Source organism: Symphalangus syndactylus, chromosome 6 (genome assembly GCF_028878055.3).
Source record: "Symphalangus syndactylus isolate Jambi chromosome 6, NHGRI_mSymSyn1-v2.1_pri, whole genome shotgun sequence".
NCBI classification, from domain to species: domain Eukaryota; kingdom Metazoa; phylum Chordata; class Mammalia; order Primates; family Hylobatidae; genus Symphalangus; species Symphalangus syndactylus.
In genome coordinates, this window is record NC_072428.2 from 46,971,948 (window position 1) to 47,208,041 (window position 236,094).

The 236,094-nt window shown below is 44.4% G+C and overlaps 2 protein-coding genes and 1 long non-coding RNA gene across 10 annotated transcripts; 2 read left to right on the forward strand and 1 right to left on the reverse strand.

The window, feature by feature from the left end:
• Positions 1–20,731: 20,731 nt before the first annotated feature.
• On the reverse strand, positions 20,732–25,898 carry LOC134736884 (uncharacterized). The gene is made up of 2 exons (XR_010121320.1): positions 23,475–25,898; positions 20,732–23,133 (listed from the first exon to the last, which is right to left on the reverse strand). It is a non-coding gene; the product is annotated as an uncharacterized lncRNA (long non-coding RNA).
• On the forward strand, positions 21,586–62,696 carry TMEM41B (transmembrane protein 41B). 3 transcript variants are annotated; one of them, XR_008658445.2, is made up of 8 exons: positions 21,799–22,256; positions 40,063–40,180; positions 45,105–45,233; positions 53,549–53,642; positions 54,273–54,377; positions 55,508–55,646; positions 59,128–59,350; positions 62,306–62,696. XR_008658445.2 is itself a non-coding variant. In XM_055282464.2 (7 exons), the coding sequence occupies exons 1-7, from the start codon at positions 22,136–22,138 to the stop codon at positions 59,295–59,297; spliced, it is 876 nt and encodes a 291-aa protein (XP_055138439.1). In that variant the 5' UTR covers positions 21,586–22,135; the 3' UTR covers positions 59,298–62,696. The 3 variants fall into 3 exon arrangements, 2 of the variants coding, with proteins under 2 accessions (XP_055138439.1, XP_055138440.2); XM_055282464.2 differs by having other exon boundaries at positions 21,586–22,256; positions 59,128–62,696; XM_055282465.2 differs by lacking the exons at positions 59,128–59,350; positions 62,306–62,696 and having other exon boundaries at positions 21,790–22,256; positions 53,542–53,642; positions 55,508–55,643.
• An 18,434-nt stretch (positions 62,697–81,130) lies between these two features.
• Positions 81,131–217,145, forward strand: DENND5A (DENN domain containing 5A). 6 transcript variants are annotated; one of them, XM_055282451.2, is made up of 24 exons: positions 81,131–81,525; positions 139,882–139,953; positions 140,732–140,841; positions 143,198–143,855; positions 157,040–157,227; positions 173,923–174,240; positions 175,919–176,134; positions 176,645–176,879; positions 184,342–184,492; positions 185,168–185,261; positions 189,397–189,528; positions 194,783–194,935; positions 203,243–203,327; positions 205,235–205,319; positions 205,790–205,918; positions 208,844–208,965; positions 210,165–210,310; positions 210,871–210,989; positions 211,696–211,877; positions 212,488–212,570; positions 213,127–213,250; positions 213,857–214,025; positions 215,731–215,790; positions 216,125–217,145. In XM_055282451.2, the coding sequence occupies exons 1-24, from the start codon at positions 81,420–81,422 to the stop codon at positions 216,306–216,308; spliced, it is 3,921 nt and encodes a 1,306-aa protein (XP_055138426.1). In that variant the 5' UTR covers positions 81,131–81,419; the 3' UTR covers positions 216,309–217,145. The 6 variants fall into 6 exon arrangements, with proteins under 6 accessions (XP_055138426.1, XP_055138430.1, XP_055138428.1 ...); XM_055282455.1 differs by lacking the exon at positions 215,731–215,790 and having other exon boundaries at positions 213,857–213,991; XM_055282453.2 differs by lacking the exon at positions 139,882–139,953.
• The last annotated feature ends 18,949 nt before the right edge of the window (positions 217,146–236,094 follow it).

Below are 236,094 nucleotides of genomic sequence, written 5' to 3' on the forward strand. Positions count from 1 at the left end.
GCACTCTGGGAGGCCGGAGAGGGTGGATCAGGAGGTCAGGAGATCAAGACCATCCTGGCTAACGTGGTGAAACCCCGTCTCTACTAAAAATACAAAAAATTAGCCAGGCGTGGTGGCACGCGCCTGTAGTCCCAGCTACTCAGGAAGCTGAGGCAGGAGAATCGCTTGAACCAGGGAGGTGGAGGTTGCAGTGAGCTGAGATTGTGCCACTGTACCCCAGCCTGGGTGACAGAGCGAGACTCCGTCTCAAAAAAAAAAAAGTGTACCAGTCCTGCTAAGAAGTTTTACTCTCATGAAGGTAAATTCTAGGAAATTTGATTTTGTTTTGTTGGTTTAATAAAGTTATTAACTATCGGCCGGGCGCGGTGGCTCACGCTTGTAATCCCAGCACTTTGGGAGGCCGAGGCGGGCGGATCATGAGGTCAGGAGATCGAGACCACAGTGAAACCCCATCTCTACTAAAAATACAAAAAAATTAGCCGGGCGTGGTGGCGGGCGCCTGTAGTCCCAGCTACTCAGAGAGGCTGAGGCAGGAGAATGGCGTGAACCCGGGAGGCGGAGCTTGCAGTGAGCCGAGATCGGGCCACTGCACTCCAGCCTGGGTGATAGAGCAAGACTCCGTCTCAAAAAAAAAAAATAAAAAATAAAAAAATAAAGCTATTAACTATCAAGGAGTCCACCTAAGTCACTCTTCTATGCTTAGTATATCACTTTATTGATAATTAAATATATTCTGATGTAAAATAGAAAATAACCACTTTGGGCTGGGCACAGTGGCTCAAGCCTGTAATCTCTGTACTTTTGGAGTCCGAGGCGGGCGGATCATCTGAGGTCAGGAGTTTGAGACCAGCCCAACCAACATGGAGAAACCCCGTCTGTACTAAAAATACAAAATTAGCCGGGCATGGTGGCACATGCCTGTAATCCCAGCTACTTGGGAGGCTGAGGCAGGAGAATCCCTTGAACCTGGGAGGCAGAGGTTGTGGTGAGCCAAGACTGTGCCATTGCACTCCAGCCTGGGCACCAAGAGCAAAACTCCATCTCAAAAGAAGAAAAAAGAAAGAAAGAAAAAGAAAGAAGAAAGAAAGAAAGAAAAAGAAAGAAAGAAAGAAAGAAAGAAAGAAAGAAAGAAAGAAAGAAAGAAAGGAGGGAGGGAGGGAGGGAGGGAGGGAGGGAGGGAGGGAGGGAAGGAAGGAAGGAAGGAAGGAAGGAAGGAAGGAAGGAAGGAAGGAAAAAAGAAAGAAAAGAACCACTTTGCCTTGTATATTTGTGCTTCTCAACAGAAATCCTATGGTAGACTTTCTTACATTTGAGGCAGACAGCTTTTACCAACCTTTCAAAGCAATAAAAATAGTTTTCATATGATTATGTCTTTGGAAGTCTGGTGCAAAATGTGATTTCACTTAGTGATTGTGGTGTGACAGCTGTAAATTGCTACATTCCAGGTTGTGCTTCAACGTTGTATTTTCAGTGTGACTGAGTTGCTCACTTCTTCTGGCTTTGACTGCCTTTTCCATAGAGAAGCTAGCTCTCAGATGAAATCCCCAAAGAGGAGCAGATCAACACCCTCACAAAGAGATGTTGACAGATCACTGTCTCTTAGAGGTTCTAACTGGGCAATGTCCCATCCAGACATGCTGGACATGAGTATGAGTGTCTGTGCCTGCTGGCCTGGTCAGTAGCCAAGAGGCAGGGAGATCCCCTTGGGGTAGGAGTTCTGCCCTGAGGCCATATGCTTTGGTAGGAAGGCATTGGGCCAGTTTAATAGGGCAGGGAGCCTTACTCAAGGAAGTCAGAAGTAGTGTAGCATGCTGCAGTATCAAATTCCTCTCGACAGTATATGATTGGGTAATTGTGTAAGTGCTCAATAAATAAATGGTAGAGTGTTCCGGCATACTTCCGGGTACTTGGGGTGCATAAATGAATGGCTAACTCAAGGAGCTCACTGCAACTTGTTTGGGGAGATAGCCTACAGCTGCCAACCCTTCTTGCTAACCATGCCACCCCAACCTCAAAACTGCTTACAACTCATTCGGTGAATTTTCAAATCGTTTTTATTAAGTACTTTGATGTATGCCAGGCACTGTTCTCTGCTTAGGATATACAGAAGTAAAAAAGACAGATTGTTCTAGGATTAATATTGCACACGGAAATGTTATAGTGGCTATTTTAGGAAAGTAGAATTAGATAAAGATATGGATAGGGACTCTTAATTTTTACTTTTTTTTTTTTTTTGAGACAGAATCTTGCTCTGTCATTCAGGCTGGTGTACAGTGGTACAATCTTGGCTCACTGCAACCTCCGCCTCCCAGGTTCAAGCGATTCTCCTGTCTCAGCCTCCCAAATAGCTGGGATTATAGGCGCCTGCCACCATGCCCGGCTAATTTTTGTATTTTTAGGAGAGACGGGGTTTCACCGTGTTGGCCAGGCTGATCTTGAACTCCTGACCTCATGATCCTCCCGCCTTGGCCTCCCAAAGTGCTGGGCTTACAGGTGTGAGGCACTGTGCCCAGCCAACTTTTACTTTTTGAACTTTACTATTTGACCTTTTGTTAACAATTTTTTTTTTTTGTCAACAAACTCATCAAAGATCTTCTGAGCAATAATGTGCCAGGGATTCTCCTAAGCTTTGAAAAGACAGCAGTGAAGGAAGCAGAAAAAGTCCCCTGCCCTCATGGAGCTTAGATTCCAACTAAGGAGGGACCATAAAACAAATAAATCCATGCAAATATACCATGTAATATAATGGTGATGATATGTTCTATGAAAAAAATAAATAGAAAATAAAGCTGTTCTTTTTAAAAGGTAATAGTATTCCGATTTGTTCAGATAATTTAGACTATTTAGATACTAGAATTGTTTACTGGCCTGGGCAGATAGCATCGAGTGAAATGGGCCAGAGGGCCAAGCCTCAAAGCCTGAACCACCTGGACTCCTGTCCAGCACTCTCTCTACCCAGTAAAAATGAAAGGCCAACTGAGGCCAGGTGCGGTGGCTCATGCCTGTAATCCCAGCACTTTGGGAGGCCAAGATGGGAGGATCCCACTTGAGCTCAAGAGTTTGAGACCAGCCTAGGCAACATGGCAAAACCCTGTCTCTATAAAAAAATACAAAAAGGTTTAGCTGGGCGTGGTGTTGCATGCCTGTAGTCCCAGCTACTTGGGAGGCTGAGGTGGGAGAATCATTAGAGCCCAGGAGGCGGAGATTGCAGTGAGCCGAGATCGTGCCACTGCACTCCAGCCTGAGTGAGTGAGACCTTGTCTCAAAATAAATAAACAAAAGTCCAGCTGAGTGTCCTACATTCTTTTGGCACTCGAGTGATGTCAATCCAGGGAGATTGGCCTGGATGATTGCCCTTGACAGGAGTCCAGGCCTTTCCCCAAACAGTCTGGGGACAGAACTCACTGCTGCCCCAGTATTGGAAGGTGTAGACCCTGGCTACCCTGCAACTATAGTTGGCTTCTTCTTTCCAGCTTCACCAGCTGTTTTCCAGGGACCTGATCCCATTGGCTTTTGGTCTGCCTTGTCTGACAGCTTCCTGAATACTAAGACTTGAAAATTAGTTCAGAATGCCTGACTCCAGCCACCACATTCTAATCTATTTTTAGGACAACATCCTCCTTCTTTGGCTCTCTGAGAAACTGCTCTTCTTTTTCTGTTTCTAAACTATTTCCATTCCCACCTTAGCCTGAGGTCTCCTCATCTGACAAAAGCAAAGCTTAGGGGTTCCATTTCCTGCCCACAGCCCAGGGAGAAGATGCTGTTTTCACTAAATTCCTCTAGTCAAGGAAGAGGTAAGAAGACTTCACATTATATTAAATTATTATTTATATATATATTTTTGAGATGGAGTCTGCTCTGTCGCCCAGGCTGGAGTGCAGTGGCACGAACTCGGCTCACTGGAACCTCTGCCTCCCAGTTTCAAGCAATTCTCCTCTCTCAGCCTCCCGAGTTGCTGGGATTACAGGCCCACGTCACCACATCCGACTAATTTTTTTGTATTTTTATTAGAGATGGGGTTTCACCATATTTATCAGGCTGGTCTCAAACTCCTGACCTCGTGATCCACTCAGCTTGGCCTCCCAAAGTGCTGGGATTACAGGCGTGAGCCAATGCGCCCAGTCCCACATGATATTAAATTAAAGAAGCATAGCAAAAATTGTATGCCCACTAACATTACAAGCACTTAAAATCTTTTTTGCTTCAATTGCTTTATTCTAATTATTAAGGTAACACAAACCTATTGCAAAAACTTTAGAAAATACAATATAGGCGGGGTGTGGCGGCTCACGCCTGTAATCTCAGCACTTTAGGAGGCAGAGGTGGGCTGATCACCTGAGGTCAGGGGTTCGAGATCAGCCTGGCCAACCTGGTGAAACCCATCTCTACTAAAAATGCAAAAATTAGTTGGGCGTGATGGCAGGTGCTTGTAATCCCAGCTACTCGGGAGGCTGAGGCAGGAGAATTGTATGAACCCAGGAGGCGGAGGTTACAGTGAACCAAGATCACGCCATTGCACTCCAGCCTGGGTGACAAGAGCGAAACTCCATCTCAAAAAAAAAGATTGGTTTGGCTATTTGGGGTCCTCTGGATTTTACATGAATTTTAGGATCAGCTTGTCAAATTCTGCAAACATTCTAGCTGGGAATTTTTTTTTTTTTGAGACAGAGTCTCACCCTGTTGCCCAGGCTAGAGTGCAGTGGACCGATCTTGTCTCACCACAATCTCTGCTTCCTGGGTTCAAGTGATTCACCCACCTCAGCCTACCAAGTAGCTGGGATTATAGGCATGCACCATGATGCCCGGCTAATTTTTTTTTTTTTTTTTTGAGACGGAGTCTTGCACTGTCGCCGAGGCTGGAGTGCAGTGGTGCGATCTCAGCTCACTGCAAGTTCCGCCTCGTGGGTTCACGCCATTCTCCTACCTCAGCCTCCCAGGTAGCTGGGACTACAGGCGCCCACCACCATGACCAGCTAATTTTGTTTTGTATTTTTAGTAGAGACGGGGTTTCACCGTGTTAGCCAGGATGGTCTCGATCTCCCGACCTCATGATCCACCTGCCTCTGCCTCCCAAAGTGCTGGGATTACAGGCGTGAGCCACAGGGCCCGGCCTTTTTTTTGTAGTTTTAGTAGAGACAGGGTTTCACCATATTGGCCAGCCTGGTCTTAAACTCCCGACCTCAGATGATCCGCCCACCTCGGCCTCCCAAAATGCTGAGATTACAGGCGTGAGTCACTGCACCTGGCCTGGGATTTGTTTTGTTTTTGTTTTTGTTTTTGTCTTGAGATGAAGTCTTCCTCTGTCACCCAGTCCGGAGTGCAGTGGCACGATCTTGGCTCACTGTAACCTCCGACTGCCAGGTTCAAGTGATTCTCTTGCCTCAGACTCCTGAGTAGCTGGGATTACAGATGTGCGCCACCACATCTGGCTAATATTTGTATTTTTAGTAGAGTTGGGGATTAGCCATGTTGACCAGGCTGGTCTGGAACTCCTGACTTCAGGTGAGATCTGCCTCCCTCAGTCTCTCAAAGTGCTGGGATTACAGGCGTGAGCCACGGTGCCTAGCCATGCATGTATGTCTTCCTCTGAGAAGTGTCTATTCAATTCCTTTGCCCATCTTTTTCCTTTTTTTCTTCTATTGCTACTGCACAAATTAACCCTTGTCCATTATTTAATGGGTTTCCTTGGGTTTTGCTTGTTGATTTAAGTTTCTTATAGATTCTGAATATTACACTTTTGTCAGAAGCATAGTTTGCAAATATTTTCTCCCATTTTGTAGCTTCTCTGTTTACTCTGTTGATAATTGATTTTTCTGTGCAGCTCTTTAGTTTAATTAGGTCCTGCTTGTCAATTTTTGTTTTTGTTGCAATTGCTTTTGGAGTCGACATCATGGAGTCTTTGCCTGGGCCCACATCCAGAATGGTATTTCCTAGGTTTTCTTCTGAGTTTTTATAGTTTTGGGGTTTTACATTTCAGTCTTTTTTTTTTTTTTTTTTTTTGAGACGGAGTCTTTCTCTGTCCCCCAGGCTGGAGTGCAGTGGCGCGATCTCGGCTCACTGCAAGCTCCGCCTCCCGGGTTCACTCCATTCTCCTGCCTCAGCCTCCCGAGTAGCTGGGACTACAGGCGCCCGCCAACACGCCCGGCTAATTTTTTGTATTTTTAGTAGAGACGGGGTTTCACCGTGTTAGCCAGGATGGTCTCAATCTCCTGACCTCGTGATCCGCCCGCCTCGGCCTCCCAAAGTGCTGGGATTACAGGCTTGAGCCACCGCGCCCGGCCTACATTTCAGTCTTTAATCTATCTTGAGTTTATTTTTGTATATGGTGTAAGGAGGGGGTATAGTTTCAATCTTCTGTCTGTGTCTAGCTAGTTATACCAGTGCCATTTATGGAATAGGGAGTCCTTTCCCCATTGCTTGTTACTGTTAGCTTTGTTGAAGATCAGATGGTTGTACATGTGGCTTTATTTTTGGGTTTTCTAATCTATTCCATTGGTCTATGTGTCTAATCTATTCCATTGGTCTATGGTACCAGTACCATGCTGTTTTGGTTACTGTAACCTTGTAGTTTGGTTTGAAGTTGTTTTGGCTTTGGATTGTTTTGGCTATTTGGGCTCTTTTTTGGTTACAAATGAATTTTAGAATGTCTTTTTTTTTTTTTTTTTTTTTGAGATGGAGTCTCTCTATGTTGCCCCAGGCTGGAGTGCAGTGGCACAATCTCGGCTCACTGCAACCTCCACCTCCTGGGTTCAAGCAGTTCTCCTGCCTCAGCCTCTCCAGTAGCTGGGATTATAGGCACCCACTACCACGCATGGCTAATTGTTTTGTATTTTTAGTAGAGATGGGTTTCACCATGTTGGCCAGGCTGGTTTTGAACTGTTGACCTCAAGTGATCTGCCCACCTCGGCCTCCCAAATTGCTGGGATTACAGGCATGAGCCACTGTGCCTGGCCATATTTTTCTAATTCTGTGAAAATTAGAATTTTTGAACTCTTGACCTTAAGTGATCCACTGGCTTCAGCCTCCTTTCAGCAGGTGGATCACTTAAGGTCAGGAGTTCAAGACCCGTCTGGCCAACCTGGCGAAACCTTGTCTCTACTACAAATACAAAAATTAGCCGGGCACGGTGGCAGGTGCCTGTAATCCTAGCTACTCGGGAGGCTGAGGCAGGAGAATCTCTTGAGCCTGAGAGGCAGAGGTTGCAGTGAGCCAAGATTGTGCCATTGCATTCCAGCCTGGACTTCAGAGTGAGATTATGTCCCTCGCCACGGAAAAAAAAAAAAAAAAAGAAAGAAAAAGAAAAATGTCATTAGCAGTTTGATAGAGATAGCATTGAATCTGTATTGAATCTGTAAATTGCTTGGACAGTTTGGCCATTTTAACAATATTGATTCTTCCTATCCATGATCATGAGCATGGAAGATTTTTCCATTTGTTTGTATTGTTTCTAATTTCTTTCAGCAGTGTTTTGTAATTCTCATTGTAGAGATCTTTCACCTCCCTCCCTGGTTAGCTGTATTCCTAGGTATTTTATTCTTTTTTTTTTTTTTTGAGATAGAGTCTCGCTCTGTCGCCAGGCTGGAGTGCAGTGTCAAGATCTTGGCCCACTGCAACCTCCGCCTCCCGAGTTTAAGCAATTCTTCTGCCTCAGCGTCCAGAGTAGTGTGCACCACCATGCCTGGCTAATTTTTGTATTTTTTTTTTTTTTGAGACAGAGTCCATTGGTCTATGTGTCTAATCTATTCCATTGGTCTATGGTACCAGTACCATGCTGTTTTGGTTACTGTAACCTTGTAGTTTGGTTTGAAGTTGTTTTGGCTTTGGATTGTTTTGGCTATTTGGGCTCTTTTTTGGTTACAAATGAATTTTAGAATGTCTTTTTTTTTTTTTTTTTGAGATGGAGTCTCGCTATGTTGCCCCAGACGCTATGTTGCCTGGGCGACACGCCCAGGCTGGAGTGCAGTGGCGCGATCTCGGCTCACTGCAACCTCCACCTCCCAGGTTCAAGCAATTCTCCTACCTCAGCCTCCCAAGTAGCTGGGATTACAGGTGCCCACCACCACACTCAGCTAATTTTTTTGTATTTTCAGTAGAGACGGGGTTTCTCCATGTTGGCCAGGCTGGTCCTGAACTCCTTACCTCAGGTGATCCATCCACCTCAGCCTCCCAAAGTGCTGGGATTACAGGCATAAGCCACTGCGCCCAGCCAATTTTTGTATTTTTAGTAGAGACGTGGGCTCACCATGTTGGCAAAGCTGGTCTTGAACTCCTGACCTCAGGTGATCTGCCTGCCTCAGGCTCCCAAAGGGCTGGGATTACAGGCATGACCCACCACGCCCAGCCAATTTTTGTATTTTTAGTAGAGACATTATTTCACCATGTTGGCCAGGATGGTCTTGATCTCTTGACCTCGTGATCTGCCTGCCTCAGCCTCCTAAAATGCTGGGATTACAGGTGCGAGCCACCGCGCCCGGCCTAATTTTTTGTTATTAGTAGAGACAGGGTTTCACCATGTTGGCCAGGCTGGTCTTGAACTCCTGACCTCAGATGATCCACCCGCCTTGGCCTCCCAAAGTGCTGGGATTACAGGCATGAGCCACCAGGCCTGGCCATGTCAGTGTTTTCAACATCAGACTTTGTTTTAATCTCTGCTGAGCAACAAACTCATATATTTAATGTAGTGTTTATAGGCATTTGGAAAGCTTTCATGTATTTCAAAGGCCTTCATTGTACAAAAGCATGTTGAGAAAGGCACTGTCCTGAATCACCAAAGGGTGCTTATAGTTTGGTGGCAGATAAGAAGTCATTAAAATATAATTAGATAATTACAAAAATAGTGGCAATCCAGGAGAGAATGTACCTGTCAGGACTGTTACCTTAAGTCAACTCTTCATAGATAAGCAGTAGTTGATCTTAGGGAAACACTAAGCAGAAAACGTTACAGGCAGGCTGGGCGCGGTGGCTCACACCTGTAATCCCAGCACTTTGGGAGCCTGAGGTGGGCAGATCACGAGGTCAGGAGATTGAGACCACCCTGGCTAACACGGTGAAACCCCATCTCTGCTAAAAGTACAAAAAATTAGCTGGGCGTGGTGGCGGGCACCTGTAGTCCCAGCTACTCAGGAGGCTGAGGCAGGAGAATGGTGTGAACCTGGGAGGCAGAGCTTGCAGTGCACTGAGATCGAACCACTGTACTCCAGCCTGGGCACCAGTGCAAGACTCCATCTCAAAAAAAAAAAAAAAAAAAAGACATTAAAGGCAAAGAGTTAACTCCTGCAAGGACACAGAAGCACAAATGAGTATGACATGTTCAGGGTACTTACTACATGTGGTTCAAAATTGTTTCATTCATTCATTCATTTGTTCATTCATGTTGGATTCAAAGTCAGCTAGATCATTAGAGGTTATGTCAGATCATGAAAGACTTCAAGATTATTATTATTATTATTTTCTTTTTTGAGACAGAGTCTTGCTGTTGCCTAGGCTGGAGTGCAGTGGCATGATCTCGGCTCACTGCAACCTTCTCCTCCTGGGCTCAAGCAATTCTCCCGCCTCAGCCTCCTGAGTAGCTGGGATTACAGGTGTGTGCCATCACACCCCAGCTGATTTTTGTATTTTTGTAGAGATAGGGTTTCACCATGTTGGCCAGTCTGGTCTTGAAGTCCTGACCTCAGTCAATCCACCCGCCTTGGCCTCCCAAAGTGCTGGGACTACGGATGTGAGGCTCCGCACCCAGCCCAAGATTATTTCTTAGAGACCGCTCTAGCAACAATATGGAAAACTGATTAGAGGTGAATAAGAAGAGAAATCATGATATCTAAATAAAGAAAGAGTAAGGAGGCTGGGCACTGTGGCTCACACCTGTAATTCCAGCACTTTGGGAGGCTGAGGCAGGTGGATCACCTGAGGTCAGGAGTTTGAGATCAGCCTGGCCAACTGGTGAAACCCTCTCTCTACTGAAAATACAAAAAATTAGCCGGGCATCGTGGCGGGTGCCTGTAATCCCAGCTACTTAGGAGGCTGAGGCAGGCAGGAGAATTGTTTGAAACCAGGAAGTAGAGGTTGCAGTGAGCCGAGGTCATGCCACTGCACTCCAGCCTGGGCGACAGAGTGAGACTCTGTAAATAAACAAACAAACAAAAAGTAAGGAGTTGGAGACCTGCCTGGACCTGGCATTTGAATGGATGGGGGTGTGAATATGTCGACCTAAAAGGAAGAGGCCGAGGCACAAAATATAAAGAGTTTACTTGAGCCCAAGTGAGGACAGCTGCCCAGAAGACTCAGACGCAAGTAACCTTGGAGATGAGCTCCATCCAGGCTTTGTTACAAGTAGGGTTTTGTTTATGGTAAAAGAGGGGGACGGGAAGCAGCCTGATGCAAAATTGTTTGTCAGGAATTCTCATTGGTTTACACACATAACATTGATTAGTGATTGGCTATACATTGTTAAGCTATAGTGTGCGGATTATTTGTGTCCAGTGCATCATTTTTAGGTTACTTTATAGCTACTTGTGGCAATTGCAGGCAGTTTCAAGAGAAGAATACATAGCTCACAAGGGAGGAGTAGGACATGATTGGGGTCTCATTTGAATGTCTTCCTGGGCCTGATAGTTTAAAGGACTTGCATTTCTCAGATGAAAGTTTTTCTTTTCTCAAAGGACAAGAAAGAATTCATAGGCCGGGCGCGGTGGCTCACGCTTGTAATCCCAGCACTTTGGGAGGCCGAGGCGGGCGGATCACAAGGTCAGGAGATCGAGACCACGGTGAAACCCCGTCTCTACTAAAAAATACAAAAAATTAGCCGGGCGTGGTGGCGGGCGCCTGTAGTCCCAGCTACTCGGAGAGGCTGAGGCAGGAGAATGGCGTGAACCCGGGAGGCGGAGCTTGCAGTGAGCCGAGATTGCGCCACTGCACTCCAGCCTGGGTGAAAGAGCAAAGACTCCGTCTCAAAAAAAAAAAAAAAAAAAAAAGAATTCATTCATTCATTTCACAAGTTGAATTTAACAAATGTTAAATGAGAATTCTTAGATTTGCCTGAGCAAAAGGGGAGCTCGTGGTGTCATCTGCAACGTCTGTGAATACAGGGAGTGGATAAAGTTTGAGAGGAAGATATTCATTTTAGATTTGGACATTCTGAATTTGAGATGTTCGTGGTACACCCTGGTGTAAATGTATATTAAGTTCTATGTATATCATTCCGGCATTTAAGATAAACATTTGTCATCTGAGTATAATAAGTGGTTGTTGAAGTCATGACCTAGATGTTGCCTAGAAAGAGTCATAGGTGAGGCTCGGTGGGGCGGCACACACATCCTTCCAGTTATTTCTGAGCATACCTTGGAAACGTCTCATGAGCCCTCTTCTTTATTGTGTGCACCCACTAGGATGCTCCCTCCTACTCAGCCCTGTTTAGTGGGATTTTTCAGCCTACTGTAAAGCCTACTGCTGCCTGTAAAGCCACCTAAGTGCATCACTTGCTGGTGTTCACCATGATAACAACAATGTATGGGGACAGAATATGTTTCTAGAGCTGCTGGTGCCGCTACTTCTGACAAGTTACTGGGGACCCTGAAATAAAACACCACAGTGCAGGTGAGTACCAAAGTGGGGAGAATTTTTAGTTCCTTTTAGAGGTGCTAAATCAGTATTGTTGATTTCCCAGTGTCTTAGCTATTTAATGAAAACAGGTCAGGTGCAGTGGCTCATGCCTGTAATCCCAGTGCTTTGGGAGGCTGAGGCGGGCAGATCATGAGGTCAGGAGTTCGAGACCAGCCTGGCCAACATAGTGAAACCTCATCTCTACTAAAAATACAAAAATTAGCCGAGCATGGTGGTGCGGGTCTGTAGTCCCAGCTACTTGGGAGGCTGAGACAAGAGAATTGCTTGAAACCAGGAAGCAGAGGTTGCAGTGAGCCGAGATGGCGCCAACATACTCCAGCCTGGGCAACAGAGCGAGACTCTGCCTCAAAAATAATAATAATAATAATAATAATAAAATAACCAAAAGCAGTGGACATGGTGGTGCAAGCCTGTAGTCCCAGCTACTCTGGGAGGCTGAGGCGGGGGAATCGCTTGAACCCAGAAGCTCAAGTGAGCTGAGATCGTGCCACTGCACTCCAGCCTTGGCGGCAGAGTGAGACTGTCTCGAAAGAAAGAGTCATAGGCTCTTTTCTTTTCTTTCTTTTTCTTTTTTTTTTTTTTTTTGAGACAGAGTTTAGCTATTATTTCCCAGGCTGGAGTGCAATGGTGCAATCTGGGCTCACCACAATCTCCGCCTCCCAGGTTCAAGCGATTCTCCTGCCTCAGCCTCCCGAGTAGCTGGGATTACAGTCGTGCACCACCACACCCAGCTAATTTTTGTATTTTTAGTAGAGACAGGGCTTCACCATGTTGGCCAGGCTGGTCTGGAACTGCTGACCTCAAGCGATCCACCCGCCTTGGCCTCCCAAAGCGCTGGGATTACAGGCGTGAGCCACTGAGCCTTGCCATGAGAGTCATCTACTCTTATCGCATGGCAGAATGGATACCCTGGGGGAAATACTGGCCTTTAAGCAGTGGGGAAAAGAAGAGTTTCCTTCAAGTGTTTAGAGAACTATCATGGAAACCATGAAGGATGGAACAGTTAATGGATTAAGCAATGCAGAGGAGAAATAACTAGAAACTAACTGAAGGCAACAAAAATAGGCTCACTGGTTATCATAATAAGAGAAGTTTTAGCTGAGAAAAGGTGGCAGGAGTCAGGAAGTAAGAATAGAAAGTATCCAAGAGGCCAGGTGTGGTATTGGCTCATCCCTGTAATCCCAGCTACTTGGGAGGCTGAGGCCGAAAAATTGCTGAGTCCAGGAGTTCAAGACCATCACAACAAAATTTAACAACTTTTCCTTTAATCCAACTCCTCTTCCTGTGGTCTCTTACCACCATTATTCCCAGTGAGACAGGAATAATACAGGGTGGTGGCAGGAGAATATAAAATGTTGGCTGGGCGCAGTGGCTCACGCCTGTAATCCCAGCACTTTGGGAGGCTGAGGTGGGCAGATCACTTGAGGTTAGGAGTTCGAGACCAACCTGGCCAACATGGTGAAACCTGATCTCTACTAAAAACACAAAAATTAGCCAGGTGTGGTGGCATTCACCTATTGTCCCAGCTATTTGGGATGTTGAGGCAGGAGAATCGCTTGAGCCCAGGAAGCAGAGGGTGCAGTGAGCTGAGATTGCACCACTGTACTCCAGCCTGGGCAACAAAGCAAGACTCAGTCAAGAAAAAAAAAACCCACAACAAAAACAACAAAACATAATCACACACCCACCAACCCCCTGACGGTTCCAGGAACAAATTTGGTATAAAAATGGGTGGCACAAGCCGGGCGCGGTGGCTCACACTTGTAATCCCAGCACTTTGGGAGGCCGAGGCGGGCGGATCACGAGGTCAGGAGATCGAGACCACGGTGAAACCTCGTCTCTACTAAAAATACAAAAAAAATTAGCCGGGCGTGGTGGCAGGCGCCTGTAGTCCCAGCTACTCGGAGAGGCTGAGGCAGGAGAATGGCGTGAACCCGGGAGGCGGAGCTTGCATTGAGCCGAGATCGCGCCACTGCACTCCAGCCTGGGCGACAGAGCGAGACTCCGTCTCAAAAAAAAAAAAAAAAATGGGTGGCACTGCCCCGTCTGGGAAGTGAGGAGCGCCTCTGCCCGGCCACCCTATCTGGGAAGTGAGGAGCACCTCTGCCCGGCCACCCCGTCTGGGAAGTGAGGAGTGCCTCTGCCCGGCCGCCCATTGTCTGGGAAGTGAGGAGCACCTCTGCCCGGCTGCCCATTGTCTGGGAAGTGAGGAGCACCACTGCCCGGCCGCCCCTTCTGGGATATGAGGAGCTCCTCTGCCCGGCCACCCATCGTCTGGGAAGTGAGAAGCGCCTCTGCCCAGCCGCTCCGTCTGGGAAGAAGTGAGGAGTGCCTCTGCCCGGCCACTCCATCTGGGAAGTGAGGAGCGCCTCTGCCTGGCCGCCCCGTCTGGGAAGAAGTGAGGAGCGCCTCTGCCTGGCCGCCCCGTCTGGGAAGAAGTGGGGAGCACCTCTGCCCGGCCGCCCCGTCTGGGAAGCGAGGAGCGCCTCTGCCCGGCTGCCGGTTGTCTGGGATGTGAGGAGCGCCTCTGCCCGGCCCCCAGCTCCGGGAAGTGAGGAGCACCTCTGCCCAGCCACCACCCCGTCTAGGAAGTGAGGAGCGCCTCTGCCCGGCTGCCCCGTCTGGGAAGTGAGGAGCGCCTCTGCCCGGCCGCCCCGTCTGGGATGTGGGGAGCGCCTCTGCCCAGCCACCCCGTCTGAGAGGTCTACCACGGAGGCCAGAAGCAATGTGGGGGCTGGATGTGGTGGCTCACGCCTGTAGTCCCAGCACTCTGGGAGGCCGAGGTGGGTTGATCGCTTGGGGCTAGGAGTTCGAGACTAGCCTGGCCAACATGGCAAAACATATGAAAAATACAACAGACAAACCAACCAACCAACCAACCAACCCAGCGACAACAAAACAGGTCTACCCTGGAGTCATACTCTAATTTTTTCTGTTTTCCTCCCTTTCTGATCCTTTATCCCACTTGCTTTTTCTTCCTCTTCCTTCTCCTTCTTCTTTGTCAAATAGAGGATTGAGTTATTATCATTGATCCATACAAAGTCCCTCTCTCATTTATTTTCTTTAATTCCCACTCCCCATTTCTATTCCCCGTCTTCCCATGTGCAACCTTCCTAATATGTTTGATATGCATCTTTTTGTTTGTATGTATTTTTAGAAAATGTTTATTGTTTTGTGTGCAAAAAATAATTAATAAAAAAATGGGTGGCACCACATTTCTGAAAAATCCAGGAATTTTTCCAGGAATCTTCATGAATATACCACTCTTTGGTTAAAGAAACCCAGAAAGGTAGAAATCCCAAACTCTATTGGGCGACTACTCCTTGAGTACACCTGCACTCCCCTTTCTTCAGTATGTACTTTTCACCTTGCAATAAGTCTCCGTACTTTCACTATTTTCTGACTCATCCTTCAATTCCTTCCTGCAATGATATCTAGAGCCTACACACTGGCCGGGGTTGTGGTCCCACTGGTATCACATTCAACTTCCTAAACTAGAAACTCTCCAAACACCTAGTGCCTCCCCTCTCACTAACATCTTTGTCTAAGTATATTAAGTGACACTAAATCCTCTAGATTCTACTTCTTTAACATTTTTTTTTTTTTTTTTTTTTTTTTTTGAGACGGAGTCTTGCTCTGTCGCCCAGGCTGGAGTGCAGTGGCATGATCTCAGCTCACTGCAAGCTCCGCCTCCCGGGTTCACGCCATTCTCCTGCCTCAGCCTCCCGAGTAGCTGGGACTACAGGCGCCGGCCACCACGCCCGGCTAATTTTTTCTATTTTTAGTAGAGATGGGTTTTCACCGTGTTAGCTAGGATGGTCTCGACCTCCTGACCTCGTGATCTGCCCGCCTCGGCCTCCCAAAGTGCTGGGATTACAGGTGTGAGCCACCGCGCCCAGCCTCTTTAACATTTTTTAATATCCCAGAAGGATAAATCCCAATATTATAATTATCTATGGATGGTGGTATTGTTACAGAAGGTAGCTAATCAGACATGAGCAGGGCAGGAGAGGGCCTCTCCTCTTCACCAGGAATGTCAGGGGACCATCAGGTGATGGTCAGATGGCCATTAAACTGCCTTTCTAAAACAATAATTGGTCGCAGCTGGCACCAGGGAAAGACAGTCTCCCAATAGAAAAAACCCTGAAACTGATGATCGGCAGCTTCTAGGTAACATCTGCGGCTCAAGTATGTGCACTAAGAAGCAAAATGGCAGAATTTAACTTGTGTATGACCTTCCTCTAGGAACACTGGACTGGTAAAGGAAAAACTGCCTCATGTGAGCATGTGCGCTATGGGGAAAAGAAAGAGAGATCAGATTGTTATTGTGTCTGCGTAGAAAGAAGTAGACATAAGAGACTCCATTTTGTTCTGTACTAAGAAAAATTCTTCTGCTTTGAGATGCTGTTAATCTGTAACCCTACCCCCAACCCTATGCTCCCTAAGACATGTGCTGTGTCAACTCAGGGTTAAGTGGATTAAGGGCTGTGCAGGGTGTGCTTTGTTAAACAAATGTTTGAAGGCAGCATGCTTGTTTTTTTTTTTTTTTTTTTTTTTTTTTTTAGACGGAGTCTTGCTCTCTCCCCCAGGCTGGAGTGCAGTGGCGTGATCTCGGCTCACTGCAAGCTCCGCCTCCCGGGTTCACGCCATTCTCCTGCCTCAGCCTCCCGAGTAGCTGGGACTACAGGCACCTGCCACCACGCCCGGCTAATTTTTTGTATTTTTTTAGTAGAGACGGGGTTTCACCGTGTTAGCCAGGATGGTCTCGATCTCCTGACCTTGTGATCCGCCCGCCTCGGCCTCCCAAAGTGCTGGGATTACAGGCTTGAGCCACCGCGCCCGGCCAGCATGCTTGTTAAGAGTCATCAACACTCCCTAATCTCAAGTACCCAGAGACACAATACACTGCGGAAGGCTACAGGGACCTCTGCCTAGGAAAGCCAGGTATTGTCCAAGGTTTCTCCCCATGTGATAGTCTGAAATATGGCCTCATGGGAAGGGAAAGACCTGATCGTCCCCCAGCCCGACACTCGTAAAGGGTCTGTGCTGAGGAGGATTAGTAAAAGAGGAAGGAACGCCTCTTTGCAGTTGAGATAAGAAGAAGGCTTCTGTCTCCTGCTTGTCCCTGGGCAATGGAATGTCTCGGTGTAAAGCCGATTCTATATTCCACCTACTGAGATAGGGGAAAACCACCTTAGGGCTGGTGGTGGGACATGCTGGCAGTAATACTGCTCCTTAAGGCATTGAGATGTTTATGTATATGCACATCAAAAGCACAGCACTTTTTTCTTTACCTTGTTTATGATGCAGAGACATTTGTTCACGTGTTTACCTTCTGACCTTCTCTCCACTATTATCCTATTATCCTGCCATGCCCGATAATGATCAATAAATACTAAGGGAACTCAGAGGCTGGTGCTCGTGTGGATCCTCCGTATGCTGAATGCCGGTCCCCTGGGCCCCTTTTTCTTTCTCTATACTTTGTCTCTGTGTCTCTTTCTTTTCCAAGTCTTTCGTTCCACCTAATGAGAAACGCCCACAGGTGTGAAGGGGCAACCCACCCCTTCATGTGCAACTTCAGTAAAGACATTGTGCATGTAGCCCCTCCCAAGTGCTGGCAGGCCACTGCACATGTGGACAGCCCATCCCAAGGGAAGAATCTGGGGAGAAATAACCCTGGGCCAATGTATAAGACCCCAAGTAAAGGTCAAACCGTGCACTTGAGCTCTTAAGTCACCTGTTGGTCCTCTTCCAAGTGTACTTTACTTCTTTTCATTCCTTCTCTAAAGCTTTTTAAGAAACTTTCACTCCTCTAAGACTTGCCTTGGTTTCTCACTCTGCCTTATGCCCTTCGGTCAAATTCTTCCGAGGAAGCAAAAATTGAGGTTGCTACAGACCCGTACGGATTTGCTGCTGCTAACGTATTAGACATGATTTTAATGTTTTTGTTTTTCGAGGCGGGGTCTGGCTCTGTCACCCAGGCTACGGTGCGATGGCATGATCTTGGCTCACTGCAACCTCCACCTCCTGTGCTCAAGCCATTCTCCCACCTCAGCCTCCTGAGTAGCTGGGATTACAGGCACCTCCCACCATGGACGGCTTTTTTGTATTGTTGTAGAGACAGGGTTTCACCATGTTGCTTAGGCTGGTCTCAAACTCCTGAGCCCAATCAATCCGCCCTCCTCAGCCTCCAAAAGTGCTAGGATTACAGGCATGACCCACCCTGCCTGGCCTTAATGTTTTTCTGTCTGATAATTTGCTTTTTCAATATTTGTCTGGAGGCTGGGCGTGGTGGCTCACGCCTGTAATCCCAGCACTGGGAGGCCGAGGCGGGCAGATCACCTGAGGTCGGGAGTTCAAGACCAGCGTGATCAACATGGAGAAACCCCATCTCTACTAAAAATACAAAATTGGCTGGGCGTGGTAGCACATGCCTGTAATCCCAGCTACTTGGGAGGCTGAGGCAGGAAAATCGCTTGAACCAGGAGGTAGTGGTTGCTGCGAGCCAAGATCACGCCATTGCACTCCAGTGTGGCAACAAGAGTGAAACGCCATCTCAAAAAAAAAAAAAAAATTGTCTGGAATGACTACATATATATTCAAGTAATTAAAGTAATAAAAGTTTAGAGATAGTTCTTCTCATATATAATCTTATATCCGATATCTTCTTTTTGTCTCCAGTACACTATGCTAGGTCAGGCCAGGATTATTACAGTAATCTCCTAACTTTTCTTTCTGCTGTTGATTTGGCACATTTCCATAAGGCAGTCAGAATAAGCTTCGAAAATTCAAATCTTGCCGGGCGCGGTGGCTCACGCTTGCAATCCCAGCACTTTGGGAGGCCGAGGCGGGCAGATCACGAGGTCAGGAGATCGAGACCACGGTGAAACCCCGTCTCTACTAAAAATACAAAAAAATTAGCCGGGCGTGGTGGCGGGCGCCTGTAGTCCCAGCTACTCGGAGAGGCTGAGGCAGGAGAATGGCGTGAACCCGGGAGGCGGAGCTTGCAGTGAGCCGAGATTGCGCCACTGCACTCCAGCCTGGGCGACAGAGCGAGACTCCGTCTCAAAAAAAAAAAAAAAAAAGAAAGAAAATTCGAATCTATTTTTTGAGCAAGACTCCGTCTCAAAAAAAAAAAAAGAAAATTCAAATTTTTTTTTTTTTTTTTTTGGAGATGGAGTCTGGCTCTGTCGCCCAGGCTGGAGTGCAGTGGCTCGATGTCTGCTCACTGCAAGCTCCGCCTCCCGGGTTCACGCCATTCTCCTGCCTCAGCCTCCCGAATAGCTGGGACTACAGGCGCCCGCCACCGCGCCCGGCTAATTTTTTTGTGTTTTTAGTAGAGACAGGGTTTCACTGTGTTAGCCAGGATGGTCTCGATCTCCTGACCTCGTGATCCGCCCGCCTCGGCCTTCCAAAGTGCTGGGATTACAGGCGTGAGCCACCGCGCCCGGCCGAAAATTCAAATCTTTTGAGACGGAGTTTCACACTTGTTGCTCTGGCTAGAGTGCAATGGCATGATCTCGGCTCAGTGGAACCTCTGCCTCCCTGGTTCAAGCGATTCTCCTACCTCAGCCTTCCGGGTAGCTGGGATTACAGGCGCCCGCCACCACGCCCAGCTTTTTTTTGAGACAGAGTCTCGCTCTGTCGCCCAGGCTGGAGTGCAGTGTCGCGATCTCGCTCAATGCAAGCTCCGCCTTCCGGGTTCACGCCATTCTCCTGCCTCAGCTGCCTGAGTAGCTGGGACTACAGGCGCCCGACACCACGCCCGGCTAATTTTTTGTATTTTTAGTAGAGATGGGGTTTCACCGTGTTAGCCAGGATGGTCTTGACCTCCCGACCTCGTGATCTGCCCGCCTCGGCCTCCCAAAGTGCTGGGATTACAGGCGTGAGCCACTGCGCCCGGCCACACCTAGCTAATTTTTTGTACTTTTAGTAGAGACGGGGTTTCAAACTGGTCTTGAACTCCTGACCTCAGGTGATCCAACCACCTCGGCCTCCCAAAGTGCTGGGATTACAGGGGTGAGCCACTGTGCCCGGCCAAAAATACAAATCTTACTAAGTCCCTCTCTGGTTAAATATCTTTGAGGATTAAGTTCAAACTTTTAGCAGTTTGTGATAAGGTCCTGGTCTTGTATCTTTCGTATCATTTCTTTCCATTCTCCCATGCTTTGCTTGAAGCTCTTTTTCTAATATAAGCAGTAGCTTCTAGCCTTTGCAAAAGCTATTTTCTCCGCTTTCAACTTTGTTAATTCCTATTCATCCTCTAAAAATCAGTTTTAATCCTGCTTCCTAGGTGTCTTTACAGCCCTAGTGTAATTTAGATATTCCTGTCTTCTGCTGTTGCAATCTGTGCACCCCTCAGTCACTCTTATCACACTGTACTGAGGTTGTTCATCTTTTCCTAATTTTTTGGAATTTCTTGGAATTTCCTAAGTTTTGGAGTTGGCTTTCCCACTGCGCACTCAGGTGTCTTAAGCACATTTAATTTTTTCTTCTGTGTATTGATAATTCATATTCTTTGCCCATTTTTCTGTTGAGTTGTGCTTTTCTTACTGATTTGTAGTAATTCTTATGTGTCAAATACTTTTTCTCAGTGTTTTAGTTTTTGTTGTACTTCAATTTTTAATGTTTGCATAGTAAAATATATAAAATGTTTTCTTTTTTTTTTTTTTGACTCGAACTCCTGACCTCAGGTGATCCGCCCACCTTGGTCTCCCAAAGTGCTGAAATTACAGGCGTGAGCTATGGCACCTGGCCCATAAATATAATTTTCTAAGATTGGAAATTTATTCCGCTGGGCACCATCTCAAAAAAAAAATTATTCAACAAATTCATTGAATGGCCACTTAGGTATTGGCACTCTGTCAGCTACTGGGGATACAATGGTGATCAAAAAGACAGCCCAGCTGGGAGCCATGGCATGGAGCCTGTAGTCCCAGCTACTCAGAGGGCTGATGCTTGAGGATCCCTTGAGTCCAGAAGTTCAAATCCAGCTTGGACAATATAGTGAGATTCCCATCACTTAAAAAAACAAAAAACAAAAAGACAAGGCCCCTGCCTTAAAGCTTATATTCTAAACTTGGAGGCAGACAATAAACAAGTAAACAAATAGTTCACAGAATTGCTTTTAATGACTATGAAGGAAATAAAGTGGGAGCCAGAAGTAGGCAAACGATGTGTACATAACAGTTCAATTGAATGGGTTTCCCATAATTTACTTAACCATTTTTATTTAGTGTTGGATTTTTATATTGCTTTTAGTTTTTCACTGTTATACTAATACAGATGAATTATTTATGTTTATTTTCATGGAATAATTTCCTAGAAATGTAATTGCTGAATAGAAACAATCAGGATTTTTTTTTTTGGGGGGGACGGAGTCTTGCTTTGTCGTCTATGCTGGAGTGCAGCGGTGCAATTTCTCACCGCAACCTCAGCCTCCGGGGTTCAAGCGATTCTCCTGACTCAGGCTCTCGAGTAGGTGGGATTACAAGCCACCATGTTCAGCTAATTTTTGTATTTTTAGCAGAGACGGGGTCTCATCTCACCATTTTGGCCAGTCTGGCCTCACACTCCTGGCCTCAAACGATCCGCCCGCCTTGGCCTCCCAAAGTGCTGGGATTACAGGCGTGAGCCACCGCGACCGGCCTCCAAGTTGCTTTCAAGAGGTAACCACGGTGAGTAAGCTGAATGTGCTCTGAGGGGTAGAAGCAGAAAAAGTACCTGTGGAAAAGGCATGTTTCCGCTTAGCTTACGGATAAGCTAGATGTAGAGCTGACTTGGGTTTAGTAGTAAGGGGCAGCAGCTAATGCAAAACCGTTAGCTTCGGGAACAGGACAACCTGGATTCTAAGCCCATTTTTGCCATCCTGTGATCGTCACAGGTTGTACGTAGCCCTCTCTGAGCCTTAGTTTCCTGAAATTCAGGTAGGTTTTGCTCAACCTTTGTATTTCCCACCATCTTTAGACCAAGCACTCTCTGGCGCCTCCAAATTGAAGACAGCAGCTACGGAACTGATGTAATGGGTTGAATCAGCCTCAGCCGCGAAATGCCGACTAATCACAGGCACTTCCGGTAGCCTGGACAAAAGGTTTGAAGTCCCTGGGACCGCACTTCCGGGTAATTAAGGCTACGCTTTAGACGCCAGGGCCAGCGAGTCGGAGCCGCGTGACTCGGGTGCCGCGACTCCGCATGCTCCCGCCCCGGCGCCCTCTTTCTCGCGGGCGGGGCGGGGCACTGAAGGGGGCGGTCCAGGACCCTGACTTGTCTCGCGGTTACTGGGCCGGCGCGAGCGCGCGAGGCTCGGGGGCGGCACGGGGCGGGGTTTAGCCTGTGGTGGGAGCTGCCGGTGTTTGCAGGGCGTTGCTGTGCTCGCTGGACTAAGGTCGTCTCGGGTGAGGAGGTCGCGCCGGAAGTGGCTCTGGCTGTGGCACTTCGGCGTAGTAAGGAGCCTGCGACAGAGTTTTGTTGTTTAGGGGGCGCGGCACCGCACCGCTCCCTTCACCTTGCAGCAGCCATGGCGAAAGGCAGAGTCCCCGAACGATCGCAGATGGGTGCTCACCACACGACCCCCGTGGGGGACGGGGCAGCGGGGACGCGGGGTCCCGCAGTGCCTGGCAGCGGAGACCACCAGAAGGGTGAGTGGGCCCGGGGAGCAGAGCCGGGGGTGGCCTGAGGCTTCTGTGTGTCGGGAGGGGAAAAGGACCACCGCTGGTCTCGGAGAGTTGGGGGGAAAGGGGGCCTGCTGGCGCCGCGGCGGGAGCCGAGACCGTGGGGGAGTTGGGCTTGGGCGCTCGCGCAGCACAAGGCCAGACGCCTAGTAGGTGCGTTGTAAATGCTGTTTGAGTAGAATTCACTTAAAAGAAGGGATGACACTGGCTTGTTGACGCTCAGGTAGATTGTAAGGTTGATGATAACGACGCTAGGCAGAGCTGGAAGGAGCTGTACTGTAGCATTCGTTGCGTTGTTTTTACAGATGAAGAAACTGAGGCCCAGGGTGGGTATATGACTTATAAAGTCATAAAGCCAGATCAATGAAGTAGTAGTTAGGAGCAGGGACTTAATACTTCCAGGTGGCAGTACACCTGGGTTTGAGTCCCTGCCCTGTTTACTTGTAACCCTTGGACTTGGTAACTTTCAAAAAAAGCTCAGTGTCTGAACTGTGAAATGGGGATAATAATATCTACTTAATAGGTGGTGCGTAGGTTAAACGAAATAATTCACTTAAAAGATTTAGAGTAATGCTTGGATATGAAGTGGGGGCTAAATTATTAGCAGTTACTTAGTTACAGCTAAGGTCACTCATTCTAAAGTTTATTTCCCCACTACATCATCCTGACATTTCTCACGGCTTTTTTTTGGTTTTTGTATTCTCTTTATTCCTACTGCCTCTATAATTGCAGAATCTCACGGCTTTAAATATTGTTTTAAGGAAAAAACTGTACATAGAAACTAAATACTTTGATTCCGTGTTGGCCTGGAATTGTTCTTTAAATGATTTTAAAGCTGATAAACCTGAAGTGATCCTTTTTTTTTTTTTTTTTTTTTTTTTTTTTTTTTTTTTTTATTTTTTTGAGACGGAGTCTCGCTCTGTCACCCAGGCTGGAGTGCAGTGGCGCGATCTCGGCTCACTGCAAGCTCCGCCTCCTGGGTTCTCGCCATTCTCCTGCCTCAGCCTCTCCGAGTAGCTGGGACTACAGGCGCCCGCCACCACGCCCGGCTAATTTTTTTTTTTATATATTTTTAGTAGAGACGGGGTTTCACCGTGGTCTCGATCTCCTGACCTCGTGATCCGCCCGCCTCGGCCTCCCAAAGTGCTGGGATTACAAGCGTGAGCCACCGCGCCCGGCCTAAACCTGAAGTGATCCTAACAAGTTTGTCTGTAGCTCACACAGGTGTGTTCCACCACCAGTGATGGCTAAGGAGAACTTCTAAGAGTGTGTAGTAGAAAATGTTAATGTATTTTCGAATAATTTAAAATGTCTCCAACAGTCTAATTTGGCTCTGTCAGCCTTATGTATTTGGGTATTTTTCCAGCTTACATACGCTGGAGCCAGGTAACTTCATATAACTTCAAAAACTCAGAAATGAATCGTTGTTAATGTATAAATCAGCTCTGAATAAAAGAAAGATTGTTTTGAAGACTCTACTACTGAGGGTGACAATATTCCAAGGTCTGGGTTTCCTGAAAAAGTGTTTTCCAGATAGGGCATCCCTAAAAATTGACATCTCATTTGAGGTAGCAGCCAGTTGTATTATTCATGACTTTTACCTAAAGCTATTCAAAAAATAAAACCTTGAAACTTCCAAAGTGCTCTTTTTTATCTTATCATTACAACAAAACATTCAACACAGTTATTCTTATGATGCTGTCCCATAACATCTATAGATCACAAATCTATAGGAAGACAGGGAAGAGATGTGAAGGCGTGCCTTCACTTCATGGTGAAGTAAGGCCTGTTTTTAGTGGCTTGAGACAGGGCCTTGCTGTGTCACCTATCCTGGAGTGCAGTGGCATGATCATAGCTTGCTGCAGCCTCAGCTACCTGGGCTCATGCGATCTTCCCACCTCAGCCCCGTCAAGTAGCTGGGACTACAGGTGTCTGCCATCATGCCCAGCTAATTATTTTTTTTTTGTAGAGAAGGGGCCAGGGTGTCTTGAAGTCCTGGGCTCAAGCGTCTTCCTGCCTTGGCCTCCCCAAGTGCTGGAATTACAGGCATGAGCCATTGTGCTTTGCCAGATAAGTAAGGTTTGGATAAGTAGAGAGAAGGGAAGGGTATTCCAGGCTAGGAGAAAGAGAGTAGTAGGGTTGAAGGTTAGTGTGAAACTTTTATGTGTGTAGGTAAGGAGATTAACTTGTCAGGAGCAGAGGGTTTCTGTTGGGTGGTAGTAGGCGATGAGGTTGGCCTGTTCAGGATGTGTCAGAATGTTCCTGTAAATTCCATGATACTTGGGAATGAATTTGTATTCTATTAAGTGACACATATATAACTTTGACAAATAAGTAGTTGTCATCATATGTATGTTTGAACTGTTTTACACGCTATCTGCAATGTTTGGTACATTTAGTGGATTCCTTGCCATTACTCTGGCCTCTAGTCTCAGAGCTAAGCCTAGTAGACTGTGGACCACTTTGACTACTTGAGTAAGGCAGAGGTAACACGGAAAGTCTAATTTTTGCATGATGAAGATGAGAGAGCAGACAGGAGGTGAAACTAGTTAAGAAGCTCTTGAGAATGCATCAAGCCCAGGCAGCGGTGGAAAGGCTGGAGGACACACCTAAACATGTAGAATCCCAGTGCCAGGCAGCCAGGGCCAAATCCATATCCACCCAACATTGGGTGCCCTGGAGGTTCCAGTCCTGCCCACTCACCACCTATCAACCTAGGCCCCTGTCCTCCTCCCCCAGGAGCTCCGCAGGGCAACTCAGCTTTCCCCCCAGGTTGGCCCCCTCATCCTGTGCCACAGCCAGGGTATACAGGATGCCAATCCTCGGGTCCCTACCCTCCTCCATACCCACCGTCTGCTCCTGGAATGCCTCCTGTGAATCCCTTGGCTCCTAGCATGGTCGGACCAGCAGTGATAGTGGACAAGAAGATACAGAAGAAAATGAAGAAAGCTCATAAAAAGATGCACAAGCATAGCAAGCATTCCTCTTCCTCTTCTAGCAGTGATTCTGACTGAATACACGCCCTGGATCCTTCCCTCAAGTCTCACCAGTTCTGCTCTCCTATCAAGCTTCAGATGCCATGTTGTACTGGGGGAAAGTAGCCCTTTTGCTCCCCACCCCCTACCCCCGCCTGAGCTTCACCCTGCTGTTGAGCCCTGAGTGGATAGGGAAAATGGGAAGAGGATATAGCTTGGATAGATCATATAGCTAATGAGTTTAGCAGGGGAGCTGTTTTTTGAAGATGATGAACTAATGTTGAAGACAAGTTTGAGATCTGTAAAATGTGATTTTTTACTTCTGCTTATAATCCTCGTGATTGGGGAGGATTGTGGAAATTTAATTATGATGAAAAACCTCTATCTTTTTTGTAATGTTGGCATACTTGGGGAATTTAGTGGAAAATACATTCCCCAGCAGGCCTTTTGTTGGTTGCACTAACTGCAAGGTTGCTGGGAAGTAGAGTCTGTTTGGTCGATGAGCTTTGACTGCCGTTTTGGAACCTTACCTCTCCTCCTTAGCCCAGTATGCTATGTCAGGTCCTATTCTCATTCTCCAGCTCTCAGTCCAAATAAAGTTATTTCTCCTGGTTTAAAAAAAAAAAAAAAAAAAGGCCCTTAACCTAATCGGTTTGAAGATGGCTGGACCAGAGTATATAACTCTTTTTTGGTGGTGTTTGCCCCGACCTATGTACCTATGTATTTACTAGCAAGTTCTCCATTTTAACTTAAGAGAGCTGGACTATGTTTTTCTTTTTTTTTTTTTTTTTTTTGAGACGGAGTCTTGCTCTGTCACCCAGGCTGGAGTGCAGTGGTGCGATCTCGGCTCGCTGCAAGCTCCGCCTCCCGGGTTCACGCCATTCTCCTGCCTCAGCCTCTCCGAGTAGCTGGGACTACAGGCGCCCACCACCACGCCCGGCTAATTTTGTTGTATTTTTAGTAGAGACGAGGTTTCGCTGTGGTCTTGATCTCCTGACTTCATGAGCCACCACGCCCGGCTATGTTTTTCAATATATAAGTCATGACCCTTGTGAGGGGTGTGAAATCAATTTGATGCATAATAAAAAATAAGCATTTTTAAAAAATGGAATAGAAGAGAAAACATCAGTGCTTTGGGATTAAATGCTGTTTTTTTTTTTTTAAATCTTTATTTGAGTTATATAGATTTTGTGTACTTAGGCTGACATGGTGGCTCATGCCTATAATCCCAGCACTTTGGGAGGCCGAGGCGGGTGGAACATCAGGTCAGGAGTTCAAGACCAGCCTGACTAACATGAAGAAGCCCTGTCTCTACTACAAATACAAAAATTAGCTGGGCATGGTGGCACACACCTGTAATCCCAGCTACTTGGGATTACAAGTAGGAGAATCACTTGAACCTGGGAGGTGGAGGTTGCAGTGAGCTGAGATAGCGCCACTGCACTCCAGCCTGGGTGATAGAGCGAGACTCCATCTCAAAAAAAAAATAATAATAATACATTACTTGGAACACAATCAAAAAAAGATTGAAAAACACTGTCTCAAAGTTGGTTTTATTGCTTCTAGAAGACAATATTGTTCTTTTTTTTTTTGGAGACGGAGTCTTGCTCTGTTACCCAGGCTGGAGTGCAGTGGCGCGATCTCAGCTCACTGCAAGCTCCCCCTCCGGGGTTCATGCCATTCTCCTGCCTCAGCCTCCCGAGTAGCTGGGACTACAGGCGCCCGCCACCACGCCCGGCTAATTTTTTGTATTTTTAGTAGAGACGGGGTTTCACCATGTTAGCCAGGATGGTCTCGATCTCCCGACCTCATGATCCACCTGCCTCAGCCTCCCAAAAGTGCTGGGATTACAGGCGTGAGCCACCACGCCCGGCTGACAATATTGTTCTAACTTGGATAATCCAGATCCCTGGTCTGGATCCTGCCTTGCTATTTGTTCAACAAATACTCCTCAAGGTCTACTATGAGCAAAGTACTGGCTTACAGAAAGAAGGAAGCTCTGATTACTGTAGATGAAATCTAAGACTAGACTTGGCAGCTGAATATCAACCAAAGCATTAGTATGATTTGTTGATGTCAGTCTCAACCCAGGTATTATGTATCAGAATTTTTTTGGTCGACAGAAAACCCACTGGAACCCTTGCTGAAAGGGAGTTTATTGGTCCATGTAAATAAATCAAGTGATGAGTAGGATTTGGTGGCATCAGGCTGGAGCCAGTTGCTCAGCATCTTCAGGATCAGATTTTTCTTTCTTTTTTTTGTTTTTTTGAGATGGAGTTTCACTCTTTTTGCCCAGGCTGGAGTGCAATGGTGCAATCTTGGCGCACCACAACCTCCACCTCCCAGATTCAAGCAATTCTCCTGCCTCAGCCTCCCGAGTAGCCGGGATTACAGGTGCACGCCACCACGCCCAGCTAATTTTGTATTTTTAGTAGAGATGGGGTATCTCCGTGTTGGCCAGGCTGGTCTTGAACTCCTGACCTCCAGTAATTCACCCGCCTCGGCCTCCCAAAGTGCTAGGATTATAGGTGTTAGCCACCATGCCTGGCCAGGATCAGATTTTTCATATCTTGATTTGCTTATTGGATGTCAGCTTAACCTTAAGTTTGGTTCCCCTTGAAGCTTCAGGTAAGCTAAATGCTTGCATGTTAATTTTGAGAATCTTTGTCCTAGTATTACAGATGAAGTCTTGCTATTCACTGATTAGATTGCCTCAGATCAGATGCTTTTCCCTGAACCTATCATTATTGTCAGTAGGTCATCAGAGTAACCTGATTGGCTCAGCCTGATTCATATTCTACATGTAGAAAAAAGAGTAGGAATAGAGCTAAATCAGTTTTCCCAATGACATGGATTTCTGTGATGGATCACTTAGTGATTTTTCTGTATTTGTGCTAAACCATTGTGATGTAGGAATGAAGAAAGTGAATTTGTATTACTGATTTTTGGTTACATGGCTGTAAGGAAAGAATGAGGATTTCAGTCAAAGGTGCTAGTTCAGATGATACTTCTTGGAGTCCAGGCTGGCATGGAAGGAAGAGAATGAAGAGTCCAACAGAAGGGAGAAAATGGAAGAAGTAAGCTCACGGAAGAAAAACGCAAGGAATGGAATATTCTATTTAGCAAGTTCTCCATCTTAATGATTTGTTGATTTAAAATGTCCAAGGTTGGCCGGGTGCGGTGTCTTGCTCTGTTGCCCAGGCTGTAGCGCAGTGGCTTGATCTTAGCTCACTGCAACCCCCGTCTTCCAGGTTCAAGTGATTCTCATGCCTCAGCCTCCCAAGTAGCTGGGATTACAGGTGCATACCACCACGCCCAACTAATTTTTGTATTTTTAGTAGAGGGTTTTGCCATGTTGGCCAGGGTGGTCTGGAACTCCTGACTTCAAGTGATCCATCCACCTCGGCCTCCCAAAGTGCTGGGATTACACGCATGAGCCACTGTGTCTGGCCTCTGTGTGTGTTTAAAAAATGATTTTAAGGCCGTGTGTGATGGCTCACTCCTGTAATCCCAGCACTTTGGGAGGCCGAGGTGGGCGGATCACGAGGTTGAGGAGATCCGAGACCACGGTGAAACCCCGTCTCTCTAAAAATACAAAAAATTAGCCAGGAGAGGTGGCGGGTGCCTGTAGTCCCAGCTACTTGGGAGGCTGAGGCAGGAGAATGGCGTGAACCTGGGAGGCAGAGCTTGCAGTGAGCCGAGATTGCGCCACTGCACTCCAGCCTGGGTGACAGAGCGAGACTCGAAATAAAAAAAATTAAAAAAAAAAAAAGATCTTATTGGCTGGGCACAGTGGCTCATGCCTGTAATCCTAGCACTTTGGGAGGCTGAGGCAGGCAGATCACCTGAGGTCAGGAGTCTGAGACCAGCCTGACCAACATGGGGAAACCCCATCTTTGCTAAAAATACAAAATTAGCTGGGTGTGGTGGCGCATGCCTGTAATCCCAGCTACTTCGGAGGCCAAGGCAGGAGAATTGCTTGAACCTGGGAGGCGGAGGTTGTAGTAAGCTGAGATCATGCCATTGCACTCCAGCTTGGGCAACAAGAGTGAAACTCCATCTCAAAAAAAAAAAAAAAAAAAGATTTTATTTTATGATACTTCAGCTGTTTAAATTTATACTTGATATTAATACCATTTTCAATTAATTTTTTTAATGGTTTAAGACCTTTGAAATAAAGTTTATTTCTGATAGTATTAAAGTGGATTCTTGTGTCCTTAAGAGACTTGTTGGCCTGTAAGCTTATGTCCTTAGGATAAATGGATTTTTTTTCCTTTGTTCGTGGTGGGATCAAGTATATCTAGAAAACGCTGAATATTGAAAACTAATGGACTAGATGACCAGTATGAGTCATTCCTAAGATCTCGTAGACATAGGAATATTTTGCTTTTCAAAAGTTTTGTTATAAAAGTAGTAAGAGAATTAAGGAGCTACTAGAGGGACATTAAATTATTTTTCAGGATGGATTTATGCATATTAGAAGTTAAAGGTACTTGTAAGAGGGAAAAATTGAAGATGTTGGGTATATGGAGAAGAGAGAATTCAGAGAGCAAGATATAGAAGGAAGTGTGTTGATATTTAATGATAAGATGAAGGGAAAGGGGCAAGGGAAGATAATTTTGTGAGCAAATCTTGAGGGAGAGATTGGGGTGCTCATTAAAGTAGGAGGCAGTATCATTGGTTGCAAGTAAAGGAAGGTAAAATCAAAGGCTTAAAGTGACTTGAAATAGCTCTTTTGGGGAGTGCTATAAAAGAATTACTGTTTGCCAGTGATATCCGTAATTGAAGTTAGAAAAACATGTCGAACGTCTTGTAGGCCAAGAGTGTGATTCTGGCTTTCTTTTTTTTTTTTTTTTTTTTTTTGAGATTGAGTCTTGCTCTGTCGCCCAGGCTAGAGTTCAGTGGCGCCATCTCGGCTCACTGCAAGCTCTGCCTCCTGGGTTCATGCCGATCTCCTGCCTCAGCATGCTGAGTAGCTGGGACTACAGGCGCCCGCCACTGTGCCCAGCTAATTTTTTTGTATTTTTTTTAGTAAAGACGGGGTTTCACCGTGTTAGCCAGGATGGTCTCGATCTCCTGACCTCGTGATCCGCCCGCCTCGACCTCTCAAAGTGCTGGGATTACAGGCGTGAGCCGCCGTGCCCGGCCAATTCTGGCTTTCTTTAACAGTACCTTTGGCCTGGGAGGAGGTTGGCAAAGCGCATAATGGGGTAATTCAGACTGGGAATTAGTATGGTGGAAGCTTTGGAGGTTACTAAATACAGAGTACTGGCTGGGCGTGGTGGCTCCCGCCTGTAATCCTAGCACTTTGGGAGATCGAGGTGGGTGGATCACCTGAGGTCAGGGGTTCAAGACCAGCCTGGCCAACATGGTGAAACCCCGTCTCTACTAAAAATACAAAAATTAGCTGGGGGTGGTGGCCCATGCCTGTAATCCCAGTTGCTTGGGAGGCTGAGGCAGGAGAATGGCTTGAACCCAGGAGGTGGAGGTTGCAGTGAGCCGCGATCACACCACTGCACTCCAGCCTGGGTGATAAAACGGGACTGCGTCTCAAAAAAAAAAAAAAAAAAGGAAAGTGCTGGTGTGAGTAGCTGTAAATGCTAAAAGGCACATGCGTGTAATGTGGCCATAAGAAGGCACATTATAAATGTGTATACTATAAATTTAGACGTAGACCTATAAAAACAAGATTTATGACTTTTTAATCTATGTTTAGAACTCTAAACTAAACTCTGGGTTTGTAATTATACCCAAGGATTGTTGAATTATAATTGCCAGCATTCTCTGTTTACCAGTTTGTGTGAAAGGAGAACCTCAAAGTGGAATGTCACTAGGCTTTATTGCATCCTCATCAGTTGTTTTCTTGTGTTACTAAAGAATACAATGCTTGAGAAAGTTTGCCTAATTTTAGAGAGTGAGGAAAATATCAAGGATTTTTTTTGTTTGTTTTTTTGAAACAGAGTCTCGCTCTGTTGCCCAGGCTGGAGTGCAGTGGCGTGATCTCTACTCACTGCAAGCTTGGCCTCCTGGGTTCATGCCATTCTCCTGCCTAAGTCTCCCGAATAGCTGGGACTACAGGCATCCGCCACCATGCCTGGCTAATTTTTTGTATTTTTGGTAGAGACGGGGTTTCACTGTGTTAGCCAGATTGGTCTCGATCTCCTGACCTAGTGATCCGCCCACCTCGGCCTTCCAAAGTGTTGGGATCATAGGCGTGAGCCACCGCGCCTGGCCAGAAAATATCTATCAAGTTAAACCTAGATGTTAATTTTGTTCAAATGTCTATATATTTCATCATTCAATTGTAATAAGACAGGTAGTAATTAGAGACATGTCTACTCAAGGAAAACTCAGGGTAGTTAATGTTCTTTAGTCCAGTTAAATACTTGACTCCTTTCATTCATCTTATTCCTTACTTTAGGACTGGCGAATTCATTATGTAAAGAAAGAAAAATATTGTAGTTTTAGAGCTAGCATACTAAAAGCCTGATTTAATTTTTAACCTAAGAGGAGTACATTAGGCTGGGTGTGATGGCCCACACATGTAATCCCAGCACTTTGGGAGGGTAAGGCAGGAGGATTGCTTGAGCCCAGGAATTTGAGATCAGCCTGGACAACATAGCATAGTGGGACCCTGTCTCTATAAAATACAAAAATTAGCTGGGCGTAATGCACGCCTGTAATCTCAGCTACTTGGGAGGCTGAGGTAAGACGATATCTTGAGCCTTGGAGATCCAGGCTGCAGGGGGCTGTGATTGCACCATTGCACTCTATCTAGCCTGGTTGACGGAGTGAGACCCTGTTTCAAAAAAAAAGAAAAAAAGACTAAATATTACCTACCTAAGTCTTTTAAAATATTTAGCTGCATACAGTACAGGATAGAAGGCTGACTCTAGGCCGGGCACAGTGGTTCACGCCTGTAGTCCCAGCTCTTTGGGAGGCTGAGGCGGAAGGATTGCCTGAGGTCAGGAGTTCGAGACTAGCCTGGCCAATATGGTGAAACCCTGTCTATACTAAACATACAAAAATTAGCCAGGCATGATGGCGGGAGCCTATAGTCCCGGTTACTCGGGAGGCTGAGGCAGGAGAATTGCCTGAACCTGGGAGGTGGAGGTTGCAGTGAGCCAAGATTGCGTCACTGCACTCCAGCCTGGGCAACAGAGTGAGACTCCATCTCAAAACAAACAAAAAGCTGACTCTTTTCCCATCTTTTTTTTCCTTTTTGAGAGGGAGTTTCACTCTTGTTGCCCAGGCTGGAGTGCAGTGGTGCGATTCCTGCTTACTGTAACCTACGCCTCACGGGTTCAAGCGATTCTCCTGTCTCAGCCTCCCAAGTAGCTGAGATTATAGGTGCTGACCACCATGTCAGCCAGGCTGGTCTCAATCTCCCAACCTCAGGTGATCCACCTGTCTTAGCCTCCCAAAGTGCTGGGATTACAGGCGTGAGCCACCGCACCTGGCCCCTTTTTCCATCTTTTTTTTTTTTTTTTTTTTTTTTGGACGGAGTCTTGCTCTGTCGTCCAGGCTGGAGTGCAGTGGCACAATCTTGGCTCCCTGCAACCTCCATCTGCTGGTTTTAAGCGATTCTCCTGCCTCAGCTTCCCAAGTAACTGGGATTACAGGCATGTGCCACCATGCCTGGCTAATTTTTTGTATTTTTAGTAGAGACAGGGTTTCACCATGTTGGCCAGGCTGGTCTTGAACTCTTTTTTTTTTTTTTTTTTTTAAGACGGAGTCTCACTCTGTCACCCAGGCTGGAGTGCAGTGGGACCATGTTGGCTCCCTGCAACCTCCATCTCCTGGGTTCAAGCAATTCTCCTGCCTCAGCTTCCTGAGTAGCTGGGATTACAGGCACCCACTACCATGCCTGGCTAATTTTTTATATTTTTAGTAGAGACGGGGTTTCACCATGTTGGCCATGCTGGTCTCGAACTCTTGACCTCAGGTGATCCACCCGCCTCAGCCTCCCAAAGTGCTGGGATTACAGGCGTGAGCCACCACGCCCGGCCTTTTTCCATCTTTTAATCTTCAACAAAATTTCCACAAAGTCCATGAATCTTGCCTTCACTCAGCCCAGTGATCTTGCTTTCCTATAAACTCTATGCCCCTTTTAACTCTACTCTTCCTTGTCGGGAGAAGGGGAATGTCTAGCTAGCTAATGGTGGCATCAGCTTAGAGCACAGAGTGAACAAAACATTTGGTGCCTAATAGATGTTTAGCGGACAGTCCTAAGCACAACTATATTTAAGTACATAGCTTAGATAGAAGTTCTAAAGATAATTTCTAAGAAAGGAGGAAAGATCTGTCATTTTTTCTTAAAAGTCATTCTTATGTATGCAGATATCTTCAGGATAAAAAATTTATTAATGCCCTGGTGCGGTGGCTCATGCCTGTAATCCCAGCACTTTGGGAGGCCGAGGCGGGTGGATCATCTGAGGTCAGCAGTTCGAGACCAGGCTGAACAACATGGTGAAAACCCGTCTCTACTAAAAATACAAAAAAGTTAGCTGGGCATGGTGGCAGGCGCCTGTAATCCCAGCTACTCCGGAGGCTGAGACAAGAGAATTGCTTGAACCCAGGAGGCGGAGGTTGCAGTGACCCGAGATCATGCCACTGCCCTCTAGGCTGGGCAACGGAGCAAGACTCCGTCTACTAAAAAGAAAAAAAAATTATTAATGGTTTTGAAGGTTTTAAAAGATGCTCATAATATTAAATTATTTTTGTTAGTTTTTCTTATACTCTGGACCTGATTCTAGCAGGAAAGTAAGTTAAAACTGGGCTGGGGCAAGTTAGTTGGATTTAAAAGTAGCATACCTTTAAGAAGTGTATAATGTGAAGTGTATTTCCAAAACAGTTAAATATCTATAATTCATCTATAATTAATATCTGTCACCCAGGCTGGAGTGCAATGGCGCAAGTTTGGCTCACCACAACCTCCACCTCCTGGGTTCCAGCAATTCTTGTGCCTCAGCCTCCCCAGTAGCTGGGACTACAGGGGCGTGCCACCACGCCCGACTAATTTTTTATATTTTTAGTAGAGACAGGGTTTCACCAAGTTGGCTAGGCTGGTCTCGACCTCTTGACCTCAGGCAACCTGCCCACCTTGGCCTTCCAAAGTGCTGTGATTACAGGAGTGAGCCACGACACCTGGCCTATAATTATAAGTTATCATAATGGACATCCTGAAAAAAATACACTGCTTTCATGTATAATGTGTCTTTGTTTTGATGTCAACCTATAGAAAACTCAATACATATATCTATCTATCTACATATATATATATATATATATATATATATATATATCACCCTCATTCTTTACCTACTTTATTGAATAGCTTTTTATTCAATAAAATAGAAAAATAACTGTTTTAGCCTTGTGAAAATGGTTTGTGTTTAAATAGGTTTTCTAGCCCGGTTCAATGGCTCATGCCAGTAATCCCAGCACTTTGGGAGACTGAGGCAGGAGGATTGCTTGAAGCCAGGAGTTCAAGACCAGCCTGGGCAAAATAGTGAGACCTGGTCTCTAAATACAAAACCAAAAAATTGCTGGGCGTGGTGGCTCACGCCTGTAATTCCAGCACTTTGGGAGGCCACGGGGGACAGATCACAAGGTTAAGAGATCAAGACCATCCTGGCCAACATGGTGAAACCCCATCTCTACTAAAAATACAAAAATTATCTGGGCATGGTGGCGTGCGCCTGTAGTCCCAGCTACTTGGGAGGCTGAGGCAGGAAAATTGCTTGAACCCAGGAAGCGGAGGTTGTAGTGAGCCAAGATCACGCCACTGCACTCCAGCCTGGTGACAGAGTGAGACTCCATCTCAAAAAAAAAAAAAAAAAATTAACCAGACATGGTCACAAACACCTGTGGTCCCAGCTAGTCAGGAGGCTGAGGCAGGAGGATTGAAGCTGAAGGCGTTCAACTCCCAAGAGTTGAAGGCTGCAGTGAGCTATGATTTCACCACTGCACTCCAGCCTGGGCAACAGAATGAGACACCGTCTCATAAAAGTAAATAAATAATAAATAAATAAATAGGGTTTATATTTATAAACCAAAACAACATTTTTTATTCAATTGGATTTAGTACATCCTGATGTTTTTGCTACTTTTTGCTGATTATGCTTTCTTTTTTTAGAGAATGTGAGTGAATATAACAGGAAGCCTCAAGATATGTATTGAATTAGATAATAACCAGAGCATAAATGTGATGGACAATTAGGCATTTGTTATTACAAGATTCTGAAGAGACCTTTTCATGTTTGACCTACCTGATATGTTTAAAGTGTGTTTTTAATTCTCTGTGCTCCAAAAAAGCATACATATCAATATGTCTGTGGGTTAATGAACTAGAGTACTAAGAGACAGGCATGCTTGGTTTATTGTTCCATGAGAAGGTACCTTTTGTACCATAGTATGATCCTCTTCCTTCCTGCAATAAATTTTAGAAGTAAGAGTTGAGCAAATCTCCTTTTTGAGATTAAGATGAAACATAACAAAGTTAGAATAATAGGGACTGGTTGGAGGCCGGGCGCGGTGGCTCACACCTGTAATCCTAACACTTTGGGAGGCCAAGGTGGGCGGATCACCTGAGGTCAGGAGTTCGAGACCAGCCTGGCCAACAATGTGAAACTCCGTTTCTACTAAAAATACAAAAATTAGTTGGTCCTCGTGGCACGTGCCTGTAATCCCAGCTACTCCAGAGGCTGAGATGGGAGGATGGCTTGAACCTGGGAGGCAGAGGTTGCAGTGAGCTGAGATCGTGTCACTGCACTCCAGGCTGGGTGACAGAAGCTGGGCCACAGAGCAAGACTCCATCTCAAAAAAAAAAAAAAAAAAAAAGGCCGGGCACGGTGGCTCACGCTTGTAATCCCAGCACTTTGGGAGGCCGAGGCGGGCGGATCACGAGGTCAGGAGATGGAGACCACGGTGAAACCCTGTCTCTACTAAAAAATACAAAAAATTAGCTGGGCGTGGTGGCGGGCGCCTGTAGTCCCAGCTACTCAGAGAGGCTGAGGCAGGAGAATGGCGTGAACCCGGGAGGCGGAGCTCGCAGTGAGCCAAGATTGCGCCACTGCACTCCAGCCTGGGCGACAGAGCAAGACTCCGTCTCAAAAAAAAAGAAAAAGAATAATAGGGACTAGTTGGGAAGTTAGATTGTTTAGATTACTGAAAGTAGGAAAAGATTATTTAGTTTTTCACATAACTAAAACTTTATAGAAAACTTGTTAAATTTAATGAATAGTTAAGAATAATTTATATTTAGTGTTATCAAAGCACTAACCTAAGCAGTTCTTATTTCAACAGAAATTACAGGTTAATTATAAGTAGATATTATACTTTGGAGACTGGACACGTTCGCTCACGCCTATAATCCCAGCACTTTGGGATTTAGTAGAGATGGGGGTTTCACCATGTTAGCCAGGCTGGTCTTGAACTCCTGACCTCAGGTGATCTGCCCGCCTCGGCCTCCGAAAGTGGTGGGATTACAGGCGTGAGCCACCACGCCTGGCCTCGTTCATGTAAATTTTTTTTTTTATTAATGTTTTTTTTGCACACAAAAACAATAAACATTTTCTAAAAATACACACAAACAAAAAGATGTGTATCAAACATATTAGGAAGGTTGCACATGGGAAGTCGGGGAATAGAAATGGGGGGTGGGAGTTAAAATAAATGAGAGAGGGACTTTATATGGATCAGTGATAATAACTCAATCCTCTATTTGACAAAGAAGAGGGAGAAGGAAGAGGAAGAAAAAGAAAGTGGGATAAAGGATCAGAAAGGGAGGAAAATAGAAAAAATTAGAGTATGACTCCAGGGTAGACCTGTTTTGTTGTCATTGAGTTGGTTGGTTGGTTTGTCTGTTGTATTTTTCATGTTTCACCAAGTTGGCCAGACTGGTCTCGAACTCCTAGCCCGAAGTGATCAACCCGCCTCGCCCCCCAGAGTGCCGGGACCACAGGCGTGAGCCACCACGTCCAGCCCCCACATTGCTTCTGGCCTCCGTGGTAGACCTCCCAGACGGAGCGGCCGGGCAGAGGCACTCCTCACTTCTTCCCAGACACGGGGCGGCTGGGCAGAGGCGCTCCTCACTTCCCAGACGGGGCGGCCAGGCAGAGACGCTCCTCACTTCTTCCCAGACGATAGGTGGCCGGGCAGAGGCGCTCCTCACTTCCCAGACGATGGGTGGCCGGGCAGAGGCGCTCCTCACTTCCCAGACGATGGGTGGCCGGGCAGAGGCGCTCCTCACTTCCCAGACGGGGCGGCCGGGCAGAGGCGCTCCTCACTTCCCAGACGGGGCGGCCGGGCCGAGGCGCTACTCACTTCCCCGACGATGGGTGGCCGGGCAGAGGCGCTCCTCACTTCCCAGACGATGGGTGGCCGGGCAGAGGCTCTCCTCACTTCCCAGATGGGGCGGCCGGGCAGAGGCGCTCCTCACTTCTTCCCGGACGGGGCGGCCGGGCAGAGGCGCTCCTCACTTCTTCCCGGACGGGGCGGCCGGGCAGAGGCGCTCCTCACTTCTTCCCAGACGGGGTGCCCGGGCAGAGGCGCTCCTCACTTCTTCCCGGATGGGGCGGCCGGGCAGAGGCGCTCCTCACTTCCCAGACGGGGCGGCCGGGCAGAGGCGCTCCTCACTTCTCCCCAGACGGGGCGGCCGGGCAGAGGCGCTCCTCACTTCTTCCCAGACGGGGTGGCCGGGCAGAGGCGCTCCTCACTTCCTCCCAGACGGGGCCGCCGGGCAGAGGCGCTCCTCACCTCCCAGACGGGGCGGCCGGGCAGAGGCGCTCCTCACTTCCCAGACGATGGGTGTTCGGGCAGAGGCGCTCCTCACTTCCCAGACGGTGGGTGGCCGGGCAGAGGCGCTCCTCACTTCCCAGACGGGGCGGCCGGGCAGAGGCGCTCCTCACTTCCCAGACGATGGGTGGCCGGGCAGAGGCGCTCCTCACTTCCCAGACGATGGGTGGCCGGGCAGAGGCGCTCCTCACCTCCCAGACGATGGGTGGCCGGGCAGAGGCGCTCCTCATTTCCCAGACGATGGGTGGCCGGGCAGAGGCGCTCCTCACTTCCCAGACGATGGGTGGCCGGGCAGAGGCGCTCCTCACCTCCCAGACGGGGCGGCCGGGCAGAGGCGCTCCTCACTTCTTCCCGGATGGGGCGGCCAGGCAGAGGCGCTCCCCACCTCCCAGATGGGGTGGCGGCCGGGCAGGGGCTGCAATCCCAGCACCCTGGTAGGCCAAGGCAGGCGGTTGGGAGGCGGAGGCTGCCGCGAGGCCAGCCCACGCCACCGCACTCCAGCCTGGGCAACACCGAGCACCGGGTGAGCGAGACTCCGTCTGCAGTCCCAGCACCTCGGGAGGCCGAGGCGGGCAGCGTAATCGGCGTCAGGAGCTGGCGACCAGCGTGGCCAACATGGCGAACGCGTGCCTGCAGCCAAAGGAGAAAAAGCAGGCAGCGGTGGTGCGCGCCGGCAGTACCAGGGAGTCCGCGGCGCGGGCAGCAGTGAGCTGAGTAGATTGCAGCCTGGGCCACAGAAAGAAAAAGAAAGAAAGAAAGAAAGGAGGGAGGGAGGGAGGGAAGGAAGGAAGGAAGGAAATAAATGTAATTTTTTAAGCTAATACTGAGATTACCTTTTGAGGGACTACAAATATTCTCCCATTGTTGGAGTTGCAGAGGTACCCAAAACATTTGAGATTCAAGTTTATATTCCCATGCATTTGGTACAAAGAGAAAGTACAACTTTTCTCCAGTTGCATTTGTGAATATTTATGTTCTTAAAACAGTTGAAGTAATTGCCAAATTACCTCATTTTTCCAAAGGGGCCATTTTGTCTATGCTGTTGGCTCCCAGTATAGAAATATGAAATTGGCGGTATGTGATAAAATTTAGAGCATTTAGAACAATGTTCTTTTTTTCCCCTTTGGCTTATCAATAAGCCAGTGTTACAGAGTCTGGTGTTCTGCTTTTTCTTTTTCTTTTTTTTTTTTTTTTTTTGAGTCTCGCTCTGTCACCCAGGCTGGAGTGCAGTGGCGCAGTCTCGGCTCACTGCAAGCTCCGCCTCCCGGGTTCACGCCATTCTCCTGCCTCAGCCTCTCTGAGTAGCTGGGACTACAGGTACCCGCCGCCACGCCCGGCTAATTTTTTTGTATTTTTAGTAGAGACGGGGTTTCACCATGGTCTCGATCTCCTGACCTCGTGATCCGCTCGCCTCGGCCTCCCAAAGTGCTGGGATTACAAGCGTGAGCCACCGTGCCCGGCCAGGTGTTCTGCTTTTTCATAATTCTAAAATGGGTATATCCCCCCAAAGTAATATATCCAGTTAATAAACTTCAAGTACTGTACAGTGGTTAAATTTAATTAATTATTGTTATTATTTTTTTAGATGAAGTTTTGCTCTTGTTGCCCAGGCTGGAGTGCAATGGCTCTATCTCCACTCATCGCAACCTCCACCTCCCAAATTTAAGCAATTCTCCTGCCTCAGCCTCCAGAATAGCTGGGATTACAGGCATGCACCACCATGCCCAGCTAATTTTGTATTTTTAGTGGAGACGGAGTTTCTCCATGTTGGTCAGGTTGGTCTCGAACTCCCAACCTCAAGTGATCTACCTGCCTCGGCTTCCCAAAGTGCTGGGATTACAGGCGTGAGCCACCGTGCCTGGCCCAGTGCTTAAATTTAATGTCACATCGTTTTAGGCAAAAGCGTGCACCATTTTCTGGAAAGAAAGCATTTACAGAAATTACTTGCTGGCATGTCTTCCTTTATATTTATCTTAATGATACCTTCTTTTTTCTTCCAGAAAAGTCCTGGGCAGAAGCTGGATCAGCAAGAATGTCACTCCTTATATTGGTGTCCATTTTCTTATCTGCAGCTTTTGTTATGTTTTTGGTATATAAAAATTTTCCTCAGCTTAGTGAGTAAGTATACTGAGAGATAAACTGAAAATGTATAGATATATATATATAGATATCTATATATATATATAGATATATATATATAGATATCTATATATATATATCTATATATATATATAGATATCTATATATAGATATCTATATATATATATAGATATCTATATATATATATATAGATATCTATATATATATATATAGATATCTATATATATATATATTTTTTTTTTTTTTTTTTTGAGACGGAGTCTTTCTCTGTCCCCCAGGCTGGAGTGCAGTGGCACGATCTCGGCTCACCACAACCTCCACCTCCTGGGTTCACGCCATTCTCCTGCCTCAGCCTCCCGAGTAGCTGGGACCACAGGCACCCGCCAACACGCCCGGCTAATTTTTTTGTATTTTTTAGTAGAGACGGGGTTTCACTGTGTTAGCCAGGATGGTCTCGATCTCCTGACCTCGTGATCCACCCGCCTCGGCCTCCCAAAGTGCTGGGATTACAGGCTTGAGCCACCGCGCCCGGCCCAATATTTATAAGATGAAAGTGGATCAAGGCCAAGTGCAGTAGCTGACGCCTGTAATCTCAACACTTTGGGAGGCCGAGGTGGGTGGATTAGTTGAGTCCAGGAGTGCGAGACCAGCCTGGGCAACACGGCAAAACCCATGTGGAAATACATACATATATATGTGTGTGTGTGTATATATATATTTAATATGTTTATATACACACACACACACACACACATATATATATATACACTTTTTTTTGAGACAGAGTCTCGCCCTGTCACCCAGGCTGGAATGCAGTGGCGTGATCTCAGCTCACTGTAAGCCCTGCCCCCCAGGTTCAAGCAGTTCTCCTGCCTCAGACTCTCGTAGCTGGGATTATAGGGGTGGGCCACCACATCCAGCTAATTTTTGTATTTTTAGTAGAGATGGGGTTTCACCATGTTGGCCAGGCTGGTCTCGAACTCCTGACCTCAGGTGATCCACCTGCCTCGGCCTCCCAAAGTGCTGGGATTATAGGCTTGAGCCACTGTGCCCAGCCTGGAAATATATTTTAGAAGGGCAAAATATCCCAGAGCTATTAACCCTAGTAATACCACCCTGGTATAATCATAGATTATATGAAGGACTACTAAGATGTAGTTAGACTTTCAACCAGGGCCAGCCTGATATGGTAATGGAGAACTATGAAATGTGATTTCAAAGTATCAGGAAGGTCATGTTTTCTCCAAATTGCCTTCATTCACGATTCTTTTTCATTTTTTTTTTTTTCTTCATTTGAGATAGTTTCACTCTATCGCCCAGGCTGGAGTAAGTGGTATTGATTTTGGCTTACTGCGATCTCTGCCTTCTCTCCTGAGTTGAAGGATTTTTGTGCCTCAGTCCCCTGAGTAGTTGGGATTATAGGTGTGTGCCACCACGGCTGGCTAATTTTTGTATCCCAAACTCCTGGCCTCAAGTGATCTGCCCACCTTGGCCTCCCAAAGTACTAGGATTACAGGCGTGAGCCACTGTGCCCAGCCCACCTTTTTTTTTTTTTTTTTTTTGAGACTGAGTTTTGAGATTGTTGCCCAGGCTGGAGTGCAGTGGTGCCATCTCAGCTCACTGCAACCTCCACCTCCCGGGTTCAAGTGATTCTCCTGCCTCAGTCTCCCGAGTAGCTGGAATTACAGGTGTGTGCCACCACACCCAGCTAATTTTTGTATTTTTTTTTTTTTTTTTTTTTTTGAGATGGAGTCTCGCTCTGTCACCCAGGCTGGAGTGCAGTGGCACGATCTCGGCTCACTGCAAGCTCCGCCTCCCGGGTTCACGCCATTCTCCTGCCTCAGCCTCTCCGAATAGCTGGGACTACAGGCGCCCGCCACCACGCCCGGCTGATTTTTTTTGTATTTTTAGTAGAGACGGGGTTTCACCGTGGTCTCGATCTCCTGACCTCGTGATCCGCCCGCCTCGGCCTCCAAAAGTGCTGGGATTACAAGCGTGAGCCACCGCGCCCGGCAATTTTTGTATTTTTAGTAGAGATGCGGTTTTGGCATGTTGGCCAGGCTGGTCTTGAACTCCTGGCCTCATATGATCTGCCCACCTTGACCTCCCAAAGTGCTGGGATTACAGGCATGAGCCACCGTGTCCAGCCTAGAGTCTTTTTAGTTTTATGAATTTCATAAGTAGGAACCTTTAGTTTACTGGGTATCTTACTGGACTTGAGAAAGAGGGGCTCACACCTCTTCTGAGGCAGGGTGTTGCTCCGTTACCCAGGCTGAAGTGTAGTGGCACAATTATGGCTCACTGCAGCCTCAACCTCCTGGGCTGAAACGATCCCCTGCCTCAGTTTCCCGAGTAGGTAGGAGTACAGGCATGCACCACCATGCTCTGCTAGTTTTTTAGTTTTTTGTAGAGACAGGGTGGGTGCTGGGATTACAGGTGTGAGCCACTGTTCTCAGCCATAGGTCAGTTAAATTTTTTTTATCATGTAAACAAATGAGGACTCATGCCTTTAGTCCTAGCACTTTGAGAGGATCACTTGAATCCAGGAGTTTGAGAACAGCCTGGGTCACATAGCGAGACCCCATCTGTATAAAAAACTTCTATTTATTTATTTATTTTTGAGACAGAGTCTCACTCTGTCGCCCAGGCTGGAGTGCCGTGGTGCAATCTCAACTCACTGCAGCCCCCACCTCCCAGTTCAAGCGATTCTCCTGCCTCAGCCTCCCAAGTAGCTGGGACTGTAGGTGTTTGCCACCATGCCCAGCTAATTTTTGTGTTTTTAGTAGAGATGGGGTTTCACCGTACTGCCCAGGCTGGTTTTGAACTTCTGACCTCGTGATCCACCCACCTCAGCCTCCCAACGTGCTGGGATTACAGGCCTGAGCCACTGCGCCCGGCCTATAAAAAAATTTTAAAATTAGCAGAGCGGCCTGGCAAGGTGGCTCATGTCTGTAATCGCAGTACTTTGGGAGGCCATATCTATAAAAGGTGGGTGGATCATCTTAGGTCAGGAGTTCGAGACCAGACTGACTAACATGGTGAAACCCCATCTCTACTGAAAATAAAAAAATTAGCTAGGCATGGTGGCGGGCGCCTGTAGTCCCAGCTACTTGGGAGGCCAAGGCAGGAGAATGGCGTGAACCCGGGAGGCGGAGCTTGCAGTGAGCCGAGATCGTGCCACTGCACTCCAACCTGGGCGACAGAGCAGGACTCTGTCTAAAAAAAAAAAAAAAAAAAAAAAAAAAACTAGCAGAGCATAGTGGCATGTGCCTGCAGTCCCAGCTACTCAGTAGGCTGAGGTGGGAGGATCACTTGAACCTAGGAGATGGAGATAATATTGAGCTATGATAGTGCCTTTGCACTCTATCCAGCCTGGGTGACAGAGCATGGGATCCTGCCTATAGAACAAACAAAAAACAGAAATGATCATAATATGCATGAAACACAAAGGTGATTATTCGAGGCTTTCCTAAGCAAGAAATCATTCAGTTCCAAACAAAGTGCCAAATATAGAGTAAAAGTAATGGAAAACTTGCAGTATTTTGTGGACTTTGATCTGTGATATTCAAGAAAATGTTTGAACTGCGAATTTGTTACATTTTTACTTAATTTTCATTGTAAATTATTATTTAGTTTATCATCAGGATTACCCAAAATGATGTTAAATGTTTTTAATATACTAACATCAGTGGTTCTTTTTTTCTTTTCTTTTCCTTTTTTTTTGAGACAGAGTCTCACTCTGTTGCCCAGGCGGGAGGCTGGCTGCAACCTCTGCCTCCCGGGTTCAAGTGATTCTCCTGCCCCAGCCTCCTGAGTAGCTGAGATTACAGGCGTGCACCACCACGCCTAGCTAATTTTTATATTTTTAGTAGAGACGGGGTTTCAACATGTTTGCCAGGCTGGTCTCGAACTCCTCACGTCAGGCGATCCACCCAACTTGGCTTCCCAAAGTGCTGGGATTACAGGCGTGAGCCACCACGTGCCTGGCCAGTGGTTCATTTCTTGTATTCAAGTTAAAATTTGTTTCAGTGTTGGAACAAATGCCTTTAACCTTTGGTTTGCGTCATCCAGAACCTTCATATATAAATTACCTGTCTCTGATTCTGCTGAGACATTAAAAAGAAAAAATTACCTGTCTCATGAAAGTATATTAAAGTATTAAAAAATAATTTATAGCTGGGCACGGTGGCTCACTCCTGTAATCCCAGCACGTTGGGAGGCCAAGGCGGGCGGATCACCTGAGGTCAGGAGTTTGAGACCAGCCTGGCCAACATGGTGAAACCCCGTCTCTACTAAAAATACAAAAATTAGCCAGGCATGGTGGGAAGTGCCTGTAATCCCAGCTACTTGGGAGGCTGAGGCAGGAAACTCACCTGAACCCAGGAGGTGGAGGTTGCACTGAGCCGAGATGGTGCCAATGCACTCCTGCCTGGGCAACAGAGTGAGACTCTGTGTCAAAAAAAAATAATGAAAATAAAACGAAATTAATAATAATTTATAGGCCAGGTGCGGTGGCTCACTCCTGTAATACCAGCACTTTGGGAGGCCGAGGCAGGAGGATCACTTGAGCACAGGAGTTTGAGACCAGCCTGGCAACATGGTGAAACTCCCTCTCTACTAAAAATACAAAAGTTAGCTGGGCATGGTGGTTAATGCCTGTGATCCCGGCTTCCTAGAAGGCTGACGCAGGAGAATCATTTGTACCTGGGAGGCATAGATTGCAGTGAACTGAGAGTCCACCGCTGCACTGCAGCCTGGGCAACAGAGCAAGACTCTATGTCTCAAAACAAAAGAAAAAATTATAAACCTTTAAACTTAAAAATTGCTGATTTAGACTTAACAGATCAAGGCATCAAATCATTTTGGATAAAACTTCATGTTGTGAACTTGACTTTGATATTGGCAAAATTCTGTTCTAAAATTTTTCACTTTATTTCTTTAGAGAAGAAAGAGTGAATATGAAGGTTCCCAGAGATATGGATGATGCCAAGGCTCTAGGAAAAGTTTTATCCAAATACAAGGACACCTTTTATGTTCAAGTACTTGTAGCTTATTTTGCTACATATATTTTGTATCCTTTTAACTGAAAAAATGTTTTCTAATTTTGTTCAAGAAAAAGTGTAAAAGGTCTGCTCTTCATTTATACATAAGCATTTTCCTTTTAAAATTTGTTATTGCAGTGTAACAATATTAAATAATTGCAAAATTAAAATGGAAAAAATTATCACTTTAATCCTATTTCCTGAACTAATTGTTTTTATGTCTGAATATTTATTACAAGTTCTTTTGTATTCTGCTTTTTTAACTTATCATTTTCCTTTACTGCATATTATTAAGATGTTTATTTTATGGGTTTGATTAATAATTGTATTCATTAACTGACATTAGTTTATATAATTATTTTGAATTACTAGTTACCATAGTATTTTTATAATTGTTCTCTTAGGTTTGGAGGTATAATTTGTTGTTAATTTTTATAGATATGTATTATGAATCTCCTATGTTCATGTTTTTTTCTTGCCTTGTTTCTTTTGTAAATTCTTAAGATACTTATTAAAAGGAATGAATGTTTTTTACAATTTTTGATATATATTGTATAGAAATATATTACATTTTAACTAGTCAGGAAAATAGCTTCATTTCAAACTGCTTATGCTATGGGTGCTTAATTTTGCAAATTGTGGAGTTTAATTTTCATTTCTGATTTGTTAGTATCTTTTATTCTTATCCATACTGTTTTCCAGATCTTCTCAGTTAATGAAAGACGTAATTTACCTCTGGATGTTGTAAAAGTAATCATCCTTTTTTTTTTTTTTTGAGACAGAGTCTCGCTGTCGCCCAGGCTGGAGTGCAATGGCGCGATCTCGGCTCACTGCAGGCTCCACCCCCTGGGGGTTCACGCCATTCTCCTGCCTCAGCCTCCCGAGTAGCTGGGACTACAGGCGCCCGCCACCTCGCCCGGCTAATTTTTTGTATTTTTAGTAGAGACGGGGTTTCACTGTGTTAGCCAGGATGGTCTCGATCTCCTGACCTCGTGATCTGCCCGCCTCGGCCTCCCAAAGTGCTGGGATTATAGGCATGAGCCACTGTGCCTGGCCTACGTAATCATCCTTTTTAAGCCAACTTTTTTTTTTTTTTTTTTTGAGATGGAGTTTTCCTCTTGTCACACAGGCTGGAGGCACAGTCTCCAGTCACTGCAACCTCCACCTCCTAGGTTCAAGCGATTCTCCAGTCTCAGCCTCCCAGGTAGCTGGGATTACAGGCGCCTGCCGCCATGCTTGGCTAATTTTTGTATTTTCAGTGGAGATGGGGTTTCACCATATTGGCCAGGGTGATCTCGAACCCCTGACCTCAGGTGATCTGCTCACCTTGGCCTCCCAAAGTGCTGGGATTACAGGTGAGAGCCACTGCGCCTGGCTTTTTTTTTTTTTTTTTTTTTTTGAGACAGGTTCTCGCCCTGTCACCCAGGCTGGAGTGCAGTGGCATGCTCATGGCTCACTGCAGCCTCAGCCTCCTGGCCTCAAGTGGTCCTCCCACCTCAGCCTCCCGAGTAGCTGGAACCACAGGCACACTCAGTTAATTTTTCGATTTTTTTGTAGAAGCCAGGTTTTGCTATGTTGTCTGGGCTGGTGTTGAACTCCTGAGCTCCTCAGCCTCCCAAAGTGCTGGGATTTCAGTCATGAGCCGCCACGCCTGACAACACTGGGATATTATATAGCTATTTAAAAAGAATCAGAAGTAGCCAGGTATGGTGGCTCACGCCTGTAACACCAGCACTTTAGGAGGCTGAGGCGGGCGAGTCACATGAGGTCAGGAGTTCAGACCAGCCTGGCCAACATAGTGAAACGCCGTCTCTACTAAAAATACAAAAATTAGCTGGGCGTGGTGATGCGCGCCTGTAATCCCAACTATTCGGGAGGCTGAGGCAGGAGGATCACCTGAACCCAGGAGGTGTAGGTTGCAGTGAGCCGAGATCGTGCCACTGCACTCCAGCCTTGGTGACAGAGCAAGATTCCATCCCCCCGCCAAAAAAAATAAATAGGCCGGGCGCGGTGGCTCACGCCTGTAATCCCAGCACTTTGGGAGGCCGAGGCGGGCGGATCACAAGGTCAGGAGATCGAGACCATCCTGGCTAACACAGTGAAACCCTGTCTCTACTAAAAATACAAAAAATTAGCCGGGCGAGGTGGCGGGCGCCTGTAGTCCCAGCTACTCGGGAGGCTGAGGCAGGAGAATGGTGTGAACCCTGGGGGGCGGAGCCTGCAGTGAGCCGAGATCGCACCATTGCACTCCAGCCTGGGCGACAGTGAGACTCTGTCTCAAAAATAAATAAATAAATAAAAATAAAAAGAAAAAGAATCAGAAGTATCCATATGTTGTTGAGGTATTAACTCACAATATACAGATAAGTGAAAGAACAAAGGGCAAAATAGTACACAAATATGCTATGTTTTATCGAAGAAGGGGATAATATGAGTACACTCATATACATAAGTATCTTGTTATATTTTTCTAAAAAAACTAATTGGCCGGGTGTAGTGGCTCATTCCTGTAATCCCAGCACTTTGGGAGGCTTAAGCAGGAGGATTGCTTGAGGCCAGTGGTTCGAGACTGGCTTGGGCAACGTAGCTAGACCGTGTTTCTACGAGAAATACAAAAATTAGCCGGGTGTCTTGGTACATGCCTGTAGTCCTAGCTACTTGGGAGGCTGAGGTGGGAAGATCACCTGAGCCCAGGGAGGTTGAGGCTACAGCGAAGCATTACACCACTGCACTCCACTCTAGGTGACAGAGTGAGACTGTATCTCAAATAAATAAACCAGTAAAAATGTTTACCTGTAGGGAGAGAGAGAAAATGGTAGGACTGAAACTTTTCTTAACGTAGGTTTGACTTTAGAACCAAGTAAATGTTTTGCATAATTACAAAATCAAAATGAAAAAAAGAATAGCACGAATCTTAAGAATCAAAAGCAACCTCACACTTATTAGGATGGCTACTATGAAATAAAATAACAAGTGTTGGCAAGGATGTGGAGAAATTGGAACCTTTGAGCACTGTTGGTGGGAATGCAAAATGATGCAGCTACTATGGAAAATAGTATGGCAGTTTCTCAAAAATTAAGAATAGTATTATCAGGGCTGGGTGTGGTGGCTCACGCCTATAATCCCAGCACTTTGGGAGACCGAGGCAGGCTGATCACCGGAGGTTGGCAGTTCAAGACCAGCCTGACCAACATGAAGAAATCCCGTCTCTTCATGTATTTTTTTGTAGCGATGGGATTTCATCATGTTGCCCAGGCTGGTCTCGAACTGGAACTCCTGGGCTCAAGCGATCCTCCCACCTCAGCCTCCCAAGGTGCTGGGATTACAGGTGTGAGTCACCAGGCCTAGCCAAAAATTTTAAAACTGTTTTTAGTAATCATATTGTTAGTAATAATAATGTTGTAAAATATTTAAATATGTGGAAACGTTTTAGATTATTAATACTAATGCATAGTATATATTTTGTACATTTACTTTATGTTTCATAGTATATAAAGCACAAATAGGCAACTACGTTGGTATTATCGAGAACCGAGATTTTTCAGTGTAAGAGAAGAGAAGTCTAAACAGAAAGTTAAGCTCAAGTCACATTCCCATGGAAAAGGAAGCATAGTTTTGACTACTAGCATAAGATAAAGGATAGAACATAAACTACCCTAAGTATCCAATAGGCAAAATTCAATAAATGGTAAATTCTACAAATGATCTGGTTTCTTCAGTAAATTGAAAAAAAAAAATAAAGACCCTACGCTGAAGTGATCCTTTGAGCAAATACTTGGTGTGGACTTTTAGATTCTGATCAGATTAGTCTTGAGGACAGTAAGGAATTATAGTTAATTTCTTGAAGTCTGACAATGGTATCATATTTATGTTAAAAAGAAGGAGGCCAGGCACGGTGGCTCACACCTATAATCTCGGTACTTTGGGAGGCCAAGGCAGGTGGATCACGAGGTCAGGAGTTCAAGACTAACCTGACCAAGATGGTGAAACCCTGTCTCTACTAAAAATACAAAAATTAGCCAGTTGTGGTGGCAGGCGCCTGTAATCCCAACTACTCGGGAGGCTGAGGCAGAGAATTGCTTGAACCCGGGATGCGGAGATTGCAGTGAGCTGAGATCACACCACTGCCCTCCAGCCTGGGCGACAGAGTGAGACTCCTACCTCAAAAATGAAAGAAAAAAAAAGGAATTGGCCGGGCATGGTGGCCACACTTGTAATCCCAGCACTTTGGGAGGCCAAGGCAGGTGGATCACAAGGTCAGGAGATGGAGACTGTCCTGGCCAACATGGTGAAACCTGTCTGTACTAAAAATTAAAAAAATTAGCTGGGCGTGATGGCGCACACTTGTAATCCGAGCTACTCGGGAGGCTGAGGCAGGAGAATTGCTTGAACCTGGGAGGCAGGGGTTGCAGTGAGCCGAGGTCATGCCACTGCACTCCAGCCTGGTGACAGAGCAAGACTCAGTCTCAAAAAAAAAAAAAAATTCTTTTTATTACTATTATTTTTTTTTGAGATGGAGTCTCACTCTTTCCCAGGCTGGAGTGCAGTGACGCGATCATGGCCCCCTGCAACCTCTGCTGCCTGAGTTCAAGCAATTCTCCTGCTTCAGCTTCCTGAGTAGCTGAAATTGCAGGCATCTGCCACTGTGCCCAGCTAATTTTTTGTATTCTGTGAACTCCTGACCTTGTGATCCACCTGCCTCAGCCTCCCAAAGTGCTGGGATTACAGGTGTAAGCCACCGCGCCTGGTAGAAAAGGAATTATTTTAATGATATTAAAATATTCTGACATTGAAAAATGTGGGTTTTTATTTTTATTATTTTAGTATTTTTTGAGACAGAGTCTCGCTCTTGTTGCCCAGGCTGGAGTGCAGTGGTGCGATCTGGGCTCCCTGCAACCTCTGCCTCCTGTGCTTAAGTGATTTTCCTGTCTCAGCCTCCCGAGTAGCTGGGACTACAGGCATGTGCCACCGTGCCCGGCTAATTTTTTTTTTTTTTTTTTTTTTTTTGAGACGGAGTCTCGCTCTGTTGCCCAGGCTGGAGTGTAGTGGCGCGATCTCGGCTCGCTGCAAGCACTGCCTCCTGGGTTCACGCCATTCTCCTGCCTCAGCCTCCTGAGTAGCTGGGACTACAGATGCCTGCCACCATGCCTGGCTAATTTTTTTGTATTTTTTTAGTGGAGATGGGGTTTCACCGTGTTAGCCAGGATGGTCTTGATCTCCTGACCTCGTGATCCACCCGCCTTGGCCTCCCGAAGTGCTGGGATTACAGGCGTGAGCCACTGTGCCCGGCCTAATTTTTGTATTTTTAGGAGAGATGGCGTTTCACCATGTTGGTCAGGCTGGTCTCGAACTCCTGACCTCAGGTGATCCACCCGCCTCGGCCTCCCAAAGTGCTGGGATTACAGGCATAAGCCACTGCACCTGGCTTATTTTTATTTATTTTGTTTATTTATTTATTTAGTTTTGAGATGGAGTCTCACTCTGTTACCCAGGCTGGAGTGCAATGGCATAATCTCAGCTTACCACAACCACCCTCTCCCGGGTTCAAGCGATTCTCCTGCCTCAACCTCCCAAGTAGCTGGGACTACAGGCACACACCACCATGCCCAGCTAATTTTTGTATTTTTAGTAGAGACGTGGTTTCACTATGTTGGGCAGGCTGGTCTCGAACTCCTGACCTCATGATCCACCTGCCTTGGCCTCCCAAAGTGTTGGGATTACAGGTGTGAGCCACCACACCCAGCCTTATTATTTTTTTTTTTTTTTTTGAGACAGAGTCTCACTCTATTTCCCAGGCCAGAGGTCAGTGGCATGATCTCGGCTCACTACAACTTCTGCCATCTGGGTTCAAGTGATTCTTGTATCCCAGCCTCCTGAGTACCTGGCATTACAGGCATGAGCCACTGTGCCTGGCCAATTTTTGTATTTTTATTAAAGACAGGGTTTCATCATGTTGGCCAGGCTGTTCTTCAATTCCTAGTCTCAAGTGATCCACCCTCAGCTTCCTAAAGTATTGGGATTACAGGCGGGAGCCACTGTGCCCAGCCTGAAATATGTTAATATAGGGCATCATAACACTAGTTTCTCTACTTTGTTTTTTTTTTCCCCAATTTCAGCTGTAATTTTAGGTTTCCTTTTCAGAGAAGTAGGAATTGCACCAAATTTTGGGAAAAGAAAAAATACAGTTGCGTTAAACAATAACAACAAAAACAACAAAACACTTCCTGGGAACTTGTCCTCATTTATTTCTGCTTCTCTCAATTTGCTCAAGGGAAAATTCCATTTATCTCTTTTCATCCTTTGGAGTCTTGCTTTCTTTTCCTTCTTTTTTTTTTTTTTTATTTAAGTTGTGGGGTACATGTGCACAGCGTGCAGGTTTGTTACATAGGTATACGTGTGCCATGTTGGTTTGCTGCACCCATCAACTCATCATTTACATTGAGTATTTCTACATTTATATATGTGTGAAACTATCCATAATGTTTTGTTTTGTTTTTGAGATGGAGTCTCGCTCTGTTGCCAGGCTGGCGTGCAGTGGTGAGATCTCGGCTCACTGCAATCTCCTGCCTCCCAGGTTCAAGCGATTCCCCTGCCTCGGCCTCCCGAGTAGCTGGGACTACAGGCGCCCACCACCACACCTGGCTAATTTTTTGTATTTTAGTAGAGACAGGGTTTCACCATGTTGGCCAGGATGGTCTTGATGTTCTGACTTTGTGATCCGCCCTCCTTGGACTCCGTAAGTGCTGGGATTACAGGCATGAGCCACCCCACCTGGCCCATATAGTACAATCTTAACCCAAAAAGTGTGTGTGTGTGTGTGTGTGTGTGTGTGTGTGTGTGTGTGTGTTTTGTTTTTGATGGAGACACGTAGGAGACAGGTGGAAAATCTGAGGCTGACGAACCAAAGAGAATTTTGAGTTTTTAGTACTGTGTGTGGTTGATACTTGAAACCATGGAAATTGCCAGATTTATCAAAGAAAAGGGATTGTGTGGCTAACAAAATGTTAGAGAAATTTCAGATTTGAGGGCAAAGAGAAAAATCTAGAGAAGAAATTACCTGTAATGTAGAAGAAAAAGTACAGTTCACTGAAGCCATGTTTCATGCAGGATGAAGTCTAATCCTATGCAGGGATCACTGAAAGTTGACTATTGAGAAAAAGTTATTATTGGCTATGAGGAAGTTTCAGTAGCATAGTGGAATAGTAAAGCAGGTCACAGAGAACAAGGAGAGAATCTCCTCTGAGGAAGTAAAGATGAGCAGTAGCTGGATAGGATACCCTGGTTGAGGTGGTTTTTTAAGTTATAGATAACTGAGTAGTTTTGTAGAGGAGGCATCCTGTGAGAGAGAACAGAGTTGAAGGTGAAAAAACCCCAGGAGGAAGGAAGAGGAGATTGAAATGAGAACATGAGTAAAATGGGAACTAGAGAAAAAGGAATAGTTAATGAGTGAAGATGGAGAGATGTTGAGGGAATTCACTTTGACTTGTGAGTAAATCGTATTAGAGGGGAAAAAGGTTCAGATCCAAACTGGGAACGACAGGAAAGTAAAAAAAAATTCTATTTTAAAAACAAGATTTGTGGCCCGGGTGTAGTCGCTCATATCTGTAACCTCAACACTTTGGTAGTCCAATGTGGGAGGATCGTTTGAGCCCAGGAGTTCCAGACTAGCCTGGGCAACACAGCCAGACCTCATCTCTACAAATAATAAAAATTGGTGTGGTGACACACCTCTGTGATCCCAGCTACTTGCGAGGCTGAAGTGGGAGAATTGCTTGAGCTTGGGCAGTTGAGGCTGCAGTGAGCCATGAGTGCACCACTGCATTCCAGCCTAGGTGACAAAGCAAGACCCCTTCTCAAATAAGATTTGTGACTTTTACTATATTTTGTAATTTCTATTCTTATTTTTCTTATTTTCTTTTATTCTCTCGTTGTTCCTTTTCCTTTAAAATGAGTAGTGAATTTAGGTAAACCTTCATAGTTAAATTAGAAATAATTGTATGTACATGATTTCCCTGAAAACATTTGGGAGTAAAATAAAATGTATTAGCGAAGCACTAAAAGATTACGGAAGACCTTTTCTTTTTTTCTTTTGTTCCTCCCCCAAAGTGCCCCCCATTCCTCTCTATCTAGAACATATGGATTTTTGTCTTGGAAACCTTTTAGTAGCACACACTTACTAGTATTTATGATACTGTTTAGTAAATGGTCAACTTAGAGGCTAAACCTTTGAATATAATCTCATTATATGATAATTTCTGTATTTATACTTTTTTCCTGAAATGTTACATTTGGCTTTTAAAATTCTACTTAATTATGTTCTAATCCTTAACTTAAAAGTTACCAGCTTGCAAACATTCGCTATTCCAGGCTCTATATTTCTCAGTATACTCTCAGGGTTTCTTTATCCCTTTCCACTAGCCTTATTTCTTGTTTGTTTGGTAAGTATGAAAAAATAAAATTGGGAGACTGAAAAAAAAAATAGAATAATGAGGATGATGATGATACTTTAATCCCACTAGTTTATGTAAGCATAAACTCATTAGTTGAAGAGGAGTTAATGTTAAAGTCTCTCCACAAAAAGGTGTTATAATTTGTTTTTCCCCCAGAACAGACCAATTATAGACTTAGTTGCATTTATAAGCTATGTTTTAGCTTTTCTTTCCTATTGGACTTTGTAACTGCGACAGTCCAAGGAGTGTTGGTAAGCACAATGAGTTAAGTCCCTGGGCTAGAGGTGGTGTTTTCAAGCTTAGGAATTGGGGGTTTGGGGGGGTGGGGGGCCGTGGAAATTGGCTCCTGAAATTTTATTATTAGGCTAAAGCTTAGCATTAATTATTTGGATGTAGTCACTAGGTGTAATCACAAGTGCCAGTTTGTTTTAGCTGATCTCATTTGAGGTACAATTTGGTCTGAGAAAGTGCTAGATCATCTCTGCACTAGAGATGTCATGCAGAGTACCCTCCCCACCTCCAAAAGAAGTAAATTAATTGAGCTTTTACTCAGGTGAATAAATCAATGTGAGTAAGATGGAAAAATACAAAATGCTTATGGCTTCTTTTGTTTTCCAGTGTTCTGGACTTGGTGCCTCTTTCTGTTATATGCTTTCCTATTTAGTTGGGAGACCAGTTGTATACAAATACCTAACAGAGAAAGCAGTAAAATGGTCACAGCAGGTAAACATGTATTTTTAAATTATTTGATGTAACTCTTTGTTAATTGGAAGGTCTGTGTTTAGTTCCCACATGAATTAACTACATGTTTTAACGCAACATAAATTAATTCCTAAGTTAACTCAAGTAATAAGAATTATCTTCTGACCAAACAAAAATAGGTGGTAGGCAAATATGATGTTAATAATTTCAAATGCAAATGTTTCAGACCTGTGATGGTAATTTTAATTCTTTATCTTAGTAAATTTAATCAGCAGAGAAGTCAGAGTGTCAATATAAAGGCATCCACATAATTAGATACCTATCCGTTTTATGTTAATGCAGTTTTGTGTGCATGTGTTATTGAAACATTTGTATCAGTCAACTCCCAGTGCATTTTTTTCTTTTCTTTTTTTGAGACGGAGTCTTGGTCTGTCACCCAGGATGGAGTGCAGTGGCATGACCTCGGCTCACTGCAACCTCTACCTCCTGGGTTCAAGCAGTTCTGCCTGCCTGCCTCAGCCTCCCGAGTAGCTGGGATTATAGGTACTTGCCACCACGCCTGGCTAATTTTTTGTATTTTTAGTAGAGACAGAGTTTTACCATGTTGGCCAGGCTGGTCTCGAACTCCAGACCTCAGGTGACCCACCTGCCTCAGCCTCCCAAAGTGCTGGGATTACAGGCATGAGTCACCACTGGCCGTTTTTGATCATTTCTTTTCTTTTCTTTTCTTTTCTTTTCTTTTTTGAGTCAGTGTTTTGCTCTTGTTGCCCAAGCTGAAGTGCAATGGCGTGATCTTGGCTCACTGCAACCTCTGCCTCCCGGGTTCAAGTGATTCTCCTGCCTCAGCCTCCCAAGTAGCTAGGATTTCAGGCACATGCCACCACGCCCGGCTAATTTTTTGTATTTTTAGTAGAAATGGGTTTCACCATGTTAGCCAGGCTGTTCTCGAACTCCTGACCTCAGGTGATCCACCTGCCTTGGCCTCCCAAAGTGCTGGGATTGTAGGCATGAACCACCATGCCAGCCTGATCATTTCTATTGGGTATACTCTGAAGTATCAGGAATGAGAATTTGAAATAAGGTATTTATATTAAGCAACTTATTTTGAAGTTGTCCTCATCTGATGCTAATTCTTTTCTTTCTTATGACAGGTTGAACGTCATAGAGAACATCTCATTAACTACATTATATTTTTGAGAATAACACCATTTCTGCCTAATTGGTTTATTAATATCACATCTCCTGTGATAAATGTGCCATTGAAAGTTTTTTTTATTGGTACTTTTCTAGGTAAGGCCTCTGGTTCTTGGTGTGTATGAGCTCACTGTGTACATATCTAACAGTGTCCAGCTGGGCTAGATTACATGCATGCTCTCTGCAGATTATGCCAGCACCATCTAGAATTCTTGGGCACAAAGCCTGGCTGATAATAGATGCTCAGTAGTGTTTGTTGCATTGTGTTGATTTAGGTTATTTTTGTGTCGCCTCTTGAAAGAAGAGCACTTTCTAGTGTGTATCGTTTTAATGATACAGGGTTAACCAGGACCTATAACCTCCAGTCCCTCTAAGTGGAGAGGAAAAAAAATCAAATTGCCTTTTTTGAGCAATTTTCTCCTATGTCCCTTCCCCTTCCTCTTCCCTGAGTCTCGATCTGTCGCCCAGGCTGGAGTACAGTGGCGCAGTCTCGGCTCACTGCAACCTCCGCCTCCCGTGTTCAAGCGATTCTCCTGCCTCAGCCTCCCAAGGAGCTGGTACTACAGGCACACGCCACCACATCTGGCTAATTTTTGTATTATTAGTAGAAATGGGGTTTCGCCATGTTGGCCAGGCTGGTCTCGAATTCCTTACCTCATGGTCCGCCTACCGTGGCCTCCCAAAGTGCTGGGATTACAGGCGTGAGCCACTGCGCCCAGCCCTTTCTTTCTTTCTTTTTTTTTTTTTTTTTGTAAATGTTGCTTTGGCAAAATAGCTCCTTTGTTTTCTAATCAAGTATTAAAATGTTGAACTTGAATTTTCAGTAGAGAATTGATCCTATTTTTCCTTTTATTGAAACCAGCATTTATTGTGGATGTTATCAAAAGTATGGAAAAAGCAAGGATCAGCAAACATTCATGCTTTTAAGGAAATAATACTTGATTTTGAAATTAATCAGTGGACATGAAAATTACTTACATATTTTGTGAATTCTCATGATTCTTTGTAGGAGTGGTTTTTTTTTTTTTTTTTTTTTTTTGAGACAGTCTGGCTCTGTCCCCCAGGCTGGAGTGCAGTGGCACCATCTCGGCTCACTGCAAGCTCCGCCTCCCGGGTTCATGCCATTCTCCTGCCTCAGCCTCCCGAGTAGCTGGGTCTACAGGCGCCTGCCACCACGCCCTGCTAATTTTTTTGTATTTTTAGTAGAGACAGGGTTTCACTATGTTGGCCAGGAGGGTCTCGAACTCCTAACCTCATGATCCGCCTACCTCGGCCTCCCAAAGTGCTAGGATTACAGGCTTGAGCCACCGCGCCTGGCCTGTAGGAGTGTTTTGCTCTTTCCAGTTTGAGTTGAATTGTTTAGATGTAAAAAATATGAGCAGATTTCTTACATATTGAATACCTATTAAAGCTTAAGTTAATACTTGTGAGAATATGTCTTTTTGAAAAGAATAACTAAAATCAATTATTTATTGCTACTTAAAAAAAAAAATTAGCCAGGCGCAGTGGTTCACACCTGTAATCCCAGCACTTTGGGAGGCCAAAGCGGGTGGATCACAAGGTCAGGAGTTCGAGACCAGCCTGGCCAATATGGTAAAACCCTGTCTCTACTAAAAATACAAAAATTAGCTGAATGTGGTGGCAGGTGCCTGTAGTCTCAGCTACTCAGGGGGCGGAGGCAGGAGAATCACTTGAACCTAGGAGGCAGAGGTTGCAGTGAACCGAGATCGTGCCACTGCACTCCAGCCTGGGTGACAGCAAGACACTGTCTCAAAAAAGAAGGAAAGAATGAAAAGAAAAGAAAAAAATGGACAAACTTACATCAGCATGGGGAATTTTTAATTTTGTTAAATGTCATATCCATGGAATCTAAAGAGAGAATTTTTGTTTCTATCTCCGTTTTATAGGTGAAAGCCAGAGATTTAGTTAATTTCAGCTTTGGCCAAAGTAATTTATTTCCCTTTGTTTTTTTTTTTGAGACGGAGTCTCGCTCTGTCGCCCAGGCTGGAATGCAGTGGCGCAATCTCGGCTCACTGCAAGCTCCGCCTCCCGGGTTCACGCCATTCTCCTGCCTCAGCCTCTCCGAGTAGCTGGGACTACAGGCGCCCACCACCACGCCCGGGTAATTTTTTTGTATTTTTAGTAGAGACAGGGTTTCACCGTGGTCTCGATCTCCTGACCTCGTGATCCGCCCGCCTTGGCCTCCCAAAGTGCTGGGATTACAAGCGTGAGCCACCGCGCCGGCCTTATTTCCCTTTGTTTTGATTTTTAGTGAAATGCCATCATTCTCTATGTACTTTTGTATACACTGCCCTTTTTACTCACACTGAGTATCTTGACCTTGAAATTGCTAGAACAGAGCATGTTTCTTCTTTTTTTTTTTTTTTTCTTTTTGAGACACATTCTCTCTCTGTCGCCCAGGCTGGAGTGCAGTGGCATGATCTCGGCTCATGGCAACCTCCGCCTCCTGGGTTCAAGTGATTCTCCTGCCTCAGCCTCCCAAGTAGCTGGGATTACAGGTGTGTGCCAACACACCCAGCTAATTTTTGTATTTTTAGTAGAGATGGAGTTTCACCATGTTGGCCAGGCTGGTCTCAAACTCCTGACCTCAGGTGATCTGCCTGCCTTGGCCTCCTAAGGTGCTGGGATTACACGTAAGCATGAGCCACCATGCTGGGCCTTTTTTTTTTTTTTTTCTTTTAAGGTTTTTGGCAGTCTCGGTGTGGTGGCTTAGGCTTGTAATCCCAGCACTTTGGGAGGCTGAGGCGTGTGAATTGCCTGAGCCTGGGAGTTACAGAGACCAGCCTGGGCAATATGGCAAAACCCCCTCTCTTGACAAAAAATACAAAAATTTTGGGTGGGTGTGGTGGTACACGCCTGTAGTCCCAGCTGCTCAGAAAGCTGAGGTGGGACGATCACCTGAGCCTCGGGAGACTGAGGCTGCAGTGAGTGATGATTGCACCACTGCACTCAAGCCTGTGCGATAGAGTCAAACTCTCAGGGGGAGAAAACAAAAGCATTTTTGATAAATGTAAAATTATTTTCTGGGCACTTTTCTTGGGTTTTTAAAATTCATTATCCTGGCCAGGTGCAGGGGCTCATGCCTGTAATCCCAGCACTTTGGGAGGCCGAGGTGGGCGGATCATCTGAGGTCGGGAGTTTGAGACCAGTCTGACCAACATGGAGAAACCCCATCTCTACTGAAAATACAAAATTAGCGGGGTGTGGTGGCACATGCCTGTAATCCCAGCTACTCGGGAGGCTGAGGCAGAAGAATCATTTGAACCCGGGAGGCAGAGGTTGCAGTGAGCCAAGATGGCGCCATTGTACTCCAGCCTGGGCAACAAGAGCGAAACTCCGTCTTAAAAAAAAAAAAAAAAAAAAAAATCATTATTCTTAAGAGGTGATTAGGAAAGATTGAATTCTTTATATGGAAATAAACTTGAGCTTTAAATTCTTAATTTTTTTTTTAATGGAAATAGCTGTGTTCTTTTAAGAAACTTTATGCACACAGAACATTTTAATTTTTTAAAAACAATTGGTGGTTTTTACTGTATCTTTTTATATTTTATTTCAGGTGTCGCACCTCCTTCTTTTGTAGCCATTAAGGCAGGAACAACACTGTATCAACTTACAACAGCAGGAGAAGCTGTTTCCTGGAACTCAATATTTATTCTGATGATCTTGGCTGTTCTTTCTATTCTGCCAGCCATCTTCCAAAAAAAACTAAAGCAGAAATTTGAGTAAAAATAATCATCTGATTTTTAGTTTTGCTGTCATTACCATCTCAGGATTAACAGGTGCATCCATTTATGTTTTAAAATCACCTCTTCAGTAATTAAACAAGGAATTTGTAAAATAAAATTTCCTATCAGATAGTTAAAGTAATACATTTAAGTGACAAGTGGAGAAGAAGGTAAAAATGGAAATTGGTATACTGTGAAAAGTGCTATCAATAGTTAAGGTAGACATCTTAGACATCTTATAAATTATTATACCAAGGGTAGCTGTAGATAATAGTAGTGTGGTAGGAAATTGTTGATCCAGCTAATTCATTTAATTTAATTGAATATTTTTTATCTTTAATAACTAAAATAGATATTTTTAAATTCTAGATTTTTTAAAGTAGTGTTGCAGGTTTTGTTAATGTTAGGCTTTTTTCAGAGCATAAACTGGAAAACTTAAAAAGAGATTTACATTTTTTTCCTCCTTTTTTTTTTTTTTTTTTTTTTTGAGACGCAGTCTAGCTCTGCTGCCCAGGCTGGAGTGCAGTGGCACGATCTCTGCTGACTGCAAGCTCCACTTCCTGGGTTCACGCCATTCTCCTGTCTCAGCCTTCCGAGTTGCTGAGACTACAGGCTTCTGCCACCACGCCCGGCTAATTTTTTTGTGTTTTTAGTAGAGACGGGATTTCACCGTGTTAGCCAGGATGGTCTCGATCTCCTGACCTCGTGATCCACCTGCCTCGGCCTCCCAAAGTGCTGGGATTACAGGCGTGAGCCACTGCGCCTGGACCATTTTTTTCCTCTTTGGAGATAATGGATTTGTTTGGAGATTGCATGTTAGTAGATGACTGAATATGGAAAGGATATCAAATTATCTATTTTGTTAATTTTATTTTTGTTTTTTATCGTCTAGATTTTTATGGATTAGTCTGAAATTTAAGGTTCTGGCCAGTCTGTTTTCTTTTATCTTGTAGTTTTTACAGTATTTCCACTGTGCATATACAAAATGGGTATTACATAACTGTATCATATTTGGTATTGATAATTTTTTTTTTTTTTTTTTTTTAAAAGATGGAGTCTTGCTGTTGCCCAGGCTGGAGCGCGTGGCATGATCTCGGCTCACTACAAACTCCGCCTCCTGGGTACAAGTGATTCTCCTGGCCCAGACTCCTGAGTAGCTGGGATTACAGGTGTGTGCCACTACACCCAGCTAATTTTTGTGTTTTTAGTAGAGACGGGGTTTCACCATGTTGGCCGGGCTGGTCTTGAACTCCTGACCTCAGGCTATATGCCCACTTCCACCTCCCAAAGTGCTGGGATTACAGGTGTGAGCCACCGTGCCTGGCCTGGTATTGATAATTTATATTCAGATAATTTGTTACGGCTCTTTAATATCCCACAAGGGGCTCTAAAAAGCAAACACTCAAGAGTATGTAGTTTTTAGACATTAAGTTAATTATTTTAAACAGTGACAGCAAAACACAAGTGATTAAATATAGTTTATTTATTCCAGTGACTAAATTTTATCTCATTTATGGGCCGGGCACGGTGGCTCACGCTTGTAATCCCAGCACTTTGGGAGGCCGAGGCGGGCGAATCACGAGGTCAGGAGATCGAGACCACGGAGAAACCCCGTCTCTACTAAAAATATAAAAAATTAGCCGGGCGTGGTGGCGGGCGCCTGTAGTCCCAGCTACTCGGAGAGGCTGAGGCAGGAGAATGGCGTGGACCCGGGAGGCGGAGCTTGCAGTGAGCCGAGATTGCGCCACTGAACTCCAGCCTGGGCGACAGAGCGAGACTCTGTCTCAAAAAAAAAAAAAAAAAAAAAAATTTATCTCATTTATTAATCTGGTCATTAAGGAATATATGTAATAATATGTAATTATTCTTTTTATGCATGATACACCTAGAAAAATGCCTTTTGTTTCTATTGATGGCTTTTTTGTTTGGAGCTGCTTTTGATTACTTATTGCAGTTTCCCAATTTAGTCTTTACTTTATCTAACTCACAAAGTAAAATTAACTGACCACATGGCAAATACTATATTTAAATAGTTCTGGATAAATGAAAGTGCTTTTTCCTGCTTGGTTAATGGGTAATGCCCCTGATTCCTTGATTGTAGGACATAGCTGATCTAAAGTACTCTGTCAGTTTTACCTTCACCCATGACTGTCATTATGTTGAAAAGTACTTTAGCTATGAGAAATCCTTGTATGTTTTTATTATGAGAGGTATAGTCATCCTCAAAGCCTGTTTTTATTACATGATGTGGACTGATTATTTTTTCTATCACAGTATTAACAGATGGATTTTATTGTAAATACAAAGAAAATATATTGATTATTGTAGTATTCTTATGTCACCTGGCCGTTTGTGTGAGATTATTTATTATTTCTAGCAAGGCTTTCTTCCTTTCTTATTGCCCAGAGACTGAGTGATAAATCTTTTGTTATTTTTACACATAAATTAAACATAGCCTTTTTGGACAAATTCACTAAATATTAATGTATAAAATGTAATTGAGTAAATTTTTTTTTTTTTTTTTTTTTTTTTTTTTTTTTTAGACGGAGTCTTTCTCTGTCTCCCAGGCTGGAGTGCACTGGCACGATCTCGGCTCACTGCAAGCTCCACCTCTCGGGTTCATGCCATTCTCCTGCCTCAGCCTCCTGAGTAGCTGGGATTACAGGCGCCCGCCACCACGCCCAGCTAATTTTTTTTTGTATTTTTAGTAGAGACGGGGTTTCACCGTGTTAGCCAGGATGGTCTCGATCTCCTGACCTCGTGATCCGCCCGCCTCGGCCTCCCAAAGTGCTGGGATTACAGGCTTGAGCCACCGCGCCCGGCAATTGAGTAAATTTTTATCAGAATTTTAAAAATAAAAGACCTTAGACTCAGTAGAACTCAGTAGAAGCTTCACTATTTACTCCAGCGTGTGTGAATTGTACTTACTCTATTCTCAGAGTATATTTACTGTCCTTACCATTGATTCTTTCCCTTTGCTATTTTTTTTGTTGTTGTTGTTAATGGTAGCTGCGACTTTAGGTGGGGTATATTTTCTTCTCCTAAGAGAATAGACAGTTTTTCCAGATTCATCATCATTGACTGTCAAGAAAGGACCCTTCAGCAGGCTGTACCCTCAATGCAGTTGATGGCCTGTCTTCATGGATTCACAGACTTGGCCTGATGCCACATGTAAATCAAGCTTTGGCTTGATAACTACAACCACAAGAAAACAAGCATCTGTGGTGCGGAGGCAAGCAGGCTTACTAGAAGTTGACATGCTAAGAAAGTGAAACTGTTCTTTCTTAGTTAATGGTCTTTCTCTGGAGCTCTGTTACTTTGAATATAATATTTCCATGACACTTAGTAAATGCAAGCTAAAATGTAATAATAATAATAAATTGAATTGGAGAAACCTAAATGTCACATTTGGGATTTATTTCATGGAAGTACTTATGTTAAAAAACTCTATCCGGGCAAGGTGGCTCACGCCTGTAATCCCAGCACTTTGGAACGTCGAAGCGGGTGAATCACCTGCAGTCAGGAGTTCAAGACCAGCCTGGCCATCATAGTGAAACCCCGTCTCTACTAAACATGAAAAATTAGCCAGGTGTGGTGGCACACGCCTATAGTCCTAGCTACTTGGGAGGCTGAGGCATGAGAATCGCTTGAACCCAGAGGTGGAGGTTGCCATGAGATGAAATTGCGCCACTGCATTCCAGCCTGGGTGACAGAGCCAGACTCTGTCTCAAAAAACTAAAAACAAACTCTTCGTTGAATAAAAGTATATTCTTAAATTTTGATGTACATTTTTACCACTAAGAACAATGAAATGGCCGGACACGGTGGCTCACACCTGTAATCCTAGCACTTCCGGAGGCCAAGGTGGGTGGATCACCTGAGGTCAGGAGTTCGAGACCAGCCTGGCCAACATGGAGAAACCCCGTCTCTATTAAAAATAAAAAATTAGTGGGGCGTGGTGGTGTGGTGTGTGCCTGTAATCCCAGCTACTTGGGAGGCTGAGGCAGGAGAGTCGCTTGAACCCGGGAGGAGAGGTTATAGTGAGCCAAGATCACACCAGTGCACTACAGCCTGGGTGACAAAGTGAGACTCCATCTCAAAAAAAAAAACAAAAAAAAAACGCGAGGCACGGTGGCTCACACCTGTAATCCCAGCATATGGGAGGCTGAGGCGGGTGGAGACAAGGTCAGGAGATTGAGACCATCCTGGCTAACATGGTGAAACCCCATCTCTACTAAAAATACAAAAAATTAGCCAGGCGTGGTGGCGGGCGCCTATAGTCCCAGCTACTCGGGAGGCTGAGGCAGGAGAATGGCATGAACCCGGGAGGCAGAGCTTGTAGTGAGCCGAGATGGCGCCACTGCACTCCAGCCTGGGCGAGAGTACGAGACTCTTGTCTCAAAAAAAAAATATATATATATATTTAAAACTTGAGATGGAGTCTTGCTCTGTCACCCAGGCTGGAGTGCGGTGGCGCAATCTCTGCTCACTGCAAAGTCCGCCTCCCGGGTTCACGCCATTCTCCTGCCTCAGCCTCCCAAGGAGCTGGGACTCGCGCCCGCCAGCTTGCCAGGCTGGTTTTTCGTACTTTTAGCAGAGACGGTGTTTCATCGTGTTAGCCAGGATGGTCTCGATCTCCTGATTTCGTGATCCGTCCGCCTCGGCCTCCTAAAGTCCTGGGATTACAGGCGTGAGCCACGGCGCCCGGCTAAAATATTTAAAACTTGTAATTGTTGGTTTTGGAAGTTTTTGTCTTTGTTTTTGTTTTTTTTTGAGATGGAGTCTTGCTATCGCCCAGGCTGGAGTGCAGTGGCGCGATCTCGGCTCACTGCAGGCTCTGCCCCCTGGGGTTCACGCCATTCTCCTGCCTCAGCCTCCGGAGTAGCTGGGACTACAGGCGCCCGCCACCTCGCCCGGCTAATTTTTTGTATTTTTAGTAGAGACAGGGTTTCACCGTGTTAGCCAGGGTGGTCTCGATCTCCTGACCTCGTGATCCGCCCTCCTTGGCCTCCCAAAGTGCTGGAATTACAGGTGTGAGCCACCGCGCCCAGTCTTGTGTTTTTTTTTTTTTGGAGACGGAGTTTCGCTTTCGTTGCCCAGGTTGGAGTGTAATGGTGCGATCTCAGCTCACTGCAACCTCTGCCTCCCGGGTTCAAGCGATTCTCCTGCCTCAGCCTCCGGAGTAGTTGGGATTACAGGCATGCACCACTACACTCAGCTAATTTTGTATTTTTAGTAGAGATGGGGTTTCTCCATGTTGGTCAGACTGAACTCCCGACCTCAGGTGATTCACCCTCCTGGACCTCCTCAAAGTCCTGGGATTACAGGCGTGAGCTACCACGCCCAGCCGGCTTTTGAAGATTCTAAAGCAATTATTTACATTGTTTAGGTAAGGCGGGGCACAGTGCCTCACGACTGTAATCCCAGCAGTTTTGGAGGCCAAGGTGGGCAGATTACCTGAGGTCAGGAGTTTGAGACCAGCCTGGCCAACATGGTGAAACCCTGTCTCTACTAAAAATAAAAATTAGCTGGACGTGGTGGTGTATGCCTGTAGTCCCAACTACTCAGGAGGCTGAGGCAGGAGAATTGCTTGAAACCAGGAGGCGGAGGTTGCAGTGAGCACCACCACACTCCAGCCTGGGCAACAGAGTGAGACCTTGTCGCTAAATAAATAGTTGAGGTGAGATTTCTTTTTTTCTTTCTGAGGTAATTTTTTTTCTTTTTTTTTTTTGAGATGGAGTTTCGCTCTGGTTGCCCAGGCTGGAGTGCAATGGTGCGATCTCGGCTCACTGCAACCTCCACCTCCAAGGTTCAAGCAATTCTCCTGCCTCAGCCTCCCGAATAGCTGGGATTACAGGCATGCGCCACCATGCCCAGCTAATTTTGTATTTTCATACTAGAGACGGGGTTTCTCCATGTTGAGGCTGATCACGAACTCCTGATCTCAGGTGATCTGCCCGCCTTGGCCTCCCAAAGTGCTGGGATTACAGGCATGAGCCACCGTGCCTGGCCAAGTAAATATTTCTAGTACGTACAGTGAGTTATTTATCAAGGAATCTTTTTTTTTTTTTTTTTTTTTTTTTTTTTTTTTTTTTTTTTTTTGAGACGGAGTCTCGCTCTCTCACCCAGGCTGGAGTGCAGTGGCGCGATCTCAGCTCACTGCAAGCTCCGCCTCCCGGGTTCACGCCATTCTCCTGCCTCAGCCTCTCCGAGTAGCTGGGACTACAGGCGCCCGCCACCACGCCCGGCTAATTTTTTGTATTTTTAGTAGAGACAGGGTTTCACCGTGGTCTCGATCTCCTGACCTCATGATCCGCCCGCCTCGGCCTCCCAAAGTGCTGGGATTACAAGCGTGAGCCACCGCGCCCGGCCTATCAAGGAATCTTTTTAAAGTTATCTGGCTTTTTGAAAATGGGTATAATCAAAAGGGCTGAAGCTTTCCTGATAATCATTCGGTGGTCATAGTTAAGATGTTTAGAAGAGACATCTCATTGCAGTTTTCAGTATTCTGATTATTATTTTTCTTTATCTGGGACAAACTTAGTCTGGGTGACTTGAGGCAGGATATTGCTTAAGGTCTTGTCCTCATTTTTCTCATCTAGAATAAAGATGTCTAAGATCCAGGATCCTTACAGCTCAGACATGATAGGATTCTCTGAAATTAATGAAAGATTAATAAGCTGCCCCCAATTCAGAATATTAAATTAAGCATACCTTGCTTTGTATGGCTTGTTTTACAGCTTACAATATACTTTCACACACATTTAAGTAAATTAACTTTTTTTTTTTTTTTGAGACAGTCTTGCTTTGTCACCTAGTCTGGAGTGCAGTGGTGTGATCTCGGCTCACTGCAACCTCCGCCTCCCAGGTTCAACCAATTCTCCTGCCTCAGCCTCCTGAGTAGCTGGGATTACAGGTGCCCGCCATCACGCCCAGCTAATTTTGTATTTTTGGTAGAGACGGGGTTTCCCCATGTTGGTCAGGCTGGTCTTGAACTCCTGACCTCGTGATCCACCCCCCTCGGCCTCCCAAAGTGCTGGGATTACAGGCATGAGCCACCACGCCTAGCTAATTTTGTGTTTTTTTTTTTTTTTTTTTTTTTTTTTTTTTTTTTTGAGTCGGAGTCTTGCTCTGTCACCCAGGCTGGAGTGCAGTGGCGCAGTCTCGGCTCACTGCAAACTCCGCCTCCCGGGTTCACGCCATTCTCCTGCCTCAGCCTCTCGGAGTAGCTGGGACTACAGGCGCCCGCCACCATGCCCGGCTAATTTTTTGTATTTTTAGTAGAGACGGGGTTTCACTGTGGTCTCGATCTCCTGACCTCGTGATCCAGCCGCCTCGGCCTCCCAAAGTGCTGGGATTACAAGCGTGAGCCACCGCGCCCGGCCTTAATTTTGTGTTTTTAGTAAAGACAGGGTTTCACTATGTTGGTCAGGCTGGTCTGGAACTCCTGACCTCAAGTGATCCACCCACCTCAGCCTCCTAAAGTTCTGGCATTACAGGCATGAGCCATGGCGCCCAGCAGCTTTTCTATTTAGTAGAGAAATGTTGGATTTGATAAATTAGGATGGAAGACAAGAAAAGAATGAAGTAGAGGCACAGGAGGAAGCCATGTGATGAGACAGCACAATGAATGTTGACTTTCTTGTTCTGAGAGTCTTGTGTTCTGCTATTTGCTAGCACCACTGTTAGCTCATATGGTGATTTTGGATGAAGTAGAAAAGGATGTCACCGGGCACGGTGGCTCATGCCTGTAATCTCAGCACTTTGGGAGGCCAAGGCGGATTGCCTGAGCTCAGGAGTTCAAAACCACCCTGGGCAACATGGTGAAACCCTATTTCTACTAAAAATACAAATACAAATAATAATAATAATAATAACAATAATAATACCAGGGCATGGTGGAGCACTCCTGTAATCCCAGCTACTTGGGAGGCTGAGGTGAGAGAATCGCTTGAGCCCAACAGGCCGAGGTTGCAGTGAGCCAAGATCGCACCACTGTACTCTGGCCTGGGCGACAGAACAAGACTCCATCTCAAAAAAACAGAAAGAAGATGCCCCTTTCTTTTTTCTTTGTAGAGATGGGGGTGGGGTGCTGGGTCTCACTACATTGCCAATGCTGGTCTTGAAATTCTGGGCTGAAGCAATCCTCACAGCTAGGCCTTCCAAAGTGCTGGGACTACAGGCATGCACCACTGCGCCTGGTCAGGTGCCTCTTTCTTAAGATACTTTACTGCCATCTGTTGGAAAACTGTCATCATAACCATATAAATTAATGAGTACAATGATGGTGTCTCATGGTACGATGTACACAAATATGGGCAGCAGCCCTGTCTGTCACCTGCAGGGCCCCTGGGGCCAGGTTACATATGCTGATAACTCACAACTTGAGTTTAGCAAACCTTGAGGGTGGCAGGCAGGAGTTGAGGGAGCAGGCCAAGGAGTGGCCCAGCTATATCACCCCAGGGTCCCAGCCTCAAAGGTGGTCAGTTGAGTTGGTTCTCACTTTACTGTCTTGCCCCTGGCAGCCCAGGTAGATTGTTTTGGCGGGGGCTTTTGGTCAGTTCCAATGTTTGTCAAAACCTACTACATGGGAGTGGTGTTTTTTCTAGGTGAAGTTTGTATAGGCTTACCAAAAAAAAATCTATGTATTTTACATTTCATGGGAATTATATTACCTTTTGTGGTCCACTTATCTGTATTAATTACAAGATCTGGGACCAGGAGCAGTGGCTCACACCTGTAATTCCAGCGCTTTGGGAGGTCAAGGCAAGCAGATTGCTAGAGGCCCAAAGTTACAGACCAGCCTGACCAACATAGCGAAACCCCATCCCCACTAAAAATTTAAAAATTAGTCCAGGTGTGGTGGCTCATGCCTGTAATCCTAGCACCTTGGGAGGCCAAGGTGGGCGGATCACCTGAGGTCAGGAGTTTGAGACCAGCCTGGCCAACATGGCAAAACCCTGTGTCTACTAAAAATACAAAAATTAGCTGGGTGTGGTGGCATGCACATGTAATCCCAGCTACTCAGGAGGCTAAGGCAGGAGAATTGCTCAAACCCCGGAAGCAAAGGTTGTAGTGAGCAAAGATCCCGCCACTGCACTCCAGCCTGGGTGACAGAGCGAGATTCCTTCTCAAAAAAAAAAAAAGGCCGGGCATGGTGGCTCACTCCTGTAATCCCAGCACTTTGGGAGGCCTAGGTGGGCGGATAACAAGGTCAGGAGTTCGAGACCAGCCTGACCAACATGGTGAAACTCCTGTCTCTACTAAAAATACAAAAATTAGCCGGTTGTGGTGGTGAGCACCTGTAATCCCAGTTATTCAGGAGGCTGAGGCAGAGGAATCACTTGAACCCAGGAGACGGAGGTTACAGTGAACCGAGATCATGCCACTGCACTCCAGCCTGGACGACAGAGCGAGACTCCATTTCAAAAAAAAAAAAAACATTAGCTGGGCATGGTGGCGGGTGCCTGTAATCCCAGCTACCCAATAGGCTGAGGCACGAGAGTTACTTGAACCTGGGAGGCGGAGGTTGCAGTGAGCCGAGATCGTACCATTGCACTCCAGCCTGGGCAACAAGAGCGAAACTCTGTCTAAATAAATAAATAAATGACTCTGTCTCAAATATAGACGGAACACAGACAAGCTCTTGTTCTTTCTCACCAGCTTAATAAGGTGACCTTTCCCTCTCTGAGGCTTGAACTCAGGACCTTCAGATTATGACACTGACGCACTACCTACTGCACTAAGGAGGCAACTGGAAGGTGGTTTACTTCCTATAATATACGGTTCTACAGTTTTTGGCAAACAATCGTGTAATCACCATGCAATCAAAATATAGAACAATTATTTTATTCCCCAAAGCTTTTAAGAGCTCAGCTCAGCTATTTTTTTTTTTTTTTATTTTTTTATTTTTTAGACGGAGTCTCGCTCTGTCACCCAGGCTGCAGTGCAGTGGCGCGATCTCGGCTCACTGCAAGCTCCGCCTCCCGGGTTCACGCCATTCTCCTGCCTCAGCCTCTCCGAGTAGCTGGGACTACAGGCGCCTGCCACCACGCCCGGCTAATTTTTTTGTATTTTTAGTAGAGACGTGGTTTCACCGTGGTCTCGATCTCCTGACCTCGTGATCCGCCCGCCTCGGCCTCCCAAAGTGCTGGGATTACAAGCGTGAGCCACCGCGCCCGGCCTAGCTCAGCTATTTAGACAGCTAAATATATCTTCCTTTTGGGATCTGGTCCAAGTGCTGTTCACTTCCCTTCATTATATCATCCAGCCTTTCCTAGGAAGCTCTTGGCTCTCAAACTGATGGGAATAAGGAGGCCACTGTGTTCACAGTGTAAGGGAGAAGGGTGGGTGCAGCACAGATAAAGTCATCCACCCATACTCTCAAAATACTCTCAACCTAGGGGGACCCAGGGAGAAGCGGGAAGAGGCTGAGGGGAGCACTGAAGTCACTCCTGGGCTTGTAGGAGAGCCAAAGGGACTCTTTTGCTCCCTTGGTCCAGCTACCCTACCCTGTCTCAGCCTCCACACACACACTCTTTCTTTCTCTCTCACTTTTTTCTCTTTTTTTTTTTTTTTTGTTTTGAGACAGTCTTGCTCTGTCGCCCAGGCTGGAGTGCAGTGGCGCGATCTCGGCTCACTGCAAGCTCCACCTCCCAGGTTCACGCCATTCTCCTGCCTCAGCCTCCTGAGTAGCTGGGACTACAGGCGCCCGCCACCACGCCCCGGCTAATTGTTTGTATTTTTAGTAGAGATGGGGTTTCACCATGTTAGCCAGGATGGTCTCGATCTCCTGATCTCATGATCCGCCCGCCTTGGCCTCCCAAAGTGCTGGGATTACAGGCGTGAGCCACCACGCCTGGCCCTCTTTCTCCCTTTCTTCTCTCTCTCTCTCTCTTTCTCTCCTTTCTTTCCCTCCCTTCCTCCCTTCCTTTCTCTCTCTCTTTTTTTTTTTTTTTTTTGAGACAGAGTCTCGCTCTTTCGCCCAGGCCGGAATGCAGAGGCGCTATCTCGGCTCACACCATTCTCCTGCCTCAGCCTCCCGAGCAGCCGGGACTACAGGCGCCCGCCACCGCACCCTGCTAATTGTTTTTGTATTTTTAGTAGAGACGGAGTTTCACCGTGTTAGCCAGGATGGTCTCGATCTCCTGACCTTGTGATCCACCCGCCTCAGCCTCCCAAAGTGCTGGGATTACAGGTGTGAGCCACCGTGCCCGGCCTTCTTTCTCTCTTTCCATTCTCTCTTTCTTTCTTTTTCTTTTTTTTTTTTTTTTTTTTTTGAGACGGAGTCTCGCTCTGTCGCCCAGGCTGGAGTGCAGTGGCGCGATCTCGGCTCACTGCAAGCTCTGCCTCCCGGGTTCACGCCATTCTCCTGCCTCAGCCTCTCCGAGTAGCTGGGACTACAGGTGCCCGCCACCATGCCCGGCTAATTTTTTTGTATTTTTAGTAGAGACGGGGTTTCACCGTGGTCTCGATCTCCTGACCTCGTGATCCGCCCACCTCGGCCTCCCAAAGTGCTAGGATTACAAGCGTGAGCCACCGTGCCCGGCCTCTTTTTTTTTTTTTTTTTTTTTGACAGACTTTTACTCTTGTCTCCCAGGCTGGAGTGCAGTGACATGATCTTGGCTCACTGCAACCTCCGTCTCCCGGGTTTGAGCGATTCTCCTGCCTCAGCCTCCTGAGTAGGTGGCACTACAGACACGTGCCACCACACCCAGCTAATTTTGGTATTTTTAGTAGAGACGGAGTTTCACCATATTGCCCAGGCTGGTCTCGAACTCCTAACCTCTGGTGATCCACCTGCCTCAGCCTCCCCAAGTGCTGGAATTACAGGCATGAGCCACCATGCATGGCCCACACACTCATATAAAGTACACACATACAATTATTTACACATACAAACACACATACATCTAATATATATAAGCACATAATATACATACATGATTACCACTATGCACAAATGCTTACTCACATAGAAATAAGCTCAAACAGGCTGGGTGTGGTGGCTCATGCCTGTAATCCCAGCAGTTTGGGAGGCCGAGTAGGTGGATTGCCTGAGCTAAGGAGTTCCAGACCAGCTTGGGCAACATAGTGAGACCCTTGTCTCTAATAAAATACAAAAATTACCCGGGTTTGGTGGCGCATGCCTGTAATCCTAGCTACTCTGGAGGCTGAGGTAAGAGAACCGCTTGAACCCAGGAGGCGGAAGTTGCAGTGAGCCGAGATAGCGCCACTGCAATTCAACCTGGGCGACAAAGAGAGACTACATCTCAAAAAAAAAAAAAGCTCAAACAGAAATACACAAGCTCACACATCTGGGAAATTTGCATCTTGCATCACTTGAGACATCATCAGTAATTTGCTCCTCCTGTTGCTTCAACTTCATACTTCCTCCCCATGGGGTATCAGAGTTAGCCTGAGGCTGACTATTCTTTGTGGCTTCTTTGTTTCTGTGGGTTATGATAGATGAAGGGTAATGTCTAATTTTCAACTGATTTAGTAAGCTTGTGTTTGAGAGACATGAGGATCCTGATGCTGGTTCCAGGCAAGGTGTTGGAGGCTAATGGGACACGGTATGGGGAAGTGAGGCATACGTGACTTCTTTTGTAAAGATGCGTCAGAGGTAGCTGAGTGCATCACTACTTCCCTAGATGTATTGGTGTTTCTAGTCTTAAGAAAGCCCATATTTGTGAAGCTTACATTTTTCTATACGATATGTGGAATTTGTTTCAATTGTACATGGTGAACTGCTCATTGAGTGTTGGAGAAAAAGCGTTTGAGCACCCGTGAGTTCATCAGCTGATGTGTTCTTGAATGCTATACTGAGCTGGAAAGTAGACAGGTTATGCCTGGGTGGAGTTGAGCTGACCCATGCTAGCATAGGTATAGGCTATCTCTGGAAGGATTCACAAGGCATTGCTTACATTCACAGTAAAAGGTATTTCTTAGTTGTTTTATGTTTTTGTTTTTTGTTTCCAGATGGAGTCTTGCTCTGTCGCCCAGGCTGGAATGCAATGGCTCAATCTCAGCTCACTGCAACCTCTGCCTCCTGGGTTCAAGCAATTCTTTTTTTTTTTTTTTTTTTTTGAGACAGAGTCTCGCTCTGTCACCCAGGCTGGAGTGCAGTGGCACGATCTCGGCTCACTGCAAGCTCCGCCTCCCGGGTTCACGCCATTCTCCTGCCTCAGCCTCTCCGAGTAGCTGGGACTACAGGCGCCCGCCACCACGCCCGGCTAATTTTTTGTATTTTTTTTTTAGTAGAGACGGGGTTTCACCGTGTTAGCCAGGATGGTCTCGATCTCCTGACCTCGTGATCCGCCCGCCTCGGCCTCCCAAAGTGCTGGGATTACAAGCGTGAGCCACCGCGCCCGGCTGGGTTCAAGCAATTCTCATGCCTCAGCCTCCCGAGTAGCTGGGACTGCAGGCACATGCCACCATACCCTGCTAATTTTTGTATTTTTAGTAGAGACGGAGTTTCACCTTGTTGGTCCGGCTGGTCTCGAACTCCTGACCTCAGGTGATCTGCCCACCTCAGCCACCCAAAGTGCCAGAATTACAGGCATGAGCCACCGCACCTGGACTATTACATATTTTTTAATAGTGTGATGGTTAATTTTATGTGTCAACGTGACTGGGCTAATGGATGCCCAGGTAGCTAGTAAAACATTATTTCTGGGTGTGTCTGTAAAGCATTTCCAGAAGAGGTAAGCATCTGAATTGGTAGACTGAGATCACCCTCACCAATGTGGGTTGGCATCATCTAGTCCACTGAGGTCCTGAATTCATCAAAAAGACAGAGGAAGGGAGAATTTGTTCTTTCTGTCTCTCTTCTTTTTTTTTTTTTTTTTTTTTTTTTTTTTTTTTTGAGACAGTCTCACTCAGTCATCCAGGCTGGAGTGCAGTGGTGCGATCTGGGCTCACTGCAACCTCCACCTCCCAGGTTCAAGCAATTCTCATGCCTCAGCCTCCCAAGTAGCTGGAATTACAGGTGCATGCCGCCACTCCTGGCTAATTTTTATATTTTTAGTAGAGATGGGGTTTCACCATGTTGGCCATGCTGGTCTGGAAATCCTGACTTCAAGTGATCCACCCCTCTCGGCCTCCCAAAGTGCTGGGATTACAGGCGTGAGCTACCATGCCTGGCCTGCTCTCTCTTCTTGAGCTGGGACATTCTTCATCTCCTGCCCTTGGACATCTGATTCTTGGGCCTCCAGACTCAGACTGAATTACACCACTGGCTTTCCTGAGCCTCCAGCTTACAGATAGCAGATTGTGGAATTTCTTTCTCAGTCTTCATAACCATATGAGCCAATCTCTCAAAATAAATCTCTTTCTCTATATCTATATATATCCTGTTGGTTCTGTTTCTCTGGAGAACCCTGATTAATGCAAATAGGTGATACATTCTTATGGTTCAAACCTCAAAAAGTATGAAACAATGTACAGTGAAACATTTCCATTCTATTCCTGATCCCAGCCATTCAGTTTCCTTCCCTAGAAGCAATCAATTTTTTTTTCAGATTTTTATTTTATTTTATTTTTTATTTTGAGACAGAGTCTTGCTGTCACCCAGGCTGGAGTGCAATGGTGCAATCTCAGCTCACTGCAACCTCCACCTCCTGGGTTCAAGCCATTCTCCTGCCTCAGCTTCCTGAGTAGCTGGAATTACAGGTGCCCGCCACCACGCCTGGCTACTTTTTGTTTTAGTAGAGACGTGGTTTCACCATGTTGGCCAGGCTGGTCTCAAGTGATCTGCCCTCCTTGGCCTCCCAAGTGCTGGGATTACAGGCGTGAACCACCACACCCGAAGCAATCAATTTTAACAATGTTTTGTTTCTGCTTCCAAAAATCGGCTATGCATATACAAAAAAATACGTAATTCTTTTATTTTCTCTTTTTTATACATTGATAACATATTACAGTTTTTCCTTATTTTTTTTTCTTGTTTTGTTTTATAGCTGCATAGTACTCCAGTGTTGGCAGAAACTATAGTTTCTTTAATCTGTCTCCTATAGCTAGGTATTTGGATTGTTTTCAGTGTTTTTGTTTTGTTTTGTTTTGTTTTTCCCCCAAGACGGAGTCTTGCTCTGTCTCCCAGGCTGGAGTGCAGTGGCACGATCTTGGCTCACTGCAACCTCTGCCACCAGGTTTAAGTGATTTTCCTGCTTCAGCCTCCTGAGTAGCTGATATTACAGGTGCGAGCCACCATGCCCAGCTAATTTTTGTATTTTTAGTAGAGATGGGGTTTCACCATGTTGGCCAGGCTGGTCTCAAACTCCTGACCTGGTGATCCGCCCGCCTCGGCCTCCCAAAGTGCTGGGATTACAGGTGTGAGCCACCACGCCCGGCTCTGTTTTCAGTTTTTGCTGTTACAAACAGCAATTATAACAGTTTTTGCTGTTACAAACAGCAAATTATGTATATTTGCAATTATATATATTTGATCCAAGATATATGTCAATACCTCATTCTGGTTTCCAAAACGGGGTTTGGCTCTGTGAGTGGATCTGTGTGGACCTTTCCTAAGGATTCATTCCCTCCACTCTTAGACTGATCTGTTGTGATCATATCCTCCCTTCTCTCTAGTTTGGTGTTGCTTTTGCAAGGTATAGACTTGCAAGATAACAGCCCTGCTGTTCGTGCATTCCTCCAAGGCAGAAAGGCAGAAGCAAGACTGGAGGGAGTAATAAAAAGGCAAGTAATCTCCTGTCTCTTCAAATTGATGTTTTCAAAACACTTGTTGAGGCAGCCTTCAGTGGCTCACACCTGTAATCCCAGCACTTTAGGAGGCTGAGGTGGGAGGATCCCTTTAGCCTAGGGGTTCCAGACCAGCCTGGGCAACATGGTGAAACCCCATCTTAATTAAAAAAAAAATTATAATTAAATGGCCGGGTGCGGTGGCTCACGCCTGTAATCCCAGTATTTTGGGAGGCCAAGGCAGGCAGATCACGAAGTCAGGAGATCGAGACCATCCTGGCTAACAGGGTGAAACCCCGTCTCTACTAAAAATACAAAACAAAATTAGCTAGGCGTGGTGGCGGATGCATGTAGTCCTAGCTACTCGGGAGGCTGTGGCAGGAGAATCACGTGAACCTGGGAGGCGGAACTTGCAGTGAGCCAAGATTGTGCCACCGGACTCTAGCCTGGGCGACAGAGTGAGACTCCATCTCAAAAAAAAATTGTAATTAAAAAAAGATGACAAGTCAGTTGGGTATATAAAGCTAGAGTCCAGGGGTAAATTCCAGTTAGAGTTAATATATGTAAAGTTCTTAAAACAGTGCTATGTGTTTCTTTTTAAGCTGTCAGATTGTGTCACTCCTTTGCTCAAAACTCTCCGGTGATTTCTCATTTTATTCAGACAATGGCAAAATCTTTACAGTGTGCCTACAAGGCTCTCCATGATTTATCCTCCTACCCCAACATCTGCTTTGGTGATGGTTAATACTAGCTGTTGTAACAAATAAACCCCACAGTACCAGTGGCTTCACACAACTGAAGTTTATTTTTTGTTCACAGAACAGTCCGGTTTGGGTATTCTTGGTTAGCTGGAGCCTTTCCTTCATTTGTTTTGCCATTGCTTAGAGTCTCAGAATCTTCTAATTCTAGCTGGTGGAAGGCAGAAATAGAAAGAAGGCAGAAGTCTAATCTGCTTCTTAAGGGCCCTGACCTAGCAGTGACATACATAAAATCCTACACACATTCCATTGTTGAGAACTAGTCACATGGCCACATCTGGATGCAAGTGGGGCTGGGCAGTGTCCCTGAGGAGGTGGGTCCACACATTATGGAGGGGAAAATTGATGTTTTTGAATTGCAAGCCAACTCCACCACACCTTCTACCATCTTCCACCAATCCTCCCCACCCTAACCCTCTCCAGCCACCCTGGCTTCCTTATTGCTCCATGAACACTCCAGGCACACTATGCCGCACACCCTCTCCTGGAGTTATGTTCCCTCAGATGTCCACTTGCTCTCTCATGTTCCTCATGCTAAAATGGGTGTCCCAGATTGCCACGTATTAAAAGTATATTATGTCCCAGATTTTAAAAATTCCCTTTTTCCATTAATTTATGAATCTTCAATACAATTCTGTGAGGGGTCAGAATGACTCTTCTCATTTCAGAGTGTTTAACTGATGTGCCCCAGCTTACACAGCTAGTAAGAGTGGGAGTGGGGATTTAAACATTAAATTTTCATGCCTGTAATCCCAGCACTTCGGGAAGTCAAGGTGGGCAGATCACCTGAGGTCAGGAGTTCAAGACCAGCCTGGGCAACATGGCGAAACCCCGTCTCTACTAAAAATAAAAAAAGTTAGCCCGGCATGGTGGTGCAGGCCTGTAGTTCCAGCTACTCAGGAGGCCGAGGCAGGAAAATAGCTTGAACTCGGGAGGCAGAGGTTGTAGTGAGCCGAGGTTGTGCCACTGCTCTCCAGCCTGGGTGACAGAGCGAGACTCTGTCTCAAACAAACAAAAAAACATTAAATCGGGCCGGGCGCGGTGGCTCACGCCTGTAATCCCAGCACTTTGGGAGGCCGAGGCGGGCGGATCACGAGGTCAGGAGATCGAGACCATCCTGGCTAACACGGTGAAACCCCATCTCTACTAAAAATAGAAAAAATTAGCTGGGCGAGGTGGCGGGCGCCTGTAGTCCCAGCTACACAGGAGGCTGAGGCAGGAGAATGGCGTGAACCCCGGGGGGCGGAGTCTGCAGTGAGCCGAGATCGCGCCACTGCACTCCAGCCTGGGTGAAAGAGCGAGACTCCGTCTCGAAAAAAAAAAAAAGAAAGAAAAAAAACATTAAATCTTGGCCTGGCGCAGTGGCTCAAGCCTGTAATCTCAGCACTTTGGGAGGCCGAGGCGGGCAGATCACGAGGTCAAGATATCGAGACCATCCTGGCTAACACGGTGAAACCCCGTCTCTATTAAAAATACAACAAAATTAGCCAGGTGTGGTGGCGGGCACCTGTAGTCCCTGATACTCGGGAGGCTGAGGCTGAGAATGGTGTGAACCTGGGAGGTGGACCTTGCAGTGAGCATAGATCACCACTGCACTCCAGCCTGGGCGACAGAGCAAGACTCCATCTCAAAAAACAAACAAACAAAAATACAAAAAAAAAAAAAATTAGCCAGGCATGGTGCACACACCTGTAGTCCCAGTTACTTGGGAGGCTGAAGCAGGAGAATCGTTCGAACCTGGGAGGCGGAGGTTGCAGTGAGCTGAGATGGCGCCACTGCACTCTAGCCTGGGCGACAGAGCGAGACTCTGTCTCGGAAAAAAAAAAAAAGAAAAAATCTTAAGAGCATCCCTTTCTATATTTTCTGACTCTCTAAGAAGCAATCACTCTGCCAAACTTATTTCCTACTGGGAAGGAGATCACTTTACAGTTGAGTATTTTGGGCTTCTGAGCAGTTACATTTCCCAGGGCAAATTAATACAGTTATGCATTTGTTTTTAACTTGTGTTTTACGAGTTGAGTTAATATGAGAGGTCGTCTAGCACCAGATCACCCTGGACATCTTTGATAAAAAGTTTCTGGACTTTTCAGTTGAAGATGTTTATTCCTTTCTCAAATTTCTTTTTCCACATCACCCCTAGAGTGATCATTCTCAGATTTGGGTCAGATGTCACTCCTTGGCTTGAATTCCTTTACTTTACCTCACTCATCCTCAACTCTTATAGGATAAATTATTTTTTAAAAATACTATTTATTAGGCCGGGCGCGGTGGCTCACGATTGTAATCCCAGCACTTTGGGAGGCCGAGGCGGGCAGATCACGAGGTCAGGAGATCGAGACCACGGTGAAACCCCGTCTCTACTAAAAATACAAAAAATTAGCCGGGCGTGGTGGCGGGCGCCTGTAGTCCCAGCTACTCGGAGAGGCTGAGGCAGGAGAATGGCGTGAACCCGGGAGGCGGAGCTTGCAGTGAGCCGAGATCGCGCCACTGCACTCCAGCCTGGGTGACAGAGCGAGACTCCGTCTCAAAAAAAAAAAAAAAAAAAAAACACAAAAAACTATTTATTTATTTATTTATTTATTTATTTATTTATTTATGACATGGGTCACATTATATTCTCCACTCTGGTCTCAAACTCCTGGGTTCAAGCAGTCCTCCTGCCTCGGCTGCCCAAAGTGTTGGGATTACCAGCATGAGTGTGAGCCACTACGCCTGGTGGAGGATAAATTCTTTAGCGTGGTATTTGAATCCATGCCTCCTTCCTCTGTTCTCCTTCTTCCTCCCCTGGTTTCATTCCCTTTAAACTCTCCATCTCCCATCTTAATGTTAATGAATTACTTGTTGGTGCCTGAACATACCCTTTTATCTGTTGCTCCCTGTTGTTGCACATACTGAGTTAAACATCTTTCCCTGCCCCTTTTTACCTGAGAAACTTCCTGTTGATCCTCTGGAACTCAGGTCAGAGTATATACCTCCTTCTGGAAACCTTCCCTGACCATTCCTCAATCTGGAAAGATGTCCTCCTTCTGTGCTCTGTAACTTTTTTTTTTTTTTTTTTTTACGGAGTCTCACTCTGTTGCCAGGCTGGTGTGCAGTGGCGCCATCTTGGCTCACTGCAACCTCCGCCTCCCGAGTTTAAGTGATTCTCCTGCCTTATCCTCCTGAGTAGCTGGGATTACAGGCACCACCATACCCAGCTAATTTTTATAATTTTAGTAGAGATGGGGTTTCACCATGTTGGCCAGGGTGGTCTCGATCTCCTGAGTTCGTGATCTGCCTGCCTTGGCTACCTAAAGTGCTGGGATTACAGGCGTGAGCCACCGCGCCGGCATTTTATTTATTTATTTATTTATTTATTTATTTATTTATTTATTTCGAGGTACAGCCTCGTTCTGTTGCCCAGTCTAGAGTGCAATGGCATGATCTCGGCTTACTGCAACCTCTGCCTCTTGAGTTGAAGCGATTCTCCTGCCTCAGCCTCCTGAGGAGCTGGGAATAAAGGTGCCCGCCACCACGCCCGGCTATTTTTATATTTTTGGTAGAGATGGGGTTTCACCATGTTGGTCAGGCTGGTCTTGAACTCCTGACCTTAATCGATCTGCCAGCCTTGGCCTCCCCAAGTTCTGGGATTACAGGTGTGAGCCACCACACCCAGCCTCTGTGACTATTTAACTCACTAATCCCCCTCTACTGTCTCTGTGTCCCCAGCATGCAGGATACGGTGGAGCATCACCATGAATGGTCGTTTTGAAGCAACCTTCTTCTCCCCACTTTTCTCCCCCTAGTTCAGGCAGTTTAGATACAGGAAGGAACAGGTGCTATGGCTCCGAGAGACGATGGCTATAACCTCCAGGTAAACCTCCCCAAGGGAAACAGTATTTGAGAGAAGTACCCAGGAGAACCTGGGAGGGAGCCTAGGCTCAGCCTTTGGGGAAGCCAGCTGCCTTCTACAGCTCTTAGTGGCAGCCTGCCAGAACAAACCTTAAGAGTACTTCTTTCTGGAACAATAATAATAATCCAGGCTGGGCTCATTGGCTCACGCCTGTAATCCCAGCACTTTGGGAGGTGGAGGAGGGCAGATCACCTGAGGTCAGGAGTTCGAGACCAGCCTGACCAACACAGTGAAACTGTGTCTCTACTGAATACAAAAAATTAGCCGGGCGTGGTGGTGCGTGCCTGTAATCCTAGCTACTTGGGTGGCTGAGGCAGGAGAATCGCTTGAACCTGGGAGGCAGAGGTGCAGTGAGCTGAGATCACACCATTGCACTCCAGCCTGGGCAACAAGAGAGAACTCCGTCTAAAAAAAAAAAAATCTGTAATATTCACTGAGTGATTTCCATGTTCCAGGCTGTATTTTCATTGTTTTACCTGTACTTGCATTTATCTTATGTAATTGTCTCAAAAACCATGACACCTGGCACTTAGAGATTAACTTGCTCAAGGTCAAAAGTAAATGATCGTCAGGACTGAAATCCGAGCATTTTTTTCTAGAGCCCATGCTAGTAACCACTATACTTGTGTTGCCTTTCTGGCCTCTGATCTCCAGTTTCCAACAAAGACACATCTGCCTAGCTTCTATGGGAAAGGAAATCGGAGGGTCCTAGGACAAGGACCAATAGGTAAGTTTCCCTACGCCTCCTCCCCATCCTCTTACAGGAAAACAGGTTTAGGGGTGGATCTGAGAGTTTTCACAGAGTGAAGAGGAAGGGGAGCTCCCAAATGGCAGGCGCCTCTGGAGGCTTCCAGAGAAAAAAGGAGAGAGCGTGGGAAAAGGGCAGGCTGGGAGGTGGGAGGGGCGAGGAACGGGGAGCTGACCACAAGCCCAGGATTCCAGACCAGGCTTTGTCTCTTAGACTCAGTGTAACCTTGGATAAGTCCTTGCTTCTTTCTGAGACTCAGTTTCCCCGTCTGTAAAATAAGGGTAAATATAAAACCGGCTGATCCGCCCCTGCCAAAAGAGAGGACAGGGAGAAGGCCCTGTCTGGGGTCTAGGCTGACACGCTGCAGCTAGGATTAGGTGAGCTTCCGAGCTCAGCCGTGAAACCCCATCCTCATGGCAAGGCCGCGCTAAGATCTCTGGACCTCTGGTTGCTGGGTGGGTGGTTGGGGGCAGAGCATGGGCCAAATGCCCGGCTCTGCAGGCTGCGCCCACTCTTCTCGCACCTCCTCAGCCCTCCCTAAAGGAGTCTCAATCCCGGGGGGGTGGCAGTTGCAGGCGACCAAGCAGTCGCCGGCTGCGCTGCGGCGACAGCCCGGTAAGCTGCGGCCCGCGGGGTCCGAAGAGCATCACGTCATCCTTTCCGCCAGGAGCCCGCCCCCTCCCAGACGGCGCCTGCGCAGGCGCGGCGGGAGGAGGGTCACCGTGGGGGCTGTCCCCGCGCTTAACGCCCTTCTCCAGGCTCGCTCGGGCCGCGGCGCTCTCGGCTAGCTGCAGCTGCGGCGGCGCGGAGGGGAAGGCGTCCAGGATGCGGCGCGGGGCGGCCCGGTGCCCCCCCGCTCCGTCACGGCAGCCGCGGCGGCCGAGGGGACCGGGCCAGGGCCGGGGGCGGCGGCCCGAGCCGCGGTAGCGGCGGCGGCGGGAGGGGCGGCCTGAGGGCGGGCGGGCGCCCGGGTTGCGGGGGCTCAGTGCCGCTCCGCACGGCCCGGCCCGTCTCGGCCCCGGCGCCATGAGCGGCGGCGGCGGAGGGGGCTCGGCGCCCACTCGCTTCGCCGACTACTTTGTCATCTGCGGACTGGACACCGAGACCGGGCTGGAGCCGGACGAGCTGTCGGGTGAGTGCGCGCCGAGCCCAGGGCCGCTTTCCCGCGCCCGCTGTGGTCGGGGACCCCAGAAGAAACCTTCCTTCAGCCCCGCTTTGTCCCGGGAGCCGGGCGAGTGTCGGCCGGGAGGACCAGGGCGGGCGCAGGCGAAGGGGGCGTTGGACTGGAGAGGGGAAACGGATGAGGGGCTCTGAGCCATGAGGGGTCCAAACCTGCGGCCCGCTGCGCAGTGGCCACGTCTTCGGCGACCAGAAAGAGGGAGGGTTGTGTGTTCTCAGTTTGGTGTAGGTTGAGTGACTTCGTTTAAAATAAAGGAAAGCTTGTCCTCTGGCACCCATTAGGGAGGGAAGGCGTCCCACGTCCTAGTGAAAGTAAGTTCCACCCAGACTTAAAAAAAAGGAAGACAAAAACTTGGTGAGTTTATCTGGCCACTCCCAAGAAGCTTGTGATAACAGTTCCTCAAAACCGTTATACCCCAGCCCTGGGCTGGGCCCCCTGAGTCAGATTGCAGCTCTGCGCGTCTGGATGGGACATGAAGTAATAAAGTGAACTTGGGCGGCACCAAGAAGAGTGGGAACTCCCTTAGCCCTGGAAAGGGCTTGTATCCCGGGGCCATGCCTTTTTTGAAAAGTAATTTATGTCCTTTATGAGGACAGAGGCGTTTGTGAATAAAAGGGTAGCAGCATTGTAGTTGGAGAGGCTTGGTGTGTTGTGATGCGTCTCAAGTAATATTTGAAAGGGAAAGTGATGAGGGGAGTCAAAGATGACGCCCTGACCAGATTTGGCACTCATTGCAGAAGGGCGTGAAAATTACACAGTCCCCGTGAATTTTCCACTGCACTGTGATTGGAGTCTTTGAATTGTAACAGTTTTGAAAATAAGTTTTTGTCTGGAGTTTCCAGTTAGTGGGTTTCAAGTGGGTGGAGGTTTGTCGGGTTGTACTTTAAGGTTGTGTCATCCTGATGAGGGGGACTCCTTTTCACTTTTCTGTCACTGTAAAGTTTCTCTCTCGAAAGTGATTATCCTGGTCGGGCGCGGTGGCTCAAGCCTGTAATCCCAGCACTTTGGGAGGCCGAGTCGGGCGGATCATGAGGTCAGGAGATCGAGACCATCCTGGCTAACACGGTGAAACCCCGTCTCTACTAAAAATACAAAAAATTAGCCGGGCATGGTGGCGGGCGCCTGTAGTCCCAGCTACTCAGGAGGCTGAGGCAGGAGAATGGCGTGAATCCGGGAGGCGGAGCTTGCAGTGAGCCGAGATCGCGCCACTGCGCTCCAGCACTCCAGCCTGGGCGACAGAGCGAGACTCCGTTAAAAAAAAAAAAAAAATTATTTTGATGGGTACATAATAATTGTTCAAGTTCATCTTTTAAGGTCTTCAAATTCTTATAGTACAGATGTTTTTCATCTTTTTCATATGTAGTAAGTTTGTGACTTTGATGTAATTTTTGGAATTCGGTTCAAGGTATTGGTGTTGGAAGGGACCTCAGAGAGGAAAATGAGGCCCAGGAAGGACAGTGGGGCCTGTATACACTAGTTAGTTGCTTGGTCCAGTGCTCTTCTCAGGACATTAAACTGCATCTCATTGGCCTGGCTGGAGGTCTTTAGAAAACACTAACATGTTGAGAAATATTAAAAACAACATAATTCTTCTCAATAAAAGAAACTTTAAGGTGGTGGAATAAACTTTTTTTTTTATGCTGTGTTTTTGAGTGTCAAATTGTATGAACACTTGGTTTGAGAAGATAGAATGTTTTGCGAATGATAGAGCATAAGAATGAAGCTGGGAAGTTAACTGTTAGCGAGAGCATGAGTTTGGGGTAATAGTCCTGCTCTCCTATTGACTATCTCTGTGATTGGGAGCAAGTTAGAGATAACCCTGTCAGGGTCCTCATCTATAAAAAAAGAATGTAAATAAAAATACTCTCATCAAGTAGACCTTAAAAAATGTTTAAAAACTGTCTTTCAACATTTCATTAAAAGAGAAATGTTACTCTCTTTTTAATAATAAAAAAAGAGAAATGTTGCTCTCTTTTGATGAATATGTGTTAATTATCTGGCTTTTTGGCAAGCTAAAATTATATCCCTGTGAAAGTTTATTGGGATAATAAAGAAAGGGGGATAAGTTGTATAAAATGTGTAAAGAAGGGTATTTTCTGTTTTTTTTTTTAAATGTGGTTGCAGTAGTGGAATGCTGAGACCACATTTCCAATAGGTGGCCTTTGTCAGAGTATGCGATGTTGGAAGGATTTTTTTTCCCTCTTCATTTCATTTCTGGTGGGTTGGTAGGGGAATCTGAACTATCCAGAGGGAATCTTTTTTTTTTTTTTTTTTTTGAGACACAGTCTCACTCTGTTGCCCCAGCTGGAGTGCAGTGCTGCAATAGTGGCTCATTGAAACCTCCATCTCCCAGGTTCAAGCAATTCTTCTGCCTCAGCCTCCCGAGTAGCTGGGATTACGAGCTGCGCGCGCCACATCAGGCTAATTTTTGTATCTTTAGTAGAGATGAGGTTTCACCATGTTGGCCAGGCTGGTCTTGAATTCTTGACCTCAAGTGATCTGCCCACCTCGGCCTCCCAAATTCTAGGATTACAGCTGTGAGCCACCACTCTCAGAGGGAATCTTTGAATAAAACAAAACAGAATACAAATAGGTTCTTCCTGAGACTCTCCAGGGTGCATTTTCTCTCCGCAGCCTGCCTTGTAGCTCCCAAACTGATGATATCATACTCAGTGAAACTACAGGAAATTGTAATTTGCATCCAGGTTCTCCAAGAAGGTATTAAGGAGTCTCTAAGAAGGTACACTCCACACAATTAACTTACATAGCTCAGGTAGCATCTACATTCTTAAAAAGTGAACCCGGAATAAGCAAATCAAAGATGCTCAGTGTTCCTTCTTGTTTTATGGAGAAAGGTTAAGATTCATTCCTCTCTGCAACAAATAAACGTGGAGGCTGGGCGCAGTAGCTCACACCTGTAATCCCAGTACTTTGGGAGGTTGAGGTGGGTGAATTGCTTGAGCCCAGGAGTTTGAGACCAGCCTGGGCAGCATGGCAAGACTCTGTCTCTACAGAAAGTACAAAAAATTAGCTGGGTGTGGTGGCATGCAGCTGTGGTCCCAGCTGCTCAGGAAGCTGAGGTGAGAAGGTCACTTGAGTCTAAGAGGCAGAGGTTGCAGTGAACTGAGATTGTGACACTGCACTCCAGCTTGAGCAACAGAGTGAGACCCTGTCTCAGATAAATAAATACAATTAAAAAAATAAAAATAAAACCCAAATAAGCATAGAGCTTGCTGTGTTTAATATAGACTGAGATAATTGGATTTTATAGGAATCTCTTCCTGTCACCTCTTTGCTTTTCTTGCAGACTCAGCATTTAGGCAAGTAATGTAGTTGTTTTTTGTGCAAGGAATTGAGGAATGTGTGAAAATTAATTTTATTTTCTGGTTGAGGAAGCTGTTTGGGCTGGAAGGAGAAGAAGGTAATCTGTGAGCAAAGCACAAATTTAGCCACCTTGAGGATATGGTGCCTGCTTGTTGGCTTTTTGAACTTGTCAGTTAGGTAAGCAAATGTGGAAGAATTGCTTCTGATTTATGTTTTCCATTATTTTTGGCACATCCTAAGTGGGGAGGCAGATGGTAGTGGAGTTCAGTTTCTTTTTCTACCTCTGATGGGCGAATGTCCTGGTGAATCTTCTTTTTCTTTGTTTCTGATGGTCACCACTAGGTGACCCCAGGAGAAGGTTTTACTGTGAAATGGGGTTCATGAGTTTATTTTCCTTGTCTCTGCTTGAGAATTAAGGTTCCCGAATGCTTGTGACCTATTTCTTACCTTGGAGTCTGTAAGTTCCTCTGAACTGATCTGCACCTAGCATTGAGATATAAGTATCCTAGGTTCTTTCATCTCATACTCCAATTTTCCCAGGCTCTGTGCAGAAACTCTTGCCAGGAATTGAAGAGAAGTGGCTAGGGACAAGGATAGATGGGAAACTGGCCAGTGTCCTGTATGAGCTTACTTAGAAAATTGAGACTACACTGAAATAGTCTCTTTTTTTTTTTTTTTTTTTTTTTTCTGAGATGGAGTTCTGCTCTTTTGCCCAGGCTGGAGTGCAATGGCGTGATCTTAGCTCACTGCAACCTCCGCCTCTCCGGTTCAAGTGATTCTGAGCCTCAGCCTCCCAAGTAGCTGGGACCACGGGTGTGCACCAGCACACCTGCCTAATTCTTGTATTTTTAGTAGAGACAGGGTTTCGCCATGTTGGTCAGGCTGGTCTTGAACTCCTCACCTCAGGTGACCCACCCGCACTAGCCTCCCAAAGTATTGGGATTACAGGTGTGAGCCACTTCGCCTGGCCTGAAATAGTCTCTTAATGTCACCTTTAGAAGAGAGAGGGTCCTGGTACAGTGGCTCACACGTGTAATTCCAGCACTCTGGGAGGCTGAGGCAGGAGGATGCTTGGGTCCAGGAGTTTGAGATCACCTTGGCCACCGTAGCAAGACCCTGTTTTTTTTTTGTTGTTTGTTTGTTTGTTTTGAGATGGAGTCTCACTCTGTCGCCCAGGCTAGAGTGCATTGGCACGATCTCGGCTCACTGCAAACTCCGCCTCCCGGGTTCACGCCATTCTCCTGCCTCAGCTTCCAGAGTAGCTGGGACTACAGGCGCCCACCACCATGCCTGGCTAATTTTTTTGTGTGTGGTTTTTTTTTTTTTTTTTTTTTAGTAGAGACGGGGTGTCACCATGTTAGCCAGGATGGTCTCGATCTCCTGACCTCATGATCCGCCCTCCTCGGCCTTCCAAAGTGCTGAGATTTCAGGCTTGAGTCACTACGCCCGGCCTGTTGTTTATTTTTTTGAGATGGAGTTTTGCTCTTGTTGCCCAGGCTGGAGTGCAATGGCACGACCTCAGCTCACTGCATCCTCTGCCTCCCGGGCTCAAGCAATTCTCCTGCCTCAGCCTCTCAAGTAGCTGGGATTACAGGCATGTGCCACCATGCCCAGCTAATTTTGTATTTTTAGTAGAGATGGGGTTTCACCATGTTGGTCAGGCTGGTCTTGAACTCCTGACCTTAGTTGATCTGCCCGCCTCGGCCTCCCAAAGTCCTGGGATTACAGGCGTGAGCCACTGCGCCCAGCCTAATACCATGTTTTTATAAAAAATAAAAATAATTAAGAAAGAAAAAGGTGACTGTCTAGGAAAGCTAGTGGACTAGTCAGATCGTACTCCTCCTTAACTGTATTGAGCAGTGAAATTCGAACTTCAGAATTATTGAATGTTAAGCATGAAAGCATCCTTAGCAATTATATAACCTTCTGATTTTACAGATGAGGAAACTGAGGCCCTGAGAAAGTGGGAGAATATTTGTCTCCCTTGCCACATTTCATTCTTTTCTGCTACTTGAGTGATATTTTGCATGCTTTGCAGACCTTTGATGAGTGGTGGATGCGGGGGGAACAAGCAAAAAATGTGTCTGGCCGGGCAGGAACAGACGTTATGGTAGTTTTTTTCTAGTCCAGGTTTCTGTTTCATGTTAAGAAAGAATACTGTGTGTGCAATAGCAAGACTTGGAACCAACTCAAGTGTCCATCACTAATAGACTGGATAAAGAAAATGGCACATACACACCATGGAATACTATGCAGCTATAAAAAAGGATGAGTTTATGTCCTTTGCAGGGACATGGATGAAGGTGGAAACCGTCATTCTCAGCAAACTATCACAAGAACAGAAAACCGAACACTGCATGTTCTCACTCATAAGTGAGAGCTGAACAATGAGAACACATGGACATAGGGAGGGGAACATCACACACTGGGGCCTGTCGGGGGGTGGGGGACTAGGGGAGGGATAACATTAGGAGAAGTACCTAATGTAGGTGATGGGTTGATAGGTGCAGCAAACCACCATGCCATGCCATGTGTATACTTATGTAACAAAACTGTATGTTCTGCACATGTACCCCAGAACTTAAAGTATAATTTAAAAAGGAAAAAGAAAGAATACTGTGTGTAGACTGGGTACGGTGGCTCATGCTTGTAATCCCAGCACTTTGGGAGGCTGAGGTGGGTGGATCACTTGAGGTCAGGAGTTTGAGACCAGCCTGGCCAACATGGTGAAACCCCGTCTGTACTAAAGATACAAAAATTAGCCCAGCCTGGTGGCACACACCTATAATCCCAGCTACTTGGGAGGCTGAGGCGAGAGAATTGCTTGAATCTGGGAGGCGCAGGCTGCAGTGAGCCAAGATGGCACCACTGCACTCTGGCCTGGGCAACAAAGCGAGACTTTGTCTCAAAAAAAAAAAAAAAAGAAAGAATGCTGTGTGTGTTGGCCGGGCGCGGTGGCTCATGCCTGTAATCCCAGCACTTTGGGAGGCCGGGGCAGGTGGATCACAAGGTCGGGAGATTGAGACCATCCTGGCTAACATGGTGAAACCCCGTCTCTACTAAAAATTCAAAAAAATTAGCCAGGTGTGGTGGTGGGCGCCTGTAGTCCCAGCTACTTGGGAGGCTGAGGCAGGAGGATGGTGTGAACCCGGGAGGCGGAGCTTGCAGTGAGCCGAGATTGCGCCACTGCACTCCAGCCTGGGCAGCAGTGTGAGACTCCCTCTCAAAAAAAAAAAAAAAAAAAAAAAAAAAGAATACTGTGTGTGATTGATTATCATTAAGGATATCTTTTTTTTTTTTTTAAGAGACAGAGTCTGTCTCTGTTGCCCAGGCTGGAGTGCAGTGGCACAATCATGACTCACTGCAGCCTCGACCTCCCAGCCCTGTAGCTTTATTGCTTTATCTTTTGTTATAATTTCACATTTAAAGAACCATTGAGGGCCAGACGTGGTGGCTCACGCCTGTAATCCCAGCACTTTGGGAGGCTGAGGTGGGTGGATCACTTGAGACCAGCCTGGCCAACACGGTGAAACCCCGTCTCTACGAAAAATACAAAAATTAGCCAGGCGTGGTGGTGGGTGCCTATAATCCCAGCTACTCAGGAGGCTGACACAGGAGAATCGCTTGAACTGGGAGGCAGAGGTTGCAGTGAGCCGAGATGGCGCCACTGCACTCCAGCCTGAGTGACTTGGTCTCAGAAAAAAAAAAAAAAAAAAGAAAAGAAAAAGAAGCATTGACATGAATAGAACAAAGAACTCCAGTATATGTCTCAACCAGATTCACTGATTGTTAACATTTTGCCCCATTTGCTTTATCATTTATATGTGTCCATATATAAACAATTTTATTGAGATATAATTCACATACCATACGGTTCACTTATTTCAGTAATTTTTAATTTATTCACAGTTTTACAATCACACTACAATCAATTTTGAAATGTGTTAATCACTCTCCCCTGAAAACCTGTACCCATTAGCAGTTACTCCTCATTTTCTTCCAGCCCTCTAACCCTGAACCCTAGGCAACGACTCATCTACTTTCTATCTCTATAGATTTGCCTGTTTTTGATGTTTCATATAAATGGAGTAATATGTGTGGTCTCTTGTTACTGGCTTCTTTCACTTAGCATAATGTTTTCAAGGTTCACTCATGTTGTAGCATGTATCAGTATGTCATTCCTCTTTATGCCAGAATAATATGCCATGGTATGAATATACAACATTTTATTTATTTATCCATTAGTGGAAGGACATTGGATTGTTTTTTTTTTTTTTCTGAGACAATTTCATTCTTGTTGCTCAGGCTGGACTGCAATGGCGCAATCTCGGCTCACTGCAACCTCCGCCTCCTGGGTTCAAGTGATTCTCCTGCCTCAGCCTCCTGAGTAGCTGGGATTACAGGCATGTACCACCATGCCCAGCTAATTTTTGTATTTTTATTTTTTTATTTTTATTTTATTATTATTATTTTTTTTGAGACGGAGTCTTGCTCTGTTGCCCAGGCCGGAGTGTAGTGGCACGATCTCGGCTCACTGCAAGCCCTGCCTCCCAGGTTCACGCCATTCTCCTGTCTCAGCCTCCCGAGTAGCTGGGACTACAGGCACCTGCCACCACGCCCGGCTAATTTTTTGTATTTTTGGTAGAGACAGGGTTTCACCATGTTAGCCAGGATGGTCTCAATCTCCTGACCTCGTGATCCGCCCGCCTTGGCCTCCCAAAGTGCTAGGATTACAGGCGTGAGCCACTGCGCCCGGCCTAATTTTTGTATTTTTAGTAGAGATGGGGTTTCACCATGTTGGCCAGGCTGGTCTTGAACTCCTGACCTCATGATCTACCCGCCTTGGCCTCCTAAAGTGCTGGGATTACAGGCATGAACCACCGTGCCCAGCCTTCAGTTTTTGATTGTTATGAATAATGCTATGAACATTTGTGTACATTTCTTTTTTTGTGTGTAGGCCTATGTTTTCATTTCTCTTTGCTGAATACTTAGGAATGAAATTACTGGGTCATATGGTAACTCTGTGTTTAACCTTTTTTTTTTTTTTTTTTTTGAGATGGAGTTTTGCCGTGTTGCTCACGCTGGAGTGCAATGGCACGATCTCGGCTTACTGCAACCACTGCCTCCCGGGTTCAGGCCATTCTCCTTCCTCAGCCTCTCGAGTAGCTGGGATTACAGGTACCCGTCACCATGCCTGGATAATTTTTTTTTTTTTTTTTTGGAGACGGAGTCTCACTCTGTTGCCCAGACTGGAGTGCAGTGATGCAATCTTGGCTCACTGCAACCTCTGCCTCCCGGGTTCAAGCAGTTATCCTGCCTTGGCCTCCCATGTAGCTGGGACTACAGGTGTGCGCTACTATGCCCAGCTAATTTTTGTATTTTTGTACTAGAGACAGAGTTTCACCATATTAGACAGGCTGGTCTCAAACTCCTGACCTCGTGATCCACCTGCCTTGGCCTTTCAAAGTGCTGGGATTACAGGCGTGAGCCACTGTGCCGGCCAATGTTTGTATTTTTAGTAGAAACGGGGTTTTGCCATGTTGGCCAGGCTGGTCTCGAACTTCTGACCTCAGGTGATTCACCTGCTTCGGCCTCCCAAAGTGCTGGGATTACAGGTAAGAGCCACCGCACCTGGCTGCCCGACTAATTTTTAATTTTTTTGTAGAGATGAGGTCTCACCATCTTGCCTAGGCAGGTCTTAAACAACTTGAAGAGTGATACTCCTGACTTGGCCTCCCAAAGTGCTGGGATTACAGGTAAGAGCCACCGCACCTGGCTGCCCGACTAATTTTTAATTTTTTTGTAGAGATGAGGTCTCACCATCTTGCCTAGGCAGGTCTTAAACAACTTGAAGAGTGATACTCCTGACTTGGCCTCCCAAAGTGCTGGGATTACAGGCGTGAGCCACTGCGCCCGGCCTGTGTTTAACCTTTTGAGAGACTGCCTGCCAGTCTGTTTTCCAAAACAGCTGCACTAGTGTACATTGCCAGTAGCAGTGTATGAGAATTCCACTTTGTTCATATCCTTACCAATACTTATCTATTTGTTTATAGCCATCTTAGTGGATGTTAAGTGGTATCTCATCGTTTTAATTTCCATATCCTAGAAGACAAAGACTTTTATTTTTATTTTATTATTTTATTTTATTTATTATTTTTTGAGACAGAGTCTTGTTTTGTGGCCCAGGCTGGAGTGCAGTAGCATGATCTTGGCTCACTGCAACCTCTGCCTCCCGGGTTCAAGCAATTCTTATGCCTCAGCCTTCCGAGTAGCTGGGATTACATGCACCTGCCATCACGCCCAGCTAATTTTTGTATTTTTAGTAGAGACGGGGTTTCACCACGTTGCCCAGGCTGGTCTCAAACTCTTGACCTCATGATCCACTGTCCTTGGCCTCCAAAGGGCTGGGATTACAGGCGTGAACCACCGCGCCTTGCCGACTAAGACTTTTAAATGAGACTTCTTATTTATTTATTTATTTATTTATTTATTTTTTTGAGACAGAGTCTCGCTCTTTCACCCAGGCTGGAGTGCAGTGGCGCAATCTCGGCTCACTGCAGGCTCCTCCCCCCGGGGTTCACGCCATTCTCCTGCCTCAGCCTCCCGCGTAGCTGGGACTACAGGCGCCCGCCACCTCGCCCGGCTAATTTTTTGTATTTTTAGTGGAGACGGGGTTTCACCGTGTTAGCCAGGATGGTCTCGATCTCTTGACCTCGTGATCCGTCCACCTCGGCCTCCCAAAGTGCTGGGATTACAGGCGTGAGCCACCGCGCCCGGCCAAGACTTATTTAAAAGAGAAAAGGATATCCCTCCCCAGAGATGAAGTAGCTATAAAAAGTTTGATGAGCCAGTTTCAAACTGGGAGTCAATATGGACTACACTTAATTTTCATCTTCCTCTACCGGGCTGGTTGATTCTGGGCAGGTTCTTGTGGTCATTTTAAAAAGGCACCTTTGCTTTGAAGCTCAGATTACTAGCTGCAGCAAAACTCAAAATCTTATGGCTTATCTCAGACATCTGTGGATGCTTCCAGAAGTCAAGGCTACTGAAGTACTGAAAGAGTTCTTAAGTTACGTTATGTGTTTTCTTTTTTTAGATAGAACAAGTAAGAAGTTAGGAGAGATGAGACCCACACACAGAAAACAATTACAGAGTAGCCCAAGGCAGTTAAAATACAAGCTAAATTTCTGTATATATACATATTTTGAGATGCGGGCTGGCTTAACAAAGCCAGACCCAGGCTAGGGTACAGTGGACAATCATACCTCACTTCCTCGGCGTTTCTGAGCCTCGAATTTCTGAGCTCAAGGGGTCCTCCTACCTTAGCCTCTTGAGTACTTGGGACTACCACCACACCTGGCTTTTTTTTTTTTTTTTTTTTTTTTTTTTTTTTTTTTTTTGAGACAGAGTTTTGCTCTTGTTGGCCAAGCTGGAATGCAATGGCACGATCTTGGCTCACTGCAACCTCCGCCTCCCGGGTTCAAGAGATTCTCCTGCCTCGGCCTCCTGAGTAGCTGGGATTACAGGCATGTGCCACCATGCCTGGCTAATTTTGTATTCTTAGTAGGGATGGGGTTTCTCCATGTTGGTCAGGCTGGTCTTGAATTCCTGACCTCAGATGATCCACCCATCTCGGCCTCCCAAAATGCTGGGATTACAGGTGTGAGCCACTGCGCCCATTGTTGTTTTTTTGAGACAGGGTCTCACCCTGTTGCCCAGGCCAAAGTGCAGTGGTGTGATCGTGGTTTACTACAACCTCGACCTCCTGGGCTCAAGTGATTCTCCCACCTCAGCCTCCAGGTAGCTGGAACTACAGGTGTGCATCACTACACCTGCTAATGGGCCCAGGCTGGTCTTGAACTTCTGGGCTCAAGTGATCGCCCATCTCGGCCTCCCAAAGTGCTGTGATTATTGGTATGAGCCACCGCACCTGGCTGCCCAACTAATTACTATTTTTTTTGTAGAGATGGGTTCTCACCATCTTGCCCGGGCTGGTCTTGAACAGCTTGAACAGTGATACTCCTGACTCAGCCTCCCAAAGGGCTGAGATTATAGACGTGAACCACTGCGCCCGGCTGAGACTGTATATTCTAAAGAGAACACTATTGACTCCATCAGGCAGGGAGGATCATATTGAAATTAGTGGATTTTACTTTAATGATATTGGGGCCCTGCAATTCTCTTCTTAGAAGGAAATCCTGAGTCACAGTGTTTGGTGCTTAAACCAAATTGTCTTAGAGTCTGCTCAGCCCTTCCTTCCTTCCTAGGTTAAAAATAAAGTTTTCTTTGCCTAAAGCCTTCTTTGGTAACACTCCTTTCCAGTCCTACATCCTTTTATAAGCTTGTTTTTTGGCTATCTTTGTTGGAAGGTGTACTTGGGCTTCGCTCAGCTTCTAAATTCCTGTTGTGGCCAGGTGTGGTAGCTCATGCCTGTAATCTCAGCACTTTGAGAGGCCGAGTGGGGGACGATGGCTTTAGGCCAGGAGTTTGAGACAATCCTGGGCAACATGACGAGACTCGGTCTCTACAGAAAATAGAAAAATTAGCCTGGTGTAGTGGTGTATGTCTGTGGTTCCAGCTCCTTGGGATGCTGAGGTTGGCAGATCAGCTGAGTCCAGGGAGGTCCAGACTATGGTGAGCCATGATTGTGCCACTGCACTCCAGCCTGGGCAATAGGGTGAGAACCTGACTCAAAAAAAAAAAGAAAATGTCCTGTTGCTATCCCTGGATTTGAATTACTGTCAGATAGTCTTAGAGGTCTCTTAGGAACCTGGGTACACATGAAGGAACCTATACTTGATATGTTGATATGTTTCAGGTTCCTGCTGGAGACGGCCTAATGTCCAATGAGAAAGAGGCTTGCCGTTCAGAAGCTGGTGACTTCCTTGTGGAATTCAGTTTTTTTTTTTTTTTGAGACGGAGTCTCGCTCTGTCACCCAGGCTGGAATGCAATGGTGCGATCTCGGCTACTGCAACCTCCGCCTCCGAGGTTCAAGCGATTCTTCTGCCTCAGCCTCCTGAGTAGCTGGGACTACATGCAAGCGCCACCACACCCGGCTAATTTTTGTATTTTTGGTAAAGACGATTTCACCATGTTGGCCAGGCTGGTCTTGAACTCCTGACCTCAGGTGATCCACCCACCTCTGCCTCCTAAAGTGCTGGGATTACAGGCATGAGCCACTGCACCTGGCCGAATTCAGTAATTAAACACAGGCTATTACGGCCAGATTTTTAGATTTAGTTCTTTTTTTTTTTTTTTTTTTTTTGAGATGGAGTCTCACTCTGTCGCCCAGGCTGGAGTGCAGTGGTGTGATCTCGGCACTGCAACCTCTGCCTCCCGGGTTCAAGCGATTCTCCTGCCTTGGCCTCCCGAGTAGCTGGGACTACAGGCGTGTGCTACCATGCGCAGCTAATTTTTGTGTTTTTAGTAGACTTGGGGTTTCACCATGTTAGCCAGAATGGTCTTGATCTCTTGACCTCGTGATCCGCCCGCCTCAGCCTCCCAAAGTGCTGAGATTACAGGTGTGAGCCACTGCACCCGGCCAGATTTAGTTCTTTTTTTTTTTTTTTTTTTTTGTGAGACACAGTCTCGCTGTGTTGCCCAGGCTGGAGTACGGTGGCGCCATCTCGGCTCACTGTAAGCTCCGCCTCCCGGGTTCACGCCATTCTCCTGCCTCAGCCTCCTGAGTAGCTGGGACTGCAGGGGCCTACCACCACACCCATCTAATTTTTTGTATTTTTTAGTAGAGACGGGTTTCACTGTGTTAGCCAATATGGTCTCTATCTCCTGACCTTGTGATCCGCCCGCCTCGGCCTCCCAAAGTGCTGGGATTATAGGTGTGTGCCACTGCACCCAGCTGGATTTAGTTCTTAAAAGTTATTAAGTGAAGCAGATATTAGTCAAATGCCATATTCCAAATCTTCTGTAGTTGCTGATTTTCATTTGGCGTACGTAGAACCCAGGGCTGAGTCTTATGAGTGGTAGAATCCTGGCATGGCAGAAAATGAGAGTATGTGCCAGATGTCAAGTTGTTTTCAGTATGCCTTCAGGGGATCAGATATAAGTCAGGAAGTAAGATGGCAATAGGTATAGTTTAGACCATTGTGTTTCTCAAATATTGTACTGTCTTTGATATTTGCTTGTTGTCATACATGGAATCTCTTGTAGAGCTTCCTGTTAAAGAGAACCAGGTTAGTAATTTTTTATTGTTCATTATGTGATGGGTAAGTCAGGTTAAAATTTTGCTTGGCCATCTGTGGTCTACTTTATGTACTGAACTAGCTGGGTTAGCCTAAAATGCTTTCCTGGAATGCCGAGAGGTCTGAGCAGTGAAAAGTCTGTAGAGGTTTCACACATTGAGTTTCATTCCTTTGTGAATGTGGGATTCCTTGATATCTTTTTTGTTTGTTTGTTTGTTTGTTTGTTTGAGACGGAGTCTCACTCTGTTGCCCAGGCTGGAGTGCAATGGCTTGATCTCGGCGCACTGTAACCTCTGCCTCCTGGGTTCAAGCGATTCTCCTGCCTCAGCCTCCCAAGTAGCTGGAATTACAGGTGCCTGCCACCATGCCCAGCTAATTTTTGTATTTTTAGTAGAGACAGGGTTTCACCATGTTGGTCAGGCTGGCCTCGAACTCCTGACCTTAGGTGATCCACCCGCCTCAGCCTCCCAAAGTGCTGGGATTACAGGCATGAGCCACCGCACCCGGCCGGGAGTCCTTGATTTCTAAACTATTCCAGTTGGCCAAACAATGTGTGTGCATTTGTTTATATTGGTCACAGAATCAAAAAATGTCAGAGCTAGAAATCAGAGCTAGTTCAGCTATCACTTTTTTTTTTTTTTTTTTTTTTTTTGAGACGGAGTCTCGCTGTCACCCAGGCTGGAGTGCAGTGGCAGGATCTCGGCTCACTGCAGGCTCCGCCCCCCGGGGTTCACGCCATTCTCCTGCCTCAGCCTCCCGAGTAGCTGGGACTACAGGCACCCGCCACCTCGCCCGGCTAATTTTTTGTATTTTTAGTAGAGACGGGGTTTCACCATGTTAGCCAGGATGGTCTCGATCTCCTGACCTCGTGATCCGCCCGCCTCGGCCTCCCAAAGTGCTGGGATTACAGGCGTGAGCCACCGCGCCCGGCCAGCTATCACTTTTGACAGATGGTAATGATTAATATTTATAAATGACTTTGTAGTTTTACAGTGTACTTTTAAATGATTTTTAATTTTTTTAGCCCCACTTGAAATAAAATTGTTTTGTCCATTGTTACCCACCAAGTTAGAAAGATCTGTTGGAATCCAGGTCTTCTGTTTGCTGTCTTACTATTATTGAGGTTTGTTTGTTTTTTTAAAATTATAGATGTGGGAAAACTGAAGCAGTGGCGTAATCGTGGAAATGCAGAGCTGTAGTGCGGCCTCTTTGTGGTTCAGTCTCCAGCCCACATTACAGTAGAGGAGCTGTGTCAGGAGAGGAGACAGGTTGCTTGTTTTCAGAATTGTGGTTAACAGCAACCATTGTTCTTTCCTCTTTCCCCACTCTTTATCAGTTCTGGAAATGTTTTTCTTAGACTAGGTAGTTACTAGGGGTTTGCTTCTAAGAAACTTTTTTTTTTTTTTGGTGACAGTTTCAGGATGTTTTATGCTTTTTGCCTAGGTCTGTCTTCTTTGAAGAAAAAAAAAGATTTGCATCTGCTAACCTCAGAAATCCCTCAGTGTAGCCTATAATATGCATGTTTTGTAGTTGTAGTTTGGGGGCTGGCTGTGACTTCTGATTAGCCATATTCTTGATAATAAAATGATATGGAAAACACCTGAGAAATTTTAAGGATTTTTGTTTGTTTGTTTGTTTGTTTTTTTTTTTTTTTTTTTTTTTTTGGAGACGGAGTCTCGCTCTGTCACCCAGGCTGGAGTGCAGTGGCGCAGTCTCGGCTCACTGCAAGCTCCGCCTCCCGGGTTCACGCCATTCTCCTGTCTCAGCCTCTCCGAGTAGCTGGGACTACAGGCGCCCGCCACCACGCCCGGCTAATTTTTTTGTATTTTTTAGTAGAGACGGGGTTTCACCGTGGTCTCGATCTCCTGACCTTGTGATCCGCCCGCCTCGGCCTCCCAAAGTGCTGGGATTACAAGCGTGAGCCACCGCGCCCGGCCTTGTTTGTTTGTTTTTAAAGGCACGAACACAGAAGAGGAAATGGTTTAGAAAGAATAATTGGGCTGGGTGTGATGGCTCGATCCTGTAATCTCACCACTTTGGGAAGCTGAGGTAGGAGGATCCCTGGAGCTCAGGAGTTCGAGGCTAGCCCGGGCAACATAGTGCAACACTGTCTCTAAAAAAAATTTAAAAATGAGGCTGGGCATGATGGCTCATGCCTGTAATCCCAGCACTTTGGGAAGCCGAGGTGGGTGGATCACTTGAGGTCAGGAGTTCGAGAACAGCCTGGCTAACATGGTGAAACCCCATTTCTACTAAAAATACAAAAAAATTAGCCGGGTGTGGTGGTGGGCGCCTGTAATCCCAGCTACTTGGGAGGCTGAGGCAGGAGAATTGCTTGAACCTGGAGGCAGAGGTTGCAGTGAGCCGAGATTGCGCTATTGCACTCCTGCTTGGGCAACGAGAGTGAAACTCTGTCTCAAAAAAATATAATACAATATAATAAAATAAAAAAATATAAAAATGAGCCCAGTGTGACGGCATGTGCCTCAGCTCCAGAGGATGAGTAGGAGGATCATTTGAGCCTGAGAGGTCCAGGCTGCAATGAGCTATGATTGAGCCACTGCATTCCAGCCTGGGCAGCATAGCTAGACCCTGTCTCAAAAAGAAACAAAGAAATAATCACAATTATAAGACAGTAAATGAATAAACCCGATTTATTTATTTATTTTTTATTTTATTTTATTTTTTATTTTTTTTTATTTTTTGAGACGGAGTCTCGCTCTCTCACCCAGGCTGGAGTGCAGTGGCGCGATCTCGGCTCACTGCAAGCTCCGCCTCCCGAAAACCCGATTTATAACAAATTACATGCTTTTTCGTTACAACACGTTAGAATTACTTTCCAGGAATGTCAGAGGACTTGGTTCTTTTTCTTTTTCTTTTTTTTTTTTTTTGAGTCGATGTTTCGCTCTGTTGCCCAGGCTGGAGTGCAGCGGCGCTATCTCAGCTCACTGCAAGCTCCACCTCCCAGGTTCACGCCATTCTCCTGCCTCAGCCTCCTGAGTAGCTGGGACTACAGGCGCCCACCACCAGGCCCGGCTAATTTTTTTGTATTTTTAGTAGAGACGGGATTTCACCACATTAGCCAGGATGGTCTCGATCTCCTGACCTCGCGATTCGCCCACTTAAGTGCTGGGATTACAGGTGTGAGCCACCGCGCCCAGCCAGGACTTGGTTCTTTTTTCAGGTGTATCATCTCTGATGTCTTTTTCATTCTTTCTTTTTGTAGTTTTAGAACAATGGCCCTCTAATAATGTTTTAGCCTAGTTACGAAGATAGCTACTAATTTTGGGATATATTGTTATATTGTTGAAGAAAACTAAATATTTTATTTTGGGTAAGTTAGGTGTGTAAACCAAAAGTAAAATCTTAAGCCCCTCAGCCAATTGAATGCCCACCCAAGGGGACCCTAGAGAAACCTGAAAAACTAAATTCCAGGTCATGACTCAAAGGGAGGTTGGCCATCCCTCATTTTACCCCTCTCTTTTGCCCAGGCTGGAATGCAGTGGCTCAATCACAGCTCAGTGCATCCTAGACCTCCCAGGTTCAAGCCGTCCTCTTGCTCAGCCTCTGGAGTAGCTGTGACCACAGACACATGCCACCACACCCGTCTCATTTTTAAATTTTTTGTAGAGATAGTGAGTGTGTCACTATGTTGCCCAGGCTGGTCTTGAACTCCTGGGCTCAAGGGATCCTCCTACCTCAGCTTCCCTCTCTCTTGGAGAGGGGTATAATGAGGCATGGCCAACCTCCCTTTAAGTCACGACCACCATTAATGTTAAAATGGAGATCATAAGACTGACAAAAGAGACTCTTTGGCAATAAGATACGAAATTGCAGCTGGGCGCTGTGGCTCATTCCTGAAATCCCAGCATTTTGGGAGACTGAGGAAGGTGGATCACTTGAACCCAGGAGTTCCAGACCAGCCTGGGCAACATGGTGAAACCCCGTCTTTACAAAAAAGACAAAAATTAGCCAAGCGATGTGTCACCCACCTTTAGAACCAGGTACTCGAGAGGCCTGATGTGGGAGGATTGCTTAAGCTTGGGAGGCGGAGGTTGCAGTGAGATCAAGCCACTGCACTCTAGCCTGGGCAACAGAGCATGATCCTGTCTCAAAAACAAAACAAAACAAAACAAAAAAACCCAAAGATACCAAATTCCAACCTGACTCTCATCTAGCATCACATGACACATAGCAGACCCTGAAGGAAATAAAAATATTTTACCCCAAAATGTATTTCTTTGAAATGTTTTAAAATGGCCCTGCAAAGCTGTCTTTTGTGGGGGAAATTTGCGTCTGTAGAGAATCTCCATTAGTACAGACAGGGCTTTCCCAGATCTAGGAGATTATCTAAGAGTTAGATATCTTTTAAGGTCTGAAAAGAGACATTTACCATCTATACTCTTGGTTACCTGGAGGCTTCATCCAAAACTTGTAAACCAAAACCAACCTGTAACATGAGCATCTCAGGCACATTTTCTCGGAACGTGTTGAGACTGTTCCCTGGGCCATGGTCATTCATATTGATTCAAAATAAATCTCTTTAAATATTTTAGAGCTTGTTTTTTTTTTTTTTTCTTCACTAGGTGTCTCTTTCCTTGTAGAGACAGGGTTTGACCATGTTGGTCAGGCTGGTCTCGGATTCCTGACCTAAAGTGATTTGCCCGCCTCACCCTCACAAAGTGCTGGGATTACAGGCGTGAGCCACCGCGCCTTGCTATTCTGTATATTTAAAAATGAATTTAGTTTTAATTTATTCAACCAGTTTTGTTGGCTCAGGATCACAATCTCTTGTTGGGAAAAATATCCTTTGGAAATTATCTTAGTGCTGCCCCAACAGAGTACCACAGAATGGGTAATTTAAAAAGAACAGAAATTTATTTCCTGCCAGGCACAGTGGCTCACGTCTATAATCCCAACACTTTGGGAGGCCCAGGCAGGGAGTCTGCAGCGTGCCGACTATACTCCAGCCTGGGTCACAGAGGGAAGAAAAGAAAGCATGGAGGGAGGAAGGAAGGAAGGAAGGAGGGAGGGAGGGAGGGAGGGAGGGAAGGAAGGAAGGAAGGAAGGAAGGAAGGAAGGAAGGAAGGAAGGAAGGAAGCTATTTTTTGTATTTTTAGTAGAAATGGGGTTTCACCATGTTGGCCAGTCTGGTCTCGGACTGCTGACTTCGGGTTATCCTCCCGCCTTGGCCTCCCAAAGTGCTGGGATTACAGGTGTTGAGCCACTGCATTTTTTGTGTGTGTGTGTGTGACAGAGTCTTGCTCTGTCGCCAGGCTCAGGTGCAGTGGCACTATCTCAACTCACTGCAACCTCCGCCTCCTGGGTTCAAGCGATTCTCCTGCCTCAGCCTCCTGAGTAGCTGGGACTATAGGCGCACGCCACCATGCCCAGCTAATTTTTTTGTATTTTTAGTAGAGACGGGGTTTCACCATGTTGGCCAAGATGGTCTTGGTCTCCTGACCTCGTGATTCATCCGCCTCAGACTCCCAAAGTGCTGGGATTACAGGCATGAGCCACTGCACCTGGCCTGAAGCCTCTTTTAAAAGGGCCTTGGGGCCAAGCATGGTGGCTCACGCCTGTAATCCGAGCACTTTCGGAGGCCAAGGAGGGTGGATCGCTTGAGCCCAGGAGTTCAAGACCAGCCCGGGCAAAATGGCGAAACCCTGTCTCTACGAATAAAGATACAAAAAATTAGCTCTCTGGGTTGCGTGTGCCTGTAGTCCCAGATCCTCAGGAGGCTGAGGTGGGAGGATTGCTTGAGCCCAGGAGGTGGGGTTGCAGTGAGCTGAGATAGCGACACTGCACTCTAGCCTGGGTGACAGAGCGAGACCCTATCTCCAAAAATAAACAAATAAAAATAAATAAATAAATAAAATAGGCTGAGCGCGGTGGCTAATGGCTATAATCCCAGCACTTTGGGAGGCCGAGGCGGGCGGATCACCTGAGGTCAGGAGTTCGAGACCAGCCTGACCGACAGGGAGAAACCCCGTCTCTACTAAAAATACAAAATTAGCTGGGCGTGGTGGCACATGCCTGTAATCCCAGCTACTTGGGAGACTGAGGCAGGAGAATCACTTGAACCTGGGAGGCGGAGGTTGCGGTGAGCTGAGATCGCACCATTGCACTCCAGCTTGGGCAACTAGAGCGAAACTCCATCTCAAAAAAATAAACAAATAAAAATAAATAAATAAAAAATAAAAAGGCCTTACTCCCATTAACAAGGGAGCAGCTCTCATGGCCTAATCACCTGTTAAAGGCCTCACCTCGTCATACTATCACATTGGCAACAGCTGAATTTTGGAAAGGACACATTTAAACCACAGCAGAAATACAGCAGAAATTTAGGAGTATCATCTGCTAAACCAACATCCAGTTTTGCTGAACTCTGAGGTTCTGTATGTCCAAATACACTTGACTCTTGAACCAAGTTGGGAGTTAGGGGCACTAATTCTCTGTGTAGCAGAAAATCCACAAATAACTTTTGACTCCCTGAAAACTTTACTAACAGCCTACTGCTGACCGGAAGCCTTACCAATAACATAAATAGTTAATTAACACATATTTTCTATGTTAAACGTATTATATACTGTAGTCTCACAATAAAGTAAGCTAGAGAAAACATAATCATAAGGGAAATAAAATATTATTATTATTTTTGTGTGTGAGATGGAGTCTCATTCTGTCGCCCAGGCTGGAGTGCAGTGGTGCGATCTTGGCTCACTGCAACCTCTGCCTCCCGGGTTCAAGTGATTCTCCTGCCTCAGCCTCCTAAGTAGCTGGGACTACAGGCGCCCACCACCATGCCCAGCTAATTTTTGTATTTTTAGTAGAGACAGGGTTTCACCATATTGGCCAGGCTGGTGTCGAACTCCTGACCTTGTAATCCGCCTACCTTGGCCTCCCAACATGCTGGGATTGCAGGTGTGAGCCACCGTGCCTGGTCAGGAAATAAAATATATTTATCCTTCAGGAAGTGGAAGTGGATCATTTAAAAGGTCTTTATGCTCATCATCTTCACACTGAGTAGGCTGAAGAGGAAGAGGAGGAGTTGGTCTTACTGTCTTGGAGTGGCAGAGGTGGAAGAAAATCTATGTATAAGTGGACCCACACAGTTGAAACCCATGTTGTTCAAGGGTCAACCGTAGTGTTTAATCCCTTTCTTTGTTAAATATTTAATATCCCCCCCACCCCATTTTCTCACAACATCTCTGTGAAGTACATTCTTTCCCCTGTGTATGAAAAGTAGTACATTTTGAATTTTATCTACTAGAAGAATGTTTAGTGTTTTGCGGAGGATTGTCAGTCTGCCCATCTAGCTCTGTTGACTGCTTAGCTCAGTTAGTTATGAGTGTGGTGCATTTAATGAGGCCAAAGTCATTGAGTTAGTCGCCAGAAGAGCAGTTATTCCAGTTAGCCTTATTAGACTCAGTTTTTTTTTTTTTTTGAGACAGAGTCTTGCTGTGTCGCCCAGGCTGGAGCGCAGTGGTGCGATCTCAGCTCACTGCAACTTCTGCCTCCTGGGCTCAAGTGATCTTCCTGCCTCAGCCTCCTGAGTAGCTGGGATTACAGGTGAGTGCCATCACACCTGGCTAATTTTTGTATTTTTAGTAGAGACAGGGTTTCACCATGTTGGCCAGGCTGGTCTCGAACTCCTGACCTCGTTATCCACCCACCTCAGCCTCCGAAAGTGCTGGGATTACAGGTGTGAGCCACCACGCTCGGCCTCGACCCCCTTTTATACTAGCCTCAGCTGACCATCCTAGTACACTGTGGGTCATAGGGAGCCAAAAACATGAGGCTGGTAACATTCCATCCCTATTATTCATAGATGATATTTAAGTTAATGGCTGTTTTTTTATTGAATACGTTTCAATGCCAGGTATTAGATGGCATTATCCCCATGTTGCAGATTAGGAAACTAAAGTGCAGAGAATTTAAATAACATGCCCGAGACCATAAAGCAAGAATTGGAAGCCTGTTCTCCCTGTCTCTGAAGTCTTCTACCTTTGTGTTATTGAAAGACCAACTTAGTGATGGGGCACTTGTTTGCAAAGATGTCTAGGTGAGACAGTCACTGTCCTTGAGGGGCTCATATTCTTCTGAGGGGTTAGGTATGTAAGCCAATAATGACAATGCACTGTGATAAATGATATAATGAAGGTATGTTTATAATTGAGAGTGAGTGTCTTGCAATCAGTGATTGTCTAGAAGATCTCAAAGTTAGTTTTCTCTATTTGTTTTTCATTCCCTCCTTCAGCTCTTATTTACTGAGTTCCCGTTATTTGCTAGTCACTATTTTAGGTTCTTAAGACACATCAATGAGTGAAACTGGCTTTGTGAAGCTTTGGTTTTAGTGGAGGGAGACATTGAAAAATAAACATAATGAATCAGTAATTTACATAGTATGTTAGGAAGTAAAAAGTGCTATGGAAACAGTAAACAGGGTTAATGGGATCAGGAATGTTAGGGCAGGGTGGAGACAGATGTTGTACTTTTTTTTTTTTTTTTTTTTTTGAGACGGAGTTTCGCTCTTGTTGCCTAGGCTGGAGTGCAATGGCGCAATCTCGGCTCACCGCAACCTCCACCTCCCAGATTCAAGTGATTCTCCTGCCTCAGCCTCCCGAATAGCTAGGATTACAGGCATGCACCACCATGCCCGGCTAATTTTGTATTTTTAGTAGAGATGGGGTTTCTCCACATTTATCAGGTTGGTCTTGAACTCCCGACCTCAGGTGATCCGCCCACCTCGGCCTCCCAAAGTGCTGGGATTACAGGCGTGAGCCACTGCGCCCAGCTGATGTTGTACTCTTAATAGGATGGTCAGGGTATACCTCACTGAGAGGGTGACAATTTCAGGAAAAATTCTAAGGAGTCAAAGGAGTGAGCCATATGTGTATGTGGAGAAACGTATTTCAGGCAGAGAGAAGAGCCTGTGTAAGGGCCTTAAGCTAGGAGTATACTTGATGTATTAGAACTGTTTACAATGTTACTGAGGTCAGAGGTAGTACGTGAGGGGACAAGTGGTTGGAAGATGAGATTAGAGAGGAAGGGAGAGGGAGTGTGGGGGAAAGATGTAGGGCTTTATAGGCCAGTGGTTCTCATTGTCTGGTCTCTGGACCAGTAGTATCAACATCACCTGAGAACTTCTTAGAAATGTACATTTTAGCCCCACCCTTTACCTGCCAAATCATAAACTCTGGGGGTGGGGCCTAGAAACCTGTATTTTAACAAGCCACTGTCCTGATGCATACTAAGATTTGAGAACCACAGTTTTGGCTACTGTAAGAGCTGTAATGTTACGCACCTACATGGGTGCAAATTCTTAGGACTGATGTACATTTAAGTTCAGTACCCAAATAACTGTAGAGCTTTGGCTTTAGAGTCTTTCAGTTCTGGTTTCAAATTATGGCTTCCTCACTTTCTAGTTGTGGGGCCTTGGATCAGCTTGTGAGGATTATATGAGGGGAAAAATAAACATCACACACACACATGCACTTACACAGACAGAGTTACTAGGGCATATGAGTCTCTGTCAAGACAACTATTCACATGAAAGAACTTCCAAATTTTGGACTGCTTAAATTTATAAGTTGAATTATTAGCTGGTTGTTAACATATCTCATACCACATCTATCAGCCACATTTTTTGTTTCTACTTGAGATTTTGTGATCCCGTCATGGGTAGTTGCCTGTCAGGAATAAAATCAACACCTATGACCCCTATCAGGGTCTGTGTTGAGTGCTAGAGAAGAGAAGGGCAGGTGCACTGAAACAAGGTAGGAAAGGATCAGTTCTTCAGTTCTTTTTTTTTTTTTTTTTTTTTGAGACAGGGTCTCACTCTATTGCCCAGGCTGGAGTACGGTGGCACCATCTCAGCTCACTGCAAACTCTGCCTCCAGGGCTCAAGTGATCCTCCCACCTCATAGTCCTGAGTAGCTGGGACTACAGGCAGGTGCCACCAATCCTGGATAATTTTTGTCTTTTTTCTAGAGATGGGTTTTCGCCACATTGCCCAGGCTGGTCTCGAACTCCTGGACTCAAGTAATTTGCCTGCTTTGGCCTTCCAAAGTGTTGGGATTACAGGCGAGTGCCCCTGCACCCAGTCAGGATCAGTTTTTGTTTGTTTGTTTGTTTTTGAGACAGAGTTTTCACTCTTGTCGCCCAGGCTGGAGTGCAATGGCGCAATCTCGGCTCACAGCAACCTCCACCTCCCGGGTTCAAGTGATTCTCCAGCCTCAGCCTCACGAGTAGCTGGGATTACAGGCGCTCACCACCACGCCCGGTTAATTTTTGTATTTTTAGTAGAGATGGGGTTTCACCATGTTGGCCAGGCTGGTCTCAAACTCCTGACCAGCCTTGGCCTCCCAAAATGCTGGGATTACAGACAGGAGCCACCACGCCCGGCCTAGGATCAGTTCTTTAAAAGGAACCGATGATGATGTGTTATTGGGGTTCAAGAGAGGGAAAGAGTACTGTTATCTAGCTTTGCAGTTTGTGTCTTGGAAAATTTACTATAGAGGGCGTAGCTCTGGGTGTGACCCTGAACAAAAACATAATCTCTCTGATTTATTCACTGATTAATACTCACTTAATATGTGTAAAAATACCCGAGGGACTATACATAAATTATAGAATCTGAGGGTTGAAAGAGAGGGACACAACTAGAAAGTGAGGGAACCATGATTTGAACTCTTGGGATAGGAAAGAAACATGAAGGTCATCCATATAAGGAATGGCATTTTTCTTTCTTTAAAAATAAAACGTTGGACAGGCATGGTAGCACATGCCTGTAATCCCAGCACTTTGGGAGGCTGAGGTGGGCGGATCATCTAAGGTCGGGAGTTCAAGACCAGCCTGGGCAACATAGCAAGACCTCGTCTCTACAAAAAATAAAAAGCTGAGTGTAGTGGTGCATGCCTGTAGTCTCAGCTACTTGGGAGGCTGAGGCAGGAGGATTGCTTGAGTCTGAGGGGTTGAGGCTGCAGTGAGTCATGATGACACCACTGTACTCCAGCCTGGGCAACTGAGCAAGACCCTGTCTCAAAAAAAAAAAAAAAAAGTTGAGCCAGGTGTGGTGGTGTGCACTTGTAGTCCCAGCTACTTGGGAGGCTGAGGCAGGAAGATTGCTTGAGCCCATGAATTTGAGTCCAGCTTGGGCAACGTTGTGAGGCTCCTGTCTCTTAAATAAATAAATAAATAAATGTTGAGTTTTAAAATACAGTTTCTAATATGAAACTTAGAAATTGGAGAAGGATGTAGGCCGGGCGCAGTGGCTCACACCTGTAATCCCAGCACTTTGGAAGGCCGAGGTGGGCAGATCACCTGAGGTCAGGAGTGCAAGACCAGCCTGGCCAACATGGTGAAACCTGGTCTCTACTAAAAATACAAAAATTAGCCGGGTGTGGTGGTGTACACCTGTAATCCTAGCTACTTAGGAGGTTGAGGCAGGATTGCCTGAACCCAGGAGGTGGAAATTGCAATGAGTCGAAATCAAGCCACTGCACTCCATCCTGGGCAACAAGAGTGAAAATTAGGTGTCAAAAAAAAAAAAAAAAAAAAAAAAAGAAAGAAAGAAATTATAGAAGGATGTGGAAAAAATTCCCTCATTATTCCGTTTTCTGGAATTAAGCTTTATAAGCATGTTGATGCCTTTATATAGTTCCTTTCAGTTAAAAAATATTTTTGGGCCGGGCACAGTGGCTCACGCCTGTAATCTCAGCACTTTGGGAGGCCGAGGCGGGCGGATCACAAGGTCAGGAGATCGAGACCATCCTGGCTAACATGGTGAAACCCCATCTACTAAAAATATAAAAAATTAGCTGGGCTTGGTGGCAGGCGCCTGTGGTCCCAGCTACTCGGGAAGCTGATGCAGGAGAATGGCGTGAACCCGGGAAGCGGAGGTTGCAGTGAGCCGAGATGGCGCCACTGCACTCCAGCCTGGGCGACAGAGCGAGACTCCATCTCAAGAAAAAAAAAGTAATTTAAAGACAGTAAAGTGCACAAATTCTAAGTATATAAGTATATAGCTTAATATATATATATATATACACACACACATGCGTTTAATCATCACCCAGATCAGTTCTTTCCAGATTTTACTATGTGTAGGTGTATGTGTATGTATTTTAACAGAGTGATAATGTGTAATGTAAAATTTTGTTTTGACTTTTTTCACTTGATGTTCTATCATGAATATTTCTTGATACTGTATCATCAGTATGCTCCTGAAATTCCATTGATCTTAGTTAAGAGTTAATTATAAGGAGCAGAGACCCACTCAAAAAACCCACTCAAGTTGAATTCATATCAAATTAACATGTTGTATATGAAATAACAGAGAACATCTTAAAAGATGATCCCACATCAAAACAAAAGATCTTTCTGGTGGACCCGTGGAGTATTTAAATTTTTTCTTTTTTCAAATATCCATGTACCCTTATTTTTACACATTTGTAGGGGTTTTTCTGGAGCATTACTTGCTAAAACTGGACTTTTTTTTTTTGAGACGGAGTCTTGCTTTGTCACCCAGGCTGGAGTGCAGTGGCGCGATCTCAGCTCACTGCAAGCTCCGCCTCCCGGGTTCAGGCCATTCTCCTGCGTCAGCCTCTCCGAGTAGCTGGGACTACAGGCGCCTGCCACCACGCCCGGCTAATTTTTTGTATTTTTAGTAGAGATGGGGTTTCACCGTGGTCTCGATCTCCTGACCTCGTGATCCGCCCGCCTTGGCCTCCCAAAGTGCTGGGATTACAAGTGTGAGCCACCGCGCCCAGCCTAAAACTGGACTTTGTTGAATCCAAGAAATGTACTTTTTTTTGAAATGGAGCCTTGCTCTGTCGCCTAGGCTGAAATGCAGTGGTGTAATCTTGGCTCACTGCAACCTCTGCTTCCTGGGTTCAAGCGATTCTCCTGCCTAAGCCTCCCTAGTAGCTGGGGCTACAGGTGCTTGCCTGCCACCATGCCCGGCTAATTTTTGTATTTTGAGTAGAGATGGGGTTTCAACAAGTTGGTCAGGCTGATCTCGAACTCCTGACCTCAGGTGATCTGTCTGCCTCGGCCTCCCAAAGTGCTGGGATTACAGGCATGTGCCACACTGCACCTGGCCCAAGAAATGTGCATTTTAAATTTTAATAGATATTGCTAAATTACTTTCCTTAAAAATTGTGCCAGTTTAGATCTCTACTAGTAATGTTTAATATTCCAGTTTCTTTATAGCTGTAATAAAATATTACCGCTTTTCTGAAACATTTCCAATCTGCTAGGAAGAACATATCTTCTTTTTTTTTTTTTTTTTTTTGGAGACGGAGTTTCGCTCTTATTGCTCAGGCTGGAGTGCAATGGTACAATCTCGCCTCACTGCAACCTCTGCCTCCTGGGTTCAAGAGCTATTCTCCTCCCTCATCCTCCCAAGTAGCTAGGATTACAGGTGTGTGCCACCACACCCCTGGCTAATTTTTTGTATTTTTAGTAGAGACGGGGTTTTACCATGTTGGTCAGGCTCGTCTTGTACTCCTGACCTCAGGTGATCTGCCCACCTCTGCCTCCCAAAGTGTTGGGATTACAGGCGTGAGCCACCGTGCCAGCCCGAACATACCTTGTTTTAATCTGAATTTAATTATTAGGCTGAACATCTTTTCATATAGTTCATATACATTTGTTTATTCTATGAATTGTCTGTTCAGGCCTCTTGTCCATATTTCTGTTGTGGTGTTTATCTTTTTTTCTGATTGATTTGTGGAAACTTTTTCTGTTACGAATATTTTGTTTTATGTGTTCTAAATATATTTCTGTGTATTAAAAACAAGTTGTCAGGAAATATATCAAAACTTCAAACATAGTCACAATGAAATAATATATACATACACATAATATATATTTATAAAATTAGGATCATCAGAGAAATACAATTTTGTATCCTTTGCCTGCCTTCCTTCCTTCCTTCCTTCCTTTTCTCTCTCTCTCTCTCTTTCTTTTTCTTCTTTTTCTTTTTCTTTCTTTCGAGGCAGAGGTCTTGTTTTATTGCCCAGGCTGGTCTCAAACTCCTGGGCTAAAGCAGTCTTCTTGCCTTAGCCTCCCGAGTAGCTGAGATTACAGGGGTGTGCCCAATGCCTAGCTTGTATCTTCCATTTTTAATTTACATTTAAAAATGCTAAATATTTCTTTTTTTTCTTTCTTTTTTTGAGGTGATGTTTCACTCTTGTCACCCAGGCTGGAGTGCAGTGGTGCAGTTTTGGCTTACTGCAACCTCTGCCTCCTAGGTTTGAGCAATTTTCCTGCCTCAGCTTCCTGAGTAGCTGGGATTACAGGTGCCCGTCACCATGCCCAGCTAATTGTTGCATTTTTAGTAGAGACAGGGTTTCGCCATATTGGCCAGGCTGATCTCGAACTCCTGACCTCAGGTGATCCTCCTGCCTTGGCCTCCCAAAGTGCTGGGATTACAGGCATGTGCCACTGCACCCAGCCAACTTTGTTTTTTTTTTTTTTTTTGAGACAGGGTCTCCCTCTGTTGCCCAGGCTGGAGTGCAGTGGTGCAAACATGGCTCACTGCAGCTTCGACCTCCTGGGCTCATGTGATCCTCTTGCCTCAGCCTCCTGAGTAGCTGGGACTACCTGGCTAATTTTTAAATTTTTTTTTTTTTGAGACGGAGTCTCGCTCTGTCGCCCAGGCTGGAGTGCAGTGGCGCAATCTCGGCTCACTGCAAGCTCCGCCTCCCGGGTTCATGCCATTCTCCTGCCTCAGCCTCTCCAAGTAGCTGGGACTACAGGCGCCCGCCACCACGCCCGGCTAATTTTTTTTTGTATTTTTAGTAGAGACGGGGTTATCACCGTGGTCTCGATCTCCTGACCTCGTGATCCGCCCGCCTCGGCCTCCCAAAGTGCTGGGATTACAAGCGTGAGCCACCGCGCCCAGCCAATTTTTAAATTTTTTGTAGAGATGGATTCTCGCCTTGTTGCTTAGGCTGGTCTTGACCTCCTGGTCTCAAGCAGTCCTCCTGTCTTGTCCTCCCAAAGTGCTGAGATTACAGGTATGAGCCACTGCACCCAGTCTGTTTAAAAATGTGTAATTCAGTGGTGTTTAGTATATTTATGGTTTTGTGTAGCCATCATCATCATGTAGTTGCAGAACATTTTCATCTCCTCAAAAGGAAATGCTGCACTCATTAAACAGTTACTTCTTATTTCCTTGTCTCCCAAGCCTGTGGCAACTAGTAGTCTGCTTTCTGTCTCTGAATTTACCTATTCTGGATATTTCATATAAGTGGAATCATGCAACATGTGGCCTTTTGTGTTTGGCTTTTGTGTCTGGCTCCTTTCAGGTAGCGTGATTTTTTTTTTTTTGCGACGGAGTCTTGCTCTGTCGCCCAGGCTGGAGTGCAGTGGCGCGATCTCGGCTCACTGCAACCTCTATCTCCTGGGTTCAAGCAATTCTCCTATCTTAGCCTCCTGAGTAGCTGGGATTACAGGTGCCCGCCATCGCACCCAGCTAATTTTTTATATTTTTAGTAGAGACAGGGTTTTACCACATTGGCCAGGCTGGTCCCGAACTTCTGACCTCCGGTGATTCGCCCATTTTGGCCTCCCAAAGTGCTGGGATTACAGGCGTGAGCCACCCCTCCCAGCCTAGCAGGATGTTTTTAAGGTTCATCCATGTTGTGGCATGTATCAGTACCTTATTCCTTTTTATGGCTGAATAATATTCTATTATTGGGATATTCATGTGGTATGAATAATACATACCATATTTTGTTCCTTCATCTGTTGATGGACACTGGGGTTGTTTCCACTTTTTGCCTGTTGTGAATAGTGCTATGAACATTCATGTACAAGTTTCTGTTTGAACACCTGTTTATGTATATATCCAAGAATGGAATTGATGGGTCATATAGTAACTCTGAACTTTATAGTAACTTTAAGAAACTGCCAAAATGTCTTCACAGCAGTGCACCATTTTACATTCTCACTAGCAATGTTTCAGGTCTGCGGATGCCAGCTCGGTCAGGGAGACCCTAACCCAGTGGCGCTAGAGGAATAAAAGACACACACACAGAAATACAGAGGTATGGAGTGAGAAATCAGGGGTCTCACAGCTTTCAGAGCTGAGAACCTTGAACAGAGATTTACCTACACATTTATTAACAGCAAGCCAGTGATAAGCGTTGTTTCTGTAGATTATAGATTAACTAACAGTATCCCTTATGGGAAATAAAGGGATGGGCCGAAAAAGGGATGGGTTTGGATAGTTATCTACAGCAGGAGCATGTCCTTAAGGCACAGATCGCTCATGCTATTGTTTGTGGTTTAAGAACGCCTTTAAGCGGTTTTCTGCCCTGGGTGGGCCAGGTGTTCCTTGCCCTCATTCCGGTAAACCCATAACCTTCAGCGTGGGCATCATGGCCTTCACGAACGTGTCACAGTGCTGCAGAGATTTTGTTTATGGCCAGTTTTGGGGGCAGTTTATGGCCAGATTTTGGGGGGCTTGTTCCCAACAAGGTTTCCACTTTCTCCATATCTTCATTAATACTTGTTTTTCATTTTTTGCTGTCATTGTGTTTTAATCTGTATTTTGTTGACTACTACTCAAGTAGATTGAAAAAAAATTACTCATTCTTTGTATTGGTATTGTGAATTGTCTGTATGCTGTTTATAATTTCTCTTTTTGCTCATTTTTTTGGGGGGGATCAGTGGGAAAGATTGAGGTTTGGGTACTTCTGAATCTCTCTTAGGAAAGCTGGTGAGTTTGCTACAGAATTGGGGTGAGTAAAGGAATGTGGTTTGGAGGGTATATTAGTTGCCTTTTTTTTTTTTTTTTTTTTGAGACGGAGTCTTGCTGTGTTGCCCAGGCTGGGGGTGCAGTGGCACGATCATGGCTCACTGCAGCCACCACCTCCTGGATTCAAGCCATTCTCCTGCCTCAGCCTCCCGAGTAGCTGGGACTACAGGCATGTGCTACCATGCCCGGCTAATTTTTGTATTTTTAGTAGAGATGGGGTTTCACCATATTGGTCAGGCCGGTCTCGAACTCCTGACCTCAAGTGATCTGCCCACCTCAGCCTCCCAAAGTGCTGGGATTACAGGCCTGAGCCACTGCGACCAGCCTATATTAGTTTACTATGGCTGTGGCAACAAATTACCACAAACTGGGTGGCTTAAAACAACAATAATTTATTTTCTCACAATTTTGGAGGACAGAAATCCAAAATCAAGGTGTCAGCAGGGCACACCCCCTCAGAGGCTCTTGGGGAGAATAATGACTGTTGGCATTATGCTTTGGTTTCTGACTACACCACCCTAATCGCTGCTTCTGTCTTCTCATTGCCTTCACCTTCATGTGTATCTTTTCCTCTGTGTCTATTATTTTAGGGATACCTATCATGGTATTTTGGGTACACTCAACTATTCCAGGATGATCTCATCTCAATATTTTTGATTACATCTGTAAGATCCTTTTTCCAAGTAAGATAACATTCATAGCTTCTGGAGATGAGGATGTGGACATACCTTTTTTGGGGCCACCATTCAACCTACTCCAGAGGGTCTAAAGGGTGGGTCTTGAATTTCTTTTTTTTTTTTTTCTTGAGACGGAGTCTCGCTCTGTCGCCCAGGCTAGAGTGCAATGGCACGATCTCGGCTCACTCCAACCTCTGCCTCCTGGGTTCAAACGATTCTCCTGCTTCAGCCTCCTGAGTAGCTGGGATTACAGGCACCCGCCACCATGCCCAGTTAATTTTTGTATTTTTAGTAGAGACGAGGTTTCATGATGTTGGCCAGGCTGGTCTCGAACTCCTGACCTCGTGATCCGCCTGCCTCGGCTTCCCAAAGTGTTGGGATTATAGGCGTGAGCCCCTGTGACCGGCTGTCTTGAATTTCTTAGGATGTGAGCAAGAAGTAGTCTACTTCAGTCACTATTTGCCTTCCCACTCACCACAGGTAACCAGTATTTTGACTTCTAACAGCATAGTTTTTCATGTCTTTGTACTTTATATAAATGTAATTATATATGTTGAACTCTTGTGTCTGGATTCTTTTGTGCAATATGTTTGAGAGATTCATTCATATTGTGTGTAGTTTTAGGTTGGTCATTCTCACTGCTGTAGAGTTTGCCATTGTGTGACTTTACCACACCTTATCTGTTAATTGTGCAGTTGATAGGCACATGGGTAGTTTGTAGTTTTTGAGTATTACAATAGTGACATGTTATGAACATTCCTGTATGTGCCTTTTCGTGAACATGGCTTTTGGTCTGTTGGGTATATGCTCAGGAGTGGAATTGCTGGGTCATAGGTGTACATATGTTCAGCTTTAGTAGGTGCTGCCAGACAGTTTTCCATAGTGGTTGTACCAGTTTACATTCCCACTTGCAGTGCATGAGAGTGTAGGTTACTCCCTATCCTTACCAACTCTTGGCATTTTCTTTTCATTTTAGCTATTCTGGTGGTTATATAATAGTATTGTATTATTTAAATTTGAATTTTCCGGATGACTAATGAAGTTGAGCACCTCTCAAAAGTTTATTAGGCATTTATATGTCTTTTTTGAAGTATCTATTCAGGGCTTTCGCTATTTTTCTTTGAGTGATCTTTTTTTCTTTATTGATTTAATGCAATTATTTATCTGTTCTAGATATGAGTGTTTTTTGTTCATTTCATATATATATGGTGCAAATATATTCTTGTAATCTGTGCGTTTTCTTTTCATTCTTTTAATGGTGACTTTCAAGGAACAAAAGTTTTAAGTTGTACAATTTATACGTTTTTCTCTCTTAATGTTTAGTGCATTTTATATCTTTGTTATTGCAGGATCATGAAGATGTTCTGTGTTTTCTTCTAAAGGCTTTATTGTTTTACCTTTCATATTTAGATCTACAGTCCTAGGGCTAATTAATTTTCTTAAACATTCTGCTGTTAACACTACTCTGTACTGCCTGAAAAAAAGCTTCCCCATTTTTTTTCTTGGCCGTTTTTCAGCATTCTGCAAGTGAAAGAGAAACATTACCATTGCTGTCACAGCTGGGCCTGAAGTACAACAAGGCTTTGATATGACCAATACAGTGCTTTTAATGCAGATTTGATAAAACAAATGCTAGTCTTTGTGCTTTGATATAGTACCAGTTGGTAAAATTTTAGTGGTTAGGAAACTGTTAAAAAAAAAGAGAGAATTTATTACTATAAAAGTTCTTAAAGGTAAAGGAAACTTCCTCTTATGTTACTGAGGGTAAACTAACAGGAAGCTCCCAGAGTCTTTTTTTTTTTTTTTTTTTTTTTTTTTGAGACAGAGTTTCGCTCTTGTTGCCCAGGCTGGAATGCAATGGCGCGATGTCGGCTCACTGCAACCTCTGCCTCCCGGGTTCAAGTGATTCTCCTGCCTCAGTCTCCTGAGTAGCTAGGATTACAGGCATGCGCCACCACTCCCTGCTAATTTTGTATTTTTAGTAGAGATGGGGTTTCTCTATGTCGGTCAGGCTGGTCTCGAACTCCTGACCTCAGGTGATCCGCCCGCCTCTGCCTCCCAAAGTGCTGGGATTACAGGCGTGAGCCATCGCGCCCAGCCTGGCTCTCAGAGTCTTAAATCTGCTTATGTGCTATGGGGAAGAAGAGGCTGCTGGGTGGTCCCTTATAAGTTGTGGTTTGAAATCTGAATTTGCGGACATGTCAGTGTTCTTAGTATAGCCACGTTTGCTGCTGTGGGCTCTGCTGTGGTATACATTCTGTGAAACAGATATGTGTTGCCACTTTACTGCAGTAGAGGTTTGCTTCTTAGGAAACATTTCGTAACTTCTAGCACATTTATGTGTTCTGTTTTCATGGCTAAATATTTTGAGATGACTCTTGCATGTATGACAGACCTTTTGGAAAGAAAGGAGCTAATATTTGTTGAGTACCTCTTATGCTCCATACAAATATGTCCCATATGCTTTACATATGTTAACTCATTAATTCCTCTCAGTAGGCTGATGAGGTAGGTAGTTTTTGTTGTTGTTGTTGTGGTTGTTTTTGACACAGGGTCTTGCTCTGTCACCTAGGCTAGAGTGCACGCTAACTGCTCACTGCAGCCTAGACCTCCAGGCTTAAGTGATCTTCCCATCTCAGCCTCCCTAGCAGCTGGGACTACAAGTGTGTGCCACTATGCCTAATTTTTGTATTTCTTGGTAGAGACCAGTCTCCCTATGTTGTCTGGGCTGGTCTTGAACTCCTAGGCTCAGGTGATCTACCCGCCTTGGCCTCCCAAAATTCTGGGATTACAGATGTGAGCCACTGTGCCTGGCATAGGTATTGTTATCCTCATGTTATAGATGAGGAAATTGAGATTTATGGAAAAGATACCCTTAGTGTTTCTACAGTAAGGGCAGAAAGGTGTGATACCTTTCCTCACCCATCATAAGGTTCAGTGGCTGACACTCCTGCAACAAAAGACAAATTAACAAGAACAAAGCATAAGAGGCTGGATGTGGCTCACACCTGTAATCCCAGCTCTTTGGGAGGCCGAGCTGGGAGGATTGCTTAAGCCCAGGAGTTTGAGACCAGCCTGGGAAACACAGTGAGAACCTGTCTGGGAAAAATTTTTAAAAATTAGCCTGGCGTGGTGGAGCATGCCTATAGTTGCAGCTACTTGGGAGGCTAAGGTGGGTGGATCGCTTGAGCTCAGAAGGTTGAGATTGCAGTGAGCTCTGTTTGCACCACTGCACTTTGGCCTGGGTGAAAAAGTGAGAGTTGTCTCAAAAAAAAAAAAAAAAAAGAAAGCATAAGAAATTTATTTAATTAAAGTTTTACATGAAATGGTGCCGGGCGCGGTGGCTCACGCCTGTAATCCCAGCACTTTGGGAGGCCGACGCGGGTGGATCACGAGGTCAGGAGATCGAAACCATCCTGGCTAACACAGTGAAACCCCGTCTCTACTAAAAATACAAAAAAATTAGCAGGGTGTGGCGGCAGGCGCCTGTAGTCCCAGCTACTCGAGAGGCTGAGGCAGGAGAATGGCGTGAACCCGGGAGGCGGAGCTTGCAATAAGCTGAGATCGCGCCACTGCACTCCAGCCTGGGTGACAGAGCAAGACTCTGTCTCAAAAAAAAAAAAAAAAAAAAAAAAGAAATGGGAGCTTTCAGAAATGAAGACCCAAAGACCTAGGGAAAACTGTTTTTATGCTTAGGCTCAATGAAGAATGAAGAAGGGGAGAGGCCCGTAGAAATGTTAGTAGACAAAGGGTGTTATCTAATGGTAATAGACTGGGTGGGGCAGGAGGACCCAGCAAGGCCTGTCTGTTCAGATTCTTCTTGGACTCTGTGCAGCATTACTTCTTCCTGGGTATAGGGCAGGACCCTGCTGGAGCTGAGGGTCTTCAAGGAAGAAGGGAGTGACATTTTTAGGTATTATGGCTTACTTTGGGGGAGAGGTATATGGCTTTTGAGTGGGAAGTAATACTTTTTACGTATTAATGGCTTGCTTTTCTAGTATCTGTGACCCGCCTTGGGGAAAGGGGGATTCTGGCCTCTATGACTTGCTTTGGGGGAGTAAGAGGAGTGAGACAGGAGGGCAAAGAGAGACTTTGCTTCTGAGGCTATTTCTGAGGTCTTCCAGTCTCCTTTAGTTCATAATACTCAGCATGCCAAGGTGTCTTACTTAGGGGTATCATTTTTTGAGCCTCAATACCATGCCTTACACCTCTGACACCAAATGTGTGGGTTTTTTCCCCACATTTGTAACTTGGCCAAGGTCTCTGTGATAAATGCATATTTGGGCCAGGTGCAGTGGCTCATGCCTGTAATCTAACACTATATTAACCAATTCTCTAACTCTCTGGTTACCAACTGGGTGTCCTGCAATTCAATTCAATTGTTATTATTATTTTTTTCCAATTCAGTTCAATTCTGACACTAACTGCCTAGGCTTAGTGCAGACTCCACAGGTTAAGTGCTCAGTCTCACAAGACTGTCACCACTTCAGATGCCAATAAAGTCCCAGATTGCCGCCCATCTATACTTTGACCAATCTGCTATAAGTCAGGGGTTCCCATGACCCCTTCCTAAGTTTGCATAATTTGCCAGAATGGCTCATAGAACTCTGGAAAGTACTTTACTTACTATTACCCATTTATTATAAAGGATATAACTCAGGAACAGCCAAGTGGAAGAGATGGATAGGGCAAGTTTGCGGCAAGATGTGTGTGTGGAGCCTTCATGCCCACTCTGGGTACACCATTCTGCAAATACTTCAGTGTGTTCATCAACCCAGAAGGTCCCTGAACCCTGTTGGTTTTTTTTTTTTTTTTTTTTTGAGACGGTGTCTCACTCTGTTTCCCAGGCTGGAGTGCAGTGGTGCGATCTCGGCTCACTGCAACCTCTGCCTCCTGGGTTCAAGTGATTCTTCTGCCGCATGCCACCACACCTGGCTAATTTTTGTATTTTTATAAGAAATGGGGTTTCACTATGTTGGTCAGGCTGGTCTAGAACTCCTGACCTCAGGTGATCTACCTGCCTTGGCCTCCCAAAGTGCCGGGGTTGCAAGCATGAGCCACCACACCCAGCCTTATAGGTTTTTAAAATGGAGTTTTCATTACTGTGTTGGCACGATTTTGAAATAATTGCTCACTGGTGATTAACTCACTTCAGCATCTCTCTTCTCTCTGCAGGTGGTGGTGGGGAGCTGAAAGTTTCAATCCTGTAATCATCCTTGGTCTTTCTGGTGACCAGCCACCATCCTTAAGCTATTAGCTTAAGCTATTTAGTAGGTATTAAGCCACTAAATTAGTGGCCCTGGTCACCAGTCATGTCATTAGCATACAAACGCTCTGCTTATCTGGTAGATTCCAAAGGTTTTAGGAGCTGCATGCCAGTAACCAGGGACTAAGACCAAATGTATGTTTTTTTTGTTTTTGTTTTTTTTTTTGAGATGGAGTCTTGCTATTGCCCAGGCTGGAGTGCAATGGTATGATCTCTGCTCACTGCAACCTCCGCCTCCTGGGTTCAAGTGATTCTCGTGCTTCAGGCTCCCCAGCAGCTGGGATTACAGGCATGCACCACCACGCCCGGCTAATTTTTTGTTTTTTTTTTTTGAAACGGAGTCTCGCTCTGTCACCCAGGCTGGAGTGCAGTGGCGCAATCTCGGCTCACTGCAAGCTCCGCCTCCCTGGTTCACGCCATTCTCCTGCCTCAGCCTCTCCGAGTAGCTGGGACTACAGGCGCCCACCACCACGCCCGGCTAATTTTTTTTTGTATTTTTGGTAGAGACGGGGTTTCACCACGTTGGCCGGGTTGGTCTCGAACCCCTGACCTCGTGATTCGCAACCCCCTCCCCCCCCCCCACGGCCTCCCAAAGTGCTGGGATTTACAAGCGTGAGCCACAGTGCCCGGCCACATTTTTTAATTTAAATTTTTTATTTTCGTAGAGATGGTATCTTGCTATGTTGCCCAGGCTGGTCTTGAACTCCTGGCCTCAGGTGATCCTCCCATCTTGGCCTCCCATAGTGTTAGATTACAGGCATGAGCCACTGCACCTGGCCCAAATATGCATTTTTCACAGAGACCTTGGACAAGTTACCTAGAAGAAATTAAACAAAACATGGAACTAATATTTGAGTTCTAAATTTTCCTGTCTTTAAAGTCCTGTGCCTTCCACTATAGTGTATGTAACACAGAATATACTGCAGTACCTTCCCAGCTTCATCTGGATGAGATGCCCTTTCAGATTTGAGGGGACTCCTTTGCCTGGAAAAGGAGGTACACATTTACTAAAATGTGCTCATACGTTCCAGGAGTGACTGGTTTTTAATTATAAATTTGTATGTTTCCATAGCACTTAACATAGAGTTGTATAGATAGTCGGAACTCAATAGAAAAGTGATGGATTAGTTGCTTGAGTGATAGTAATGTAATAATGTAGCAAAACGGCTCAATGTGGGGTAGATAAGGTCTTCATAAGTCCCATGGTGATTGAGTGGAGAAAATATCACTCTGTGCTTGTTTATTTATTTATCTATTTTTATTTTTTATTTTTATTTTTTGAGACGGAGTTTTACTCTTGTTGCCCAGGCTGGAGTGCAATGGCGTGATCTCAGCTTACTGTAACCTCCGCCTCCCGGGTTCAAGCGATTCTCCTGCCTCAGCCTCCTGAGTATCTGGGATTACAGGCATGTGCTGCCATGACTGGCTAATTTTGTATTTTTAGTAGAGACAAGGTTTCTCCATGTTGGTCAGGCTGGTCTCGAACTCTCGACCTCAGGTGATCCACCTGCCTTGGCCTCCCAAAGTGCTGGGATTACAGGTGTGAGCCACCGCTCTCGTCCTTATGCTTATTTTCATAGCTTGGATTTATTGAGAGGGTGTGAGTATGATATGAGGTTTGGGTCAATTGTTTTGATTCAGAGTCTTGCACATTCAGTAAATATTTGTAGGACATGGTGATGGACTATGGGGAAATTTTCACCTTAAGGAAGTATGTTAATTTTCACAACTCTTGTTTAGCTTACTTTAGAATAGATTGGTCAGTTTGGTTTTTGCTACTGTGGTAAGAAGAGCTCTGTTATAATTAGCATCTCTGCTTCCTCTTACAGTTTTATGAATTTTAAAAAAAGGAAAACTTTATTGTGTTAAATACTTCTTCAAGAAGAGTATTTTATGTTGGGTGATACTCTAAATGTGAAAATCCCAAATAACCACATTTGAAAAACAAAAACAAAAAACCTTGAAGATTGAAATAGCCCTAGAAACTTTTTTTCCCGTTGTCAAGGTAAATTATATATAGATTGGAAAGGATAGAACCAAATTGATTAAGAGGAGACTGAAATTGAGATCATTACTCATTTATACAGGATCATTTAATTGCTCTGAATGAAAGTCTCCTGACCCAGACAAATTATACCGCAGGGTTCTAGATAATTCTGGGATAAGATCATTCAGTAGATGTCAATAACCTTTGAGGAATCATAGAATTACCACAAGAAGACGTAATCTCAAAACTGGGAAGAAGGTAACAGCATGACATGTTCCAGTCAAAATCTAGAATAGCTTATTAAGGATGTAATCTGAGGGTTTAGAAAAAGACCTGATTGATGATGATGGTGATGATGATGATGATGATGATGATGATGATGATGATGATGACGATTTTTGAGACAGGGTCTCACTCTGTTGCCCAGGCTGGAGTACAGTGGCGTGAGCACAGCCCATTGCAGCCTTGACCTCCCTGGCTCAATCAGTCCTCCCACCTCAGCCTTCCAGGTAGCTGGGGCCTAGGCACATGCCAACATACCCAGCTAATTTATTTGTTGTAGAGATAGGGTCTTGCTATATTGTCCAGGCTGTCTTGACCTTCTGGGCTCAAGCAATCCACTCACCTTAGCCTCCCAAAGTGCTGGGATTACAGGCATGAACCATGGCACCTGGCCAAAACTATTATTGTTATTATTATTAATTATATATATTTTTTGAGACAGAGTCTTGCTCTGTTGCTCAGGCTGGAGTAGAGTGGCGTGATCTTAGTTCACTGTAACTTCTACCTCCCAGGTTCAAGTGATTCCCCTGCCTCAGCCACCCGAGTAGCCAGATTATAGGTATGTGCCACCATGCCCGACTGATTTTTTTTGTATTTTTAGTAGAGACAGGGTTTTACCACGTTGGCTAGGTTGTTCTCGAAATCCTGACCACAAGTGACCGGCCTGCTTCAGCCTCCCAAAGCATTGAGATTACAGGCGTGAGCCACCGTGCCCGCCCCAAAACTATTATTATTAAGAGCCAACATCTGCCCACTAAGAATATGTTAGGTCAGACCAACCATGTGTTCATTCAGGTGAGTACATGGATAGAACGGGGAATACTGTCAGCTACCATTTTTGGATTCAAGAATGTTTCACAGGAATGACTAGGATATACTTGGAAATAAGAGAGAAATTTAAGCTATATGATGAAATAAATGATGCAGAAGTAGAGGTTATAGAAAGAAGAAGTGACCTAATATCAACGCTTTTTTAAAAAATGTAAGACTTTTAGTTATCTGCGAGATTGACTTATGGCAAAAGTGTGATTTAGTTGCCAAAAATTGTGATTTTTGGTTGCAATTCTAGAGATACATTGTCAAAAAAGAAGGAGTGGATAGTCCTGTTTTAAATTGTGTTATTAAATAGTTAGATTACACATAGAGTTAGATGTCGTTCTAGGAACTAGGATTGTGAGGAAACTGAAAACCATGTCTTATGAACTACATTCAAAGGAGCAGATTTCTTTTATAACCAGTAAATGGCTCTGACCCTAGCTGTCACAGAAAATTTCCAGAAGAACTTGGGGATGGGAAAATGGAAACATCGTTGGGATACTGTGGATTTTTTTTTTTTTTTTAGACGGAGTCTCGCCTTGTTGCCCAGGCTGGAGTGCAGTGGCGTGATCTTGGCTCACTGCAACCTCCGCCTTCCAGGTTCAAGCGATTCTCTTGCCTCAGCCTCCTGAGTGGCTGGGATTACAGGCGCGTGCCACCATGCCCGGCTGTTTTTGTATTTTTAGTAGAGACGGGTTTTCACCATGTCAGTCAGGCTGGTCTCGATCTCTTGACCTCGTGATCTGCCTGCCTCAGCCTCCCAAAGTGCTGGGATTATAGGTGTGAGCCACCGTGCTGGGCACCATGGATTTTGATAGCACTCACTTGAATAAAAGTAGATTGGCTAATCAGGCAAAGAAGGGTATAAAGGTTATTCTAAGCAGAGAATAACATGTAACAAAGAATGAAAGCATGAAAAAGCATGCCCTGTTTGGGGAACTCAAGTGAATCAGTGTATTAGAGGGAGAGAGCAGGTGGTGGGAGGTGAGACTAGGGATGTTGGCAGGTGCCTTATATGCAGGTGGAGAAACTGGAGCCCAGGAAGATAAAGTGATTTGTGTAAGGCTTGAGATATGTTGAACCATGCTAGACCCCTAAGCTTTCTCACTTCCCTTCAAGAGTTCTCTCCTTCTTCCCTTCCTTTAGGCATGTTGTTTTAGGCCTTTATTTTATTTTATTTTTTGAGATGGAGTCTTGCTCTGTTGCCCAGGCTGGAGTGAATGGCGTGATCTCGGCTCACTGCAACCTCTGCCTACCAAGTTCAAGCGATTCTCCTGCCTCAGCCTCCCTAGTAGTTGGGATTACAGGCATGCGCCACCACACCTGGCTAATTTTTGTATTTTTTTAGTAGAGACAGGGTTTTGCCATGTTGGCCAGGCTGGTCTTGAACTCCTGACCTCAGGTGATCCACCCACCGCGGCCTCCCAAAGTGCTGGGATTATAGACATGAGCCACCGCACCTGACCGTTTTAGGTTTATTTTTAAATGGTCAGGGCTTGTCCTCTGTTTATGAAATGATTCTAAATAACAATCACAGAGGACTATCTTTTATATTCTTTAGCAAGCTAAATAATTTATTGGAAAAGCTGTAACCTACAGGCAATAGATTGAAGGATATTAACATTCCCAGGTACCAGTGTCAGATGTTACGCTTTTTTTCTCTCTTGCTTGCTCTGTTGCCCAGACTGGAGTGCAGTGGTGTGATCATAGCACACCGCAGCCTCAATCTCCCCGGCTCGAGCAATCCTCCCACCTCAGCCTCCCAAGTAGCTGGGACCTCAGGTGTGGTGCCATCACACCCTGCTAATTTAATTTTTTTAATTAATTAATTTTTTTTTTTTTTTTTTTGGAGACGGTGTCTCGCTGTGTCGCCCAGGCTGGAGTGCAGTGGCGCGATCTTGGCTCACTGCAAGCTCCGCCTCCCGGGTTCACGCCATTCTCCTGCCTCAGCCTCTCTGAGTAGCTGGGACTACAGGCGCCTGCCACTACGCCTGGCTAATTTTTTTGTATTTTTAGTAGGGACGAGGTTTCACCATGGTCTCGATCTCCTGACCTCGTGATCTGCCCGCCTTGGCCTCCCAAAGTGCTGGGATTACAAGTGTGAGCCACCGCGCCTGGCCTAATTAATTAATTTTTTTGAGATGGAGTCTTGCTCTGTTGCCCAGGCTGGAGTGCAATGGTGAGATCTTGGCTCAATGCAACCTCCACCTCCCAGGTTCGAGTGTTTCTCTTGCCTCAGCCTCCCGAGTAGCTGGGATTACAGGCACCTGCCATCATGCCCAGCTAATTTTTGTATTTTTAGTAGAGATGGGGTTTCACCATGTTGGCCAGGCTGGTCTTAAACTCCTGACCTCCACCTGCCTTGGCCTATTCTGCCCACCTCAGCCTCCCAAAGTGCTGGGATTACAGGTGTGAGCCACCGCACCCAGCCTTAATTTTTTTTTTCTTTTGGTAAAGATGATGTCTTGCTATGTTGCTTCGGCTGGTCTTGAGCTCCTCAGCTCATGCGATCTTCTTGCCTCAGCTCCCAAAGTGCTGGGATTATAGGCATGAGCCACCGCGCCCAGCCAGCTATTATAGTTTTAACTTTCAGAGACAAGCAGCTTGTATTCTAGATCATGCTACAATCAAGAACTCTTTGTACTTTACCATGCTAATTGCTTCAGAAAGAATTCTTTCTTTGACTAGTTCAAATGATAGATGCAGGGATGATCAGTTGCAGCTATAGTGATTTAGCAGTTAATAGCTATGTCTGGTAGAAGGTATGCTATATCAAGACCTTGTGGCAACTTTGCTTGTAACTGATGTAGTTGCAGCTTTTTGCTCCACTGCAGGCAGGGTTGAATTTCAGCATGGAAATCACGTTCTTGAGGCCTCTTCGCTTTTCCTCAGTCAAGGCTGTATCCAGGGTTGATATTTAGCCTATATGCCGTATATGTATGGCTAGTGTTTGTTCTGATTGGTTGGTGCTCACACTGCAGAGATTGCTAAATATTTTGAAAATTGTATCTGGTTCTATTCATCTGCATTCTCTGATCTTATTCATCCCTATTCTCTGATCTTATGTCAGACCTGAAGTTCCTCTAATTTTTCTGTGGTGTATTTATAGGGAAAAATTGCCTTTTTTCCTTCTAATGGTCTTAAGCAACTTCATATAAAAAAGTTCCTGGAAACATTAAGTTTTTCTTTTACTATTATAGGCCATTATACAGTATTTTAAGTCTACTTAGTGATCTAAAAGGTTTCAAACATTTATGAATCAACTAAAGAAATCTGAACACTGACTGGATTTTTGGCATTAGGATTTTTTTGGTCAAATTTTTCTAGATATAATAATAGTATTGAGGTTATGTTAAAAAAGAGATACTGTTTTTTAGAGAGACATGCTGAAATATTATAAATAAAATGATATGTTTGGATTTGCTTTAAAATAATCTGGCATGAGGATATACAAGTAAAGCAAGATTAGCCATGCATTGATAATTGCTAAAGCTAGGTGATAGATACATGGCAGTTCATTGTACTTTTTATGATAAAATGTTAGAAAAAGCTCATGTCCTCTTAAAAGACCCCTGCATTTGTAAAATTATAATTGGATATTAAAAATTCTCGCCAAGCACAGTAGCTCATGCCTGTAATCCCAGCACTTTGGGAGGCCAAGGTGGGCGGATCATGAGGTCAGGAGATCAAGACCATCCTGGCTAACACTGTGAAACCCCATCTCTACTAAAAATATAAAAAATTAGCCGGGCGTGGTGGCATGCACCTGTAGTTCCAGCTATTTGGGAGGCTGAGTCAGGAGAATCGCTTGAACCTGGGAGGCAGAGGTTGCAGTGAGCCAAGATCGCACCACTGCACTCCGGCCTGGGCGACAGAGCGAGACTCCGTCTTAAAAAAAAGAAAACAACAACAACAACAACAAAAAGCATTCTCAATTAGTTAAAGACATTATTGGCAATTATAACTTCTGATTTCCTTGTAATAATTAGAAATATACATGGGGTTGGCTGGGCACGGTGGCTCACGCCTGTAATCCTAGCACTTTGGGAGGCCGAGACAGATGGATTGCTTGAGGTCAGGAGTTCGAGACCAGCCTGGATAACATGGTGAAACCCCATCTCTACTAAAAATATAAAAATTAGCCAGGCCAGGTGCAGTTGCTCATGCCTGTAATCCCAGCACTGAATGGGTTGGGACCTATTCAGTGTTTTTTTTTTGTTGCTGTTTGTTTGTTTGAGATGGAGTCTTGCTCTGTCATCCAGGCTGGAGTGAAGTGGCACTATCTCAGCTCACTACAACCTCTGCCTCCCAGGTTCAAGAGATTCTTCTGTGTTAGCCTCCTGAGTAGCTGAGACTACAGGCACCCGCCACCATGCCCGGCTAATTTTTGTATTTTTAGTAGAGACAGGGTTTCACCATGTTGGCCAGGCTGGTCTTGAACTCCTGACTTCAGGTGATCCAGCCGCCTTTGCCTCCCAAAGTGCTAGGATTACAGGCATGAGCCACTGTGTCCGGCCGATTCAATGTTTTAATCTCTGATTCTGATACCAAAGTTTTTTGTTTTTTGGGTTTGTATTCTTTTTTTAGACAGCGTCTTGCTCTGTCATCCAGGTTGGAGATCAGTGACGCCATCTCGGCTCACGGCAACCTTTGCATCCTGGGCTCAAGCAGTCCTCCCACCTCAGCCTCCCAAGTAGATGGGACTACAGGCACCCGCCACCATGCCTGGCTAATTTATGTATATATATATTTTTTGAGACAGAGTCTCGCTCTGTTGCCCAGGCTGGAGTGCAGTGGTGCAATCTCAGCTCACTGCAACCTCTGCCTCCCAGGTTTGAGCAATTCTCTTACCTCAGCCTCCGGAGTAGCTGGGATTACAGGTACCTGCCACCATGCCTGGCTAATTTTTTTATTTTTAGAAGAGACTGGGTTTTGCCATGTTAGCCAGGCTGGTCTGGAACTCCTGACCTCAGGTAATCTAACCCCCGACCTCAGGTAATCTAACCCCCTCAGCCTCCCAAACCCCCTCAGCCTCCCAAAGTGCTGGGATTATAGGCGTGAGCTACCTGTGCCTGGCCGGTATTTTCATTCATATTTTTTTCCGTGTTGAATAATAATTATTATTATTTTTGAGACACAGTTTTGTCCTTGTTGCCCATACTGGAGTGCAATGGTGTGATCTTGGCTCACTGCAACCTCCACCTCCTGGGTTCAAGTGATTCTCCTGCCTCAGCTTCCCAAGTAGCTGGGATTACAGGCATGTGCCACCACGCCCGGCTAATTTTGTATTTGTAGTAGAGACAGGGTTTCTCCATGTTGCTTAGACTGGTCTTGAACTCCTGACCTCAGGTGATCTGCCCGCGTCGGCCTCCCAAAGTGTTGGGATTACAGGTGTGAGCCGCTGTGCCTGGCCCGAATTATTTTTAAATATCATACATTGCAAGCAAACTATCATTTTTTGCAATTTATAAGAAAGTTATGCCACAGGCATTTAAGCACATCTATTTTTTTTGTTGTTAGTGTTCTTTGTCCTGCTTTAATTTTTTTATATGATTTTTCTTATATACCACCTTGTTTTTTGAGGTAGGTATGTAGGGGGGACATAAATCACAAAATGAAAAAAAAACAAAACAAACCCAGTCTCTCTTCAGAATGTTTTGAGTAAGGTATTAAGCTTAATTTGAATCAAATCCCCTGGGCTTCTAGAGTGCTTTAACTGAGCCCCTTTCCTTTCTTTCTAAATGATGATATCCAATCAGAAAAAATGTGTTAATCTACTGCATTACTCCACATTCTTTGTCTCTGAGATTTGCAACATCTGAAAAGTTTCTTTTTGTTATAGAAGTCTGTTGTGGTTTGTCCCTTGTGCAAGACCTGTAATGGACACCTTAAAGCAGTGGCTTAAAGTATTTTTTGGCTCACAGATCCCTTGGAAAATATGATGCAAGCTGTGGATTCTTGCCTGAGCCCCATCAGTCTGGATTGTTTGAGGTGTTGGCCTGCCAGGCCTATTGCACTAAAATCTTGGGATGTCCCCTCACTTTATCTTGGAGTTATCCTTTGTCACTCTCTTGTGATGGCTCCAGTTTCCTCCATCCCATATGTAAGTCGTTCTTTTTGTTAATTCTCGTTTTGGCACAGCATATGCTTCCTGAGAAAGGATTCATAGAAAATACATTTTTTTTGACATTACATGTTTGAAATTTCCTTCTTTTACTCTCTTATTATTTGGCTGAGTATATAATTCTAACTGGAAATAATTTTCCCGCAGAATTTTGAGGACATTGCCTCATTGTCTGCTAGATTCCAATGTTGCTGTTGAGAAATCCAGTGCTATTCAGATATCTTTTCTTGGTAAATTTGTTTCTTCCTGGAAACATCTAGAATTTTCTCATAGTTCCTGGCATTCTGAAATTACATCATGACGTGTCTTGGTGTGGGTCTGTTTTCATCCATTGTGCTAGATCCTTGAAGAGCACTTTCAGTTTGGAAATTCATGCCTTTCATTTCTGGGAAACTTTATTATTTTGTTGATAATTTCCTCCCGTTTATTTTTTCTCTTCCCTATTTATGGTATACTTTTATTTGGGTTTTAGACCTCTTGGATGGACTCTAATTTTATTATTTCTTAAATAAATTTTATTTATTTATTTATTTATTTAATTTTTTTGAGATGGAGTTTCATTCTTGTTGCCCAGGCTGGAGTCCAGTGGCGCAATCTCAGCTTACTGCAACCTCCGCCTCCTGGGTTCAAGCGATTTTCCTGCCTCAGCCTCCCAAGTAGCTGGGATTACAGGCATGTGCCACTACACCTGGCTGATTTTTATTTTTTTAGTAGAGGTGGGGTTTCACCATGTTGGCTAGGTTGGTCTTGAACTCCTGATCTCAGGTGATCCACCTGTCTCAGCCTCCTAAAGTGCTGGGATTACAGGCGTGAGACACTGCGCCGGCCCAATACATTTATTTATTTATTTATTTATTTATTTTTTTGAGACAGAGTCTCGCTCTGTCGCCCAGGCTGGAGTGCAGTGGCGCAATCTCGGCTCACTGCAAGCTCCGCCTCCTGGGTTCACGCCATTCTCCTGCCTCAGCCTCTCCTTGTAGCTGGGACTACAGGCGCCCGCCACCACTCCCGGCTAATTTTTTGTATTTTTTAGTAGAGACGGGGTTTCACCGTGGTCTCGATCTCCTGACCTCGTGATCCGCCCACCTCGGCCTCCCAAAGTGCTGGGATTACAAGCATGAGCCACCGCGCCCGGCCCCAATACATTTATTTTTGAGACAAAGTTTCACTCTGTCACCCAGCTGGAGTGCAGTGACATGATGACATCTCACTCTAACCTCCATCTCTCAGGCTCTAGCGATCTTCCCACCTCAGCCTACTACAGGCACACTCCACCACACCCAGCTAATTTTTGTATTTTTAGTAGAGACAGGATTTCGCCATGTTGCACAGATTGGTCTCAAACTCCTGGGCTTAAGTGATCCACTTGCCTCGGCCTCCCAAAGAGCTGGGAGCCACTGCACCCCGCCTAAGCATGAGCTGAGCCTAAGCATGAGCTGAGCCTAAGCATGAGCCACTGTACCCAGCCTAATTTTATTACTATTTTTTCTCTAATTTTATTTATTTTGTCCTACTTATGAGGATATTTCCTCAAATCTATTTTCTAACTCTTGAGTTTTAAATTTTTCTGACACCATTTTAATTTCCACAAGCTTGTTTTTATTTTTGTTTATTTTTTTGAGACAGGGTCTTGCTCTGTCACCCAGGCTGGAGTGCAGTGGTGCTATCTCAGCTCACCGCAGCCTCTGCCTCCTGGGCTCATGCAGTCCTCCTGCCTCAGCCTCCTGAGTAGCTGAGACTACTGGTGGGTACCACCATGCCTGGCTAATCTTTTAGTTATTATTTTGTAGAGATGAGGTCTTGCCATGTTGCCCAGGTTGGTCTTGAACTCCTGGACTCAAGCAATCTCCACCCACCTTGGTGCTGAGATTACAGGCATGAGCCACTGCCCAGCCTTGTTTTATTTTCTGAATATTCTTTTAAAACAACAGTCTATTCTTGTTTTATGTATACAGTGTCATCTTTTATCTCTGCATATCTTTTATCTGTGATAATAATTTTTTTGTGTGTAGGAAAAGATACTTTGTTGGAAATGACACATGGTTTGACAGTAGGAGACTGTGTTTTACTAACATGCCAAATTTCTATTGTTGTTTGTCTTTTTATTTTTTAAATCACTTTATGAAGATATAATTTACATAGCCTAGTTTACCTGCTTACAGTATACAATTTCTGTTTTTTAGTGTATTTGCAGAGTTGTGTAATTATTACCATAATTTAATTTTAGAACATTTTAATCACTTTAAAAAGAAACTTTGTACTAATTAGCAGTCACTCTGTATCCCCTCATCCCAGGTAAATACTAATCTACTTTCTGTCTCCATACATAGGCCTTTTCTGGGCAATTAATTAATTAATTTATTTGAGACGGAATTTTTGCTCTTATTGCCCAGGCTGGAGTGCAATGGTGAGATCTCGGCTCACTGCAACCTCCGCCTGCTGGGTTCTAGCTATTCTCCTGCCTCAGCCTCTCGAGTAGCTGGAGCTACAGGTGTGCCCCACCATGCCTGGCTAATTTTTGCATTTTTAGTAGAGATGGGGTTTCACCATGTTGGCCAGGCTGATCTCAAACTCCTGACCTCAGGTGGTCACCCGCCTCAGCCTCCCAAAGTGCTGGAATTACAGGCATGAGCCATTGCGCCTGGCCAGGACATTTTATATAAATGGAATGATACTGTATGTGATATTAAGCCACTTGGCATGTTTTCAAGATTCATCTGTGTTGTAGCATGTAACAGTACACCATTCTTTTCTATGGCTGAATAATGTTCCATTGTATTATTATACATTTCATTCATCTGTTCATCAGCTGATGCCTGCTGATTCTTTTGTATTTATTTTTTTGAGATGGGATCTTGCTCTGTTGCCCAGACTGTAGTGCAGTAGTGTGATCATAGCTCACTGCAGCCTCGAACTCCTGGGCTTAATGATCCTCCCACCACAGCCTCCTGAGTAGCTGGTACTACAGATGCATACCACCATGCCTGGCTTATTATTATTATTATTTTTATTATTATTTTGAGATAGGCTCTTGTTTTGTCACCCAGGCTGGAGTGCAGTAGCACCATCACAGCTCACTGCAGCTCAATCTCCCAGGCTCAAGCAATCCCTCCACCTCAGCCTCCAGACTAGTAATTATTACATTTTTTGTAGAGACAGGATCTCATTACATTATCCAGGTTGGTTCTGAGCTCCTGGCCCCAAGCCATCCTCCTGATTAGGTGGGATTACAGGCACCAGCCACAGTCCCCTGCCCTGCTGGTTCTTAAATAGGCTTTCAGTTAGTCCTCCTGTTTTTAGCTCCATCTTTATCCCCACTTTGAAAGTGCCTAATGCTACAAGTTCCTGAGCTTTTTGGAGGTTATGTTGTGTATCTCAGCCTTTCTCAAGCCTACTGTTAGTAACCACTCATCCATCAGCTTTTCAGCTTCTAAAATGTTGTTACTATTACCTTCGCTCTGATTTTGTGGGTTTATGCCACTCCCCATCCCCCATTGTTTTAGCAAGGTTTTGGAAAGAGAGAGGTAGCTGAGGAAGAGCTAATGCATACCTTCAGCCCTCAGTCTTTCACTGAAAGTTTGAAAGGTGGGATTCCCATGCTGTATCAGGCTCTAGGCCTAATAGTCATGGAATGACCAAGCTGGAAAAACCTTTAGAGATGAGCAGCTAGTCATGTACTTCATCTTTCAGGTGAAGAAAATGAGACTCACAAGACTCAGTAAATTGTTTAATGTCATACAATTAATAAGTAGCCAAGTTAGGTCCTTAATCCTGTGTCCTGCCTTCTTGACTAGTTGCTCAGACTTAATTTAGGCTGATTAGTTTAAAATTTGGTATTGAGGAGAGCATGGGGACCCTTGTTCAGATTTGGCCTCTGCCACTTTTTAGTTACAGAAATGGATTTGCTTAAGCCCAATTTTCTGGAGGTGCTAGCTTTTAGAGAAAGGTGCATGTGTACCTACCTGTGTAGCCTCTGGGAGCTCACTATATTTGGAAGAGTGTGCGTATACATCTAACTAATTTATTAATTATGTAAAAGAACGGCCAGGGGCGGTGGCTCACACTTGTAATCCCAGCACTTTGGGAGGCTGAGGCGGGCAGATCTTCTGAGGTCAGGGGTTGGAGATCAGCCTGGCCAACACGGCGAAACCCTATCTCTACTAAAAACACAAAAACAATTAGCTGGGCATGGTGGTGTGTGCCTGTAATCCCAGCTACTAGGGAGGCTGAGGCAGGAGAATTACCTGAACCTGGGAGGTGGAGGTTGCAGTGAGCTGAGATCGTGCCACTGTACTATAGTCTGGGCGACAGAGTGAGACTCCATCTCAAAAAAAAAAAAAAAAAAGAAAAGAACACAGAATTGGGTTTCTTAGACTGGTCTAAAAGTCCGTGAATTGGACAGCTGGTTGCATCACCCACTAAACAGGAAATATGTGAGTTCCAGATGTTACCTGACAGATGTGTGCTCTGCAGCGCATTCAGCTGGGCTAAAAGGAAGGCAATGTGAACAAAAGTGCTTTCAGTTTGTCCTAGATGCAGTTTGGAACAGTCCAGACTGGATAGGCTCTCAAACCTAGTCTCTCTAAAACTGGTCACGTAAGAAGTTCAGCCGTTTTAGAAATACTAGGTACATGAGTTGGATCACATGTGGTGCCTGGAAGATGTTAAGCAGGAGGCAAAACATCAATAAAAATAATGGCCGTATATACAAACCTAAAACTATCTGACAAAGTAAATGTATTGAGAAAGAGAGTGAACAAATCTGCCTTGAGAAAACAGGAGTAACAGGGTTTCTCTTAAATTTACATTGAAAAGCCTGGTACACAGCTTTCCTGGGTTAGTGCCTTGGAAGAGGACTTAGAAGTGGCCTGCGGGGCCAGTGCGGTGACTCATGCCTGTAATCCCAGCACTTTGGGAGGCCAAGGTGGACGACGGACCACTTGAGGTCAGGAGTTTGAGACCAGTCTGGCTAATGTGGCAAAACCCCGTCCCTACTAAAAATAGAAAGATTAGCTGAGCGTGATGGCAGGCGCTTGTAATCCCAGCTGCCTGGGAGGCCGAGGCAGGAGAATCAGTTGAACCTGGGAGGCAGAGGTTGCAGTGAGCCAAGATTGTGCCACTGCACTCCAGCCTGGGTGACAGAGCGAGACTCCATCTCAAGCAAAACAAAACAGAAAAGTCCTGTGGGTGGTGGTTGGGGGTAGTGGACAGTTCACTGCTTGTATTCTGTGTAGTTATTTGTGAATGTCTGACTCCTGAGCACCACAGTCAGCTGGTGATGTGGGCCAAGGTACAGCCTGTCTCTTCAAGGAACAGTTACCTTCTTTACGGTGTAGGAGTTGTAAAATTACTTTAATTTCATGTGAAGAAGAGATAAGGAAGAGTGATAGCTTCTAAAACTCTGTAGTCCTTATTGTGTATGTGTGCCTGTATTTAAGGTGTCTCTATTTAAAAAGTGCTGATAGTAATGAAAGTCATCTATTAATAAAAGTAATCATAAGGTTAATTCTCATTTAATTAGAAATGTGTAATCTCTTCCCTTCCTACATTGTGCCCCACCATCAGACAGGTGATGCTCTCTGATTTGTGTAGGGGTTCAGAAATTATGTGGAAGATAGGGAGAATTGAAATGCTGGAGCAGCCAGAGAGTTGAAGACAAAACAACCTGGCTTTCAACATGCACAAAAAATAGAATGTGAGTTCGTAGCAGTACTGTGCTGTTGGGCAGTCTATTTCACAAGTGTTTATAACAGGAAAGATACAGTGCCATCTTTTAGTGTGGGAAATAAACTGATTATAGCATGGATGACACTCAGTTGATGACCATGGTCACCAATAGTATCAATTTTAGGATATCCCAGAATGCCAGTATGCAAAGGATAGCATATTAACTTAGATGTATGCATTCGCAGAGGAAAGAATTTCATCACTCTTGCTGCAGATAATCTACAGATAATGTGAAATAGACCTTATAGGATTGCTGTTGATATGGTAAGTTGAGGCAGTCCATGTGATACTGAAACAGGAGAGGTTCCCTTGTCCCCTCCCTGGCTCGCTGCTTCTTCCTCTTTTGTTTTTTTTTTTTTTGAGACGGAGTCTCGCTCAGACACCCAGGCTGGAGTGCAGTGGTGCAGTCTAGGCTCACTGCAACCACAGTCTCCAGGGTTCAAGCGATTGTGCCGTCTCAGCCTCCTGGGTAGCTGGGATTACAGGCACCTGCCACCATGCCTGGCTAATTTTTGTGTTTTAGTAGAGACAGGGTTTCACCATGTTGGCCCAGCTGGTCTTGAACTCCTGACCTCAGCTGATGCACCCGCCTCGGCCTCCCAAAGTCCTGGGATTACAGGTGTGAGCCACTGCACCCTGTCCACAATATAATTTTGAATGCTTGAAATGTATTGCCTGCAGCCTCTGTTTTAAAAACCCCGAGAGGTTGTTAGAACCATTAAAAAAAAGGTTTTTTTTTTAAGTTAAACTTTAAATTTGAGGTAATTATAGATTTATTTGCAATTGTAAGAAATAATACAGAGAGATCCCCTGTGCACTCTACTCAGCTTCCCTTATTGGTGACATCTTGCAGAACTATATAGATATTATCAGAAACTCAGGCCTGTAATCCCAGCACTTTGGGAGGCTGAGGCAGGTGGATTGCCTGCGGTCAGGAGTTCGAGACCAGCCTGGCCAACATGGTGAAACCCCATCTCTATTAAAAATACAAAAGAATTAGCTGGATATGGTGGCGGGCACCTGTAATCCCAGCTACTCGGGAGGCTGAGGAAGGAGAATCGCTTGAACTTGGGAGGTGGATGTTGCAGTGAGTCAAGATTGTACCATTGCACTTCAGCCTGGGCAACACGAGTGAAACTCTGTCTCAAAAAAAAAAAAAAAAAAAAAAATCAGAACAAGGAACTTGATACAGTCAAGGTATCAAAGAATTCCATCACCATAAGAATTCTTGGGGTTGCCCTTTTATAGCCACACCCATCTACCTTCCTCTCCCCACAACCACCCAACTCTCCCCCTTCCCCATCATTCTTTGTTTCTCTAATTTTATCATTTCAAGAATATTATATAAGGCCGGGCGCGGTGGCTCACGCTTGTAATCCCAGCACTTTGGGAGGCTGAGGCGGGCGGATCACGAGGTCAGGAGATCGAGAGCACGGTGAAACCCCGTCTCTACTAAAAATACAAAAAAATTAGCCGGGCGTGGTGGCAGGCACCTGTAGTCCCAGCTACTCGGAGAGGCTGAGGCGGGAGAATGGCGTGAACCCGGGAGGCGGAGCTTGCAGTGAGCCGAGACTGCGCCACTGCACTCCAGCCTGGGTGACAGAGCGAGACTCCGTCTCAAAAAATAAATAAATAAATAAATAAATAAAAAATAAAAAGAATATTATATAAATGGAATCATACAATATGTAACCTGTTGTGATTGGCTTTTCTCATTCCTGTACAGGTCTACTGGTGATGAATTCTCTCTGTTTTGCCTGAAAATGTTTTTAGTTTGCCTTCATTTTTGAAGGATATTTTTTCTGTTCATAAAATTCTGGGTTTGACAGATTTTTATTTGTTTTTTTTTTTAGTACTTGTGTTGTTCCATGTTTTCTAGCCTTCATTGTTTCTGATGAAAAGGCAGTAGTAATTTCAGTTTCTTCCCCTTGAATAGAATGTGCATCCTTTCTTTCTAGCTCTTTTCAAGGTTCTCTCTTATCATTGGTTTCCAGAAGTTTGTCTGTGATGTACTTGTGTATTATTTTATTGGCATTTATACTGCTTGGAGTCCATTGAGCTTTTTGAATCTGTAAATTTTTGTCTTTTACCAAATTTGGGAAAATTTTGATTATTACTTCTTCAAATATTGTTTTCTGCCTCATTCTTCCTATTTTCCTTCTGGAACTCCAATTATATTATGTTAGACTTGTTGCCCTACACATCTCTGAGGTCCTCTCTCCTACTGCCCTTTTCTTTTTTAATGTATACATTTTATTTTGTAGAGATGGGGTCTTGCTGTATTACCTAGGCTGGTCTTGAACACCTGGCCTCAAGCAGTCCTCTCAACCTTGGCCTCCCAAAGTGCTTGAGGTTACAAGTGTGAGCTACCATGCCCAGCCACCTCTTTCTTTCTCTAATCCTTTTTTCTCTCTGTATTTCTGATTGGATAATTTTTGTTGTTCTTTTTTCAAGGTCAGTAACTCTTCTGTCATTTCCAATCTGCTTTTAAGCCAGCCCACTGCATTGTAATGTCTGTTTCTCTGTTCAGATTTTTTTTTTTTTTTTTTGAGACAGAGTCTCGCTCTGTTGCCCAGACTGGAGTGCAGTGGCACGATCTTGGCTCACTGCAATCTCCGCCTCAACCTCGAGATTCTTCTGCCTCAGCCTCCCCAGTAACTGGGACTACAGGCGCACGCCACCATGCCCGCCTGATTTTTATATTTTTAGTAGAGACGGGGTTTCACCATATTGGCCAGGCTTGTCTTGAACTCCTGACCTCGTGATCCTCCCGCCTCGGCCTCCCAAAGTGCTGGGATTACAGGAGTGAGCCACCACGTCTGGCCTGAGATCTATTTTTTCATTCATTATGATCATAGCTGCTTTAAAATTCCTGTTTGCTAATTCCAGTATTTGAGTAAACTCAGGGTTGGTTTCTGTTGATTGACTCTTCTCTTGAGAATGGGTCATATTTTCCTGTTTCTTTATGTGCTGAGCAATTCTGGATTGTAAAGAACTACATTCTGTTACCTCCCTCCAGAGAGCATTCTTTTTTTATTTTATTATTATTATTGTTATTATTTTTAAGTTAACTGTTTCCCTGTAGTGAGTGGCAACTTAAATTTCAGTTCAGTTCTTTTACCCTAACTTGGCTGCTTGGGGTCTGCTCCGTGCATGCGTGGTTCAGGGATCAGCCAGGTTTGTAGGCAGAGTTTGTACACAGATTTTTGGGTCTTTCCTTCTGTGGTTCTCTCTGGAATTTCCCTCTTTCACTTCCCAGCTGCTGTGGTTTGCCTTAAAATTTGCCCTCTGGTTTCTTAAGCTAGTAAGATTATGAGTTTTTGAGTTTTACCCACCTCTTATGACAGACAGGTACTTGCCTGACTGGAAGCCATAAAAAAGGGAAACTCACCCAGTATCATTACCTTCTTTGAAATGCTGACCTTTTTCCCTACTTGAGAATCTTCTTACTTTTTAATTCACCAGACAAGCTCATACTTGTCTGCAGGAAAGTTGGTCTGAAGGGAGCTACTCTGCCATGACTGGAAGCAGAATCTGTATGAACTAGACATAAAATATTCTGTTGATAAAATCAATTTTTTCCCATTGTAGTTTCACAGATCTTTATATTATCGTCCCTATCACCTTCAAGAGGCCAGATATAAAAATGTCTTTAAACTGGGTGTGGTGGAGCATGCCTGCAAGGGAGGCTGAAGTCAGAGGATTGCATGAGCCCAGGAATTTGAGAGCAGCCTGGGCAACCTAGCTAGACCCTGACTCTACAAAAAAAGTTTAAACAATTAACTGGGCGTGGTGGTCCCAGCTACTCTGGAGGCTGAGGTGCGAGGATAGCCTGAGCTCAGGAGGTTGAGGCTGCAGTGAGCCGTGATTGCGCCACTGCACCCCAGCCTGGGCAACAGAGTGAGACCTTATCTCAAAACAACAACAACAAATGTCGGTTTATTTCTGGCTTGGTCAAAGCAGAACAGATAAAAAACCTATTAGAAGTTCTTGTAAGGCATATATGCTTTAAAAAAAATCTGTTATGATTGATTTGAACTGTACTTCCTTGGAAGCAGATTCACAAAGATAGACTCACACGTAGTTGACTAATTTTGAAATTGTTCTTGGAAATGGGCTTTAGATCTTATATCCAGATCTGCTGATGTTTGTATAATCTATATGTGTTGGACAAATAATTAGTTGTTGTTTCTAGGACAATAGGACAGTTATGGTGGTGATGTCATATTCCTAGTATTGTTTGAATTTCCAAGGGTCTAAATAATTGAGAATTTAGGGTACCTGTGATACACAGGTTTCAGGAGGTGGGCCTATGTAGGTGTTTCTGAGGATTAAGTTTTCCTACTGTGTCTTCTTTTTTTTTTTTTTGAGATGGAGTCTTGCTGTGTCACCCAGGCTGGAGTGTAGTGGTGTGATCTCAGCTCACTGCAACCTCCATCCCCCAGGTTCAAGTGATTCTCCTGCCTCAGCCTCCCGATTGGCTGGGATTACAGGTGTCCGCCACTACGCCCGGCTAATTTTTGTGTTTTTTAGTAGAGATGGGGTTTCACCATGTTGGCCAGGCTGGTTTGTAACTCCTGACCTCAAGTGATCCGCCCACCTTAGCCTCCCAAAGTGCTGGGATTACAGGTATGAGCCACCGTGCCCAGCCCCTTACTGTTTATTCTTAAAGCTCAGCCCTAAGTAAATGATGAGTGAATCATTTCAGTAAAAAAAATCTTAGGTTTGTGAATCCCCTTCTCTTACCTTTTCTGGCACTCTTTGTAGAGCGGCTGAAATGAATGTGATTTGTTTTCGGGGCCCTTATACTTCTTTATACATCTCCTTTCCCCTTATGGAGAAAATACTTTGCTCTTGCTACTGGTCCAGTCTAATTCACAGAAGGACGTTTGTCTAACTTTGGCACCCCGTATAGTCCTTTATTCAGAACCGGACTCTTTAACAAGACTTCTTCCCTTAGTTAATTTAAAGAAGGGGCAAATGTGGAGAGGTGGTGGTGGGGACAGAGGCTCTAACAATCACTTCTCCAGTGATTCATAGCCTTTCTCTCCCCTTTTTTTTTTTTTTGAGACGGAGTCTTGCTCTGTCACCCAGGCTGGAGTGCAGTGGCGCGATCTCGGCTCACTGCAAGCTCCGCCTCCTGGGTTCACGCCATTCTCCTGCCTCAGCCTCTCCTTGTAGCTGGGACTACAGGCGCCCGCCACCACGCCCGGCTAATTTTTTGTATTTTTAGTAGAGACGGCGTTTCACCGTAGTCTCGATCTCCTGACCTCGTGATCCGCCCGCCTCGGCCTCCCAAAGTGCTGGGATTACAAGCGTGAGCCACCATGCCCGGCCTTGTCTCCCTTTTGACCACACTTCAGATCAGCTGATCATGCTCACCTTTGGCTCCATTTTTCATCTCACTTTTTAAAAGTTCTCTCCTTAATCACTCAGCTTTCCTATCTTCTCACACATGCATGTCATGTCTTAGGGAGCTCCTTACAGCCATTTTAGATGAGATCAGGCGCATTTAGGGTGGTTATGGCCATAGACGCCTAGAGCCATTTTAGGAAGGCGTCTTTCCTTTACAGAGGACAGTGATAGTTGTCCTGATTCCTCTCTGTTGTGATATTTCGTGGTTTTTACTGAGGGGATTTTCTGGCTAGTTAGGAAAAAACAAGCAAACTGATAACTGAAAGTGAAGAAGCTTAGGAGGAAGAAACAGTTATCTTCTTTCAGACATGAATGCAGTTTAAAAATACATCACAAGAATTTCATACTGTAGATGAGATCATTATGTCAGCTGCTTGCTGCTTAATTACTTTGTACAGTAAGTGCAGGCTTACCATGGGTGGGCTCTGCAGGTGTTACAGAAAGCTCTGAGCCTAGCTCTACATAAGCTGTAGGCCTTTGTTGCTGCAGCTATTACCAGCTGCCTGCTGATTTTTGCCAGTCTTCTTTAGTGAAGATTACCAAATGTATTTTGAGGGATGAAATTTGCTCAAAAAGAAAGTTTCAGAAGAATTTGTTTGGAAGAAGGATCAGGAAATAAGAGGAATGAAATTGTGGCACTTGCTTTTAATAACAGAAAGAAGGTTGGGTCCTATCAGAATTTGAAAATTGTGAATAAGTGAGCTGCTGCTTCTGATGATGGACAAAACCTCAGAGAAAATAGAGGAGAGATTGTAGTTATAAAAGCAATAACTTTCTGACTGGAATTATTATTAGTTTCTGGAACAGGTGCCTTAGAGTTATTATAAACTTGTCTCTTTTAGAAACTTTTGAGGTGCCTTTGGGATTGATTTAGGGTAAAGGACTTTCTGACTTAGGTGCATCTCATCCTGTGATGGTGAAGAATGTATTTTCCTTAATAATCACAAGTCCCTTTAGGTTCCAGACCAACTTAGAAAAACTATATTTGTAACAGGATTTATTCTATCAACTAGCACACGCAAACAGGACCCTGTGCAAGTGTACTCTGAATGGTTAGGTCACGTAGGTCAAAGATCTGGAGCCTCCCAGATAATAGCCTTCCTGTGAAATGGTTATTGTATATGTATGTTCTTTTTCCTGTATATTTGACATTGAGATCATTGAGGGTATGTGCTTTGTCTGGTTCATCTCTATTCGTCACAATATCTAAGTCCCTTGATTACTCAGTGAAAGGTATAGAATTCACTTGAATTGTCCTTGATTATGTTTCCCCGACACCTAAAATTTATTTGTTTGAACTGTTTATATGCATTTAATTTGTCCCACACTCCCTAATTCCTTAGGAAAAGCAATATTTGGGATAGTATACTTTTAGATAAAGCACTAGTGACTTTACAGTAATTTGGTATCAGTTGAGCTCTTCATTCTACTATACCGTATTATAATGTTTTTCAAACTGAATTGTGATCATTAGTAGGCCTGCAGTCAGCATTTTTTGTTTTAATGATATAGAGTAGGAAATATGAGAGGACATTATATATACAGTAAAGGTAAGTATTGTTTTGTGAAATTTTTGCTTTAGGTAAATTTATATATACATATACATGTATGTGTTTATTGCTTCATAATGTAAAATGTAATTTGTACTGGAATAATGGTCAAAAAAGTTTGAATAAGACTGCTTTATTGTAATACTCTGTTATTTCATTTATCATATAGCATTATGCCAGTACATACAGGCTTCTAAAGCCAGGGATGGTGCCAGCCCTTTCATTTCAAGTACAACTGAAGGTAAAAACAAAACAAAATTGAGAACACCCAAAGCTTTCTAATGGTTCTTACATATGTCTCTCCAGTGGCATTTCGTAACCTTTGACCTTCTAACTTTCTTGTGCCTTTTTTGACCACTAGATTTTTCAGATTTGTATCCCTCTAGGTGGTGGGTTCTTTGGTTCTTTCTCTCTTCACTTTAGTGTTCTTATTTCAATATACTTTAGTGTTTTTAGGAGGGGGAATGGGAAAACAAAGGACAATTCCGGAAATTTCAAGTAATTCTGAATTGACAGAATATCTCATTAGATTTACCCTGAAATCTGCTTTGTTAATGTTCTTATATCTTTTCATTTCTTTGTATTTTTCCCAGAGATCATTGAAATGCGTAGTTTATTCTGAATTTTAAGTAAAATATGCTTCTGTGATGTTTTTAGTTGACTTTAAGCAAATTAAATGTGGCTTTCAGGGAAAAAAAAAAGATAGATACAATCCTTGTCATTCCTTGTGCTTTCTCACCCTCTCCCAAGAAAATTAACCACTGGGTTTTAGTGATAATTTCATTTTGAAGAAGAACTGACAGCTAGTGATGTCTAACATTAACCATGCTGTACTTTTTCAGCTTCTTTACTGACTTAATAACTTTGATGCCTTTCCTATTCTTATTCTTAGATGGTTGGCATACTAACCCCCTTGCCTTCATTTCTGTACCTTGCTGGACTACCAAGCTCAGACATTTATAACCCTGTGACTTAAAGGGATTTTGTAGAGATGATTTGCTTCATTCTTTTTCTTACAGGAGAAAATTTTGAGCAGACACCATTGAGACGAACATTCAAATCTAAGGTCCTTGCACGATATCCTGAGAACGTAGAATGGAATCCCTTTGACCAAGATGCAGTAGGAATGGTTGGTATTTGTTAGCCACAAGTATGAGATAATTTACAGAGTAATTTATAATAGGATTGTGAGTTCAGGCTGTGGTAGCAGTGGTCCCACCAAATACCAATAACTTTTGAACAAAGGATTATAATGCATATTGTTTATTATTCTGCATTTTGGTCAAAATACCAAATATTCAGAATATATTAAATATGCTAAAAGTTATAATGTGTTTCTGTTGTGTCAGAGAAATACATAGTATTGTGTCAGTGAACTTATTTTGTGGTCCTCATCTGTTGATTATTTATTTGCATTGAGATTATATGATGAGTTAATTTTAAACATCACTAGTTTAAAATTGTTTTCTCTCTTTCTGCACTGTATATATCTGAGTAATATGACAGAATTGGGTATTTTTTTTCATCATAATTTTATTTTCATTTTTTTGTTTCATCATAATTTTAGATAGGACAGCATTTAAAAATCTCATGTGGAAGAATATACCACTATGAGTAAGCTAACCTTTACTGAATATTCACCTTGTGCTAGGCACTCTAATAAGCATTTTATATGAATTAACTTATTTAATCCTCACAATACTCTTTACATGGGTAGTATTAAATAAACACACATGTACATATTTTACAGATGAAGAAATTAAGATCCAAAGAGGTTAGGTAATGTATTCAAGCTCGCATGGCCAATAAGTAGTTGAGTTGGAGTTTGAGCACTGTAGTCTGGTTCCAGACCTCTGCTCTTAACCTTATCTTTGTACTGCCTCTATTGCATTTGTTATTGAGACAGGGTCTCACTCTGTCGCCCAGGCTGTTGGAGAGCAGTGGTGTGATCTTGCCTCACTGCAGCCTCATCCTCCTGAGCTCAAGTGATCCTCCCACCTCAGCCACCCGAGTAGCTGGGACTACTGGTGCACGACACTATGCCTGGCTACTTTTTTGTATATATTTTTTTATAGAAACAGGGTTTTGCTATATTGTCCAGGCTGTTCTCAAATTCCTGGGCTCAAACAGTCCACCCACCTTGACCTCCCAAAGTGCTGCGACTATAGGCGTGAGCCACTGCACCTGGCCTTCTATTATATTTTTAATAGCATTCTGTAGTTTTTAGAGAATGGTCTTGTTTGATGCACACCAAAACCCTGTGAAGTAGGGAGAGAAAACTATATTATTATTTCACAGATGAAGAAGCTGTCTTTGAGAGCCTCAAGTTTTTTGACTCCTAGTCTGGCATTTATTTCATTTTAACATGCTATATTCTAGAAATACCTAGCCTTTGAGAAGTCAAGTTTAAGGCTGATAGATATAATATAATATAGGTCCTTGTATTTGTTAACCCAGGATATCATATTTTATTTGTATAGCCAGGTTCATGTAAAACTGGAAAATGGGAACTGATTGATTCAGGTCAGTTCGATTAACTATCCAAGTTTCTTTATATAACCCATCTGAATTAGAGTGAAAACAGTACATCTTTATCCTGATTATGTCATCTCCTTGGTTTATATGAAATGAACATACTTTTTCATGTGAAAAGAAGTTTTACCAATGACAGAATTTTGTGAGGTGATAGTTCAATACTATTTACAAGTTTGTTTTATTTTTAGGTATAAAGTTGCATCTATCTGGTTTTTAGATATATTTCCAGCATCATCTCCTAATATACATATCTTACTCTCTGTCATGCTGTCATGCTTAACCACCTACCATTTCCTAAATTTTCCAAGTTTTCTTTTATCTCCATGTGTTTGTGCATTTTCTTCTTGTCCCCAAAATACCCTTCTATCCCTTGTGTACTTGATGAACTCTAACATTACCTTTTTTTGGTGACAGAGTCTTGCTTTGTTGCTCAGGCTGGAGTTCAGTGCATGATCTTGGCTCACTGCAACCTCTGTCTCCTGGGTCAAGTGATTCTTATGCCTCGGCCTCCCCAGTGGCTGGGATTATAGGCGTGCACCAGCACACCTGGTTAATTTTTGTGTTTTTAGTAGAGACAGGGTTTCGCCATGTTGCCCAGGCTGGTCTTGAACTGCTGGCCTCAAGCGATCCACCTGCCTTGGCCTCCCAAAGTGCTGGGATTACAGGTGTGAGCCACTGCACCTGGCCCATTTTTGTAGCTTTTTCTGATATTCCCAGGCTGAGTTGTCTGTTTTGTGTTCCTATAGTACTTTGCGTATACTTTTGTATATCCCTGATGACTGCATTATGATTTTATTTACTTGCATGTCTTGCATTAGAAAGAGAGAGCTTTAAGCCAGATACACGCTCAGCTTAGTAGGTGCTCTATAAATAAATAAATAGTGATGGTGTTCTGAAAGAGGATCGCCAGTGAGTGTTCTCACTGCTTGTTGCCTTATTGTCTTTTGCAGCTATGTATGCCCAAAGGGCTGGCATTCAAGACCCAGGCTGATCCCAGGGAGCCCCAATTCCATGCCTTTATTATCACAAGGGAGGATGGCTCTCGGACATTTGGGTTTGCCCTCACATTTTATGAAGAGGTGACTAGCAAGCAGATCTGCAGTGCAATGCAGACCCTCTACCACATGCACAATGCTGAGTATGATGTCCTACATGCTCCCCCTGCTGATGGCAGAGACCAGAGCAGCATGGAGGATGGTGAAGACACTCCTGTGACCAAACTGCAGCGCTTCAACTCCTATGACATTAGCCGGGACACTCTCTATGTCTCTAAGTGCATCTGCCTCATCACACCCATGTCTTTCATGAAGGCATGTCGGAGCGTGCTGGAGCAACTCCACCAGGCAGTCACTTCACCTCAGCCCCCTCCACTGCCCCTTGAGAGCTACATATACAACGTACTCTACGAGGTGCCACTCCCACCTCCTGGCCGGTCCTTGAAGTTTTCTGGGGTCTATGGGCCAATAATCTGCCAGAGACCAAGTACCAATGAGCTTCCCCTATTTGACTTTCCTGTCAAAGAGGTTTTTGAACTGCTCGGGGTGGAGAATGTGTTTCAGCTTTTTACTTGTGCCCTTCTGGAGTTTCAAATCCTGCTCTACTCACAGCGTAAGTCAGTGCTTACTAGAGCCTTCTGCCTGCCTCAGGCTTCCTTGCTTTCCATGTTCAGATACAGTGGGGCTGACTGTAAAGGTTAAGAGCTATTACAGGCCGGATGCGGTGGCTCACGCCTGTAATCCCAGCACTTTGGGAGGCCGAAGCGGGCGGATCACGAGGTCAGGAGATCGAGACCATCCTGGTTAACACGGTGAAACCCCGTCTCTACTAAAAATACAAAAAATTAGCCGGGCGAGGTGGCGGGCGCCTGTAGTCTCAGCTACTCGGGAGGCTGAGGCAGGAGAATGGCGTGAACCCCAGGGGGCAGAGCCTGCAGTGAGCCGAGATCGCGCCATTGCACTCCAGCCTGGGTGACAGTGAGACTCCGTCTCAAAAAAAAAAAAAAAAGAGCTATTACAGTTTGAGCAAAACCCAGATCTTTTGCAGGTAGGTGGTGGATGGCAAATTGATAGACATGAGAGGGCCAGTATTTCTGATTAACTATCTTCATGGCCTTTTGCTGGGCATTCCAGTCTTGTAGGGGAACACTGCTTCCTATGTCCCTTCTGATTGAAGTGAAAAGAGGGGTGGGTAGGAGGTGATGGTCACAGGAAGCTGACTTTCCATCAATTCTGTTCTGTCATTCTGCAGAGTTATTTCTGCCTCTTAGCCTAGTAAAATTGAAGATTCACAAAGGATAATCCTTTATATATTGAGAAAATGTGGATGTGTTGCTTCTTTTTGTTGTTTGCTTAACTGAATTGTTTTTATAAATGCAAGGTGGAGTGTAAGCAGCATATTTGGACAAAATAGTAAAGTGGATTAGAAAGAAACAGATGCTTACTTAATGAGCCAGGCTAGTAACATGAAATTCATTCATTCAGTACATATTTACTGAGAGTGCACTATGTGCCAGGCGTTGTTTCAAGGGTAGTGGTGGACAAGACAGAAAAATTATTGCTATAGTGGAACTTAAATTTTAGTGGGAGAAGAGAGGTGATTAAATAAATACATAAAATATATAGTTTGTAAGGTACTTAATAAGGGTTATAAAGAAAAATAAAACAGGGAAAGAGATAGTATTTGGGGAAGAGGAGTTCCAGTTTATAATAGGGTGGTTGGGTAGGCATCCCTGAGTGACCTGTTAATATCTGTAGGGAAAGTATTCCAGGCAAAGGGCACAGGAAGTATAAACGGTTTAAAACAAGAATGTGCTTCATGTATTCAAGAACCAGAAGCTGGGTGGATGAAATGGAGTGAATAAGCAGGAGTATAGTAGGAGATGGTGTTAGAGACTTAACTGGAGGCCAGATTGTATAGAATCTTGTAGGCCATTGTAAGGACTTTGGCTTTTACTCTTAGATGGCTCTTAGATAGCCATCAGAGTTGTCAATTTTTTTTTTACTTTTTATTTTAAAATAATTTCTAGCTTACGGAAGAGTTGCAAGGAGTGTTCAAAGGACTCTTGTATACCCTATCCCAAATTCACCAATTGTTAACATTTTGCCACATTTACTTTATTACGATCTCTGTGTGTGAACATAACTGAACCATTGAGAGTTATAGTGACTCCTAAATTCTCCTGTGTTTATTTCCTAAGAATAAAAACATTCTCTTAAATATCACTGATCAAATTCAGAAAACTTAACATTGAGACAATACTATATTAAAGTTTCTCTAGTACCCGATAATGTCTGTTATGATAATTTTAAAAAATTCCTTATTCAGGATCTAGTGCCGTATCATGCATTGCTTTTAGTTGTTTCTCAGCCTCTGTCTTTCATGACATAGACATTTTTGAAGAGTACAAGCAAGTTATTTTATAGACTGTCCCTTAATTTGGTTTTGTCTGATGTTTTCATGATTAGATTCAGATTATAAATTTTTGCCTAAAATACCATAGAAGTGATGTTATGCTTCTCTCAGTGCATTATATTAGGAGGCATATACTGTCAGTTTTCATGATTACAGGAGGCAGGCATATGATGTCATTTTGTCTCATTTTTGGTGATACTAATCTGTTCACTTGGTTAAGATGGTGTCTGTGATTTCTTAACTGGAAAGTTATAATTTTTCCCTTGGTAATTAACATGTAAGTCGTGGGGAGATATTTTGAAACTAATTATTCTGTTCTTCTTTAAAGTTTTGCATAACCATTTTTTTTTTAGTTTTTATTTTTTGTATTTGCAGTTTATGGATGCCTAATAGTTTAGCATCTATTGATGATTCTGTTCTGAATCAGTTATTTCAAGGATGGTAGCAAAAAGGTGATTTTCTTTTTCTTTTCTTTTTCCTTTTGAGACAGGATCTCACTCTGCTGCCCAGGCTGGAGTTAAGTGGTGCCATCATGGCTCACTGTAGCCTCGTCCTCCCATGCTCAAGTGATCCTCCCACCTCAGCTTCCTGTGTAGCTGGAACTACAGGCACGCACCACCATGCCTGGCTAATTTTTTATTTTTTTTAGACATGGGGTCTCACTGCATTGCCCAGGCTGGTCTCAAACTCCTGGGCTGAACCTTCTGCCTGGTTTCCCAAAGTGCTGGGATTATAGGCGCCACTGTACCCAGCCTTAAAATTTCTTTTTTTTTAAAGAAATAGAGTCTTATTCTATCGCCAGGCTAGAGTGTAGTGGCACAATAATGGCTCACTGCAGTCTTGATATCCTGGGCTCAAGTGATCTTCCCGTCTCAGCCGCCTGAGTAGCTGGGACTACAGGTGCCCACCACCATGCCTGACTAATAAAAAAAAAAATTTTTTTTTTTTTGTAGAACTAGGGTCTTGCTTTATTGCCCAGGCTGGCAAAATAGTGGTTTTTAAACTTTATCTGTATTAATTGGCATTATACCATAATGAAGAATGTTTCTTTCTCCTTTGTTTATTATTGTGTGGATTCATAGATTTTTATTTTACTCAGGTTATAATTCACTGTAATTATTTATTTTGATGCTCAAATTTCCCAGATTTGGTCCACGGGCAAAGGAATGGACCTCCACAATGGCAGGGCTTTTGCCTTTTGCTCATTGATGGATTCCAGGCACTAAAACTGTGGCTGGTATATAAGGGTGCTCAATAAATGTTGTTAAATGAATGAATAACTTAGGCATTTAACAGGATCACTCTGGCCATTATATTAAGAGTATATCCCCAAAGGGAGAATGGAAGAAAGCAAAGAGTTCCGTTAAGAGGTAATTTGTAATAATCCAGGTGAGAGGTGATGTCGGTTAGAACTAAGGAGGTAACAGTGAAGTAGTGTGAAATGGTTGGGTTCTTGATATAGTTTGAAGGTAAAGTAATGGAAACTATGTTGAACTGAAGAGTGCATATCTCATATAAAGTGGATAGCCACTAATTAGCTCCAGTTAATTCCTTGTGGGTATACTGGCCTGATGTTACTAAATATTCCAATAATTCATGAGGACCCAGATTTTTTACATGAAATCTCTGATTTTTATTTTTTTATTTATTTTTTATTTTATTTTTTTATTATTAATTTTTTTGCACACAAAACAATAAACATTTTCTAAAAATACATACAAACAAAAAGATGCATATCAAACATATTAGGAAGGTTGCACATGGGAAGATGGGGAATAGAAATGGGGGGTGGGAATTAAAGAAAATAAATGAGAGAGGGACTTTGTATGGATCAATGATAATAACTCAATCCTCTATTTGACAAAGAAGAAGGAGAAGGAAGAGGAAGAAAAAGAAAGTGGGATAAAGGATCAGAAAGGGAGGAAAATAGAAAAAATTAGAGTATGACTCCAGGGTAGACCTGTTTTGTTGTCACTGGGTTGGTTGGTTGGTCTGTCTGTTGTATTTTTCATGTTTCGCCATGTTGGCCAGGCTGGTGTTGAACTCCTAGCCTCAAGTGATCAACCCGCCTCGGCCTCCCAGAGTGCTGGGACCACAGGCGTGAGCCACCACGTCCAGCCCCCCACATTGCGTCTGGCCTCCGTGGTAGACCTCCCAGACGGGGCGGCCGGGCAGAGGTGCTCCTCACATCCCAGATGGGGCGGCCGGGCAGAGACGCTCCTCACTTCCTAGAAGGGGTGGCGGCCCGGCAGAGGCGCTCCTCGCTTCCCCGATGGGGCGGCCGGGCAGAGGCGCTCCTCACTTCCCGGACGGGGCAGCCGGGCAGAGGCTCTCCTCACTTCCCAGATGATGGGCGGCCAGGCAGAGGCGCCCCCCACTTCCCAGACGGGGCAGCCAGGCAGAGACGCTCCTCACTTCCCAGACGGGGCGGCCGGGCAGAGGCGCTCCTCACTTCCCAGAAGGGGCGGCCGGGCAGAGGCGCTCCTCACTTCCCAGAAGGGGCGGCCGGGCAGAGGCGCTCCTCACTTCCCCGACGGGGCGGCCGGGCAGAGGCGCTCCTCACTTCCCCGACGGGGCGGCCGGGCAGAGGCGCTCCCTTCCCTGACGGGGTGGCCGGGCAGAGGTGCTCCTCACTTCCCAGATGGGGCGGCCAGGCAGAGATGCTCACTTCTTCCCTGACGGGGCGGCAGGGCAGAGGCGCTTCTCACTTCCCAGACGGGGCGGCTGGGCAGAGACGCTCCTCACTTCTTCCCAGACGGGGCGGCCGGGCAGAGGCGCCCCTCACTTCCCAGACGGGGCGGCCAGGCAGAGGCGCTTCTCACTTCCCAGACGGGGCGGCCGGGCAGAGGCGCTTCTCACTTCCCAGACGGGGCGGCCGGGCAGAGGCGCTCACTTCTTCCCAGACGGGGCGGCCGGGCAGAGGCGCTCCTCACTTCTTCCCAGACGGGGCGGCCGGGCAGAGGCGCCCGTCACTTCTTCCCAGACGGGGCGGCCGGGCAGGGGCGCCCCTCACTTCTTCCCAGACGGGGCGGCCGGGCAGGGGCGCCCCTCACTTCTTCCCAGACGGGGCAGCCAGGCAGAGGCGCTCCTCACTTCCCCGACGGGGCGGCCGGGCAGAGGCACTCCTCACTTCCCTGACGGGGCGGCCGGGCAGAGGTGCTCCTCACTTCTCAGACGGGGCGGCCGGGCAGAGGTGCTCCTCATTTCTTCCTTGACGGGGCGGCCGGGCAGAGGTGCTCCTCACTTCTTCCCTGACGGGGCGGCCGGGCAGAGGCGCTTCTCACTTCCCAGATGGGGCGGCCGGGCAGAGACGCTCCTCAACTCCCAGACGGGGCGGCCGGGCAGAGGCGCCCCTCACTTCTTCCCAGACGGGGCGGCCGGACAGAGGCGCCCCTCACTTCTTCCCAGACAGGGCGGCCGGGCAGAGGTGCCCCTCACTTCTTCCTAGACAGGGCGGCCGGGCAGAGGCGCTTCTCACTTCCCAGACGGGGCGGCCGGGCAGAGACGCATCTCAACTCCCAGACGGGGCGGCCGGGCAGAGGCACCCCTCACTTCTTCCCAGATGGGGCAGCCGGGCAGAGGCGCTCCTCACTTCTTCCCAGACGGGGCGGCCGGGCAGAGGAGCTCCTCACATCCCAGACGGGGCGGCCGGGCAGAGGCACTCCTCACTTCCCAAACGGGGCGGCCGGGCAGAGGCGCCCCTCACTTCCCAGACGGGGCGGCCGGGCAGAGGCGCCCCTCACTTCCCAGACGGGGTGGCCGGGCAGAGGCGCCCCTCACTTCTGCCCAGACGGGGCGGTGGGGCAGAGGCGCCCCTCACTTCTTCCCAGACGGGGCGGCCGGGCAGAGGCGCCCCTCACTTCTTCCCAGACGGGGAGGCTGGGCAGAGGCGCCCCTCACTTCTTCCCAGATGGGGCGGCTGGGCAGAGGCGCTCCTCACTTCCCCGACGGGGCGGCCGGGCAGAGGCGCTCCTCACATCCCAGACGATGGGCGGCCAGGCAGAGACCCTCCCCACCTCCCTGACCGGGCCCCGACCGGGCAGAGGCTGCAATCCCAGCACCCTGGGAGGCCAAGGCAGGCGGCTGGGAGGCGGAGACTGCAGGGAGCCAAGACCACGCCACCGCACTCCAGCCTGGGCAACACCGAGCGTGGAGTGAGCGAGACCCCGTCTGCAGTTCCAGCACCTCGGGAGGCCAAGGCGGGCAGACCACTCAAGGTCAGGAGCTGGAAACCAGCCTGGGCAACATGGCGAAACCGCGCCTCCAGCCAAAGGAGAAAAACCAGGGAGGGGTGGTGGCGCGCGCCCGCAATCCCAGGCAGGCTGCAGGCGGAGGCAGGAGAATCACGGGAGCCGGAGGCAGGGAGTCTGCAACGAGCAGAGTACACTCCAGCCGGGCAACACAGGGAAGAAAAGAAAGAGAAAGAGAGGAAGGAAGGAAGGAGGGAGGGAGGGAGGCAGGCAGGGAGGGAGGGAAGGAAGGAAGGAAGGAAGGAGGGGCTCTGATTTTTAAATATTGGCAATAATGTTCTTTTTAAACACTGCAGGCCAAACAGAAAGCATCAGCTGGCTGAATATAGTTCCTGAGGCTTCACTTTGCAACTTCTAGTTTAAGATACGAAGTTACAGCCTCCTGTCTCTGTGTGAAATATAGACTTGGACAAATCATATTGCTTTCCTAGCTGTTTCTAGGCTGGAGCTTCATAAAAATACTTTGAAATGGATACTTAGTTGAATAGGGAGGAACTTGTCTGGTTTAGAACAGAACAGAGAGTAGGAAACCAAACTATATAGAGTGTTAGAAGATGCAGTAGGCTTTTAGGCAGTGGGGGTGTTTAGAGGCAAGGAAAGGAGGATTGAAACAAATATGATGAACACAATGGAAAAATAGCATTCTTCCATCTGAGTTTCTTCTGTATTTCCTAGAATATGGGTTCTTGTATCCATAATAAGAATTTTAAGAGGTTTGAATGTAATTGAGATGGTTAGTATGTAGAATTGAATTTAACTTAGGACCTAAAGTCATGCTCAGCATGGACAAGAGAAAGCTTTTTTCAAAAATCCCTGGATATTGCTGAGCCTGGCTGAGGTCACAGTGGAGTGGATTACTTTTCACTGGATGTAAATTATGCTTTTTGTTGTTAATAGAGTGCTTTCAACAATTTAGGTTGGTTTTCTTGAAGTAGTTTTTATTAATGATCCAAAGACATCTTCCTTGTATGGATAAAAATCACTCTGGCCAAAAACAAGCTATCACCACTGCAGTTGATTTTGCCTGCTGCATGTCCTGCCCTCTGAATAGAAAAGAGGTGTTACTTAGGGAAAAGGAATGCAGGCTGAATTGTAAGATTCTGAAAGTGTAACCCTTTGGAACGCTGAATTGGCAGTTTTAAGCAGTGTTTTCTTTTTGGTATAGGTCATTTTCTTTACTTCTAGATAATATTTATTCTTTAGTCCATATAGAATTAGTGTTTTTTTAATAGCATAATTTTTAATTGGTTGTTTAAAAATTATTATTACTTTTTTTGAAACAGGGTCTCATTCTGTCACCTACACTAGAGTGCAGTGGCACAGTCATGACTCACTGCAGCCTTGACCTCCCCAGACTTAGATGATCCTCCCACCTCAGCCTCCTGGGTAGCTGGGACTACAGGCATATACTGCCATGTCTGGCTAGTTTTTGTATTTTTTGTAGAGATGAGGTTTTGCCATGTTGCCCAGGCTGATCTTGAACTCTGGGCTTAAGGAATCTGCTTTCCTTGGCCTCCCAAAGTGCTGGGATTACAGGCATGAGCCACTGCACCCGGACTTATTTAAAAATTATATGCAGAACAGAAGCTCTTTATCTGAAGTGGCCTGGTAGAGTAGTTGATTGGAAACCAAAAAAGTCAATTAAGTCACAGAATCCTAAAAATGATATGTACAATTAATTTCATTGTTAAACTATTTATTATTTATTATTATTTTTGAGGCAGAGTTTGCTCTTGTCTCCTAGGCTAGAATGCAGTGGCACGATCTCGGCTCATTACAACCTCCGCCTCCTGGGATCAAGTGATTTTCCTGCCTCAGCCTCCCGAGTAGCTAGGACACCATGCCTGGCTAATTTTTGTATTTTTAGTAGAGATGAGGTTTCACCATGTTGGCTGGGCTGGTCTCGAACTCCTGATCTCAGGTGATCCACCAGCCTCAGCCTCCCAAAGTGCTGGGATTACAGGAGTGAGCCACCGCACCCGGCCTAAATTATTTAACTTAAAACATATAACCGTATAGTCACTAATCTTTGATGAAGGGTCCAGGCATTTCTCATGATTATGAATTCACAAATCAGATATCTGCACTTCCTGCATAAACCACACCCATAATACATTGACTAGATTTCCTAGTTACTTTACTTTTTTTTTTTTTTGAGGTGGAGTCTTGCTCTGTTGCCAGGCTGGAGTGCAGTGGCGCAATCTCGGCTCACTGCAACCTCCGCCTCCCGAGTTCAAGCAATTCTGCCTCAGCCTCCTGAGTAGCTGGGACTACAGGCGTGCACCACCATGCCCATCTAATTTTTGTATCTTTTGTAGAGATGAGGTTTCACCATGTTGGCCAGGATGGTCTCAATTTCTTGACCTCGTGATCTGCCTGCTGGCCAGGATGGTCTCGATTTCTTGACCTCGTGATCCGCCTGCCTTGGCCTCCCAAAGTGCTGGGATTACAGGTGTGAGCCACCGCGCCCAGCCCTGGTTACTTTTTTTTTTTTTTTAAAGTGGAGTGATAACTTAAAGAACCTTGCAAAAGAACATGAGCAGAGACTACTTCTAGATTTTTGTAGTGTTCCCTAGTTTTTTATTCTTAATTGCTTCATGGTATGCCTAATTCAATTACAGTGTTTTTTTAATGACTTTGTGTTACTGAATCTTTTAAAAACATTTAATTTTGTTTCCAGAGAAACAGGTATTCTTTCTTTTTGCCCTCAGATTTTACCATTTATTTACACAATATTTGGTTACGTTATATAATCCAGTAGTAAGTTCAACTAGCACAGGTTTGGGAACAAATGAGTGGGAGCAATGTATGCTTTACTCAGAGTGGGGAAAATCAATCGGTAAAGTAAGTTGGCTAAGTGGAGGTTGGTAAGAAATCTTCAATGATATTTCACTATCTAAAGTAGTCTTTTACTGTAAAAATAATGATTGCTTAAGGCATATAATTAAAACAACTCCAAAGGGAATCAAATATTTTCCTCTCTTTTCTTCATATAGTAGCTGGATATCAAATTTTTTGTGTATCCTTAATGAAAATAATAGTTTTTAAAAACAAATAAATAATATGTGCACAAATAATGCAGAGAAAGTTGAAAGTTCTCTCCAACTCCCTTTTTTTTAAGATGGGGTCTCGCTCTGTCGCCCAGGCTGGAGTGCAGTGGCGCGATCTCAGCCCCCTATAGCCTCCACCTCCCAGGTTCAAGCAGTTCTTGTGCCTCAGCCTCCCGAGTAGCTGGGACTACAGGTGAGTGCCACCACACCTGGCTAATTTTTGTGTTTTTAGCAGAGATGGGATTTGCCATGTTGGCCAGCCTGGTCTCAAACTCCTGACCTCAAGTGAACTGGCCACCTTGGCCTCCCAAAGTGTTGGGATTACAGGTGTGAGCCGCTGCACTCAGCCCCTTTTTCTTTGATCTAGTATCCTATCCCTGAGAAGTAACCTCTTAATTTTTAAAAATTCCCTCTTTTCCAGTATTTTTAATAATACACTATATATATATATATATATATATATTTTGAGATGGAGTTTCACTCTGTTGCCCAGAGTTGGAGTGCAGTGTCGTGATCTTGGCTCACTGCAACCTCTGCCTCCCGGGTTCAAACGATTCTTCTGCCTCAGCCTCCCTAGTAGCTGGGATTACAGGCTCGTGCCACCACACCCAGCTAATTTTTGTGTTTTTAGTAGAGACAGGGTTTTGCTATGCTTGCCAGGTTGGTCTTGAACTCCTGACTTCAAGCGATCCACCTACCTTGGCCTGCCAAGGTGCTGGGATGACAGGCATGAGCCACCACGCCTGGCCTAATGTACTATTTTTTATGTTAGGTGTTGAATATACATGTATTAATTTTAATATTCTTTAAATTATACATATACACTATGAAATCTGTATGGTATATTAAAATAAAACTTGAGGCCAGGTGTGGTGGCTCACGCCTGTAATCCCAGCACTTTGGGAGGCCGAGGAGGAGAGATCACTTGAGATCAGAAGCTTAAGACCAGCCTGACCAACATGATAAAACCCCATCTCTACTAAAAATACAAAAATTAGCTGGGCGTGGTGGTACACACTTGTAATCTCAGCTACTCAAGAGGCTGAGGCACGAGAATCACTTGAACCGAGGAGGCAGAGGTTGCAGTGAGCAGAGATCACACCACTGCACTCTAGCCTGGGCGACAGAGCAAGACCCTGTCTCCAATAAAATAATAAATAAATACAATAAAACTTGAAAAAAAGGCATTTCAAGAGTGTAAAATGAAGGGTAGAAATTTACAGCATTAGAAGAGTGTACAGCGAAGTGTGCGACTTCTACCTCTGCACCCTGGTTCTCCTTCAGGGAGGTTACCACTGTTTTCTGCTTACTTGTAGATATAGCCGTGTATATACTATATATATACTTTTTAAAAAGAACACAAATGGGAGCATACTAATCATTGTTTTGCAACTTCCCAGGATAGTTTATAATTGTTCGTAAATACATAGGAGCTGCCCTGTAGTTTGTTTAGAGGGGGCTTATTTATAGAGTGATTCCAAATCTGATGTCTTTATCTGCACATACAAGTCATAAAAATGGGCCGGGCACGGTGGCTCACACCTGTAATCCCAGCAGTTTGGGAGGCCGAGGTGGGTGGATCATTTGAGGTCAGGAGTTCGAGACCACCCTTGCCAACATAATGAAACTCCTTCTTTACTAAAAATACAAAAATTATCCAGGCGTGGTGGCTTGTGCCTATAATCCCAGCTACTGGGGAGGCTGAGGCAAGAGAATCGCTTGAACCTGGGAAGCATAGGTTGCAGTGAGCCGAGATTGCGCCACTGCACTCCAACCTGGGCTACAGAGCGAGACTTTGTCTCAAAAAACAAAAAAAGTGCTGGGATTACAGGTTTGAGCCATTACACCCGGTTTAAAAGACATCCCTTTTTTTGTTGTTTTTTGAGACAATCTCACTTAAAAGATATTAATGCCCAGTAGATTCCAAGGGTTTTAGGAGCTGTGTGTTTCAGGAACCAGGGAAAAGACCAAATATATATATATTTATTACACTAGTAAAGTTATCTACAGGTTATGCTCTTCTTTGATTAGCTAGGAGCAAGGTGATAGGCAACTTTCAAAGCTTTATTAGTGAGCAAATGTAGGATGTTTTGCTAAACTTCTACCTTAATACTTTTCAGCTTCTGTTCCCTTTGTACTGAGACTTCCTCATTTCCTAGAAAGTTTTTTGTTACTTAGAACTACTTTATGAACCAAGCTGTGATTTAAATGGTGGAATGGGTTTTTAGTGCATAACATCATTTTAATTCCTATGACAGCTCATTTGAAACCAGCCATTCCAGAAGGATTTTACTCATGATTTAAAAATGTATATTTCTGCTTTGTCCTTAAATGCCTGAAACCATCATATCATTTGTGAATAGTAATTTGTAAAATTTAAGTTTTAGGCCAGGCGCAGTGGCTCATGCCTGTAATCCCAGCACTTTGGGAGGCTGAGGCAGGCGGATCACCTGAGGTCGGGAGTTTGCAACCAGCCTGACATGGAGAAACCCTGTCTCTACTAAAAAATACAAAATTAGCTGGGGTGGTGGCACATGCCTGTAATCCCAGCTACTCAGGAGGCTGAGGCAGGAGAATCGCTTAAACCCCAGAGGCAGAGGTTGTGGAGCCGAGATCGCGCCATTGCACTCCAGCCTGGGCAACAACAGTGAAACTCCATCAAAAAAAAAAAAAAAAAAGGTTTTAACTAATCAATTTTATTGTCTGTACCCATGTATTTATTAGTCATTTAAAAAAAAAAAGGCTGGCTGGGTGCGGTGGTTCACACCTGTAATCCCAGCACTTTGGGAGGCCGAGGAGGGTGGATCACAAGGTCAGGAGTTCGAGACCAGCCTGGCCAAGATGGTGAAACCTCGTCTGTACCAAAAATACAAAATTAGCCAGGTGTGGTGGTGGGCACTCGGGAGGCTGAGGCAGGAGAATCACTTGAACTCGGGAGGCGGAGGTTGCAGTGAGCTGAGATGGCGCCACTGCACTCTTGCCTGGGCAACAGAGCAAGACCCCATCTGAAAAAAAAAAAAAGGCCTAGAAATTACATTCTGAAGAGAAGCCAAATATTGATCACGAGCCTTCCCTTTAGGCTGTGATCTCTGACCTATAACAAGAGTTTTGAGTCACTAAAGTCAATCCTCTGGGTCTTTCAAGTTCTAGGGAAGCCTTTTTTTTTTTTTTTTTTTTTTTTTTTTTTTTTTTAAGAAGGACTCTAGCTCTGTCACTTAGGCTGGCGTGTGCAGCTGTGCAGTCTCGGCTCACTGCAACCTCTGCCTCCCAGTTTCAAGCAATTCTTACGTCTCAGCCTCCCGAGTAGCTGGGATTACAGGCGCATGCCACCACGCCCAGCTAATTTTTGTATTTTTAGTAGAGACGGGGTTTCACCGTGTTGGTTGGCCAGTCTGGTCTCGAACTCCTGACCTCAGGTGATTCACCTGCCTCGGCCTCCCAAAGTGCTGGGATTACAGGCGTGAGCCACCATGCCCAGCCTCTAGGGAAGCTTTTTATTGAAACGTTAAAACAACATTTTTATGCTGTTCTCATTCAGGAAAGGTTGCCAGGTGTAGGGCAGACTTGGCTAGTGTGGAAAACCAGCTTCTGCATGCTTGGTGGTTCTTTGTGCTTGACTTTGCAGGCAAAGCTCACATAAGCTCCTTATAGGATGTTCTGCAGATGTATCTTAGTGAGAACTGAGCCTGTTTTTGCTTCCATGCTGAATGGAGACCCAGAACCACTGTCTTTCATTTTGTTCAGTTCTCCTACCCCCTTTCTTAAGAGGATCTGCTTAACATTCTGTGGTAGTATTTGGAGCAAGATGTCATTAATTATTTTTGTTGTATTTCCATATTAGATTTTATTATGAGCAAGGACCTGTGTGTGTAGGTTTATTTCAATTTGTGGTCCACAAGGGTCTCTTGGTTGTCTCTCGGACACCCTCAAGGGAATCACATTGAGCATACCCTTGCTGAAGTTTATCGTGATCGTTTCTAAATAAGAAATTGTATTGAAAGTTTTAACTTACTGTTTGGAAAGCAAGTGCCTTGTTTTTGACTGATTTGTGTGTGTGCTTTTTTTGTTGTTGTTGACCCAGATTACCAGAGACTGATGACTGTGGCGGAGACGATTACAGCTCTCATGTTTCCTTTCCAGTGGCAGCATGTCTATGTCCCTATTCTCCCGGCTTCTCTCCTGCATTTCTTAGATGCTCCTGTTCCATACCTGATGGGTTTGCATTCCAATGGCCTGGATGACCGGTCAAAGCTGGAGCTGCCTCAAGAGGTGAGATCTTGAGTGTTGGTGCCTCTGGCCCCAATCCAGGATTGGAGAGAGAAGGGCTTTGGGATGAACCCAGCATGCATGATGTTACCAAGTTTATTTTCTTTTATTTTGGTGAGTATGAATAACTTTTCAGGAAAAGAGTAAAAACAATGAACGTTTAGTTCAATTTATATCATCCCAGAGACACTTATTATCTTTATCAACTGACATACGTACATTGTAATTTCTGTATTTATGCTATTGTTTTTGTTTTATTTTGCTTTTTAAGAGACAAGGTCTTGCTGTGTTACCCAGGCTGGGTGCAGTAGCATGATCGTAGCTTACTGTAGCCTTGAACTCCTGGGCTCAAGTGAGCCTCCTGACTCAGCCTTCTGAGTAGTTGGGACTAAAGGAGTGTGCCATGACGCCCAGCTAAGTGTTTTTTTATGTTTTTTAGCTGCAGGGTCTCACCATGTTGCCCAGGTTGGTCTCGAACTCCTGGGCTCAAGTAATCCTCCTGCCTTGGCTTCCCAAAGTGTTGGGATTATAGGCATGAGCCACTGTGCCTGGCTAAGAAAAGAATTGATTTAAAAATATGTATTTCCTCAAAAAATTGGCTGGGCGAGGTGGCGGGCGCCTGTAGTCCCAGCTACTCGGGAGGCTGAGGCAGGAGAATGGCGTGAACCTGGGAGGCGGAGCTTGCAGTGAGCCGAGATTGCGCCACTGCACTCCAGCCTGGGCGACAGAGCGAGACTCTGTCTCAAAAAAAAAAAAAAAAAAAAAAAAAAAAAAAAAAAAAAATATGTATTTCCTATTCCATTCTGAAGTAGATTTAAAGCATGATTATAAATAAGATTGTTTTATTTTTAATTTTTTTAGAATTACCAGCAGAACTGGTATGTTACTTTGTGGCTGTTGTGAAGCTACCTGCAGGGAAGTGCTTTCCTACTTTGAATTTCTTAGTCATTAGAAAGGCCTGGGAAGAAGACTTTGGAGTATACATACACTGGTGTCACCATGACTCTTTATTTCCTCCCTACACCACCATTTTTTGGAGGGTAGAGATTTTTTTTTTGTTTTTTGGACGAAGTCTCGCACTGTCACCCAGGCTGGAGTGCAGTGGCTCATTCTTGGCTCACTGCAACCTCCGCCTTCCAGGTTCAAGTGATTCTCCTGCTTCAGCCTCCCAAGTAGCTGGGATTACAGGCGCCCACCACCACGCCTGGCTAATTTTTTGTATTTTTAGTAGAGACGGGGTTTCACTATGTTGGCCAGGCTGGTCTCGAACGCCTGACCTCATGATCCACCCACCTCGGCCTCCCAAGGTGCTGGGATTATAGGCGTGAGCTACTGCACCCGGCCGGGAGTAGAGATTTTTGTATATAAGTGAGGAATATAAGTGAGGGGCCCCAAGAAGAGAGCATTCTCATGGAACTGGATCTGGGCAGCACTGTGTCATTGGTCATGACTGGGCAGCATCTTTGATGAATACCCTGATAATTAGACCATGTCTGTGATATTTAAATCATAGTCAAATGCATCTCTTTGCTCTTTTCTCTCTTCTTTAGTTTTAGAATCAAAATGTCTTCCTTGTCTTCTTTGTAGCTTCTTCCATTTCTGCCCTTTTTCTTCTTTGACTTTATAGAGCATTGTGCTCTTTGGGGTGGAACAAGATTAATTAAGGAAAAAAAGATCTAAATGATGGATAAAATCATTCAGTTGAGATAATATTGGGGTTTTTTGTATACTTGCTTACTGTATACCTGAAGAGTGGACTGGAGAAAGAAGGGCTTTTTGTTGTTTGCTTTAAACAAATGTCTATTTAATATTGATACAACTTAGTCAACCTAATTATAATTCTGTAAAGTCACAAAAAGAACAATAACAAAAAATTGTTGAAGGTGGAAGGCCAAAGAGGTGAGCTATGTGCATAATTTAATAAATAGGCCACTAAGCAAGAAGCCAGATTTCTCAGTTTTATTTTCCTCTTTGGCATCAGCTTTCTTTATACTTGGGCAAATTCTGATCCTTCTAGGATTTTTCAACGTTGTCCCCTATGTGCTTCATGTATACGGCTATACAAAGGGACCTCTGAGGGATCAACAGGTTTCTTAATGGGACTGTTTAAGAAACTGTGGGTTGTTTAAGAAACCCAAAAGTTGGCCGGGTGTGGTGGCTCATGCCTGTAATCCCATCACTTTGGGAGGCCAAGGCGGGTGGATCACCTGAGGTCAGGAGTTCGAGACCAGTCTGGTCAATATAGTGAAACTCCATCTCTACTAAAAATACAAAAATATTAGCCAGGCACGGTGGTGCACGCCTGTAGTCCCAGGTACTTGGGAGGCTGAGGCAGGAGAATTGTTGAACCCCGGAGCCAGAGGCTGCAGTGAGCTGAGATCACGCCACTGCACTCCAGCCTGGGTGGATCGTGCCACTGCACTCCAGCCTGGGTGACAGTGTGAGACTCCACCTCAAAAAAAAAACAAAAAAGAAACCCAAAAGTTCTCTCTATTCTGGGCTATTGGAGCCTCCATGTTGCTGTATTCCCCATCCCTGCTGCAAACTTTGCATCTGAGCTTCTGGCCTCCCCTGTAGTCTGCTTGGGAAGGAGTGGTGACAGTGGAACAGTAGAATTACCTGTGTGTGCTTCATAAGTGGTTCTTGGGTTTCAGAGTCCTAGTTTATCCACACTTTTCTTCTGAAGGTCACACATTTGTGGGAGCAGTTATATAGCTGGATATTTTCTACCTGGATTTTTTAGCAGATAAGCTCTGGGGTATCTGAGCCTGTGTAGTTTCCGTGGAAAACCTTAGACTGGGGGAAAAGAGCTGGCTTTGAAAGACAACTTTGGGGTATCTCAGAAATGACATGTTCATAGTAAAAAATGCTAACAGTACACAAAAACATAAACAATAAAATTAAAATTACCTCAAATTTTACCACCCAGAGATAACTACTTTTGATATTTTGATGCACATCTTTAAAGTATGTGGTATCTTTTAACTACAGTCTTAGAAGGAAGCTTTGGGGCAGTGTATTAGTCCATTTTTACACCGCTGATAAAGACATACCTGAGACCGGGCAGTTTACAAAAGAAAGAGGTTTAATGGACTTAGAGTTCCATGTGGCTGGGAAAGCCTCACAATCATGGTGGAAGGCAAGGAGGAGCAAGTCACATCTTACATGAATGTCAGCAGGCAAAGAGAGAGCTTGTGCAGGGAAACTCCCCCTTGTAAAACCATCAGATCTTGTGAGACTTATTTACTAGCATGAGAACAGCATGGGAAAGACCTGCCCCCATGATTCAACTACCCCCCACTGGGGCCCTACCACAACACATGGGAATTTAAGATGAGCTCTGGGTGGGGACACAGCCAAACCATATCACTCTGCCCTGGCCCCTCCCAAATCTTATGCCCTCACATTTCATAACCAATCATGCCTCCCAACAGTCCCTCAAAGTCTTATTTCAGCATTAACTCAAAAGTCCATAGTCTCATCTGAGACAAGGCAAGTCCTTTCCTTATAAGCCTGTAAAATCAAAAGCAAGTTAGTTACTTCCTAGATACAATGAGGGTACAGGCATTAGATAAATACAGCCATTCCAAATGGGAGAAATTGGCCAAAAACAAAGGGCTGCAGGCCCCATGCAAGTCTGAAATCCAGTGGTGCAGTCAAATCTTAAAGTTCCAGAATGACCTCCTTTGACTCCATGTCTCACATCCAGGTCACACTGATGCAAGGTCCCTGGCCGGGCGCAGTGGCTCACCCCTGTAATCCCAGCACTTTGGGAGGCTGAGGCAGGTGGATCACCTGAGGTCGGGAGTTCAAGACCAGCCTGATCAACATGGAGATACCCCATCTCTACTTAAAACACAAAATTGGCTGGGCATGGTGGCGCAAGACTGTTATCCCACCTACTCGAGAGGCTGAGGCAGGAGAATTGCTTGAACCTGGGAGGTGGAGGTTGCAGTGAGCCGAGATTGTGCCATTGCACTCTAGCCTGGGCAACGGTAGCGAAACTCCGTCTCAAAAAAAACCCCAAAAAAGCACCAAAAAAATCCAAACAACAGCAACAAAAAAAGAGGTGGGTTCCCATAGTCTTGGGCTGCCCCACCCCTGTGGCTTTGCAGGGTACAGCCTCCCTCTTGGCTGCTTTTATGGGCTGGCATTGAGTGTCTGCAGCTTTTCCAGGCACACGGTGCAAGCTGTCAGTGGATCTACCATTCTGGGGTCTGAAGGATGGTGGCTGTCTTCTCACAGCTCCATTAGGCAGTGTCTCAGTAGGGACTCTGTGTGGGGGTTCTGACCCTACATTTCCCTTCCGCACTACTCTAGCAGAAGTTCACCATGAGGGCACTGTCCCTGCAGCAAACTTCTCTCTGGGCATCCAGGTATTTCCATACCTCTGCAAAAATCTAGGCAGAGGTTCCCAAACCCCAATTCTTGACTTCTATGTACTTGCAGGCTCAACACCACGTGGAAGCTGCCAAGGCTTGGGGCTTGCACCCTCTGAAGCCACAGCCTGAGCTCTATGATAGCCCCTTTCAGCCACAGCTGGAGCAGCTGGGATGCAGGGCACCAAGTCCCTAGGCTGCACACAGCATGGGGACCCTGTGTCTGGCCCACAAAACCACTTTTTCCTCCTAGGCCTCCAGGCCTATAAAGGGAGGGGCTGCCGTGGAGACCTCTGATATGCCCTGGAGACATTTACCCCCATTGTCTTGGGGATTAACATTTGGCTCCTTGTTACTTATGTAAATTTCTGTAGCCAGTTTGACTTTTTTCCTCAGAAAGTGGGATTTCCTTTTCTATCGCATTGTCAGGCTGCAAATTTTCCAAACGTTTATGCTGTTTCCCTTTTAAAACTGAATGTCTTTAACAGCACCCAAGAGACCTCTTGAATGCTTTGCTGCTTAGAAATTTCTTCTGCCAGATACCCTAGATCATCTCTCTTAAGTTCAAAGTCACACAAATCTCTAGGGTAGGGGCAAAATGCCGCCAGTCCCTTCGGTAAAACACAACAAGAGTCACCTTTGCTCCAGTTCCCAGCAAGTTCTTTATCTTCATCTGAGACCACCTCAGCCTGGATTTCATTGTCCATATCATTATCAGCATTTTGGTCAAAGCCATTCAACAAGTCTCTAGGGAGTTCCAAACTTTCCCACATTTTCCTGTTTTCTCCTGGTCCCTCCAAACTGTTCCAACCTCTGCCTGATACCCAGTTTCAAAGTTGCTTATGCATTTTTGGGTATCTTTTAAGCAGCGCCCCACTCTACTGGTACCAATTAACTGTATTAGTCTTTTCTCATGCTGCTGATAAAGACATACCTGAGAGTGGGAAGAAAAAGAGGTTTAATGGACTTAACAGTTCCTTGTGGCTGGGGAAGCCTCACAATCATGGTGGAAGGCAAGGAGGAGCAAGTCATGTTTACATGGATGGCAGCAGGCAAAGAGAGAGCTTCTGCAGGGAAACTCCCCCTTATAAAACCATCAGATCTCTTGGGACTTATTCACTGTCACAAGAACAGTATGGGAAAGACCTGCCCCCATGATTCAACTATCCCCCACCGGGTCTCTCCCACAACATGTGAGAATTTAAGATGAGATTTGGGTGGGGACACAGCCAAACCATATCCGGCAGGGCTGGGGAAATTCACCTGGGACTGTGTGAGGGGGCATCATCAGGGTAGTGAAGTGGGGCAAGCTTGGTTTATAAAAAGGACTTTCTCCAGAGGGACAGAGAGTGTACATTTCCTAGCCCCCCCCGCCCCCCACCAAATCAGAATTCATCAGTTACTGCTGTCTTTGGGCATCAGAAGTCTGTAAAAAGCTCTTTGTTCCTTTTTGCACCAACACATGAGCTCAGTTGGCCCTGAGCAAGTGAAAGTGCTGAGCTGCCTTTGTGAGGCATCCTTTGTCTTAATGCTTCTCTTTGGAGCTTCGTTGTCTGAGTTCGGGAAGGAGGCATTTCATCCACAGCTATATTACAGAATTAAGCAAAGGATATTAGAGTAAAGAAAGGGGTACCATTTTTTTCTATCTTGGACCCCTCTTTCCTACTTTTCCCCCATTTTCTCAGGACACTCCTTCAATAGCTTTTTCCCAGTCATCTGTGTGTTGAACTCCTTTTCAATGAATAACATGAGGATGGACTGGAGAAACAGGCTGGCTGTTTTTTTGGTATTAGGAATTGAGCATTGGGAAAGATCATTGTGACCTTGAGCGGAAGATATTTGGAAGACTTCTTGGGATTTGGGGGATCCATGTGATCACTACCTCAGAGCAGCTAAGTCTACCCATAATCCCTCTCAACAAGGCAGGAGGTTAATGGAGGAAAACTGATCACTTGGCATTCAGTACCTCTTCCAGGCTACTCTCCCCAAAGCTGTTATGTAAGAAGTAACCCCTCGTCAGCTGAGGAAGGAGGGTATATGAGGAGTTCCTAGTATTTTGTAAGTGCTTCTGTGTGCTAGAGCCCCTCTGTATGGTGGGAGGAAACAGCATGAGGCTATTGTATGAGTCTAGTAATTTACTATTGTATAAGTGTAGTAATTTGCTTTTTTACCACTCCCTCCTTTAGCCCAATTCTTTCTTCTTTTTTTTTTGTTTGAGATGGAGTCTTGCTCTGTTGCCTAGGCTGGAGTACAGTGGTGCCATCTCAGCTCACTGCAACCTCTGCCTCACGGGATCAAGCAATTTTCCTGCCTCAGCCTCCCGAGTAGCTGGGACTACAGGCACATACCACAAAGCCCGGCTAATTTTTTTGTATTTTTAGTAGAGACGGGGTTTCACCATGTTGGCCAGACTGGTCTTGAACTCCTGACTTCAAGTGATCCGCCCGCCTCAGCCTCCCAAAGTACTGGGATTACAGGCGTGAGCCACCGCACCTGGCTCTTTTAAAACTCAATCTCTAGGGGTATATTAACTTCAACCAATTTTTGCAAAGAATGGCTAGTGGTGCCTACTCAGAGGCTCCTATCTTATCTTAATCTAATTCATCTCTGAAATGTGCATGGGCATATTTCTTCTCTACCCACCTCTGACCAAAGGTTTCCACAAATGTGGACACAGCATTGGAGTTTTAAAGATTCTTTACAGACTCTATATTTGGTTCACAGTAGTGGGAGAAAAGCCAACCAAGCATTGTTTAGTAGATATAGTTATTTCTAGCTGTTTCTGTGTTTCCTATTGGAGAAACTGCTTTTTTCTTCTGAGGAGAGGGTAACTGAGGAGGTAAATGATTGCATTGTGTGCCTTTCGTGGGTCACAGTGCCTTGTTTTGTTAGGTGTATGGACAGGGCTTATGAGGCAGGTGATCTTCATGACTAGATGGTTTAATTCTGTCTTTATTTCTTGTAGTGGCGCAGCCTGATGACATAATTTTAAAATCTTAAAGGAATAAGGAAAATGTAGCCTATTTTTAGGTGTTAAGTTAAACATTTATTGGCCTTTTAACTAGGTGGGGTTCAAAGTTGTTATCCAGTGGAGGAGCTCTAGAAAGTGAAATTTAAAGTGATTCTTACAGTCTTTGAATTTTTGACATGGGAAAGCTCTCTTTCTTAGTTATAGATTGGTAGACAGAGTAATTTATGCACTCAGCAAAAGTTTATTGAATGATACACACATGGACTTGTTAAACATGCAGTTTTAATAGATTGAGAGTTTATGGAATAGTTGTACTAAGCTGGACCTACGCCTACCCTTCAGTGTCTTCTTTTTTCTTTTTTCTTTTTTATTATCACAGACACAGAGACAACACACAGAGATACAATAGATACACATGCACAGACACATAAACATCCAGAAAACACACACACACAGACAACACAGACACAGATACACACATACAAATACATAGACAACTCACACAGAGGCACAAAGACACAGACAACATACACAGCCACACACACAGATGCAGACCACACATACAGGGACAACACACACGTAGACACAGACATGTACAGAGACACACAGATACACAAATATACAAGCACACACAGACACACATACATCTTAAGTTCTGGGATACATGTGCAGAACGTGCAGGGTTGTAACATAGGTATACACGTGCCATGGTGGTTTGCTGCATCCATCAACCTGTTATCTACGTTAGGTATTTGTCCTAATGCTATCCCTCCCCTAGCCCCTGCAGTGTCTTCTTTTAGAATATGACTTGTTGGCACAGGGAGAAACAGATCAGTGAAACAACATTTAGATATATAATAGGGATACATGCTCAAGGAAGAGCTATTTAATAATTGAGCTGGAAAAATTGCTTATCTATGGGGGAATAAAGTAAACCATAACAAAATCAACTTCAGATGGATTAAGAAGTTAAATGTCAAAAGCACAAGTTTAAATCTTGTGGAAGAAAATATTAATAAATACCTTTCTGACTTCTGGCTAGGGAAAGAGTTTTGTAAACAAGTTATAAAAAGCACTATCCATCAAAGATAATAAAAGATTGATAATTGGATTTTTTTTTAATTGGTCCAGAGTCTCACACCGTCACCCAGGCTGGAGTGCAGTGGTGCGATCTCGACTCACTGCAGACTCCGACTGCTGGGTTCAAATGATTCTCCTGCCTCAGCCTCCCAATTAGCTGGGATTACAGGTGTGTGCCACAATGCCCGGCTAATTTTTGTATTTTTAGTAGAGATGAGGTTTCACCATGTTGGTCAGGCTGGTCTTGAACTCCTGACCTCAGGTGATCCACCCACCTGGCCTCCCAAAGTGCTGGGATTACAGGCGTGAGGCACTGTGCCCAGCCTGATAAATTGGATTTTCTAAATGAAGAAAAAGACACCTTAAAGATAAAAACTGAAGAAATATATAACATATATAACCTACAAAGAGTTAATATCAAGAGAATATAAAGAACTGCAAGTGGATAAGAAGGTGATAAGCAACTCAATAGAAACATGGCATAAGATATGAACAGGCATTGCGTAAAAAATGCACATTTCTTAATTTTTCTTAATTTCTTAATCAGGGAAGTGAAATCAAATACACGATACAATGCCATTTTATGCTCATTTTGTTGGCAGATTTCAAGAAGTGTGATAATACCAAGTTTTGGGAGGTATTTGGATAAGTAGGATCACTTTAGTTTGCCCGTTAAAAATGTAAATTGTTGCAACCACTTTGGAATACAGCTAGGCATCATTTTCTAAAATGGGATATTTGCATACCTTACAACACTGTGGTTCTACTCCTAGGATGTACCCATATATAAAATCTTGCAGGAGTCCAAGAAAACATGTAATAACAATCAGTGTAAATACAGTAAACAAAAAACAACTCAAATGTCCTTTTTTTTTTTTTTTTTTTTTTTTTGAGACGGAGTCTTGCTCTGTCGCCCAGGCTGGAGTGCAATGGCGCGATCTCGGCTCACTGCAAGCTCCGCCTCCCAGGTTCACGACATTCTCCTGCCTCAGCCTTCCAAGTAGCTGGGACTATAGGCACCCGCCATCACGCCCGGCTAATTTTTTGCATTTTTAGTAGAGACGGGGTTTCACTATGTTGGCTAGGATGGTCTCGATCTCCTGACCTTGTGATGCGCCCACAGCCTCCCAAAGTGCTGGGATTACAGGCGTGAGCCACTGTGCCCGGCCTGAATGTCTTTTTTTTTTGAGATGGAGTTTCGCTGGAGTGCAATGGCGTGATCTCGGCTCACTGCAACCTCTGCCTCCCAGGTTCAAGTGATTCTCCTGCCTCAGCCTCCTTAGTAGCTGGGATTACAGGCATGAGCCATGGTGCCCAGCCTCAAATGTCTTTTAATAGGAAAACTGATCAATACATTATGTTATATTCACATGGTGGAATATTATAGAAGAGTGAAAATGAATGAAGTATGGCTACACACAACAAAATGGTTGAATCTCAACCTAATGTTGATTGAAGTTACTACCAAAAGACTGCTTAAGGAATGATAATCCTTGCATAAAATTTAAAAACCTGGCTGGGCGTGGTGGCTCACACCTGATCCCACCCAGTATTTTGGGAGGCTGAGGTGGGAGGATTGCCTGAGGCCAGGAGTTCAAGACCAGCCTGGGCAACACAGCGACACTCTGTCTTAACAACAACAACAATTAGCCAGGTGTGATGGTGTGTGCCTATAGTCCAAGCTACTTGGCAGCCCAGGAAGTCAAGGCTGCAGTGAGCTATGATTGTGCCACTGCACTCCAGACTGGGCAATAGAGCAAAACTCTGTCTCAAAAAAAAAAAAAAAAGTTAAAAACCTATATGAAATTTAAAAATATGTAAAAATTTAAATATACATATACAATAAATTAAAAATCAAAAGGCAAAAAGATAATAAATGTAGAATTCAGGATAGTGATTACCTGGGACCAGGGATGTGTAGGTTGGGCTGGGCATGGTGGCTCATGCCTGTAATCCCAGCACTTCGGGAGGCTGAGGCCGGTGGATCACTTGAGGTTAGGAGTTTAAGAGCAGCCTGGCCAATGTGGTGAAACCCCATCTCTACTAAAAATACAAAAATTAGGTAGGCGTGGTGGTGTGCACCTGTAGGCCCAGCCACTCAGGAGGCTGGGGCAGGAAAATTGCTTGAATCTGGGAATCAGAGGTTGCAGTGAGCCATTGCACTCCAGCCTGGACACCTCAGTAAGACTCCATCTCAAAAAAAAAAAAAAAAAAAAGGAATATGTAGGTTGGGGGATCAGATTGGGGTGGAGCGCATAGTTAGGTAAAAGTACTGGCAATATTCTGATTCTTGGGTTGGGCTGGAAAAAAAACTACCTAAGTTTCTCCCCAGAAAATTACCAGTTTATATTCCCAATAACAACATATGGAATTTTTGTTTCCTAGTAAGTCAGCACTGGACATTATAAATCTTTAAAATTTTTGCCAGTCTAATAAGGTGAAAAATATTTTGTTTGCATTTCCTGGTTCAATTGAAATTGAACATCATCTCATATATTTGAAGTTAATCTTCTGTTTGCCTTTCATATCCTATTTTCATTTTTAAGTTGGACTAATTGTCTTAATGATTTCTTTGATTATGAACTTTTTACATGTTTTGTGTAAAAATTATTGTTTCCTAGATTGTTTTGTCTTTTAATTTTTTTTTTAAGAAATGGGGTCTTGCTGTCTTCCCCAGGTTGGTCTCAAACTCAAGTGATCCTCTCAACTCAGCTTCCCAAAACTCTGGTATTACAGGTGCAAGCCAACATACCTAGAATATCTTTTAACTTTTTTTTTATGGCAGTATTTATCTTTATGGTTCTAGCCTTGTGTAAAGTTTAGAAAGCCTAACTCCACCCTAAGATAGTATAGTCATCTTTTATATTTTAATTTTATTTATTTATTTATTTATTTATTTATTTTTTTTTTTTGAGACGGAGTCTCGCTCTGTCGCCCAGGCTAGAGTGCAGTGGCGCAATCTCGGCTCACTGCAAGCTCCGCCTCCCGGGTTCACGCCATTCTCCTGCCTCAGCCTCTCCGAGTAGCTGGGACTACAGGCGCCCGCCACCGTGCCCGGCTAATTTTTTGTATTTTTAGTAGAGACGGGGTTTCACCGTGGTCTCGATCTCCTGACCTCGTGATCCGCCCGCCTCGGCCTCCCAAAGTGCTGGGATTACAAGCGTGAGCCACCGCGCCCGGCAATTTTATTTATTTATTTTGAGAGAGTCTTGCTCTGTCGCCCAGGCTGGAGTGCAGTGGTCCGATGTCAGCTCACTATAACCTCTGCCTCTCAGGAGGCAGGAGAATCAAGGAATTTTCCTGCCTTAGCCTCCCGAGTAGCTGGGACAGGCTGGTCTCAAACTCCTGACCTCAAGTGATCTGCCTACCTTTGCCTCCCGAAGTGCTGGGATTATAGGTGTGAGCCACCATGCTTGGCATATATTTTCTTTTAATACTTTTGGGGGTTGATTTTATTTTTTTACTTTTTTTATGGAAAATATCAGATGGATGTAAGGGTAAAGAGATTAGCATCTTTTTTTTTTTTTTTTTTTTTTGAGACAGAGTCTTGCTGTGTCACCCAGGCTGGAGTGCAGTGGCATGATCTCAGCTCACTGAAACCTCCACCTCCCAGGTTCAAGTGATTCCCCTGCCTCAGCCTCCTGAGTAGCTGGGACTGCAGGTGGGTGCCAACACACCTGGCCAAGTTTTGTATTTTTAGTAGAGACAGGGTTTCGCCATGTTGTCCAGGCTGGTCTCGACCTCCTGACCTCTAGTGATCTGCCTGCCTTGGCCTCCCAAAGTGCTGGCATTACAGGAGTGAGCCAGCACACTGGGCCACATCCATTATTATTCAACTATCATCAACTCATGGCTACTCTTCTGTATATATCCTCCTCTCCACTCCACCTAGTGGATTATTTTAAAGCAAATCCCATACAGCATTATTTTGCCATCCAGATATATTCAGTATGTACCTCTAAAAGATTTTTTCCTGTTTGCTTTTTTTTGAGACAGGGTCTCACTTTATTGCCCAGACTGGAGTGCAGTGGCACAATTATAGCTCATTGCAACCTTGAACTCCTGGGCTTAAGCAGTCCTCTTCAGCCTTCCAAGGCTGAATTTATTAGCTAGAATTACAAGCGTGTGCCACCATACTCAGCTACTTTTAAAATTTTTAGTAGAGACGAGGTCTCGCTATGTTGCATAGGCTGGTCTTGAGCTCCTGGACTCAAGCCATTCTCCTACCTCAGGCTCCCAAAATGCTGAAATTACAGGTGTGAGCTACCATGCTCGGCCCATAGGACTATTTTAAAAACATAAAAGTGGCTTTTAAAAAAATTTAAATTTTCAACATCTCTCAATTTTTATTTATTTGAAACAGAGTCTTGGTCTGTCACCCAGGCTGGAGTACAGTAGCATGATCTCAGCTCACTGCAACCTCTGCCTCCTGGGTTCAAATGATTCTCGTGCCTCAGCCTCCCATGTAGCTGAGATTACAGGTGTACGCTATCATGCCTGGCTAATTTTTGTGTTTTTAGTAGAGACGGGGTTTTGGCATGTTGACCAGGCTGGGGCTTGAACTCCTGGCCTCAAGCGATCCACCCACCTCAGCCTCCCAAAGTGCTGGCATTGCAGGCATGAGCCGCTGTGCCCAGCCTCAAATTTTATTTTTGAGTATAGTATTATGTTAACCTATTTATTTATTTATTTATTTATTTAGAGATGGAGTTTCGCTCTCGTTTCCAGGCTGGAGTGTAATGACGCCAACTTGGCTCACTGCAACCTTCGCCTCCTGGGTTCAAGTGATTCTCCTACCTCAGACTCCCGAGTAGCTGGGATCACAGGCATGTGCCAACACGCCCGGCTAATTTTGTATTTTTAGTAGAGACAGGGTTTCTCCATGTTGGTCAGGCTGGTCTTGATCTCCTGACCTCAGGTGATCCACCTGCCTTGGTCTCCCAAAGCGCTGGGATTACAGGCGTGAGCCACCACGCCCGGCCTATGTTAACCTTTTTAAATGGACAGCATTTGTCCCCAAAACATTTGTTGAAAAATTCACCTACAATGCATGGGTCTTGCATTAGGCCATTCTTGTATTGCTATAAAGAAATACCTGAGACTGGAGATACATATATATATATGCCATTCTTGTATTGCTATAAAGAAATACCTGAGACTGGAGATATATATATATATATATATGTATTTTTTTGAGATGAGGTCTCTCTCTGTTGCCAGGCTGGAGTGCAGTGGCGCAGTCTCGGCTCACTGCAACCTCCGCCTCCCAGGTTCAAGCGATTCCCCTGTCTCAGCCTCCCAAGTAGCTGGGACTACAGTAGCAAGACTGGATAATTTTTAAAGAAAAGAGGTTTAATTAGCTTATTGTACTGCAGACTTTATGGAAAGCATGGTGCTGGCATCTGCTTGGCTTCTGGGGAGGCCTCAGGAAGCTTACAATCATAGTTGAAGGTGAATGGGGAGCAGGGATGTCACATGGCCAGAGCAGGAGCATGAGAGAGAGAGTGGTTGGGAGGTGCCACACACTTTTAAATTATCAGATCTTTTGAGAACTCACTGTCACAAAGATAGCACCAAGCCATGAGGGATCCAGCCCAGGACCAAAACACCTCTCACCTGGCTCCACCTCCAGCACTGGAGATCATAATTCAATATGAGATTTGAGCAGGGACAAATATTCAGGCTATATTCAGGTCTATTCAAGACCTTTTCTAGTGGATTATTGTTTTTGTCTATTTTAGAATCTAGTAAGGCAAGTCTCCCTTCAATGGTCTTGGCTATTTTTTTCTTTTATTCTTCCAGACAAAATTCAGAATTAGTTAGGAGACAACACCCTTCAGAAAAAAATCTTGCTGAGATTTTGGAAATATTTACATTCAATTAACAAGTAAATTTGGGATTATTAGCATTTTCTCATGGATTTTTTTCTATCCATTAATATTGTATATATGTCCATTCAGACTGTATATTCCATGATGATTATAACAATGTTGATTAACATTTATTATGTACTATGTGCCTGGCACTGTGCTAAATCCTTGACATTTATTGTCATATAATCCTCAAATCTATGACATTGGTAATATTATTATCTCTGTTACACGAATGGAACAGAAGCACCCTTAAGCATTTAATAATGTACTGCAATGAAGGCAATGTTGTCTTGGCTAGAACAGATTCATGAGTATAAGATAAATATACAAAAATGAAAGGCTTTTGTAATTTATACCTGCAAGAACATTTCAACAGGGACAAGAATAACAAAGTATTTAAATATATATGTACACACACATTTTTATTGACACACAATTATACATATTTACAGGGTATGTATATTTCAGTACGTGTATGTAATGATCAAATGGGGGTGTATGTAATGATCAAATGGTAATTAGCTATCCATCATCTCAAGCCTTTTTTATTTATTTGTATTGGTAACATTCAAAATCCTCTCTTCTAGCTACTTGAAAAAATACAACAAATTTTTGTTAAATGTAGTCACCCTACAGTGCTATAGAAGACTGCATTCCTCCTATCTAGCTATAATTTTGTATTGGATAATCAGTCTCTTTCTATTCCTCCTCTTTGCCACCCTTCCCAGTCTCTGGTAACCACTCTTCTATTCTCTACTTCAGTGAGATCAACATATTTAGCTCCCACATACAAGTGAGAACATGTGGTATTTATCTTTCTGTGCCTAGCTTATTTCACTTAACATGATATCCTCCAGGCTCATCCATATTGCCATGAATGACAGGATTTCATTCATTTTTATGGTGGAATAGTATACCATTGTTAAACTACAAAGTATTTAAATTAAATGTACAAGACCGCTAAAGAGGAGAAGAGTAGATGGTTAAGAGCTTAAGCACATGACTAAAGTCAGGGTAGCTGAGTTCAAGTCACGGCTGTACTAGTTAATAGCTGTGTGACTTTTGGCATGTTACTTAACCTCTCTGTGTCAGTTTTTGTCTGTAAAATAGGGATAGCTAGATACTGCCGCATTACTGTGGGGTTTTTTTTGTTAGTTTGTTTTTTGAGAAGGAGTCTCACACTGTTGCCCAGGCTGGAGTGCAGTAGCACAATCTCAGCTTACTGCAACCTTTGCCTCCCGGGTTCAAGCAATTGTTCTGTCTCAGCCTCCTGAGTAGCTGGGATTACAAGTGCCCATCACTACACCTGGTTGCTTTTTGTACTTTTAGCAGAGATGGGGTTTCACCATGTTGGCCAGTCTGGTCTCAAACCTCTGACCTCAGGTGATCTGCCTCGGCCTCCCAAAGTGCTGGGATTACAGGCATGAACCACTGCTCCTGGCCCCTAAATTGTTTGTTAATCCTGATTATCTACCTCATCAGCAGTGTATGAGCACTATCTCTTTACATTCTCTCAGAAGCAATTTTAAATCCAGAAGGAAGCACAGAAAGAACAAAGATCAGCCGCTAAACCTTACAAATTAAGACTGAGGCTCAGAAAGAGAGAATGGTATACCCAGGGTCATAGAGGGAGATCATAACAGAGTCAAATCTGGAACCTAGACTTTTTGAACTCACTCCTAGGGTTCTTTTCACTCAGTATAGAATTCACAAATTCACCCGGCATTTATTTTTTATTTTTTGAGACAGAGTCTCACTCTGTTGCCCAGGCTGGAGTGCAATGGTGTGATCATGGCTCACTGCAGCCTCAGCTTCTTGGGCTCAGGCGATCCCTCCTACCTCAGCCTCTCAAGTAGCTGAGACTGTAGGTGCATGCCACCATCCCTGGCTAATTTTTGCATTTTTTTGTAGAGACTAAGTTTCTCCATGATGCCCAGACCAGTCTGGACAACAGTCTGGGTTCAAGTGATCTGCCCATCTCAGCCTCCCAGAGTGTTGGCATTGCAGATGTGAGCCACTGCGCCTGGCCTTTACCAAACATTTAATGAGTGTTTACCATGTATGAGACTTTGTGTTTGATGCCAAACATCTGTGATATAATAAAATCCTCACCACTCTAACATAAGTTGTTTATCTCTTTATCTCCATTTTACAGCTAAGGAAATAGAATCAGAAAAGTTAAGTAACTTTCCTAAGGTCACACAACGAGAATGTGGCAGGGTAAAATTGGAACTCAAGTCTGTCTTATTTCTGAGCCCTATCTTCCTTATACCATATCTCAAATATAGCCATTTCAGGTGTTTTGTTTTTGCCCTCTTGTTCACTAACCTTTCTAAAACTTCTTCCCATAATGCTCTGGAGTTATTCATACTCCTCATCCTGTTTTGACTTCCAGGCTAACCTCTGCTTTGTGGACATTGATAACCACTTCATTGAGTTGCCAGAGGACTTGCCACAGTTTCCCAACAAATTGGAGTTTGTCCAGGAAGTCTCTGAGATTCTCATGGCATTTGGAATTCCCCCTGAAGGGAATCTTCATTGCAGTGAGAGTGCCTCCAAGCTGAAGAGGCTTCGGGCCTCTGAGCTTGTCTCAGACAAGAGAAATGGGAACATTGCTGGCTCCCCTTTGCATTCCTACGAGCTTCTTAAGGAGAATGAAACTATTGCCCGGCTGCAAGCCTTGGTCAAGAGGACTGGGGTGAGCCTGGAAAAGGTAAGATGTGTATATGAGTCTGTGACACGTGTAATCTGTGCTAGGGTGCTGTCCTGGTGAAGTAAGGTATGGGATGAGAAAGCACCCAGTTCTGGACAACTCATATTTGTGAGAGTGAAAGAATGTTCTGTATGGGGGACTCTGAATTCCATCTGGCGGATGTTATCCTAGTAAATGTTACTTTAATCTAAATCTGGGTAGCTTCCCCTTTGAACATCAGGGAGAGTCTGCTATCATTCAATGTGAACACTACAGCACAGTGATTGGAGAGAGCATGATAGTAATCTTAGTGTTCAGACCTCTTTTTTTTTTTGAGACAGGTTCTTACTCTGTCACTCAGGCTGGAGTGTGGTGGCATGGTCACGGCTCACTGTAGCCTCAATCTCCTGGGCTCAGATAATCCTCCTGCCTCAGCCTCTCAAGTAGCTGGGACCACACGTGCATGCCACCACACCCAATTAATTTTTTTTTTTTGTAGAGACAGGGTCTCACTATGTTGCTCAGCTAGTCTCAAACTTCTGGGCTCAAGCAGTCCTCCAGCCTTGGCCTCCCAAAATGGTGGGATTATAAGTGTGAGCCACCGTGCCAGGCCCAGATCTCTTTTAGATACATTGCCCTTTGAGTTTCACAGCAACCTAAGGCAGATAGAACAGGTTTTATAGCCAAAGAAACCAAGGTTTAGAGAGCCTAAGTGTTCTGCCTAGGATTAAATGCCTAATACGTAGCTGAGTCTAGAATCTAGTCCTCTTGAATTCTCACTGTTAAATTACTTTCATAAGTTACTTATAAACCAATGGGCCAATGTAATAATCTTGTTGGGCTGTTTTTTAGTGAAATATTTCATTTTTTCTGCTTTAGTGGAGCAGATTTTTTTTTGCTTAGTAGAGTAGATATTTTTCAAAAATCATGGGCAGTTAAAGAGGAACAGAAATATTTGGTGAGATTAAAAAGGTTTTTTGGGCTGGATGTGGTGGCTCACGCCTGTAATCCCAGCACTTTGGGAGGCTGAGGTGGGAGGATCACCTGAGGTTAGGAGTTCAAGACCAGTCTGACCAACATGGTGAAACCCCATCTCTACTAAAAATACAAAATTAGCCGGGCATGGTGGCGCATGCCTGTAATCCCAGCTACTGGGGAGGGTGAGGTAGGAGAATCACTTGAACCTGGGAGGCGGTGAGCCGAGGTGGTGCCATTGCACTCCAGCCTGGGCAACAAGAGTGAAACTCTGTCTCAAAAAAAAAAAAAAAAAGAAAGGTTTTTTTTGCAGAAAGAAGGAAAGTGATATGAGGGAAAACAAAAAATCAAGAGAGCCAGAATTTAACCTTGTTGCTTTGTTAAATTGACCTCCCACATTCCTTCGCTTCTCCCTGACCTTTGAGATAATTAGCACCTTTTCTTTCATGGCAGAATCTCTCTCTGCCCATAAAGATCTTATCTCCACTTTCATTGAGTTGTTGGATATCTTTAAGTGAAACTCTTTGACTTTTCTCTCCTCCGTGTCTGAGTCCCTTTCCTTTTATTTATTTATTTTTTCCAGTTTTTCTTCTTTTGTTCTCATCATTTGCTGCCAAGTAAATGAGCACTGTAAAAAAAATCAGATAAAAACATCAGGAATTGCATTCCTTGGGTTAAAAGGAAAAAGTGTATGTGTTCTCAACTGCTTTTTCTTTTTTTGTAGTTGGAAGTACGTGAAGACCCCAGCAGCAATAAGGATCTCAAAGTTCAGTGTGATGAAGAAGAACTCAGGATTTACCAGCTAAACATTCAGATCCGGGAAGTTTTTGCAAATCGTTTCACTCAGATGTTTGCAGATTATGAGGTGTTTGTCATCCAACCCAGCCAGGATAAGGAATCCTGGTTTACCAACAGGGAGCAAATGCAAAACTTTGATAAAGTGAGTGTAATCCTGCTTGGGAGGTGGTGAGAAATGAGAACTTGCCAGTTATGTCTTGAAGAAATAATGGAAAATTACTCGAAGAAGTAATGGAAGATTATTATACGCTGGAAACAAGTTTATGGTCCATTTGATGTTGGTCCATTTGATGTTGATAAAATAGGTCTTGTTGCTTATGAATAGATGTGTTGATTATTATTATCAGATGATTTACCTTCAGCCAAAGGGATCTCTTAAGGCAAAGATATACATGTAGAGTGAACATCAGGATTCTGGGAAGATTGGTTGACTCAATAGGTTACCCAAGTGAGTTTGTTCCAGTGTCAAAGTTTTAAGATATCTGAACTTACATGAGTGGTTTTTGTTTTTTTTTTTAAATGTAGAGATTTTGCAGCTTGGTTTTCTTAAAGACCTAGGCAGCTTCAGAGAATAATTAACCTACTGGATCCCTTGGGCACATTGACATTACTGTTTTCCTTGTCAATTACTGCTTCTTTTTGGTCCCACCAGGCATCTTTTCTGTCAGATCAGCCTGAGCCCTACCTGCCCTTCCTCTCAAGATTCCTAGAGACTCAGATGTTTGCATCTTTTATTGACAACAAAATAATGTGTCATGATGATGATGATAAAGACCCTGTGCTCCGGGTATTTGATTCCCGAGTTGACAAGATCAGGCTGTTGAATGTCCGGACACCTACTCTCCGTACATCCATGTACCAGAAGTGTACCACTGTGGATGAAGCAGGTAAGGCCTCCTTGGAACTGTACATTCTAGCCTCTTGGATTATGTAATTAACATGTCCCTTTTCCTAAATATGCCAGCCTCTTTATGTTTCTGCCTTTGTGTATGTGGTTCCCATTGCCTGTAGTCTTCTTCGTTGTTTTTTTTTTTTTCCTTTTTTGCCTGGTTATCTTCTTCTCATCCTTTAACACTGTTAGTTAGGAATGGATCTCATTGTATGTAGTAGAGACCCTAATCAGCAGTGGGTTAAACAAATAGGGGGTTATTTTTCTTATATTAGTAAGAAGTACACAATTGGTGGTTGCTGGTGTTGGTTCAGCTGCTCAACGATGTAATCAAGAACTGAGATTCTGTCTTTTTATTCAGTGAATCCTTGTTGTTGGCTTTTATGGTCATACTGTTGCCTCATTTTTTTTTTTTTTTAAAGGATGTCAATGAAAGCCTCATGGTTACAGAAGCTCTTTCTTTTCTGCCCTTTTTTCTGCGTGTGTGACAGAGTCTCTCTCTGTCACCCAGGCTAAAATGCAGTGGTGTGAACATAGCTCACTGCAACTTTGAACTCTTGGGCTCAAGTGTTTCTCTTGCCTCAGCCTCCCAAGCAACTAGGACTACAGGCATGTGCTCCCATGCCTGGCTAATTAAAAAAAAATTTTTTTTTATAGAGACAGGGTTTTGCTATGCTCCATCTGGTCTTGAATTTTTGCGTTCAAGTAATCCTCCTGTCTTGGCCTCCCAAAGTGTTGGCATTACTCACATGAACCACCACACCCAGCCCCAGCCCCAGAAGCTTTTCATATTCACATTTGAGGCAAGAAGAGGGGAAGGTTGATGCCAGCTATATTTGCCATTCCACCTTTTTTTTTCTTTATTTTATTTTATTTTTTTATTATTTTTTTTTGAGACAGGGTCTCACTCGGTTGCCTAGGCTAGAGGGTAGTGGTGCGATTATGGCTCACCACAGCCTTGACTTCCTAGGCTCAAGCAATTCTCTCACCTCAGCCTCCCATGTAGCTAGGACTGCAGGCACATACCACCATACCTGGCTAATTTTTTATATTTTGTAGAGACAGAGTCTCACCATGTTGCCCAGGCTGGCCTCAAACTCTTGGGCTCAAGCAGTCCTCCCACCTCTGCATTCCAAAGTGCTAGGATTATAGGCGTGAGCCACTGTGCCCAGCCTATTTTTCCCACTTTTATCAGAAAGCAAAAGCTTTCCCAGAAATTTCTAACAACTTTCATTGTCTCATAGGCCAAAATCATATGATATGATCACCCTCAAGTGCATGGGAAGCTGTGAAAGTAAACATTGAACTGGGTATAATGTTACCCTGAACAGTATGAAGGTCTATAAGCAAGAAAGAAGGGGTGAATGAATTATGAGTAAGCAGTTGATGGTATTTGCCACACAAACCTAGCAGATATGTTTCCTTCTCTATGAAGCCTTCTCTGATGCCCCCAGACTGAGTCAGTTGATCTTCCTCTGTGTTCCTGTGGTGTTTTGTGCATGCTTTTACTCAATAATCTCTACTTTTTCTAGCTATCATTATTAGGGAACAACTTAAGGACAGAGATTGTATTTACTCATTTTCTTACCCCCATTCTTCTGGCATTGTACCCAGCACGTAGGGATGTTATAATCTACACAAATGATTGAACATGTCCTTTTGTTTAGAGGACTCATCTACATCAGTTTAGCTAGAGAATGGTTTTAGCTTGAAGTACTAGATTAAGTAGTGTGTTCACTTCCTGCAGGATGTTCAGTGTCCTTGTTAACGCATTTTTGTGTATTTTGGTCGTTCATTTGCTGCATTTTATAACTACCTACCAGATGCCGAATGTATGGCAAGTCTTCAAGAAATATTTGCCAAATGAATAAATATGCCAGGCTTGTTTCTAGGCTTTGAAGATATAACTGCTGACAGTTTAGACAAAGTCTTGCATTTTCTAGTTCAAAGTCTTACATTTTCTAGTTCAGGAACCTATGTTCTAACTGAGTTAAAGTAGTCTAATTGCATGGAGAACTTGTCCTCAAGCCTTTGCCAAAAGGACTGTCATCTTAATGAGGGTCCTGGAACAGGAGTGAAAGGTAAAGAGAGAAGACTAGAAAATGTAAGGGAGACGTGATTTTGATTTGTGTGTGCCTAATTTCTCTTAACAGTGTGTTTTTGAGAACAAAATCTTTTATTTTAATGAGGCCCAATTTATCAGTTGGATTATGCTTTTATTGTATCTAAGACATTTTTGCCCTACCAAGGTCACATAGAGATTTTCTCCTGTATTTCACTGTAGAAGTTTTAGAGTTTTAGGTTTTACGTTCAGGTCTCTGATCCATTTCAAGTTAATTTTGTAAGTAGTATAAGTTATGGGTCCATTTTTTTTCATATAGATATTCATCTATTGAAAAGACCATCCTTTCTCTAATGAATTGCCTTTTTGCTTTTGTCAAAATGTTATTAGTCTGTATATGTGTTTGTCTGCTTCGGATTCTCTGTTCTGTTTCATTGATCTGTTGGTCTACATTTATACCAATATCACACTGTCTTGATTACTGTAGCTTACATTAAATGATTACTGTAGCTTAATATAAATCTTGAAATCAAGTAGTGTTAATCTTCTAACTTTGTTCTTCTTTTCAAAGTTGTTTTGGCTATTCTGGGTTCTTTGTATTTCCATACATATTTAGAGTCAACTTGCCAACTTCTGCAAAGAAACCTTCTAAGATTTTGATTGATATTTGACATCCTAACAGTACCAAGTCTTCTGATCCATTAACATGGCATATCTTTCCATTTATTTAGGTCATCTTTAATTTTTCTCAATAGCATTATGTACTTTTCAGGGTACAGGTTTTATATGTCTTATCAGATTTTTCCCTAAGTAGTTCATATTTTTTGGTGTTATTTTAAATTGTTTTGTGTTATATAAATTTGGTGCTATTGTATTGCTTTCTTAATTTTAATTTCTGATTATTCATTGCTAGTATATAGAACTGTAATAGTATTTTGTATGTTTAAATTGTGTCCTGCAACCATACTAAACTAACTTTTAATAGCTTTTTTGTACATCCATCAGATTTTCCACATAGACAGTCACATAACCTGTGAATAATGATAGTTTTACTTTTCCTTTCCACCACCCTTGGATGCCTTTTATTTCTTTTCCTTTTCTTTTTCTTCCTCTTATTTTTTTTTTTTTTTTCTGTGTTACACTGGCTAGAACCTCTAGTACGAAGTCAAATAGAAGTGGTGAGAGTGGGCATCTTATTCCTATAAGTTTTTCATAGATAACCTTTAGCAGTTAAGGATCTTACTAGTTTGTTCAGAGTTTTTATCTGAGGTGGATGTTGAATTTTGTCAAATGCTTTTTCTGTATCTACCGAGGTAATTATATGGTTTTTAGCTTTAGTTTGTTAATATGGTGAATTATATTGATTTTTTCTTTTTTTGTTGTTTTAATGGTGATGGGGTCTCGCTCTGTTGCTCAGGCTAGAGTGCAGTGCTGTGGCCATGGTTTTCTGTAACTTTGAACTAGTGGGCTGAAGGGATCCTCTCGTCTTAGCTTCCCGAGTAGCTAGGACAATAGATGTGTGCCGCCATGCCTGGCTAATTTTTAATTTTTTTTCTAAAAAAAAAAAAAATAACCTTCTTTATTCAGAGTAATATTCTTTACTGTGAAATCTATTTTGTCTGTTATTAATAACTACTCCAGCTTTCTTTTGACTAGTGCTAACAGGGCATATCTTTTTCATTATTTTACTTTTAATCTATTTGTGTCTTTATATTTAAAGGGTATTTATTGTAGGCAGCATGTAATTGGGTTTTGCATTTTTATTGAATTTGACAGTTTCAGATTTTTAATTGAGGTCTTTAGACCATGTACATTTAATGTGATTATTGATATTGCTGGGTTTAAGCCTGTCATTTTGCTGTTTGTTTTCTATTTGTCCCATCTGTTCTTTGTTCCCTTTTCTTCTTTTTCTGCCCTCTTGTGTACTAATTGAATATTTTCAATTTTTTTCTTTTTTTTTTTTTGAGACGGAGTCTTGCTCTGTTGCCCAGGCTGGAGTGCAGTGGCGGGATCTAGACTCACTGCAACCTCCGCCTTCCGTTCATGCCATTCTCTTGCCTCAGCCTCCCGAGTAGCTGGGACTATAGGTGCCCGCTGCTGCACCCAGCTAATTTTTTGTATTTTTAGTAGAGACGGGGTTTCACTGTGGTCTCGATCTCCTGACCTTGTGATCTGCCCGCCTTGGCCTCCCAAAGCGTTGGGATTACAGGCGTGAGCCACCGTGCCCGGCCTTTCAATTTTTTTTATGATTTCATTTTATCTACTTTGTTGGTTTACTAGCTATAACTTGTGTTATTTTAGCAGTTGCTTTAGGATTTATAGTACACATTTAACTTATCACAGTCTACTTTTAGGTGGTACAATATCACTTTCCACATAGTATAAGAACTGTACAGAACTGCCAGGCACAGTCATGTGCACCCGTAGTCCCAGCTGCTTGGGAGGCTGAAGGGGGAGGGTTGCCTGAGCCCAGGAGTTTGAGTCCAACTTGGATCACATGATGAGACCCTGTCTCTAAACAACAGCAAAAAAGAACTTCACAAAACTCTATTTCCATTTCTCTCTTCCTAGCCTACGTGCTATTGTCATTTATTTTACTTTTACGTATATCGTAAACCTAACACTACATGGTCATTTTTGTTTCATTTTTGTTTAAACTGTCAATTACCTTTTAAAGAGATTTGAATAATAAGTACAAAATCTAATACATTAACTGTGTAGTTAGCATTTCTGGTGCTCTTCTTTCTTTTCTGTAGATCCATACTTCCATCTGGTATTATTTTCCTACTGCCAGAAAGACTTCCTTTAACATTTCTTGTAGTGTAGATCTGCTGGTGATGAATTCTTTCAGCTTTTGTAATTCTTTTGTCTTTGAAAGGTATCTTCCCTGAGTATAGGTTAATAGTTTTTTTCTTTCTGTACTCTGAAGTTGTTGCTCCAGGCCAGGCGCAGTGGCTCATGCCTGTAATCCCAGCACTTTGGGAGTCTGAGGTGGGCAGAACACTTGAGGTCAGGAGTTTGAGACCAGCCTGGCCAACATGGTGAAACCCCGTTGCTACTAAACATACAAAAAAAAAAAAAAATTAGCCAGGCATGATAGTACGTGCTTGTAGTCCAAGCTACTCAAGAGGCTGAGGCACAAGAATCGCTTGAACCCGGAAGGTGGAGGTTGTAGTGAGCCAAGATTGCACCACTGCACTCTTGCTTGGGCGACAGAATGAGACCCTGTCTCAAAAAAAATAAAATAAAAAAAAGATGTCGCTCCTCTGTCTTCTCACTTTGTAATTAGTTTGTTCTCATGCTGCTATGAAGAAATACCCAAGACTGGGTAATTTATAAAGGAAAGAGGTTTAATTGACTCAGTTCCGCATGGCTGGGAATGCCTCAAGAAACTTACAAGCATGGTGGAAGGCACCTCTTCACAGCACAGCAGGAGAAAGAATGAGTGCCAGGAGGGCAAATGCTAGATGCTTATAAAACCATCATTATCTGGCGTGAACCCGGGACGCGGAGCTTGCAGTGAGCCGAGATTGCGCCACTGCACTCCAGCCTGGGCGAAAGAGCAAGACTCCGTCTCAAAAAAAAAAAATAAAATAAAACCATCATTATCTATGAGAACTCACTCACTATCGTGAGAACAGCATGAGGGAAACCGCCCCTGTGATTCAATTATCTCCCACCGGGTCCCTCCCACAACACATGGGGATTATTACAGTTCAAGGTGAGATTTGGGTGTGGACATGGAGCCAAACCATATTACACTTCCATTGTTTTCTGATAAGAAATCTGCTGTCATCCTTAATTTTGATCTTTTCTGTATACAAAATGTCTACTTTCTCTAGCAGATTTTAAGATTTTCTTTTTATCACTGATTTTGAGCAATTTGATTATGATGTGGCTTTGGTGTAGTTTCCTTCATGATTCTTGTGCTTGCAGTGCATTGTGCTTTTTAGATCTGTGAATTTTTTGTTTACATCAAATTTGTAAAAATTCTGGCCAGTATTTCTTCTAGTAATTTTTCTGTTCTCCCTATCCCTACCTTAGGGACTGCAATTACACATACGTGTAATATCTGGGATTGCATAAAGTTATCCCAGCACCACTGATACTCTTTTGATGGCAACAGTTTTTTCTCTCTCTTTGTGACTTCTTTGGGATCATTTCTGTTGCTATGGCTTCAAGCTCACTCATTTTTTCTCCTGCATTGTTGAGTGTGCTTTTAACCCAGCCCATGTATTTTTCATCTCAGATATTACAGCTTTCATCTTCAGAAGTTTGAGTTCCATGTTTCTAGTTTTTTGTTGTTGTTGTTATTTGTTTGTTTGTTTTTAAGAGGTTCTGCTTTGTTGCCCAGGCTGGAGTTAGTGAATTATAGCTCACCGTAACCTTAAACTCCTGGGCTCAAGTGATCTTCTGGCCTTGGCCTCCTGAATAGCTAGGAATAAAGGTATATGCCACCATGTCTGGCTCATTTTTTTTTTATTTTTTGAAGAGACGAGGTCTCACCATGTTGCCCAGGCTGGTCTTGAAGTCCTGGCCTTAAATGATACCCTCACTTTGGCCTCCCAAAGTGCTAGTATTACAGGCGCAAGCTACCAGGCCCTGGTAATCTTTGATTAGATGCCAGACACTGTGAATTTTACTATATGGGTCCTGGACACTTCTATATTCCTATAAATATTCTCAATCTTTGTTCTGGGATGTAGTTAAGTTACTTAGAAATAATTTGATGTCTTTGTGTTTTCCTTTTTCCTTTGTGTTTTCCTCTGGCAGGACCAGAGCATCCTTTAGGCTGTGATTAATTCTCCACTACTGAGGCAAGACCCTCTGAGTACTTTACTCAGTGCCCCACGAGTGATTAGGTTTTCCAGTCTGGCAGGTGGGGACAGGCATTATTCCCAGCCCTGTGTGAGCATTTTGTATTGTTTCTTCTAATCCTTTACGGTGATTCTTTCTCCAGCCTTGAGTAGTTTCTTTACTTGCGTGAACTGACCCATTACCCTGCTGAATGCCCTGCAGATCCCCTGGATTCTCTCTCTTCTCTGGTACCATTCATATGAACTCTAGCCACCTTGGTCTCCTTAACTCAGGGAGTCTACCAGTCTGCCTAGAACTGCCCTCCCTGAGCCACAGCCTGGAAGCTTTCTCTAAGCAGTTAGCTGGGATAGTTCTAGGGGTTACCTCATTTGTTACCTGTTTCTCAGGGTCCTGTCCTTCATTGCCTGATGTCCAGTATTCTGAAGTTTATCATTTTATATATTTTGCATGGGTTTTTTCCTATTAGGCAGGAAAATCAGTCCCTTTTACTCTATCTTGGCTGGAAATGGAAGAGTAGCTAGATTCTTAAAGAATGTTTGACTTGATTTATTTGTGTGTGTGTGTGTGTGTTCTCATCCAGAGAAAGCAATTGAGCTGCGTCTGGCAAAAATTGACCATACTGCACTTCACCCACATTTACTTGACATGAAGATTGGACAAGGGAAATATGAGCCGGGCTTCTTCCCGAAGCTGCAGTCTGATGTACTTTCCACTGGGCCAGCCAGCAACAAGTGAGTCAACCCCAGGGATTCACTAATCCAACTCCCTAGCTGTAATAGGGTCATCTTGTATCTGGGCTAGAGCTGTTACCCCCAGAAGACCTTGTAATTTTCTAAAGCAGATATGGAGAAGACCCAGACTATCTAGGTTGTTTGCTTGTTTGAACAAGAAAGTATGTGACAGAATATCTTTCAGTTCTGCCTCCACTATGCAGATTGGGATAGCTCCATATGTCTAGGACCTGCAAAAAGCTGCAGATGGGTTAAAATCATCTCATGCCTGGATCCCATTCAACAGCAAGCTAGCATTGTATTTAATAAATGGCAGTTGAAATAATCAGAGCCTGAACTGAAAAGTAGTTAAGTTAGCAGAATTACTCATTAGTTACTTTTGAAGATGACTGTATCAAAGCCCAGATAGAGTTAAGTGAACATAGTTATAGATCTATGTCAAGTGTTTGTAGATGTTTCAAGAGAGACATGTTCCATGAGGAGGTATCTCTCTCATGTCCAGTCACTCATCTTAAATCTGCTCTTCCTCGAGGTCTCTGAGCTGTCTCTGGTGACTTCTTGGTCATTTCCTGTGTCCAGCATTGACTCTTAGTCGTTCATGTTCTCTTGTGTTAGTTGACATTGCTTTTTAAGTGAGACATTATTAATTGCCTGCTTTGGTTCTGATTGTGTTAGGTGGACGAAAAGGAATGCCCCTGCCCAGTGGAGGCGGAAAGATCGGCAGAAGCAGCACACAGAACACCTGCGTTTAGATAATGACCAGAGGGAGGTAAGATACCTTAAGAATGACAAGGATGACCTTGCTGTCATGCTATGCACTCCTTCTCTTTCTCATTTCCTGTTCTCTGGTCTGATTCAAATGTCTCAGCAATGACCTCACCACGTAAAGAAGGGTTAATAATAGGTCTAGTTCCTGATATCTAATGCTGGGCCTGGGTTATCACAAATCAGAATGTAGGATGTTTTGCAAATTCCAGTTGGCTACTAACCGTGTTGTAATTTCTCATGCATGATGCTCCCTGGGGAGTTCGATAGGAACCTCAGAAGTTAAGAGTCTGAAACTTGGGAGAAATCCTTTAAAAATTGGTGTGAGTCTTTTTTGTGTGCGTGTGTATATAGGAAAAAAGTTAATTTTTTAAATTTCTTTTTTTGTTTGAGACAGAGTCTCGCTTTTATCGCCCAGGCTGGAGTGCAGTGGAGCCATCTCGGCTCACTGCAGCCTCCACCTCCTGGGTTCAAGAGATTCCCCTGCCTCAGCCTCTTGAGTAGCTGGAATTACAGGCACCACCACCACGCCCAGCTAATGTCTGTATTTTTTTTTTTTTTGAGACAGAGTCTCACTGTCGCCCAGGCTGGAGTGCAGTGGCGCGATTTAGGCTCACTGCAGGCTCCGCCCCCCGGGGCTCACGCCATTCTCCTGCCTCAGCCTCCCGAGTAGCTGGGACTACAGGCGCCCGCCATCTCGCCCGGCTAATTTTTTGTATTTTTAGTAGAGATGGGGTTTCACTGTGTTAGCCAGGATGGTCTCGATCTCCTGACCTTGTGATCCGCCCGCCTTGGCCTCCCAAAGTGCTGGGATTACAGGCGTGAGCCACCGCGCTCGGCCAATTTCTGTATTTTTAGTAGAGACGGGGTTTCACCACGTTGGCCAGGCTGGTCTCAAACACCTGACCTCGGGTAATCTGCCTGCCTCAGCCTCCCAAAGTGCTGGGATTATAGGTGTGAGCCACTGTGCCCAGCCCAGAAAGAAGTTAATTTTGTTAGAGTTTTTTTCCTACTGTTTCTTACCTTAAATTAAAATAGATAATCTTGATTTTTTTTTTTCTTCTTCTTAAAAAGACTAAAGGAGAGGAACATTATTATCAGGTACCTGGAAACCCAAGATTCTTGAATTTGCCTCCTGAATCTTCATTGCTTGTAAGCTGAGTTTCTCAGCTCTACTGTAACTTGCTTCTTAAGTTTCTAGTTATAAACTTCAGGTTGTAGACCCTGCCTTACTTAGTTGCAAAGAAGTTGTGAAAATGAGTGTTAACTTCAGAAACCTATTTCAGTAACTTATCTTTGAGAAAAGACCGTGTAATTTTCATCTTGCACAGAGAGAACCCAAGAAGGCATACTGTTTTCATGTGTCTGGCAGCTCAGTGAATTGGAAAATAAATAACATATTCTCCCTTTGCTATGTTTTTAATGAATAAATTAAAATTGTAAGATATGGTTATGAATTTTCAACTGCTGATTTATAGGATACAGTTGCACTGAGATTTTTTTTTTGTGAGAGTAGCATAAGAAATATTGGTTATTTGTGTTATTTTAAAAGTCTGTCTTCCACCTAACCTCCTCATTACTATTTTCAGCAGTGTTTATTGATCACATTTTCTTGGTCAGAATCACTGAGTGTATTAGTCCGTTTTCATGTTGCTGATAAAGACATACACAAGACTGGGCAATTTACAAAAGAAAGATTTAATGGACTCACAGTTCCACATGGCTGGGGAGGCTTCACAATCATGGTGGACAGCAAGGAGGAGCAAGTCACATCTTACGTGGATGGCAGTGGACAAAGAGAGAGCTTGTGCAGGGAAATTCCCCCTTATAAAACCATCAGATCTCATGAGACATGCACTGTCACGAGAACAGCTCGGGAAAGATCTACCCCGTGACTCAATTACCTCCCACTGGGTCCCTCCCACAACATGTGGGAATTGTAGGAGCTACAGTTCAAGATGAGATTTGAATGGGGTCACAGCCAAACCATATCACTGAGGTATCAAGGAATTCTTTGCTAAAGCAAAAAAAAGAAAAATCACTGAGGTAAACACTTTGAAATACAAAGGTGACAAAAGAGGTTAGTCTTGTCCTCAGGGAATACCAGTTGATATAAGGGAGCAAAGTCAGATAGAAAGATAACTTCAAGAGAATAAGCTTTTGAAATGACCATATGAGGAGCAAACCAATGTTTGATTACTGATTAGAGAAAGCAGAGGTTACTTCTACTTGGGGTCATCATCAAGCAAGATGATTTGGAAGAGGAGCAAGCATCTCTTTAAGCCTTAGAGAATGATGGGATTGTTAGAAGAGCTTTTATTTTATTTTGAAATGGGGTCTTACTCTGTCACCCAGGTTGGGGTGCAATGGTGTAATCTTGGCTCACTGCAACCTCTGCCTCCCAGGCTCAGGTGATCCTCCCACCTCAGCCTCTCTAGTAGCTGGGACCACAGACACACGCCACCATTCCCGGCTAATTTTTTTGTTTTGTTTTGTTTTTTTGTATTTTTGGTAGAGACAGGGTTTCTTCATGTTGCCCAGGATGGTCTCAAACTTCTGAGCTCAAGTGATCAGCCCCCCAAAGTGCTGGGATTACAGGCGTGAGCCACTGCTCCTGGCTATTTTTCTTTTTCTTTTTTTTTAATTTTTCATCTCCCTGGAGCTATAAGAAGAGCATTTCAAGTAGAGGACATGGCAGGATCTAAAGTTTCGTGTGTAAATGTGTAAAGGAGGCTGTGGGCAGAATATTTTGGAGGAGGGTGGTATGGAGATACCAAACTTGCCAGCTATCTCGACAAGTAACAGCAGTCCAAGTAATAGTAACTGGACCCTAACCTTGGGGGGTTGGTAGTAGAGACAGATTAAGGGGCCATAAGATAGAATGGACAGAGTTATGCCACTGGAATAAATATGGGGGGAAGGGAGAAGTTTAAGGTAAAAATGTTGGTTATGAACCTACTGAGAGGATATCAGAGTGCATTTTACTGCATTGATGTGGGTTCTGGGTTAAACAACATATGAAGAAGAATCACAGCACATTATACAAAATAATTGCAGTTGTTGTTTTGAGTGTGCAATCTTATTTTCCAGGCCTTAATTTTATACTTTATGATAGAAAGGGTAGATATCTTTGATATGAGCCGAGGAGTTAAATTCCTCTCAGCTTGGTGGGGGAAATTATTTTCTCAATGTTACTCAGAGATTTGAGATTTGCTGTAGTCATGTGTTTTTGACTCTTGTATCTTTTTTAATTAAATTAAATTAATTAATTAATTAATTTATTTTTGCGATGGAGTCTCGCTCTGTTGCTCAGGAGTGCAGTGGTGCGATCTCGGCTCACCAGCTCACCACAACCTCCACCTCCCGAGTTCAAGCGATTCTCCTGCCTCAGCCTCCCTAGTAGCTGGGATTACGGGCATGCACCACCACACCTGGCTAATTTTTATATTTTTAGTAAAGATGGAGTTTCACTATGTTGGCCAGGCTGGTCTTGAACTCCTGACCTTGTGATCCGCTCACCTCAGCCTCCCAAAGTGCTGGGATTACAGGCGTGAGCCACTGTGCCCTGCCTGATTGTTGTATCTTTAAATCAAAGGTAATTATACCATTCAGGGAGTGCTTTACATCAGCTAAAACAGAAACCATCATCTCAGTTTTTCCCTTTAATACAAGAATTAAATTAAAAATTTAAATTAAACTATCTGAGCCTAGAAAGAGGCAGCTAAGAAAGTGTGAGAAGATAAGCTGGGCACGGTGGCTCATGCCTGTAATCTCAGTACTTTGGGAGACTGAGGCAGATGGATCACCAGGTCAGGAGATAAAGACCATTCTGGCCAACATGGTGAAACCCTGTCTCTACTAAAATACAAAAAATTAGCTGGGCGTGGTGGCGCGTGCCCGTAGTCCCAGCCACTCAGGAGGCTGAGGCAGGAGGATCGCTTGAGCCTGGGAGGTGGAGGTTGCAGCGAGCTGAGATCGCGCCACTGCACTCCAGCCTGGCGACAGAGCAAGATTCGTCTCAAAAAAAAAAAAAAAAAAAAAGTGAGAAAATAATGCCCTCTTCAGGCACCCATCAGTACTGCTGACCTTTGGTTTATGTACATGGACACAAAGGGTCTTTATTTTTCTGTTTGATATAGAAGTACATCCAGGAAGCCAGGACTATGGGCAGCACTATCCGCCAGCCCAAACTGTCCAACCTCTCTCCATCAGTGATTGCCCAGACCAATTGGAAGTTTGTAGAGGGCCTGCTGAAGGAATGCCGCAATAAGGTAAGCTGTGGACATCTCTGTATGTGTGCTATTTCTGTTAGCAGCCAAGGTAAGACCAAGGATTGGCTCTGACCACTCCCTCTGGATTTTAAAAATACTGTTGGCTGGGCGTGATGGCTCATGCCTGTAATCCCAGCACTTTGGGAGACCATGGCAGGAGGACTGCTTGAGCCCATGAGTTCAAGACCAACTTGGAGAATGTAGTGAGCCCCTGTCTTTACAAAAGTATTAAGATGGGCATGGTGGCACACACCTGTAGTCCCAGATACTTGGGAGGTTGAAGTGGGAGGATTGCTTGAACCTGGGAAGTCAAGGCTACAGTGAGCTATGATGGCACCATTGCACTCCTGCCTGGGCAACAGAGCGAGACTCTGTCTTAAAAAAAAAATCGTTAATATAATGAGACAGTACTAATTTTAAAATCCTGTTAATTTGAAATTGGGTGTATTTGTTTTAAATAAAATATACCATTAATTGAGAGTATGCATGCTTTGCTTGATAAAAACTTAATGTATATTCTATAAAAATGAACAACAAGCCGGGCGCAGGGGCTCACGCCTGTAATCCCAGCACTTTGGGAGGCTGAGGCAGGCAGATCATGAGGTCAGGAGTTCAAGACCAGCCTGGCCAACATGGTGAAACCCCGTCTCTACTAAAGACACAAAAAATTTAGCCAGGCGTGGTGGCATGCACCTGTAATCCCAGCTACTTGGGAGACTGAGGCAGGAGAATCTCTTGAACCCGGGAGGCGGAGGTTGCATTGAGCCGAGGTCCCGCCATTGCACTCCAGCCTGGGCGACAGGGCAAGACTCCATCTCAAAACAAAAAAAAGAACAACAGAGAGATGTAGTTTTTAATTTAATAAAAAACTTTTTTTAAGACAGGATCTCACTATATTGCCCAGGCTCGTCTTGAACTCCTGGGCTTAAGTGATCCTTCTACCTCAGCTTCCTGAGTAGCTGGGGTTACAGGCATAGTTTTAAATTTTTGACATTTTACAGTACTTTAAATCAGACTAGTCTTCACTCTAACTTACTTCAACAGATTAGTCTTACGTATATGCAAATATTTTTGCCCCTTTATTTTAATCTGATAGCAATGATATATCTAGAAACAGAAATTTACTGGGTACATACTATGTGCCAGGCTAAAATGTGTCATTCAGTTTAAGCTTAGATTGTTTGGATGTTTTTCTCTGTTCTACAAAGACATTCATTCTTAATTTTTAATGTTTTAGTTATGAATTTAAATGTCTTTTCTAATAAAAAGAATCTTTCAACCAAGTCAGCATACCATAATTTTAGGGCAGTTCAACTAACTCAGTCTCTACTACATCCTATTTATTTATCAATGGAATAAAAATAGTCTCCTGCACTTTCAGTTCTAAGTGGTGCCCATTTGAAGTGATATTCATTTATAGGACGAAATAAAATATGCTGTCTCTTGCAGAAGAAATTATTACTGTTTAAAGCTAGATTGGCAGGGCACAGTGGCTCATGCCTGTAATCCCGGCACTTTGGGAGATTGAGGTGGGTGAATCACTCGAGCCCAGAAGTTTGAGGCCAGGCTAAGCAACATGGCAAAACCTCATCTCTACTAAAAAAAAAAAAAAAAAAAAAAAAAAAAAAAAAAAAAAAAAAAAAAAAAAAAAGGCATAGTGGTGCACACCTTTAGTCCCAGCTACTTTGGTGGCTGAGGTAGGAGGATCATTTGAGCCCTGGAGGTCAAGGCTGCAGAGTGAGACCCTCTCTCAAAAAAAAAGCTGATTAATATATCAGTACTGATATTTTAAATTCAGGTTAAAAAAAAACTCTGGCCAGGCATTGTGGCCAGTGTGTGTGTGTGTGTGTGTAAAACTTATGTCAGTTCACTCTGAGTAATTAATATCTGTGATTTTTTTTCCATACAATTTTGTCTCTTCTGCCTTTCTACTATGAAGAACATGGGTGATGCTGCATTTCTGCATTTTTTTTTCTAAGCTGCTGGACTATCATTCTTTTTTTTTTTTTTTTTTTTTTTTTTTGAGATGGAGTCTCACTGTGTCACCCAGGCTGGAGTGTAGTGACACAATCTCAGCTCACTGCAACCTCTGCCTCCCAGGTTCAAGCAATTCTTGTGCCTCAGCCTCCCAAGTGGCTGGGATTACAGGAGTGCACCACCATGCTTGGCTAATTTTTGTATTTTTAGTAGAGACAGGGTTTCATCATATTGACCAGGCTGGTAGTGAACTCCTGACCTCAAGTGATCTGTCTGCCTCAGCCTCCAAAGTGCTGGGATTACAGGTTTGAGCCACCACAACCGACCTGGACTGTCAAAATTCTTAAGTCATGAGATGCATGACCTGGCTGTGACAACTTCCTATTCCTAGCCAATGATGACTGTGAAATACATATCAATTTTAGACATGTTAATATGTGGGAAAATGTACATATAGAATTGAAGAAATATAGTAATCAGTGTAACATCACAAAGTATTGGCTTGCACATGGGGCAACAGGCTGTTGAAAGTATAAATTGGTATGGTGATTTTGGAAAACAGCATTGTTTAGTAATTCTTCTCCTAGGTATATTCCCTAGAGAAACTTTTGGAGCATGTCCCAAGAGATATGTACAAGAAGTTTACAGCAGCATTCTTTTAATAGCCCCAAACTGGAAACAACCAATCAGTTGAGAAAGCCAATCAGTAAGACAATTAATAAATATATTGTGGTATATTCATATGGTGGAATGCTATACAACAATGGAAATGGGTAACAGTTATACACATCAGTGTGGATGAATTTCATAAATATAAACATGAGTGAAAAAGCAAATCATAAGCCAGGAGTATCAGCACACACCTGTAATCCCAGCTACTTGGGAGGCTGAGGTGGGCGGATTGCTTGAGCCTGGGAGTTCAGGCCCAGCCAGGGCAACATGCTAAGACCCAGTCTCTTTTTTTTTTTTTTTTTTTGAGATGGAGTCTCGCTCTGTCGCCCAGGCTGGAGTGCAGTGGCGCATCTTGGCTCACTGCAAGCTCCGCCTCCCGGGTTCACGCCATTCTCCTGCCTCAGCCTCTCCAAGTAGCTGGGACTACAGGCGCCCGCCACCACGCCCGGCTAATTTTTTTGTATTTTTAGTAGAGACGGGGTTTCATCGTGGTCTCGATCTCCTGACCTCGTGATCCGCCCGCCTCGGCCTCCCAAAGTGCTGGGATTACAAGCGTGAGCCACCGCGACCGGCCAAGACCCAGTCTCTTAAAGAAAAAAAAAAAAAAAATCACAGAAGAAACATGCACGCCTATAGTCCCAGCTACTGTGGGGGCTGAGGTGGGAGGATCAGTTGAGTCTGGGAGGTTGAGGCTACGTGAACCATGATCGAGCCACTGCACTCCAGTCTAGGCAATAGAGAGAGACCCTGTCTTAAAAAAAAAAAGATACATACAGGCAAACCAAACCATATATTTTAGGGTTAAAAATATAGGTAATAATTTTCTTGCTTTTCTGTAGTTTCGTTGTGTAAGTGATAGCTTCTAGAGTGGGAAGGTGAATGGAAGAGGGCACGTAGGGTGCTTCAAAGGTATAAACAGACAGTATTTATAAATAAAATACTGGCCAGGCACAGTGGCTCATGCCTGTAATCCCAGCACTTTGGGAGGCTGAGGTGGGCAGATCACTTGAGGTCGGGAGTTTGAGACCAGCCTGACCAACATGGAGAAACCCCGTCTCTACTAAAAATACAAAATTAGCCAGGTGTGGTGGTGCATGCCTGTAATCCCAGCTACTTGGGAGGCTGAGGCTGGAGAATTGCTTGAACTGGGGAGGCGGAGGTTGCAGTGAGCCGAGATCGTGCCATTGCAACAAGAGCGAAACTTGTTTTTCAAAAAAAAAAAAAAAAAAGGTACTGGCCTGGCGCTGGTCATAATGATGTAATAGCATACATATCTATTATATTTCACAATAAAAAGGTTAAAAACAGTAACAGTGGAAAGAAATATGCCAAAATATTAAGAGTTGTTGCTTCTGAAAAGTAGGATTGGGGTGATTTGTTTTCCTTTTCTTAGATTTTTATATATCACAAATTTATAGCATAGTTAAATCTTACTTTCGAACTTGGACTCAAAGTTCAGGCAGATATGGGTTCAAAGGCCAGATCTATTGCTACTTTGCTGTTTCATTTTGGGATATATATATATATATATATAAAATTTAATATAGTGCTATATTAAGTATAGATTTTGGGCAAGTTACTTAAGAGAATTATACTATACTTAAACAGACTATAAATATACTGTATTGTTTTATACTACGTTTAAATTTAGTATATTGATTACTATATTTCTCAATTTCCTTATTGGTAAATTGGGAACAATAATAATAGTTACCTCATAGATTGTTAGGAGGCTTAAATGAGATAATGAAATGCTAAGTACAATGCCTGACACAGTACTTAATAAAAACTGTGATTATCATTATGCAGTGTGTGTTTTCTTGGTTATGATCTTACAATAGGCAGTTGGAAATTTTTATGTAAAATAAATTACCTCCTCAATTTTTGTCCCCTTGACAGTTATTTCAGATATGTTTCTAAGTTGTATGTATGCTCAAAGGTTTGTTTAGTAGGGTCATTTAAGCAGGTGGGAATCAGAGAATGTCAGAGGTGAGCATGACTGAAGGGTTTATTTGTTTCTTTCATAAATGCAAAAACTGAATACAGAGTGATGAAATCACTGGCCAGGAGTCATAAAGATTGCTGTGTTCTTATCCTGTCCTTAACTACATTTTTTTTTTTTTTGAGACGGAGTGTCGCTCTGTCGCCCGGGCTGGAGTGCAGTGGCGCGATCTCACCTTGCTGCAAGCTACGTCTCCTTGGTTGACGCCATTCTCCTGTTTCAGCCTCCTGAGTAGCTGGGACTACAGGCGCCCGCCACCACACCCGGCTAATTTTTTTGCATTTTTAGTAGAGACAGGGTTTCACCGTGTTAGCCAGGATGGTCTCGATCTCCTGACCTCATGATCCGCCTGCCTAGGCCTCCCAGAGTGCTGGGATTACAGGTGTGAGCTACCACACCCGGCCTTTCTTAACTACATTTTTAAAGCATGCACTCCCTTGTAACCTGACCTATGTGGGTATAAATATATTCTGTGACTTGGGGCTAATTCATCCTGTCCTTCCCAGCTCAACAGATGTACTGTGCAGGCTGTCCGAACCCTCTCCGGTTGTATGTAATCCTGCTCACTGTGGTTATTTAATCCTGTTGACTGCTTCCTTGTAGACCAAGAGGATGCTGGTGGAAAAGATGGGCCGAGAAGCTGTGGAGCTAGGGCATGGGGAGGTGAACATCACAGGGGTGGAAGAGAACACCCTGATTGCCAGCCTTTGTGATCTCCTGGAAAGGATCTGGAGTCATGGACTACAAGTGAAACAGGTAATGGATGTCTTGCCTCTCATTGCTGAGCAAATTGTCTTCCTGTTTTCAGTTACTAGCTTTCTCACACTCTTTTTGTCCAGCTGACTATCTTTGAAGAATGGTGCACAGTGCTCTGGAGTGAGATTTGAAATAAATAAATAAATGTGATCCAAACTATTTTCCTTAAAGATAAGCTTTATAAATCTGTGTGTTTGTCAGACTTTTAAAAAGAGGCATCTTTCTTCCTGGGGGTAGAGCTGAAGGCCAACCTGATAGGTCCTGTTTGGCAGCTGGCCCTAGTCTAGAGATAGACCAGAAAGAGAGAAGTTGGAGCTCAGGAAGTACCAATCATACACTAAAGGTTCTTGACTAATCATATATTCACAGTGGGAAAAAAGTCTGTCATTAACATTTCTTTTGTATGCAGATGGTTTAACTAAACATTTGAGAGAAGGCCTCAGGAAGTTGAGTAAGTTTGATTTTTCCACTTAATACCCAGAGAATTTCCTTATTTCAAAATACTCTGTTTTCAATTGGTAGTCAAGATAGATACCTTTTATTTTTATGTATTTTTAAATTTGAAAATAACTTGAAATATTTTGAAAAGAAGTTTTATCATGGAAAATTTAGAAAATACATATTAGTATCCATTAGTATTTCTCAAGGGCCTACTATGTCAGGTACTGTTGTAGGCACTAGAAATACCTCAGTGAACAAAAAAGACCAAGATCTCTTGACTTCCTGTGTCATTCTAATGGGTATAGCAGCAATCTTCCACACATGTTCTTCAGAGCATTCTTCTGTGTACACACATATGCCCATGCGTATATAGCTATATATTTAAAAACCCAATGGAACCACAATGAGATACTATTTCACATCCACTGGAGTAGTTAAAATAAGTAACAAGTGTTAAGGATGTGGAGAAATGGGAACTTTCATACATTGCTGGTGGGAATGTAAAATGGTGCAGCCACTTTGGAAAACAGTCTGGCAGTTCCTCAAAATGTTAAACAGTTCTTATATGACCTTAGCAAGCCCACTTCTAGATACATACTCAAGATAAGTGAAAACATGTCTACAGAAAAACTTGTATACAAATGTTCATAGCAGGCCTGGCGTAGTGGCTCACACCTGTAATCCCAGCATTTTGGGAGGCCAAGACAGGTGGATCACTTGAGGTCAGGAGTTTGAGACCAGCCTGATCAACATGGTGAAACCCCGTCTCTACCAAAAATACAAAATTAGCCAGGTGGTGGTGCATGCCTGTAATCCCAGCTACTTGGGAGGCTGAGGCAGGAGAATCGCTTGAACCTGGGAGGCAGAGGTTGCAGTGAGCCAAGACTGCACCGTTGCACTCCAGCCTAGGCAAAAAGAGCGAAACTCTGTCTCAACAACAACAACAACGAAAAAGTTCATAGCAGCATTAGTCATAATAGCGTCATCATATGAGGCTATTATGACCCACATATTTATCAGCTGATGAGTGGGTGACCTATATTTGGTATATCCATACATTGGAATATTATTGAGCAATAAAGGGAATAAAGTACCTACTTGTGGTACAACATGGATGAACTCTGAAAACATACTAAGTGAAAGAAGCCAGACACAAAAGGCCACAGATTGTATGATCTCATTTATACAAAATGTCTAAAATAGGCAAATCCATAGACAGAAAGTAGATTAAGGGTTGCCAGAGGCTAGAGGAAGGGAGCAATGGGAAGTGACTACTAATGCATATGGAGTGTCTTTTGGGGGTGATGAAAATGTTCTAGAATTAGATAGTGGTGATGATTGCACAACTCTATACTAAAAACCAGATTTTTTTGTTCAGAAAATTGCATACTTTAAAAGTGTGAATTTTATGGTAATATGAATTATATCTCAATGAAGTGGTTTTTTAAAAAATCCAAATGAGTTAATACTGTATGTAACGCTTTGCAACTTGCTTTGTTTTTATCTCATGTCTTTTCTATGTCCTTAACTAATTTTTAGATGATAGTATAGTAAGTGTTTAAGAGCTTGACTGTAAAACAGACAGATCTGGGTTTGAAGTATTATTTCCACTTAATAACTTTATGAAACTGAGCAAGTTACCTAGCTTCTCTAAGCCTGTTTCCTTATATGTATGATGGAATTTTATTTTATTTTATATTAATTTAATTTAATTTTTGAGACAGAGTCTTGCTTTGTTGCCCAGACTGGAGTGCACTAGCATGATCACTGCTCACTGCAGCCTTCACCTCCTGGGCTCAACTGAGCCTCCCACCTCAGCTTGGAGACTCTTGGAGACTGAGACTACAGGCGTGTGGCACCATGCCCAGCTAATTTTTTTTTTTTTTGTAGAGATGAGGTCTCTGTATGTTGTCCTGGCTGGTCTTGAACTCCTGGGCTCAAGTGATCCTCCTGCCTCAGCACCCCAAACTGCTGGGATCACAGGCATAAGCCACTGTTCCCTGCCTGATGGAATTTTAAAAGTACCCACATCCATTGGGTCCCTGTGTGGATTTGATAATTAATGTAAAGCACTAAGCTCAGAGCCTGGTTTCTGGCTCTCTGAATGTTTGTGGTTATTGTAAAATCTCAGTTTTAATGACTACATCTGTTGTATAGATGTGCCATACTTTAATCAATCTCTTATTATTAGTCTCTTATTATTATTATTTAGGTTAATTCTGATTTTTCAGTATTGTAAACAACACTGCATTTATAGAGTTTTTTAAATGTTAAAAATTGTGTATTGCATCCCTAAAATTTTGAGACTGGTGTAGTAGCAACACTATGAACTGTGAGTCAGAAAGACTTGGGTTTGAATCCTGGCTCCACTGGATGACTTTAAATAAGCAACTTGCACTTTCTGAAATCCAAATCCATGAAAGATAGATAGTTAATAAAAACCTATCTTTCAGAATATTAATTGTTCTAACATAAAGACATATGCACGTGTATGTTCATTGTAGCACTATTCACAATGGCAAAGTTATGATCAACCTAAATGGCCATCAACGGTAGACCAGATAAAGAAAAGGTGATACATACACACTATGCAACACTATACAGCCATAAAAAAGAAGTAGATCATGGCCTTTGCAACAACATGGATGCAGCTGGAGACCATAGTCCTAAGTGAACTCATATAGGAACAGAAAACCAAATACTGCTTGTTCTCACTTATAAGTGGGAGCTAAACATTGAGTACACATGGACACAAAGAAGGGAACAAGAGGCACCAAGGCCTACTTGAGAGTGGAGAGTGGGAGGAGGGAGAGGATTGAAAAACTACCTGTGGGGTACAAGGCTTATTACATGAATAATGAAATAATCTGTACACCAGACCCCTGTGATACGCAGTTTACCTATATAACAAACTTGCATGTGTGTCCCTGAACCTAAAATAAGTTAAAAGAATTAAATAAATACCTTTCAGCTGTGATCATTAGAGGCAATGAAAGGAAATATCTGGCGTGTGATGAGTATCCAACATATGACAGCTATTATTATGCTGGGTTCTGTATGGAACGGTTTGTTTCTTTTTCTCTGTAACAAGTGAGTAGAATACATATAATCCTTTTATCGTTTTCCGTAACATTTAGCAAGCCTGGCACTATAGTTGAGCTCTTTTAGCTTTGAGGTAAAACATATATGCCGAAAACTTTTAAATATTTACTGCAAAAATTTCTAGGGAGTTAATGAAGCTTCTTTCTGCATTTTGAAAAATAGTACCATATCATTATATGTTCTAAGTCTGTGTTCTACTGTATTCTGCAGTAATTTTCACCATAGGAGGAATTTATTATTCTGCAGGAATTCTCACAGTAAGACCCTTCCTTCCTTCCTTCCTTCCTTCCTTCCTTCCTTCCTTCCTTCCTTCCTTCCTTCCTTCCTTCCTTCCCTCCTTCCTTCCTTCCGTCCCTCCTTCCCCTTTCCCTCCCCTCCCCTCCCCTTCCCTCTTTCCTTTGACACTCTTGCTCTGTCACACAGCCTGGAGTGCAGTGGTATGATCTCAGCTCACTGCAATCTCCACATCCTGGGTTCAAGTGATTCTCCCACCTCAGCCTGCCAAGTAGCTGGGACTACAGCTCCGCACCACAATGCCTGGCTAATTTTTGTATCTTTTTTTTTTTTTTTTTTTTTGAGATGGAGTCTCGCTCTGTTGCCCAGGCTGGAGTGTAGTGGTGCCATCTTGGCTCACTGCAACCTCCACCTCCCTGGTTCAAGCAGTTCTCCTGCCTCAGCCTCACAAGTAGCTGGGATTACAGGCTCAGGCCACCACGTCCGGCTAATTTTTTTGTATTTTTAGTAGAAGTGGGGTTTCACCATGTTGGCCAGACTGGAATTTCTTTTAGAGTTCATTTGAGCTCCCTCTTGTTTTGGAGAGATAGGCTGCTTGTTTGGTGAGAAACCAGTGCAAAATAATGGGGGCTTTTTAGTTGAGGTTCCATTTTGTTCTGAGGAGCTCTGGAAGTGAAGCAGTGACAATGTCACCAGAGGAGAGTGAGGATCTGTTCTTGCTGGCGTGGCTTTAATGCCCATAGGGATACATGTTCAGCTGGAGATTGACCCTGATGATCTATGTTGTGTTCCTAACACCATGTTCTCCCTAGGCCTCCGTTTTGCTGGCTTCTTTATCCTGCTGAGACATTCTTCAGTTATCTTCCAATCCAGCGGTCACACCCTGGTTACCTGCTGTCCTTTATCATACACCCAGATTGTGACTAAATTTGCTCTCAGAGGGTGATTTTATTATGCCCCTGTGGGGGTACCTTCCTGAACAACCACCCATTATTATCTGCTTAGAAAGTAGAGAGAACCCCAACAGCATTTTTGCTGCTGGCCTCTTAAATTTTGTTACTAGCCTTGACTGCTTGGATGTAAGGCTGCCTGCAGCAAGTCTTCATAAGAACCTCTGTTATCCTCACCACTCTCTTTGGCTTTCAGTGACGTCTTCTGAGGAGATGGGCTTCCACCTATGGTATGTTTTTCTATCAGATAGAGGTTTGGTTTTTCATACTGGTTTTGTAACTGCTGCCATTTAGGGTTGACACATGAAAAGGAGTTGTTACTTATCTTTCTTGCTTATGACATTCTTGTAGAATCTGATGCAGTTTATTGTGTGTCCATGTCCATAAATGGATAGTCAGGCTGTATTGAACCTTGCAATCCCAATCAGACCTTTTGCAAAAGAGGAAAAAGAGTAGGCTATGTCTCTTGAACTAGAAAGACCAAAGAGCAGCCCAGTTGGTGCTCTTCCACTCCTGCCCTTGCTCTTTCTCTTCACCTCTGTAATCATTGTGAGCCAGGGGCTTCCTTCTTCTGGTATAGTGGCCTGATTTTGCCCTTGTCCTTGGCTCTTTGGTGTTATTGCATGTCAGGCTATCTGGTCACCAGCTGTACTTAAATGTGTGCCACATTCAGACAGTTCTATTAATTTCTCTTAGGCTGCTTTCCTAGTCTGCCTAGATGCTGGGGAGCCTACTTTCTAATGGTTGTGGTAGATGGAAGGATGAATGGATTTCTAGAAGTTGAATTACTAAGTCAAAGACCATAAATATTTTAAGCTCTTGTATTATCTGTTAGATACATTAATAGACCTTTTTTTTTTTTTTTTTTTTAAATGGAGTCTCACCCTGTTGCCCAGGCTGGAGTGCAGTAGTGCCATCTTGACTCACTGCAATCTCTGCCTCCTGGGTTCAAGCAATTCTCCTGCCTCAGCCTCCTGAGTAGCTGGGATTACAGGTGCCTGTCACCATGCATGCCTAATTTTTTATTTTAGTAGAGATGGGGTTTCCTCCTGTTGGCCAGGCTGGTCTCGAACTCCTGACTTCAGGTGGTCCACCCACCTCGGCCTCCCAAAGTGCTAGGGTTACAGATGTGAGCCACTGCGCCCAGCCAACCTTCTTCTTTTTTTTTTTTTTAAAGTTTTTTAAATTAAAAATTTTTTTTCTTTTTGGCTCCCAACAGGAAACAATAGACCTTCTTAGAAGCAGTGTATAGGATTTGTAAGTCTCATTAATGTTAGACATTTTTTTTTCAAATATTTGTTATTTGGATGAATAAAACCTGGTATTTTCGAATTTTAGTTTTTATATATTTTAAAAATTGTCTTTGAAGTTGTTGGGTTTTAAGTTTATGAATTTTGTAGGAAATACAAACATACAGCAAGCTTATTTTGACCGCTTGCTGATCTACAGCGAGGGTTTCTGACCATTCAGATGTTTGATTTTTTTTCCCCAGAGTAGATCAAGTTTGTGAATAGAAACAAAATAGACCCTCAATATTCTCATGGGATAAATCTTAAGACCCTAAATCTTCACATTCATTCCATAGCACAAAATTTTTCTCAGAAAGTATAACTTAAAAAGTTAAATGATCTTTTCAGAAGCATCTCGTGTAGCATAGTTATTAAGAGCAATGGTTTTGACATTAGATAGACTTAAGCTTGAATCCCAACACTCTGCTTACTAATGGTGTGACCTCTTACAAGTTACTTCACCTTTCCGATCCTCAACTTCTTCTTCTCTACAGAAAACAGGGATAGAGATCTCTACCTTGTTAGACTGTTGGGAGCATTAATTAAAATACTGTATTTTGAACATCTGACATAGTGCTTAGTTCATAGTAAGCCTCAAGACCTGGTAGCTTCTATCATTATTATAGAACCAAAGTCATTTATAAAATTATTGTAATCTTACTAAAACAAACATACCACCTTTATATTATTTTATTATCTACGTGGGAACATTTACCATGAATCTGAAATAAAGTTATCACTTAACAAGGGTTATGCTGTACTGAATGATGATTAGAAAGAGACAAAGCAGTTGCTGAGTGACCAGCTGGGCTCACTCATTACCCAGGTGAATTGCTCCCTCACATCAGGCTTGCAAATACTATTCAGATTTGTGCCTTGGCAAAATGACAAATTGCCACATGTCTCAAATGGTTTAAAGTGCAGTTCTTACCTTTCCAAACGCCAAGGTTCTATTATATTGACTGTAGTTTATTTCAGCCATGCAGTTAAGTACTAGCCTACCTTTCTGCACATTTCTTCAACTATACCTTCAATAGTAAATCCTTGTTATAGTGATGACTTACTCTCCCCGGCCTGCACTAACAACTTATAAGGTAGCTAAAGATACCACAGTTTCCCCCACTTAATAGAGAATAAAACTGACATTCAGAGAAGTTCACCAAACTGCTTTGCCTAGTTCACCAAGTAGCAAAATCAGGACTAGAACAATATTTAAAGGAATAACTTTAAATATTTTAGGAAATTCAGGAGCTAAGATGGAAGCTTACAGGCTGGATATCCACTCCTCTGTGCAAAAGCCATCAAGCTGACATAAAACCAACAGACCGTTTAGAGGATGATAGGTCATTTGCTTCTTTTTTTTTTTTTTTTTTTTTTTTTTTTTTTTTTGTGAGAGGGAGCCTCACTCTGTCACCCAGGCTGGAGTGCAGCAGCATGATCCTGGCTCACTGCAACCTCCGCCTCCCAGGTTCAACTGCCTCCACCTCCCAGGTTCAAGTGATCCTCTTGCCTCAGCCTCCCGAGTAGCTGGGACAGCAGGCGTGTGCCACCACTCCCGGCTAATTTTTGTATTTCTAGTAAGGGTTTTGCTATGTTGGCTAGGCTGGTCTCGAACTTCTGACCTCAAGTGATCCGCCCACCTTGGCCTCCCAGTGTTGGGGTTGGGATTACAGGTGTGAGACACTGTGCCTAGCCTGCTTTTTTCTTTCTTTCTTCTTCTTTTTTTTTTTTTTTTTTTTTGAGACAGTGTCTCACCCTGTCACCCGGGCTGGAGTGCAATGGCGCGATCTTGGCTCACTGCAACCTCCGTCTCCTGGGTTCAAGCGATTCTCCTGCCTTCTGAGTAGCTGGGATTATAGCCACGCACCACCACATCCTGCTAATTTTTGTATTTTTAGTGGAGACGGGGTTTCACCATGTTGGCCAGGCTGGAATCGAACTCCTGACCTCAAGTGATCTGCCCGCCTTGGCCTCCCGAAGTGTTGGGATTACAGGTGTGAGCCACCGCGCCCAGCTGCTTTTTTCTTTCTTATCCACTGGTCCCTTCCCAGGCTCTCTTTCCCATCTCCTTCCTATTCCTAGTAGGGGACCCTTTCCTTTTTCTGTTACCTTCCATTGTTTATAATTCTTCTGGATTTTAGTAAATTGATATATTTGCATACACTGTGTCCTGGATGTACATAGAAACAAGAAACAGTACATATTTTTTTTTAGCAAAAGCTTCTGTGTGTTGAAAGCCTTGACCCCTGAAATCTAAACTGATAGGTGTTTCTCCCTTGTATTGGTTCCAGGGGAAATCAGCCTTATGGTCCCACTTGTTACATTATCAGGACAACCGGCAGAGAAAACTCACATCAGGAAGCCTCAGTACCTCAGGTAAGATAGTCTCTGCATTGGAGAGTCTGCCCTCTCTCCACTTTTCCATCACCCACTGGAGTGATCACTTTGAAGCAAACTATTCCAGGTCAAAGAAGCCTTTGCTATGGAATGCTTTCTCTTTTAAATATGGAGCCACCAGACTCTCTGAACCACAGGGCATACCAAAACCATGGCATTTGCTTTCATTCTATATTTCTATACCCTTTTTATTGGCAAGATAGAAAATTTATATGGGCAAGAGGCCAGTCTCAGAATGAATATGGGTTTTACTGTGGTACTGGTGTCCTGGGTTTGGAGCAGGCTGTTTTCAGAGTCTTTTGTTTTATTTCTCTGACATGGGCATTATGATTATCTATCCCATCAGTCAAGAGGGCTGTTGGTCAGTGTCCTTCCTTGGACCTCCTCAAAGTCAAGTCCTGGTGTGAATGATCCCTTATACTTCCTTTCTGTTTCTTTTTTTTTTGAGACAGAGTCTCGCTCTCGCCCAGGCTGGAGTGCAATGGCGCGATCTTGGCTCACTGCAGGCTCCGCCCCCCAGGGTTCACGCCATTCTCCTGCCTCAGCCTCCCGAGTAGCTGGGACTACAGGCGCCCGCCACCTCGCCCGGCCAATTTTTTGTATTTTTTTTTTAGTAGAGACGGGATTTCACTGTGTTAGCCAGTATGGTCTCAATCTCCTGACCTCGTGATCTGCCTGCCTCGGCCTCCCAAAGTGCTGGGATTACAGGCGTGAGCCACCGTGCCCGGCCACTTCCTTTCTGTTTCTAATCTAATAAAAATGTCAGAGTTTGTGGCAACTCCAAAGGTCATCTAGTCCAGGCTCTTTATTTTACAAGAGGAGGAAACGAGTCTGGAGAGGAATTGAATTTACTTAAGATCACAAAGTGAGCTCATGGAAGAGGCCAGACAAGAGCCAGTCATCTTATCTCCTGCTCTGATGTTTAGACCATCCTACAGTGTCCTTTCCAGGGTAGTCTCCCTCCTTCTTTTACTTCTTGGGTGCATCTCCCCTTCACATCATCCTTTGTTCTCTACTCTCTGCCAGAACATTTGTTTACCTTTCTTGGATGTTTTTATCTTAATGGTAAAGGCAAGTTAAATGGGGTAAAAAGATGGGCATGAACTCATTGCCCTTGAACTAGTTGACCTTAACTAGCACTGAACCTGGGGAGATAATTGGCTGAAAACTAGGGACAAGAGTTCTCCAGGTAGGCTTATGAGGAATTTTTTTGGCCCGCTTTCTGGATGTGTAAAAGCAGGTTCTTACTAAGAATGCTATAGAAGTCATTGCTGAGGAATAAACTGTAGCCAATAATTCTCAACAGCTTGATGATGAAAATACTAAGTTTTAAACATTAGGCCAGACATGAGGATATAAAGGTATTATATCATCTCTTCTCCTGGAGGTCCTATCATTCTGGAACAGAACCAGAACATTCTTGTTCTTTATACTTTCTCTTGGGATTTTGTAGGCTGCTGTGAAGCCAGAACAGGATGTGAGTAGTGGCTCCAAGTGGAAGCACTGCTTCTATGGATCATGATGAGAGCATGATAGACTAGGAGCCAGGAGATCTGTGTTCCAGTACTGACTTTGCTACTTGGTGACGTAGGCAAAGCAGCTAACCTCTCTGAATGTCATTTTCCTTCTCTGTTAAGTGGGGGAAATTGTGATATCTTTTTTGGCTGCCTTCTAAATTGTTAGAGAATTAAATGAGATAATATCCATAAAAATGTAAAATTTGATCTCTAGTAGGAATTTCATAAATATTTATGAAACGATCAATTAAAGTGTTACCAGTGTAACCAACTGTTTCCCATAGCAATTTGTGATTTAAGATAAGGGAAGAGTAGTCAGCTATTTGGATATTCAGATCTCTTTGGACATGACCAACTTGTTTATTCTAGGAATACTTCTTGATTCAGAACGTAGGAAGTCTGATGCCAGCTCACTCATGCCTCCCCTGAGGATCTCCCTGATTCAGGATATGAGGTCAGTATGGGCTCACATGTAATAAGCCACTAAAATCCTGTTTTCAGTTGCTGCTTAGGTGTCCACTTCAAGTAACAAGGTCTCAGTGGCTGCTACAGCATCTCAGCTAACATGGAAGCCCTCCTAATCACAAAGCCTTGTGTTTCATAATACATTTGTAAAGCTGTACAAATAGTTGGGTTTCCTGGCATTTTTGGAGGTGAGGGAGCATAGGAGAGTATCTCAGGCCCTAAGAGCTCAGAGTGGTGGCCTGACTTTAAGGGCTGTACTGTCTTTTTTCCTCCCAAAATATGGTGAGCCTATCTGGTAAAGCTACATGGAAGCCCAGTATTTGGAGAATATAGAGATAGGCTCTCCCAGGGTGGGATAGGGCTGTCTCAGCAGGTCCCCTTTGGCTTTACAGGTAAGTTATTGGCAGTGAGTTCATCTCCCATCCCACCCTCCACTTCCTTTTTACATTCTTCCTCTAGGCACATCCAGAACATCGGGGAAATCAAGACTGATGTGGGAAAGGCCAGAGCATGGGTGCGACTGTCCATGGAAAAAAAGTTACTTTCCACACACCTGAAGCAGCTCCTCTCAGACCATGAGCTCACCAAGTAAGGCTGCACCGCCAGGAGTAGAAGCAGGCTCCCAGGAATGGAGGGAAGAGATTGGAAAATTGTGTGGGAAAGGGGAGTATTCAGTGTGACATTGCTACAGCATTCAGCTAACCTCTGCTTATGAAGGTTTTGCAGTATTTCCTCTTCTCCCTTTTTATCAGCAGAAGAATACTTCCGCTATATTGGTTCTCCCTGTCTTCTCAACCTGCATGCCCAAAACTAGCTTTCTTAGAGAGGTAGTGAGAAGGTTGAGGTCTTCCTCTCCTTCCTGTATTCAGGTGACATGTATACCTCTTGGACATAAGGCATTTCCTTTATCTCTTTCCTGTTCTGGGGAGCAAAGGATTGGAGAATTAAAAGGAAACTTCTAAGATGTCCTCTTCTCTCTCTTGTTCAACACATCATACCCCTCACCCCTCTCGGGATGTCTGTAGCCTTTTCTTGTTTGTACTTCTGCATGACCCTAGTCCCTGTCCTCACTCTACCTGGTAAACTTCTTCAGGGCCCAGTTTTCTTTCCCAGAATTTTCCTGGACTCCCCGGAAATGTGGTTCATCCCTCCTCCAGGCATGCATAACATTTGTTAGAATATTTGTTCATCCCCTTTTCACCATGATGTGTTGTATTATCATTGTCTATTTGCTTGCTACTTACTGAAGTTTGCTTTCATTGAAGGCATAAACCTGTCCCTTTCCCAAGGCTGAGCATGTTGCTTAGCATCCACTAGGGATTCAGCCAGCCCACATAAAAGGTGTGCATAGCTGCACAGACAGGAGGTGGACAGCCTATGAAGAGTATATCTTGATAGAATGTCCCTCAGTCTCTGGGATTTCCAGCTAGCCCCCAATACTGTTTGTAGCTTGGAGATGGGATAAGGCGGAGGCAGGGTTGTATATTCATGGGGGCTTTATATTCCTGGGACCCATTGAATTCTAAATTCCAAAGGAAGAAATGAGTTAGCTCCCATATAGGGAGCCTAAACTCTTTCTCCTTAACTTGTCTGCAGTGACTAATACCATGTAGTGCCCCCTTTACCTTGAAACTCACTTTATGTGGCTACCATGACCTTATACCATCTTGTTCTCTTTCTCCCCTTACTCTTTGCACAGTGTTGGCTTTCACCATCTTCAATTCTTTGCATGCACACACTTTCTTTGTTGCTTTCTCGCTTGCTCTCTTACTTGGTGATCTCACCCATTCTCATGACTTCTCTCACCTCTAAGCAGGAGATGCCCACATCTGAAGTTCTAGCCCTGACATGTCTTTTGAACTCCACTCCTGCATTTATTTACATTCTGATATTCTACCTTTAGCTCAGAGAGAACAAAAGCAAGCTTCACAGAGTCTTCACCATAACTACTTTACTCTCAGATTTTTTGTTAATGTCACCGCTGTGCTCTCTGAAAAGCTTACCCCCACTTCTTCTCTGTACCTACACTGAAAATTTGGAGTCAGTTGTGACTCCTTGCTTTGCTTTATCTCCCACATACAGATTTCAGGTTCTTCACCTCTGTCCCACCTGTCTCCTTACCATTTTTACTGCACAGACTTAGTTTAATCCTCATTTCCCTTTCACTTCTCACCTGCACTAAATTTAAATTTCCTGAAGTTGGTCATGGCTGTCTCTTTTTCTAGGGCAAATTGCAGAAACCCCTTACTTACTGGGCAGATTGCAAACTCCTTAGTTTAAAATTTTAGGACCTACCTTCATTTGAATAGGCTTTTTTTTTTTTCATTTGACACCTTTGGTACAATAGCCTAAGTTCTTAGTCTCATTGCTAACTGACCACTTCCCTGAACCCTCAACTCCAGCCAAACTGGTTTCCAAACCTGTCTGTACAACAGTTGTCTAAATTTCTGCTGCCCTTCAGGTCCCTCTTGTTCTAGAAGGCCTTCCAGGACCACTGAAGCATATGGCTCTTTAAATTCCCAGAAACAGCCTTTTGTTTGATTATTCATTGTGAGCGGTCCTATACCATGGCCTTTACCTGATTTATTCACTTAGACTGCATTTGAGGACAGGTGCTTTCCTCTCCAGCACCTGGACATAACAGGCCTGGGTTGATAAATTATCTGTTGAAAGTGCCTTGGAAACCTGTCTAGGTAGAACCTCAGAGTTGTGAATTCTATACCTCTCTGGCCATGGTGATTGCAGCTTTGGCAACCAGGACAGTTGTCTTCTTTTGTTCTTTGTGTTGAAGGCCTGCACATTTGGCTCTGGGTGTCTCCTCTATTTGGGGGAAGATATCATTGCTTTGAAGCTGCAGAGGGCCTAGAATGCCAGGCAAAGGAGTTGACCTCTGATGAATAGGCAGTGAAAATGAAGGGAGAAAGTTTGAAAAAAGGGGAAGGATATGATCTGTATGGCTCTTCCTTGCCTGTGACCTGGATCAGAGGCAGGAGCAGAAGCCTGCCCTTTATCGCCTCTGAAACTGTCCTGGGCTTACACCCCCATTCAGAGCAGTGTTCTGACTCGTGGCTCTCAGATCTACTCAGGGTTCGAAACTAGGCCTGGTGATGAATGATGACTGCAGACCTTCATCCACTGCCACTCACACACCATACACTAGCTGACAGCCTAGCTAGAAGCCTGAGAAGACCTGTGTCATCCTTGATGGAATTTCATTCCAGCCCTCAGTTTAGAAAAGGAGATTTCATGACTTCTGACACTTAACATTATAGTAACATCAACGTACCTTGGACACAGGCAGTATTTGATTTTTGTTGTTCCTGCTGTAGCTTAAACCGTTCTCCCTCTGTCCCTTAGTTAGAGTAGCTAGCTTTGTTCCTTTATAGGTGAACCTAAGGAACTTGAGGCTCGACATCTTATGCTTCCCTTAGCTGTCTCCTTCCAGAACTGAAAATTCTAGTTTCTTTCCCTTCCTTTTGGTCAGAGACTGATGTGTTGCCTCCTCTCCAACAGAAAGTTATATAAGCGCTATGCCTTCCTGCGCTGTGATGACGAGAAGGAGCAGTTCCTCTATCACCTCCTGTCTTTCAATGCCGTCGATTACTTTTGCTTCACCAATGTCTTCACAACTATCCGTGAGTAGCCCTGTGCTCCCAGCTGGCCTTCTCAAGGCAGTCTTTATGAACCTGCCTGAGACTCACTCCTTGTCCCCTTTTTAAAGAAAGAAGATTATCCCTTGTACTTTCTATTTGTCTTTTGCCTCTGTGGGGAGAGAGGTGCACTTGCCCTCCTTGGAGGTTGTGTTTTCTCTGAAGTTTCTCATTCTTGTTCTGAGCTGGAGAGCTCAGTCTTTTTTGCCATTGTGTTGTCGGTGTTGTCCTAGGCACTGCTCTGGGAGCCTAAGCTGATGAAGGTGGAGTGGAGTCAGTTGAGCTGATGCAGTTTACCTCCCTCCCTGCATACCCACAAAGAATCTCCCTTTTGTTTTTGCCTGAGAGGGTCCCTTGGCATCACAGAATGTTTCAGACCAGGCTGAAGGGAAAAAGAGCTCTTTCCTGAGGTAGCAGAAAGAACTCCAGATGCCAGTGGGAGATTTGACTCTGGGCTCAGCTTTGGCTAACTCATTATGTGTCTGTGAGCAGAGTCTATCCTGCTGTGAGTCCCAGTCTCTCTACAGAATAGGGAAGAGGGTTCAATATGGTCTAATTCCCTTTGAGCCTCTTCTTTCCCTGATACCAGGATTCTCTACTGGGTGGAGGGTAGTCTCTGAGTTTGCCACATGGCTAGTTCTTTGGCCAGTTACTCAGCAGCATGGACTCTTGTTTCTATCTGATGCTGCATCTTCCCTTTTAGAGACCAGGGCTATGGGCTTAATAGAAGTAGCCCTGTACTGGACTTTAGAAGACCCGAGGCAAACTGTTTCTTTTTCTGTGCCTTGGAAAAAGGATTGCAATACTTCCTCTCCAAAGATTGTTATGATTGTTATTAGGGTTCATGAGATGATAGATTGAAGAGTGCTCTAAAAAGCGGTTCAGTACAATGTTAGGAGTTGGGGATATTGTTTAACGAACAGGTTCATTTAGCTCTGAGCCTACAGGTAGGCTTGGATCTTTGATGTTTGGGTGGTAAGCCTGAGAGGAGTGAAATTGAGGAGGGGCCGTGGGTAGTTGGCTAATATTCTATATCAGCCAGGGACTAGGTCCTGGGATCCTGTTGTTCCAGGGCTCTGCTTGAGTCACAGTTGTGCCAGCTTGCCTGGAGCAGGTCAGAGTCCCATCTGGTGTGGGAAGGATTCCTGATTCTCCTCAATACTTTTGTGGCTTCCCCTAAACAGTGATCCCGTACCACATTCTGATCGTACCAAGCAAGAAGCTGGGGGGCTCCATGTTCACTGCGAACCCATGGATCTGTATATCAGGAGAACTGGGTGAGACACAGATCCTGCAGATTCCCAGGAATGTGCTAGAGATGACCTTTGAGGTATGTGTTATTTGGGGCCACAGCTCTGTGGGGATCTGAGTTTGCAACAGCCGCTTTGGGGAGTTTTCTGCAGGGTTTTTCAGAGGGCTTGCTATGTACAGTGTAATGTGTCAGCATAGCTGACCTTCCTGAGATGATCTGAGGCTGGAGCCAAAGACTGACCCTGAGGAGGGGGACCCCACCCTGTCTAAACAATGTCTGTTTGGAAGGCACTTACTTGTCTGGACTTGCACATCTCTCCATGCATAGTGTGTTGAGAAGTCCCCAAGTGTTCTTTCAGCTACTCAGCCCACCTGTTCCCAGAGCCCTCAGAACCCACTTCCAGAACCTCTTGCTCCCAGACCCTATTCTTCTAGGTAGAGTGTTTTCTTTCTCAGCCTTGGGCACCCCCATGAGATAGTGCTGTACCGTAGTTCTGGCGGTATGTAGAGCCATGACCTCTAAGCCTGCGTATGCTGAGGGGTCAGGTTGCAGGCAGCCAGTCAGATCTGTGTCTCCGAGAACTGCTGTTCTTTTCTCTGATTTTCCTGACCTACCTCATCTTCTCTATTCTCTAATAGTGCCAGAACTTGGGGAAGCTTACTACTGTCCAGATTGGCCATGATAACTCTGGGTTGTATGCCAAATGGCTGGTGGAGTATGTGATGGTCAGGAATGAGATCACAGGACATACCTACAAGTAAGTGTTCCCTCAGGCTGTAAGGTAGAGGGGCAAGGTGTGTTTACAGGAGCTCTTTGATGCTTGGGTATGTGGAGTTCCCGAGGAGACCCTTTAGGTTATGATAACCTGAGGCAACTTCTCGTTTGGCTCTGCCTCATACACTACACTTGAAAGTAAGTAGAAGGAGGGTTTCTTCTGTTGTTTTTTTTTTTTTTGACACGGAGTCTTGCTCTGTCACCTAGGCTGGAGTACAATGGTGTGATCTTGGCTCACTGCAGCCTCTGCCTCCTGGGCTGAGGCGATTCTCCTGCCTAAGCTCCCTGAGTAGCTGGGATTACAGGCATGCGCCACCACGCCCAGCTAATTTTGTGTTTTAGTAGAGACAGGTTTCGCCGTGTTGACCAGGCTGGTCTTGAACTCCTGACCTCAGGTGATCCGGCCGCCTTGGCCTCCCAAAGTGCTGGGATTACAGGCATGAGCCATCAGGCCCAGCCAGAAGGAGGGTTTCTAGGTGAAGATGTGTGGAATTGCTGTGCCCAGATCCCAGGCCACCTATGTCACTCAGGGGGCTTCTCTGATGATACATGGTGGAACCAGCAGAGTGTTGAAGGAGTCTCTATCCTGGTTTCAGAGCCTATCTCCAGGGATTGGCTTTGTTGATGGCTCTTGCTATGAGCAGCAGGGAGGAGCTGGCTGCTCTGATAGTCCATTGTCTGACCTTCAGGTTCCCATGTGGCCGGTGGTTAGGGAAGGGCATGGATGATGGAAGCCTGGAGCGGATCCTAGTTGGGGAGCTGCTCACATCCCAGCCTGAGGTGGATGAGAGGCCATGCCGGACCCCGCCGCTGCAGCAGTCCCCCAGTGTCATCCGGAGGCTTGTTACCATCTCACCCAACAACAAGCCCAGTAAGTGGGAGGAGGGTTTGGGCCCTCATGCCATACAGTCTAGGGAATGGGTAGATCTCCGTGAGCCCTATAATGGGAACCTGGATCCCAGCCTGTGCAGTTGCCTCAGGAAACACTTCTGCTAACAAAGCCACCTCACGCATATGGCACCCTCCTCTTATGAATCACTGAGAGCATTTGGCACTCTCCTTAGAGGGCTGGCAGGAGAGGAGAGAATTCATGCTGCCAAACCTGGGAGCTGTATATATTCATGCATGATCCATTAAAGGAGAGGAGTCTACTTTCTGGCCTTCCCCTTCCTGATTCCTGGGCTTCACAGCCAAGGCATGGCTCTCTTTTGGTTGCCCACAATTCCAAGGTAAAATGGAAAATGAACTTTACCAGCATTTCTTAGAGATAGAAATCTAAGGTGTTAGCTTTTGTGTTTTTCCCCCAAGATTTGCGGAAGAGCTAAATCAGCAAAGCTGGGTGGGCAAGAGCCTCTGCTTCCTAGGGTCCAGCTGCCCTGCCTCTCCTATGGGCCCTCCCCATGTCCTCAGTCTCCTGCTCAGGCAGCTAAGCACTGTTAGCCTCTGAGATTGGTTAGGGATGTCTGCTTGATTTTTATTAGAGCTGAACACTGGGCAGATCCAGGAGTCCATCGGGGAGGCAGTCAATGGCATTGTGAAGCACTTCCATAAGCCTGAGAAAGAGGTGAGCCTTCCTGCCCTCCAATTGAGGGCCTTAACATTGAATAAGAGAGAATAATTTTGTTTTTCCAATTATCTTGTTATGCTCTTCCAGGCCCATGTGCTGTGGACACCCTAGAGTCTTGTAGAGTGTGTGCCTCAGCTAGTTGGAGATGGAGCAGACTCCTTCCTCTGGGGGCCTTTGCCTCAGGTTACCCTGTTTTCCCTCCATACTGATGACCCAGTAGAGTCCCTGGGTCCCTAGTGAACAGTGCCTATTCCTGTCCTCTTCTAGATTTGCCTGGGTCTCCTTGAATAGTGGCCACACTGGCTTTGTCCTCCAGTGGAGAATCTCCTTGTGTGTGACCCAGATCCATCATCTCTTCTTTTATCCATTTATTCAACAGCTCTTCACTGGGAGCTGCTCTGAGCCAGGCACTGTGCCAGGTGTTCGGGGAACAGACAAAGTCCTGGCCTGCCTTTTGCAGCCCTCCCAACTCTGGGCTGTGGGTTTAGGGATGCGATGGTTGGAGGGCAGCTCGGCTGAGACAAGCCTGGCACCCTCCCGTTTCCTTACGTAGCGAGGCAGTCTGACGCTGTTGCTCTGTGGAGAGTGTGGCCTTGTCTCGGCCCTGGAACAGGCTTTCCAGCATGGATTTAAATCGCCCCGGCTCTTCAAAAATGTCTTCATTTGGGATTTCCTGGGTGAGTTGAGCTGGAGTATGAGGGTGGGAGAAGCATGTAGAGATATAAGGGGACTCACCAACATAGCATGGGTGCTGACCACTCTGAGAGGCAGAACCCAAATGAGGTGACTCTCAGATCTCATTTGTTTGCTCTGGTTTTTCTTGAAGGGAATGACAAGAGCTCTCCTCCCCCCTTGGTAAATGCTTACCTCTTGAGAATTGGACAGAAAAGATTCTAGACATCTGTTATTTAGTATGGACGTAGTCCTGAGTCCTCACACTTTCTCCTTATAGATCCCAAAGTCCAGTTGAGCGTATCGGAGTCCCAAGCCCTATGTTGCACCCATATGGAGAATTTTCATGCAAGAAACCATCCTCAGAATTTTTTGTGTCTTCAGACTAGGGAAAAGAACATCTTTATATCAAGGGCCACATAAATAAATTTAAAAAATAAGGATAGGGAAGCTAAGGATCATTTTGAAACATGACCAGTGACATCAGAACACTTGGCTATTCTCATTAAGTTACCTGCGTGGACTTGGAGAGGCTCATGGCAAGTGGCCTGTAGGACCATCAGGTTGGTGTTGAGAGCCTTTTCACTGGCAAGCTTTTCTACTCTTCACAGAAAAAGCACAAACCTATTATGAGACATTAGAGCAGAATGTAGTAGTCCCTGAGGAAAACTGGCATACAAGAGCCCGGAACTTCTGCCGATTTGTCACTGCAATCAACAATACTCCCCGGAACATCGGCAAGGATGGCAAGTTTCAGATGCTGGTGTGCTTGGGAGCCAGGTACTGCAGACCTAGGACCCAGAGTGCACAGCGGTTAACCTTGGTGGTGGTGTTGGAGGCCTGGTGTGGTGCAGGGGTGAGGAATGGCTCATCAGGTGCCCTTGGGGAGATGAGGCCTAGGTTTCCTAGAAGCCCTGAATTTCCTTTGTGTATCGTGTATGGTCACACACTGCATAAAATGTGCTGCATAACAACATTTGTCAGTGACGGACTGTTTATGGGATGATGGTCCTATAAGATTATAATACTCTATTTTTACTGTACCTTTTATAGGTTGAGGTATGTTTAGATATGTTTAGATACCCAAATACTTACCATTGTGTTTTAGTTGCCTACAGTATTCAGCACAGTATTCCTTCATTTTTATTCTTCAGGCTGCTTTGGCAGGAAGCTCCAGAAGAAGTGTAGAAGAGCAGGCCTGGGGGCTGGTGACAGGGCTGTACCGATCTGTAGTTTAGGAGCAACAGGCTAGACATATAGTAGGCTCTACCATCTAGGTTTGTATGAGAACCCTATAAAGTTCACATGGTGATGAAACTGTCTAATGACACATTTCTCAGACTGTATCCCTGTCATTAAGCAACACGTGACTTATGTGTGTGGTGATCTGTCGGGGTAGGGATGAGAGCGTGTATGTAACTCGGGGTGGAGGGGCCCCATTTTGAAAGGAAAGATCAAAATCACACCACTGGGAAAGTTTGAAGCAGAGTATATCTAGTTATTCCTTCATTAGACATTTAAATGGCCTTATGGAAGTTGGTAGGAAGAGAGCTGAATAAAACATGGCCCCTTACCGTTTATTTATTTATTAATTATTTATTTATTTATTTTGAGATGGAGTTTCACTCTTGTTGCCCAGGCTGGAGTGCAATGGTGCGATCTCGGCTCACCACAACCTCTGCCTCCTGGGTTCAAGTGAGTCTCCTGCCTCAGCCTCCCGAGTAGCTGGGATTACAGGCATGTGCCATCACGCCTGGCTAATTTTGTTCTGTTAGTAGAGACGGGGTTTCTCCATGTTGGTCAGGCTGGTCTTGAACTCCCGACCTCAGGTGATCTGCCTGCCTTGGCCTCCCAAGGTGCTGAAATTACAGGCGTAAGCCACCATGCCCGGCCACCATTTAGAAGCTTACTTGTCCTAATTAAATACAGAGCATGGAAGAAGGTTTTGAGGGTCCAGAAATGAAGTGTACATTCATACAATGTGCTGAAAAGGTAGAGGAGAAAGATCAGAGAAGACTTCAGGGAGGAGTTGGTATTTAAGTGAGCCTTTAATGGAAGGAAATAACAGAACGTGGCAAGGGCGGTAATAGGAAACACAGTTGAAAGGAGGATAGGGCCCCTGAGCTGGGACAGAGAAAGATTCTTTTCATATTAGTACAAAGTTGTTTCATCAGGGGACTGAAGTAATATTAATCTGATGTTATGGGTGGTATGCATTAGAGTGGACAAGATTGTTAGGGGCTATTCCTGTAGGTCAGGTGAGAAAGCATGAAGCTCAAACTTAAGGCAGTTTATTCAGGCTGCATAAAGGGAGAGAATTGGCATAGTGGTTAAAAACAGACTCCAGAACCGCATTCACTCGGTTCAGATCTCAAGTTATCCATTTACTAGCCATGTGATCTTGGACAAGCTACTTAACTTCCATCTACCCCACTTTCTTCACGTATAAAGTGGGGTTAATAATAGTACCTACCTCATATCATAGGGTTATCATGAAGATTAAATCTCTTATGTCAGTGCCAGCACATGCTGAGTGCTGTGTGAGGTTAGTGCTTATTATTATTCCTGGTGGTGGTAGCTGTGGGAGGAGAGAAGCTCTGGGAGACACCAGTGGTGGGGCTGTCTAGGCAGGGTGAGGGAGGCAGGGGAGGAGGAGGCCTGGGGACTCGTGACAGGGCTGATTTGGGTCAGGTTTGTTTGGTGTCCTGGAGCTGAAAGACCTCTTTGCCAGTCCCTGTTTGGGAAAGGGGGCTGTGGGGAGCTGTCAGCTTCTCCAGCTTCAGACTTAGTTCATGGTTTCCCCCTTGGCCTTGCACTAACTGTCTCTCTTCCTTTTCCTTTGCCCCTCTGACCTGCCTGGACTGCTCCCGCTCTGCTAGAGATCACCTCCTACACCACTGGATTGCCCTGCTGGCTGACTGCCCCATCACTGCACACATGTATGAGGATGTGGCACTGATCAAAGACCATACACTTGTCAATTCCTTGATTCGTGTGCTGCAGACATTGCAGGAGTTCAACATCACGCTGGAGACGTCCCTTGTCAAGGGCATCGACATCTGACCTCCCAGCACCAGCCAGCTGCAGGACTGAGAAAGACTCACCCTGCAGCTCTGACCTTTCTTCCCAAAGGGACTTAAGCGATTGTGCAGGAGGAGGAGACAAAATGTACACTCACTGTAAAAAGAAAACTAGAGGATTTTTGGAATAAATAATCTATTTTAGAGTTTATTTGCTGATTTGCTTTTTACACACTTTCATGTGAAAGAGTGATAGGGAGAGGGAGCGAGGCTGGTGCCGCTTATTTTGAAGCTGGTGCCCTCCCTCGCCGTGGCCACATGCTGGAAGCCTGAGGCCTCCCTGGACTGAGCCTGTGGCACTGCGTGCGGGACAGTTATGTTTCCTTGCCCCGTCGCATTAATGAGGCCCTTCCACATCATTTTTAAACTAATGTTTTCTATATTAACATTATTATGGATATTTGGCTTTCGTAGGCCACACACAGGTGTGCTGAGCGGGAAGCCCCATGCTCCAATCAAAGGGATTTTTAGTAGTGCCTCTAAGCAAGCACTGATGAGTCAGTCCCACATCTTTTCTTTTTTGTCAGTATTATTTGGGAAGGAGACGTGCCGGGATGTGTCATCGTGCCAAATATCACATTTCCTGTTGGCACAGTTTCACAGAAGTAAACATAAGCATGTTTTAACAGGTTTTTCTTTTCTTTTTTAAAATGTTTTATTTATTTAACCCGCCATTGTGTGTTTTTAAGTATTTTCTTTTTTTAAGGAAAGGAAAAGCTTGTCACAATCTAACTGGCTATGTTATTATTATTAAATTTATGTTTTGCAACTTAGAAACCAGCTACAGTATGGCCCACTTAATAAAACACCTGAAACAAAACTGCATGGATCACTGATTTTTATGGAGGTTTGTGAGCAGTGGGTGGCTGTGGGTGCAGTTGGGTCCATCTGTGAGGACGGTCTTGTGGCATCACCTCTCTCTACCAGCAGGCTCGGGGTTGTGGCCTGCCCAGGATGCCTCTGAGGGCCTGGGGTCTCCTGGGTCCTTCTGCCCGCAGTGCTAGGAGCTTTCCTAGCTGTTATGTGGCTGATTCACAGGGATGCTGACAGGGTTCTTTCCCCACTCCACAGAGGAGGAGACTGAGACACAGGAGGGAAAAGACCTGGCCAGGGGTGCAGAGGTTGTCATTTGACTGAGACAGGATGGGCCCTTTCTTGAGAGGGTAAGGAAGACCAGGTGTGGGAAGCTGGGGGTCGGGGGAAGTTCTTGAAAGAAAGGTTTGCTTTCCTGGGGATGGCAGGTGAGAGACCTTTATGAGAGGTCCGGCTTCCTTCATTTTTATTCTTCAGGCTGCTTTGGCAGGAAGCTCCAGAAGAAGTATAGTGTGATCAAGTCAGGCACCTCCGACCAATCAGTGCCCTCTTTCATGCCTCCCTGGTTTGCATGCACTTTCCCTTTGCCTGGAATGCCTCCCCTTCACTCACTTCGTGTTTGTTGTTCTGGGTTTACTTTGGCAGTCACCTGCTGTGAAGTGTTCCCCAATCTCCCTAGGCAGTTAATCATTCCATCCTTGTGCTCCTTCCTTTTCTTAGATGCTGGCATCTCCTCTCTGGATTGCTTTTGCATCAGGCTCAGCCCCTGCACCGTGAGTTCCCAGAGGGAAGACGGGGATCTCTTGTCTGTCTCCATCCCCTGGGCCTGGCAGGTGGTAAATGCTTCTGAAGAGATGAGGAAAAGGGCCTAGAGAGCTGCAGCGCAGCGTCCTGCCTGCAGAGGGGGTGAGAGGCCGCACTGCCGCCGTCTGCCTGGAGCCCACGGACACAGCTTTAGTTCTTTTGGAGATGGCCGAGGAAAGGGGAAGGAAGGTAGGCAGTATCTCTGGAGCAGGAAGTGGGATTCTTGGCTGGGCATGAAGAGCAGCATGGAACTCAGCTGTATGTGTTTATATTGTGGGCCTAGGCCTGAGCTTACCTTAAGCCAGGTGCCTGGGACCAACTATTTCCTTGCTCTAACAGCTGATCCTACTCACTTTCTACTGTTTTGTTTTGTAATCTTCTGCAGATCCGTTTTGGAATGATGTGTGATATAAGAGAACAGACCTGTTTAGTAGCTCAAGATTTCAAGGACACTTGAGTCAACTGCATTCTTCTGTGTAGGGCCCAGCCAGGCCTCTCCAGTGGCCCTGGGTAAATCAGGTGTGTTTGGTTCACTTAGCAAGCAGCCCTGCCTGCCTCAGCTTCTGCACCTGCTCTACTTCAGGGCTTTCCAGACTCTGAGATTTCAGGGACTGGTAAATAAACAAGCAAGCAAAGGAACTCCATGAATTACTATAAAGCAAGCACCCTTGTAATCACCACTCAGGTCAAGAATAGAACTTTGCCAGCCCCCCCAGGGTCCTCCATGTTCCCCCTTCCCCATCACAGTCCCAGCACCTCCCTTCTTCCTTCTTGACTTCTACAAGTAATAATTTTGTTGAGTTTCTTTATTGTTTTGTCACCCAAATGTGCATCCCTACATGCTATAGTTTTACTGTCCTTTTAAAAAAACTTGATACATCTTTTAAGTCTCTTTTAATCTAAAGGGTTCCCTCCACCCCTTTTCTTTTCTTACAAATTGTTGAAGATTTTAAGCCGTTTGATCTGTAGTTTTTCACAATCTGGGTTTTTGCTAATTTCATGCCTGTGGTGCAGTTCAATATACTCCTTTATCCTCAGCATTTCCTGCAGATCAGCAGCTAGATCTAGACAATTTGCCTCAGGTTGATCCCTTTGATAAGACTCTAGGTAGTGGTGTGCTCATTTAGCAAGAAGCACGTAACATCTGTTTTTCACTTTTGTTATGTTAGCAGCCACTGATGCTCAATGCCTACATCCAGCAAGTAATTCACTGGGGATTGCAGCATGGGGATATTCTAATCTATCGTTTTGTCTTCATTTATTAGATGGAATAATTTTATAAGGAGACATTGTCTCTGATCTACTGTTTGATTTCCCAGTGGAGTTTGTGTGGGAAAGGCAGTTAAGTGCTTAATTCTTTCCTTTTATTTACCCAACTTTTAAGATATGAACTGGTTCTTTGTTATCCTCAGAAGGTGACTATTTTTTAAACAATATTATGAACTCATGAGTTTAAATGTATTTGATAGGCTTCATCTCATTGCAGTTATTATCTTTATTGTCCTACCTTTGGCCTTTGGGAGCCTCTTTAAGTTGGTTCTTGAGTTGTTTTGACACAACTCTAGTTGTCTTTGATATCTGCTTTGTTTTCTGGTATTGCAAGATGTTCTAGGATCACTTGATTCATTTTCTGTCCTAGACTTGGAATCAGCCATTTCTCCAAAAAGCCCTGGTTTCCTTAAGTGGGAAATGGTATTGCAAGACCATAATTGGACACTAGAAATTCTCATTGTTACTGGTAGATCATTGGTTCTAGGCCTATTCAGTAGACAGAGCTTTGATTATATTTAAATATAACATTGTTATACATTTAATGTAGACATCTAGAAATAAAGATATATAGTAAATATGTATTTTTAAAGATAGTGAAGGTCTTGGAATTATATATATTAAATGCATATATAAATACATATGTATACATGAGTGTGTATACACACATGCATCTATGATACCCCATGATTTTACAGTGTTATTTCTGATTCCAATTCAGGATTATAGGGTGCCTTAGTCCGTTTAATGCGGCTACAAAGGAATACCTGAGGCTGAGTAATTCATAAAGAAAAGAGGCTTAGTTGGCTCATGGTTCTGCAGGCTTTACAGGAAGCATGATGCCAGTACCTGCATCTAGTGAGGGCCTCAAGCTGCTTCCACACGTGGTGGAAGAGGAAGGGTGTGCAGAATCACATAGCAAGAGAGGGGTGAGAGAGATGAAGGAGGCTGGGCTCAGTGGCTTACGCCTGTATTCTCAGCACTTTATGAGGTGGGTGGATCACTTGAGGTCAGGACTTCAAGATCAGCCTGGCCAACGTGGTAAAACCCCTTCTGTACTAAAAATACAAAAATTAGCTGAGTGTGGTGGTGGGCGCCTGTAATTCTAGCTACTCGAGAGGCTGAGGCAGGAGAATCACTTGAACCCAGGAGGCAGAGGCTTCAGTGAGCTGAGATTGTGCTATTGTACTCCAGTCTGGGCGAAAAGGGCAAAACTCCTTCTCAAAAAAAAAAAAAAAAAAAAAAAAAAAGAGTGGAAGGAGGTGCTAAGCTCCTTCCAGCTCTCAAAATAACTCATAGAGCAAGAATTCATTCATTACCATGAGTATAAGAATGACACCAGAACACTCATGAGGGGTGTCCCCACATGTCCGCCCATGACCCAAACACCTCCTATTAGGCCCCACTTGCAACAACAGGGATTACATTTCACTATGAGATTTGGAGGGATCAAACCAAACTATAATGTACTTTTACTTTTTTTTTTGGAAACAGGGTCTCACTCTGTTGGCCAGGCTGAAGCACAGTGGCATGATCATGGCTCACTGCAGCCTCAACTTCCCAGGCTCAAGTGATCCTGCCTCAGCCTCCTGAGTAGCTGGGACTACAGGTGTGCACCACCACACCCAACTAATTTTTAAATTTTTTGTAGAGACAGTCTCGCTACATTGCCCAGGCTGGTCTTGAACTCCTAGGCTCAAGCAGTCCTCCTGCCTGGCTTCCCAAAGTGTTGGGATTACAGGCATGAGCCACCATGCCTGGCTTAACTTCTTATGTATTACATCTGTATCTCTTTTTTCCATAATAAGAACCCTAGGTTTGAAGGGCAGAGAAATTGGTAGAATAAGAAGATCCCCTAATTAACCATTTGCTTTATCCCACATTATAAACACAGCCATCTCAGAATAACAATACTAATGCTTCTACTACCAATTATGATTGTGGAAAACAGTTAAAGTTTTTTTGGTATGTTATTCCCATCCTTCCCCCTCAAGCCTGGCCCACCCCCCTGCCCCACCCTTTTCTTTGAGACATGGTCTCACTATGTCACCCAGGCTGGAGTGCAGTGGCACAGTCTTGGCTCACTGCAGCCTCAACTTCCCAGGCTCAAGCGATCCTCCCACCTCACTCTGAGTAGCTGAGACTACAGGTGCACACCACCACGCACAGCTAATTTTTGTATTTTTTGTAGAGACGGGGTTTTGCCATGTTGCCCAGGCTGGTCTTGACTCTTGGACTCAAGCAATCTGCCCGCCTCAGTCTCCCAAAGTGCTGGGACTACAGGCGTTAGCCACTGCACCCGGACAAGCCCTTATGTTTTATTTTTATTTATTTATTTGTGGCTCGCTGCAACCTCCACCTCCCAGGTTCAAAGAATTCTCCTGCCTCAGCCTCTTGAGTAGCTGGGACTACAGGCGTGTGCCACTACTCCCGGCTAATTTTTTGTATTTTTGGTAGAGACAGGGTTTCACCATGTTAGCCAGGATAGTCTCAATCTCCTGACCTCGTGATCCACCCGCCTTGGCCTCCCAAAGTGTTGAGATTACAGGCGTGAGCCACTGCGCCCGGCCAGCCCCTATGTTTTAGTAGATGTACTCTATCTTTGAGAGATCATATATTATTTCTGTCAACTTGGGTTTTTTTGAGAAGCAGATGCCAAGACAAAGGAAACACCTGTGAGGGCTGAAGAGCAAGGGAGCAAGAGTAGGCAGGGAGAGGCTTTAGATTCAGAGGCCAGGCTGACCCCTGGGAGAGGACAGAGGGAGGAAGGACTGAGAAGAAAGTCTTAGACCATAGACCAGCTCTGAGAATAATCTCAGTCAAGTTGATGGGAAGTCCCTGAGCAAAAAGCTGCTCACGAGAGGAGTCCACTTTGGGCAGAACTGGGCACACCAGTAATCCTTTTGTGCTCAGTTGTTGTCTAGGAGCAGAGCCTAGAGGAAGTGTGGCTTCTGCATTCACAGGGGAAGCAGCTGGAGGCTGCCATTAATTATGACTCCTCTGGGCATTTTGTCAGGTTTTCTTGAAGGAGATTTGAGTGATGCAGCTCCACAACCTGCACAGTCTGCCCCTTATACTGCACAGATCCTCTTTTCCACAATGCACCCATGTTTCTTTCCATGGTTTCCCGAGGGGAAACCTAGAAAAGGGAGCTTTGGGGAACAAATTACAATCCCCATTTATGAAGTTAGTCATGGGGCCACGCTTGGGACTTACCTTCTCCCTTCTGCACTATCCTAAGTTCCCATCACCTTCAGCTATCACCTCAGTGGGGCTTGGCTTGCTTAGTGGTATAACCCCAACCTTCATTCCTGAGAGGTCCAAGCCCTTGGTCGTCATACCTTCTTGACCAGGGTTGCTGCAAATGTCCACTTACAGTTACAACTGGACAAGGGAGTACCAAGAGATACCCAAATGGATCATTTGGGCTTCACATTATTTTACCCCCTACCGATGTATAAAAACAGCGCTATTCAAGCTCAGTCATCTCTGCCATGATGGTGACAGTTTTCTTGTCTACTCATTCTTAGATACAAGGAGTCCGAAGTACCCTGGTGGCAGCCAGAGTTCTGTAGTTCAGTGGGACTTAACGGGTGTAGTTGTGTTCCAGGCAAGAATATGCCCCCTTTGGGGATTAGTGTTTCCAACCCTACAGAACCTAGAGTTCAGGGACAGGAAGCACAACATTCCCCAGTGGGTCCTTGGAAGTGATGGTAAGTGTAGCCACTCTTGCTTCTGCCCCTAGGTTCCTGGACCCATGCATTTTTCCTGTAGGGGACATAGCAGGAAGCTGTAATTTAGCTGTGATTATAGCTCTCTGATTTAATGCATGTGCTGGGTCCTGAAGGATGGCATCCCGTCCTTGCAGATTATTGCCTCCAGGTGAGTGCCCTAGTTGTGCCTTCAGTAAGCCATTCTGGTGCTCTTTCAGGTTGGCAGCTTCTGGATGGTGCAGTTTATATATATGACCAGTAGATCCTATTGTCATAGGCTCACTTGCTTACCTCCATTGTGAAGTGGGTCCCTGGTTAGATGCTATGCTGGATGGAATTCCATACCTGTGGATCAGTTACTCTGTAAACTTCTGAGGATACTGGTGCCGGCTAAGGTTCTGTAGGCAGAAAAGGCAAGCTGATTCCCAGGATAGGTCTCTATCTCTGTGAGGATAAACTGCTGGCCTTTCCAGGATGGAAGGGGCCTCATGCAATTGACTTGCCACCAGGTAGCTGGCTGGTCTCCTTGAGGAATAGTATTATATCTGGGACTCAGCATGGATCTCTGTTGCTGGCAGATTGGACACTCAGAGGCAGCAATAGCTAGATAAGCTTTGGTATGTGGGAGTCCATGCTTTTAGGCCCATATGTAGTAGCCTTCATCTCTGCCACTGTGACCAATTCCATTCATGAGACTGTTGTGCCAGTTCCAGGATGGCCAGTGATGAAGTGGCTGAGTCATTTAATCTACTCAGTTGTTAGTTTTCTTTTGTGGTGGATGCTTTCTGGTGGGTGTTAATGTGTGATACAAAATCTTCACATTTTGTGCCTATTTCTAAATGTCCACCCACATGCTTCCTTGTCCTCAATCTTCCAGACTTTTTCTTCCAGCCTCTGACTAGGCAGCTAGATCCTTGGTTGCTGCCCAGGAACATGTCTCCTGTGTAGAGTTCTCCTTCCACAAGCAGCTGCAGCACTTGCAGTTCTGCTTATTGGGGAGATTTTCCCTTGCCTCTATCTTTCAAGAAAACCCCTGACTGTGGCTGTCATGCAGACACTTTCCATTTTTGGCTTCCACCCACATGCTGAGTTGACCCACCAGTAAACCAAGCTTGGTTACCATTTCTATCTTGCAGTGAAGTACTACAGGCCCTACCTAACTAGGACTTGGCTGACTTAACAGAACTCAGTCCATCATGGGCAGTTCTAGACATATTGTCACTTGATGGTCAAGCATTGTATCTAAATTGGAGCCTAGTCACATGCCAGGAACTGTTCCTCAAAAGATATATGCAGATTTCATGCTCCAGAAACCCAGGGGCCTGCTTTGTGATTATTTCACTGGGGCGTTCAAAGAGATCTGTATTGCATCTTACCATCACTGACACTTCCAATGCCATAGGGTCTGCTGGATCATATGATCCAAAAGATAAGCTATTTGCCTAGCTGCCTCGACCTCCTGTAGAGCCCTTTTCTGTTCCAGGCTCCGTGTAAAGCTGGCAACTTTTGGTATCACCAGAGAAGAATTTCTAGGTGTGGAATGTGTGGCCTCCAGAATCCAAAGAGCCCTGCCACATTCTGTGCTTCCTTCTTTGTGGTAGGAAGGATGAAATGGGCATCAACTTGCATTTTACTTTGAAGGGAATGTCCTGGCACACCATGACCACTGAATACCTAAAAACTTCACATGTGTTCTTTTCTATTCCAAGGGAACAAGAGGATCAGAACAGTTGGCATTCACGTGGAACAGACCAAAATACTCATCTGCAGTTTTCCCCCAGAGTTATATTAACTCTCTTGCCTTCAGTCATCATGCAGAGAGAGATGGACAATCTGGACATCCCACAGAATAGCACACAGATGCATTAAATCAACTGCATCATAGCAACTGGGCAGGATAAGCAAGAGGTGGCTAGTGTGCTCCAGAAGGCAGATGATAAACCCTGTGAAAACTCAGGGACCTGCTCTGTGGCTGGAGACCAACTGTGCTGGGCCATGGAGATAACCTGGGGAGTTTTATCTTTACCATTAGAGACCTGAGAAGTCATGGAGGGGTTTTCTGGAGGTGGGTGATATGTTCGGATTTGCATTTTGAGGAAGAGATGTGAGCATCCTAGTGAATAGCCACAGGGGAGATGAGCACAGCTTGGCTTAGGAGTGGTGGTAGAGCTGGAGGGAAGGGAATGGATTCTAGATTGCTTCAGAGGAAAGACTGGGAGGATCTGGTGATGCATTGCTTCTGGGGTAAGGAAGAAGAGGTATTAAGGATGTTGTATAGGCCTTAGGGATACTTGGTCTACACTTTAGTTCACAACACAGACTTGTGATGTTAGTCAAACTAAGATTTGGGAGGTGGTGTGTACGTCCATGCTCACAGGCTTACAGTCACCTGTGTTTATACTCTCGAGCTATTTTGAACTTCCTTTTCTCATACTAATTCTGAGGGAACTGGGGCTGGCTGGCACACTTAAAAGAAGCCTTGGAACTCAAGGTTCCTTCCTGCCTTTCTCTGACCCTGAAAATAAAGCCTACTATTGGCTCCAGGGAGGGGTAGGACCTGAACACTTCTGCCTTGGCCCTTAGGCTGGGGTCGTGGTGATCTCAACTTCTGAAAGGAGGTTTATTATAGGGTCTGAACTTTAACTCCAACTAAACAGGTGGGATAGTTATAGCAACCTCAGAACTGCGGGATTAATTGCCTAGAGTCTGGTTTCAATTGCTTGAGTTTCTCAGCCAGAGCTCTAGGCTGCTCCAGAGCTGGGCCAAGGGCATCACTGGACCAAACTGTACATTACTTGCCATCTTGGTTCCTGATCTTCTTGTCCTTGGTAAGCTCTGGCCTTAAGGACAAGTATTAGCTTCCCTACCCCTACAGGCTGTCACAGGCCTGGCAGCTCTTTGAATGCCTAAGCTCCACTTCCCCAAAATGTTGATGCTGTCACTGATGTTAAAACTGAGAACCAGGCCGGGCGCGGTGGCTCACGCTTGTGATCCCAGCACTTTGGGAGGCTGAGGCGGGCGGATCACGAGGTCAGGAGATCGAGACCACGGTGAAACCCCGTCTCTACTAAAAATACAAAAAAATTAGCCGGGCGTGGTGGCGGGCGCCTGTAGTCCCAGCTACTCGGAGAGGCTGAGGCAGGAGAACGGCGTGAACCCAGGAGGCGGAGCTTGCAGTGAGCCGAGATTGCGCCACTGCACTCCAGCCTGGGCGACAGAGCAAGACTCCGTCTCAAAAAAAAAACAACAAAACAAAAACTGAGAACCAAAAACAGAACACATTAGGGACAGGCCTTCTGATAAATAAACCTTTAGCCAAAAGTGTGTGCAAATCTTTGTAAAAGCTATTCTTTCTGGCCTTGGACTTGTGCCTCTTTATGCAGTTTTGGGGTTTGGAGGTACCTCTGGTGAGAGCTAGAAATGTGTGACCTCAGCCTACCACTGAGGCTCACTTGGTGGTGTAATTTACTAAGCTCAGTCTCTAGCATAATTGAGACCATGTAGATTTGTACAACTTTGTAGCAAAAATCAATCTGAAGGTTGAATTAAAATTGGTGCTTGGTTTTGTTTGCAACAAATTTCAATTTACTGAATTTACAATTGTAGTTGATTCTCTTGGGGGAGTTCTTTATTTAGAATAATGCTGTGGAACTTCAAGGAGGACATTAATCTGGGACACTGAGACAGCTAGGTTTTAGTCTTAGAATGTTGTAGGACCCATACATCCAGGTAGTGTGCCTTTCTGTTCCTCAGTTTTTTTATAAATAAAGTAAGCACCAAGTTATTTGTGTGTGCTAAAGACAAAAGACCTAACAAATAAATGATTCTCAAAAATAAGTCAGTAATAATTAGGCAAGAAAATTAAATAAGAGTCATCCAGATTGGAAAGGAAGAAGTGAAACTGTATTTGCAGATGACATGATCTTGTATATAGAAAATCCTAAGGAATCTACCAAATAACTATTAGAATTAATAAAAAAAGCTCAGAAGAGCTGGGTGCAGTGTCACATGCTTGTAATCCTAGCTAGTTGGGGGGCTGAGGTGGGAAGATTATATGAACCCAGGAGTTTGCAACCAGCCTGGGCAACATAGTGAGACCTCATCTCAAAAAAAAAAAAAACAAAAAACGAACAAAAAAACACAACAACTTAGAAGATTTCAGGATACAAGATCAATACACAAAAATAAGTTGTATTTTTGTATCAATATACAAAAATAAAACACTGTAATAGCAATAAACTGAAAATTAAGAAAACTCCATTTATCATAGCATCAAAATAAATAGAATACTTAGGAATGTTTAACAAAAAAAGTGCAGAATGTATGCTCTGAAAACTACAAAACATAATTGAAGGAAATGAAAGAAGACCTAAATAAACAGAGAGACATCATTGTTCATGGATCATTGGTAAGCTGATAATACTCTTTAGACTGATCAATAGATTCAGTGTAATCCCTATCAAAATCCCATCTGACTTATTTGCAGAAATTGACAAGCTGATCCTAAAATTCATATGGAAATTCAAGGGACCCAGAGTAGCCACAGCAAGCTTGAAAAAGAACAAAGTTGGAAGATTTGTACTTACCTATTTCAAAGCTTACTACAGTAATCAAGATGGTAGAGTATTGGCATAAGGATAGACATATAGATCAATGGAATAGAATTGAGCACATAAATAAATCCTCACATTTATGGTCAAATAACTTTTGGCAAGGATGCCAAGACAATTCAATGAGAGAAATAATAGTCTTTTCAACAAATGATGCCAGGACAACTGGATATCCACATGCAAAAGAATAAAGTTGGACCGTACTTCACATTACATGCAAAAATTAACTCAAAATGGATTGATGATCTAAATGTAAGAGCTAAAGCTATATATAGGCATACATCTTTATGACCTTAGATTAGGCAATGGTTTCTTAGCTATGACATTCAAAGCACAAGCAACAAGCTGGGCACAGTGGCTCATACCTGTAATCCCAGTACTTTGGGAGGCCAAAGCAGGAGGATTACTTGAGGTCAGGAGTTCAAGACCAGCCTGGGAAATATGGTGAGACCCCAATCTCTACAAAAAAAATGACAAATTAGGCCAGGCCCAGTGGCTCCCACCTGTAATCCCAGCATTTTGGGAGGCTGAGGTGGGTGGATCACTTGAGGCCAGGAGTTTGAGAACAGCCTTGCCAACATAGTGAAACCTTGTCTCTACAAAAAAAAAAAAAAAAAAAAAGCAACAAACAAAACTGGACTTCTATAAATTTATGTTTATTTTATTTTTATTTATGTTTTATTTTTCCATAGGTTATTGGTGTACAAGTGGTGTTTGGTTACATGAGTAAGTTCTTTAGTGGTGATTTGTGAGATTTTGGTGCCCCCCCTTCCCCCCAAGTCTCCAAAGTCCATTGTATCATTCCTACGCCTTTGCATCCTCATAGCTTAATCCCTACATATCAGTGAGAACATACGATGTTTGGTTTTCCATTCCTGAGTTACTTCACTTAGAATAATAGTCTTCAGTCTCATCCAGGTCACTGCAAATGCCATTAATTCATTCCTTTATATGTCTGAGTAGTGTTCCATCATGTATACATACCACAGCTTCTTTATCCACTTGTTGATTGATGGGCATTTGAGTTGGTTCCACAATTTTGCAATCGCAAATTGTACTGCTATAAACGTGCGTGTGCAAGTATCTTTTTCGTACAATGACTTCTTTTCTTCTGGGTAGAAACCTAGTAGTAAGTTTTTTAAGGAATCTCCACACTGTTTTCCATAGTGGTTGTACTAGTTTACATTCCCACAAGCTGTGTGGAAGTGTTCCTTGATCACTGCATTCACGCCAACATCCACTGTTTTTGATTATGGCCATTCTTGGAGGAGTAAGGTGGTATCACATTGTGGTTTGGATTTGCATTTCCCTGATAATTAGTGATGTTGAGCGTTTTTTTCATACATTTGTTGGCCATTTGTATATCTTCTTTTGAGAATTGTCTATTCATGTCCTTAGCCCACTTTTTGATAGGATTGTTTGTTTTTTTCTTGGTGATGTGTTTGAGTTCATTGTAGATTGTGGATATTAGTGCTTTGTTAGATGAATAGATTGTGAAGATTTTCTCCCACTCTGTGAGTTGTTTACTCTGTTGACTGTTCCTTTTGCCATGCAAAAGCTCTTTAGTTTAAGTCCGAGCTATTCATCTTTGTTTTTATTGCATTTGCTTTTGGGTTCTTGGTCATGAAATCCTTGCCTCAGCCAATGTCTAGAAGGGTTTTTCCAATGTTATCTTCTAGAATTTTTATAGTTTCATGTCTTAGATTTAAGTCTTTAATCCATCTTGAGTTGATTTTTGTATAAGGTGAGAGATGAGGATCCAGTTTCATTCTTCTATATGTGGCTAGCCAATTATCCGAGCACCATTAGTTGAAAAGGGTGTCCTTCCCCCACTTTTTGTTTTTGTTTGCTTTGTCTAAGATCAGTTGGCTCTACAAAACAAAAAAAAAAGCATGAGCAACAAACAAAACTAGACTTCCATAAATTTAAAAACTTTATGTTTCAAGGAACAGTTTCAAGAAAGTGAAAATACAACCCATAGAATGAGACAAAATATGTGTAACTTATATATCTGACAAGGGACCAGTATCCAAAAAACATAAAGAACTCTTAGAACTCAGTAATAAGAAGACAACACAATTTAAGAATGGGCAAAGAATCTGAAGAGACATTTCTTCAAAGAAAATGTACAAATGACTGATAAACATGTGAAAAGAAGCTCAACATTGTTAGCCACCAGGGAAATGTAAATCAAAGCCACGATGAGATACCACTTTATACCCACTAGAATGGCTATAAGCAGAAAGACAGATATAAGTGTTGGTAAGAATGTGGAGAAACAGGAATTCTCATGCATTGCTAGTGGAAATGTAAATGAGTGCAGCCACTTTGGAAAATAGTCTGGCAGTTCCTCAAAAGGTTAAACATAAAAGTTAGTTTATAACTCAGCAGTTCTAGGAATCAGCCCACAGGAAATGAAAACACATGTTTACACAAACGCTTGTACATGAAAGTTCATAGCAGCATTATTCATAATAGTCAAAAGGTAGGAACAACACAAATGTCTATCAAATGATGAATGGATTAACAAAATGAGATGTTATTCGGCCAGATAAAGAATTAAAGTACCAATACATTCTGCAACGTGGATTACCCTTGAAAAGACCATATATGGTATGATTCCACTTATACAAAATGTTCAGAAGAGGCAAATCTGTAGAGGCAGAAAGAGAATAGGGGTTGTGTTGGGCTGGGGAACAAATGAAGAGTAACTACAGTGAATGTGGGATTTCTTTTTGGGCTGATAAAAATGTTCCAAAGACAGCCATGGTGATGGTTTGCACAACTCTGTAAATATAATAAAAACCATTGAATTGTATGCTTTAAATTGGTTAATTCTATGGTATGTGAATTATTATTGTCACTATTATTATTTTGAGACAGAGTCTCGCCCTATTGCCCAGGCTGGAGTGAAGTGGCATGATCTCAGCTCACTGCAACCTCCACCTCCCTGCAACCTCCACCTCCCAAGTTCAAGCGATTCTCGTACCTCAGCCTCCCCAGTAGCTGGGATTACAGGCGTGCGCCACCATGCCTAGCTAATTTTCGTATTTTTAGTAGAGACAGGGTTTCACCATGTTGGCCAGGCTAGTCTGGAACTTCTGACCTCAAGTGATCCGCCCACCTCTGCCTCCCAAAGTACTGAGATTACAGGCGTAAGCCACCATCCCCAGCTGATGGTATGTGAATTATATCTCAATAAAGCTGTTATAAAAATGTCAGCAATTAATAGATTCAAATTATTGCAGTTATTCCAAAGTCCTTAGATCTATTTCATGTTCTTTCAGTAGGGTATCCAACTGAGACTAATGCATTCTCCAGGATGCAGGACATTCAGTGCTAAAACCTGGGAAGTCCTGAGCAAATCAGGGTGAGTTGGTCACCCTACCTCCAGGAGACATTTCTTAGGGATTGGCCATAAGGTTTGCTTGACCTTGAAGAAGGAAGTTGAAGGGAATTTCCTGTTCTCAGCACTGTTTGGGGAAGTCCAGAGTACTGGAAAGAAACATTCTCTCTAAATCTCCTTCAGGCAATAAAACATATCATATGATTAAAAAAAAAAAACCTGGAAAGGATACCTTTCAGAGAATCTTTCAAGCATGGATTCCATTTCCTCCTCAATTATATTATCACGTAACTAATATTTGATGGAGAGGCATTTCTGCTTACTGAATATACATATATTTCCCCACAGTATTCCCAGTGCTCTTATAGTTGGGCAGGGCCATGTGACTATTTCTGGTCAGGCAGAAACAGGCACAGGCTCTGGTTTGTCCTTACAGGTTCCAGTTTGTCCTCCCTTTTCCCTACTTCTACGCAGCTTTCTTCCCAACCTCCAGCCCTGCTGATCAGCAGAGACTCCAGGGCCACCACTATGTAAAAGGCAACAGTCTCCCCTAGAATTCTTCACCAGCACCCATAATCCTTATGACAAACCCCCTTTTCTAATAAACATCCGATTTTATTTACAAAGCATTAGAGCTTCAGCAGGAAATACCCAAGGCTAAGTCTCATCTTGTACAAAACTACAGAATTTTTTTTTTTTTTTTTTTGAGACGGAGCCTTGCTCTGTCACCCAGGCTGGAGTGCAGTGGCACGATCTCAGCTCACTGCAACCTCCTCCTGGGTTCAAGCAATTCTCCTGCCTCAGCCACCTGAGTAGCTGGGATTACAGGCGCCCACCACCACGCCTGGCTAGACAAAGCCCCTTTTCTGAATCACTCACTGTGCTTCTGCTACCCTGCTTAGACCCTAACTGGTACAGAGGGCCACGTGGCCACTGCCTGGCATGGGGCAGTCATCTCTGTCCTCTGGCCTCACGTGATGTGTTTCTTGCCAGGCATCAGGAGATGTGGCCTGAGAACTGCCATTCACCAACCTCCTCCAGCTTTGGCTCAGGGTGACCAGATGGAGGGAATCCCCAGGGCTGTGATCAGAGGGCTGTACTCAAGGCCAGGGCAACTAGAACAGCAAGAAATCACTGACTCTCCTGGGAAGGACCTGGGTGCCTCTGAGCTGTGAGCCCACTGGAGCCACACTATATTCCCTCAGTTACAGCGCTTAGGTGGAAAACATGTATCTGGGTGTTTTCTTCTATTTCCAACACAAACTCTGAGCCCTGGTGATAAAGATAAATATGCGATTCCAAGGCTGCTTTGACATAGGACACATTTGGAACTTAACACTTCACCTCATTCAAATCCCTACTTACTAGGTAGCTCAGACTTTGTGTTCACTTTTGTTTTTGTTTTTAGACAAAGTTAAGGCACCCACTGCTCAACTGCTGCTCCTCAGTCTTCATGGTCGTGTAGCTTTTCTGCAGAGAACTGACTGGAAACAACTAGGTTGGTTTTGTAGCAAATGCAATATTCCTCTCAAGATAGTTGGCTTGGGAGCACACACTTATTCCAATAATTCTGCCGTTGCTCAAAGCCCTTTTGTATCTCTGGTTGAGTCTTCACTTCCCAACTGATTACCTAATACACTCATTGTGCTGGCAAAACTTTGTCCTACAAAAGAGGATTTAAGTGTTTAGAAATAGATGTCTTAGTCACCTTAGGCTGCTATAACAAAATACAATAAACTACAAACATTTATTTTCACAGTTCCGGAGGCTAGGAAGTCCAAGATCAAGGCACCAACAGATTTGGTATCTGGTGAGGATCTGCTTTGCAGAGATAACCATTAGTGAGGTTGCTGGATCACATGGTAGTTCTATTTTTAGTTTTTTGAGAAATCTTCATACTGTTTTCCATAGTGGTTGTAGTAATTTACATTCCCCACCAAGAGTGTGTAAGAGTTCCCTTTTCTCCACATTCTCACTTGCATTTGTATATTTTGTCTTTTTAATAATAACCATTTTAACTGGTGTTAAGAGGATACCTCATTGTGGTTTTATTTGCATTTCCCTGATGACTAGTGATGTTGAGTATTTTTTTTTGTTATACTTTAAGTTCTGGGGTACATGTGCAGAACGTGCAGGTTTATTACATGATGTTGAGTTTTTTTTTTTTTAACAGGATTGGCCATTTGTTTGTCTTTTCTTGATTTGTTTTTTTTTTTTTTCTTTTTGTTTGTCTTTTCTTGAGAATTGCCCATTTTTAATGTGATTATTTTTTCCGTTAAGTTGTTTGAGTTCCTCGCATATTCTGGATATTAGTCCCTTGTCAGATAAATAGTTTGCAAATACTTTCTCCTGTTCAGCCGGCTGCCCCTTCACTCTGTTGATTGCTTCCTTTGCTTTGTAGAAGCTTTTTAGTTTAATATCGTCCTATTTGTCTATTTTTGTTCTCTATGCTTTTGAGGTCTTAGCCATAAAATCTTTGCCTAGAACAATGTTCTGAAGTGTTTTCCCTGTTTTGTTCTAGTAATTTATAGCTTCAGATCTTTTAAGTATTTAATCCATCTTGAACTCAAGATGGATTTTGTATATGGTGAGAAATAGGGGCCTAGTTTCATTCTTTTGCATATAAATATCCAATTTTTCCAGCACCACTTATTAAAGAGGGTGTCCTTTCCCCAGTGTATGTTCTTGGTGCCTTTGTTGAGAATCAGTTTGCTATAAATATGTAGCTTTATTTCTGGGCTCTCTATTCTGTTCCATTGGTCCACGTCTATGTTTATACTAATACTATGCTGTTTCCGTTACTTATAGCCTTGTAATATATTTTGAAGTCAGGTAGTATGATGCTTCCAGCTTTATTCTTTTTCTTTTTTTTGAGACAGGGTCTGGCTTTGCTGCCCACGCTGGAGTGTGGTGGCATGATCATGGCTCACTGCAACCTCTGCTCTGCCTCCCAGGTTCGAGTGATCCTCCTGCTTCAGCCTCCTGAGTAGCTGGGACTACAGGTATGTACCACCATGCCCGGCTAATTTTTGTAATTTTGGTAGAGACGGGGTTTTGCCATGTTGCCCAGGCTTGTCTTGAACTCCTGAGCTCAAGCAATCTGCCCACCTTGGCCTTCCAAAGTGCCAGGGCTACAGGCGTGAGCCACCGTGCCTGGCTTGCCAACTTCATTCTTTTTGCTTAGGATCGTTTCGGCTATTCTGGCTCTTTTTTGGATCCATATGAATTTTAGGACTTTTTTTCTATTTCTTTGAAAAATGACATTGATATTTTGATAGGGATTGCATTGAATCTGTAGATTGCTTTGTGCAGTATGGTCATTTTAGCAATATTCTTCCAATCCATGAGCATAGGATAGCTTTCCATTTGTTTGTATCCTCTTGGATTTCTTTCATCAGTGTTTTATAGTTTTCCTTATAGAGGTCTTACTTTCACTTCGGTTCTTACATTTCTCTGATGAGTGGGTTATGAAAGAATCTAGGTAGAAATAGTGACCATGTCTAGGGCAAGAAAACTCAGAATTTCTAAGAAGGGACGTCACAGAACTAAGTAGGGTTTCAGGACAGTTATGCTTGCATGTGGTTTCTTAACTGGCCTGCCGCTTCTTTCCAAAGTTTAATCAGCCAGGTAGGTACTGAGCACAGATTCAGTGCTGGCACCTTTGCTGGCTGGGATGTGAACAGAAATAAATAATATCAGGCCCTCCTTCCCCTAGGCAGCCTCCCACGCAAGACCAAGTGGATGTCTTGGTCAAGGGCAGATTCCATGGGCATAGTGGAAATCATAATGGTGATGGTGATGACTAACATTATAGAGTACTAACTCTAAGCCAAGCACTGTTACAAGTACTTTACAAGTATTACTCATCTGATTCTTACAAACATTCTTATCCTCATTTTGTAGGTGGGGAAATCAAGGCATGGGGAAGGTGAACTAACTTGCCACACAGCTGATAAATAGTAGAGCTGGTGAAAAAGGAGGCTGTCAGGGAAGGCTTCTGGGGAAGGCGTTGCACCTGTGCCAGGCCTGGGGCAGGTGATATCAATGTGGAAGAAAGGGGAAGGCATCATGCTTAGCCGGGGCATGGTTTGTACTGGCTACATGTTTCTTTGGAGTCCTGTTGCCAATCTGCCCACACTGGGCTCAGCAGCCCCAGGGAACTCTGGGCCTGCCCTGGCCTCCACCTGCCACACTGTCTTTGTGAACATTCCCTCAGCCTGGCACAAAGCAGGAGGTTTTGGGTAGTTGCTGGACCCTTGGGACTTGATGTTTACAACTGCTCACAGGTGGATGCTGCTTCAACAACCACTCCTGATTTCTTTTGGTACTTCTCTTGCTGAAAATAGTTGAATTACAAAAGCAATGCACAGTAATGATAGAAAATGCGCAGTCATTATGCACGGAGTGGGAAGACAACCAGAACCGACTCCTGCTGCTTGTTCAAGTTGGAGGAGATGACTCTCAAAAGGTTTCTTGATGAAATTTCCAACACAAAAGACAAGATCTTATTGCTGGAAGAAGCGGATTTTGTGAGGGAGGCCTCACACTCTGCATATGAAAACAAAGAACCTGAGGATTTGGTAGTGTCCTCTTGGTGGCAGGTGAGTATCCCGAAGGCACAGAGTGGAGCCTGGAGGGGGCAGAAGTGAGGCCATCCCTCTCCACTGGTGAGTGTCCAGTGAAAATCTCCCAGGAGAAGGGTTAGCCAGGACACGTCGGAACAGAGATGTTCCTGTAGATTTTAAGTTGTCTATAGTTCCATGTAGGGCTGTAGCCCCTCAGCAGTGCCTCATGTAAGATACTCCTTGGGGGAAATCAAAGAAAAGGGGCAGTGTTCCATATTTGGGTTAATTAGGGCAGAGAGAAGGGAACAGCTGCAGAAAGCAGGATGCCAGGGAAATCGAGAGCAGCAAGAAGAGGAAACTGGAGTGAACATGACAGCTAAACACCAGGAAATTTGCAGTAATGTTGGGGGAGGGCCATGGACTTTGCACAAAACATAGAATGAAGATTTCAGCCATTTTTATTTCAATCTTAAAGCGTGATCCCGTTAATCTGGAAGATTTGAGGATAATGAGGTGGCAAAAATATGGGCTACAAACATAAACAAATGGAAGAAAATGCCCCCTCTCCACCCATCAAGAAGAGAGAGTAACTCCAAACATTTTGGTGTGTATCCTTCAGACTTTCTTCTGTGCACACATACACTTCTAC

Coding starts and splice junctions, on each gene's coding strand:
- TMEM41B (XM_055282464.2), top strand. CDS start 22,136: ATGGCGAAAGGCAGAGTCCCCGAACGATCGCAGATGGGTGCTCACCAC. Junction 45,234..53,548: donor TATTTTGCTACATATATTTT/GTATCCTTTTAA, acceptor AAAAGTTACCAG/CTTGCAAACATTCGCTATTC. Junction 53,643..54,272: donor CCTTATTTCTTGTTTGTTTG/GTAAGTATGAAA, acceptor TTTGTTTTCCAG/TGTTCTGGACTTGGTGCCTC.
- DENND5A (XM_055282451.2), top strand. CDS start 81,420: ATGAGCGGCGGCGGCGGAGGGGGCTCGGCGCCCACTCGCTTCGCCGAC. Junction 140,842..143,197: donor ACCAAGATGCAGTAGGAATG/GTTGGTATTTGT, acceptor TGTCTTTTGCAG/CTATGTATGCCCAAAGGGCT. Junction 203,328..205,234: donor AGGAAGCCTCAGTACCTCAG/GTAAGATAGTCT, acceptor TGTTTATTCTAG/GAATACTTCTTGATTCAGAA.